The sequence below is a fragment of the Amblyomma americanum genome, chromosome 5 (genome assembly GCF_052857255.1).
Source record: "Amblyomma americanum isolate KBUSLIRL-KWMA chromosome 5, ASM5285725v1, whole genome shotgun sequence".
NCBI classification, from domain to species: Eukaryota; Metazoa; Arthropoda; class Arachnida; order Ixodida; family Ixodidae; genus Amblyomma; species Amblyomma americanum.
This window is the reverse complement of record NC_135501.1, coordinates 4421996-4710353: the sequence shown is the minus strand read 5'-3', so window position 1 is coordinate 4710353 and position 288358 is coordinate 4421996. Positions and strand designations below refer to the sequence as shown.

The following is a 288358-nucleotide window of genomic DNA, read 5'->3' as shown; positions in this document are numbered from 1 at the left end:
AAAAAAGGCTCACCAACGGATGTACGAGGACCTACTACGCTTGCAACAGGTCAGGAGTGGCACGACCAGGTCGAGGCAACAAGACTCGTGCGATGAAAAGTCAGGGAAGCTGCAGGAGCGGCAGGACATGCCTTTCTTTTCTGATCGTTACTAGAGACGAGGGTACTGTCAAGGTATCGTACCAAAGGACGCATTATGGGCATGATGCAGATGTTGAACACCTGAGTATGACTGACCAGGAAAGGGCAAGCATTGCGGATGACCTTTCGAAAGGAGTGCCCATGAGGACAATATTGAAGAAAATAAGGGAATCGGTGACAAGCAAGCTAACTCCTCTGCATTTGACAAATCGCATGGACTTGCACAACATCAAGCGGCAATATAACCTCACAGTTCCTGAAAGATGTCATGATAATGATGCTGTGAGTGTAAGCATATGGGTGCAAAGCATGAGGAACAAGGGGCAACCTGTTGTTCGCTTGTACAAAGAGCAGGAAGTTGTTGACCCAACGAATACCTTTAGTACAAAAGACTTTGCTCTTGCCTTAATGACGGAGCCACAGGAAGAGCTGCTGAAAGTTCTAGGTACAGGAACAGTCTGTGTTGATTCCACACATGGAACAACGGGGTACCAATTTGAACTGGTGACTGTTCTGGTGCTGGATGAATATGGAGCAGGATTGCCTATGGCTTACTTCATCTGCAGCACGATTAATGAGAAAACCCTATCAGCATTCTTTGAATCCCTGAAGTCCTCCACAGGAGCCCTGTCAGCTAGAACTTTCATGACAGATGATGCATCCGAATACTTCAAGGCCTGGTCAACAGTCATGGGCCCACCTCAACATCGACTACTATGCACATGGCATGTGGACAAAAACTGGAAGCGAAGGATTTCTGAGAAGATAAAAGGAAAAGAACTCGCAGTAGATGTTTACCATGCTGTTCGTACACTGCTAGAGTGCCCAAAAAAAGACGAAGTGGCTGAGCTTCTCGAGTCATTTCTTGCCAACAAAGATCCCAGGCTTCAGGAGTTTATTCAGTACTTCAGAGGAAATTATGCTCACCGCCTGGAGATGTGGGCCTACAGTTTTCGAACTGGACTTGGCATCAACACAAACATGTATCTTGAAAGGATGCACAGGACTTTAAAGCATAGTTTCCTGGAAGGTAAGAAGAATCATCGTGTTGACAGGCTCATCACTGCACTGATGGACATGACATACGAGTCTTTGATGAAGAGGGTACAACACATTGTGAAAGCAAAGAGAACGAGCAAGATGAGCCGGATCGAGAAGAACCACAGATCTGCTGTGGCAATTACTACGCCTGCCAAGAGGAATGAAGATGGAACATGGACTGTGCAATCCCAGTCCACAAGAGGCCTCACATACAGGATTTCAAAAGAGAAAGGTAGTGCCTGCTGCCCTCTGAAGTGCAGCGAGTGCATGGTGTGTGTGCATAGCTATTCATGTGATTGTGAGGAGCACCGAATGAGCTTGACGATCTGCAAACACATTCACTGTGTGGTCATCGCTGGCGCACCTGAAGGAAGAGATCAGAAGATCCTGAAAGCTACTGAAGCAGTGTCATCCAATTCAAAGGCAAGCGAGGCTTTCCACATTTTGGAAAGTGTTCAAACAGCAGAAGCCTCTACAAGCATGACAAAATCTGACTTGGTCTTGGCCAAGATGGAATTGCTCAAAGAGTATGTCGCAGAGCAAGAAATTCCTCAAGAAGTGCACAACAAGGCCAGCAAGCTTTTGGACCCTGTACTGAAGATTTATGAAGGCACTAAGAAGCAAGAAATGCCCCACACATCAAGGGAGCCTGCAAACAAGAAAATCGAACACCAAGTCAGGTTTCATTCCACTAAGAAGCAGAGGCTGTCCAGCTCAGGTACAAGTTTTTCAAAGCCAACTGAGCTTCAGAAGGAGAACATAAAAAAGCAAATCCTTAACAGCAATGATGAGGCAACTGTTATAATAACATCTCCAGGACACAACTACATATGAAAGATGAGATCGACTCTATGGCCCTCTCTTCTGGTTTACAACCCGTCTACAAGTTCATCTGTGTACTTATAGACCTCGCCTATGAGGTGTGCAGCTGTCTCGAACCAGATGGATGGTGTGTGCGTTAGAGCGCGAGAGGCACCTCCATACTGGCCATATATGCTGCAGGTAAGTATATTTTCCTTTCAGCAGCAGCTTTGTGGTACCAGTAGGATGGTGTGTGCGTTAGAGCGCGAGAGGCACCTCCATACTGGCCATATATGCTGCAGGTAAGTATATTTTCCTTTCAGCTCAGTGTGTTGCACACTTAAACAACTGAAGCGAAACCTACAGCACAATGGTTTCTCTGCATCTGGCTTAGCCAGACCATTTTTTTCTCTCGGCAGAACCTGACTGCTAGAGAGCGCGTCTCCCAGGTGGCGGATAGGGAGGCTCTTACCAAGCACCTGAAGTGTGCAGCTTGCAAAAGGCACAATAAGTTTGATTAAATGAGGGAACCTTCTGGCATGGTGTGTCTTATAAGTACAGAGTGCTCGGTAAGAGTGGTGCGTGCACCCGCGGACCAACAGGGGTTTCACTGCCTTGACACATTCCCCACCTGTACATGCTTCCTTTTTCCTCAGGTCCATGGCTACACATTGCTGGCAATTCACAAAGTTGCTGTTAGGGTGCAACTTGATGCAGACATTTTCTGAACAACTCTGCTAAGTGGCACATGGTACTATTATGCGCTGTCAAATAAGAGTTCGGTGTGTGCAGAGCTAAAAGCGACGACTGTTCTAATTTGCGCTGTTGTGATTGTCTTTCAGGTGACAAACAACCAAAGAGACGTGAAGACAACATTGATGGCCTTTCATGATTGTACTGAAGATGTCATTAGCATCAGTTATTGAAATACTTGGAAGATCGCAACTTATACTATGCCTTACCTTTCCTTCAGATTCTAGTATATTGCAATCTGCCTGTCATAGCACAGAAATAAACCTATATTTATTTTGTTCCTGCAACTACGTTGTCGTCCAATCTCTTTGCAGGTACATGCATCCAGAGATTTGAATTCATTACCAGCATTGTCTGGCGTGCAGTGCAGAAATAAACAAAGCTGCAACACTTTTTAAAGATGCATTGTCACCACAAGCAATCGTAAATTATTTTTCCAATAAAAACAATCTATACATTGTAGATTGTTTACATATTTTTTTAAGCACCCACATAAATTAAAGTAGATAAACTGAGGTGTGACAACTGAACAGATGTGTGAATTGAGATATGGTTAAGTGAGTGCACAAAATAGACAAAGGGACCACAATAACACTGTTCATAACACTGCTCAAAATGCTATACTGTTGCAGTACTGTAGAATCTGCAGAAAGGGCCACACAGCATTTCACTGAGTTAATAGGTAAGATAGATTAGCCTGAATTCATAGTGACAGTCATTAGAACAGCTGCATGGCAAACTCTTTAAGAATGCATCCAAGTCATCAGAGCCTTTTTTTATTAAATAATTATTGCATTAGCACTGCACAAATATTTACTGTTTACATTACAATAGACTACATTGGTAACAATAGCTTGGATTATCATCTCCTGATATGCGTATACAGTTGAGCTTAAAGTGGTATAGACACAAAATTTTTGCTTACATCTTCTTTGAAATGATGCATCAAACATTAGTATAGACGGGTCGTCACTTGACATTTGCCTACGGCCGCTAAATAATTTTTAACAATGTCACTAATTAGGTTACATTGTTCACGATACAAAATGTGTGATGCATGTTCTAGGTTTGGGCTAGGATTAGTGTAATGTATGCAAGTCATTTTTCATTTACAGGAGCTTATTCTAGATGTTCAATAAAGCCCAGGAAGGTGTTAGCAGAACACACAGTTATTCTTTTGATTCCATGACAGGTATGACTTAAGATGAACACCAAGATATTTATATCTTGTGATAAGCACGCTAATAGCTGTTATCTGGAAACTATCTGGAGGATATTCGGGTACTCTGTGAATGATGAATTCAGCATTAGAGACATTAAGGAGCAAGAGATTGTTTCATCGAGATGTGACTTTTAATATTAGCAGTCCATATGAGCAATCACACTGAGGTAAATCAAAGCATCATCAGTGAATAATCTAGTCATGCAGACAATCTTATATTACGTGTCGATCAACGACTGGTTCCATGTGATGAGTATAGGGTAAACTGTGCTTGATGACCTGCTTCAATTCGAACTTCCTCCCCCATGAAAAGTAATGCTGATATTCATATGCCCATACACACGCCCATGCCAATATTCATATGCCCATACACAGAGTGTTTAGCGTGGGAGAGTTGAGATGCAAATATGCAGCAGTATGCAGGCCTCCATTACATTTCTGCTACAAAACAGCTCGAATGAGTTCTGCACCAATTGCGTGAATTAATTATCAACTCTTGCAGGAGAAAATATACAATTTAGATTTCAACAACATATATCATACAAATGCTCACACTGAATTCGAAAATTTTGCTGAGGCTCTTGAGTCTGCCATATCGAAATGCACATTATGCACTACCCGTAGGTACGAACAATTCTTTGTGCCTGTGGATGAATCAGAACATACTTGAGGCTATACAAGAGAAGGATCAATGGTATCGTAAGTGGAAACGTCAAAAAGAAAACATTTGTTATTCAAACAAGTTCAGATCCTCCTGAAACTATGGAGTGGCATTAATACAGATGAGAAAGAAAGAATACAACTGTATGCTAATACAGAAAGCAGAAGGAAACTCCTGAAAAATGTGGGATGTGGGAAATAGCGTAATCGGTAGACAGTTAAAACAGCGCGTAGTTCCTGAACACATTGATGAAAACACAGTTGATAGGTTTGATAATTCCTTCACAAACATTGGCCCTGAGTTTGTAGCTCATATCCCTAATCTACCATGCTCTGTTAATGACCCTTGTGTTCATGACACCTTCTTACCGCAAGCTGTTGCCGATTGTGACATCACAGCAATCAAGAAAACTCGTTGCAAACACGGCAACCAGACATGACGGGATTACTTTGAGAGCATTAAAGAGAACATCCACCAACTTGCTCCACTCCTATCAATAATAATGGATCATGCAGTTTACGAAGGTATTTATGCAAATATTTTGAGGATCGCTGCAGCTATACCAGTTCACAAACAAGGATAGTAATGATTCAGGCAGTTACCGTCCAATATCGGTTTTGAGTATCATTAACACTGTGTTCGAAAAACTTGTCGGAAAGCAACTAAATGACTACTTGGAGAGAACTAGAATCATATCTCACTGTCAACAAGGCTTCAGAAATAACAGGTCTACATCTACAGCAGTAATGGCATTGTCTCAAGAGTTATGTTCATCTTTGCATAATTATGAAATGTCTGCAGCCTTGTTCCTAGACTTAAAGAAAGCATTTGATACTGTTAATCATAACATTTTAATTCACAAGCTAATGAAATATCTGCAGCCTTGTTCCTAGACTTAAAGAAAGCATTTGATACTGTTAATCATAACATTTTAATTCACAAGCTAGAGCACTATGGTTTTAGGGATTCCACTCTTGATTTCTTTACAAGCTACATTACTAACAGAAAACAATTTTTCCACATAAAACACTTAAAATCATCTCGACAGCCTGTGTGTGCTGGAGTGCCTCCAGGGGTCAGTCTTAGGCCCTGTGCTGTTGAGTGTTGCTTGCTAATACTTTGTTCACTGATCATTTATAACCAAGTTTCATGTTGGCATCTTCTGTTGCTGTAATAACAAATGTGTACATTGGGCCTATACTAGCTTCGGCTATTGACCCAGCAGTTTTTGCAAACGTTTTGTAGTATCTGAAGTTAAAAGAAAGTACATGCTCTGAATTAAGCATCTGTGATCACGACCACTGGTAGAGCCGGATCAAACAAGTGCATTATGTCACAAGTTGAAAGTAGTTACTTCACTTCATGAAAGCTTTGAACTGCCTCAGAGTCCCAAGCGAAAGCAACGTAGTGTCACAAGAGCCTGCGCAGAGGCTCAACAACACCTGCATAGTGAGACCACAATTGGGACCACTTGTTAAAACCACTTGTTTTGAGGTGGCACCACTTGAAAACAAGTGGGGCCATTTGGAATCCCACTTCATATTTGGAATCATTGTCTATAAAGTGGGGACATTTGGAATCCCACTTCATAGACACCTCGAATTGCCATGAACTACTTAAGCGCACACTCCAAGGGAATGTTGAAAATCCGCTGCAGCACGAAGAGGCTCATGACTGAAAAAATGCAGATGCAGGAACCATTGGAAGCAAGCTGTTGTCAATGCACAGTGTTTAGAGTAAATGGTACCACCGGCCCACAAAGCGCAGATTTTGTTTAAAAAATCGGCCGTCTTGTTAGCATCAATGCCGCAGTGTCCAGGTATCCAGTGAAAGCGCATTTCTTTAACATGTAGTGGAATGAAAAATCTTAGAGAATGGCCCAGAAGAGCGTCCTTCGAGCCTTCGAGTGAATCAGGACAGAAAGGCTGTCAGCAAGTATAATGACATCAGTAACGATGCAAGAGACCTTATCTATAGGGCCAACTGAACCCCTAGAAAATGAACAGCGAATATAGGTGTATAATCAGGGGCCCGAAACGAATAACTGCAATGTAGAGCCAATAGCTGCCTATAGGCGACTTCATGCAAACATTTAAAGCGAAAGCCTTTAATGGCTCTCGTTATCCATCCGTCCGCGAAATCTGTCACACTATGACGTCATCAATGGTATAATAATTGATATAACCCATATAGTCTTAGCAATTAAGAAGTAATTGGTGATTAGAAATTGCGCATTAGTTTGTAATTACACATTAATTTGTGAAGTAAATTAATAGCTCAAAACGAAACGTTAAAAATAAAAATAAATAACAATTTTAAAGAAACAAAAATAAAAAGGAAAAATTAACTTATGTGACAATGCAGTTTCAGAAGCTAAAAATTAAAAATAATTAAATAAAAATTAAAAGAAGCAGCCACAGTGGGCGCAGAAAGGCTTTCGCCTCGCGCACTTTACATCGCCAAAGTGACCACTGAATTTAAAAAAAAAGTGCCTCTTCGTACAAGCGATTAATCGCCTTTTCCCGGTTCGCCCTGCACCTTCGAGCAACAATTCCATCCTATGAAGTTGTCCGACGCAACGCCAGAAACGAGCTGATCACGAACAACAGTGTTCACGGAATTGTCGAAGTCGCAGTTCTACGCAGGTTCGCGTAACTGAGCAATGTAAACCTGCAGCTGACAGGCTCGCCAGGATTCTGTAAACATATCTTGAACCGCGGTAGCGTTCCGTCGTGGCTGAGGACAGACGGTTGCAAGTGCTGAGCGCGGTTTGAAACGTATCTTCGCCTTTCGTAACTTCACTTATGGCGAATTCCACTGCTGGATCTGAAGTGAGGCGCTCGAATCGCAAAAGAGCGCCCCAAACCGCCTCGGAGTAGATCCGCCACTGGTCGGCGTATCAACCTTGTGAGCTCCGTTGGAACGGAGTTGCTCCAATCGACCAGCGGAATTCGCGCGGTCGGTCCAGGTCGACCAGTTGAACTCGAATTCGTCGTCGCGGAGCAAGAAAAGCTGCTCCAGCACGACCAGTGGAAATCGCCATTAATTTAGGTCCCTGCTCCTTCATTTTGCGCTCGTGGCAGGAGGCGTTAATTGCGGAACGACGCTGACCTTCGACGCCGCGCGACTGCAAAGGCATGGCTTTGCGCCGGGTTGCAGCAAACTCAGGCCAGACGCCTCCTGAAAGTAGGTAGAAAACAGTGCCTTCCACTGGTTCCATGGTACTGGTGACTGGCCCGGTGTTTCTAGGAATGTACGAGGGGGCGTAAGATCCCGTGCAACTCATAGGTTTACCTCGTCGACACGTTGTTGTATTGTAGATGCAAGATCGAACGACACACCGGAGCGAGCGATGTCATGATGACGCCAAGTTTCCGCCGAACCCCCCCCCCCTCTACTTTTCTTGCGTCACGTATACGTGGTGTCAAAAGACATGCATGTGACTGAAACTCTGAAGAAGCGAAACTGAAAGTAAGACAACCGAAACTGAAAATAAGAGAAGAGAAACTGAAACTGCCGCACAGTTCATTGCCTGATGGACACATGCAGTATCACGTATTATTTAACGTCTTCATAAAACCGCTGTTTGTTCTTCTATAGGATTAGCAGCATTAGTATATGTTTGCTATTAATGACACCCAGGTAATGAACATGATTTACCAACTTAAGTAGTGTTGGTTCTGGTGTAACGCAGGAATAATTTATAGACATACCTTTGTGTATACGCCAGAAATGAAATTGTGATGCAAGCCTTGAAACTGCCTGTGCATTTCTCATAAAAAAAAAGAAAAACATTATCTTGTTTTCAAAGCATGCGTGTCATCTATATCAGATGTGACTAATGTTGAGCTATAACTTTAAATGGCTCATGCTGGCTGCCATCAAAAATCACTTTTTTTTATTCAACAAACCTCATAACTCATTTCTGTCACGAAAGCAACGAAATGCTTCACTTATATCTCATTGCTTTGGTGCAGTCATGGTTCATTATGCAATGTAAAATCTGATTCACGAATATTTTTGTTACTTGTTGCACGATACGTTTGTTCCTGAAATTCAGCACATCCACCAGTATTGCGTTCCCGCGCGGCTTTCTTTTTTTTAACTGAGTACAGGTGAATAGCCACCGGATTCTTGGCTGATCGCCCAGTGTAAGTATGTGCCATCTTTTGATAGGCTAACAACATCAACAAAATTCGTCTTTCACTTCCAATCATGTGTGCTGCGGTATACTTTTTCTTCGACTTTGTATTGATTCCATCCGTAGTAGGCATGGGAGGCATTGGCCACGCTATCAGCTTCCGCAAGTTAGGTTCACGCAGAATTTGTTAGCTCCGCTTCAAGTTGATCTGATCTCCTTGCAACGAGTTGCTGAAGAAAACGGGTGGACGGGGCAGTGCGGGAAGGAGAGTCGTCGAAGGAAGACATTTGTAATGTTTCTTGAATATAGCCAAAGTTTCTGTTACCGTTATTCAGTTTTTGTCCCCCTGTGATTTATCAGCTATTATTCGAACCCCCAAAGTTTAAAGTTCAAAGTAGTAGCATTACTTTTAAATTCAGAAGAAGCTACTAAACATTACAATTGGGATATATTCGCAGGATCTGGCTTGGAGCTATTCTGTTTGTATCCCTGATTATACTCCTATATTCTTCGTAGAGTTTTTGGTTATTTTGGCTCTTCTCTTAATTCCCAGGCATGTAGCTTGAGTTCTCATTCTTGCAGACTGCCTTTCAGTTCTAGTCTCCAAAATTCCGGAAAATCGTTATTGAATTGGTCGCTTAGGTTTTATGTTCCGTGCACAGTGCGTGAGATCCACTTGGTCTGAGTACCTGCCTATTCGGGTGTTTATTTTAACGAGGTGGCTGATTTATTGGCAAGGTCAGCTCTCAGCGCTCCTGTAATCTTTCCTGTCCTTCACCTCATTATGTTGGAAACTTCACGTTTCCAGCGCTTCCAACATATTTCAGCCAGCTTGAGTGATCCGTTGCTCAATACCGTGGATTTTCACCACTTAAATTACCCATGGAATGTCCAGTGGTGTAAATCAAGGCGTTGCGAGGTGTCAGTGACGCTTCTGCGATGCAAAATCCCTCACTTAAATTTATACTTGCGCCGATGCGGGTTCGCTGCGACAAACCTTTGTGTCTCATGTGGGCAAGTTGAAACAATAGGTCATTTTCTCCTCTCTCGCCGGCGGTTCGCAGTTCAAGGAAAGCAGTATTTGGAGGTCCCTCTTTCGAGGTTAGGACTCCCTCTGTCTCTTCCAGTTCTTCTCTCGTTCGGTGCGAGCGCCAAGGAATTCCCGTTAAGCAGTGTTTGTGGCTACCTTCATGATTACATAAGTGCGACTGATCGGTCACCTTGTCAGCTGCATACAAAATTCTGTTGCATGTCTAAAATGCTTGATTCTATTCTCGGTAATTCATATTTCTTAAATTTTATTGAATTTTCCAATTTTTATCCTGATTCAGTCTTCTACGCCGCCGCCTCACGTCTTTTTTTTCCCCCGTGCAAATATTTCATTGGCAATCTCCACTGTACCTTGGCAAATCCCCCCGCGTGGGTATGTGCCATATATATTTACTGACGTGAAGAAGAAGAGTGTGGGCTACAAACACTGTCTGTACTTGTGCTCTTCCTTTTATTTGTTGTCTGTTTGCATTGTAAGGCATTAATAGGTAGAAAGGCATGCACGTAATGGGCATACCCTGTACGCATGAATGCGGAAGATGGTCATGGTTGTCCAAGCATTGCCATCAAAGCAACGGGACCTTCAAGAAACAGCTAGGATATGGTTGTGACCCCTCACATGCAGTGATGCTCACACAATTTGAAAATGTTGCAAGTTACAGCAGTCCCGTGGTTATATTGCTGCAAAACAATTAAGCTAGCCCCTTCATGCGGAAATATTTTTAGAGGCTGCCAAAAAGGAACATGTCAAAAAGTTACACGTCCTGTTTCATTGTGTTTGAAATGAGGCTTAAGATTAAATTAATGTTACAAATACGCGCTGAAGAAATGAAACGATTAAACTCTCATGTGAAGGAAATACAAAAGGGTATATTTACGAAAACTTATTTACAAGCTAAAATAGCATCGCACACACACTCTCACGGGTTCCTTGTCGTCTGTCACTTGACTGAGTCGCCTCCAAGCGCTGCAGGTTACCGCGCACCTGCAGTGCACCGGAAGCGCACACACACACAAACACACACACTCTCACCCGCACACGTGCATGGGTCCACTTGAAAGGAGACGCCGCACGGCTCTCCGGTTCGTACTTCTGGCAGCGGCGGCATTTCCCGCGGCCCTAACGACCACACCAATAAGCTAACGAAGCGGGCGCCCATCGGTCCGTTCGCAGAACGGAGGGTGCCGCCAAGGACGCCCTCCCGCACCGAAAGCACACATGCGGGCACAAAAGAACGCTCGCTGCGCAGAACGACACTCGCAGAGAAACACATGTATATGAGAAATGGCCCCTTCTTACAAATGATGGTGGTAAACGAAATGAACAAGCAACTGCTGTGCAATCCATGCACTGTCATGCAGTACTTACACAATCACAGTCCAGTGACTGCAGAGCGGTCTGCAACCAGTAACTTGCAAAAAAACTATACTATGCAGCGAGCTTGTTTGCACGGTATTTGTTACATTTATCGAACGATCACATGAAATTGGTATGGCTATTTCTACACAGTGCATTTCCTAAAGATTCCTTTCTGCCATACTGTACTTTTTACCCAAAATGCTTCTTACAGAGTCATAAATTGTTACGTACGCGTATAAAGATGTTTGTAGCAGGTGTGTGAGCGTGAACAAAAAAAAAACTTTTTATTTTCCTTAATTCTTCAGTATTCCTGATTATGACGACATATGGGCATTTATAAGTTAGTACAATTTTTTTCACGCATCACAATTAACTGATGCACCGATGTGTTTGGTACACATTCATCTTCAGACATTTCATGTCTGTTTGGTCAAAAAAATGCGAAATAATAGTTGACTGCATTAGTTTTGACTAGCATCACACAGCATGCTCTTGAAATTCCTCTAGCTGTTGTACAGAAGTCTGTAATTGGCTTCATTGCATAGCTTCATACTTGAACCATTTAAACTCTGCAAACTGTTCTTTTTACCGCACATGGCGACATGGCATGCGAAGCCGCGTGGGAACGGGCGAGGAGGATTCGGAGGTACAGCTGCAACTTCGCTGGAATCCAAAGACAGCTAGGCACTTGTCACGATTAATTTCGGAAAGGCGGCTATGCCCCAGTAAAGTTGCGTAAGGTCTTTCCTTGCAGACCTTACTAAGTCCCTTGACTTCGCACCAGAAATGCTCACCGCCCGAGACGGTTACTTGGTTGGATGACCAAAGGCTTCTTGGCACCAAAGGTGCTCCGTCAGAGACGATATTGCGACTTTGCAGAATGCAGGTATTTCAGGGGAGTATAACTTGACTGTATTTACACAAATATTTACATTGCAAGCAGATTGATACACATGAAAGACAAGTTAAAAGTGGCAAAAAGGTTAGAAAGGTTAAACAGCAGAAAAGTGGAACTGGCTACCACTAGGGGAGGCCCCTACTCGGCATAGCCGAAGATGCATCACATCAGACCGTAGCCCAGAACCCTTTTCCATGGCTCCGGGCCCTGGTTTTAAAGACCTAAAGGCCCGGCCCATCCCTTGCATCACCCAATCACAATATACCACATGATTGGTTCATGAGCCGCGTGGCACGCCTTCAAGTTTCAGCAAATTTCCAAATCTGCTCTCAAAAATATATAGCATGAAAAAACATCAAAACTACTATGAGCAATTGAATTCCGAGAATGGACCCTCGGAATCATTGGCCCACCAGGTTTGCATGCCGTGCCCCCTACATCCACAGCATTGCGGGACTCTCTCCCCAGGTAGTACCGAACATTAGAGTAGTGTTATAAAAATGTTATCCAAGTTGCAGTAACGTTACATGTTTCATTGTAATACGTTAAAAATTAACATATAACGTGTGTTATGCAGAAAACTCTATTTTAACGCTCTAAAGAAGCGTTTTAATATAGTCTTCAACAAAAATGTAACATTATTGCAACGTTTCGGTGCTACCTGGGTCCCTCAGGAGAAGGCAAGCAAATACCACCCGGCGTCGTGTCCACATGTGCACTCGGTTAGCTCTCCTCTCGGAAGGAAAGCAAAAACAAGTGCGGTTGGTTTCGTCTTTCTCGGGAGACGAAAGCACCAACGCTTCGCGCGCGCACACGTGCGACTGATTTTCGCTGACGATCGGCCGCTCCCGCTGTATTCAATTAGCTGTGTCGCCAGATCGTCTGTCGCGAGGCGCTTTCGCTGTGCCCGCATGACCGCTTGTCTTGACCTTCCAGGGGAATTGCGCGTTGCTCGCGCGCGGCTTAGCCCGAAGCCGGTAAATCGGCTGGCCACCGCCACATCTGGACCTGGTTTGACTCAAATTGGTCTCAGCCGCGCGCCGCGTCTTGTTCGGTTCGGGCGCGAACAATACGCGAGATTCAAAGCGCTCGGCCGTCTCTGTCTCTATGGGGGGGCACTTGACCCCAAGGGCGCTCCTTTTCAACACCACCCCGCCGTCGCCCGCCTCCGATTGAACAGGCGGGGGTGGTTCAAAGGGGAGCTGCCGCGGAGAGGCCGGGCAGCTCGTCCTAATGACAGCGCAGAACATGCGTCACTGACAGCCCCCTTCCTTTCGCCGTCTTGTCCATCGTGCGTCGCGCCGAGCCCGACAAAGAAAAGGCCGTCACCCCCCCCCCCTTCCCCTTCTGAATCGGGAGGCGGGGGGGCGGAAATTCCGCAAATAGTTTCCCAGAGGCATCCCAGAGATAAACAAAGGCGCACTGGAGCTGGGTATGTGTCATGTTTAACTGCGCAAAGAAACGAAGACAGAGAAGAAGAAGGCACGACACGAGCGCAGACTATCAACCGATTTTTTATTCAAGGAAAAAAGGCCTATATATGCATCTTCATCCCGCGAAAAACATGCTAAAAAACCCGAAAGCGCAAACCCTATCACACACCATCTTGGCACATGTAACGTGATGCCACTGATCACAACCTAAAAGCAATCTCCGCATCGTCAGAGACAAGATACAAAACAAACAGCGAACTCACAGGCACACTCCTGCCAAGCTAGCGCTCCACACCGCCTGCTTGCGCTAAAGAAACTGCGCAAAAAAGGCATCGCCCCATCAATGAGGCCTACAGATGGTGATGCTACACAGTCATCTGATTCCTTCTTGATCTGGTACGCTTCCACCAACTCCCTGCAAACCTGATCCCTGTGTTTAAACAAGACGCTGGTCATGTTCAATCGTGGGAAGCAATCTTTGCACTCTTTGCAGTGCAAGGCGAGATTAGAGGAAGGTGCGCCCTTCAACGACCTGCGATGCTCTGCTAACATCTCGTTAATACATCGACCCGTCTGGCCGATGTACTTCTTCCCACACGAGAGGGGGACTTCGTATACGACTCCAGTCTTACACTCTGTGAGCCTGGTTTTCTGTCTGTGCGCTATCGAGCACTCAGCTCCAGCACGATTGCTCTCAGGCTCGAGCTTCTTTCGCACAGCACTACAAGTCCTTGAAAGCTTATTCCTTGCCATGAAAATCACGTCCGCCCCGTATCTCGCCCCAACTTTTTTGAGCCGGTGTGAAATTCCATTCCCTGAACGTTCAGGACAATCATATCCGAGCGCAACACTTGGCAGCATGTTGTGTCGGGATTTCTACGGCGACATTTGAGCTCACTCAAGCTTTCGGATCCTTTCTTGGTGAACAATTCCGCAAGTGTGGTTAAGTACCTGTCTGGGCTGGATAAGAAAAAGTACTCTACCTTCAGCATCGATGTGGAGGACTTATTTTATTCGCTACCCCATGCTCAGCTCATGCAGAGAGTGAAAGACTGCATTGTAAAAGACAATGACGAGTTGGTGTTCGTGGCGGGGTGCGGGGGTTTCCATAGAAAGTTTCCTGGAGCTGCTATCATTTTACCTAGAGTCAACCGTTGTTGGGCGGGGCGAAAAGGTGTACGTCCAAAAATCGGGTGTGTGCATCGGCTCCCGTGTGGCACCCGTTTTGAGCGATATTTACTTGAGCAGGATGGATCAAGAACTGGCACAAAATCTTGCTGACCTCGCGCTAAAAGTGTTCCGTTACGTCGATGATTTTTTAATCATTCTTAAGTCGAACTCTCCCAGGGCAGTTCCGGACGTCGTCAAAATCTTCAAAGATACAGGTAGTGGCCTGCGATTCACCTTCGAACTACCCAGCTCAGCTACCCTACAGTTTTTAGACCGACCGCAGCGGTGGCCAAGTGGTTGAGCATCCGCCTCGCATGCGGGAGGTGCGGGGTTCGATCCCCAGTGCCGGGGATACAATGGGTACAAGCTTTTCTCTGGTCTGGTGCTCGGCTTATTTAGGGTGAAATGCTTGGGAAATGGGTCTTTGACCCCACCTTGAGAAAAAGAAAATACCTTGAGTCAAGGCGTATTTGGCCATAGATGCCCTTGCGCCATAAAAAAAATTTTATACCTCCGGATCCATTATCTAGAGAGCAGGGTCTGTTGCGAATATCACCATAGGACAAAAAAAAACCTCTCTTGAACGTCAGTTAGGGGCATTCCACACTCGTCAAGGCGGGTATAGCGACTTCATGCTTAAAAGAGCTCTTGGGAAATCCTGTACACACAGAGCGGAGGCTAGCTTCCTGGGGCAGGTAGAGAGGCTGAAAGAAGCCGGGTATCCTGATCTGAGTTGGCTCAGATCTCCGAAAGGATCCTGTTCAAAGGAGGGAGGCCCATGCTAGTAAAAAAGAGGACGGTGGACGTAGACAAGTGGTGTGGGCATTCCATACATCCATTGAATTTCACACCGGCTCAAAAAAATTGGGGCGAGATACGGGGAGGACGTGATTTTCACGGCAATGAATAAGCTTGCAAGGAATGTTATCGGCGGTCGCACGTGCATGACGATGTCCACCGAAGGCATTTCAGGCTGTCGAAGGGACTTGTACGCTGGCTAAGCGAAGAGCGCGGAACATGCGTCACTGACAGCCCCCTTCCTTTCGCCGTCTTGTCCATCGTGCGTCGCGCCGAGCCCGACAAAGAGGAGGCCGTCACCCCCCCCCCCCCACCCACCCTTCCCTCCTGAATGGGGGGGGGGGCGCGGAGATTCCGCAAATAGTTTCCCAGAGGCATCCTGTTTTTTTTTTCATGGGGTCAAGGAAGGTGGCCCAAGCAGTGTGAGGCAACGTTCTCTGTTCATTCTAGAGAAGCAAGCTTACACTGCAAAATTAAACCTTGTCTTTCTCTTCCAAATGCAATTAACTAGGAGTCCTGTCCAAAACCATTTCAGGTTGTTATGTGGGCACCCCCAACCTTTTTTATTTCCGTGTAACTCCAGCACTTCTTCACCTTTGTCATTGTAGCCGCTATTGTTCAAGTACCATGCAACATCTTGTTATTAAAGGACCTTTTTAATTGGAAATGAGAGCATGTGCACAGGGTGGAAAGCGCGTGATCTGCCAGGAAACACTAAAGCGGCCCCGAGAAGGGATCTTTATTAAGGATGCCAGCCATCTTGGGCCTCTCCACTTGGCAACGACGACAAAGCGTGTGCGGTCCCTATGGTTAGGCCCCAGCTGTGGAAGCCATCCTCGGACACGACCATGACCTTCGACATCTGATGTTTTTATTTAAAAACACAGGGACCAAAGTCGTGCTGTATGCAGTGCAATCGCCATGTGGTTCCATAATCATCCATTTAGCCCGGCTCTTTGGACGGATTCAGGAAACGACTGAAAAGAACAAAAGTAACGAGCAAACAAAGGTGCGCTGCATAAAAGTTAGAACGTAAAGAGACGAAGGCACGCTGCGCTAATGCTGTAGCGAGGTCTAACATGTAAAATTTCGCGGCTGGCGTCGATTTCTACAAAGCGCGAGTAGTGCCTACGGAAATAAACAAAGGCGCACTGGAGATGGGTAAGTCTGTATACAAGCACGAGTTTTTGTCTCTACCAGCGATTTACTAGCTCACACCACGCGATTTTGATGTCTGGCGTCGATTTCGACAGAGAGGGAATACGGGCACGAAACGGGACGCTCGCGATCTGCCAGGAAACAATGAGGTGGCCCTAAAAAGGGCCGTTTGCAGGAGCACTTCAACCGCGACCTGCAGCGGCGTGGCGGCGCGGTGAGCAGTAGGCCCAGCAGTGGTCCGTCTTGTGCCCTTTGGCTCCGCACCGACGACACCGGTGCACGACGTACACCTCTCCTGGTCTTGCCCTTGAAGCCGACGCTATCCCTGGTCCGTAGATCTTGACGAGGGCCGCGACGATAATCTTTGACATCTGGTCGATGCCCCGGTCTGCGGCAAACAAGGACAGCATCGGCTCGCCAGAAGCATCCAGGAAACGATGCTGCAAAAAAAGTTACGTTACAAGCGCCGCAATTTGGCGAGTTCTGCACGAGAAAACTTGCGAAAACGTTGTTCAACCCTTACCTCGTGATTGAGAACGTGCACGCCCGACAAGCGCTTCATCGTGGCTGTCAGACGACGGTTCAGATGGCGACGCCGGCGGTCCTCAAACCGCACCTTATGTGGGTCGTCGTAATGGAGTTGCAAAATTTTGAACACCAGCACGACGTGCTCCTGCAGCAGGAAAACGAGGTCCTGGAATGCGCAAGGCATGTAGGTAAGCGGTACAGCACTTCATGAAGCGAAATTTGAGATAAAATGCGTACCTTTATGTCGCTGGCGATTTCTCGCGGGTCAGCGCCTTTTGGGGGTCGTCGCAATGTCGTGGAAGCAAGAACTGTACAGAAATTTCAGCTGGCTGCGCCGACGAGCGCACCACGCAAAAAAAAAAAGCCATACCTGGACAGCTTCCGAAACGCGCGCGCCGCCGCCTACGCTCACGAAGAGAATGCCCGCAGACCACGCACGCCCGGCGGCCGGCCAGCCGGCCCTAGCGATTCCCTAGGCACTCTAGGGACAGGCCGAGAGAGGCGCGGCGAACCCACGTCCGGTTGAGAACGAGGGAGAAGCAGAAAAACGTCACGGAGAAGCGCATCCCATCGACCAATCAGCGTTTCCAGCCCACCTGCACCGAAACGCTTCTGTCAGCGTTTCGGTGCAGGCGGGCTAGAAACGCTGATTGGTCAAACAAAATGTGACGTCACGCCTAAAACGTCACGTGACGTTATGGCCACGTGACTTTTAATGACGTCGTGTCCGGTTGGGAAGAGACATATTTTCCCTAGGTTTTTCTCGGAATTCCCCACGTTTTTGACAGCGCGCGCGGGTTCAAAAAGCGCACCTGATGCGCCGCGCTTTCACACACTGCATGCGCGTTTCTATATTTTTATTATATATGATATCCTTGAACTGCTGGTGTATTATTTTAGTGCGCTCGAACGGCGCGCTTCGTTGTGCATTTATTATAATCGCCACTGCCTGGCGGACCCGATACAGCTTTTGCAGACCTGAGAGGTTAAACACGTACTATCCATGCAAAGCCACGCAAATGCGCCTACAGGTGACCACGCCCGTCTATCAGCGCTCCGTCGAGTGCCTGCATTTACAATCGAGTGCTGTAGGACTATGAACCTGACCTAGAGCATACATATTATAATTTTTCCTTGTATTTTTCATTCTCTACATGCAGGAGGCTACACTCATAGCTTTCGTTAGTGCAGAAATTTCGTACAACCGTGTCAAAATTTGGCGGTCCGGTTTTGTTCTACACGACGTTTTGGAGGAGAAAAGCATTGGGTCTTTGAAGGACGACAGTCTATATAAACTCCTATTCACTGTGTCGTCGTACCTATCGTAATTAATGACGACATATAAAGGCTTTTGATACAACTCTCGTGATTTAAAACAAAACTGTTCGTTTCACTAACCCGCGAAAAAATATTGCGCGCAATCATTCGCCACAGCCCGTTGCTGCGTAATTTTTGTTTTGTGCGGATTTTCTTTTATAATATGACAGCTGCACGCGATAGCTTATATATATAGTTGCGCAGCCGACCACTGCAGGTACCAGTAAACACGTACCCCGTTTAGAATGAATTTAAAAACGCGGTCGGGAGTTGAAATTATTTGTCCGGGACGCTGCGGTCAAAGTTCGCAGTTTTGAAAATTGAAACACGGAAATTTTTGCTCATAGCTAGTCACTCTTGCATAAGTAAATATCTTATTCCTACCCATCATCCCCTTGTCAAAACACATATATTAATGAGAAAAACGACCCATTTGATGCAATTAAGTTCACAGTCCTACATGGTGGGTTCCACAACAAAGAGAGCAACGGGAGTCGTACTTTATTTACAAATTTGTAACAATTCCTCACGGCATTAATGAAAGTCCGGGTTTATTGACCTCCATCGCCCCTTTCAGAGCCAGTGCTGACCTTAGGAGTGCCGGCGCGTCAAACCTCGGTCGTTTGCCGCCAGCGGCATCTTTTTCAAGCTTCGCTGCCCGTCCGCTTACACAAAGCTCATAATTCATCCCCCACCCCTGTCTTCCCAGTTCGACGTACCACCTTGTCGAGCGGGGTGCAATTGAAGAACCAAGAACCCTTGATTAAATGCTCCTGCCATTCACCTTTACCCCCCCACAGGACACTTTCGCGAACTCGTATGTTTTGCCGCCTTTTTTCTTTTTCCTTTGTGTGTGTGTTTCATGCACAGTGCACGTGTGTGTAGTTAAGCTAACTGCGCCGCTGATTCCGCCTTCACTATTCGTACCGAAGACGCTCCTGGAACGTCTCCTGCCCTGTCTGAATTTATTGTTTATTTGTTTGCTCGTTTTGGCCGGCGGCACGGGCAGTACATGCATCTATGATTCTTATCTGCTCCGGGACTCCGCCAAAGTCTGTTATTGTTGCTTTGAGGGCCCGGATGCCCTCCCTCCCCTCGTTATTCCTTTTTTCCCCCGCGGGCTGGCCTCCCGCGCAAGCTCGCTGGGCGGCAGGGGACAAAGCGTTTTTCTTTTTCTCTTTATTTCTTTCTCCTTTTTCTAGTATTTTTCTTTTGTGCCCATCAAGGGTTCTTGGTTCTTCAATTGCACCCCGCTCGGCAAGGTGGTGCGTCGAACTGGCAAGACAGGGGTGGGGGATGAATTCAGAGCTTTGTGTAAGCGGGCAGCGAAGCTTGAAAAAGATGCCGCTGGCGACAAACGACCGAGGTTTGTCGCGCCGGAATTCCTAAGGTCAGCATTGGCTCTGCAAGGGGCGATGGAGGTCAATACACCCGGACTTTCATTAATGCCGTGAGGAATTGTTATTAAATTTGTAAATAAAGTACGACTCGCGTTGCTCGAGATCTCTTTGTTGTGGAACCCACCCTGTAGGACTGTTAACTTAATTGCATCAAATGGGTCGTTTTTCTCATTAATATATGTGTTTTAACAAGGGGAGGTAGGGATAAAATATGCGCGCGGTGGTTAATAAAGCGAATTCGTATAAAGTTAACGGTCTGCCCAATGTACTGCGTACTGCACACACTGCATCCTAGGAGGTATATTACGTTGCAGAAATCCCAATCAGAGTTGTCATTAATTTTCCATTTGAATCCTGAAGCTGTGCTTATTTCACAGCTTGATGTTTGTAATGTGTTTGCAGACCTGGAATCTACTTTTTCCACAAGGTCGACACCCCAAAACCGTCTCTTTATGTGACTGAGTGTATTAGAATGTTTCGAATGTTTTTCGGTCGTCTGTAGACTGCATGAGGGAGAGCAGTGAAAATTTTGGCGAGGCGCTAGCTCGCTTTGTTTGAGAATGTTGAAATGTTTTTTTGAAGATTTTGTTTACGTACGTTAGGCGGCTGGTTACTGGTGAAGGGGTGTACGAGATTTGCCTGATGGTCTGTTTGCTCGCTGTATCGACGTCACTCCAGTATTTGCTCTCGGTTGGGTTTAGATGTCCTTTGAATGGCATCGTCGGCAATGGCGACGGGTATCGCTGCTTAATGAGGACTTCTTGCATGCGTTTGGAATTTTTTACGAAGTCTTCATCTTGGGAACATATTCCTTTAGATCGATGTGCCTGAGAGTATGGGATGCTTGTTTTAGAGTGACGAGGATGGCAGCTTTGGAAGTGTACGTATTGTTGACGGTCCGTCGGTTTACTGGTGGTGAGTGAGCTTTCGTTTACCAAAATCTCAACATCTAGGAAGTTAATTGTGGTGTGGGCGCACGTGTAAGTGAAAGATATGTTGGGGTGGACGAGGTGTGTCAGTCCAAATTAAAAAGATGTCATCCAAGTAGCGTTTGTATAGGATGGGCTTAATGAGACAATCTTTCAAAAATTTACTTATTACTATGCATGAAGATATTGACGTAGGTGTGGGCCATCCTTGTACCCATGGCTGTGCCGTTAATTTGTGAATAGTGTTGATTGATGAATTCGAAGTTGTTATATTCGAGTACGATTTTCGACAGTATTTATAAAACACGTGGAGCAGGGGAGCATCAAATCACTGATCGAAGCGTATGAACGAAACAGAAAGGAGGAATCCCCTGCTGCACGTGCATTAGATATGTTGTTCACAGCAACATCTTGCATGAAGCTGCAGGGAAGAGAAAACTCGATGAGACGTAGCCAGTTGTACTTGAGCCGTCTACATCGAAGGATTCACCACCGATCCTCTCACCAGGTTTCGTGAAGCTTGCGCTTTATCGTGCCGGTTTACCACTGTCCTTCTTGCTAGTGAAGCGATTATTTTTTTAATGTTCTCTTTTTGCCCCATTTGCCATCTGCCATTTTTGATCGTGCCATCTTCTGGGCAAGTACTACGTTTGAGGTTCGAAAAAGATGCATAAGCGATCACGACCTATGCAAACAATAACAAAGACGAAACACGCTACAAGAGCACCACTAGCTGCATATCTGCATATCGCGCGCACACGTGCGACTGATTTTCGCTGACGATCGGCCGCTCCCGCTGTATTCAATTAGCTGTGTCGCCAGATCGTCTGTCGCGAGGCGCTTTCGCTGTGCCCGCATGACCGCTTGTCTTGACCTTCCAGGGGAATTGCGCGTTGCTCGCGCGCGGCTTAGCCCGAAGCCGGTAAACCGGCTGGCCACCGCCACATCTGGACCTGGTTTGACTCAAATTGGTCTCAGCCGCGTCTTGTTCGGTTCGGGCGCGAACAATACGCGAGATTCAAAGCGCTCGGCCGTCTCTGTCTCTATGGGGGGGCACTTGACCCCAAGGGCGCTCCTTTTCAACACCACCCCGCCGTCGCCCGCCTCCGATTGAACAGGCGGGGGGTTCAAAGGGGAGCTGCCGCGGAGAGGCCGGGCAGCTCGTCCTAATGACAGCGCAGAACATGCGTCACTGACAGCCCCCTTCCTTTCGCCGTCTTGTCCATCGTGCGTCGCGCCGAGCCCGACAAAGAAAAAGCCGTCACCCCCCCCCCCCTTCCCCTTCTGAATCGGGGGGCGGGGGGCGGAAATTCCGCAAATAGTTTCCCAGAGGCATCCTTTTTTTTTTCATGGGGTCAAGAGAAGCAAGCTTACACTGCAAAATTAAACCTTGTCTTTCTCTTCCACATGCAATTAACTAGGAGTCCTGTCCAACCATTCCAGCTTGTTATGGGGGCACCCCCAACCATTTTTTATTTCCGTGTAACTCGCAGCCCTTCTTCACCTTGGTCATTGTAGCCGCTATTGTTTCTCAAGTACCATGCAACATCTTGTTATTAGCAGTTGCTAATTCAAGCCTTCTGCAGGGTTTGAAGGACCTTTTTAATTGGAAATGAGAACATGTGCACAGGGTGGAAAGCGCGTGATCTGCCAGGAAACACTAAAGCGGCCCCGAGAAGGGATCTTTATTAAGGATGACAGCCATCTTGGGCCTCTCCACTTGGCAACGACGACACAGCGTGTGCGGTCCCTATGGTTAGGCCCCAGCTGTGGAAGCCATCCTCGGACACGACCATGACCTTCGACATCTGATGTTTTTATTTAAAAACACAGGGACCAAAGTCGTGCTGTATGCAGTGCGATCGCCATGTGGTTCCATAATCATCCACCTAGCCCGGCTCTTTGGACGGATTCAGGAAACGACTGAAAAGAACAAAAGTAACGAGCAAACAAAGGTGCGCTGCATAAAAGTTAGAACGCAAAGAAACGAAGGCGCGCTGCGCTGGGATAATGCTGTAGCGAGGTCTAATATGTAAACTTTCATGGCTGGCGTGGATTTCCACAAAGCGCAAGTAGTCGCTACGGAGACAAACAAAGGCGCACTGGAGCTGGGTATGTATCATGTTTAACTGCGCAAAGAAACGAAGACAGAGAACAAGAAGGCACGACACGAGCGCAGACTATCAACAGATTTTTTCTTCAAGGAAAAAAGGCCTATATATGCATCTTCATCCCGCGAAAAACATGCTAAAAACCCGAAAGCGCAAACCCTATCACACACCACCTTGGCACATGTAACGTCATGCCACTGATCACAACCTGAAAGCAATCTCCGCATCGTCAGAGACAAGATACAAAACAAACATACAGCGAACTCACAGGCACACTCCTGCCAAGCTAGCGCTCCACACCGCCTGCTTGCGCTAAAGAAACTGCGCAAAAAAGGTATCTCCCCATCAATGAGGCCTACAGATGGTGATGCTGATTCCTTGATCTGGTACGCTTCCACCAACTCCCTGCAAACCTGATCCCTGTGTTTAAACAAGACGCTGGTCTTGTTCAATCGTGGGAAGCAATCTTTGCACTCTTTGCAGTGCAGGGCGAGATTAGAGGAAGGTGCGCCCTTCAACGACCTGCGATGTTCTGCTAACATCTCGTTAATACATCGACCCGTCTGGCCGATGTACTTCTTCCCACACGAGAGGGGGACTTCGTATACGACTCCAGTCTTACACTCTGTGAGCCTGGTTTTCTGTCTGTGCGCTATCGAGCACTCAGCTCCAGCACGATTGCTCTCAGGCTCGAGCTTCTTTCGCACAGCACTACAAATCCTTGAAAGCTTATTCTCTGCCATGAAAATCACGTCCGCCCCGTATCTCGCCCCAACTTTTTTGAGCCGGTGTGAAATTACATTCCCTGAACGTTCAGGACAATCATATCCGAGCGCAACACTTGGAAGCATGTTGTGTCGGGATTTCTACAGCGACATTTGAGCTCACTCAAGCTTTCGGATCCTTTCTTGGTGAACAATTCCGCAAGTGTGGTTAAGTACCTGTCTGGGCTGGATAAGAAAAAGTACTCTACCTTCAGCATCGATGTGGAGGACTTATTTTATTCGCTACCCCGTGCTCAGCTCATGCAGAGAGTGAAAGACTGCATTGTAAAAGACAATGACGAGTTGGTGTTCGTGGCGGGGTGCGGGGGTTTCCATAGAAAGTTTCCTGGAGCTGCTATCATTTTACCTAGAGTCAACCGTTGTTGGTCGGGGCGAAAAGGTGTACGTCCAAAAATCGGGTGTGTGCGTCGGCTCCCGTGTGGCACCCGTTTTGAGCGATATTTACTTGAGCAGGACGGATCAAGAACTGGCACAAAATCTTGCTGACCTCGCGCTAAAAGTGTTCCGTTACGTCGATGATTTTTTAATCATTCTTAAGTCGAACTCTCCCAGGGCAGTTCCGGACGTCGTCAAAATCTTCAAAGATACAGGTAGTGGCCTGCGATTCACCTTCGAACTACCCAGCTCAGCTACCCTACAGTTTTTAGACCGACCGCAGCGGTGGCCAAGTGGTTGAGCATCCGCCTCGCATGCGGGAGGTGCGGGGTTCGATCCCCAGTGCCGGGGATACAATGGGTACAAGCTTTTCCCTGGTCTGGTGCTCGGCTTATTTAGGGTGAAATGCTTGGGAAATGGGTCTTTGACCCCACCTTGAGAAAAAGAAAATACCTTGTATCAAGGCGTATTTGGCCATAGATGCCCTTGCGCCATAAAAAAAAGTTTTTATACCTCCGGATCCATTATCTAGAGAGCAGGGTCTGTTGGGAATATCACCATAGGACAAAAAAAAAACCTCTCTTCAACGTCAGTTAGGGGCATTCCACACTCGTCAAGGCGGGTATAGCGACTTCATGCTTAAAAGAGCTCTTGGGAAATCCTGTACACACAGAGCGGAGGCTAGCTTCCTGGGGCAGGTAGAGAGGCTGAAAGAAGCCGGGTATCCTGATCTGAGTTGGCTCAGATCTCCGAAAGGATCCTGTTCAAAGGAGGGAGGCCCATGCTAGTAAAAAAGAGGACGGTGGACGTAGACAAGTGGTGTGGGCATTCCATACATCCATTGAATTTCACACCGGCTCAAAAAAATTGGGGCGAGATACGGGGAGGACGTGATTTTCACGGCAATGAATAAGCTTGCAAGGAATGTTATCGGCGGTCGCACGTGCATGACAATCCTTTCGACATGCGTGACGATGCCCACCGAAGGCATTTCAGGCTGTCGAAGGGACTTGTATGCTGGCTAAGCGAAGAGCGCGGAACATGCGTCACTGACAGCCCCCTTCCTTTCGCCGTCTTGTCCATCGTGCGTCGCGCCGAGCCCGACAAAGAGGAGGCCGTCACCCCCCCCCACCCACCCGTCCCTCCTGAATGGGGGGGGGGGCGGAGATTCCGCAAATAGTTTCCCAGAGGCATCCTGTATTTTTTTTTTCATGGGGTCAAGGAAGGTGGCCCAAGCAGTGTGAGGCAACGTTCTCTGTTCATTCTAGAGAAGCAAGCTTACACTGCAAAATTAAACCTTGTCTTTCTCTTCCAAATGCAATTAACTAGGAGTCCTGTCCAAATCCATTTCAGGTTGTTATGTGGGCACCCCCAACCTTTTTTATTTCCGTGTAACTCCAGCACTTCTTCACCTTTGTCATTGTAGCCGCTATTGTTCAAGTACCATGCAACATCTTGTTATTAAAGGACCTTTTTAATTGGAAATGAGAGCATGTGCACAGGGTGGAAAGCGCGTGATCTGCCAGGAAACACTAAAGCGGCCCCGAGAAGGGATCTTTATTAAGGATGCCAGCCATCTTGGGCCTCTCCACTTGGCAACGACGACAAAGCGTGTGCGGTCCCTATGGTTAGGCCCCAGCTGTGGAAGCCATCCTCGGACACGACCATGACCTTCGACATCTGATGTTTTTATTTAAAAACACAGGGACCAAAGTCGTGCTGTATGCAGTGCAATCGCCATGTGGTTCCATAATCATCCATTTAGCCCGGCTCTTTGGACGGATTCAGGAAACGACTGAAAAGAACAAAAGTAACGAGCAAACAAAGGTGCGCTGCATAAAAGTTAGAACGTAAAGAGACGAAGGCACGCTGCGCTAATGCTGTAGCGAGGTCTAACATGTAAAATTTCGCGGCTGGCGTCGATTTCTACAAAGCGCGAGTAGTGCCTACGGAAATAAACAAAGGCGCACTGGAGATGGGTAAGTCTGTATACAAGCACGAGTTTTTGTCTCTATCAGCGATTTACTAGCTCACACCGCGCGATTTTGATGTCTGGCGTCGATTTCGACAGAGAGGGAATACGGGCACGAAACGGGACGCTCGCGATCTGCCAGGAAACAATGAGGTGGCCCTAAAAAGGGCCGTTTGCAGGAGCACTTCAACCGCGACCTGCAGCGGCGTGGCGGCGCGGTGAGCAGTAGGCCCAGCAGTGGTCCGTCTTGTGCCCTTTGGCTCCGCACCGACGACACCGGTGCACGACGTACACCTCTCCTGGTCTTGTCCTTGAAGCCGACGCTATCCCTGGTCCGTAGATCTTGACGAGGGCCGCGACGATAATCTTTGACATCTGGTCGATGCCCCGGTCTGCGGCAAACAAGGACAGCATCGGCTCGCCAGAAGCATCCAGGAAACGATGCTGCAAAAAAAGTTACGTTACAAGCGCCGCAATTTGGCGAGTTCTGCACGAGAAAACTTGCGAAAACGTTGTTCAACCCTTACCTCGTGATTGAGAACGTGCACGCCAGACAAGCGCTTCATCGTGGCTGTCAGACGGCGGTTCAGATGGCGACGCCGGCGGTCCTCAAACCGCACCTTATGTGGGTCGTCGTAATGGAGTTGCAAAATTTTGAACACCAGCACGACGTGCTCCTGCAGCAGGAAAACGAGGTCCTGGAATGCGCAAGGCATGTAGGTAAGCGGTACAGCACTTCATGAAGCGAAATTTGAGATAAAATGCGTACCTTTATGTCGCTGGCGATTTCTCGCGGGTCAGCGCCTTTTGGGGGTCGTCGCAATGTCGTGGAAGCAAGAACTGTACAGAAATTTCAGCTGGCTGCGCCGACGAGCGCACCACGCAAAAAAAAAAAGCCATACCTGGACAGCTTCCGAAACGCGCGCGCCGCCGCCTACGCTCACGAAGAGAATGCCCGCAGACCACGCACGCCCGGCAGAAGCGTTTCGGTGCAGGTGGGCTGGAAACGCTGATTGGTCGATGGGATGCGCTTCTCCGTGACGTTTTTCTGCTTCTCCCTCGTTTTCAACCGGACGTGGGTTCGCCGCGCCTCTCTCGGCCTGTCCCTAGAGTGCCTAGGGAATCGCTAAGGCCGGCTGGCCGGCCGCCGGGCGTGCGTGGTCTGCGGGCATTCTCTTCGTGAGCGTAGGCGGCGGCGCGCGCGTTTCGGAAGCTGTCCAGGTATGGCTTTTTTTTTTTGCGTGGTGCGCTCGTCGGCGCAGCCAGCTGAAATTTCTGTACAGTTCTTGCTTCCACGACATTGCGACGACCCCCAAAAGGCGCTGACCCGCGAGAAATCGCCAGCGACATAAAGGTACGCATTTTATCTCAAATTTCGCTTCATGAAGTGCTGTACCGCTTACCTACATGCCTTGCGCATTCCAGGACCTCGTTTTCCTGCTGCAGGAGCACGTCGTGCTGGTGTTCAAAATTTTGCAACTCCATTACGACGACCCACATAAGGTGCGGTTTGAGGACCGCCGGCGTCGCCATCTGAACCGCCGTCTGACAGCCACGATGAAGCGCTTGACTGGCGTGCACGTTCTCAATCACGAGGTAAGGGTTGAACAACGTTTTCGCAAGTTTTCTCGTGCAGAACTCGCCAAATTGCGGCGCTTGTAACGTAACTTTTTTTGCAGCATCGTTTTTCGCAAGTTTTCTCGTGCAGAACTCGCCAAATTGCGGCGCTTGTAACGTAACTTTTTTTGCAGCATCGTTTCCTGGATGCTTCTGGCGAGCCGATGCGGTCCTTGTTTGCCGCAGACCGGGGCATCGACCAGATGTCAAAGATTATCGTCGCGGCCCTCGTCAAGATCTACGGACCAGGGATAGCGTCGGCTTCAAGGGCAAGACCAGGAGAGGTGTACGTCGTGCACCGGTGTCGTCGGTGCGGAGCCAAAGGGCACAAGACGGACCACTGCTGGGCCTACTGCTCACCGCGCCGCCACGCCGCTGCAGGTCGCGGCTGAAGTGCTCCTGCAAACGGCCCTTTTTAGGGCCACCTCATTGTTTCCTGGCAGATCGCGAGCGTCCCGTTTCGTGCCCGTATTCCCTCTCTGTCGAAATCGACGCCAGACATCAAAATCGCGCGGTGTGAGCTAGTAAATCGCTGGTAGAGACAAAAACTCGTGCTTGTATACAGACTTACCCAGCTCCAGTGCGCCTTTGTTTGTCTCCGTAGCGACTACTTGCGCTTTGTGGAAATCTACGCCAGCCATGAAAATTTACATATTAGACCTCGCTACAGCATTATCCCAGCGCAGCGCGCCTTGGTTTCTTTGCGTTCTAACTTTTATGCAGCGCACCTTTGTTTGCTCGTTACTTTTGTTCTTTTCAGTCGTTTCCTGAATCCGTCCAAAGAGCCGGGCTAAATGGATGATTATGGAACCACATGGCGATTGCACTGCATACAGCACGACTTTGGTCCCTGTGTTTTTAAATAAAAACATCAGATGTCGAAGGTCATGGTCGTGTCCGAGGATGGCTTCCACAGCTGGGGCCTAACCATAGGGACCGCACACGCTTTGTCGTCGTTGCCAAGTGGAGAGGCCCAAGATGGCTGGCATCCTTAATAAAGATCCCTTCTCGGGGCCGCTTTAGTGTTTCCTGGCAGATCACGCGCTTTCCACCCTGTGCACATGCTCTCATTTCCAATTAAAAAGGTCCTTTAATAACAAGATGTTGCATGGTACTTGAACAATAGCGGCTACAATGACAAAGGTGAAGAAGTGCTGGAGTTACACGGAAATAAAAAAGGTTGGGGGTGCCCACATAACAACCTGAAATGGATTTGGACAGGACTCCTAGTTAATTGCATTTGGAAGAGAAAGACAAGGTTTAATTTTGCAGTGTAAGCTTGCTTCTCTAGAATGAACAGAGAACGTTGCCTCACACTGCTTGGGCCACCTTCCTTGACCCCATGAAAAAAAAAATACAGGATGCCTCTGGGAAACTATTTGCGGAATCTCCGCCCCCCCCCCCCATTCAGGAGGGACGGGTGGGTGGGGGGGGGGGTGACGGCCTCCTCTTTGTCGGGCTCGGCGCGACGCACGATGGACAAGACGGCGAAAGGAAGGGGGCTGTCAGTGACGCATGTTCCGCGCTCTTCGCTTAGCCAGCGTACAAGTCCCTTCGACAGCCTGAAATGCCTTCGGTGGGCATCGTCACGCATGTCGAAAGGATTGTCATGCACGTGCGACCGCCGATAACATTCCTTGCAAGCTTATTCATTGCCGTGAAAATCACGTCCTCCCCGTATCTCGGCCCAATTTTTTTGAGCCGGTGTGAAATTCAATGGATGTATGGAATGCCCACACCACTTGTCTACGTCCACCGTCCTCTTTTTTACTAGCATGGGCCTCCCTCCTTTGAACAGGATCCTTTCGGAGATCTGAGCCAACTCAGATCAGGATACCCGGCTTCTTTCAGCCTCTCTACCTGCCCCAGGAAGCTAGCCTCCGCTCTGTGTGTACAGGATTTCCCAAGAGCTCTTTTAAGCATGAAGTCGCTATACCCGCCTTGACGAGTGTAGAATGCCCCTAACTGACGTTCAAGAGAGGTTTTTTTTTTGTCCTATGGTGATATTCCCAACAGACCCTGCTCTCTAGATAATGGATCCGGAGGTATAAAAACTTTTTTTTATGGCGCAAGGGCATCTATGGCCAAATACGCCTTGACACAAGGTATTTTCTTTTTCTCAAGGTGGGGTCAAAGACCCATTTCCCAAGCATTTCACCCTAAATAAGCCGAGCACCAGACCAGGGAAAAGCTTGTACCCATTGTATCCCCGGCACTGGGGATCGAACCCCGCACCTCCCGCATGCGAGGCGGATGCTCAACCACTTGGCCACCGCTGCGGTCGGTCTAAAAACTGTAGGGTAGCTGAGCTGGGTAGTTCGAAGGTGAATCGCAGGCCACTACCTGTATCTTTGAAGATTTTGACGACGTCCGGAACTGCCCTGGGAGAGTTCGACTTAAGAATGATTAAAAAATCATCGACGTAACGGAACACTTTTAGCGCGAGGTCAGCAAGATTTTGTGCCAGTTCTTGATCCATCCTGCTCAAGTAAATATCGCTCAAAACGGGTGCCACACGGGAGCCGATGCACACACCCGATTTTTGGACGTACACCTTTTCGCCCCGACCAACAACGGTTGACTCTAGGTAAAATGATAGCAGCTCCAGGAAACTTTCTATGGAAACCCCCGCACCCCGCCACGAACACCAACTCGTCATTGTCTTTTACAATGCAGTCTTTCACCCTCTGCATGAGCTGAGCACGGGGTAGCGAATAAAATAAGTCCTCCACATCGATGCTGAAGGTAGAGTACTTTTTCTTATCCAGCCCAGACAGGTACTTAACCACACTTGCGGAATTGTTCACCAAGAAAGGATCCGAAAGCTTGAGTGAGCTCAAATGTCGCTGTAGAAATCCCGACACAACATGCTGCCAAGTGTTGCGCTCGGATATGATTGTCCTGAACGTTCAGGGAATGTAATTTCACACCGGCTCAAAAAAGTTGGGGCGAGATACGGGGCGGACGTGATTTTCATGGCAGAGAATAAGCTTTCAAGGATTTGTAGTGCTGTGCGAAAGAAGCTCGAGCCTGAGAGCAATCGTGCTGGAGCTGAGTGCTCGATAGCGCACAGACAGAAAACCAGGCTCACAGAGTGTAAGACTGGAGTCGTATACGAAGTCCCCCTCTCGTGTGGGAAGAAGTACATCGGCCAGACGGGTCGATGTATTAACGAGATGTTAGCAGAACATCGCAGGTCGTTGAAGGGCGCACCTTCCTCTAATCTCGCCCTGCACTGCAAAGAGTGCAAAGATTGCTTCCCACGATTGAACAAGACCAGCGTCTTGTTTAAACACAGGGATCAGGTTTGCAGGGAGTTGGTGGAAGCGTACCAGATCAAGGAATCAGCATCACCATCTGTAGGCCTCATTGATGGGGAGATACCTTTTTTGCGCAGTTTCTTTAGCGCAAGCAGGCGGTGTGGAGCGCTAGCTTGGCAGGAGTGTGCCTGTGAGTTCGCTGTTTGTTTGTTTTGTATCTTGTCTCTGACGATGCGGAGATTGCTTTCAGGTTGTGATCAGTGGCATCACGTTACATGTGCCAAGATGGTGTGTGATAGGGTTTGCGCTTTCGGGTTTTTAGCATGTTTTTCGCGGGATGAAGATGCATATATAGGCCTTTTTTCCTTGAAGAAAAAATCTGTTGATAGTCTGCGCTCGTGTCGTGCCTTCTTGTTCTCTGTCTTCGTTTCTTTGCGCAGTTAAACATGATACATACCCAGCTCCAGTGCGCCTTTGTTTGTCTCCGTAGCGACTACTTGCGCTTTGTGGAAATCCACGCCAGCCATGAAAATTTACATATTAGACCTCGCTACAGCATTATCCCAGCGCAGCGCGCCTTCGTTTCTTTGCGTTCTAACTTTTATGCAGCGCACCTTTGTTTGCTCGTTACTTTTGTTCTTTTCAGTCGTTTCCTGAATCCGTCCAAAGAGCCGGGCTAGGTGGATGATTATGGAACCACATGGCGATCGCACTGCATACAGCACGACTTTGGTCCCTGTGTTTTTAAATAAAAACATCAGATGTCGAAGGTCATGGTCGTGTCCGAGGATGGCTTCCACAGCTGGGGCCTAACCATAGGGACCGCACACGCTGTGTCGTCGTTGCCAAGTGGAGAGGCCCAAGATGGCTGTCATCCTTAATAAAGATCCCTTCTCGGGGCCGCTTTAGTGTTTCCTGGCAGATCACGCGCTTTCCACCCTGTGCACATGTTCTCATTTCCAATTAAAAAGGTCCTTCAAACCCTGCAGAAGGCTTGAATTAGCAACTGCTAATAACAAGATGTTGCATGGTACTTGAGAAACAATAGCGGCTACAATGACCAAGGTGAAGAAGGGCTGCGAGTTACACGGAAATAAAAAATGGTTGGGGGTGCCCCCATAACAAGCTGGAATGGTTGGACAGGACTCCTAGTTAATTGCATTTGGAAGAGAAAGACAAGGTTTAATTTTGCAGTGTAAGCTTGCTTATCTTGACCCCATGAAAAAAAAAAGGATGCCTCTGGGAAACTATTTGCGGAATTTCCGCCCCCCGCCCCCCGATTCAGAAGGGGAAGGGGGGGGGGGGGTGACGGCCTTTTCTTTGTCGGGCTCGGCGCGACGCACGATGGACAAGACGGCGAAAGGAAGGGGGCTGTCAGTGACGCATGTTCTGCGCTGTCATTAGGACGAGCTGCCCGGCCTCTCCGCGGCAGCTCCCCTTTGAACCCCCCGCCTGTTCAATCGGAGGCGGGCGACGGCGGGGTGGTGTTGAAAAGGAGCGCCCTTGGGGTCAAGTGCCCCCCCCCCCCCCATAGAGACAGAGACGGCCGAGCGCTTTGAATCTCGCGTATTGTTCGCGCCCGAACCGAACAAGACGCGGCTGAGACCAATTTGAGTCAAACCAGGTCCAGATGTGGCGGTGGCCAGCCGGTTTACCGGCTTCGGGCTAAGCCGCGCGCGAGCAACGCGCAATTCCCCTGGAAGGTCAAGACAAGCGGTCATGCGGGCACAGCGAAAGCGCCTCGCGACCGACGATCTGGCGACACAGCTAATTGAATACAGCGGGAGCGGCCGATCGTCAGCGAAAATCAGTCGCACGTGTGCGCGCGATATGCAGATATGCAGCTAGTGGTGCTCTTGTAGCGTGTTTCGTCTTTGTTATTGTTTGCATAGGTCGTGATCGCGTATGCATCTTTTTCGAACCTCAAACGTAGTACTTGCCCAGAAGATGGCACGATCAAAAATGGCAGATGGCAAATGGGGCAAAAAGAGAACATTAAAAAAATAATCGCTTCACTAGCAAGAAGGACAGTGGTAAACCGGCACGATAAAGCGCAAGCTTCACGAAACCTGGTGAGAGGATCGGTGGTGAATCCTTCGATGTAGACGGCTCAAGTACAACTGGCTACGTCTCATCGAGTTTTCTCTTCCCTGCAGCTTCATGCAAGATGTTGCTGTGAACAACATATCTAATGCACGTGCAGCAGGGGATTCCTCCTTTCTGTTTCGTTCATACGCTTCGATCAGTGATTTGATGCTCCCCTGCTCCACGTGTTTTATAAATACTGTCGAAAATCGTACTCGAATATAACAACTTCGAATTCATCAATCAACACTATTCACAAATTAACGGCACAGCCATGGGTACAAGGATGGCCCACACCTACGTCAACATCTTCATGCATAGTAATAAGTAAATTTTTGAAAGATTGTCCCATTAAGCCCACCCTATACAAACGCTACTTGGATGACATCTTTTTAATTTGGACTGACACACCTCGTCCACCCCAACATATCTTTCACTTACACGTGCGCCCACACCACAATTAAATTCCTAGATGTTGAGATTTTGGTAAACGAAAGCTCACTCACCACCAGTACACCGACGGACCGTCAACAATACGTACACTTCCAAAGCTGCCATCCTCGTCACTCTAAAACAAGCATCCCATACTCTCAGGCACATCGATCTAAAGGAATATGTTCCCAAGATGAAGACTTCGTAAAAAATTCCAAACGCATGCAAGAAGTCCTCATTAAGCAGCGATACCCGTCGCCATTGCCGACGATGCCATTCAAAGGACATCTAAACCCAACCGAGAGCAAATACTGGAGTGACGTCGATACAGCGAGCAAACAGACCATCAGGCAAATCTCGTACACCCCTTCACCAGTAACCAGCCGCCTAACGTACGTAAACAAAATCTTCAAAAAAACATTTCAACATTCTCAAACAAAGCGAGCTAGCGCCTCGCCAAAATTTTCACTGCTCTCCCTCATGCAGTCTACAGACGACCGAAAAACATTCGAAACATTCTAATACACTCAGTCACATAAAGAGACGGTTTTGGGGTGTCGACCTTGTGGAAAAAGTAGATTCCAGGTCTGCAAACACATTACAAACATCAAGCTGTGAAATAAGCACAGCTTCAGGATTCAAATGGAAAATTAATGACAACTCTGATTGGGATTTCTGCAACGTAATATACCTCCTAGGATGCAGTGTGTGCAGTACGCAGTACATTGGGCAGACCGTTAACTTTATACGAATTCGCTTTATTAACCACCGCGCGCATATTTTATCCCTACCTCCCCTTGTTAAAACACATATATTAATGAGAAAAACGACCCATTTGATGCAATTAAGTTAACAGTCCTACAGGGTGGGTTCCACAACAAAGAGATCTCGAGCAACGCGAGTCGTACTTTATTTACAAATTTAATAACAATTCCTCACGGCATTAATGAAAGTCCGGGTGTATTGACCTCCATCGCCCCTTGCAGAGCCAATGCTGACCTTAGGAATTCCGGCGCGACAAACCTCGGTCGTTTGTCGCCAGCGGCATCTTTTTCAAGCTTCGCTGCCCGCTTACACAAAGCTCTGAATTCATCCCCCACCCCTGTCTTGCCAGTTCGACGCACCACCTTGCCGAGCGGGGTGCAATTGAAGAACCAAGAACCCTTGATGGGCACAAAAGAAAAATACTAGAAAAAGGAGAAAGAAATAAAGAGAAAAAGAAAAACGCTTTGTCCCCTGCCGCCCAGCGAGCTTGCGCGGGAGGCCAGCCCGCGGGGGAAAAAAGGAATAACGAGGGGAGGGAGGGCATCCGGGCCCTCAAAGCAACAATAACAGACTTTGGCGGAGTCCCGGAGCAGATAAGAATCATAGATGCATGTACTGCCCGTGCCGCCGGCCAAAACGAGCAAACAAATAAACAATAAATTCAGACAGGGCAGGAGACGTTCCAGGAGCGTCTTCGGTACGAATAGTGAAGGCGGAATCAGCGGCGCAGTTAGTTTAACTACACACACGTGCACTGTGCATGAAACACACACACAAAGGAAAAAGAAAAAAGGCGGCAAAACATACGAGTTCGCGAAAGTGTCCTGTGGGGGGGTAAAGGTGAATGGCAGGAGCATTTAATCAAGGGTTCTTGGTTCTTCAATTGCACCCCGCTCGACAAGGTGGTACGTCGAACTGGGAAGACAGGGGTGGGGGATGAATTATGAGCTTTGTGTAAGCGGACGGGCAGCGAAGCTTGAAAAAGATGCCGCTGGCGGCAAACGACCGAGGTTTGACGCGCCGGCACTCCTAAGGTCAGCACTGGCTCTGAAAGGGGCGATGGAGGTCAATAAACCCGGACTTTCATTAATGCCGTGAGGAATTGTTACAAATTTGTAAATAAAGTACGACTCCCGTTGCTCTCTTTGTTGTGGAACCCACCATGTAGGACTGTGAGCTTAATTGCATCAAATGGGTCGTTTTTCTCATTAATATATGTGTTTTGACAAGGGGATGATGGGTAGGAATAAGATATTTACTTATGCAAGAGTGACTAGCTATGAGCAAAAATTTCCGTGTTTCAATTTTCAAAACTGCGAACTTTGACCGCAGCGTCCCGGACAAATAATTCCAACTCCCGACCGCGTTTTTAAATTCATTCTAAACGGGGTGCGTGTTTACTGGTACCTGCAGTGGTCGGCTGCGCAACTATATATATAAGCTATCGCGTGCAGCTGTCATATTATAAAAGAAAATCCGCACAAAACAAAAATTACGCAGCAACGGGCTGTGGCGAATGATTGCGCGCAATATTTTTTCGCGGGTTAGTGAAACGAACAGTTTTGTTTTAAATCACGAGAGTTGTATCAAAAGCCTTTATATGTCGTCATTAATTACGATAGGTACGACGACACAGTGAATAGGAGTTTATATAGACTGTCTTCCTTCAAAGACCCAATGCTTTTCTCCTCCAAAACGTCGTGTAGAACAAAACCGGACCGCCAAATTTTGACACGGTTGTACAAAATTTCTGCACTAACGAAAGCTATGAGTGTAGTCTCCTGCATGTAGAGAATGAAAAATACAAGGAAAAATTATAATATGTATGCTCTAGGTCAGGTTCATAGTCCTACAGCACTCGATTGTAAATGCAGGCACTCGACGGAGCGCTGAAAGACGGGCGTGGTCACCTGTAGGCGCATTTGCGTGGCTTTGCATGGATAGTACGTGTTTAACCTCTCAGGTCTGCAAAAGCTGTATCGGGTCCGCCAGGCAGTGGCGATTATAATAAATGCACAACGAAGCGCGCCGTTCGAGCGCACTAAAATAATACACCAGCAGTTCAAGGATATCATATATAATAAAAATATAGAAACGCGCATGCAGTGTGTGAAAGCGCGGCGCATCAGGTGCGCTTTTTGAACCCGCGCGCGCTGTCAAAAACGTGGGGAATTCCGAGAAAAACCTAGGGAAAATATGTCTCTTCCCAACCGGACACGACGTCATTAAAAGTCACGTGGCCATGACGTCACGTGACGTTTTAGACGTGACGTCACATTTTGTTTGACCAATCAGCGTTTCCAACCCGCCTGCACCGAAACGCTGACAGAAGCGTTTCGGTGCAGGTGGGCTGGAAACGCTGATTGGTCGATGGGATACGCTTCTCCGTGACGTTTTTCTGCTTCTCCCTCGTTCTCAACCGGACGTGGGTTCGCCGCGCCTCTCTCGGCCTGTCCCTAGAGTGCCTAGGGAATCGCTAGGGCCGGCTGGCCGGCCGCCGGGCGTGCGTGGTCTGCGGGCATTCTCTTCGTGAGCGTAGGCGGCGGCGCGCGCGTTTCGGAAGCTGTCCAGGTATGGCTTTTTTTTTTGCGTGGTGCGCTCGTCGGCGCAGCCAGCTGAAATTTCTGTACAGTTCTTGCTTCCACGACATTGCGACGACCTCCAAAAGGCGCTGACCCGCGAGAAATCGCCAGCGACATAAAGGTACGCATTTTATCTCAAATTTCGCTTCATGAAGTGCTGTACCGCTTACCTACATGCCTTGCGCATTCCAGGACCTCGTTTTCCTGCTGCAGGAGCACGTCGTGCTGGTGTTCAAAATTTTGCAACTCCATTACGACGACCCACATAAGGTGCGGTTTGAGGACCGCCGGCGTCGCCATCTGAACCGCCGTCTGACAGCCACGATGAAGCGCTTGTCGGGCGTGCACGTTCTCAATCACGAGGTAAGGGTTGAACAACGTTTTCGCAAGTTTTCTCGTGCAGAACTCGCCAAATTGCGGCGCTTGTAACGTAACTTTTTTTGCAGCATCGTTTCCTGGATGCTTCTGGCGAGCCGATGCTGTCCTTGTTTGCCGCAGACCGGGGCATCGACCAGATGTCAAAGATTATCGTCGCGGCCCTCGTCAAGATCTACGGACCAGGGATAGCGTCGGCTTCAAGGGCAAGACCAGGAGAGGTGTACGTCGTGCACCGGTGTCGTCGGTGCGGAGCCAAAGGGCACAAGACGGACCACTGCTGGGCCTACTGCTCACCGCGCCGCCACGCCGCTGCAGGTCGCGGTTGAAGTGCTCCTGCAAACGGCCCTTTTTAGGGCCACCTCATTGTTTCCTGGCAGATCGCGAGCGTCCCGTTTCGTGCCCGTATTCCCTCTCTGTCGAAATCGACGCCAGACATCAAAATCGCGCGGTGTGAGCTAGTAAATCGCTGATAGAGACAAAAACTCGTGCTTGTATACAGACTTACCCATCTCCAGTGCGCCTTTGTTTATTTCCGTAGGCACTACTCGCGCTTTGTAGAAATCGACGCCAGCCGCGAAATTTTACATGTTAGACCTCGCTACAGCATTAGCGCAGCGTGCCTTCGTCTCTTTACGTTCTAACTTTTATGCAGCGCACCTTTGTTTGCTCGTTACTTTTGTTCTTTTCAGTCGTTTCCTGAATCCGTCCAAAGAGCCGGGCTAAATGGATGATTATGGAACCACATGGCGATTGCACTGCATACAGCACGACTTTGGTCCCTGTGTTTTTAAATAAAAACATCAGATGTCGAAGGTCATGGTCGTGTCCGAGGATGGCTTCCACAGCTGGGGCCTAACCATAGGGACCGCACACGCTTTGTCGTCGTTGCCAAGTGGAGAGGCCCAAGATGGCTGGCATCCTTAATAAAGATCCCTTCTCGGGGCCGCTTTAGTGTTTCCTGGCAGATCACGCGCTTTCCACCCTGTGCACATGCTCTCATTTCCAATTAAAAAGGTCCTTTAATAACAAGATGTTGCATGGTACTTGAACAATAGCGGCTACAATGACAAAGGTGAAGAAGTGCTGGAGTTACTCGGAAATAAAAAAGGTTGGGGGTGCCCACATAACAACCTGAAATGGTTTTGGACAGGACTCCTAGTTAATTGCATTTGGAAGAGAAAGACAAGGTTTAATTTTGCAGTGTAAGCTTGCTTCTCTAGAATGAACAGAGAACGTTGCCTCACACTGCTTGGGCCACCTTCCTTGACCCCATGAAAAAAAAAATACAGGATGCCTCTGGGAAACTATTTGCGGAATCTCCGCCCCCCCCCCCATTCAGGAGGGACGGGTGGGTGGGGGGGGGGTGACGGCCTCCTCTTTGTCGGGCTCGGCGCGACGCACGATGGACAAGACGGCGAAAGGAAGGGGGCTGTCAGTGACGCATGTTCCGCGCTCTTCGCTTAGCCAGCGTACAAGTCCCTTCGACAGCCTGAAATGCCTTCGGTGGGCATCGTCATGCATGTCGAAAGGATTGTCATGCACGTGCGACCGCCGATAACATTCCTTGCAAGCTTATTCATTGCCGTGAAAATCACGTCCTCCCCGTATCTCGCCCCAATTTTTTTGAGCCGGTGTGAAATTCAATGGATGTATGGAATGCCCACACCACTTGTCTACGTCCACCGTCCTCTTTTTTACTAGCATGGGCCTCCCTCCTTTGAACAGGATCCTTTCGGAGATCTGAGCCAACTCAGATCAGGATACCCGGCTTCTTTCAGCCTCTCTACCTGCCCCAGGAAGCTAGCCTCCGCTCTGTGTGTACAGGATTTCCCAAGAGCTCTTTTAAGCATGAAGTCGCTATACCCGCCTTGACGAGTGTGGAATGCCCCTAACTGACGTTCAAGAGAGGTTTTTTTTTTGTCCAATGGTGAAATTCCCAACAGACCCTGCTCTCTAGATAATGGATCCGGAGGTATAAAAACTTTTTTTTATGGCGCAAGGGCATCTATGGCCAAATACGCCTTGACACAAGGTATTTTCTTTTTCTCAAGGTGGGGTCAAAGACCCATTTCCCAAGCATTTCACCCTAAATAAGCCGAGCACCAGACCAGGGAAAAGCTTGTACCCATTGTATCCCCGGCACTGGGGATCGAACCCCGCACCTCCCGCATGCGAGGCGGATGCTCAACCACTTGGCCACCGCTGCTGTCGGTCTAAAAACTGTAGGGTAGCTGAGCTGGGTAGTTCGAAGGTGAATCGCAGGCCACTACCTGTATCTTTGAAGATTTTGACGACGTCCGGAACTGCCCTGGGAGAGTTCGACTTAAGAATGATTAAAAAATCATCGACGTAACGGAACACTTTTAGCACGAGGTCAGCAAGATTTTGTGCCAGTTCTTGATCCATCCTGCTCAAGTAAATATCGCTCAAAACGGGTGCCACACGGGAGCCAATGCACACACCCGATTTTTGGACGTACACCTTTTCGCCCCGACCAACAACGGTTGACTCTAGGTAAAATGATAGCAGCTCCAGGAAACTTTCTATGGAAACCCCCGCACCCCGCCACGAACACCAACTCGTCATTGTCTTTTACAATGCAGTCTTTCACTCTCTGCATGAGCTGAGCACGGGGTAGCGAATAAAATAAGTCCTCCACATCGATGCTGAAGGTAGAGTACTTTTTCTTATCCAGCCCAGACAGGTACTTAACCACACTTGCGGAATTGTTCACCAAGAAAGGATCCGAAAGCTTGAGTGAGCTCAAATGTCGCTGTAGAAATCCCGACACAACATGCTGCCAAGTGTTGCGCTCGGATATGATTGTCCTGAACGTTCAGGGAATGTAATTTCACACCGGCTCAAAAAAGTTGGGGCGAGATACGGGGCGGACGTGATTTTCATGGCAGAGAATAAGCTTTCAAGGATTTGTAGTGCTGTGCGAAAGAAGCTCGAGCCTGAGAGCAATCGTGCTGGAGCTGAGTGCTCGATAGCGCACAGACAGAAAACCAGGCTCACAGAGTGTAAGACTGGAGTCGTATACGAAGTCCCCCTCTCGTGTGGGAAGAAGTACATCGGCCAGACGGGTCGATGTATTAACGAGATGTTAGCAGAACATCGTAGGTCGTTGAAGGGCGCACCTTCCTCTAATCTCGCCCTGCACTGCAAAGAGTGCAAAGATTGCTTCCCACGATTGAACAAGACCAGCGTCTTGTTTAAACACAGGGATCAGGTTTGCAGGGAGTTGGTGGAAGCGTACCAGATCAAGGAATCAGCATCACCATCTGTAGGCCTCATTGATGGGGAGATACCTTTTTTGCGCAGTTTCTTTAGCGCAAGCAGGCGGTGTGGAGCGCTAGCTTGGCAGGAGTGTGCCTGTGAGTTCGCTGTTTGTTTGTTTTGTATCTTGTCTCTGACGATGCGGAGATTGCTTTCAGGTTGTGATCAGTGGCATCACGTTACATGTGCCAAGATGGTGTGTGATAGGGTTTGCGCTTTCGGGTTTTTAGCATGTTTTTCGCGGGATGAAGATGCATATATAGGCCTTTTTTCCTTGAAGAAAAAATCTGTTGATAGTCTGCGCTCGTGTCGTGCCTTCTTGTTCTCTGTCTTCGTTTCTTTGCGCAGTTAAACATGATACATACCCAGCTCCAGTGCGCCTTTGTTTGTCTCCGTAGCGACTACTTGCGCTTTGTGGAAATCCACGCCAGCCATGAAAATTTACATATTAGACCTCGCTACAGCATTATCCCAGCGCAGCGCGCCTTCGTTTCTTTGCGTTCTAACTTTTATGCAGCGCACCTTTGTTTGCTCGTTACTTTTGTTCTTTTCAGTCGTTTCCTGAATCCGTCCAAAGAGCCGGGCTAGGTGGATGATTATGGAACCACATGGCGATCGCACTGCATACAGCACGACTTTGGTCCCTGTGTTTTTAAATAAAAACATCAGATGTCGAAGGTCATGGTCGTGTCCGAGGATGGCTTCCACAGCTGGGGCCTAACCATAGGGACCGCACACGCTGTGTCGTCGTTGCCAAGTGGAGAGGCCCAAGATGGCTGTCATCCTTAATAAAGATCCCTTCTCGGGGCCGCTTTAGTGTTTCCTGGCAGATCACGCGCTTTCCACCCTGTGCACATGTTCTCATTTCCAATTAAAAAGGTCCTTCAAACCCTGCAGAAGGCTTGAATTAGCAACTGCTAATAACAAGATGTTGCATGGTACTTGAGAAACAATAGCGGCTACAATGACCAAGGTGAAGAAGGGCTGCGAGTTACACGGAAATAAAAAATGGTTGGGGGTGCCCCCATAACAAGCTGGAATGGTTGGACAGGACTCCTAGTTAATTGCATTTGGAAGAGAAAGACAAGGTTTAATTTTGCAGTGTAAGCTTGCTTCTCTTGACCCCATGAAAAAAAAGGATGCCTCTGGGAAACTATTTGCGGAATTTCCGCCCCCCGCCCCCCGATTCAGAAGGGGAAGGGGGGGGGGGGGTGACGGCCTTTTCTTTGTCGGGCTCGGCGCGACGCACGATGGACAAGACGGCGAAAGGAAGGGGGCTGTCAGTGACGCATGTTCTGCGCTGTCATTAGGACGAGCTGCCCGGCCTCTCCGCGGCAGCTCCCCTTTGAACCCCCCGCCTGTTCAATCGGAGGCGGGCGACGGCGGGGTGGTGTTGAAAAGGAGCGCCCTTGGGGTCAAGTGCCCCCCACCCCCCCCCCCCATAGAGACAGAGACGGCCGAGCGCTTTGAATCTCGCGTATTGTTCGCGCCCGAACCGAACAAGACGCGGCTGAGACCAATTTGAGTCAAACCAGGTCCAGATGTGGCGGTGGCCAGCCGGTTTACCGGCTTCGGGCTAAGCCGCGCGCGAGCAACGCGCAATTCCCCTGGAAGGTCAAGACAAGCGGTCATGCGGGCACAGCGAAAGCGCCTCGCGACAGACGATCTGGCGACACAGCTAATTGAATACAGCGGGAGCGGCCGATCGTCAGCGAAAATCAGTCGCACGTGTGCGCGCGATATGCAGATATGCAGCTAGTGGTGCTCTTGTAGCGTGTTTCGTCTTTGTTATTGTTTGCATAGGTCGTGATCGCTTATGCATCTTTTTCGAACCTCAAACGTAGTACTTGCCCAGAAGATGGCACGATCAAAATGGCAGATGGCAAATGGGGCAAAAAGAGAACATTAAAAAAATAATCGCTTCACTAGCAAGAAGGACAGTGGTAAACCGGCACGATAAAGCGCAAGCTTCACGAAACCTGGTAAGAGGATCGGTGGTGAATCCTTCGATGTAGACGGCTCAAGTACAACTGGCTACGTCTCATCGAGTTTTCTCTTCCCTGCAGCTTCATGCAAGATGTTGCTGTGAACAACATATCTAATGCACGTGCAGCAGGGGATTCCTCCTTTCTGTTTCGTTCATACGCTTCGATCAGTGATTTGATGCTCCCCTGCTCCACGTGTTTTATAAATACTGTCGAAAATCGTACTCGAATATAACAACTTCGAATTCATCAATCAACACTATTCACAAATTAACGGCACAGCCATGGGTACAAGGATGGCCCACACCTACGTCAACATCTTCATGCATAGTAATAAGTAAATTTTTGAAAGATTGTCCCATTAAGCCCACCCTATACAAACGCTACTTGGATGACATCTTTTTAATTTGGACTGACACACCTCGTCCACCCCAACATATCTTTCACTTACACGTGCGCCCACACCACAATTAACTTCCTAGATGTTGAGATTTTGGTAAACGAAAGCTCACTCACCACCAGTAAACCGACGGACCGTCAACAATACGTACACTTCCAAAGCTGCCATCCTCGTCACTCTAAAACAAGCATCCCATACTCTCAGGCACATCGATCTAAAGGAATATGTTCCCAAGATGAAGACTTCGTAAAAAATTCCAAACGCATGCAAGAAGTCCTCATTAAGCAGCGATACCCGTCGCCATTGCCGACGATGCCATTCAAAGGACATCTAAACCCAACCGAGAGCAAATACTGGAGTGACGTCGATACAGCGAGCAAACAGACCATCAGGCAAATCTCGTACACCCCTTCACCAGTAACCAGCCGCCTAACGTACGTAAACAAAATCTTCAAAAAAACATTTCAACATTCTCAAACAAAGCGAGCTAGCGCCTCGCCAAAATTTTCACTGCTCTCCCTCATGCAGTCTACAGACGACCGAAAAACATTCGAAACATTCTAATACACTCAGTCACATAAAGAGACGGTTTTGGGGTGTCGACCTTGTGGAAAAAGTAGATTCCAGGTCTGCAAACACATTACAAACATCAAGCTGTGAAATAAGCACAGCTTCAGGATTCAAATGGAAAATTAATGACAACTCTGATTGGGATTTCTGCAACGTAATATACCTCCTAGGATGCAGTGTGTGCAGTACGCAGTACATTGGGCAGACCGTTAACTTTATACGAATTCGCTTTATTAACCACCGCGCGCATATTTTATCCCTACCTCCCCTTGTTAAAACACATATATTAATGAGAAAAACGACCCATTTGATGCAATTAAGTTAACAGTCCTACAGGGTGGGTTCCACAACAAAGAGATCTCGAGAAACGCGAGTCGTACTTTATTTACAAATTTAATAACAATTCCTCACGGCATTAATGAAAGTCCGGGTGTATTGACCTCCATCGCCCCTTGCAGAGCCAATGCTGACCTTAGGAATTCCGGCGCGACAAACCTCGGTCGTTTGTCGCCAGCGGCATCTTTTTCAAGCTTCGCTGCCCGCTTACACAAAGCTCTGAATTCATCCCCCACCCCTGTCTTGCCAGTTCGACGCACCACCTTGCCGAGCGGGGTGCAATTGAAGAACCAAGAACCCTTGATGGGCACAAAAGAAAAATACTAGAAAAAGGAGAAAGAAATAAAGAGAAAAAGAAAAACGCTTTGTACCCTTCCGCCCAGCGAGCTTGCGCGGGAGGCCAGCCCGCGGGGGAAAAAAGGAATAACGAGGGGAGGGAGGGCATCCGGGCCCTCAAAGCAACAATAACAGACTTTGGCGGAGTCCCGGAGCAGATAAGAATCATAGATGCATGTACTGCCCGTGCCGCCGGCCAAAACGAGCAAACAAATAAACAATAAATTCAGACAGGGCAGGAGACGTTCCAGGAGCGTCTTCGGTACGAATAGTGAAGGCGGAATCAGCGGCGCAGTTAGCTTAACTACACACACGTGCACTGTGCATGAAACACACACACAAAGGAAAAAGAAAAAAGGCGGCAAAACATACGAGTTCGCGAAAGTGTCCTGTGGGGGGGTAAAGGTGAATGGCAGGAGCATTTAATCAAGGGTTCTTGGTTCTTCAATTGCACCCCGCTCGACAAGGTGGTACGTCGAACTGGGAAGACAGGGGTGGGGGATGAATTATGAGCTTTGTGTAAGCGGACGGGCAGCGAAGCTTGAAAAAGATGCCGCTGGCGGCAAACGACCGAGGTTTGACGCGCCGGCACTCCTAAGGTCAGCACTGGCTCTGAAAGGGGCGATGGAGGTCAATAAACCCGGACTTTCATTAATGCCGTGAGGAATTGTTACAAATTTGTAAATAAAGTACGACTCCCGTTGCTCTCTTTGTTGTGGAACCCACCATGTAGGACTGTGAACTTAATTGCATCAAATGGGTCGTTTTTCTCATTAATATATGTGTTTTGACAAGGGGATGATGGGTAGGAATAAGATATTTACTTATGCAAGAGTGACTAGCTATGAGCAAAAATTTCCGTGTTTCAATTTTCAAAACTGCGAACTTTGACCGCAGCGTCCCGGACAAATAATTCCAACTCCCGACCGCGTTTTTAAATTCATTCTAAACGGGGTACGTGTTTACTGGTACCTGCAGTGGTCGGCTGCGCAACTATATATATAAGCTATCGCGTGCAGCTGTCATATTATAAAAGAAAATCCGCACAAAACAAAAATTACGCAGCAACGGGCTGTGGCGAATGATTGCGCGCAATATTTTTTCGCGGGTTAGTGAAACGAACAGTTTTGTTTTAAATCACGAGAGTTGTATCAAAAGCCTTTATATGTCGTCATTAATTACGATAGGTACGACGACACAGTGAATAGGAGTTTATATAGACTGTCGTCCTTCAAAGACCCAATGCTTTTCTCCTCCAAAACGTCGTGTAGAACAAAACCGGACCGCCAAATTTTGACACGGTTGTACGAAATTTCTGCACTAACGAAAGCTATGAGTGTAGTCTCCTGCATGTAGAGAATGAAAAATACAAGGAAAAATTATAATATGTATGCTCTAGGTCAGGTTCATAGTCCTACAGCACTCGATTGTAAATGCAGGCACTCGACGGAGCGCTGATAGACGGGCGTGGTCACCTGTAGGCGCATTTGCGTGGCTTTGCATGGATAGTACGTGTTTAACCTCTCAGGTCTGCAAAAGCTGTATCGGGTCCGCCAGGCAGTGGCGATTATAATAAATGCACAACGAAGCGCGCCGTTCGAGCGCACTAAAATAATACACCAGCAGTTCAAGGATATCATATATAATAAAAATATAGAAACGTGCATGCAGTGTGTGAAAGCGCGGCGCATCAGGTGCGCTTTTTGAACCCGCGCGCGCTGTCAAAAACGTGGGGAATTCCGAGAAAAACCTAGGGAAAATATGTCTCTTCCCAACCGGACACGACGTCATTAAAAGTCACGTGGCCATGACGTAACGTGACGTTTTAGACGTGACGTCACATTTTGTTTGACCAATCAGCGTTTCCAACCCGCCTGCACCGAAAGAAGCGTTTCGGTGGAGGTGGGCTGGAAACGCTGATTGGTCGATGGGATGCGCTTCTCCGTGACGTTTTTCTGCTTCTCCCTCGTTCTCAACCGGACGTGGGTTCGCCGCGCCTCTCTCGGCCTGTCCCTAGAGTGCCTAGGGAATCGCTAGGGCCGGCTGGCCGGCCGCCGGGCGTGCGTGGTCTGCGGGCATTCTCTTCGTGAGCGTAGGCGGCGGTGCGCGCGTTTCGGAAGCTGTGCAGGTATGGCTTTTTTTTTTGCGTGGTGCGCTCGTCGGCGCAGCCAGCTGAAATTTCTGTACAGTTCTTGCTTCCACGACATTGCGACGACCCCCAAAAGGCGCTGACCCGCGAGAAATCGCCAGCGACATAAAGGTACGCATTTTATCTCAAATTTCGCTTCATGAAGTGCTGTACCGCTTACCTACATGCCTTGCGCATTTCAGGACCTCGTTTTCCTGCTGCAGGAGCACGTCGTGGTGGTGTTCAAAATTTTGCAACTCCATTACGACGACCCACATAAGGTGCGGTTTGAGGACCGCCGGCGTCGCCATCTGAACCGCCGTCTGACAGCCACGATGAAGCGCTTGTCTGGCGTGCACGTTCTCAATCACGAGGTAAGGGTTGAACAACGTTTTCGCAAGTTTTCTCGTGCAGAACTCGCTAAATTGCGGCGCTTGTAACGTAACTTTTTTTGCAGCATCGTTTCCTGGATGCTTCTGGCGAGCCGATGCTGTCCTTGTTTGCCGCAGACCGGGGCATCGACCAGATGTCAAAGATTATCGTCGCGGCCCTCGTCATGATCTACGGACCAGGGATAGCGTCGGCTTCAAGGGCAAGACCAGGAGAGGTGTACGTCGTGCACCGGTGTCGTCGGTGCGGAGCCAAAGGGCACAAGACGGACCACTGCTGGGCCTACTGCTCACCGCGCCGCCACGCCGCTGCAGGTCGCGGTTGAAGTGCTCCTGCAAACGGCCCTTTTTAGGGCCACCTCATTGTTTCCTGGCAGATCGCGAGCGTCCCGTTTCGTGCCCGTATTCCCTCTCTGTCGAAATCGACGCCAGACATCAAAATCGCGCGGTGTGAGCTAGTAAATCTCTGGTAGAGACAAAAACTCGTGCTTGTATACAGACTTACCCATCTCCAGTGCGCCTTTGTTTATTTCCGTAGGCACTACTCGCGCTTTGTAGAAATCGACGCCAGCCGCGAAATTTTGCATGTTAGACCTCGCTACAGCATTAGCGCAGCGTGCCTTCGTCTCTTTACGTTCTAACTTTTATGCACCGCACCTTTGTTTGCTCGTTACTTTTGTTCTTTTCAGTCGTTTCCTGAATCCGTCCAAAGAGCCGGGCTAAATGGATGATTATGGAACCACATGGCGATTGCACTGCATACAGCACGACTTTGGTCCCTGTGTTTTTAAATAAAAACATCAGATGTCGAAGGTCATGGTCGTGTCCGAGGATGGCTTCCACAGCTGGGGCCTAACCATAGGGAGCGCACACGCTTTGTCGTCGTTGCCAAGTGGAGAGGCCCAAGATGGCTGGCATCCTTAATAAAGATCCCTTCTCGGGGCCGCTTTAGTGTTTCCTGGCAGATCACGCGCTTTCCACCCTGTGCACATGCTCTCATTTCCAATTAAAAAAGGTCCTTTAATAACAAGATGTTGCATGGTACTTGAACAATAGCGGCTACAATGACAAAGGTGAAGAAGTGCTGGAGTTACACGGAAATAAAAAAGGTTGGGGGTGCCCACATAACAACCTGAAATGGTTTTGGACAGGACTCCTAGTTAATTGCATTTAACGAGAAAGACAAGGTTTAATTTTGCAGTGTAAGCTTGCTTCTCTAGAATGAACAGAGAACGTTGCCTCGCACTGTTTGGGCCACCTTCCTTGACCCCATGAAAAAAAAAAGGATGCCTCTGGGAAACTATTTGCGGAATTTCCGCCCCCCCCCCCCCCCGCCCCTCGATTCAGAAGGGGAAGGGGGGGGGGGGTGACGGCCTTTTCTTTGTCGGGCTCGGCGCGACGCACGATGGACAAGACGGCGAAAGGAAGGGGGCTGTCAGTGACGCATGTTCCGCGCTCTTCGCTTAGCCAGCGTACAAGTCCCTTCGACAGCCTGAAATGCCTTCGGTGGGCATCGTCACGCATGTCGAAAGGATTGTCATGCACGTGCGACCGCCGATAACATTCCTTGCAAGCTTATTCATTGCCGTGAAAATCGGGCGGTGAGCATTTCTGGTGCGAAGTGAAGGAACTTAGTAAGGTCTGCAAGGAAAGACCTTACGCAACTTTACTGGGGCATAGCCGCCTTTCCGAAATTAACCGTGACAAGTGCCTAGCTGTCTTTGGATTCCAGCGAAGTTGCAGCTGTACCTCCGAATCCTCCTCGCCCGTTCCCACGCGGCTTCGCATGCCATGTCGCCATGTGCGGTAAAAAGAACAGTTTGCAGAGTTTAAATGGTTCAAGTATGAAGCTATGCAATGAAGCCAATTACAGACTTCTATACAACAGCTAGAGGAATTTCAAGAGCATGCTGTGTGATGGTATTCAAAACTAATGCAGTCAACTATTATTTCGTATTTTTTTGACCAAACAGACATGAAATGTCTGAAGATGAATGTGTACCAAACACATCGGTGCATCAGTTAATTGTGATGCGTGAAAAAAATTGTACTAACATATAAATGCCCATATGTCGTCATAATCAGGAATACTGAAGAATTAAGGAAAATAAAAGGTTTTTTTTGTTCAGGCTCACACACCTGCTACAAACATCTATACGCGTACGTAACAATTTATGACTCTGTAAGAAGCATTTTGGGTAAAAAGTACAGTATGTCAGAAAGGAGTCTTTAGGAAATGCACTGTGTAGAAATAGCCATACCAATTTCATGTGATCGTTCGATAAATGTAACAAAGACCGTGCAAACAAGCTCGCTGCATAGTATAGTTTTTTTTGCAAGTTACTGGTTGCAGACCACTCTGCAGTCACTGGACTGTGATTGTGTAAGTACTGCATGACAGTGCATGGATTGCACAGCAGTTGCTTGTTCATTTCGTTTACCACCATCATTTGTAAGAAGGGGCCATTTCTCATATACACGTGTTTCTCTGCGAGTGTCGTTCTGCGCAGCGAGCGTTCTTTTGTGCCCGCATGTGTGCTTTCGGTGCGGGAGTGCGTCCTTGGCGGCACCCTCCGTTCTGCGAACGGACCGATGGGCGCCCGCTTCGTTAGCTTATTGGTGTGGTCGTTAGGGCCGCGGGAAATGCCGCCGCTGCCAGAAGTACAACCGGAGAGCCGTGCGGCGTCTCCTTTCAAGTGGACCCATGCACGTGTGCGCGTGAGAGTGTGTGTGTTTGTGTGTGTGTGCGCTTCCGGTGCACTGCAGGTGCGCGGTAGCCTGCAGCGCTTGGAGGCGACTCAGTCAAGTGACAGACGACAAGGAACCCGTGAGAGTGTGTGTGCGATGCTATTTTAGCTTGTAAATAAGTTTTCGTAAATATACCCTTTTGTATTTCCTTCACATGAGAGTTTAATCGTTTCATTTCTTCAGCGCGTATTTGTAACATTAATTTAATCTTAAGCCTCATTCCAAACACAATGAAACAGGACGTGTAACTTTTTGACATGTTCCTTTTTGGCAGCCTCTAAAAATATTTCCGCATGAATGGGCTAGCTTAATTGTTTTGCAGCAATATAACCACGAGACTGCTGTAACTTGCAACATTTTCAAATTGTGTGAGTATCACAGCATGTGAGGGGTCACAACCATATCCTAGCTGTTTCTTGAAGGTCCCGTTGCTTTGATGGCAATGCTTGGACAACCATGACCATCTTCCGCATTCATGCGTACAGGGTATGCCCATTACGTGCATGCCTTTCTACCTATTAATGCCTTACAATGCAAACAGACAACAAATAAAAGGAAGAGCACAAGTACAGACAGTGTTCGTAGCCCACACTCTTCTTCTTCACGTCAGTAAATATATATGGCACATACCCACGCGGGGGGATTTGCCAAGGTACAGTGGAGATTGCCAATGAAATATTTGCACGGGGGAAAAAAAAGACGTGAGGCGGCGGCGTAGAAGACTGAATCATAATAAAAATTGGAAAATTCAATAAAATTTAAGAAATATGAATTACCGAGAATAGAATCAAGCATTTTAGACATGCAACAGAATTTTGTATGCAGCTAACAAGGTGACCGATCAGTCGCACTTATGCGATCATGAAGGTAGCCACAAACACTGCTTAACGGGAATTCCTTGGCGCTCGCACCGAACGAGAGAAGAACTGGAAGAGATAGAGGGAGGCCTAACCTCGAAAGAGGGACCTCCAAATACTGCTTTCCTTGAACTGCGAATCGCCGGCAAGAGACGAGAAAATGACCTATTGTTTCAACTTGCCCACATGAGACACAAAGGTTTGTCGCAGCGAACCCGCATCGGCGCAAGTATAAATTTAAGTGAGGGATTTTGCATCGCAGAAGCGTCACTGACACCTCGCAACGCCTTGATTTACACCACTGGACATTCCATGGGTAATTTAAGTGGTGAAAATCCACGGTATTGAGCAACGGATCACTCAAGCTGGCTGAAATATGTTGGAACCGCTGGAAACGTGAAGTTTCCAACATAATGAGGTGAAGGACAGGAAAGATTACAGGAGCGCTGAGAGCTGACCTTGCCAATAAATCAGCCACCTCGTTAAAATAAACACCCGAATAAGCAGGTACTCAGACCAAGTGGATCTCACGCACTGTGCACGGAACATAAAACCTAAGCGACCAATTCAATAACGATTTTCCGGAATTTTGGAGACTAGAACTGAAAGGCAGTCTGCAAGAATGAGAACTCAAGCTACATGCCTGGGAATTAAGAGAAGAGCCAAAATAACCAAAAAATCTACGAAGAATATAGGAGTATAATCAGGGATACAAACAGAATAGCTCCAAGCCAGATCCTGCGAATATATCCCAATTGTAATGTTTAGTAGCTTCTTCTGAATTTAAAAGTAATGCTACTACTTTGAACTTTAAACTTTGGGGGTTCGAATAATAGCTGATAAATCACAAGGGGACAAAAACTGAATAACGGTAACAGAAACTTTGGCTATATTCAAGAAACATTACAAATGTCTTCCTTCGACGACTCTTCTTCCCGCACTGCCCCGTCCACCCGTTTTCTTCAGCAACTCGTTGCAAGGAGATCAGATCAACTTGAAGCGGAGCTAACAAATTCTGCGTGAACCTAACTTGCGGAAGCTGATAGCGTGGCCAATGCCTCCCATGCCTACTACGGATGGAATCAATACAAAGTCGAAGAAAAAGTATACCGCAGCACACATGATTGGAAGTGAAAGACGAATTTTGTTGATGTTGTTAGCCTATCAAAAGATGGCACATACCTACACTGGGCGATCAGCCAAGAATCCGGTGGCTATTCACCTGTACTCAGTTAAAAAAAAGAAAGCCGCGCGGGAACGCAATACTGGTGGATGTGCTGAATTTCAGGAACAAACGTATCGTGCAACAAGTAACAAAAATATTCATGAATCAGATTTTACATTGCATAATGAACCATGACTGCACCAAAGCAATGAGATATAAGTGAAGCATTTCGTTGCTTTCGTGACAGAAATGAGTTATGAGGTTTGTTGAATAAAAAAAAGTGATTTTTGATGGCAGCCAGCATGAGCCATTTAAAGTTATAGCTCAACATTAGTCACATCTGATATAGATGACACGCATGCTTTGAAAACAAGATAATGTTTTTCTTTTTTTTTTATGAGAAATGCACAGGCAGTTTCAAGGCTTGCTTCACAATTTCATTTCTGGCGTATACGCAAAGGCATGCCTATAAATTTTTCGTGTGTTACACCAGAACCAACACTACTTAAGTTGGTAAATCATGTTCATTACCTGGGTGTCATTAATAGCAAACATATACTAATGCTGCTAATCCTATAGAAGAACAAACAGCGGTTTTATGAAGACGTTAAATAATACGTGATACTGCATGTGTCCATCAGGCAATGAACTGTGCGGCAGTTTCAGTTTCTCTTCTCTTATTTTCAGTTTCGGTTGTCTTACTTTCAGTTTCGCTTCTTCAGAGTTTCAGTCACATGCATGTCTCTTGACACCACGTATACGTGACGCAAGAAAAGTAGAGGGGGGGGGGGGTTCGGCGGAAACTTGGCGTCATCATGACATCGCTCGCTCCGGTGTGTCGTTCGATCTTGCATCTACAATACAACAACGTGTCGACGAGGTAAACCTATGAGTTGCACGGGATCTTACGCCCCCTCGTACATTCCTAGAAACACCGGGCCAGTCACCAGTACCATGGAACCAGTGGAAGGCACTGTTTTCTACCTACTTTCAGGAGGCGTCTGGCCTGAGTTTGCTGCAACCCGGCGCAAAGCCATGCCTTTGCAGTCGCGCGGCGTCGAAGGTCAGCGTCGTTCCGCAATTAACGCCTCCTGCCACGAGCGCAAAATGAAGGAGCAGGGACCTAAATTAATGGCGATTTCCACTGGTCGTGCTGGAGCAGCTTTTCTTGCTCCGCGACGACGAATTCGAGTTCAACTGGTCGACCTGGACCGACCGCGCGAATTCCGCTGGTCGATTGGAGCAACTCCGTTCCAACGGAGCTCACAAGGTTGATACGCCGACCAGTGGCGGATCTACTCCGAGGCGGTTTGGGGCGCTCTTTTGCGATTCGAGTGCCTAACTTCAGATCCAGCAGTGGAATTCGCCATAAGTGAAGTTACGAAAGGCGAAGATACGTTTCAAACCGCGCTCAGCACTTGCAACCGTCTGTCCTCAGCCACGACGGAACGCTACCGCGGTTCAAGATATGTTTACAGAACCCTGGCGAGCCTGTCAGCTGCAGGTTTACATTGCTCAGTTACGCGAACCTGCGTAGAACTGCGACTTCGACAATTCCGTGAACACTGTTGTTCGTGATCAGCTCGTTTCTGGCGTTGCGTCGGACAACTTCATAGGATGGAATTGTTGCTCGAAGGTGCAGGGCGAACCGGGAAAAGGCGATTAATCGCTTGTACGAAGAGGCACTTTTTTTTAAAATTCAGTGGTCACTTTGGCGATGTAAAGTGCGCGAGGCGAAAGCCTTTCTGCGCCCACTGTGGCTGCTTCTTTTAATTTTTATTTAATTATTTTTAATTTTTCGCTTCTGAAACTGCATTGTCACATAAGTTAATTTTTCCTTTTTATTTTTGTTTCTTTAAAATTGTTATTTATTTTTATTTTTAACGTTTCGTTTTGAGCTATTAATTTACTTCACAAATTAATGTGTAATTACAAACTAATGCGCAATTTCTAATCACCAATTACTTCTTAATTGCTAAGACTATATGGGTTATATCAATTATTATACCATTGATGACGTCATAGTGTGACAGATTTCGCGGACGGATGGATAACGAGAGCCATTAAAGGCTTTCGCTTTAAATGTTTGCATGAAGTCGCCTATAGGCAGCTATTGGCTCTACATTGCAGTTATTCGTTTCGGGCCCCTGATTATACACCTATATTCGCTGTTCATTTTCTAGGGGTTCAGTTGGCCCTATAGATAAGGTCTCTTGCATCGTTACTGATGTCATTATACTTGCTGACAGCCTTTCTGTCCTGATTCACTCGAAGGCTCGAAGGACGCTCTTCTGGGCCATTCTCTAAGATTTTTCATTCCACTACATGTTAAAGAAATGCGCTTTCACTGGATACCTGGACACTGCGGCATTGATGCTAACAAGACGGCCGATTTTTTAAACAAAATCTGCGCTTTGTGGGCCTGTGGTACCATTTACTCTAAACACTGTGCATTGACAACAGCTTGCTTCCAATGGTTCCTGCATCTGCATTTTTTCAGTCATGAGCCTCTTCGTGCTGCAGCGGATTTTCAACATTCCCTTGGAGTGTGCGCTTAAGTAGTTCATGGCAATTCGAGGTGTCTATGAAGTGGGATTCCAAATGTCCCCACTTTATAGACAATGATTCCAAATATGAAGTGGGATTCCAAACGGTCCCACTTGTTTTCAAGTGGTGCCACCTCAAAACAAGTGGTTTTAACAAGTGGTCCCAATTGTGGTCTCACTATGCAGGTGTTGTTGAGCCTCTGCGCAGGCTCTTGTGACACTACGTTGCTTTCGCTTGGGACTCTGAGGCAGTTCAAAGCTTTCATGAAGTGAAGCAACTACTTTCAACTTGTGACGTACTGCACTTGTTTGATCCGGCTCTACCAGTGGTCGTGATCACAGATGCTTAATTCAGAGCATGTACTTTCTTTTAACTTCAGATACTACAAAACGTTTGCAAAAACTGCTGGGTCAATAGCCGAAGCTAGTATAGGCCCAATGCACACATTTGTTATTACAGCAACAGAAGATGCCAACATGAAACTTGGTTATAAATGATCAGTGAACAAAGTATTAGCAAGCAACACTCAACAGCACAGGGCCTAAGACTGACCCCTGGAGGCACTCCAGCACACACAGGCTGTCGAGATGATTTTAAGTGTTTTATGTGGAAAAATTGTTTTCTGTTAGTAATGTAGCTTGTAAAGAAATCAAGAGTGGAATCCCTAAAACCATAGTGCTCTAGCTTGTGAATTAAAATGTTATGATTAACAGTATCAAATGCTTTCTTTAAGTCTAGGAACAAGGCTGCAGATATTTCATTAGCTTGTGAATTAAAATGTTATGATTAACAGTATCAAATGCTTTCTTTAAGTCTAGGAACAAGGCTGCAGACATTTCATAATTATGCAAAGATGAACATAACTCTTGAGACAATGCCATTACTGCTGTAGATGTAGACCTGTTATTTCTGAAGCCTTGTTGACAGTGAGATATGATTCTAGTTCTCTCCAAGTAGTCATTTAGTTGCTTTCCGACAAGTTTTTCGAACACAGTGTTAATGATACTCAAAACCGATATTGGACGGTAACTGCCTGAATCATTACTATCCTTGTTTGTGAACTGGTATAGCTGCAGCGATCCTCAAAATATTTGCATAAATACCTTCGTAAACTGCATGATCCATTATTATTGATAGGAGTGGAGCAAGTTGGTGGATGTTCTCTTTAATGCTCTCAAAGTAATCCCGTCATGTCTGGTTGCCTTGTTTGCAACGAGTTTTCTTGATTGCTGTGATGTCACAATCGGCAACAGCTTGCGGTAAGAAGGTGTCATGAACACAAGGGTCATTAACAGAGCATAGTAGATTAGGGATATGAGCTACAAACTCAGGGCCAATGTTTGTGAAGGAATTATCAAACCTATCAACTGTGTTTTCATCAATGTGTTCAGGAACTACGCGCTGTTTTAACTGTCTACCGATTACGCTATTTCCCACATCCCACATTTTTCAGGAGTTTCCTTCTGCTTTCTGTATTAGCATACAGTTGTATTCTTTCTTTCTCATCTGTATTAATGCCACTCCATAGTTTCTGGAGGATCTGAACTTGTTTGAATAACAAATGTTTTCTTTTTGACGTTTCCACTTACGATACCATTGATCCTTCTCTTGTATAGCCTCAAGTATGTTCTGATTCATCCACAGCCACAAAGAATTGTTCGTACCTACGGGTAGTGCATAATGTGCATTTCGATATGGCAGACTCAAGAGCCTCAGCAAAATTTTCGAATTCAGTGTGAGCATATGTATGATATATGTTGTTGAAATCTAAATTGTATATTTTCTCCTGCAAGAGTTGATAATTAATTCACGCAATTGGTGCAGAACTCATTCGAGCTGTTTTGTAGCAGAAATGTAATGGAGGCCTGCATACTGCTGCATATTTTGTGGGGTTGACATGGGGAGATAAGTACTTTCTCCCCACTCAATCGCGGCTGACAGGGTTCAAAGCCGCCCGGACCCCACCCCGTGATCGCGTACGCTACCGAGCGCTCGCCGACCACGGCGGGCCTTGCTCTGGGGGAACAAAGGAACGACACATTGGCTGACACAAACAGGCATTTATTGCTACAGAAACAATAACGCCAGCTAGCAACAAGGTACGCTAATGAATCAAGGACGTCCGACTCACCAGCAAGGTTCCGAGCGAATGTTCGCCCGCGCTAGGGCAAGGGATATAAACTCCGCAGGCCGGACGGGACGAGTACGGGAGCCTGTCTCCCCGTCGCTTCTTCGCCCCGTCGGCGAAGAGCGGAGACCCGAGCGACGCGTCCGCTTAGGGTCATTATCCCGGCCGAAGAGAGCCCATCTCCCGCGGGCAGGCTTCAGCAGTCTCCCCCGCAGCGACGCTGGCGCCCTCTCTTGCCAGTTAATGTAACTGGCAAGGGAACGCGCTCATCCTCGGGGTACGACTGCTGCTGCACGGTGCCTCGCGGGAAAGCAAACTCAGGGGGCTGCAGGGCAGGTCCCCACATCCCCCCAACCTTAAATAGACCCACGCGCCTGAAAGTACATGCTATGGAGGAGTCTCCTGGTCTTCATGTCTTTGAGGCACGTCTTGCAGCGGAGGTCACGCCGACAGCGTCCACGCAGACTTCCGCGGTATTCCGAAGGCGGCGTGACGGTCTCCGCTGGGATGACTCGTATGGCCCGCGGACTACCGTGTCCGCAGGCCCGCGAATCGAAGGCCGGTGGGAAAACTGCAGGCCAGGATCCTGCAGTAGTCGCCAGGGCAGCAGCAGCCGGAGGTGACTGCTGACTGGTCTCGCCACAGCTGCCCCGGATGGATGCGGCGAACAGGATACAGGCCGCTCCGTCGCAGCAGGTGGCAGCGAGACGATGTGCACCGGTCAGCAAGCCTGGGTGGCTCCACCGGATCTGCAAAATTGTCGAAACGCTCTCGGCGTGCCTTTAACGTAGGTCACGGGAGGGGAAACGGCATCCGCAAGGGCCTCGTGGCACAATGCCTAACTTGCTAGCAAAACGTGTCGGCGGCTGTGCAAACGCAAAGTTCGAGTGAACAAAGCCCTTTCTTGAGTTGAACGAGACTGCTCAGTTCGTGCGAGGTTACAAAAAAAACGGACGGGCAGCAAAGTGCGCCCCCTCTCAACGTCACGGTCCGGTGGTCATGTCTCTTTTAATGTGGTGCAGGCAGCTCCGAAAAGCCTCAGGCCTAACGACCACTCCGACAACGACCGTGAGCACAACAAAGACCCGAAACGGGTTATGTGCGCGCAGCCGCGAGGAGACGTCAGCTTTGTGGGGTGGTCCTACCCCGCTCACTGCACAAAGCAGCTTCTGAGCGGTCGGCGCCCACCGTATCGGACGGTGTCGGAGCGCCCGGTGCCGAGCTGCAATACCAGCGAGCTCGTAGCGGCACCCGTGGCCCCAGGCCACCCGGCTCCCGGAGCCGCGACTCCCAGAGTCGAAAAAGAGATAGTAGAGAAAATATATACAGAAACTCGGACCACCCACGCGGCTTCCGTACTCACTCGCTTCGGGCTCGGCGACTCCGCGGGCGCTAGGCCTCGCGCTCCCTCGATGCGGACCAAGTGATTCTCGCGAAGAAACTCCAGGGAAAAAAAAATGTGCTGAGCATGTCGAAAAGTTCAAACATGCTGCAGCGCAATACACCTCGCACTCAAGAAAGCATGCCGCAGGTCCTAGCGATCAAAATTCACTCTAGGCCTAGCACTTGTCAAGTCCGGACAAAGAGCGTTCCTCGAACCGAACCGACAGTCGTCCAATGTTCCAAGAGCAGGCCCCACGTTGGGCTGCCAGATGTGGGGTTGACATGGGGAGATAAGTACTTTCTCCCCACTCAATCGCGGCTGACACGGTTCAAAGCCGCCCGGACCCCACCCCGTGATCGCGTACGCTACCGAGCGCTCGCCGACCACGGCGGGCCTTGCTCTGGGGGAACAAAGGAACGACACATTGGCTGACACAAACAGGCATTTATTGCTACAGAAACAATAACGCCAGCTAGCAACAAGGTACGCTAATGAATCAAGGACGTCCGACTCACCAGCAAGGTTCCGAGCGAATGTTCGCCCGCGCTAGGGCAAGGGATATAAACTCCGCAGGCCGGACGGGACGAGTACGGGAGCCTGTCTCCCCGTCGCTTCTTCGCCCCGTCGGCGAAGAGCGGAGACCCGAGCGACGCGTCCGCTTAGGGTCATTATCCCGGCCGAAGAGAGCCCATCTCCCGCGGGCAGGCTTCAGCAGTCTCCCCCGCAGCGACGCTGGCGCCCTCTCTTGCCAGTTAATGTAACTGGCAAGGGAACGCGCTCATCCTCGGGGTACGACTGCTGCTGCACGGTGCCTCGCGGGAAAGCAAACTCAGGGGGCTGCAGGGCAGGTCCCCACAATTTGCATCTCAACTCTCCCACGCTAAACACTCTGTGTATGGGCATATGAATATTGGCATGGGCGTGTGTATGGGCATATGAATATCAGCATTACTTTTTATGGGGGAGGAAGTTCGAATTGAAGCACGTCATCAAGCACAGTTTACCCTATACTCATCACATGGAACCAGTCGTTGATCGACACGTAATATAAGATTGTCTGCATGACTAGATTATTCACTGATGATGCTTTGATTTACCTCAGTGTGATTGCTCATATGGACTGCTAATATTAAAGGTCACATCTCGATGAAACAATTTCTTGCTCCTTAATGTCTCTAATGCTGAATTCATCATTCACAGAGTACCCGAATATCCTCCAGATAGTTTCCAGATAACAGCTATTAGCGTGCTTATCACAAGATATAAATATCTTGGTGTTCATCTTAAGTCATACCTGTCATGGAATCAAAAGAATAACTGTGTGTTCTGCTAACACCTTCCTGGGCTTTATTGAACATCTAGAATAAGCTCCTGTAAATGAAAAATGACTTGCATACATTACACTAATCCTAGCCCAAACCTAGAACATGCATCACACATTTTGTATCGTGAACAATGTAACCTAATTAGTGACATTGTTACAAATTATTTAGCGGCCGTAGGCAAATGTCAAGTGATGACCCGTCTATACTAATGTTTGATGCATCATTTCAAAGAAGATGTAAGCAAAAATTTTGTGTCTATACCACTTTAAGCTCAACTGTATACGCATATCAGGAGATGATAATCCAAGCTATTGTTACCAATGTAGTCTATTGTAATGTAAACAGTAAATATTTGTGCAGTGCTAATGCAATAATTATTTAATAAAAAAAGGCTCTGATGACTTGGATGCATTCTTAAAGAGTTTGCCATGCAGCTGTTCTAATGACTGTCACTATGAATGCAGGCTAATCTATCTTACTTATTAACTCAGTGAAATGCTGTGTGGCCCTTTCTGCAGATTCTACAGTACTGCAACAGTATAGCATTTTGAGCAGTGTTATGAACAGTGTTATTGTGGTCCCTTTGTCTATTTTGTGCACTCACTTAACCATATCTCAATTAACACATCTGTTTAGTTGTCACACCTCAGTTTATCTACTTTAATTTATGTGGGTGCTTAAGAAAATATGTAAACAATCTACAATGTATAGATTGTTTTTATTGGAAAAATAATTTACGATTGCTTGTGGTGACAATGCATCTTTAAAAAGTGTTGCAGCTTTGTTTATTTCTGCACTGCACGCCAGACAATGCTGGTAATGAATTCAAATCTCTGGATGCATGTACCTGCAAAGAGATTGGACGACAACGCAGTTGCAGGAACAAAATAAATATAGGTTTATTTCTGTGCTATGACAGGCAGATTGCAATATACTAGAATCTGAAGGAAAGGTAAGGCATAGTATAAGTTGCGATCTTCCAAGTATTTCAATAACTGATGCTAATGACATCTTCAGTACAATCATGAAAGGCCATCAATGTTGTCTTCACGTCTCTTTGGTTGTTTGTCACCTGAAAGACAATCACAACAGCGCAAATTAGAACAGTCGTCGCTTTTAGCTCTGCACACACTGAACTCTTATTTGACAGCGCATAATAGTACCATGTGCCACTTAGCAGAGTTGTTCAGAAAATGTCTGCATCAAGTTGCACCCTAACAGCAACTTTGTGAATTGCCAGCAATGTGTAGCCATGGACCTGAGGAAAAAGGAAGCATGTACAGGTGGGGAATGTGTCAAGGCAGTGAAACCCCTGTTGGTCCGCGGGTGCACGCACCACTCTTACCGAGCACTCTGTACTTATAAGACACACCATGCCAGAAGGTTCCCTCATTTAATCAAACTTATTGTGCCTTTTGCAAGCTGCACACTTCAGGTGCTTGGTAAGAGCCTCCCTATCCGCCACCTGGGAGACGCGCTCTCTAGCAGTCAGGTTCTGCCGAGAGAAAAAAATGGTCTGGCTAAGCCAGATGCAGAGAAACCATTGTGCTGTAGGTTTCGCTTCAGTTGTTTAAGTGTGCAACACACTGAGCTGAAAGGAAAATATACTTACCTGCAGCATATATGGCCAGTATGGAGGTGCCTCTCGCGCTCTAACGCACACACCATCCTACTGGTACCACAAAGCTGCTGCTGAAAGGAAAATATACTTACCTGCAGCATATATGGCCAGTATGGAGGTGCCTCTCGCGCTCTAACGCACACACCATCCATCTGGTTCGAGACAGCTGCACACCTCATAGGTGAGGTATATAAGTACACAGATGAACTTGTAGACGAGTTGTAAACCAGAAGAGAGTGCCATAGAGTCGATCTCATCTTTCATATGTAGTTGTGTCCTGGAGATGTTATTATAACAGTTGCCTCATCATTGCTGTTAAGGATTTGCTTTTTTATGTTCTCCTTCTGAAGCTCAGTTGGCTTTGAAAAACTTGTACCTGAGCTGGACAGCCTCTGCTTCTTAGTGGAATGAAACCTGACTTGGTGTTCGATTTTCTTGTTTGCACGCTCCCTTGATGTGTGGGGCATTTCTTGCTTCTTAGTGCCTTCATAAATCTTCAGTACAGGGTCCAAAAGCTTGCTGGCCTTGTTGTGCACTTCTTGAGGAATTTCTTGCTCTGCGACATACTCTTTGAGCAATTCCATCTTGGCCAAGACCAAGTCAGATTTTGTCATGCTTGTAGAGGCTTCTGCTGTTTGAACACTTTCCAAAATGTGGAAAGCCTCGCTTGCCTTTGAATTGGATGACACTGCTTCAGTAGCTTTCAGGATCTTCTGATCTCTTCCTTCAGGTGCGCCAGCGATGACCACACAGTGAATGTGTTTGCAGATCGTCAAGCTCATTCGGTGCTCCTCACAATCACATGAATAGCTATGCACACACACCATGCACTCGCTGCACTTCAGAGGGCAGCAGGCACTACCTTTCTCTTTTGAAATCCTGTATGTGAGGCCTCTTGTGGACTGGGATTGCACAGTCCATGTTCCATCTTCATTCCTCTTGGCAGGCGTAGTAATTGCCACAGCAGATCTGTGGTTCTTCTCGATCCGGCTCATCTTGCTCGTTCTCTTTGCTTTCACAATGTGTTGTACCCTCTTCATCAAAGACTCGTATGTCATGTCCATCAGTGCAGTGATGAGCCTGTCAACACGATGATTCTTCTTACCTTCCAGGAAACTATGCTTTAAAGTCCTGTGCATCCTTTCAAGATACATGTTTGTGTTGATGCCAAGTCCAGTTCGAAAACTGTAGGCCCACATCTCCAGGCGGTGAGCATAATTTCCTCTGAAGTACTGAATAAACTCCTGAAGCCTGGGATCTTTGTTGGCAAGAAATGACTCGAGAAGCTCAGCCACTTCGTCTTTTTTTGCGCACTCTAGCAGTGTATGAACAGCATGGTAAACATCTACTGCGAGTTCTTTTCCTTTTATCTTCTCAGAAATCCTTCGCTTCCAGTTTTTGTCCACATGCCATGTGCAGAGTAGTCGATGTTGAGGTGGGCCCATGACTGTTGACCAGGCCTTGAAGTATTCGGATGCATCATCTGTCATGAAAGTTCTAGCTGACAGGGCTCCTGTGGAGGACTTCAGGGATTCAAAAAATGCTGATAGGGTTTTCTCATTAATCGTGCTGTAGATGAAGTAAGCCATAGGCAATCCTGCTCCATATTCATCCAGCACCAGAACAGTCACCAGTTCAAATTGGTACCCCGTTGTTCCATGTGTGGAATCAACACAGACTGTTCCTGTACCTAGAACTTTCAGCAGCTCTTCCTGTGGCTCCGTCATTAAGGCAAGAGCAAAGTCTTTTGTACTAAAGGTATTCGTTGGGTCAACAACTGCCTGCTCTTTGTACAAGCGAACAACAGGTTGCCCCTTGTTCCTCATGCTTTGCACCCATATGCTTACACTCACAGCATCATTATCATGACATCTTTCAGGAACTGTGAGGTTATATTGCCGCTTGATGTTGTGCAAGTCCATGCGATTTGTCAAATGCAGAGGAGTTAGCTTGCTTGTCACCGATTCCCTTATTTTCTTCAATATTGTCCTCATGGGCACTCCTTTCGAAAGGTCATCCGCAATGCTTGCCCTTTCCTGGTCAGTCATACTCAGGTGTTCAACATCTGCATCATGCCCATAATGCGTCCTTTGGTACGGCACCTTGACAGTACCCTCGTCTCTAGTAACGATCAGAAAAGAAAGGCATGTCCTGCCGCTCCTGCAGCTTCCCTGACTTTTCATCGCACGAGTCTTGTTGCCTCGACCTGGTCGTGCCACTCCTGACCTGTTGCAAGCGTAGTAGGTCCTCGTACATCCGTTGGTGAGCCTTTTTTCACCTGTGGATATTACGAACTTGCACACCTGGCTCGCTTCCTCCTGTCCTTTCCAATCATGGAACTCTGTAAAATGCATAAAAAATACTTTAGAAAATATTGTGTAGAAAGGTGTTAAAACTGAAGGCACTGTCATTGTCAGTGACGAATGAACAATGCTTGAAAAATATTCGAAAACCATGGAGGATTATGTGCACCATAATTTCATGTATACACTGTACATACCAAAAAGCGGAACTTTGTACCTTGCAGAAAATACAGCATTCAAATGCCCAATTCAACAATATCACGAAGGTTTGCGATACTTGCGCTATATGCTTCTGTTGCCATCACCTGGCTCAATATCTGCACGCGTGTTTGCTATGTGGCCCTAGTTACTATCTCGTAATACCCACTTTAACGCTGAAGCATGCAATTGCGTGGTGGAATCCTGGAATGCGATCCCCTCGTGTTATCGTTATTGTCTTGTGGACGTGTGCGCCCGATGAATAAAGTAATATCAAAGGTATTGAAGCCAATGATATCAGTGCGTTTTTAAGGGAGTATGGTAGGGTAACCCTCCACCAAAAATCAAATTTGGAATTTTGGCACAGAAAAATCGACTAAGTAAAACACGTTGCGGGGCTAGTTGGTTATGCATATTCTTTCGTTAAAATTTAAGCAGCGCTAACTTTTAGGACGAATACACAGAAGACATGACAGGACGGGCGCTGTCATGTCTTCTGTGTATTCGTCCTAAAAGTTAGCGCTGCTTAAATTTTAACGAAAGAAAAATCGACTACACTATGCGGAACAGTCCTGCGGAAGCGCGGCCTCGAGCGCCCGCTCAAAGCGGTTTAAATGAAGGCTACAAGGGTAGACGTGCGGGCTAGTTGGTGCTGCATACTTGTTTTAAACAGCGCAAAAGACACGGACACAGGAGGGACACACAAGACACACACAGCGCGGTTCAGATGTCGCGCCGAAATGTGCCGCGCGCTCTGGCGTGTAAAAGTGGCAAGTAGAGTTCGGAGGCCGGTTTGTTTATCGTTGTTTTTCGCGGTTTTCTTCATTATGGCGTGTTTTTTTTTGCTTGTGTGTGTGTATGTATGGAAAGTAAACGGTGCATACTAAAAGATAATGTATTGTTGGAAATATTTACTTTTATAGCAGATATGCAGCTAGTGGTGCTCTTGTAGCGTGTTTCGTCTTTGTTATTGTTTGCATAGGTCGTGATCGCTTATGCACCTTTTTCGAACCTCAAACGTAGTACTTGCCCAGAAGATGGCACGATCAAAAATGGCAGATGGCAAATGGGGCAAAAAGAGAACATTAAAAAAATAATCGCTTCACTAGCAAGGACAGTGGTAAACCGGCACGATAAAGCGCAAGCTTCACGAAACCTGGTGAGAGGATCGGTGGTGATTCCTTCGATGTAGACGGCTCAAGTACAACTGGCTACGTCTCATCGACTTTTCTCTTCCCTGCAGCTTCATGCAAGATGTTGCTGTGAACAACATATCTAATACACGTGCAGCAGGGGATTCCTCCTTTCTGTTTTGTTCATACGCTTCGATCAGTGATTTGATGCTTCCCTGCTCCACGTGTTTTATAAATACTGTCGAAAATCGTACTCGAATATAACAACTTCGAATTCATCAATCAACACTTTTCACAAATTAACGGCACAGCCATGGGTACAAGGATGGCCCACACCTACGTCAACATCTTCATGCATAGTAATAAGTCTAAATTTTTGAAAGATTGTCCCATTAAGCCCACCCTATACAAACGCTACTTGGATGACATCTTTTTAATTTGGACTGACACACCTCGTCCACCCCAACATATCTTTCACTTACACGTGCGCCCACACCACAATTAACTTCCTAGATGTTGAGATTTTGGTAAACGAAAGCTCACTCACCACCAGTGTATATAGAAAACCGACGGACCATCAACAATACGTACACTTCCAAAGCTGCCATCCTCGTCACTCTAAAACAAGCATCCCATACTCTCAGGCACATCGATCTAAAGGAATATGTTCCCAAGATGAAGACTTCGTAAAAAATTCCAAACGCATGCAAGAAGTCCTCATTAAGCAGCGATACCCGTCGCCATTGCCGACGATGCCATTCAAAGGACATCTAAACCCAACCGAGAGCAAATACTGGAGTGACGTCGATACAGCGAGCAAACAGACCATCAGGCAAATCTCGTACTTCCCTTCACCAGTAACCCAGCCGCCTAACGTACGTAAACAAAATCTTCAAAAAAACATTTCAACATTCTCAAACAATGCGAGCTAGCGCCTCGCCAAAATTTTCACTGCTCTCCCTCATGCAGTCTACAGACGACCGAAAAACATTCGAAACATTCTAATACACTCAGTCACATAAAGAGCCGGTTTTGGGGTGTCGACCTTGTGGAAAAAGTAGATTCCAGGTCTGCAAACACATTACAAACATCAAGCTGTGAAATAAGCACAGCTTCAGGATTCAAATGGAAAATTAATGACAACTCTGATTGGGATTTCTGCAACGTAATATACCTCCTAGGATGCAGTGTGTGCAGTACGCAGTACATTGGGCAGGCCGTTAACTTTATACGAATTCGCTTTAATAACCACCGCGCGCATATTTTATCCCTACCTCCCCTTGTTAAAACACATATATTAATGAGAAAAACGACCCATTTGATGCAATTAAGTTAACAGTCCTACAGGGTGGGTTCCACAACAAAGAGATCTCGAGCAACGCGAGTCGTACTTTATTTACAAACTTAATAACAATTCCTCACGGCATTAATGAAAGTCCGGGTGTATTGACCTCCATCGCCCCTTGCAGAGCCAATGCTGACCTTAGGAATTCCGGCGCGAGAAACCTCGGTCGTTTGTCGCCAGCGGCATCTTTTTCAAACTTCGCTGCCCGCTTACACAAAGCTCTGAATTCATCCCCCACCCCTGTCTTGCCAGTTCGACGCACCACCTTGCCGAGCGGGGTGCAATTGAAGAACCAAGAACCCTTGATGGGCACAAAAGAAAAATACTAGAAAAAGGAGAAAGAAATAAAGAGAAAAAGAAAAACGCTTTGTCCCCTGCCGCCCAGCGAGCTTGCGCGGGAGGCCAGCCCGGGGGAAAAAAGGAATAACGAGGGGAGAGAGGGCATCCGGGCCCTCAAAGCAACAATGACAGACTTTGGCGGAGTCCCGGAGCAGATAAGAATCATAGATGCATGTACTGCCCGTGCCGCCGGCCAAAACGAGCAAACAAATAAAGAATAAATTCAGACAGGGCAGGAGACGTTCCAGGAGCGTACGAATAGTGAAGGCGGAATCAGCGGCGCAGTTAGCTTAACTACACACACGTGCACTGTGCATGAAACACACGCACAAAAAAAAAGAAAAAGGCGGCAAAACATACGAGTTCGCGAAAGTGTCCTGTGGGGGGGTAAAGGTGAATGGCAGGAGCATTTAATCAAGGGTTCTTGGTTCTTCAATTGCACCCCGCTCGACAAGGTGGTACGTCAAACTGGGAAGACAGGGGTGGGGGATGAATTATGAGCTTTGTGTAAGCGGACGGGCAGCGAAGCTTGAAAAAGATGCCGCTGGCGGCAAACGACCGAGGTTTGACGCGCCGGCACTCCTAAGGTCAGCACTGGCTCTGAAAGGGGCGATGGAGGTCAATAAACCCGGACTTTCATTAATGCCGTGAGCAATTGTTACAAATTTGTAAATAAAGTACGACTCCCGTTGCTCTCTTTGTTGTGGAACCCACCCTGTAGGACTGTGAACTTAATTGCATCAAATGGGTCGTTTTTCTCATTAATATATGTGTTCTGACAAAGGGATGATGGGTAGGAATAAGATATTTACTTATGCAAGAGTGACTAGCTATGCGCAAAAATTTCCGTGTTTCAATTTTCAAAACTGCGAACTTTGACCGCAGCGTCCCGGACAAATAATTCAAACTCCCGACCGCGTTTTTAAATTCATTCTAAACGGGGTACGTGTTTGCTGGTACCTGCAGTGGTCGGCTGCGCAACTATATATATAAGCTATCGCGTGCAGCTGTCATATTATAAAAGAAAATCCGCACAAAACAAAAATTACGCAGCAACGGGCTGTGGCGAATGATTGCGCGCAATATTTTTTCGCGGGTTAGTGAAACGAACAGTTTTGTTTTAAATCACGAGAGTTGTATCAAAAGCCTTTATATGTCGTCATTAATTACGATAGGTACGACGACACAGTGAATAGGAGTTTATATAGACTGTCGTCCTTCAAAGACCCAATGCTTTTCTCCTCCAAAACGTCGTGTAGAACAAAACCGGACCGCCAAATTTTGACACGGTTGTACGAAATTTCTGCACTAACGAAAGCTGAGTGTAGTCTCCTGCATGTAGAGAATGTAGAATACAAGGAAAAATTATAATATGTATGCTCTAGGTCAGGTTCATAGTCCTACAGCACTCGATTGTAAATGCAGGCACTCGACGGAGCGCTGATAGACGGGCGTGGTCACCTGTAGGCGCATTTGCGTGGCTTTGTATGGATAGTACGTGTTTAACCTCTCAGGTCTGCAAAAGCTGTATCGGGTCCGCCAGGCAGTGGCGATTATAATAAATGCACAACGAAGCGCGCCGTTCGAGCGCACTAAAATAATACATCAGCAGTTCAAGGATATCATATATAATAAATATATAGAAACGCGCATGCAGTGTGTGAAAGCGCGGCGCATCAGGTGCGCTTTTTGAACCCGCGCGCGCTGTCAAAAACGTGGGGAATTCCGAGAAAAACCTAGGGAAAATATGTCTCTTCCCAACCAAACACGACGTCATTAAAAGTCACGTGGCCATGACGTCACGTGACGTTTTAGGCGTGACGTGACATTTTGTTCGACCAATCAGCGTTTCCAGCCCACCTGCACCGAAACGCTTGTGCATCGAAACGCTGACAGAAGCGTTTCGGTGCAGGTGGGCTGGAAACGCTGATTGGTCGATGGGATGCGCTTCTCCGTGACGTTTTTCTGCTTCTCCCTCGTTCTCAACCGGACGTGGGTTCGCCGCGCCTCTCTCGGCCTGTCCCTAGAGTGCCTAGGGAATCGCTAGGGCCGGCTGGCCGGCCGCCGGGCGTGCGTGGTCTGCGGGCATTCTCTTCGTGAGCGTAGGCGGCGGCGCGCGCGTTTCGGAAGCTGTCCAGGTATGGCTTTTTTTTTTGCGTGGTGCGCTCGTCGGCGCAGCCAGCTGAAATTTCTGTACAGTTCTTGCTTCCACGACATTGCGACGACCCCCAAAAGGCGCTGACCCGCGAGAAATCGCCAGCGACATAAAGGTACGCATTTTATCTCAAATTTCGCTTCATGAAGTGCTGTACCGCTTACCTACATGCCTTGCGCATTCCAGGACCTCGTTTTCCTGCTGCAGGAGCACGTCGTGCTGGTGTTCAAAATTTTGCAACTCCATTACGACGACCCACATAAGGTGCGGTTTGAGGACCGCCGGCGTCGCCATCTGAACCGCCGTCTGACAGCCACGATGAAGCGCTTGTCGGGCGTGCACGTTCTCAATCACGAGGTAAGGGTTGAACAACGTTTTCGCAAGTTTTCTCGTGCAGAACTCGCCAAATTGCGGCGCTTGTAACGTAACTTTTTTTGCAGCATCGTTTCCTGGATGCTTCTGGCGAGCCGATGCTGTCCTTGTTTGCCGCAGACCGGGGCATCGACCAGATGTCAAAGATTATCGTCGCGGCCCTCGTCAAGATCTACGGACCAGGGATAGCGTCGGCTTCAAGGGCAAGACCAGGAGAGGTGTACGTCGTGCACCGGTGTCGTCGGTGCGGAGCCAAAGGGCACAAGACGGACCACTGCTGGGCCTACTGCTCACCGCGCCGCCACGCCGCTGCAGGTCGCGGTTGAAGTGCTCCTGCAAACGGCCCTTTTTAGGGCCACCGCATTGTTTCCTGGCAGATCGCGAGCGTCCCGTTTCGTGCCCGTATTCCCTCTCTGTCGAAATCGACGCCAGACATCAAAATCGCGCGGTGTGAGCTAGTAAATCGCTGATAGAGACAAAAACTCGTGCTTGTATACAGACTTACCCATCTCCAGTGCGCCTTTGTTTATTTCCGTAGGCACTACTCGCGCTTTGTAGAAATCGACGCCAGCCGCGAAATTTTACATGTTAGACCTCGCTACAGCATTAGCGCAGCGTGCCTTCGTCTCTTTACGTTCTAACTTTTATGCAGCGCACCTTTGTTTGCTCGTTACTTTTGTTCTTTTCAGTCGTTTCCTGAATCCGTCCAAAGAGCCGGGCTAAATGGATGATTATGGAACCACATGGCGATTGCACTGCATACAGCACGACTTTGGTCCCTGTGTTTTTAAATAAAAACATCAGATGTCGAAGGTCATGGTCGTGTCCGAGGATGGCTTCCACAGCTGGGGCCTAACCATAGGGACCGCACACGCTTTGTCGTCGTTGCCAAGTGGAGAGGCCCAAGATGGCTGGCATCCTTAATAAAGATCCCTTCTCGGGGCCGCTTTAGTGTTTCCTGGCAGATCACGCGCTTTCCACCCTGTGCACATGCTCTCATTTCCAATTAAAAAGGTCCTTTAATAACAAGATGTTGCATGGTACTTGAACAATAGCGGCTACAATGACAAAGGTGAAGAAGTGCTGGAGTTACACGGAAATAAAAAAGGTTGGGGGTGCCCACATAACAACCTGAAATGGTTTTGGACAGGACTCCTAGTTAATTGCATTTGGAAGAGAAAGACAAGGTTTAATTTTGCAGTGTAAGCTTGCTTCTCTAGAATGAACAGAGAACGTTGCCTCACACTGCTTGGGCCACCTTCCTTGACCCCATGAAAAAAAAAACAGGATGCCTCTGGGAAACTATTTGCGGAATCTCCGCGCCCCCCCCCCCCCCCCCCATTCAGGAGGGAAGGGTGGGTGGGGGGGGGTGACGGCCTCCTCTTTGTCGGGCTCGGCGCGACGCACGATGGACAAGACGGCGAAAGGAAGGGGGCTGTCAGTGACGCATGTTCCGCGCTCTTCGCTTAGCCAGCGTACAAGTCCCTTCGACAGCCTGAAATGCCTTCGGTGGGCATCGTCATGCACGTGCGACCGCCGATAACATTCCTTGCAAGCTTATTCATTGCCGTGAAAATCACGTCCTCCCCGTATCTCGCCCCAATTTTTTTGAGCCGGTGTGAAATTCAATGGATGTATGGAATGCCCACACCACTTGTCTACGTCCACCGTCCTCTTTTTTACTAGCATGGGCCTCCCTCCTTTGAACAGGATCCTTTCGGAGATCTGAGCCAACTCAGATCAGGATACCCGGCTTCTTTCAGCCTCTCTACCTGCCCCAGGAAGCTAGCCTCCGCTCTGTGTGTACAGGATTTCCCAAGAGCTCTTTTAAGCATGAAGTCGCTATACCCGCCTTGACGAATGTGGAATGCCCCTAACTGACGTTCAAGAGAGGTTTTTTTTGTCCTATGGTGATATTCGCAACAGACCCTGCTCTCTAGATAATGGATCCGGAGGTATAAAATTTTTTTTATGGCGCAAGGGCATCTATGGCCAAATACGCCTTGACACAAGGTATTTTCTTTTTCTCAAGGTGGGGTCAAAGACCCATTTCCCAAGCATTTCACCCTAAATAAGCCGAGCACCAGACCAGAGAAAAGCTTGTACCCATTGTATCCCCGGCACTGGGGATCGAACCCCGCACCTCCCGCATGCGAGGCGGATGCTCAACCACTTGGCCACCGCTGCGGTCGGTCTAAAAACTGTAGGGTAGCTGAGCTGGGTAGTTCGAAGGTGAATCGCAGGCCACTACCTGTATCTTTGAAGATTTTGACGACGTCCGGAACTGCCCTGGGAGAGTTCGACTTAAGAATGATTAAAAAATCATCGACGTAACGGAACACTTTTAGCGCGAGGTCAGCAAGATTTTGTGCCAGTTCTTGATCCATCCTGCTCAAGTAAATATCGCTCAAAACGGGTGCCACACGGGAGCCGATGCACACACCCGATTTTTGGACGTACACCTTTTCGCCCCGCCCAACAACGGTTGACTCTAGGTAAAATGATAGCAGCTCCAGAAAACTTTCTATGGAAACCCCCGCACCCCGCCACGAACACCAACTCGTCATTGTCTTTTACAATGCAGTCTTTCACTCTCTGCATGAGCTGAGCATGGGGTAGCGAATAAAATAAGTCCTCCACATCGATGCTGAAGGTAGAGTACTTTTTCTTATCCAGCCCAGACAGGTACTTAACCACACTTGCGGAATTGTTCACCAAGAAAGGATCCGAAAGCTTGAGTGAGCTCAAATGTCGCCGTAGAAATCCCGACACAACATGCTGCCAAGTGTTGCGCTCGGATATGATTGTCCTGAACGTTCAGGGAATGGAATTTCACACCGGCTCAAAAAAGTTGGGGCGAGATACGGGGCGGACGTGATTTTCATGGCAAAGAATAAGCTTTCAAGGACTTGTAGTGCTGTGCGAAAGAAGCTCGAGCCTGAGAGCAATCGTGCTGGAGCTGAGTGCTCGATAGCGCACAGACAGAAAATCAGGCTCACAGAGTGTAAGACTGGAGTCGTATACGAAGTCCCCCTCTCGTGTGGGAAGAAGTACATCGGCCAGACGGGTCGATGTATTAACGAGATGTTAGCAGAGCATCGCAGGTCGTTGAAGGGCGCACCTTCCTCTAATCTCGCCTTGCACTGCAAAGAGTGCAAAGATTGCTTCCCACGATTGAACATGACCAGCGTCTTGTTTAAACACAGGGATCAGGTTTGCAGGGAGTTGGTGGAAGCGTACCAGATCAAGAAGGAATCAGATGACTGTGTAGCATCACCATCTGTAGGCCTCATTGATGGGGCGATGCCTTTTTTGCGCAGTTTCTTTAGCGCAAGCAGGCGGTGTGGAGCGCTAGCTTGGCAGGAGTGTGCCTGTGAGTTCGCTGTTTGTTTTGTATCTTGTCTCTGACGATGCGGAGATTGCTTTTAGGTTGTGATCAGTGGCATCACGTTACATGTGCCAAGATGGTGTGTGATAGGGTTTGCGCTTTCGGGTTTTTTAGCATGTTTTTCGCGGGATGAAGATGCATATATAGGCCTTTTTTCCTTGAATAAAAAATCGGTTGATAGTCTGCGCTCGTGTCGTGCCTTCTTGTTCTCTGTCTTCGTTTCTTTGCGCAGTTAAACATGACACATACCCAGCTCCAGTGCGCCTTTGTTTATCTCTGGGATGCCTCTGGGAATCTTTTTGCGGAATTTCCGCCCCCCCCCGCCCCCCGATTCAGAAGGGGAAGGGGGGGTGACGGCCTTTTCTTTGTCGGGCTCGGCGCGACGCACGATGGACAAGACGGCGAAAGGAAGGGGGCTGTCAGTGACGCATGTTCTGCGCTGTCATTAGGACGAGCTGCCCGGCCTCTCCGCGGCAGCTCCCCTTTGAACCACCCCCCGCCTGTTCAATCGGAGGCGGGCGACGGCGGGGTGGTGTTGAAAAGGAGCGCCCTTGGGGTCAAGTGCCCCCCCATAGAGACAGAGACGGCCGAGCGCTTTGAATCTCGCGTATTGTTCGCGCCCGAACCGAACAAGACGCGGCGCGCGGCTGAGACCAATTTGAGTCAAACCAGGTCCAGATGTGGCGGTGGCCAGCCGATTTACCGGCTTCGGGCTAAGCCGCGCGCGAGCAACGCGCAATTCCCCTGGAAGGTCAAGACAAGCGGTCATGCGGGCACAGCGAAAGCGCCTCGCGACAGACGATCTGGCGACACAGCTAATTGAATACAGCGGGAGCGGCCGATCGTCAGCGAAAATCAGTCGCACGTGTGCGCGCGCGAAGCGTTGGTGCTTTCGTCTCCCGAGAAAGACGAAACCAACCGCACTTGTTTTTGCTTTCCTTCCGAGAGGAGAGCTAACCGAGTGCACATGCGGACACGACGCCGTGTGGTATTTGCTTGCCTTCTCCTGAGGGACCCAGGTAGCACCGAAACGTTGCAATAATGTTACATTTTTGTTGAAGACTATATTAAAACGCTTCTTTAGAGCGTTAAAATAGAGTTTTCTGCATAACACACGTTATATGTTAATTTTTAACGTATTACAATGAAACATGTAACGTTACTGCAACTTGGATAACATTTTTATAACACTATTCTAATGTTCGGTACTACCTGGGGAGAGAGTCCCGCAATGCTGTGGATGTAGGGGGCACGGCATGCAAACCTGGTGGGCCAATGATTCCGAGGGTCCATTCTCGGAATTCAATTGCTCATAGTAGTTTTGATGTTTTTTCATGCTATATATTTTTGAGAGCAGATTTGGAAATTTGCTGAAACTTGAAGGCGTGCCACGCGGCTCATGAACCAATCATGTGGTATATTGTGATTGGGTGATGCAAGGGATGGGCCGGGCCTTTAGGTCTTTAAAACCAGGGCCCGGAGCCATGGAAAAGGGTTCTGGGCTACGGTCTGATGTGATGCATCTTCGGCTATGCCGAGTAGGGGCCTCCCCTAGTGGTAGCCAGTTCCACTTTTCTGCTGTTTAACCTTTCTAACCTTTTTGCCACTTTTAACTTGTCTTTCATGTGTATCAATCTGCTTGCAATGTAAATATTTGTGTAAATACAGTCAAGTTATACTCCCCTGAAATACCTGCATTCTGCAAAGTCGCAATATCGTCTCTGACGGAGCACCTTTGGTGCCAAGAAGCCTTTGGTCATCCAACCAAGTAACCGTCTCGGGCGGTGAGCATTTCTGGTGCGAAGTCAAGGGACTTAGTAAGGTCTGCAAGGAAAGACCTTACGCAACTTTACTGGGGCATAGCCGCCTTTCCGAAATTAATCGTGACAAGTGCCTAGCTGTCTTTGGATTCCAGCGAAGTTGTAGCTGTACCTCCGAATCCTCCTCGCCCGTTCCCACGCGGCTTCGCATGCCATGTCGCCATGTGCGGTAAAAAGAACAGTTTGCAGAGTTTAAATGGTTCAAGTATGAAGCTATGCAATGAAGCCAATTACAGACTTCTGTACAACAGCTAGAGGAATTTCAAGAGCATGCTGTGTGATGCTAGTCAAAACTAATGCAGTCAACTATTATTTCGTATTTTTTTGACCAAACAAACATGAAATGTCTGAAGATGAATGTGTACCAAACACATCGGTGCATCAGTTAATTGTGATGCGTGAAAAAAATTGTACTAACTTATAAATGCCCATATGTCGTCATAATCAGGAATACTGAAGAATTAAGGAAAATAAAAAGTTTTTTTTTGTTCACGCTCACACACCTGCTACAAACATCTTTATACGCGTACGTAACAATTTATGACTCTGTAAGAAGCATTTTGGGTAAAAAGTACAGTATGGCAGAAAGGAATCTTTTGGAAATGCACTGTGTAGAAATAGCCATACCAATTTCATGTGATCGTTCGATAAATGTAACAAATACCGTGCAAACAAGCTCGCTGCATAGTATAGTTTTTTTGCAAGTTACTGGTTGCAGACCGCTCTGCAGTCACTGGACTGTGATTGTGTAAGTACTGCATGACAGTGCATGGATTGCACAGCAGTTGCTTGTTCATTTCGTTTACCACCATCATTTGTAAGAAGGGGCCATTTCTCATATACATGTGTTTCTCTGCGAGTGTCGTTCTGCGCAGCGAGCGTTCTTTTGTGCCCGCATGTGTGCTTTCGGTGCGGGAGGGCGTCCTTGGCGGCACCCTCCGTTCTGCGAACGGACCGATGGGCGCCCGCTTCGTTAGCTTATTGGTGTGGTCGTTAGGGCCGCGGGAAATGCCGCCGCTGCCAGAAGTACGAACCGGAGAGCCGTGCGGCGTCTCCTTTCAAGTGGACCCATGCACGTGTGCGGGTGAGAGTGTGTGTGTGTTTGTGTGTGTGTGCGCTTCCGGTGCACTGCAGGTGCGCGGTAACCTGCAGCGCTTGGAGGCGACTCAGTCAAGTGACAGACGACAAGGAACCCGTGAGAGTGTGTGTGCGATGCTATTTTAGCTTGTAAATAAGTTTTCGTAAATATACCCTTTTGTATTTCCTTCACATGAGAGTTTAATCGTTTCATTTCTTCAGCGCGTATTTGTAACATTAATTTAATCTTAAGCCTCATTTCAAACACAATGAAACAGGACGTGTAACTTTTTGACATGTTCCTTTTTGGCAGCCTCTAAAAATATTTCCGCATGAATGGGCTAGCTTAATTGTTTTGCAGCAATATAACCACGGGACTGCTGTAACTTGCAACATTTTCAAATTGTGTGAGCATCACTGCATGTGAGGGGTCACAACCATATCCTAGCTGTTTCTTGAAGGTCCCGTTGCTTTGATGGCAATGCTTGGACAACCATGACCATCTTCCGCATTCATGCGTACAGGGTATGCCCATTACGTGCATGCCTTTCTACCTATTAATGCCTTACAATGCAAACAGACAACAAATAAAAGGAAGAGCACAAGTACAGACAGTGTTTGTAGCCCACACTCTTCTTCTTCACGTCAGTAAATATATATGGCACATACCCACGCGGGGGGATTTGCCAAGGTACAGTGGAGATTGCCAATGAAATATTTGCACGGGGGAAAAAAAGACGTGAGGCGGCGGCGTAGAAGACTGAATCAGGATAAAAATTGGAAAATTCAATAAAATTTAAGAAATATGAATTACCGAGAATAGAATCAAGCATTTTAGACATGCAACAGAATTTTGTATGCAGCTGACAAGGTGACCGATCAGTCGCACTTATGTAATCATGAAGGTAGCCACAAACACTGCTTAACGGGAATTCCTTGGCGCTCGCACCGAACGAGAGAAGAACTGGAAGAGACAGAGGGAGTCCTAACCTCGAAAGAGGGACCTCCAAATACTGCTTTCCTTGAACTGCGAACCGCCGGCGAGAGAGGAGAAAATGACCTATTGTTTCAACTTGCCCACATGAGACACAAAGGTTTGTCGCAGCGAACCCGCATCGGCGCAAGTATAAATTTAAGTGAGGGATTTTGCATCGCAGAAGCGTCACTGACACCTCGCAACGCCTTGATTTACACCACTGGACATTCCATGGGTAATTTAAGTGGTGAAAATCCACGGTATTGAGCAACGGATCACTCAAGCTGGCTGAAATATGTTGGAACCGCTGGAAACGTGAAGTTTCCAACATAATGAGGTGAAGGACAGGAAAGATTACAGGAGCGCTGAGAGCTGACCTTGCCAATAAATCAGCCACCTCGTTAAAATAAACACCCGAATAGGCAGGTACTCAGACCAAGTGGATCTCACGCACTGTGCACGGAACATAAAACCTAAGCGACCAATTCAATAACGATTTTCCGGAATTTTGGAGACTAGAACTGAAAGGCAGTCTGCAAGAATGAGAACTCAAGCTACATGCCTGGGAATTAAGAGAAGAGCCAAAATAACCAAAAACTCTACGAAGAATATAGGAGTATAATCAGGGATACAAACAGAATAGCTCCAAGCCAGATCCTGCGAATATATCCCAATTGTAATGTTTAGTAGCTTCTTCTGAATTTAAAAGTAATGCTACTACTTTGAACTTTAAACTTTGGGGGTTCGAATAATAGCTGATAAATCACAGGGGGACAAAAACTGAATAACGGTAACAGAAACTTTGGCTATATTCAAGAAACATTACAAATGTCTTCCTTCGACGACTCTTCTTCCCGCACTGCCCCGTCCACCCGTTTTCTTCAGCAACTCGTTGCAAGGAGATCAGATCAACTTGAAGCGGAGCTAACAAATTCTGCGTGAACCTAACTTGCGGAGCCGCTAGGTGGCGCCGCCCTGTTTAGCTGGCTGCCTATCGAGCTCCGCTTTCACCTGCCCCTGGCCTAATCCAGGGCTTCGCCCGCCCCTGGATTTCCTCTCCATCGTTTCCGGAAGGCTTCCGAAGCACGTGGATACCATCGGCATCACGGCCCGCTGCCGGGCTGGCCCTTCAAGCGCCTCCAAAAGTCTGAAGCAGCGCGGCGCCTCGCTAGCCCTAACGCGCCGCGCCTGCACCTCTGCAATGCAGCGTCTGACGAAGCCCCTGCAGCCCAGACCCACTGATGCCGCCACCGCGGGGCCTACTCCAACCGCCCACGCCACCGCGCAAAATCCTGTCGCAACCAACACTGTGAGCGACGCTGGGAGCTCCGGTTCGACGGCCGCGGCGCAGCCGACAGCGTTCGTCGTCGCCGCAGCGTCCACTGCTCGCCAAGTCCACGCTCTAAGAGACGTCAACACCTTTGGGCCCATAGACGCGTCGCAGCCGCCTGCGTTCGTCGACGCCGCCGGTGCCGCCGCGCCTACACCAGCCACATTACCCGCTGACACCAAGACCTGCAGCCCGGCACCAGCGTCGCAGATTGCGCCTCAGGCTGACGATTCGTCGGCAGACATGGACTTCATGGCGTCCCCGGTAGACGACACTCCATCCCTGGAAATCGGCTGGAGCACCATCGGTGCCAGCCGTAAGCCTGCTTCCGCCACCCGACCCCGCTCCGAGCTCATCACTGTTGGCATACAACTCCCTCCTGGTACCCTCAATCCCAAGCTGCCTCTCTACGACGTGCTCGCCGCAGTCACCTCCGCTGCACAACTTTCCTCCAAGACCAGTGCAGACATCACCCTTCAGGCCAAGCCAGCCCAAAGCCTTGTGTTTTTAAAAACTCATTCTCCTCTCACCGCCCACCTCCTACTTTCTATCACGCACCTTCACCTTCACGGTAAGCCTGTCAGCATCAAAACTTATTCCCCCCATCCTCCCATCTCATGCCTCGGCGTCATTCATAACGCCGGTGGCCACTTCACTCCTGATGAGCTCATGCATGACCTAGAATCTTTCAAAACAGATATTCTCGCTGCTCGCATGATGGGATCCACTCAATCAGTGCTCATAACGTTCGCTGGTACCGTCATCCCCCACTTTGTATATTTCAAACGCGTTGCCTTCCGGTGCCGTCCTCATAAACCTAAGCCTCCCACCTGCACCCGTTGTCTCACTCTAGGCCACCGCGCCCACCAATGCCCCCAGCACAGCGTTCCGGCAAAGTGCCGTCGCTGTGCTGCTCCTCTACCCGCTGACCCTTCCGCTCATGTGTGTGCCCAGCCCTGGTGCGTTCATTGCCAGGTGAACACCCACCCCTCCCTCGACCCCACTTGCCCCTTCCTCCTTGCTAAACAACGCGAGTGTGCTAAAGCTGCATACCTCCGACGCCTAGCTTTGCGCCGGGCCACTCAACCCACCACCCCCTCCTCCTCCCCCTCCTCCTCCTCTAATCATGAATATCCATCAGCTCCGATCACGTCACCACCAGGCTCCTTTGCCGCCATAGTTAAAGGATCCTCGGTGCCAGCGTCCCTCTCTTCCACTACAGCACCCTCTCCATCCTTGACTGACGCGAGCCGCTCCTTCGACCTCCGGCTCGCAATGCTGGAACGCCAGCAGCGAGAGCAGCAGCGCATTTCCCACGATCTACAACAGCAGATACATGCCTTGACTCAAACCCTCCAGACAACCACCTCCTCTCTTACCTCCCAGCTTAACAAGCTAAATGAGCACCTTGCCACGTTCCCCACTCCCTCCTCCAGCGCCCAGGTCGCCCCTTTGGCTGACCTTGTCGAAACCACCACACAGGCACATCACACTCGCTTGGTTCAGCTGGAAACTTCGGTTCTCCAGATTCTTACCACCCTCCAAGCACAATCAAAGCAATTGGAATCTTTCACATCTATGCTCCAATCCGTCCATGAGTCACTGCCCCCGGCAAAAAAGAAGGAACGCGTACCATCGCGTTCCTCTCCACTCTCATAATGGCGTTTGGCGAGGACCTCGAAATTGTGCAGTGGAACTGCCGAAATCTTTGCCACAATAAGACCCCCCTCCACCAGTACCTACTCACCCGCCCCTCTCTGCCTCATTTTCTCCTTCTCCAGGAGACCCGGACGGCCCGCAATGTCCCAGGCTACCGCGCCTACCATGCCACTACGGCCACGCCACTTGCGTCTATTTATGTACGCAGTGACGTGCTCGTAGAGCAAATTGACATCCCCTCCACCCTCCTTAAATATTTAGTTTGTGTGGTTTATTACCACCCTTCTTCCCGCATCTCACTCGTCCTTTTGTCTTTTTACAACCCCCCTGTCACTTCCTCTTTATTCTCTGCTCTGGGCAAATTCCTTCACTCTCTTCCTTCTACTTACCATCTCCTCTTTGGTGGTGACTTTAATGCCCCTCACACACTCTGGGGCTACCCACAAACCCTCAAACCCGGCCGCCTCCTGCATTGTCTGGCCCAGGAACGCCACCTCACCCTTCTTAATACTCCTGGCTCTCCTACTCGAGCGGGCATTGCCTCACAACGCCCCACGACACCCGACCTCACTTTCTCTCGGGGTTCACTTTCCTTTCACTGGCAGGTGACAGCCGAAACTCTTCTAAGTGACCACTTTCTCATCCATATCACCACCTCTCTTTCCCACATCCCTCGCTGTCATCCGGTTATTCACACTGACTGGCATGCTTTTCGCACTAATCTCGCTTCCGACTCCTTTCAATCCTACGACGACTGGACGTCGCGCATCTCTGCAGCGCTCACGTCCAGTAGCCGTCGCGTTCGCTCTCGTTACCCAATCCAGGACCCAGATCCATACCTTATCCGTTTATGGCGTCGCCGTAAACGTCTTCAACGCTCCTTTCGCTCCCAACCACACAATGCCCAACTTTCCTCCCGGATCACTGCTCTGCGGGCTGAGATCGTCGCCCACTGCGCCTCCCTCGAGCACTCTCGTTGGAGTGCTCTTTGTGATGGCCTTGATTCTGCATTGCACTCGCGATCCGCATGGTCTCTCTTTAAATCCCTCCTTGGCAATAAGCCTGCCCTTGCTCCCACTCTAGCTAAAGCCCTCACTCAGGGGACTCCCTCCGAAGTTTTTGATCAACTCGCATCTCTCTACATCCCGCCCCCTCTGGCACCCTCCTACCCGGTGTACTCAGGTGGACCTAACCCCGATCTGGACCAATGCTTCACTCTCCGGGAGCTCGAATCTGCTCTGGCTGCTAATTCTACGCGCTCGGCTCCCGGTGAGGATGCCATTACATACACCACACTTCGTAACCTTCCTGACTGCGCCAAAGAATTCCTCCTTGAAATCTACAATGAGGCCTGGGAGAGCGGCTGCTTGCCGAGCTCCTGGACATCCTCCCTTATTTCTATGATTCCAAAGCCGGGCAAACCTCCCTCTCTCTCTAACCTCCGCCCAATCTCCCTGACGTCGTGCGTTGGTAAGACCCTTGAGCGAATGGCTCTGACTCGCCTCTCTGATTATCTTGAGGCACGGGAATTTTTCCCCCATTCTCTCATTGGCTTCCGACGCCGCGTCTGTGCACAGGACATGTTTCTGATTCTCCAGCAAACGTTCCTGTCCCCTACACCCACTCAAATTTACGCACTTGTGACTGTCGATGTTCGCAAGGCCTTTGACGGTGTTTGCCACGATCACATCCTTTCTCAACTCGCCTCTTTGGATTGTGGCTCCCGCATGTACTCCTATATCCGCTCATTCCTCTCTAAACGTGTGGCTCGCTTTCGTGTAGATACCCACTTGTCTAACCCACACCACCCCACCCGTGGCACTTCTCAAGGTGCTGTTCTCTCTCCTACCCTTTTCAATCTCGCTATGGCCCCTCTCGCCTCCCAGCTAGCTGAAATTCCCGACCTGCATCATATATTTTACGCCGATGACATCACTCTCTGGTGTTCATCTGGCTCTCCCGGTCACGTACAGGACACCCTGCAACGTGGCCTAGATCTCATCGACTCCTTTCTCACCACCGCTGGCCTCTCTCCTGCTCCTGAGAAATCCGAGCTTCTCCTTCTCAACCGTTCCTCCTACCAGCGCTCACACAACCACTTCGTCTCTCTCCACCTTTCTGGCTCTCCCATTCCTGTCGTCACACAGTGCAAAGTTCTTGGCTTCCCTTTGCATGCGGCTAAGAATGTGCAAGCCCTCCACCGCGCTGTCACCACCTGCCACTCTGTAACTCACCTCCTGCGGCGCGTGGTCACTCGACGCTCAGGTCTCCACGAGGCTCACGCGTGCCGCGTTGCCCACGCGCTGGCCCTCAACAAAGTCTTGTACTTTGCACCCTACGCTTCCTTCAATCAGACTCAACTTAACACTCTCGAGACTGCCCTTGTGGGCCTCTACAAGGCAGCTCTCAACCTCCCTATCACTACCTCTACCACTAAGCTCTTTGCCACAGGCCTCTTCCATCCTCTTCGTTCTCTTCTCAGTCTCCATCGTGACTTGCAACTTGCCCGGCTTTCCCTTACCCGTCAGGGTCAGTGGTTATTGACTCAAGCGGGTATCTCGCCCATTCCAATCTCCCCGTTTACCTCTCCTATTCCCACCCCTGCTCCCAATCTTCGTATCCTTCCCCTCCCGACCAACATGTCCCCCGTCCTGCACGCCGGACGTCGTCATGCGGCCGCACAGCACCATTCTCCTCTCTTTGATACCCAGGGTGTAGCTTACACGGATGCCTCCTTCGTGGCTCCTCGAGGTTCCTGCGGCTACGCCCTGTACCATCCACACCTCCCTGCTCCTGAAACCCACACCAGCGGGCCGTATCTACACCCTCCAGACGCATTGTCCCTCGAGGTCCTCGCCATTGCGCATGCCCTCCAGTCATTTGCCCTCCTTCCCTCTCTCCAAGAGTACACAGTCTATTCAGACTCACAAGCCGCTATACACCACATACAGAAACGCACCCTGACCCCTTCTCTCCAACAGGAGGTCGAACGAGCGGTCTCCGCACTGCAGCCTTCCATCGTTTTCGTCCGCTGGGTCCCTGGGCATTCAGGGATTGACGGCAATGAGCTGGCTCATCAGCTCGCCCGCGACACACTTTTCCGGGCACCGTTGATCCCCTGGCCCAAGCCCTCGGAGGACGGTGGGAGGCTCACCCTTCGCCGCACCATAAAAGAGGTCTACCTTGAGCTCCGCCTCGACAAACGCCTTTACCCTCCTCCTCATCCATCACTCACGGTGCCGGAGTCTCGCCTTCTTCGGCACATTCAGATGAATGCAGTTATCACCCCGTCCCGCCTCTTCCTCTATCGCTATCGATCGGACCCTTCCTGTCCCAACTGCCCCTGCATCTATGCGGACCTGGCCCATTGCCTCTTCTATTGCCCGGCTGCTCAGCAGTCGGGTTCCTTCCCCCCACCCTTTCTATCCATCACCACCTGGCTCGACTGGCTTGGCGCTGAAGGGGAAGAACAGCGGCTTCTGGTCGCCCAGGCGGTCGACATGCTCGGCCTATAAATTATGGTCGAATAAAAGTCTTTACTACTACTACTACTACTACTACTACTAACTTGCGGAAGCTGATAGCGTGGCCAATGCCTCCAATGCCTACTACGGATGGAATCAATACAAAGTCGAAGAAAAAGTATACCGCAGCACACATGATTGGAAGTGAAAGACGAATTTTGTTGATGTTGTTAGCCTATCAAAAGATGGCACATACCTACACTGGGCGATCAGCCAAGAATCCGGTGGCTATTCACCTGTACTCAGTTAAAAAAAAGAAAGCCGCGCGGGAACGCAATACTGGTGGATGTGCTGAATTTAAGGAACAAACGTATCGTGCAACAAGTAACAAAAATATTCGTGAATCAGATTTTACATTGCATAATGAACCATGACTGCACCAAAGCAATGAGATATAAGTGAAGCATTTCGTTGCTTTCGTGACAGAAATGAGTTATGAGGTTTGTTGAATAAAAAAAAGTGATTTTTGATGGCAGCCAGCATGAGCCATTTAAAGTTATAGCTCAACATTAGTCACATCTGATATAGATGACACGCATGCTTTGAAAACAAGATAATGTTTTTCTTTTTTTTTATGAGAAATGCACAGGCAGTTTCAAGGCTTGCTTCACAATTTCATTTCTGGCGTATACACAAAGGCATGTCTATAAATTATTCGTGCGTTACACCAGAACCAACACTACTTAAGTTGGTAAATCATGTTCATTACCTGGGTGTCATTAATAGCAAACATATACTAATGCTGCTAATCCTATAGAAGAACAAACAGCGGTTTTATGAAGACGTTAAATAATACGTGATACTGCATGTGTCCATCAGGCAATGAACTGTGCGGCAGTTTCAGTTTCTCTTCTCTTATTTTCAGTTTCGGTTGTCTTACTTTCAGTTTCGCTTCTTCAGAGTTTCAGTCACATGCATGTCTCTTGACACCACGTATACGTGACGCAAGAAAAGTAGAGGGGGGTGGGGGTTCGGCGGAAACTTGGCGTCATCATGACATCGCTCGCTCCGGTGTGTCGTTCGATCTTGCATCTACAATACAACAACGTGTCGACGAGGTAAACCTATGAGTTGCACGGGATCTTACGCCCCCTCGTACATTCCTAGAAACACCGGGCCAGTCACCAGTACCATGGAACCAGTGGAAGGCACTGTTTTCTACCTACTTTCAGGAGGCGTCTGGCCTGAGTTTGCTGCAACCCGGCGCAAAGCCATGCCTTTGCAGTCGCGCGGCGTCGAAGGTCAGCGTCGTTCCGCAATTAACGCCTCCTGCCACGAGCGCAAAATGAAGGAGCAGGGACCTAAATTAATGGCGATTTCCACTGATCGTGCTGGAGCAGCTTTTCTTGCTCCGCGACGACGAATTCGAGTTCAACTGGTCGACCTGGACCGACCGCGCGAATTCCGCTGGTCGATTGGAGCAACTCCGTTCCAACGGAGCTCACAAGGTTGATACGCCGACCAGTGGCGGATCTGCTCCGAGGCGGTTTGGGGCGCTCTTTTGCGATTCGAGCGCCTCACTTCAGATCCAGCAGTGGAATTCGCCATAAGTGAAGTTACGAAAGGCGAAGATACGTTTCAAACCGCGCTCAGCACTTGCAACCGTCTGTCCTCAGCCACGACGGAACGCTACCGCGGTTCAAGATATGTTTACAGAACCCTGGCGAGCCTGTCAGCTGCAGGTTTACATTGCTCAGTTACGCGAACCTGCGTAGAACTGCGACTTCGACAATTCCGTGAACACTGTTGTTCGTGATCAGCTCGTTTCTGGCGTTGCGTCGGACAACTTCATAGGATGGAATTGTTGCTCGAAGGTGCAGGGCGAACCGGGAAAAGGCGATTAATCGCTTGTATGAAGAGGCACTTTTTTTTAAAATTCAGTGGTCACTTTGGCGATGTAAAGTGCGCGAGGCGAAAGCCTTTCTGCGCCCACTGTGGCTGCTTCTTTTAATTTTTATTTAATTATTTTTAATTTTTCGCTTCTGAAACTGCATTGTCACATAAGTTAATTTTTCCTTTTTATTTTTGTTTCTTTAAAATTGTTATTTATTTTTATTTTTAACGTTTCGTGTTGAGCTATTAATTTACTTCACAAATTAATGTGTAATTACAAACTAATGCGCAATTTCTAATCACCAATTACTTCTTAATTGCTAAGACTATATGGGTTATATCAATTATTATACCATTGATGACGTCATAGTGTGACAGATTTCGCGGACGGATGGATAACGAGAGCCATTAAAGGCTTTCGCTTTAAATGTTTGCATGAAGTCGCCTATAGGCAGCTATTGGCTCTAGATTGCAGTTATTCGTTTCGGGCCCCTGATTATACACCTATATTCGCTGTTCATTTTCTAGGGGTTCAGTTGGCCCTATAGATAAGGTCTCTTGCATCGTTACTGATGTCATTATACTTGCTGACAGCCTTTCTGTCCTGACTCACTCGAAGGCTCGAAGGACGCTCTTCTGGGCCATTCTCTAAGATTTTTCATTCCACTACATGTTAAAGAAATGCGCTTTCACTGGATACCTGGACACTGCGGCATTGATGCTAACAAGACGGCCGATTTTTTAAACAAAATCTGCGCTTTGTGGGCCGGTGGTACCATTTACTCTAAACACTGTGCATTGACAACAGCTTGCTTCCAATGGTTCCTGCATCTGCATTTTTTCAGTCATGAGCCTCTTCGTGCTGCAGCGGATTTTCAACATTCCCTTGGAGTGTGCGCTTAAGTAGTTCATGGCAATTCGAGGTGTCTATGAAGTGGGATTCCAAATGTCCCCACTTTATAGACAATGATTCCAAATATGAAGTGGGATTCCAAATGGTCCCACTTGTTTTCAAGTGGTGCCACCTCAAAACAAGTGGTTTTAACAAGTGGTCCCAATTGTGGTCTCACTATGCAGGTGTTGTTGAGCCTCTGCGCAGGCTCTTGTGACACTACGTTGCTTTCGCTTGGGACTCTGAGGCAGTTCAAAGCTTTCATGAAGTGAAGTAACTACTTTCAACTTGTGACGTAATGCACTTGTTTGATCCGGCTCTACCAGTGGTCGTGATCACAGATGCTTAATTCAGAGCATGTACTTTCTTTTAACTTCAGATACTACAAAACGTTTGCAAAAACTGCTGGGTCAATAGCCGAAGCTAGTATAGGCCCAATGTACACATTTGTTATTACAGCAACAGAAGATGCCAACATGAAACTTGGTTATAAATGATCAGTGAACAAAGTATTAGCAAGCAACACTCAACAGCACAGGGCCTAAGACTGACCCCTGGAGGCACTCCAGCCCACACAGGCTGTCGAGATGATTTTAAGTGTTTTATGTGGAAAAATTGTTTTCTGTTAGTAATGTAGCTTGTAAAGAAATCAAGAGTGGAATCCCTAAAACCATAGTGCTCTAGCTTGTGAATTAAAATGTTATGATTAACAGTATCAAATGCTTTCTTTAAGTCTAGGAACAAGGCTGCAGATATTTCATTAGCTTGTGAATTAAAATGTTATGGTTAACAGTATCAAATGCTTTCTTTAAGTCTAGGAACAAGGCTGCAGACATTTCATAATTATGCAAAGATGAACATAACTCTTGAGACAATGCCATTACTGCTGTAGATGTAGACCTGTTATTTCTGAAGCCTTGTTGACAGTGAGATATGATTCTAGTTCTCTCCAAGTAGTAATTTAGTTGCTTTCCGACAAGTTTTTCGAACACAGTGTTAATGATACTCAAAACCGAGATTGGACGGTAACTGCCTGAATCATTACTATCCTTGTTTGTGAACTGGTATAGCTGCAGCGATCCTCAAAATATTTGCATAAATACCTTCGTAAACTGCATGATCCATTATTATTGATAGGAGTGGAGCAAGTTGGTGGATGTTCTCTTTAATGCTCTCAAAGTAATCCTGTCATGTCTGGTTGCCTTGTTTGCAACGAGTTTTCTTGATTGCTGTGATGTCACAATCGGCAACAGCTTGCGGTAAGAAGGTGTCATGAACACAAGGGTCATTAACAGAGCATGGTAGATTAGGGATATGAGCTACAAACTCAGGGCCAATGTTTGTGAAGGAATTATCAAACCTATCAACTGTGTTTTCATCAATGTGTTCAGGAACTACGCGCTGTTTTAACTGTCTACCGATTACGCTATTTCCCACATCCCACATTTTTCAGGAGTTTCCTTCTGCTTTCTGTATTAGCATACAGTTGTATTCTTTCTTTCTCATCTGTATTAATGCCACTCCATAGTTTCTGGAGGATCTGAACTTGTTTGAATAACAAATGTTTTTTTTTTGACGTTTCCACTTACGATACCATTGATCCTTCTCTTGTATAGCCTCAAGTATGTTCTGATTCATCCACAGGCACAAAGAATTGTTCGTACCTACGGGTAGTGCATAATGTGCATTTCGATATGGCAGACTCAAGAGCCTCAGCAAAATTTTCGAATTCAGTGTGAGCATTTGTATGATATATGTTGTTGAAATCTAAATTGTATATTTTCTCCTGCAAGAGTTGATAATTAATTCACGCAATTGGTGCAGAACTCATTCGAGCTGTTTTGTAGCAGAAATGTAATGGAGGCCTGCATACTGCTGCATATTTGCATCTCAACTCTCCCACGCTAAACACTCTGTGTATGGGCATATGAATATTGGCATGGGCGTGTGTATGGGCATATGAATATCAGCATTACTTTTCATGGGGGAGGAAGTTCGAATTGAAGCAGGTCATCAAGCACAGTTTACCCTATACTCATCACATGGAACCAGTCGTTGATCGACACGTAATATAAGATTGTCTGCATGACTAGATTATTCACTGATGATGCTTTGATTTACCTCAGTGTGATTGCTCATATGGACTGCTAATATTAAAGGTCACATCTCGATGAAACAATTTCTTGCTCCTTAATGTCTCTAATGCTGAATTCATCATTCACAGAGTACCCGAATATCCTCCAGATAGTTTCCAGATAACAGCTATTAGCGTGCTTATCACAAGATATAAATATCTTGGTGTTCATCTTAAGTCATACCTGTCATGGAATCAAAAGAATAACTGTGTGTTCTGCTAACACCTTCCTGGGCTTTATTGAACATCTAGAATAAGCTCCTGTAAATGAAAAATGACTTGCATACATTACACTAATCCTAGCCCAAACCTAGAACATGCATCACACATTTTGTATCGTGAACAATGTAACCTAATTAGTGACATTGTTACAAATTATTTAGCGGCCGTAGGCAAATGTCAAGTGACGACCCGTCTATACTAATGTTTGATGCATCATTTCAAAGAAGATGTAAGCAAAAATTTTGTGTCTATACCACTTTAAGCTCAACTGTATACGCATATCAGGAGATGATAATCCAAGCTATTGTTACCAATGTAGTCTATTGTAATGTAAACAGTAAATATTTGTGCAGTGCTAATGCAATAATTATTTAATAAAAAAAGGCTCTGATGACTTGGATGCATTCTTAAAGAGTTTGCCATGCAGCTGTTCTAATGACTGTCACTATGAATTCAGGCTAATCTATCTTACCTATTAACTCAGTGAAATGCTGTGTGGCCCTTTCTGCAGATTCTACAGTACTGCAACAGTATAGCATTTTGAGCAGTGTTATGAACAGTGTTATTGTGGTCCCTTTGTCTATTTTGTGCACTCACTTAACCATATCTCAATTCACACATCTGTTCAGTTGTCACACCTCAGTTTATCTACTTTAATTTATGTGGGTGCTTAAAAAAATATGTAAACAATCTACAATGTATAGATTGTTTTTATTGGAAAAATAATTTACGATTGCTTGTGGTGACAATGCATCTTTAAAAAGTGTTGCAGCTTTGTTTATTTCTGCACTGCACGCCAGACAATGCTGGTAATGAATTCAAATCTCTGGATGCATGTACCTGCAAAGAGATTGGACGACAACGTAGTTGCAGGAACAAAATAAATATAGGTTTATTTCTGTGCTATGACAGGCAGATTGCAATATACTAGAATCTGAAGGAAAGGTAAGGCATAGTATAAGTTGCGATCTTCCAAGTATTTCAATAACTGATGCTAATGACATCTTCAGTACAATCATGAAAGGCCATCAATGTTGTCTTCACGTCTCTTTGGTTGTTTGTCACCTGAAAGACAATCACAACAGCGCAAATTAGAACAGTCGTCGCTTTTAGCTCTGCACACACCGAACTCTTATTTGACAGCGCATAATAGTACCATGTGCCACTTAGCAGAGTTGTTCAGAAAATGTCTGCATCAAGTTGCACCCTAACAGCAACTTTGTGAATTGCCAGCAATGTGTAGCCATGGACCTGAGGAAAAAGGAAGCATGTACAGGTGGGGAATGTGTCAAGGCAGTGAAACCCCTGTTGGTCCGCGGGTGCACGCACCACTCTTACCGAGCACTCTGTACTTATAAGACACACCATGCCAGAAGGTTCCCTCATTTAATCAAACTTATTGTGCCTTTTGCAAGCTGCACACTTCAGGTGCTTGGTAAGAGCCTCCCTATCCGCCACCTGGGAGACGCGCTCTCTAGCAGTCAGGTTCTGCCGAGAGAAAAAAATGGTCTGGCTAAGCCAGATGCAGAGAAACCATTGTGCTGTAGGTTTCGCTTCAGTTGTTTAAGTGTGCAACACACTGAGCTGAAAGGAAAATATACTTACCTGCAGCATATATGGCCAGTATGGAGGTGCCTCTCGCGCTCTAACGCACACACCATCCTACTGGTACCACAAAGCTGCTGCTGAAAGGAAAATATACTTACCTGCAGCATATATGGCCAGTATGGAGGTGCCTCTCGCGCTCTAACGCACACACCATCCATCTGGTTCGAGACAGCTGCACACCTCATAGGCGAGGTATATAAGTACACAGATGAACTTGTAGACGAGTTGTAAACCAGAAGAGAGTGCCATAGAGTCGATCTCATCTTTCATATGTAGTTGTGTCCTGGAGATGTTATTATAACAGTTGCCTCATCATTGCTGTTAAGGATTTGCTTTTTTATGTTCTCCTTCTGAAGCTCAGTTGGCTTTGAAAAACTTGTACCTGAGCTGGACAGCCTCTGCTTCTTAGTGGAATGAAACCTGACTTGGTGTTCGATTTTCTTGTTTGCACGCTCCCTTGATGTGTGGGGCATTTCTTGCTTCTTAGTGCCTTCATAAATCTTCAGTACAGGGTCCAAAAGCTTGCTGGCCTTGTTGTGCACTTCTTGAGGAATTTCTTGCTCTGCGACATACTCTTTGAGCAATTCCATCTTGGCCAAGACCAAGTCAGATTTTGTCATGCTTGTAGAGGCTTCTGCTGTTTGAACACTTTCCAAAATGTGGAAAGCCTCGCTTGCCTTTGAATTGGATGACACTGCTTCAGTAGCTTTCAGGATCTTCTGATCTCTTCCTTCAGGTGCGCCAGCGATGACCACACAGTGAATGTGTTTGCAGATCGTCAAGCTCATTCGGTGCTCCTCACAATCACATGAATAGCTATGCACACACACCATGCACTCGCTGCACTTCAGAGGGCAGCAGGCACTACCTTTCTCTTTTGAAATCCTGTATGTGAGGCCTCTTGTGGACTGGGATTGCACAGTCCATGTTCCATCTTCATTCCTCTTGGCAGGCGTAGTAATTGCCACAGCAGATCTGTGGTTCTTCTCGATCCGGCTCATCTTGCTCGTTCTCTTTGCTTTCACAATGTGTTGTACCCTCTTCATCAAAGACTCGTATGTCATGTCCATCAGTGCAGTGATGAGCCTGTCAACACGATGATTCTTCTTACCTTCCAGGAAACTATGCTTTAAAGTCCTGTGCATCCTTTCAAGATACATGTTTGTGTTGATGCCAAGTCCAGTTCGAAAACTGTAGGCCCACATCTCCAGGCGGTGAGCATAATTTCCTCTGAAGTACTGAATAAACTCCTGAAGCCTGGGATCTTTGTTGGCAAGAAATGACTCGAGAAGCTCAGCCACTTCGTCTTTTTTTGGGCACTCTAGCAGTGTACGAACAGCATGGTAAACATCTACTGCGAGCTCTTTTCCTTTTATCTTCTCAGAAATCCTTCGCTTCCAGTTTTTGTCCACATGCCATGTGCATAGTAGTCGATGTTGAGGTGGGCCCATGACTGTTGACCAGGCCTTGAAGTATTCGGATGCATCATCTGTCATGAAAGTTCTAGCTGACAGGGCTCCTGTGGAGGACTTCAGGGATTCAAAAAATGCTGATAGGGTTTTCTCATTAATCGTGCTGTAGATGAAGTAAGCCATAGGCAATCCTGCTCCATATTCATCCAGCACCAGAACAGTCACCAGTTCAAATTGGTACCCCGTTGTTCCATGTGTGGAATCAACACAGACTGTTCCTGTACCTAGAACTTTCAGCAGCTCTTCCTGTGGCTCCGTCATTAAGGCAAGAGCAAAGTCTTTTGTACTAAAGGTATTCGTTGGGTCAACAACTTCCTGCTCTTTGTACAAGCGAACAACAGGTTGCCCCTTGTTCCTCATGCTTTGCACCCATATGCTTACACTCACAGCATCATTATCATGACATCTTTCAGGAACTGTGAGGTTATATTGCCGCTTGATGTTGTGCAAGTCCATGCGATTTGTCAAATGCAGAGGAGTTAGCTTGCTTGTCACCGATTCCCTTATTTTCTTCAATATTGTCCTCATGGGCACTCCTTTCGAAAGGTCATCCGCAATGCTTGCCCTTTCCTGGTCAGTCATACTCAGGTGTTCAACATCTGCATCATGCCCATAATGCGTCCTTTGGTACGATACCTTGACAGTACCCTCGTCTCTAGTAACGATCAGAAAAGAAAGGCATGTCCTGCCGCTCCTGCAGCTTCCCTGACTTTTCATCGCACGAGTCTTGTTGCCTCGACCTGGTCGTGCCACTCCTGACCTGTTGCAAGCGTAGTAGGTCCTCGTACATCCGTTGGTGAGCCTTTTTTCACCTGTGCATATTACGAACTTGCACACCTGGCTCGCTTCCTCCTGTCCTTTCCAATCATGGAACTCTGTAAAATGCATAAAAAATACTTTAGAAAATATTGTGTAGAAAGGTGTTAAAACTGAAGGCACTGTCATTGTCAGTGACGAATGAACAATGCTTGAAAAATATTCGAAAAACATGGAGGATTATGTGCACCATAATTTCATGTATACACTGTACATACCAAAAAGCGGAACTTTGTACCTTGCAGAAAATACAGCATTCAAATGCCCAATTCAACAATATCACGAAGGTTTGCGATACTTGCGCTATATGCTTCTGTTGCCATCACCTTGCTCAATATCTGCACGCGTGTTTGCTATGTGGCCCTAGTTACTATCTCGTAATACCCACTTTAACGCTGAAGCATGCAATTGCGTGGTGGAATCCTGGAATGCGATCCCCTCGTGTTATCGTTATTGTCTTGTGGACGTGTGCGCCCGATGAATAAAGTAATATCAAAGGTATTGAAGGCAATGATATCAGTGCGTTTTTAAGGGAGTATGGTAGGTAACCCTCCACCAAAAATCAAATTTGGAATTTTGGCACAGAAAAATCGACTACACTATGCGGAACAGTCCTGCGGAAGCGCGGCCTCGAGCGCCCGCTCAAAGCGGTTTAAATGAAGGCTACAAGGGTAGACGTGCGGGCTAGTTGGTGCTGCATACTTGTTTTAAACAGCGCAAAAGACACGGACACAGGAGGGACACACAAGACACACACAGCGCGGTTCAGATGTCGCGCCGAAATGTGCCACGCGCCCTGGCGTGTAAAAGTGGCAAGTGGAGTTCGGAGGCCGGTTTGTTTATCGTTGTTTTTCGCGGTTTTCTTCATTATGGCGTGTTTTTTTGCTTGTGTGTGTGTATGTATGGCAAGTAAACGGTGCATACTAAAAGATAATGTATTGTTGGAAATATTTACTTTTATAGCAGATATGCAGCTAGTGGTGCTCTTGTAGCGTGTTTCGTCTTTGTTATTGTTTGCATAGGTCGTGATCGCTTATGCACCTTTTTCGAACCTCAAACGTAGTACTTGCCCAGAAGATGGCACGATCAAAAATGGCAGATGGCAAATGGGGCAAAAAGAGAACATTAAAAAAATAATCGCTTCATTAGCAAGAAGGACAGTGGTAAACCGGCACGATAAAGCGCAAGCTTCACGAAACCTGGTGAGAGGATCGGTGGTGATTCCTTCGATGTAGACGGCTCAAGTACAACTGGCTACGTCTCATCGACTTTTCTCTTCCCTGCAGCTTCATGCAAGATGTTGCTGTGAACAACATATCTAATACACGTGCAGCAGGGGATTCCTCCTTTCTGTTTTGTTCATACGCTTCGATCAGTGATTTGATGCTCCCCTGCTCCACGTGTTTTATAAATACTGTTGAAAATCGTACTCGAATATAACAACTTCGAATTCATCAATCAACACTATTCACAAATTAACGGCACAGCCATGGGTACAAGGATGGCCCACACCTACGTCAACATCTTCATGCATAGTAATAAGTCTAAATTTTTGAAAGATTGTCCCATTAAGCCCACCCTATACAAACGCTACTTGGATGATATCTTTTTAATTTGGACTGACAACCTCGTCCACCCCAACATATCTTTCACTTACACGTGCGCCCACACCACAATTAACTTCCTAGATGTTGAGATTTTGGTAAACGAAAGCTCACTCACCACCAGTGTATATAGAAAACCGACGGACCGTCAACAATACGTACACTTCCAAAGCTGCCATCCTCGTCACTCTAAAACAAGCATCCCATACTCTCAGGCACATCGATCTAAAGGAACATGTTCCCAAGAAGAAGACTTCGTAAAAAATTCCAAACGCATGCAAGAAGTCCTCATTAAGCAGCGATACCCGTCGCCATTGCCGGCGATGCCATTCAAAGGACATCTAAACCCAACCGAGAGCAAATACTGGAGTGACGTCGATACAGCGAGCAAACAGACCATCAGGCAAATCTCGTACTTCCCTTCACCAGTAACCCAGCCGCCTAACGTACGTAAACAAAATCTTCAAAAAAACATTTCAACATTCTCAAACAAAGCGAGCTAGCGCCTCGCCAAAATTTTCACTGCTCTCCCTCATGCAGTCTACAGACGACCGAAAAACATTCGAAACATTCTAATACACTCAGTCACATAAAGAGCCGGTTTTGGGGTGTCGACCTTGTGGAAAAAGTAGATTCCACGTCTGCAAACACATTACAAACATCAAGCTGTGAAATAAGGACAGCTTCAGGATTCAAATGGAAAATTAATGACAACTCTGATTGGGATTTCTGCAACGTAATATACCTCCTAGGATGCAGTGTGTGCAGTACGCAGTACATTGGGCAGGCCGTTAACTTTATACGAGTTCGCTTTAATAACCACCGCGCGCATATTTTATCCCTACCTCCCCTTGTTAAAACACATATATTAATGAGAAAAACGACCCATTTGATGCAATTAAGTTAACAGTCCTACAGGGTGGGTTCCACAACAAAGAGATCTCGAGCAACGCGAGTCGTACTTTATTTACAAATTTAATAACAATTCCTCACGGCATTAATGAAAGTCCGGGTGTATTGACCTCCATCGCCCCTTGCAGAGCCAATGCTGACCTTAGGAATTCCGGCGCGACAAACCTCGGTCGTTTGTCGCCAGCGGCATCTTTTTCAAGCTTCGCTGCCCGCTTACACAAAGCTCTGAATTCATCCCCCACCCCTGTCTTGCCAGTTCGACGCACCACCTTGCCGAGCGGGGTGCAATTGAAGAACCAAGAACCCTTGATGGGCACAAAAGAAAAATACTAGAAAAAGGAGAAAGAAATAAAGAGAAAAAGAAAAACGCTTTGTCCCCTGCCGCCCAGCGAGCTTGCGCGGGAGGCCAGCACGGGGGAGAAAAGGAATAACGAGGGGAGGGAGGGCATCCGGGCCCTCAAAGCAACAATGACAGACTTTGGCGGAGTCCCGGAGCAGATAAGAATCATAGATGCATGTACTGCCCGTGCCGCCGGCCAAAACGAGCAAACAAATAAACAATAAATTCAGACAGGGCAGGAGACGTTCCAGGAGCGTCTTCGGTACGAATAGTGAAGGCGGAATCAGCGGCGCAGTTAGCTTAACTACACACACGTGCACTGTGCATGAAACACACACACAAAAGAAAAAAAAAGGCGGCAAAACATACGAGTTCGCGAAAGTGTCCTGTGGGGGGGTAAAGGTGAACGCCAGGAGCATTTAATCAATGGTTCTTGGTTCTTCAATTGCACCCCGCTCGACAAGGTGGTACGTCGAACTGGGAAGACAGGGGGGGGGATGAATTATGAGCTTTGTGTAAGCGGACGGGCAGCGAAGCTTGAAAAAGATGCCGCTGGCGGCAAACGACCGAGGTTTGACGCGCCGGCACTCCTAAGGTCAGCACTGGCTCTGAAAGGGGCGATGGAGGTCAATAAACCCGGACTTTCATTAATGCCGTGAGGAATTGTTACAAATTTGTAAATAAAGTACGACTCCCGTTGCTCTCTTTGTTGTGGAACCCACCCTGTAGGACTGTGAACTTAATTGCATCAAATGGGTCGTTTTTCTCATTAATATATGTGTTCTGACAAAGGGATGATGGGTAGGAATAAGATATTTACTTATGCAAGAGTGACTAGCTATGCGCAAAAATTTCCGTGTTTCAATTTTCAAAACTGCGAACTTTGACCGCAGCGTCCCGGACAAATAATTCCAACTCCCGACCGCGTTTTTAAATTCATTCTAAACGGGGTACGTGTTTGCTGGTACCTGCAGTGGTCGGCTGCGCAACTATATATATAAGCTATCGCGTGCAGCTGTCATATTATAAAAGAAAATCCGCACAAAACAAAAATTACGCAGCAACGGGCTGTGGCGAATGATTGCGCGCAATATTTTTTCGCGGGTTAGTGAAACGAACAGTTTTGTTTTAAATCACGAGAGTTGTATCAAAAGCCTTTTATGTCGTCATTAATTACGATAGGTACGACGACACAGTGAATAGGAGTTTATATAGACTGTCGTCCTTCAAAGACCCAATGCTTTTCTCCAAAACGTCGTGTAGAACAAAACCGGACCGCCAAATTTTGACAAGGTTGTACGAAATTTCTGCACTAACGAAAGCTATGAGTGTAGTCTCCTGCATGTAGAGAATGTAGAATACAAGGAAAAATTATAATATGTATGCTCTAGGTCAGGTTCATAGTCCTACAGCACTCGATTGTAAATGCAGGCACTCGACGGAGCGCTGATAGACGGGCGTGGTCACCCGTAGGCGCATTTGCGTGGCTTTGCATGGATAGTACGTGTTTAACCTCTCAGGTCTGCAAAAGCTGTATCGGGTCCGCCAGGCAGTGGCGATTATAATAAATGCACAACGAAGCGCGCCGTTCGAGCGCACTAAAATAATACACCAGCAGTTCAAGGATATCATATATAATAAAAATAAAATGCGGGATTTAGCTCGCTGCAAAAAGCTGTAAATTCGCCCGCTGCGCACATATATAGATGCATTCGCACAGACTTGCTAAGAACGTTAAAGCAAAACAAACAAAAAAAAGCCAAAGAGGCAGCGCAGGAAAATTCATGCACGTCGCGTTGCAAACATGTCTCCTTACCTTTGTCGTTCCCAAAGGACAGTTGCAGATTTTCGGCTGGGAATTTGTGCGCCACGTTGTAGTGATGAACCAAATTTTCGAGTGTTGATAGCAGGCTGCTGCACTGGTCGCAGTGGAGAAAGGCTCCTTTCGTCTCCAACTTGTGCACCATCCTCATATGCTGCAGCATGTTTTTCCGCTGAGTGAAGACTTTGTCGCAGACGCCGCAACGTCGATCATGATCACGGTGCTCAGGTTGACGTTCACTCTGGTTTGGAAACACTGACGCCATTCTGGACAGAAACGCGCATGCAGTGTGTGAAAGCGCGGCGCATCAGGTGCGCTTTTTGAACCCGCGCGCGCTGTCAAAAACGTGGGGAATTCCGAGAAAAACCTAGGGAAAATATGTCTCTTCCCAACCAGACACGACGTCATTAAAAGTCACGTGATTATGACGTCACGTGACGTTTTATGCGTGACGTCACATTTTGTTTGACCAATCAGCGTTTCCAGCCCGCCTGCACCGAAACGCTTGTTTCCTGACAGGGACGAGGAACTGGCCGCGAGGGGCGCTGAACGCAGCGTCGACGGTGGCGGTACCTGGCGGGTGCAGCGAAACGCCCTTCTCCCGAAATCATATCTTTCCTGCACCTCATTGTTCAGCTCGCCTGGATCATGCGCATAAGGTACGTCCGATTTTCGCTCGCACACTAAAATATCAGAAGTCACCGCTGGTTTTGTCAATAAATGAATGGAACTCATTGCCACCCAGCATTGTCGGCCATACTGAATTATCTTTTCAAACAGCTTTACTAACATTTCTGAACACGGAAAATGCGTCATAGAGTGCTGAATGATTTACCGTGTCCGTGACTTTTTGGCGGTCCTTTTTTGCTTTGCCATTTCTTGTGCGCTGAACAGCTCCGGAGCCTCTTTTATGAGCCATTGTATTTTTAGTTACTTATTTTGCCCTTATTACTCACTTGTTTGAACGTGTTGAATTTTGTGGTTTCAATATGTTATACTGCACTTAACCAAATGTTACCCAAACTCTGCCCTCTGTATATTTACCATCATTTGTTATGAGTTGATTTGTTATGTTTGCTTTCTTTTCATCATTCCCCCCCACGTAATGCCCTCTTCTGGGTCTTTAGGGTAAATAAATAAATAGTGCAAAAGGTGTAAAAAAAAGCACTGCTGCGCAAGAAGGATATCACTCACCAGATCTTGAGCCTTTTCTCCACTCTCGCAAACTGCTAGAATGTTTGACTTGGATTCAAGGCAACAAAGTGGTTAAACTCTGCAGTACTAACGTTACAGCCGCTGTCCCATGTCTCTCGTGCTGTACCAATATAACACAGGGAAGATCCTTTGGATTTCTGTCAGATTTCACCTGGTGCAGTTGGACATGCAATTTGAGAGCCATTCACACTAGCTGCCTTCAGCCTAGCAAAACGTAGCAGGTCAACTGCAGAGACCATGTGACCCCTCCACAACAAGGGAGTAAAGCATGCCTTCACCCTGCTGTTTGCTATTAGTACATTTATTTACTACATTGTTTCAGAAACTTTATTTGTGAACATCTTCCACGAGTCGCCAGTTTGGCGAGGGCTCGTCGAGCTTGAGCCAGTTGAAGTCGTCCACCTGGTCCCAGTTGTTGACAGCCCGGTCCAGACATGCAGCAGCCCAATGGCGCTCATCACCATCGTACGCAAAGTCATACGGCCCAAAAAGCAGTTCAGTCGAGTCTTCAATGATGGAGCGTGCCTGGATGTGCACCCGGAACTGGCACTGGCGGCTGTCGTGCACCCGTAGCTGCTGGCAGGCAACGTGGAATGTGCAGCCCTCGCAGCTCTCCACAAACACCGCACTGGCCACGGGCCCACACAGGAGCCGGCAGTTGGTCAGCCTCCGAGCAAAGAGGGCCGCTGGACTGCCATGCACGGTCACCTCACAGTCCGTCAGGCTGTCCAGCTCCATGTCCTTGCCCTTGACGTCCGACAGCAGCAGGTTTTCTCCAGACCTGCCCTGGAAGCCCACTGTGGTAGAACTCTTGGTGGCACAATGGCCTTGCGCACACAAGGTTGGCTCAACACTGCACATAAGAGGCCGCATCACCCCTGCTGGGTAAGTCACAGAAGTCTGCTTGCTGACCAATCATTTTTACATCTGGCAACTGGCTGCATCCTCACATGTATGAAGAATGTAGCAGGACCATCTCGTGCTAAATGGACTAAACTGGATGCTAAACAACAGTGGCATGCAAGAGGCTACCCGGCAGAAGCAAACCACCACCTGCACTGTCAAAGACATTAATCCCAAAGGATAATTTTCAAACATTTCGAGTTGCTTGGACCTAGTAATAATGAATAGTGTTTCGGAATAACGAGGAAAACAATCATACAACAGCAAAGACAAGAAATGCGGTCCATCTTTCCTAAAGCGCGACAGGCCTGAAGCTGCTTGCGCACAGTTGGTCACGTGGGGGGCAGCTGCCAAACAGCAGAACTGCAAGTGCTGCTTCAAGTGCTAGTTAACCTTTGAAGAAGCCTGTTAGGCTGGTCAGATGATCGCCACGGTCGATGAAAAACTCTGATGGCACGATGGTTGGTGATCGTACAAGGCAGTTAGCAGTATAAAGTGCACATGTCAAAAACAAAATCGAGGCGGGTCAAAAACAAAACCACGGGGCACGCAAAGCTCATAGACGCGAAGCGCCATAACAAACCGAAACTCTCCCAGCTGCCTGTGGCCCCACCATCGGGTGTCTTTGCTTCCAACATTCAGGTTGTCTTTTGTCTGTCTTCCTTGTGTGATAAAAGTGCACTATTGGTTTCAAAACAAAACTTACTTCAATACTGAACCGCACAACCTTCCTTTGTCAGCCTCACAGATTCGTGGCTTCCACCGAGTAGAAAATTCCTCCAAGGTGGCGTCTCTTGTCCTATGACGGCGATACCTGTATTTTGGTTCTTGCTATTTTCTACCTTACAAGAGCTTTGTTTTCAGTAAGAGCGGCGTTTTTGTGATCAGGAGCTGGTATTCCAACGATACAAGCCAACTTCAATTTCTCCTCAGTGTCCCTTTAATTCAGCCGTGTTCCGATTTTAGTTTTAATAATGATTTGCATTATTAAAACATTAAAACAATACGTTCAAAGTATTCCTTAAAGCTACCAGGAGATTTTAGCTACCCTTCCATTAGTTGAGCATGTAATGGCTGGTGGAAAAGGTGGGTGGAGCATCAGCTCTGAGTACGTCGCCTGCTTTTTAAGTTGCGTTTCCCAGAACTTAGAAGATGAAACATGAGAAAACAGTTCAATGGCAACCATCACGAAAACAATCAGTACGTGGAAGGGAAGGAGCAAGGATGACACAACTAACCTGCGCAAAACCAAACAAAAGCAACCTAGCGAAACACTGACAGAAACACCAATTCTTTCTGGAAAATGGACACACAAGGTGTGCTGACACACTAATCTGGCTCCGATCTCAAGATGGCAACAGCCTCGACTATTTCCCTTTCCGATTGCCCCTTTCTTCTTCCTATGATCTCTGTGCAGTTCAGCTTAGGGTAGCAGTCTTTACAACTGCGACAGTGAACGCACAGGGCAGGACCTCCGGGCCAACTCAAAAAACGTGCATGCTTTTGCAAACGAGTGTTTAAACATCTGCCAGTTTGGCCGATATAAAATCTACCACAGCTGAGCGGAATCTTATAAACCACCCCAGTTGCGCGCGCATGAGACATAATTCTTCGAATGCCTCATGCCGAAAACTACAGGCATTGATGTCTGCTTTCCCACCAAATTGAGTTTTGAAAGCTTGCAGGGCACAGACGTGAGCACGTCAACACCACATCAGCCCGAGATCTTCTTAAGATTGTGCGAAATCTTATGAAGATATGGTAAGACTACATACTTATTTCGGCTAGCTGGCTCATGGGAAAAGGTGCCTTTCTGTGCAGTCTTGCGACGCTTTTTGAGCACGGATTCGGCCACAGATCTTAACAGTGAGCTCTGAACGCCCGGCTTTACAAGTCGCTCAACTTGAAGATGAAAACTGAGCTGCACTTTGTGATGGTATGATTTCAAAAGCACTGACCTAAAATATGAAGATGCCAGGCCCATTTTACTAGCTTTGAATGGGATGAGTCGAAGGGCAGTAAAGCTTTCTTCGATCTCGGCTGAAAAGCCCAGCAAACACGGTCATGTTTGGCTAGCTTTTCTCTTCCAGTATTTGACTGCAATGCCGCACGCGGTCGACAACATTTTTTGCTTCAGCGCCTCCCACTGATACCCACTTAGTTCTTGCCACTACAACGCCTTCTCGAACACTGTAACAGCCTTGAAAAGCTGGAGCTGGTGATACTGATGCCGATATGGATAGTGGGAGCGTGGCAAAGGAAAAATTTGACGATGATGATGACCCGCTTATCCATGGGTGCTATCCGTGGGCGGCACCTGGAAACTCCTGTGCACGCACATTTCGAAGGCTGTTTCCACGTCGGTCATAGAAAGTTTTGACCCTTACACGTATCTTTTCTTTTTTAATATTTCCTTTGGGAGAACAGGGTACGGCCCTTACACACATTTATATGGTAATTACGTTTGACTACACATGAAATGAATGGCTTGACAGGAAGTCACTCAGGCTATTCAGCATCCTGCCAGGTCATGGAGAATTTCAAACTACCCAGAAGTCCTGTTGTCAAAATGTTGGCATGGAGGACCTCCCCTCCCTTGTTCACTCTGTGTAAACCTCCAGGCAATGTCCTTTTCCATATCAAAACCACCAAACAGCGTTGCTTCTTGGATGGTATTCTCAAGGCAAACAGCATGCTTTAATAAACCCACATTGATGAATGTCAAGGAATTCACGGCATTTGAGGACAAAGGTTAATCTCATATTCAGCACACTTTCAAAAGATTCTGCAAGACAGCTGCAAAGAGTTATAGGTCTATTAAAGGACACTGAGGAGAAATTCAAGTTGGCTTGCATCGATAAGATACCAGCTCCTAAACACTCTTACTGGAAACAAAGCTCTTGTAGGTGGAAAAGAGCAAGAACTAAAATACAGGTAGTATCGCCGCCACAGGCCCATCTCGCAAGTACAGGCGTGATGATGAAATAAGAAAAAAAGGTACCACAGATCTCAGATGCTGACAGTGCATAAAGGTTATGTGTTTGACCGATACTCAAGTACATGTTTTGTTTTGAAACCACGAGGGAGATGAAAAAAAGACAACCTGAATGTTGCAAGTCAAACAAAACCTGCAAATGGCGGCGCAAAAGGCGGCCAGTTGAGTTTTGGTATGTTTTGGGGTGCTTCGTGGCTATGCGTTCTGCGTGCTTGTATGGTTTTGTGATGCGCCTCGATTTACAAGGGTGGAGCAGCAGAGGACCTCCAAGTGCCTCTCTAAGTGCTCCTCTGACAAAGCACGCAACTGCTACCAAGAAATAGAGCTGTGTATAGCCAATGTTCAACTTGCCTCCACGTTAGCAAACCCACCACTCGGCGCACTCACATCGTCGACGTACCAAGATGCTGGGCCCTACGAGAACTATTACAGAATTTAAATATGCCCGCACGTACCAGTTGCTACACATCAGTCGTGACAGTGGCTTGGCGACACTGGTGCTAGGACTTTCTTGCCAGACCCGCTGCCTCAGCTCTCAGAGCATCGTATGCTGTGCGGGGTTGAAGTCGCTGAATGTCGGCCGCAGTTCTTTGCGAGAACTTCGTTGTTGGAATTGGGTACGGGATCCATCGTAACTAGGTGCGTGCGAAATTCGAAATTTAGAATATGAATCGAATATATTTCATTCATATTCGAGAATTTCCGAATACTCGCCAGCGATTGTATACTGCGCAGACTTCCATAAATTCGACCTTGGCAAAACCACAATATCTGGGCAAATTAGCCGATAATCGAGTTAAAAATTCTAGGGAAACAATACAGAGGTCCTATTCCCTTCCTTCTCTGTCGTTTATCACGCAGACCGATCGCATTCCGACACTGCTAGGCTTGACCTCGTGAGAATTTCAGCAAATGGGCTTTCCCACATATCACACGTGCTGCGAACAAGATGGCTGACGGCCCGCATCGAACAACCGCAACGTGAAATCGCGTTTTTTAAAAAAATCCTTCTGTAATACCTTACATATTTAATACCTACCTACATCCGAAGAATGCATCCTGTGGCCTTCATAACTCTCCGAGCATGACCTCCGCCATCCTGTTTTGTAAACTACGCTATGCGGGAAAGCCTACTTGCGGAATGTCGCGGGAACCTCCTGAAAGGATGAGTCGAGTTGTCACAATAGGGCAAGCGATCCTGTAAAAATCTCGCCTACTGCATAGTGCATTGTAACTCGCGCACTTCTTTAGTGGGCGTAACGGCAGGCGTGACAACGATCGGAAGGAACCTGTCGCTAGGTCAAAAAAATAGCCTGGCCGCATTCCTGTAGTTTGAGTTTCGCCGCTGCCCCACCGCAACTGAAACTGTCTGCCCGTGCATTCGCCGGTAGTCCCATCCCAGCTCCGCGTGGCGCTCGTCGCAGGTTATTTCCTTTTCCTTTTTGGAAAGAGTCTCGCCGGTCCGACGCCAGTGTGTGTTTCCTGGCCCCTTGCTTGCATTTGTGTTTTCCTCCAGCACACTAAAACGGGCGTCTCGTCATGGCCTTAAAGGTGTTAGCGCGATGAGGCCACCTCATCAGGCCTTACTGCACCTTCGCATTTTCGGCAAGTTGTTTTTTTTTTGGGGCGGGCGGCATGGTTAATTTTATAAACCGAGGCCTTTGGATGAACCGGGCATTTCTTCGGTTCCCTTGAACTCCAAATGAATGAGGTTTTACTAGTCACCATGTTGTTTTTTGTTGCCAGTCTTGTCATTTAATGGATTTTGTTTTGCATGACCTCATTATAGTTTGGATGCTGTCTATTATATTATAGTTTATAGTCTATAGTTATAGTCTATTATATTATAGTTTGTTATGCTGTCTAATCAGGTAGTATACATATCTGTGCATATCATGTTTTTTTATATGGTACAGAGGCAGTCTAGTTTTCATTTTAGTTGCATTTTAGTTGCAACAACATTTGCTTGTTTATCATTTTCTGAAATTTTTTTTGTACTGAACAGATATTCTATATTCAAAGCCATTTTTTCTTTATATTCGTAAACGACTCATATTTGAAAATTTCAATATTTGCACACCCCTAATCGTAACATTGGTCCAAATGTAAACGAAGTGATGACACCTGATAGCAGCATTCAATGCCCGGCCAGTAGTTGTTTTCATTCCAGCTGCTGCTAGGCAGGAGCACAGTGCTCGTTGCCAGCAATCATGGAGTCCTCGTTTTTACTGCTTTACGCCCCTCTTTTCCTATCAGAGAGCCCAGGGTTTGAATCGTAGTGGCGGGAAAAAGTGTTTCAACTTCGAACCAAAATCTCTTAGCAATAAATACACATTTTTCTGCCGGACAAGCGGCAACAAAAATGCGATATTTTACAAAAAAAAATTTGATAGCGTTGTCCTCAGTGTCCCTTTAACTACTAGGGGACGTTGGTGGCTTTACAGGTTTGAGGCATAGTACAGTAACTTGCTTTCATATAGTATTTTTCCTAATACCAATATTTTGTTAAAAAACTTCAGTGCTACTACCACTGGTTCAGGAGAGCAAGCTGCTGGGCTAGTTGGTGATGCATGTTGTGAAGAAGGAAGCGGAAAAAACGGATGAGAAACGGAGTAGGAGACACAAAAACACGTTCATGAGCACTAACTACCAACTGTTTATTCATGCTGTAGTACAGGGGATATATAAGATCACAATATCGAGCATGCGCATAGAGAAGGCACAAAGGCCGCACATCAGTCAAGTGCACAACTTAATCAGGAGTTAGTCACGGGTTGCTACCGTAGCTTCGTTTACGTTTGCACCGGCGTCTTGCCAGCGTTATGATTGATCCCGTTCCTGAGCCCGACAACGAAGTTCTCGCAAAAGCCCCACAGAGCGTGCGATGCTTTTGAGGGAGCACTGTTAGGTTAGGCGCCGGCGGGTCGTTTCCCCCTTCCTCAGTGAGCAGCCGTTGCTAATTAAATATCTTAACCCCAGTGCGCGGAGTCGCGAGGGGCGAGGACAAGGTTGGCGCATCGCGCCCATAGGAGGCTGGCCGAGGCTTTGGGGCCAATGGACTGTGATTCCTTGAACAGCTCTGTTGCACGGTGCAGCAGGCAGCGTCGAGGAGGTTTCTCACGATTGCAAAGGCCAGGTTATTATTTTTTTTTTTTTTGCCACAAAAACAGATGGGTGCTCAAGGGCGCTCGCATTTAAAGTTGGCAGCTTGAAAGTAAAACCGACGCACGACGCTTCAACGGGTTCCGTGCTTTTCTGGAGGTACGGGGTCCACTGGATCGGGCTCTCTCGCCCACTTGCATGTACCTTCAGATGTGTACTGCAAATGGATTAAGTTAGCCGAGAGCTCGAAGATAACAGCTCCGCCCAACTGCCGAAGCTACAGAATGGAGCTGCAAACAAACGAATTGGAGGACAGCGGAGTCACGTACAGTCTCTGCAGGTTCCAAATCTCTTTTTGTTAACTGCCTTGTATCTTGTCTCCCGTCCCTAATAAACGATTTCCATTAAGTAGTTCGAAGTTGACTGGCACAGCCGGGAACGTTTCGCCGGGCGAGCGTACGAAGACACAAGTGCTCTTTATAGTGCTAACTGCCTTGTACGATCACCGACCATCGTGCCATCATAGTTTTTCATCGACCGTGGCGATCATCCGACCAGCCTTAACAGGCTCCTTCAAAGGTTAACTAGCACTTGAAGTGGCACTTGGAGTTCCTCTGTTGTTCTGCGCTTGTAAATTGAGGCGTGTCAAAAACAAAACCACGGGGCATGCAAAGCTCATAGACGCGAAACGCCATAACAAACCGAAACTCTCCTGACTGCCTGTGGTGCCACCAAGCAGTGGTTTTCTTTGCTTCCAACATTCAGGTCGTCCTTTGTCTGTCTTCCTTGTGTGATGAAAGTGCACTATTGGTTTCAAAACAAAACTTACTTCAATATTGAACCGCGCAGCCTCCCTTTGTCAGCCTAAGAGATTCGTGGTGTCTATGGAGTAAGGAAAATTCCTCCAAGGTGGGGTCTCTTGTCCTATGACGTCATCAAGCTTGTACTTGCGAGATTGGCTTGTGGCGGCAATACCTGTATTTTGGTTCATTCTATTTTCTACCTTACAAGAGCTTTGTTTTCAGTAAGAGTGGCATTTTTGTGATCAGGAGCTGGTATTCTAACGATACAAGCCAACTTCAATTTCTCTTCAGTGTCCCTTTAAGCGAACAATGCTAACACCGCGACACGAACACGAGTGATGCAACTAGTCGACCGCAAGCTTTTTTTTGTTGGCTGATGGAAAATCTGTCAACATTTTTTCCCCCACGTAATGAGCTCTCATCCCAAACTGATGTCAACTTTTCTGAAAAAAAGTGGGTTCATTACATGAGTAAATAGGGTAAGCACACCAACCTCTACACAGTTAAACATGGATGTTACAGGCACAAATCTCCATGCAATGAATTCCTCGATGCTATAACAAGGTTTCTCAATTCCCCAATGCAGTCCCCAATGTAACATGTATTTGTGAACTCCATATAGCAAAGGTGTCATGGATGACCTTGGTGTGACAAACTCTTTGTGCAAACTGTTTATTAGCTAGTGCCCCGCTACAGTCGATCCCAGATATATCGAATCCGGATATATCGCATTATTGCCTATACCGAACAGTTGTACAATTCCCTTGGGAATACTATGCAAAAATATTGCAAATTTGTTTGCGTTTATCGAACTTCCGTGTGCCCCATATTTGATATATGGGGCATCCCCGCAAGTGTGCTTCTCCCAATATGCCCCACCCTGGAAGTGGGCTTCTCCCATCGCTGCGCACTCCTGCAAATGGGCTTCTCCTAATGGAGCCACGATCTTCCCGAAATCGCATCTCGAGCGCGGCGCTGGCCTTGGACACTTTCGTGCGGAGCTGCACAAGTAAGAGTCACGTGATGAGACCTTTGTGGGGTGTGAATGGAAATGGGAGGCGCCGTCCCACAAGGTTTTGTCAGTGCTGACGACGACGTGCAAGCTATTGTGGATCGTGCTGATGCAGAGATTGTTGCTGACATCATAGATACCAAGGAAGCGGACCCAAGCAGTGGCGAAGAGACCCAGCCGCCATGCACTGCACTGCAGCTGAACTTGCATCCGCATTCAGCACTATTCGTCACTGTTGTGGCGCAATGGAAGGCACTGAACTTTCTCATTTGGATACCATCAACAAGCCTGAGGACAGCTTAATGAACTTCGTGGTGCAGAAGAGACAAGCTAAGCTCCCGTCTTGCGAAATAAAGTGCGGTGGTCGTGGAGCTGCGCTTTCGTTTTTTGTGGACTTTGGAGGAGCAAATCGATAAGTTCCCACTTGTCACGATCCCAACAGATTGTCCAAATTTTATAGGCGTATTTATACTTTGAATTATCGATATATTGAACTTTTTCATGACCCCCTTAGAGTTTGATATATCTGGGATTGACTGTATTTGTGATTCAGTCAAACGACGCAAACATTTCGCAATGATAAATCAGGAATGGCCCCCAGAGGAATGTCTACGACTGCAGTGAGTGAACACAATTCACTTGTTCACAGTGCATTTGGCAGGCATTTCCAGGTGATGAGGAGCAGTTTACTGATATCTCTCAAGAGAAAAGTATGTACAACAGCTGCATCTTACCGGTACTCACCTACGGGGCAGAAATATGGAGGCTAACGAAAAGGGTTCAACTTGAATTACACAGCGAGCTATAGAAAGGAAAATTATAGCTGTAACGTTAGGAGACAGGAGGAGGGCAGAGTGGATCAGGGAACAAATGCGGGTTAATGGCATCCTACAGAAGAAATGGGCCTGGGCAGGGCGTACAAGTGCAATGCGAGGGCAGGATAACTGATGGTCATTAAGGAGAACGCAATGGATTCCAAGAGAAGGCAAGCATAGCAGGGAGTGCAGAAAGTCAGTTTGGCAGATGAGATTAAGAAGTCCACGGGGATCAGGTGACCGCATCTGGCACAGGGCAAGGGAGTTCAGGGCTGCCACCGCCCATTTCGAGTTGCTAGAAACTCGGTCCACTGCCACTCACCCCCCTGCAGCCTCAGGTGGTTGTGATGCCACTGCCTTTGTGGTTGGGGCCCCCCGTGCTGCCCGGAACACAAAGCGCGGGCGTGGCTGGAGCCGTTCCCGTGCCTCGCACACCTGCGCTCGCAGTTGCACAAACTGCTGCTGGATCCAGCGCAGACTGGCCGAGGGCAGATGCCTGGCCACCTCTGTCATGACTGACTGCAAAACAGACAGGAAAGGGCACCTGGTAAATGTAAATTGTGCACTCTGGGTTTAATGTCCTGAAGCGGTACGTGGTCATGAAGGACACCATAACAGAGGGCTCCAAATTAATTTAGAAACCTGGGGTTCTTTAACATGTGCTGATATTGCACAGCACACAACCCTTTCTCCATTCTGTCTCCATCAAAATGTGGCCGTCGTGGCCAGGACTGAACCCGAGTCCTCTGGCTCCACAGCCACGCGTCATAACTGCAACGGGGCAGAAGTGCGATCAGCACGATTCATAACACAAAAACTGCATCAAGACAGAAAAAGCGCACGCTTTCAGAGAAACATTAGTGGATTTAAAGAAAACAACACTGCCTACTTCCTATCGCTCCCAGCAATGCACATGTGCACCAACAGTCAGGCATGCCACCAAAACCACCCTGACGAACTGATAAATCCCGATTCTTTACCAAGTGAACTCAGGCCAGGCTTACACACTCGTCAGTTTTGGAGACTTTTCTAAGAAATGCGAGTTGAAACTCAGTGAATGCCCTGTGCACCTCCCCTCCTGTGTGTTTTAAATCATGCTGCAGCATTGCAATCACGTACAAAGGTCTGTGCTCTTGCGCAGCATATGTCCATTGTCCTACAGGTAGCTACATTAACAGTAACTATTCATTGTGTAAAAACGGTTTTTACACCGAAGCGTTGCCTTGTGGTAGAGCATCCGCCTCGCATTCGGGAGGTGCTGGGTTCGATCCCCAGTGCTGCCACTCAGCAAATCCAGGAAGGAGTTGAAGGACTCGACTCCTTCCTGGAACTGCTGAGTAAGGTCCACTACCATACAGCATGGTAACAACTATGTTGTACAGAGGCAAGGCACCTGCATAGGATCGAGTGTGCTGTGTAACATGTTTTTGGCCAGGTTTGATTCGTCGCTGTGGAAAGACTTCTTAATCATTTTAAACTTATCATCAACTGACCAGCCAAAGATTTACCCTCTGACAACACCATTAGGTTTCTAGATTTAGAACTCAAGTTTTTAGCTGATGGACATGTTTGCTGGAAGTATGCTCCTCGGTCTAAAAAGGCGCTAGTGCCTTATGCTTCCGCTCGCTCGAAGCTGGTAAAACGTGGCATTGCCAACCTGTGTTTCTGAAATGCACTGAGAAAAAGTTGCCCGCATGCTATGCAGCAGGGTCTTGTCGAGCAGGTGGTCCGACTAGAGGCCTCTGGTTTTCCTTCCTTGTTGCTGTTGGCGGTCGCTGAAACCTTGGGGAAGAAAATAAAGAAGCCTGCTGCCAATATCGAGCACCCAACAGAGAGGGCACGGAACTTTGAGGTGATTCCCTACTACCATGGGATTTCGCATGGGCTGAAAAAAGTTTCCCAAAAATTTGCAGTGAATTTGGTGTTCGACCCCCCGAAAGCTTTCCAGTCTTTGCGTCCACATCTCTGGCTCCAAGCGAGAACCTGCCTGCAAAACAAAGCACCAAACAAAGTTTACGAACTGTGCTGTGGGGGTAGTATATTCTAGCCCTGCTTCTTGTGGAAAAATTTACATGGGGCAGACGGGGCAGTGCTTGAACGAGCGACTCAGGGAACACGGCAGAACGTTGCGTTTTGGTACAGGGAGCAACCTGGCCATACATGTGAAGGAGTGCCAAAACTGCTCAGCTTTGCTTATCAGCACTACCATTATTGGCTGCGGGAAGTCTAGGCACGAGCAAGAATTGTTAGAAGTGTTTCTAATCAAAAAGAATGAACGTGTTTGCATCAGCGACCCGTCTGCTATTCTCACTGACAAACAGTGGCATTTTTTATCTGGTTTGTAATGACGTCCGGACTTTGATGAATTTGGCATGTATGTGCGCCTGCGCAAGTAGTGGTTTTAAATACCTGGTGGAACCAATACTAAATCAGTTGAGAGTCCGGCGACAGTCTGTGTGTGTCGTCTTCTAGTCCTGCGTATTTTTTCGCTGGTTTTTTTCTCTTGAGACAACATACTGCACGGCAGGTGCGTCCACAGATCTGTCACGCATACCTGCTCTGCGCCAACCCAACCCTGTCCTGCTCTTAACTACGTCCTAAAGTAAGCTCAAGAGGCTGTTGTAAAGGGAGTGATAATGGCTGCGTCCCTTTGGATCCTTTTCCCACAGGGCAAATCTGTACTTGGCACCCATCCCGGCCATTTCCGTTTTGGTGACGACCTCACTGGATCTTTTAAAAAATACTCACTTTCCATGCCACAAAACGTATTCGTAGTCGCCACTTGCCTGTTCAGTTCATGCAGATTCACGGACACCTCACTGTCAAGGCAAACGCAACATTGGTACTTAGACATTGCCCAAGACCACTGTCAAGCAAAACCATAATTGTTACTAAGACACCGACCATTGAAAAACGTGTCTAAGCATCTTGGCTGAAGCTAAACAGGCACTCATCGTTTCAGCAGCAAGCGCAAGAGCACACGTGCGTAACATTCATTCGGGATATAGAAGATGCATGATAGGTTACTTTTTCAGAGCATCGAAACTGCGAAAATTGGCTAAAAAGTCGAAAAGAGCCCTGCTCGGCACACCACCACTTCGGTGCGACCAAGGCTGCGCCAGGGACGTGATTGCGAGTGGTCAAGTGCGAGTGAGTGGCTGTGGGCTCGAGTGGTCATCAGAGGTCGTTGTAGAGGCATAAAAAAACTCTGGAATGCGGATGTTCCAAAAATATTTCATAGTAGTAACTTATATCAGGTAGTGAGGAAAGAGCACATCTGTCAAACAAAACCAAGATGGCGGCCATCGGGGACATAGTGGGAAGCTACCGCACAAAGCCCCCCCGCATTTCGCTCAGATATTACCATTTCCGGGCTTGGTACGCAATATATGTATATTTTAATAGTTAGAGGTCAATTTTATCCTTAAAACTTTTGAGGCAGAAACTTTATAGTGTATTGATCTCGAATATGCCTTTTTGCAAACTCAAAATTTTCGCATTTATTTTTATCATTTTAAGACCCGCTTTTTCCCTTAAAGGGACTATGCAATAAATTAATTGAGGTTACGTAACGCAGACGAGAGATAGGCATTCCATTACTCGTCAACTCAGCGCAAGAATTTTTGAGCTAGCATCAATAACAACGAAGATATAGACGATTAAAATTTACGCTCCTCCTCAACTCGTACACGTGGTGTACCAGAAAAAACTAAAGAAAACAGCTCTGGGACTGGGCCCTGCCCATGGATACGTCAGTCGCTGACGTTCGGTTTGTGACTTCCGGTTGTTGCACCCAGCGTCCCAGCAGCAGCAGCGACGGCAGTGTCTCTCCGGTCTCTCTCGCCTTTCTGGATTGTGGCGCACGTCAGATTTCTTTGCTTGTCGTCTGTTGTAGTAGGGTATTTCTAAGGACCCTAGCTGTAGTTTTAAGGGCCTGTTGCACAAGGCCAACAGTAAAGCAGGCGACACATGTGCGAAAACTTGGCCGGTGCACTGCACCGGTCGCCGCTTGCAAACTGCAGCCCCACTGCAAGCATGGACACTCGGAGTGGCAAGCATCGATGCGCCGCTTGACCCAAGCTCAAAGCATACCGGGCTCAAAGCAGTCACCGACCGCGCACCAGAAAAGACATAATAGCCATATTATCAGAAAGACCGCCTGATATCTAATCGAGCAGTGGCAAAGCATGCCTGCCAAAGTAGAAAGCTTTCAGCAACGGTGCTGCCCGCGGTCGCGCCGGCGGACAAATTGCGCTGCTGCCTAGCTGCCCTGGTCGTCAGCTTCTTTCGCATCGAACGCCGCTTCGGAAGTTGCCTGTGCTAATAAAAGGTACACTCTTAATATCACTTTGCTGTCGAAAGCATTATCTCACAATAAACTAAAGATATGGTCAACTTCCGTGACGCCTTCGGCTGCAGAGCTAGCGGACAGCTGCAGGCGTCAGGCGAGCCGGACAGCAAAGGCGGGCCAGCGGCAGCTGCGAGGAGACTCTGGCAAGAAATTTGCTCGTATCATAGTTGTTACTTCTACCAGCAACTCGGTATTGATCAACGATCCTCAAAACCGGTATATTTTCACATTTCTCTATCCCAACGTTTATGATTTACATCAAAAACCATTTGAATTTTTATGACTGCGGCCGACGGAATCCAGGCTGGTTGGCCCGCCAGCTGGCTTGGTCAACTTCACGTTTGCACCAGAAAAGACAAAACAGCCATGCTATCAGAAAGGCTGCCTGCCACATTCAAACAACAATAGCATGCCTGCGCAAGAGCCGAGCTTTCGGCAACGACGTCGACTGCGGGAGCACCGGGCGACGAACTGTGCTGCTTCCCGGCTGCCCTGGCCTAGCTGGTTTCGAATCGATGCCGTAGGTGAGGGCGCTTCGGAACTACCCAGCAACGTAATAAAGAAACTACTCTAGTCACTTAGCCTTTACTGCAAGCCCGTCCCGTAGTAAAATAAAGTTGTGCTTGATTTCCGCGACGCCTCCAGCAGCGGATCTAGCAGACGCCATGAGAGTCGTTCCAAGCAGCAGCAAGCAGCTGTAGGATGAATTTGCTTGTATACCGTAGTTATCACTTAAACCAGCACCTCAGTATTGGCCAACAATCCTCAGAAATGATACATTTTTCACATTCAACTGTCCCAGAGCTTCTTATGAACGTAAATCGAGCTCGTGTTTGTTGAATGTTTTTGCTCGGCAGCCGACCTCGCTAAGACCCAGCCGGCAGACTGGTTTTGTCTCCATCGCCGGTCTCAAACCATGTCACACTGCAAAGACATCTGGTTGTAGGTCACGCTGGTGTCGCAGTCAGCTTGTGCGACAGCTCGGTCTGCCACAGACAAGTTCCGCTGACCGGGTTGGCCGATCTCCAGTGTCTTTGTTGGGTCGGCATCAGCGGCGTTTTGTATGTGCTAGTGTGACAGGCCTTTAGCAGTAATGGACCCGGATAAAGGCATGTTCTTCCTGGGAGGGCGAAAAAGACACTGCGAGTGGCTCCGGAACTCCCGACAGAAAGAGGCGGCAGTGGTACATTTTTAAAGCCATGTGTAACTTGTGCTGTGTATGAGATACCACTATCGTGTGGTGCGTCTTACATTGGGCAAACAGGAAGGTGTATCAATGAGCGTCTGATGGAACACTCGACTTCACTCAATACTGGCACAGGCAGCAACTTGCCCATTCACTGCAAGAAATGCTCTTGCGTGCCAGCCCTGGACAAGACAAAGGTCCTGAAAAGATATCACGAAAAGCGCATACGTGAGATACATGAAGCTTACCCAATTCAAAACCGGGGCGACACGTGTGTCAGCAGTGCATCCATCAACCTGATGTCTAAGGAGACTGCCTATCTAGACAAGTGATTTTATCTCGCTTTTTAAGTTTTTAACTGTTTTACACCAAGTGCTAGCCACGGTCCCGTTTTTTACCTTACCGCATGCCCATCTTCCATCCTTCACCTGCATCTTGTTTGCTTTCTCTCATGTCACCCTTCCCACGGGCATCGTTTCTTGTTAAAACTTTGGAACTTTTATAGCTTTTAAGGTTTTATCGCTTTTATCCGGCCCTTTACACAGCCCCTGACATTGACTCAGCTGACAGCTTGCAGCGAGACTATTTATGTGTGTGCACCTTTCGAATAAACATCAGTTGTACGTCAGCGCCCGTGTCGTACGTTCCTCTCTTCGTCTTGTGTTCACGCTGTTTCCGTTTTCAGCAATGTTATACCAACTAGCCCGCACCCACACCCTTGTGAACTTCAGTGGTACATTGCAACCATATGCGCGAAGGCAATGACCTGGCTCGCACTTGCCCAAGGGGCTGGCGCGGCGGCACGAGCAGACCACTTTCACGGCTACCGGAAGTGTGCCCGTGACGTCGTGGCTGCCGTGGCTCTAGCGAATGACAGCATGTGGTGGCCTGCCAGCGTCACGGAACTAGTGACGTCCATTTTCACGATTTTAGTTCCAAAATCAGTCACTACGAAAACATCAATCGGCCCGCGAATTTTAAGAAACACTGTTTTTAAAAATTGATAATAAATTGCCTGCTCACTTCCGAAGGCTCATACTTAGTGTGGATGCTTGTTATCATTTCTAAGCATTGAAAACATTTACAAGCGACTTTTAATTCATTGCATAGTCCCTTTAAGCTGCATAAGGCAGTCGCAACAAAAAGAAAAAAGGCAGCTGTGCCAAGCTACTTTTTCGCTATGCTTGGAATGCTGGCTTTTGGAATCAGACCAGAATGCGAGCCAATGCACACAGCTCATACGCACTTGTATTCCGGGTTTGTGTATGAGGTTTCCCCTAACCTGTGGAAAGGTATACATCGGTCAGACGGGCCGATGTTTAAATGATTGTTTAAATGACCAGCTTTCGATGAAGTCTAAAACGGGGTCGAAATTTACCCTTGCACATCGGCGCATGCAGCAAGCTGTGCCTGCTTTTGCTGGAAAAAAACAAAAATTTTGAAAAGCAAAGATAATGTCGCACATGAACTTGCCGAGGTGTTTTTCATAAGAAAAGGTGGGTATGACTGTGTCAGTGACCCATCGTTTAACTTGCACGAAAAATAAGGCAGATTTTGTGGATAAATCAGTCAAAACCCTGCACTTGTTCTGTTAATCTTCTCGTTTTTGTCTGTGTGCTAAATGTCTGACCGACTCGCCCAACAACACTCTCTCTTAAGCACCGGAGTTAGATGCGCAGGGTGCCTATAGCACATGCGGGATCCAAAGAAGTTTACTTCTATGAAAAGGGCGACTGTATGTCCATATGTATGAGGCTTGAATCCTTCATAACTCAATTCGCAGAGGCCAGTGACATTTTAGAGTGCAATGGATGTTTAGGATGGGGTCGTGGCCCAGCTGAATCTAGGTCACTTTGTAACATGCAACAACGGTCCAGCTAAGCGTTCGGGCTGTGAACGAGCTTCACACCTCTGGGTCGTCACATTTTTTTCAGCACAGTTCACCATAGTGAGTAAGCATGGCTGCTACATTACCCATGGGGCACCCAAAACAACCACCCCATTTGTTATGCCTGTAGCTTGCTGGGCCATGTCACACGGCTTTGTCAACAACAGGCACAGTTTCCGGGACAACAATGCGCCTCCTTCGCTACCTATTTCATCCGGCTTCTCTGCACGCTCCTTCCATTATTTGACCAGCACATTCCTAGTAAATGTACTTCAAGCAAAAGATGAATCAACAAGCCCAGGGTAACTTGTGGGACTATTACTTAACAAATGACACCCCCTCCTAAGCAGATACAAAAGAAAAAGATTACACTTTCAATGACTTTCTAAAGAGTCTTGGTAAAGAAATAAAAATTAAGAACTTTTCGTGACCAGCTATCCTCACTGTAAAGTTTTCTCTCCTTTCTCGGCGACGCTCCTCCCGAGGGGAATATCGCATGCAAGTGGGACTTCGTCCACGTTCACAATGTGGCTAGCGTCGATTTCATTGCTCACAATTTCTTTCCTTACAAACGCACTGAAGTTCTCTAGTTGTTCTTGAAAGTCATTGGGGAGCTGCTATCACCAACTTATTACGCCACATGAAGCGGAAGCACCATGACGGACCGCCCTTTAATCCAACAGCATTCATCTCTGTTGCAAAGGTCTTCGAGTTATTTGTTAGCGACTCGGAGGAAGAAGGCTTCGATGGTTTTCTCTAAGCGTAGTTAAAAGTAAGTGTGTTGCTCGAGCGAGTGGATAACTGCATCCAGCACCCTTATCTTGTGCGTCCGGCGCTTGTCGTCGGCAGTTCAAATGTGTGCACGCTATTTTCAAAGTACAGTACCAGGATTTTTTCCAGCGCTAGCTACGGTGCATATAAAGAGCGGTTTGCGCAGTTAGGAGTCAGCAACTACCGCGCAGCCTCTGGTATGCCCAGCAGCGAGCACATGCATGGTGACACCAGACCGCGACTTCAGCGTTTGGCCATACAGCGCTGTTGTTACGTCGTGTCGCGGGGTGCACCAGAGCTAATTGCGCGAACTGCTCTATACGCATCGTAGCTAGCGCCGGACAAAATCCTCGTATTGTACTTTGAAAATAGCGTGCACTCATTTGAGCCGACGATGAGTGCCGGATGCACGAGATAAAGCCTGTTTCACATGCAAGCTAACCGCTCGCGAATTCTGCCGCCTCGGCGCATACAGCCTCTCTCAAGCGGCGGAGGAAGCTCCAGCGGCTGGAGTGGTGAGGTTTGGGCAAGTTGGAAATTTTCGCGGTGGCGACGCGGCAGCACCGCACCCCAACCAATGATGGCCCGGCGTTGCCACGTGACCAGTAAAGCCTCGTTTAGCCTCATACAAGAAAGCATGCGCATAGACCAGTGTTTGTGTTTACATGCTGCACGTGTAACCGTGAACATGTCACGTGAGTTGTTTAATGAATTGCTAATTGCTGAGGTTGCAAAGCGGCCACTACTGTGAGATGTGCTTATATATTACGCTTTTTTGTGTTTGCAGGTCACCAAAACCGGGTGCAAGTGCATATCTTTTGCCAGCAATATTGGTTTTCGCAGCGGTAGGAAACACGCAGCGGCGACACATGAAACGAAAGCTCGCAAAACGCTTCGCAGCGCCGCGCCGCTGTTCGTTCCATTCGCCGAATCGCTTGCATGCGAACTGCCCTTAAGGGTATGATGAATGCAGTTTTCCACTCGTGCATTTTATTTATTTATTTAAAATACCTGCAGCGCCCGAAAGCATTATTGCAGGGGATAATACATGTTGTTTGCGAGAGGCCATTGTGTGCAAAGGAAAAAAAAAGATGAGAAAAGAACAGCATGGTGTCACAATTACAAACAAGAAAAAAATTGAAAGGAATGAACGAGCAAATTGAACGAAGGCACCGCGCAAGCAGCTACACATCTGACAACAACGCCCGAAACAATTTTTCACTGTGACATTCAGCAATTTTCTGTGGAAGTTGGTTCCATTTGCTGACAGTGTGTGTAAAAAATGAATAATGAAAGACACTGGTCCCACAATTAAATTCTCTTATTTTGAGTTGGTGATCGCACCTCTTAGGCACAAAATGAGGAGGCAAAAAGTAAGTTTCTCCGTCGACTCTAACTGTTCCGAAATACATCGTGCACAAATTTTTTCTGCGCCTGCTGAACAGTTCCCATTCCAACCCATCCCTAAGTAATGTAATGCTAGACGTGAAGTTATAATTATTGAAGACAAATCGAGCTGCACGATTTTGTATCCTTTACATACTCCACCTTTACATAAAATAGGTATGTATCTAAATAAGCATTTTTGAAAAGCAGTCTAGCTTTTAGATCGTATATCAGCTGCCACAATTTTGGACATGATTTGCGTGATACGGAACGAATTTTCTACCGAGTGAACAGGTGCGTCTTATACACCGGTGCGACTTATGTACGTTTTTTTTTGGATAAACAGCCGTTTGGAGGGGGGTGCGTCTTATACACCGGAAAATATGGTACTCAGTTTCACAGCTCTGCCCGCAGAGGTGTCCCCGGTGGCGGCCGCGCGAACTAGTGGCGCTGCAGTTGAGTCTTGCTCCCTCACTGGCGCTGCCGCCGCTCACTGCCGCGACCACCACTATGCATCGTGTGCTTCTTGGCTTCATTCTTTTTTTTTTTTGTGACATCTGCCATCTCCATGCCTACCTGCTTTTCACAGGGGTGCAGGCTCGTCATTTGCAGGGCCATCAGGGTCGCAATTGCAGGGTCCTCATTTCTTCTGGGCACCGAAAGACCCCGGCGCTGTCCAACACGGACACAAGAAGACACGCAAGACCGGACGGGCGCTGTGTTCGTGTTCCATAGCGTTGTGGTATTCTGTCGACGAAAAACTATGAACCAACTAACCAAAATCCTCATTGAAAAAACCAACTGAGTTTAAAAGATGTGGTTTGCAGAAAAGATTGAAAATTGATTTCTAAATGAAATGTTTGTATCTGAATTTTGATGAAGACCTGCTACCGTTATGTAGTTCAAGCTCGGCTGCTGACCCAAAAGTCACGGGTTCAACTCCGGCCGCATTTCGATGGAGGCGAAATGCTAGAGGCCAGTGTGCTGTGCGATGTCAGTGCCCGTTAAAGAACCCCAGGCGGTCCAAATTATCCTCAGCCCTTCACTACGACGTCCCTCATAGCCTGAGTCATTTTGGGACTTTAAACCCTCATAAACTAAACTAGTCATTGTATAATACATGCCCTATATATTTGCACTTTGCGACGTTTATATTTACCAAAGAGGAAGCAGCGTTGTCATTTGCGTTGCTGTCGATTCTTGTAATTTGCTGTACACGTCAAGTTCTCAAAGTTGGTTGCTGCATCTCACTTAATTTCTCTATATGCCACTACAGTAAACCCTCGTTATAACGAAATCGCATTACTCGAAATATCGCATTATTCGAAATTTCTACCGGCCCGACCCAAACGCATGCATTTTAAGCCGCATTACTCGAAGCGCACGAAGAGCTTGACCCGCTTAGAGCGAAGTGGCGTGGACACCAGCCGAGCTTTTTTTTTGCCGCCAGAGAGGACGTTTTTGTCAAATCGACGAGTTCTGGCGGAACAAAAAAAAAAAAAAACACCGACGCCAGCAGAGGGTAGCGACAGAGGGCTAATGAGAGCCGGAGCGGGCGTCACTTGATTCTGAGCAGATCCACGCCGGCCGAGAGAGAGGCGCTCGCGTGGAGGGTGCGTGCTCGCGAGCATTTTGCATGCGAGAGCCAGCGACTTCCCTTCCTCGTACCCGTCTGATTTCAGTATGGATGGGGGCGCGCGCATCGCGCAACGGGGCGGCAAAAAAAAAAAAAACGCCGCTCGGCTGCTGACCATGCGGGAGTGATAGCGTGTTATTCGGAGTGCTTCGTTAGGCGTGCCTCGCGTGTGCTTTTGTGGCCTGCAGTGACAAATGGCTTCGTCAATCTCCGGGCGAAAGTGTCTGACTTTGGAGCAGAAAGTTTTGCTGATAAAAGAAGCGGAAAAAGGCGGCCGGAAGAAAACTGACATTGCGAAGGAATTCGGCGTACCGCCGTCTACTTTATCAACTGTATTGAAGAACAAGGAAGCTGTGCTGGATGGCTTTGAAAAGAGCTTCTCGGCGAAGAGAAAGCGGAATCGTGATTCTAGATATCCGGAAGTGGAAGGTGCACTTCTAGAGTGGCTGAAGAACGCCAGGAGTGCAAATCTCCCCATACATGGACCTGCTCTTACGGCAAAAGCCGAAGCTCTAGCCCTCCAAATGGGCCATAATGATTTCAAGTGCAGCAATGGCTGGCTTGAACGGTTTAAGAAACGACACGGCGTGACCTCGAAGTCGATCGTCGGCAAAAGCGCAGCCGTGAACCGTGACACCGTAGATGTATGGCGCCAACATCGGCTCCAAGCTCTACTCGAAAAGTATGCAGACAGAGACGTCTACAACCTAGATGAGGCAGCATTTTTCTATAAGATGCTACCGAATCGCACGTTCACTACTTCTGGCGCATCCTCATCTGGCGGAAAACAGAGCAAGGAGCGTGTCACGGTGCTGCTTGGTGCCAATGCAACAGGCAAGGACAAGCTTCCCTTATTGATACTGGGGAAGGCAGAGAAGCCGCGGTGCTTCCGAAATGCAGCAATTCCCAAGGAATGCATCTACAGAAGCAACAAGCGAGCGTGGATGACTGCAGCTATTTTCGAGGACTACGTGCGCCTTATGGATAGACGGTTCCGCGCAAAGAATCGGCAAGTGCTTTTTGTGATTGACAATTGCCCAAGCCACGGGAAGATCGACCTGACGGCAATCACTGTGGAATTTTGCCTGCGAAAACAACCGCGGTACTGCAGCCGATGGATCAGGACCGCAAGGCTCTTTTGCAGCGGATGCTTACGGCATATGACGCGAGCAAGAGGTATAGCATTGATTTGCTTGGTGCGATCCATTTGCTAAACTTTTCTTGGAAGGAACTAGCACCTTCGAAGGTCGCCAAATGCTTTACGCACGCCGGCTTTTCCCGCGCCGTCGTCAGCGGCCCTGACGATGACCAGACTTGCAGCGATCTCTACGAGGCTGCTTATAAAATTGCTGGCCAAGAGGTAGAAGGAGACTTCGAGACATTTGCGTTGGCTGACGCTGCTACTCCCGTGGTTGCCCCAGCGACGGATGCGGATATAATTGACACTGTTCGTGGTCCTGACGAGGACGAAGAGCCGGCGGATGAAGAGCCACGTGAAGTGCCGACTATGGTGCAGACGCGCGAGTGCCTACGCCTCCTGCGAAACAAGGTTGAATGCACGGGCAGCGACCACGGCCTCCTGCAATGCTTGGGAAAATTAGAGCAGGCTTTGCTCGCGTCCGGTATGAACTTGATACAGGCAAAACTCACTGCCTTCTTTCCACCTTATTAAAGTTTTGCTTAGCTGAATACATTGTATTTTGACTTAGTCGCCGTTGCGGCGCAATTAAGGGGAGAAGAGGGTCTTGGAGAAAAAATTTTTAATATTGAACTTAGCAAAATTAAAATTTCAGTCATGTATTTTTGTGTGGTGATTTCAAATATGGTGACCATTTTCGTGCATATTGCGCCGTTTCTTATGAATTCAAGAATTTCGGTAAAATTATTTCGACAACTTTTTGAAAAATTGGCTGCTCAGATTCAAATAAATTTTATGCCAGTGGATTCTATTATTATTAGTGCTTGCAATAAGGATACTTTCATTGTTATAGCCCTTCTGCAATTGAAGTTACAATGCTTTGAAGTCGGTAGCTCCGCAGACAATGACGGGTTGGCGTCGACATGCTCGTTCGCTAGCGTCCACATCTTGCGCTAGGTTGCAGAAATTGCTGCCAAAGTGGCGATTTTATCACCAGCGTGCTTCGCAATTCCTCGTGATCAATGCGCTGGGAAGAAATGTGTCTACTCTGACCCGCTGCTGCCAATCTCGCCCGAGCCCGCGATTTGCTCCGTGTCGAAGGCGGACGCCGAAGCTGGTAAGAAGCGCTTATCACGACCGCCAAATTGCACTCCTGCGCCTCGTTATTCCCTCTTCCGATCCCTGCTTGTGAAGTAAAACCATCCGGCTCTCTGTCATCCGCTGCAGCCGCGATGTGCACCGCGCTTGGAACGAACGCCGCAACGGCTGCCAAGGTCACGTCATCCGCCGGTCCACGCTCAGGCACTCCGCTGCAGCTGGTTTACATCCCTGCCGACGTACTTGTGTCTTCCGCTTGCTTGCTGCGGCCTTTTTTACGTTTTTTCCCAAACTTAGGCGCGCTGCAAACTTCCGATACGATTTCACGCCACGGTGGTCTTTTTCAAAATGGCGTCGCAGGACGTGCGCGGAGCCTAAAAAAAATGACGTCGGCCAATGAGGCGCTTGAATTTCGCCGCGTAGTGTCTAATAGCATTGCAGCTTTTTATATTTTGTTTTCTTTCTTTTTTCGGCGACCAATCGCAGTAGGCCTTTCGTTCTGGCGGGAAAGAAAGCTGAGGCGTCGCTCTTTCAAACGAGACAAAAGTCGCCTCGCTGCGCCGGCTACTTTTGACGCGACACGCGACTCAAAACGGGCATTTTCTAACCGATCTTCGCGAGCTTTCGTGTAAAAATTGCATCTTTGCGTGTCGATTTCTTGTAAACTACGGGGCATTCAGCCATGAAACTTGAGATTATGATGGAAAATGATGACACACACCCAACTATGATTTTCCAAGTCGATTTTTGCGCGATTTTTTGGTCCCAAAGATCCGCGTCCCCCCCTTAAATCTCGACTGTGTTAGCTTTCTCGAGCTTGTTGCCTATATCGAATTATCGCTTATAACGAATTTTTTCGCAGTCCCGCTGACTTCGTTAAAACGAGGGTTTACTGTAGTTTTGTAGACAATACAGCATCTTTGCTCGATTTTCATTGCTGCGTTAATGAATTTTTTCCGTTCATGCAATTAACTCCTCTTAAAGTTATGCCCTTTCAACGCTTTGATATACCTTCAATACCGCATGTTCAACATTGCAGTCTACGGTGCTAGTTTGCGATTAATTTCTCCTGCAAGCGGGGAGAGACAGAGGGCATTTTTCAAGGGCATAGCACAAATGGAACAACAACTTCCTATGATTATGTGCAAAAAATTATTTTTAAAACAGACTCGTGCTTTCCCAGTAATTGCATTTCTTTTGCTGTACATACGTCCCTTCCTGCTGATTTCTCTTCCAGTCAATTCATTGCATAACTCCTCCCACGCGACATTCAGGAAATTCAGCAGTAAAACTTTTTTGCAATGGTATAAGAGGGAATGCCAATGAAGATATACTTTACGCTAGACATCAAAAGGAGGACACTAAGAAAAGCGCTTCTGATTAGACGACGACGGAGGCGGTTTGGTTGTATTCTGTGTTCACTATCCCGTTTCACGCGAGTAACCAGACTTCGGGCACTCAATGAATGACTGCCCATGCTAACCAGTTTTCTGCGTGCAATGCAGGCAATCATGGAACTCATAACATTCCTTTCTAAGGTTAGAGTGCGCCCATGCACTTAACCTTTGCTTGATCTGTTTACATTACAATAAGCTCTATGCACTGGAATATGTGCTACAAAACACAAGCCATTGTGAAAAGCAAGAAACAGTGCTGGTGGGCACGGCGTTGTCACACTTGTCTTACAATATTAGCAAGCTAATTTCGCATCACGCAAACGCGTTCTCCAAGATAATGCGCAGCTTCGAAGCAAAAGTTGCTGTAATGTAATTATTTTGTTGCATGCCATCAATGAATGCAGAGCCGCACTACATCAGCTCCATAAGAGACGCCGAAAAACAACCTCTGGCGTGTCAAACGCGTCTATGTAGCGACGTGTTACTGGTGATCGACCATCTGTGCACATGATGAGCATGGTCACACTGCCAGACATTGCACACGATCATGATGCAAGATGCATCAACAGCTACTAGAGATTTCTAGGATGGCGAATACACGCTTACATGCAGTAAACAAAAGCATTTTGCAGGACATTACGCTTTATGTTACACAATTCCGCATAAGCAAACACAGAGGACAACTCTAGCGATAGTGGCGCCATCTGCTTTGGATAAAGTGAACAATTTCAGCAACAAATTAGTGCTCGTTAGAATTAGGAGCTGCCGAGTCATTCAACAAAATAAAATACAGGCCAAATTTATTGTCTATCCAATTTTTTATATGCAATATAAGACAAAGCGAAAGCCCCATACATAATTTATAGCCATTTCAAATGCCGAAAAACACAGTAACGCGGACGAGTTCACTCCGAAGCGACAGGCTCTGCTTCAGAGCACACCCCATGTTGGTAGTTATCGCCATGGAGTCCCCGAGCAACAGCTATGGAGCGTACGCTATGTAAGTGACGTCACTGTCTGGTTTCTCTGGCACTGCATCCAAACTACTACAACTACTACTGGCGTTTCAACCAATCAGGTGTGGCCGCTGTGGCCGATTATGATTATGTATGATGGAAACTCTGAATATGGACCCCATTCATTTAACACTCTTTTTCAGTCTTTTTTTCACTCTGCCCCATTCAAGCAATTTCCCCCAGTGTCTAAGATGCTAACTACTGTTATGACTGACCTGGTTATTATGCACAACAATGTTGCAAAACTGTTCACGACATTAAAGCTGGTTCTGGTGCCGCGTCTATTTCAACAAAACTGCAATTAACCCAGGTCCATAGTATGTGAGGGTAGCACAAAACGGGACAAAGAAAGACGCACACAACACAGGCGCTAACTTCCGACTTGCAGAAGCCTAGGCGACCAAGACGAACGTGATCCGCGAGGGGAAACAGGCGCATGCGCCCAGAAAAAAATAATGAAGTCAGGTGAACAAGGAACACGGACATGCACGATTCAGCGATTCTTTAAGAAGGCCAGCTCTCTTTAGAATAGAGAGATAGACGGCTTGCTTACACATTTATCTTCCAAGGCAGCGTTACGAGCTGCTTCAATAATCTCACGTGTTAACTGATCCCGGTGTCTGGCAACGATCAAGCACTAGTTCAGAAATGGCACCCTGCGCTACCCTCACATACTGTGGATCACCATCACCGACTCGCCCAAATTTCTACCCTTGTGAATTACATTTCTAGTTCTTCGGGTGTCTTTCTACACGTTTCCCAAGGCCCATGTGCGACCATGTCCCTTATTGCTGCCACTGTGTGCAAACCACATTCTGCTGCCTTTTGCCTCCGTTCCGGGATTCTACCTGACGACGTCAGACTTCTCTTCAATAGTCTCAACTCAACCCCTCCACTGGGCATTCCCGTAGAATATGCAAGATTGTAAAATCTCAATGTCATCGTTATGCACGTCTTCTGAGGGAGCACTTAGCCGTGCAACTCCCACTGGAACCTAACGCCACTAAACGTCAGCTGAGAGTGTATCTGCTTCTGGCGGACCAAACAACTGAAGAACTCTGGCAACTTCAACTCGGGAAACTTCGATCCCTCTGCTCACCTAAGGGGTCGAGAAAATGCAACAGCGAATGCGTCCCCGAAGGAGTCACCCTTCCTGAGGACGTCAACCGGGTGTTGTCCCTTGGACCCAAGTTTGCAACGGAGACTTCCAAGACTCCGCATGAGCTACTTTTCATGGCGCGACATGTATCTCGCCTAGCTGACAAAGAGGACTCTGGCCGGTGCACCTCCGATGGCGTTGACGTCCTATTGTACTGTAAGCCTCGCCCTTCAAAAGTCAATGTTGATGGTGTCGTGTCCTACGTAGCTGAACAGTCGCTTTGCGTCATCCCCTATGACAAAGAGGGCGGTTCTGCTGTCTTTACCCGCAGTGTATTCAATGAAAAAGCCAATCATGCCGTAACAGAAGTGTTTAAATGTGGAAGAAATGTCTCACTTCCCAAACTTAAGGCTCCAGCTAAAAAACTTTGTCTCAAGCGCAATCTCGAAAGCGTAGCCAGTAGCATCGAAAATAGTAAGCGCCTCTTCCTAGAAGTGTTTTTCAGTACGAAAATGCATAAGGCTGGCGTACCCTTAAGGGCAATCATTTCTGAACAGGACACTTGGCAGAAGTCAATCGCTGTGTTTCTAAAAGAAAAACTAAATATGTTGATGATAAATGACCCATTTCAGTATGTAGTTCAGAGGAAGTGTTGAGTGCTGTGAAATCGCTTTCTGACAAGAGCTTTCTCGGTTTCTCAATCGGTGTGAAAGATCTTTATTACTCCTTGCCCCATCTTAACCTGCTTACCATAGTAGAATTTTTTGAGTAGATGAAGCGCACAAAAACACAGCACACTGGAAAGGAAGACGACACGAGACAGGCGCTACTTGCAACTGTTTATTTTAGACAAGAATGGCTTATTTACAGCCAAGAAGAAGGCGTGGAGGAAAAGAGACAAAAACAATAACAAACAACGGGTAAATGACTAGTGCGAGGGGAAGGATACTACAGAGGGGGAAAGAAAAGTGATTCAAATCTTTCTAAATTTATCTAAAAATAAACTTTCATTCTTATGAATGACCAGCGATGGGGTGCTGACACAGGAACTCCCGCTTTCTTTAATCCGGTGGGCTTCTAGCAGTTCACGGGCAGTCTTATCTTTACTCCTACATAATATCCGAGTTTCTTGGAGCTTCGCTTCACAAATTTTTTGCTCTTCTTTGCCGCAGTCCTTGCAGTGATGCGGCAAATGTGATCTGGTGCCGGTTCTTAGCGAGTGTTTATGCTCCGTCAGGCGTTCATTAATACATCGGCCTGTCTGGTCGATGTACACCTTTCCACAAGTCAGCGGGATGCTATAGACTAGCCCCACAGCACATTTCAGAAAAGAGTTTGCATGCTTAGTTGCACATTCTGCTGATTTTGCATTATCATTTCCAATCTGCAATAGAGTGGGAAGAAGTTTTGACATTCAGGTCGAGAGACTTAAGGAAGCAGGCTTCCCTGCCGATGTTCTTGTGGCAGTTTCAGATGCTCTCAGAAAGAAACTGCTAAAAGAAAAACAAGAGCTTCTGTTACGTCGTATCACACCAGGTGACCAAAAGAATAGGAAGTTTGAAGTTATGCCCTATGTACACAGACTCTCCCACAACTTGAAGAGAGTGGCAGCAAAATTTGGGGTTGACGTCGTGTTTTCTACGCCCCTCAAGCTGGCAATGCTATGTGCTTTAGCAGATCAAGAGAGGGAAAGAGAACCAGGTTGTGGCACAAAACATAGAAAACCGTACGTCTCATGCGCAACAGACATTGTTTACGAGTTCCCTCTCCGATGTGGGTCTGTGTACGTTGGGCAGACGGGCAGGTGTCTAAACGTGAGGCTGGGTGAACATGCCTCCTCACTTCGCCAACAAACTGGAGAACACGTACCAGTGCATTGCAAGAAGTGCAATGGTTGTTTTCCCCTGCTTAATAGTAATAAGATTGTAGGGCGTGGTAAAACCCAATTGGCTAGGGAAATCTTGGAAGCCTAGGAAATTTCGAAATGTAGTGAAGGTACGTGCATTAGTACCCTATCTGTGTATCTGATGGAGAAGGAATTGAAGTTTTTAAAACGCATTTGAGTTTTCTTAGCACCTTTTATCATCTATCGCTCTTTCTCTTTTCTCCTTTTTTATCTTTTTCCACACGTTTTAAGATTATCAGTTTGTTTTTACCTTGTTTTATGTTATGCGCATGCGTGTTGTTGCTCTGCGATGGGGTGTGGTTTACTGTCGCATTTCATTCATTTCAGTTGTAAGTGTAGCAATCGTCCTGTCTTCACCCTTCGAAGTCCCGTCCATATGCTACGTTTTCGTTTATAATATGTCCGTGTTCACCTGACTTTCATTATCTTTTCCGGGTGCATGCGCCTGTTTCCCCTCACAGATCACGTTCGTCTTTGTTGCCTAGGTTTCTGCAAGTCGGAAGTTGGCGCCTGTGTTGTGTGGGTCTTTCTTTGTCCCTTGTCCCGTTTTGCGCTACCCTCAGATACTATGGATCACCATTACTGACTCGTGCAAGTTTCTACCCTTGTGAATTAACCCAGACCTTGTTTTCTGCCACTGCACAAAATGGCATTGTGATGTTTTCACGAGCTCCTTTCCACAGGCCATCAATGAATGACACACGCTACCCCAGTGTGTTGTCGAATGCCAATCAGAGTCAAAGTTCCAAGCACTGTTGGCTGATTTGTGACGAGCCTGGATGCTCATTTGCTGTTTCCTGTTTTATAAATAAATAAATGCAGAAAATATTCACACCTGCTTTCACTAAAACGAAGCACCAACTCGCTTCCCTTGAATGGGGGTGCTGCTCTAGGAGAGACAGACAACTATAAAGGACACAAACAGAGCCACTACTGAGTTTTATTCGGACCAAAGATGATATACATAGTGATGAAAAAAACAAGCCGTTCAGTGTAAAGGCCATCCAAAATCAAAGTAATGCTGCCGTCACGACCGAGTGTCTAGATAATGCACCTTCCCACGGCAAATAAAACTGACTGGATCGCTAACACATACTTATGCTTTTTCTTAATTACATACGCCTCGAGCAACTCCACTGTAAAACTCTATGCCGGTATAAAATCTTAGTTTTATCGAAAAGTACCTTCTTGTTGCCACAGCCCCTGCAATGTTTAAGGCCCACTCAAACAACGGATGAAATCAGTTTCGTCCGGGCATGGACACAGCACCAAGTGACCCAACGTCGCTGGCTCTGCCTTGTCCGTGGGTGGCGCAGGCTTTGGAAGCCAAACATGGGCATCACACCTGTGCTACAGTCTGCTGTGCTTTTCGAAGAGCACCTGCCTCCTCACTCTTGGGAAGGAAGTAAGAGGAGGGCAGTGAAAGGGAGAGGCTTACTACAACTGGTTTTCCCGTCCGTCTGCCACGAGCCAGTGACATCGTGATGTAGTGCTCTGTCCACGGTAGAAATTTCATTTATCGTGTGGGTCGGTTTTTAATAACATGGGGAATACTCATCGCAAGGCAGATTCCTAAAATGTTCCTTTGTGATTCACTTGGCAAGCACAGGGGCAAAGGCTAGGCATCTACCTATTATTCACACAAACTGGGCATCTTCAGGAGGGCAGAAAACCCGAAGTCAACCCCATACTGCTATGCAGAGTTCTTCAAATTGTGCGGCTCCTTATGCTGGTAAGGTGTACCTCTTACGCTCCTGGCTTGCAGAGAGGCAGTGACACCACATTCCAGCTTTTTAATCAATTTTTTTCATGCTGCCCAAATCGCAGACCTCAGGTAGCCAGCTGCCTTATCACTTGGATGGAGGATTTTAGTACGGCAGCACCAACACTGGATAGAACAATGCCATTCTCCACTGTTTTTGATCGTCCTGAAGAAAAACTAAGGAGAGCGTTCATGGATCTCGGATGGAAAAACCAACAAGCATGGGCCACTTCAAAGTGCAAGCAAATGACGGTAAACTAAAGGTCGTTACCCCCAACAAAAATCAGGTAGTCGTCTAAAAAGCACAAACAGCAATTTCAGAAAGGTCCTATCTACTGATGACCATATCTACTTTCAACAAAAAAATTTACTCATGACGGGAGCTGCCCGACAGCCTATACAGGCCCCAGACTTTTGAATGCTTCCGTTACCAGGAAACTTTCGCACACAACAGATACATGGACAAGAGTTCCAAAAAGGCTTCCACAGAAATACCACGCTACATAATAAACCTTTGCTTGTCATTATGCTGTGCGATGCATTCCTTTGCACCGGAGGAGCAAGGATGCTTCCATTTTTTCTTCATTGCCCAGATAGCCCTGTCGTCAGCCGGGTTCGTCGATGGACACTCCAAGCATGCTTGCCCAGGTGCTAGCATTTTGGATCCTGTGAAGGTCAACTGATAGGCTTATAATCAACGGGCCACAACCACCATCGTTCAATTCCCTTCCACCCGTGCTAAGCTCATACCAGCTGACCCAGGCAGTGACGCCATCAGAAGCACGTCAGCACAGCTAAATAACCACCAGCGGACTTGGACTTGGTGGCACCGGAAGAGCAAGGATACTCATCGATTTCTTTATTGCCCAGGTTGGTGATAAATACTATCGGAGATGACTCTGTTGCCTTGATGGTGCTACCAAGTCCACAGTTTCTTGTTTCTACATTGATTGATTGCACTGATGTAATTAGACTGCTGCTACTAACATCTGGTGATGTAGAACTGAACCCGGGACCGGGTACTGATTCAGACTCAAGTTCTAATACTGAAATACTGAAAAAAATTATCAAAGAGCAAACAAAAACTAACAAAGTTTTGAAACAATTCACAACAAACCTGAAACAAGTAGAATCAACTGTTCGTAGTATCCAAGAAAGGATCACAGTAATTGAGAAAGAAATGAGTCGATTGAAGCAGTGTGAAGAAAAATTGAATGCGATGCAACCTGTCAGAGTACTAGCAAGCGGATGCTTGAGTTAGTAGCCAAGGTAGACGATTTGGAGAATAGGAGCCGACGCAACAACCTTGTGATGTACGGCGCAAAAGCAGAGCCGGAGGAAGATGCAAAAACACTAGAGGAGAAAGTCAAGATATTTTCAAAGAGGTACTTGGAACTGACCTAGTGCCAATAGAAAGAGTGCACAGAATCAGTTATCACCAGAGTGATAGCTCCCGTCTGATCATGCTGAGACTTTTTGATTTTTAAGAAAAAAAACCAAGATTTTGTCGAATTATTTCAAGCTGAAAGGATCAAATATTTCAACAGCTAAAGACTTTTCAAAAAGGATAAGAGACATCCGTGCAAACCTTTGGCGTTCCACAGCAGATGAAAGAGCAAATGGATTGAAAGCGACTCTTAAGTTTGACAAATTGAAAATGGACAGGAAGTTGTACAGCCAGCCAAATCTTTACCTGACGTGCGCGACGGCTGCGTTTTCCGTGCTCCTGCGCTTTACGACGAAGCAAACTTGCAGAAGGCTCACTATTAAGGACGGGCTTAGTGAGCCTGTGCTTAGATTTCACATTTTTGCAAGTCTGCTCCGTTATAAGCTGCAGTGAAATTCACAACGAAATTGCAGAATGGTGGCAACTCGTCCGAGTACTTCTACTTCTGGCAACTCAAAAGATCAAAGTAAAAAATGACAAGGCGACAAGGAAGTTCTGAGAGTTATATCGATTAATGTGCGCAGTGTGCTGAACAAATCCGGTCTTCTAGAACACATAAAACTATCTCATCTGCCACACATCCTGGTTATTACCGAAACATAGTTGCATGCAGAAGTGCAGGACTCTGAAGTAGTCCCACTACTGTACAAGCTTGTCCGCAAAGATCGAGGTGCAAGAAGCGGAGGAGTAGCAATTGCAGTTAAAAACAACATCACATTCTCCCACATGGATGACATGGGCAAACACATACTGCTCGGAGGTGTGTACCGACCACCGAACGCTCCCGCTTAGTATCTCGAAGTAATGCACGACTATCTGACAGAACATACCAATTCAAGATCAATAATAATCATCACAGGAGATTCAACTTACCTGGAATTAATTGGTCCGAGGTGTCCCATGACAACAATGAAGTGAAAAGTGCTGAAATGCTCTTCAGTGCATTTAGTTTCTAATTAAATCAATTAGTTACCTCTGATATTCGAATTGTCGGAGCATGCTCTTCTCTGCTTGACCTCATGCTTGTTAGCAATTCACTCGAAAACTGTTTGGTAAATATCGATGACGGAATTTCAGATCATAAAATGATAATCCTCTGAAGTCCATTCCGTATTTCACACAGCCCTGTAAAACCATCCGTTACCTTTGTCAGAGATTACAAGTGATTTCTGTTTTAGCTCACCTCGAAGCTTGTTTTCCAGATTTTGAAATATTGAGTGACGTTAGTGCTCTGTAGTCATATCCGTGCATAACACGGGAAATTATTCATCTGAAAAGAAAGATTAAGCGGTGGCACAAGCATCGTCTATCAAGCGACCTTGTACACCTTATCAGTACACTGCATGATAAAATTCGAATTTCTAAAACACGTTTGTTCTCGGAGACGCTGCCGTCCTTTATGAAGCATGACCCACACAAGCTTTGGCGCTAGCTTGCAAGCGAGCAATCCACAGTTTCCCAAATAAAAACTCCGAGCGAAATCATTACTGACCCTGACACCACTGCTACGAATTTGAACTCCTTTTTTCAGTCTGTTTTCTCACGTAAAAGCTTCCGGTGCTTGCTTACAACCATACTCCATCACTCAGCCAATGCCTGAAAATAATCATAAGCCAGGATGGCATTTTGTGCTTACTGCACAAACTAGACACAAAGAAATCTACTGGGCTGGATGATATTTAAAATAGTTTTTCAAGTAGGTATGCATCATGGATTTCAAAATATTTATTTAGAATATTCATATGTCGATGCGAACCCTAACAATCCCAGATGACTGGCGCCGTGCTGAAATAGTTACAATTGATAAGGGTGGTCCCAAAAATGAAATGAATAACTACAGGCTGGTCTCACTAACAAGCTCTAGTTGTAAATTACTAGAATGCATTAGTTACAAAGAGCTAATTAATCATTAGAAATTAATAATCTACTCTAGAGTCGGCAACATGGCTTTCGATATCGCAAATGCCCTGAACAAAAGCAGTCAGATGCTATCTTTTCAGACTTTTCTAAGGCTAATGGTATTGAAAATAACGTAATTTCATGGATTGACTGCTTTTAACTGTAAACAATACGTCAAACTGAAAAATTCCCTATCTGGTAGCTTGGATATTTATTCAGGAGTAACACAGGGTTCAGTGCTTGCACCCTTATTATTCTTAACATGCATCAATAATATCCATTTATGCGTTGAGCATGGGGTACAAATCCAACTCTTCGCGAATGACTGTGTAGTGTAGTTAGAAGATAAGATTAAACTAAATGATTTTTTATTATACATTCAGACTTGATGCATTAATTGGGGAATGAAACTTAATGCCGTCAAAACAAAAAGCGTAGTTTTTACCAACAAAAAAAAAAAGCTGCTAGATTTTTCATACGCTATAAATAATGTCACAGTCGTAAAACCCAATTACATTAAATACCTCTAGGGGTGATTGTTTGAAGCAATCTGAGCTGGGAACAACACTAAGAAACACATGTAAGAAGGGAAAGTTGTATCTCCTCAGAAGAAGATAACGCAATGCTCCGTCCACTGTAAAACTTAATGCATACAAAACACATTATTTGGAGGCTACACCAGAAATATTTAATAGGCAGATTAGAACCTTGCAGTACGCTTTGTATACTCGGAACTATTCCAGGCACTCCAGCATCTCTAACCTACTAAAGAAAGCAGATCTACACAGCCTAGCTCAGCGTAGAGAAGTATCAAGACTGAAGTTCTTGTACCTACTTTATCACGGACACTTCAACGTAAAAAAAGAAACGTACCTTCAGGAACCATTCTACCACTCCTCAAGGACTAACAATACGAAAGCACTTCGTCAACCCATACGCCACATTAATGTTCACAAATATTCCTTGTTCCCTTCAGCTATCCATTACTGGAATAAACTACCATCAACTGTTGTGAACTGCACCACTGTTGAATCTTCCTTAGAACATGTTAATCACCTTGAACAGACATCATTCCCAACGTGATGCTTCTGTAATGATGAAAACGTTATTTTATGTTTACCTGGACATACATTTGTCTCCCTTGTTCAATCCGCCATTGTCATTTTTTCTACCTTGTATCCACTCCTGCATGGGCCCGAGAAGGGCCTGCAGTATTTGTAAATAAATAAATAAAAATCATATTTTCTGACTGGAGTATTGCATAGAACAGGTCTTCAACATTGATGCTCAACACATAGCATCCGCCTGGGTTACTGTCCTGTAAGTGCTGTACAACTGCTCTAAAATTAGGCACCAAAATTGGATCTTCCAAGTTCTAGGTTGAAGAGTTGCTCCTGAAGAAACCCCAAAACAACATACTGCCAAGTTCCCCTTTCCGATATGATGGAACAAAAAGGTAGGTGCGGTTTGTACATTTTTACAGAGAAAGACAGTTGAACCTGCAACCCTGTCACAATTCTGACACTCGTGGCCAGGCTTAGCAGCCTTGCAGTCTTCTAGCAATGCTAAAGCACGGTCTGTAACCCCTCTGCTCTTCACTGAAGCAGAACAGAGTTCTTTTTCAGTGCCGTGCATGGGCATTGTCCACCTATACAGGCCCTGGGATCACCACAAAGGACCTTTCTTCAATAGGCTGTAGAAGATACAAATTAGATGACGCTAAAAAGTCTGCCAGAGGCTTTGGGCTTCCGAAGATGCATGGCCTCCTTTAAAGGGACTATGCAATAAATTAACTGAGATCACGTAAAGCAGACGAGAGATAGGCATTCGATCACTCGTCACCCCAGTGCAAGAATTTTTAAGCTAGCATCAATAATAACGAAGATATAGACGATTAAAAATTACGCTCCTCCTCTCCCCCCTCAACTCGTACTCGCGGGGGCACCAGACAAAAAAAAAAAACAGCTCTGGAACTGGGCCCCACCCATGAACATGTCATCCGCTGATGTTCGGTTTGCAACTTCCGGTTGTCGCGCCCAGCACCCCAGCAGCAGCATCGGCGGCGTGATTGCGGCGTGCGTCGGGTTTCTTTGCTTGTCGTCTGTTGTAGTTAGCAGTAATGGACCTGGACCTCGAGGCATGACTGCTCGCTCTTACGGCCGCAATGGGCATCGAGCCCTATGTGTTCACGCTGTACCGGTTGAACGCCAGCGACGACAGTAGCGACTCAGCGAGCCACTGCGAGTGGCTCCGGAACTCTCGACAGAAGGAGATGGCAGAGGAAAATTGAAACCATATGCGCGAAGGCAATGCCCCAGCTCGCGTTTGCCCGAGACGGTGGCGCGGCGGCACGAGCAGACAATTTTCACGGCTACCGGAAGTGTGCCCGTGACGTCGTGGCTGCCGTGGCTCCAGCGAATGAGAGCGTCTGGTGGCCTGGCGACGTCATGGGTACAGTGACGTCTTTTTTCAAGATTTTAGTTCCAAAATCGGTCACCACGAGCACACCAATTGATCCGCGAATTAAAAAAAAAACGGTTTTTAAAAATTCATAATAAATTGCCTGCTCAGTTCCGAAGACTCATACTTAGTTTGAATGCTTCTTAGCATCATTTCTAAGCATTGAAAACATTTACAAGCGACTTTTTATTCATTGCATAGTTCCTTTAATAATTTTAGCATTGCTAGGAAACAAACTTTAGCTGCCTGGTTAACAGTGTCAAAAATGCACTTTGGAGGTACCAACAAATTCCGATACATTTATTTATTTATTTAACAATACTGTTAACCCTCAAGCGAGGGTCCTTACAGGGAGGGTATGAAATCTTCGTAGAAAATAGGATTATTCACAATCACTAAATAGATCAGCAGAAGACAGTACATTCGTTCAAGCATCAAATAGCACTTTCAAGCAGATGGTCATCCAGAGATCGCTCAAATTCATGCAGATCATTCTGTTCTACAACACTCATTGGCAAGTCATTTTACATTTCAATTACATGGGGGAAGAAGGAATTTCTGAAAGCTTCACTATGGGCGTAGTACGGCTGAATTATCCGACTATGATTTGTTCTAGAACTCCGTTTGCCTGGCGCTTGTATGTATGTTTCCTTTTGAATGTTTACCTGTACTTGGAGCACATGTATCTGTAAATGACGCATTTGCTGATACAATGGTGAGGGTCCAGTCACATTCATGACAGCCACCTGGTTAGAGAAATGGCTCATTTGAACAAAATCCGCAGCAGGAAAAGGGGCCCAGCGGCATCTAAAAGGAGGCTGGATGAACATGGAGGTTCCCTTCACAGGGGTGGCAGCAGGCCCCCATTACATGTCATGAAAGCTCAACTAGGAGGCCGGTGGCAAAGCCTGCTAAACTCAGTTTGACCAGGCAACAAGTAGTGCACCAACGCAGGCATCATCAATGTGCCACTTGATGCGTAGCAGCAAATGCATTGCAGTACAGAAGAACAGAAGTAGGCAACAACCTCAAATCTGCCAGACACTGAAAGCAAGCACGCCACTGAAAACCACCTTTTCCAGATAGGAGACCTGTCACACACCAGAGACACAGGTGAGTGAAGCAGCAGATTTTCCAAGAAATATGCCAACAATCTGGAGAAGAAAACAGCCACGCCCGCACATCGGTGTTGCCAGGGCAGAGCCCACACATCAACAAAATGCTTCCTTTGCCAGCAAGGGACTCACCTGAAGCTCCTGCAGCTTTCCATCGAGCTCTTGGATGGTGCCCTGTTGAGAGCTGAGCAGTTGCTCCAGCTGCTGCTTGGTGCAGTTGAACTCGTCGAGGAGGCTGCGGTGCTGCCCCTCCTCGTCTACAGCAGAGGCCCCCATGTCGCTCAGTCCTCGATGCCCCAGGTTTTCAAGTCGTAGGAGCGCACCGCGTTGTCACCGAACATCGCCCCAACCTTGTAGTATGCTGCATACAATGCCCACGCAGGCTGAGCTAGTGTGCCAACACCGCTGCAATACACTGCTGTCGCCCGAAAGTGAATTTTTTGCATCCACGTAACACGCAGGTTCACTGGGTGCCCATACAATGGGCCTGCTCAATGTGGCTGTACCAGTTCAGTACAGCTGCAAAGAGTGTGCAGTGTCACTTCAGGTAGTTCCAATCGTCTGCAGCCCACATCAATAACCACCAGCAAACGGAAATAATTTTCAACCAGCAATGAATTTTCCGAACACGCAGCATGTTGTTATACAGGTATGACCTCCTCCTTTCAAAAAAGAACTGCCACCATTTCGTTCCTACACTTATTTATTGCTTACAAATCTGTTCTGGACTACTCTATGCTGCTGCCCTGTACCGAACATGCTGGAAACAATATCCACTTGGTCCCCCAAGGGATTAGTTCAAACCACTCTGTCATTGCAGGATGAGGCCTCGTTCTTTGCCACCCACACAGCACGAGGCCAACCCTTTTAGACTTTCTCACTGCCAGAGAGCATCACTCAACGGACCTCTAGCCAATAATCTGAAAACCGTCATGACGAGTTGCTTCATTTTTCAGAAACAAATTTGCCCCATATAGCAAATGCACCTCAATGTTAACCAGCTGCTCAGTCTGATGCTCAAATATAAATGAAACGAAGCAGACTGTTAAGCAGCACACAGCTAGAAAATGAAGTGCTAAAAGGCGCATATGAGAAAATTTGTTCAGCCAGGTTTAGCGCATGAATCGGCAAAAGCTGTGGTAGCTTTGGTTTAGCAACACAGCCCTGCATTCTATCACAGAAGCACCCTCAGGCTTCCTCTGCCCCAGTCAAAGTAGCCACCCTCTTCCCTTGGCAGCCACACATTCCTCAGCTCTCGCCACAACCTCCCAAGCCACCCTCTCTCTCTGCACTCGGCCATCTGGCAACTGAAATGAAGCTAGAGGAATCCAGGATCTCGCTGCAGAACAGATATTCAGCAGTATCCAAGGAGCACCTTAGCATCAAAGGAAAGAACGATAGCTGCCACAACAAAGTGTGCAATAGACAGCAGGATAGCCAGACCAAATACCGGCAAGCTACCCCTGGAGACAAAAGATCTGATTGCCAAATCATGAAAGTCTCTAACCTCACAGACAGAACAGAACTGGCAGAGACATCAAAGTAAATAAGTCTGATGTGACTGGCATAACGAAGTTTAATACGGAGGGAATAGATCATTCTCTACAGCAAAGAGCTAGCCTAATACAGTGAAGATGAAACTAGGCAGAGGCAAAAATGTTGGGTGTTGGGTTTTATGGCACATAGGCAGCTAAGGCCATCATGCGCCAAACTCAAGGTGTAGAATTGGCTTTCTGTAGAATGTTTACGAATATCAAAAAAAAGCCGATGGCGTAGATGACCTAAAAACATTGTGCTGCCTAGTAAAAGAAGAGAAGAAATTTGGGAATCGCTAATGGTAAAAGCCTTAAAGAAGGTCAGGCAGCCTTAGCGGCTATCCTTGGCTAGGCAAGGATCCTGAGGCTCCCAACCAATCAAATAAAAAGCCTGAGCCTACTTCTCAGGAATGAGAAAGTGGCTGAGGTGTATCATGTAATAAAGGGAACCAGTGGTTCAAAAATTAGTTTTTCGAGGACGCCCGCTGCTTTTAAAAAGCTAAAAACGGAGGGTATATTAACAATGGCATTATCAGCTAAGAGCAATGTTGGGTGAAAAGGAATGTATTCATGATAAAATTGAGTGAAGTACTTTTTTCTTAGTTTTTCTAGTTTCACACATGAGAATAAAATGTGGTTAACAGCAAGTTCTTCTCCGCATTCCTCGCAACCAGGTTTATCTTGTTTTGTTAGCAGGAAGTTGTGCGTGAGGTGCGTGTGGCCTATTCGCAGACGGCATAAAACCACTTCTTTAAAACGTTCCTGGTGCACACATGACTTAAATTCACCCAAAACTGGCTTTACAAAGTGCAGTTTATTATTCACTTCGCTGTTCCAACGCGACTGCCATTTTTGTCTTAATTTCTGTTGAACTAATTTCATGCAGTCATTAAAGGGTATATCTACTTTTTTTTATTTCCTTGCCCCGAGCTTGAGCGGCACACAAATCTGCTCTCTCATTTCCTTTTATTCCGACGTGGCTCAGGACCCAGCAGAGTTTAATGTTTTGTCCTCGAGCTGTTGCTGTTACTATCTTGTGTATGATGTCCCCAAGTATGGGAGTGGTTGCGTTTCTAGAGTGGAGGGCTGTAAGTACACTTAAAGAGTCTGTGTAGATAATAGAGTTTTTGAGGTTCTCGTTTAGTATTTTTTTTGTTGCCACACATACTGCGTAACATTCTGCGCTGAAGATGGATGCGCACTGTGGAAGTCGCATTGCTGTCTCCGAATTTCCTCGCACCCCTGCGCTTCCTACGTAAACATTCGTTTTTGAACCGTCAGTGTAAAAGTCCGTAAAACTACTGTATTTTTCTTCGAGTGCAAGGAATTCCTGTACTATATGTTGTTTTGGAGTTTGTTTTTTTTGGAACTGCGTAAGGGTAAAATCACAGATTGCCGGAAAATTGTGCCATGGAGGCAGTGGAGCTCGTCTTCGAGCAATGGCAGGTAATGTGTCCAGTACGCCGAGGTTTTGACACATCTCTTCAAAACGCAGGAGGAGTGGCCTGATAGCTTGTGGTTTGTTGTTAAAAAGTGTTCTTGATGGGCACTTTGTGACTATGGGGTAACATAGGTGTTTGGGAAGCGAACGGATTTTTAAAACGTACGAGCAAGTGAGCATGGTTCTTCGGTCCTCGAGTGACGGTTCGTTGGTTTCTACATAAAGACTGTTAATGGGTGATGTCCTGTAAGCACCAGTGGAGAGACGCAAACCCAAGTTATGCACTGTATCTAGTCGTTTAAGGTATGATGGTCTCGCTGACCCATACACTATACATCCATAATCAAGGGTAGAGCGTACTACAGAGCGGTAAAATTTTAGAAGGCATGTTCTGTCGGCACCCCAATGTTTTCGTGACAGTACTTTGAGTATGTTGAGGGATCGGGAGGCTTTCTTTTTCAGTGCATTTATATGAGGCAGGAAAGTGAGCTTTTTGTCAAAGGTTACGCCTAGGAATTCGTGCTCATTTTTCACCGGTAGCTGTGTTTTGTTCAGGTGTATAAATGGGTCGGCCTGTAAGCCTCGCTTAATAGAGAAAAGAATGGCCATGGTTTTCTGTGTGGAAAACCGGAAATTGTTCTCGTCTGCCCAGGTCATCAGTTTATCCATTGTCAGCTGTATTTGTCTCTCGCATGTTACCAGGTTTGAGGATGTGCAGGCTATTTGCAGATCGTCAACATAGATGGAATACATAATGGCCTTCGGTATTACTTTGGCTATGGAATTTACTTTTATAAAAAACAATGTCGTGCTCAAAATACACCCCTGAGGAACCCCGTTCTCTTGAACGAAGCCCCTGGACAGGGTTGATCCTAGGCGCACTTGAAATGAGCGGTCGGAAAGGAAGTCCTTCAGGCAGTTCAACATCCTGCCACAGATGCCAAGATCTGCTAAGTCACGAAGGATGCCGAACCTCCAGGTGGTGTCGTATGCTTCCTCGAGGTCAAAAAAGACGGCAAGACAGTGCTGTTTGTGTATAAAAGCCTCTCGGACAGTATTTTCCAGGCGAGTTAAGTGGTCTGTTGTTGAGCATGCTTTCTTAAAACCGCACTGATGGATGTCAATAAGTTCAAGAGATTCAAGCAGAAAAGTTAGTCTTTTATTCAGCACACTTTCGAATGATTTGGCAAGGCAGCTGGTAAGGGCTATCGGCCTGTAACTAGTAGGGGATGTTGGTTGTTTTCCAGGTTTCAGGAATGGTACAATAACTGCTTTCTTCCAGGCTTTCGGCAATCTTCCGAGCACCCACACTTGGTTAAAAAACTTCAAGAGCGCCTCCACAGATGGCTGGAAAAGATGTGCTAGCATTTCGTAATGTATATTGTCAGGGCCAGGTGCTGTCTTTTTTCCGGCCGAGAGAACTTCGTTTATTTCTTGGAGTGTTATTAAACCATTGTACGGTTCTTTTGTGCAACCCGTTGTTGGAAGTCTATGTTTCTCCACTGCATGTTTATGCTTTAAAAATGTTTCTGTGTAGTGTGAAGAACTAGAAATGTTTGAGAAATGTTCTCCCAAGATGTTTGCCTGTTCCTCTATACTTGTCTGTGTACCTGGAGCTGTTAAGAAAGGAATTGTGTAAGGAGAAAAGCTTCCGTTAAACTTGTGGACTTGTTCCCACATTTTTTTGGACGTAACTGAACTATTTATGCATGATACGTAGCTTCTCCATGATGTTCTTTCGGCATTTCGGCGGATGTACCGAGCTTTTGCTCTCGTCTTTTTAAAGTTGATGAGGTTCTCCTGGGTTGGGTATCTTCGAAAAACTCCCCAAGCTTTATTTTGCTTCTTTTTTGCTTCCCGGCATTCCTGCGTGTACCATACCTTGTTGTTTTGTCGTACTATTCCTGACGATTGAGGAATAGCTTGGCACGCAGCATCAATAATGCAGCTTGTAAAAATTTCATTCAGTTCGTCAACGTTAAGACTGTTTGAAAATAATTTCTCCAGGCTAGCCTTTTCTCTAAATAGTTGCCAGTCGGATAGGTGTAGTTTCCAACGGCGTGGTTTACTAGGGATGACTGATGGTGGCGATGAAAAGTTAATCACTACCGGAAGATGATCGCTTCCGTACGGGTTATCTAGAACATCGGTAAAAAATCGGTAAAAACAAAAGAAGAGCTAAAAGATAAATCTATGCAACTCATTTTTCCTGAGGCTGGAGAGCAATATGTGGGTTTGCCTGTATTGAGTAGGCAAACATTATTGCACAGAATAAAATCTTCTAATATACGGCCCCTAGTGTCTGTCTGTTCACCCCCCCCCCCCCCCAGAAAGGGGAGTGTGCATTAAAATCCCCAACTACCAGATATGGCTCTGGTAGCTGATTAAAAAGTGATTCTAGGTCATGGAGTGTTACTGTGAGGTGTGGCTGAAGGTATACTGAACATATGGTAATTGTTTTAAAGCTAATGACGGTGACTGCAATGGCTTCATAATTCGTCTGCAGCTGGATTTCACATGTTGCAACACCGCTCTTAACAACGACAGCAACACCTCCAGAGAGCCTATCTGCCTGCTCACGGTCACGGCGAAAGACTTAACTCTTAAAAATATTTTTTTGTAAAGGTCCCAAATTGGTCTCCTGAAGGCACAGTGCTACAGGAGACATAGAGCGTAAGAGATCTGTTGCATCGCTGTAGTTATTTAAAATTCCACGGCAGTTCCAGTGGATAAGGAACGCCATGATTATTTTAAGGAGGCGTGTTTTGAGACCTCAGGTCCCTCCTTGTTGAGGGCCTGTTATCGTGGTTTTTTCTTTTTTCCGGTCAAGAGAGCCCCGTCGCCGTTGCGACCGAGGCGAGCTTTGCCTTGTATCCATCGCCTCCATGGAGGCGCTGGAGTTCCGCGGGGAACCCGCGGGCAGGGGGGTGGTAGACTTCTCCCGAACGGGGGAAGCCTTGCGGGCTGCCGACTTGGAGGACGGCCGGCCCGTTGTTGGGGGTGGCATAGCAGCTCTCGCTGCATCTGCCAGGGGCGCGGATGGCCCTGCCTCAGCCTCACTAGGTGTGAACTGGGCAGGTGCCTGAGACCGGTGTGATGCGCCGCGCCCGCGCACCACATCGGCGAAGTTTGTATGGGGTGTTAAGGAGAAAGTGCCTTGCGACATTGCATAATGCTTTCTTGCCTCTTTAAAAGTGATATTATCTTTTGTCGTTATTGTAATGATTTCCTTTTCTTTTTTCCAGGCAGGACAAGACCTTGAGTAAGCAGCGTGCTCGCCTTCGCAGTTTGCACAGCGTGGCGCGGCGTCGCAGCCGTCTGATTGGTGGTCATTGGAGGCACATTTAGCACAGGTGTTGCGGCCGCGGCAGCTCTGGGAGCCGTGACCGAACTTCTGGCATTTGAAACAGCGTCTAGGGTTGGGGATATAAGGGCGAACGGAGATTTTTGCATAGCCTACCTCGATTGACTCGGGTAGGGTGCATGAGGCAAACGTCAGGACCAGGTGTTTTGTCGGAATCTCTTTGTTGTCTTTGCGGATTGTAATTCTGTGGACGTTGGTAACATTCTGAGGGTTCAGTCCTTCAAGCATCTCTTCCTCTGTTAGGTGCAGGAAATCATTATCTGAGATGACACCACATACTGTGTTCAATGATCTGTGCGGTGTAACAGAGACAGGAATATCGCCAAAAGTTTCAATGTTTGCAAGCTTTGAAATCTGAGTTATGTCGAGCAGTTCGAGGAGGAGGTCACCACTAGCCAACTTTGTGACTTTGCACTGAGGGCCCAGGGACTCTGTAAGAACTGTTGAAACAAGGAACGGGGATATTTGTCTGGCTGGCTTTTCTGTTTCTTTACTGTGGACGATGTGGTACTTCGGAAAAGTTGTCTTCTTTTTGCTGAAAAACTGTGTTGTGACATCAGTACGTCCTCTTTTCAGAGGGCGATCATTATTAAGCAGGGAGGAAGCCATAAAAAATTTTGTTCTTCGGCCTTGGTGCCAGCCACCCACCATGGAGCCCAACTACGGGACAGGACAGGAACTTGAAAACAAGTCCTGCCCACGCCAGCTGTACACCATTGCTATAACCGAATATGACGAAACCCAGGATAGTTCGCCACACAGGGTTAACCCTAGCCGCCAGGAAAAAAGGAAAAACCAAGGAAGGAGGAGGAGACAGGAGAGTTGTAAGAAAGATGATAGGAAAGTAAAAGATGGAGGGGAGGATAAGGAAAAGACGACTGCCGATTTCACCCGGTCGGGTCAGGCCGGAGGTGCCGTCTACAGGAAGCTGGGGCCAAAGTGGTGTGTTGCCTCCGCCGAGGGGCCTTAAGGGTCCAAACGCTCGGCATCGGCTCAACCACCAGGATCCCCTTTTCCCCGGACACGGCGATGCCACGCACGGCGAGGCGCGGGTGCTCGGGTCCGTGGTGATGCACAGTTCACCATCATCCCCTTGCGGGGATTTCCCTGCGGATGCTCGGGAACCCGCGGTGTCGCCACTCACCGTCGCGACGCCTGCAAGCTGCAGGTGCCCCCCTGCGGGGGCAGAGGCAAAAATATATCACATGTATGCGCTTTGAGACAAAGAGGGCAATATCATTAGCAATCTCGATAAGAAAGTTAAAAGTTCTACACAAAGCTATACAGTAGCCAATCTAATCAGGACATTAATGAGAGAGGCAGTATCACACAGCCAGGGACATCCCACTAGTAACGAATGAGGAAGTAAAGATAGCCTTAGGAGCAGTGCACAGAGGAAAGGCAGCTGGTGAGGATCAGGTAACAGCAGATCTGTTGAAGAAAGGAGGGGAGATTGTGCTAGAAAAACTAGCCATCCTGTATACGCAATGCATTATGACCTTGACCGTACCAGAAGCTTGGAAAATGCAAACGTCATCTTAACTGATAAGAAAAGAGACGTCAAGGACATTAAAAATTGAAGACCAATCAGCTCACTGCTCGCTGCCTACAAGGTATTTACTAAGGTAATCGCTAATACAATCAGGACAACCTTATACTTCAATCAACCAAATGATCAGGCAGGCTTTCGTAAAGGCTGATCGACAATAAACCATATTCACATAATCAATCAGGTGATATAGAAATGCGAAGGGTATTCACCGCCAATGCTATTCACTGCCTGCTTCCGAGGCCTGGGTTGGGAACAGTTGGGGGGATAAAAGTTAATGGAGTATACCAAAGTAATCTGCGATTTGCTGCTGACATTGCCTTGCTAAATCATTTAGGAGATGAACTGCAAAGCAAGATCAATGATTTAGACAGGCAGAGCAAAATGGTGGGTCAAAAAATTAACATGCAGAAAACCAAAGTAATGTTCCACAGTCTAGCAAGGAAACAGCAGTTCACAATTTATATGTCAATGACTTGAGCTCTGTCTGCAAACTGTACCATGTTTTTCAATACACTTGTTGCGTAATCGTCGCGGCTAGAGCGATAGCGGCGGCGCGACGATCGCGAGAGCTGGCTATAAGATAAGCCGCGCTGTTCGGCCACCGCGGGATTCCACTACAAGCTGTGATGGAATAAACCATGTTCGGTTTTCCGCCCACCTGGCCTTCGGTTGCTGTCCCCGACAAACACGACATTTGGCGACGAGGATGGGATTCTGACCAGTTCTACAGCAAGCCGACATGGCAACGGATGGTTCGGCAGCGGCGGGAGCAGTGACGCAACTCGTGGGTCGACTGGGACACATCGAGCCCTTCGACGAGTCTACGAGCGACTGGCCGTCGTACGAGGAACGCTTAAAGTCGTTTCTTCTGGTCAACCGTATCCCCGAGGACGACAAGGTACACGCTTTTTTGAGTCTCGTAGGCCCAAAGACATACAGTCTCCTCAAGTCATTGACAGCGCCGGAGTTGCCGTCAGCTAAAAGTTTCGACGTGCTAAAGAAACTTCTAGGCGACCACTTGTCACCGAAGCCGTCGATAATTAGTGAACGCGCGAAATTTCACAGGAGAGCGCAACTCGAGACTGAATCCATTTCGGAATATGTTGCACAGTTGCGGAAATTGGCACAGACATGTGAATTTGAATCCGCACTCGATCAGTCGCTGCGAGACCGTTTTGTTTGCGGTTTGCGCAGAGAAGATATACAGCGAGTGTTATTCACAGAGGATAACAAGCTAGCTTTTCAAAAAGCCATGGAAGGAGCGCTAGCCATGGAAGCAGCGAAAAAGAGCGTAGCAGAAGCGCACGCCTTTGATACGGGCGTTCCGGACGTTCACAAGGTCAGAGCTGTTGGGGAAAGCGATATGAAGCAGCGTAATTGCTATCGCTGCGGGTTGGCGAAGCATGCAAGCCGACTATGTCCGTACATAGCAGCAACCTGTTTCAAATGTGATAAGAAAGGACACATTCAAAGGGTTTGCCAAGCTAACAAGCAGCAAAAGACAAAGGGAGCGCGGCGAAACTCGATGAAGATGTTGGTTCCCGTTCAAGCTTCTGTGAGCATGAAGGAAATTATTTCGCCTGGTCTAGCTCCGATAAAAATTTCTGTGCACGTGGAAGGGCGGCCCTTGATCATGGAGCTCGATACAGGGGCTACTGTGTCCGTCATGTCTTTATATCAGTTTCGGCAAATGTTTCCCTCAATCAAGGTCATGCCAACGACGTTGAAGCTGCGGACGTTCCAGGGAGCCATAGTCCAGCCTGTTGGAGTCGCTCATGTGGCCGTGCATTACGGAGAGCAGAGAGCCCAGCTGCCTCTCTACATCACAAAAGAAAAGGGACTTCCGCTGCTAGGTCGACAATGGTTGCAAGCCATCCGGCTCAATTGGAGCAGTATCTTCAAGCTCAACGCTATTTCCAGGTCAGATGGTTCTGCTTGTTCGAGTCAAACTGCCATACTACGCGCACTTCTAGACAGATACCAGTTTGTTTAATGACGAACTGGGAAAAATTTTAGAAGAAAGAGCAGAGTTGTTGCTAAAAGATGGTAGCGTGCCGAAGTTTCTGAAGGCAAGAAGTGTGCCCTTTGCATTACAACCTGCGGTCGAGGCCGAGCTTAATAAGCTGGAAGGCATGGGAGTCATTTCACCAGTTGCGACGAGCAGCTATGCCACACCGGTTGTACCAGTAGTAAAGAAGGACGGTGGCATAACACTATGCGGTGATTACAAGACCACCCTAAATTTTTGTCTTGAAACTGACCGGTACCCACTGCCGAGAGTCGATGAGTCGTTTGCGGCGCTCGCAGGGGGCCAAGAATTTTCTAAGATTGATCTCAACAGAGCCGATCATCAGGTGGTGGTGTCGGAGTCGTCAAGAGAGTACTTGACACTCAATACCCATAAAGGACTTTTTGCGGTAAACAGACTACCGTTCGGGGTTTCATCGGCACCATCCATTTTCCAAAGAATTATGGACACAATGTTGAAAGACCTGAAAGGCGTCAGCTGCTATTTGGATGACGTTCTCATCACTGGAAGGACGGCAGACGAGCATTTTGCAAATCTGGAAGCTGTCCTAAAGCGGTTGACGGAGCGCGGGGTTCGAGTAAAGAAAGAAAAGTGTTCATTCTTTCAAAAAGAACTGCGCTATCTTGGTCATGTTATCAGCGCAGCAGGTGTCAGCACAACGCCAGAGAAGATAGAAGCCTTGACGAAAGCTCCCGCGCCCACAAGCAAGCAGCAGCTGCAGTCGTTTCTGGGCGTCGTAAATTATTACGGGAAGTTTGTTCCACGATTGTCTACTCTGGCGGCCAGCCCTCTTTACAAACTGCTGCGTCGCGATCATCCATGGCGCTGGGATGCACCGCGCCAAATGGCGTTCGAGGAAGTCAAAAATGCGTTGGCGTCATCCGCGATACTGGCGCATTACGACCCCGATAAGCTTTTGCAAGTGGCTTGCGACGCTTCCCAGTACGGCGTGGGTGCAGTACTTTCTCATGTTGCGGACGATGGAAGCCCTCGCCCGGTCGCTTATGCGTCGCGCACATTAAATGACGCTGAGAAAAAATAGTCAGCTAGAAAAGGAAGCACTTGCCATCATTTTTGCACTCAAAAAGTTTCATTTCTACATCTATGGAAGATGTTTCACATTGATCACGGATCACAAGCCGTTACAAACCATCCTGGGGCATAAGACAGGCATTCCACCGATCGCGGCAGCACGCTTGCAGCGATGGGCCGTCACTTTGTCTGCTTACAACTACTCCCTCGTGTACAAAAAGTCCAGTGACAACGCAGAGGCAGATTTTTTTTCAAGGTTCCCTTTCCAGGGCCAGCAAGAAGGCACGTCCGAAGGCGAGGAATCATTTTATGCATTGCGCCTGGAGTCGATGCCCCTATCCGCCAAAGAGATTGCGCGTGCCACATCACGTGATCCCATGCTTAGTAATGTGCTCCAGTTTACTAGCACAGGTTGGCCATCGTACCTGCGAGATGCAAGTCTAAAGCAATTTTTCGACAGACGTTTGCAGATCAGCGTGTCAAGGGTGCCTCATGTATGGCATGAGGGTTGTTATCCCGTCTACTTTTCTAGAGTCTGTTCTCGACGAACTGCACCAAGGGTCATCCTGGAATCGTGCGGAGCAAGGAATTGGCTCGCAGCTACGTCTGGTGGCCGTCAATTGATGCAGATTTAGAGACAAGAGTACGAAGTTGTCAAGCATGCCAGCAACAACGTAAGGATCCATGTAAGGCACCTCTGCATCCTTGGGCATGGCCGACCGCACCATGGAGGTGAATTCACCTGGACTTCGCGGGGCCTTTTCGAGGAACCACATTTCTAGTGGTAGTAGATGCCCACTCGAAGTGGCCAGAGGTGTTCGTCATGCGCAGCACAACGTCCGAACGTACTGTTGCTTGCTTGCGTGAACTTTTCTGCAGATTCGGATTGCCAGAGACGGTAGTGTCCGACAATGGGCCACAACTGGCGTCCGAAGAGTTCAAGGCATTCATGCGGGACATCGGGGCCAGACATGTCGTGACCGCCCCTTATCACCCAAGCACAAATGGTTTGGCAGAACGTTTTGTGCAAACATTGAAGTCGGCTCTGCGCAAATCACCTCCAGGTGAATCTGTCGAAGTGACACTTCATAAATTTTTGTTGGCATACCGAAATACGCCTCATCCTACGACAGGAGAGGCACCAGCTAACCTCTTGATGGGTAGAAGATTGCGTACTAAGCTGGATGCAATCAAGCCGACGGTGGAAGGGGAGGTGATGCGCAGTCAGTTCACCCAAATGCAACAAAGGAAAAGCAACAGAGACTGTTTTTGCATTAATGACAGTGTTTTAGTTCGAAATTACAGAGGCTCGCCGAAGTGGGTTCGTGGAACTGTCCTCAAGAAAACTGGACCAGTCTCCTACAAAGTCCTGGTGAGCACGCCCCGAGGCAAGTTCATCTGGCGTCGGCACCTCGACCAACTGCTTTGTAACACAAGCCCTAAGGTGACACCAGGGTCATCCGACGTAGACAACGTGGAGGGGTTCCTGCTTTTCCCTCCAAACCAAACAGGTGACCAGCCAGCATCAGAAGAGCTGGTGCCCTTGCAGCCTCCCGAGGTCCCTCCGGCGGCCGCTCCTACATCCGAGACGTCGGCTCTTGGAAGGCGCTACACGCAAAGAAATCGCCGTCCACCTGAGCGATACGAAGCTGGTTTTTAACTATTGTATAATGATACAATTGCACCCTCTAAATAAAAGGGGAGGAGTGTTGTGTAATCGTCGCGGCTAGAGCGATAGCGGCGGCGCGACGATCGCGAGAGCTGGCTATGCTATAAGATAAGCCGCGCTGTTCGGCCACCGCGGGATTCCACTACAAGCTGTGATGGAATAAACCACGTTCGGTTTTCCGCCCACCTGGCCTTCGGTTGCTGTCCCCGACAAACACGACAACGCTGATGATACGCTCTTAGTTGCTAGACATCATGACTATAAGACATTATCTCTTATCCAACAACAGCAAGTTAGTTACGGAATAGTTCAACAATAACTTAATGCTAATAATAAAATGACACAATTAGTATTTTTTCACAACTACTTAAAGGGAATTCCTAATGCATCAATTTGTTTGCACAGACAAAATTGTGCTCATTGCAAATGCCCATCAATCATGCCTGTGTCAACTATCAAATACTAGTGTATTCCAGTGATACTAGTGATTCCAACATGTCTTGGAATACCCATTTGTCATTTGTCTGTTCTCAGCTATGGAAAGTTGCATGTTTGCTACACTCTGTTAAGACCCTTTGCCCTATGTATGCACGCAAGCAAATAGTATTCGCCTTAGCCTACAGTGTGTTATGCTATGGTATTTGCTGCTTTTATTTCTGCTCTGCCTTTTGGCGAAAGGTCAACAGCATACTGATATCTACCCTTAAATCAGTATTATACGGTAGGGCACGAAATGAAGATAGCATTTTTGTACTTTTACATATGCCTGACTTTTCTCATCCTTTTTCTGAAACAGTAGTTTTTAAACACATCTGGACAATGATTTTTGTACACCATATGGTTCCTGCTAAAGATCTGTGAACTTGCAATCGTTTTCTCGTGCCTAGAGTGCGAACCCGTTATGGCGAGCGTCTTCGAAAACATTATGTTCCTTCTGTTCTTAACCGGCTACCCAAAGAAATATTTTCTGCTAATTCCAAAACGATAGTGAAAGTTTGTCTTGTGAAATTATGTTGTTAGTTCTAGTATTCTGTTTTGATGCTGTTTTTTGTTTTCTATCCTTTTGTGTGCATTTTGCGTCCGCTCTTCTTGAATGCATTTTTCTTCTCTCATCCTTTCTTTTTGGCAACTTGTCTGCTCGGTGCATGATTTATATGCTGTCTGCTGCCGGGCACTGCCACTCAAGCCTTCTGAGGTTTTGGCAGGCCCGTATTTGTAGTGGAAAAAGGAAGCATATCATCAGACGGGAATAACTAGGACAATAAGAATGGGGTGGAGGCATATGGCAGGTTCTCAGATTATGAATGGCAGCTTACCAGTATCCCTCAAGAGAAAAGTATACACCTGCTCTATTTTATCAAGTCACCTATAGGGCAAAAATGTGGACGCTAACTTAAACTGAGGACAACATAGTGGTCTATGGAAAGAAAAATGATAGGTGTAGCGTTGACAGGAAGACAGCAGAGTGGGTGAGGAAAGAAACGGGGGTTAATGACATTCTAAGTTCAAATCAGGAGGGAGAAATGGGCTTAGACAGGGCATGTAATGTGAAGGCAAGATAATAGGTGGTCGTTAAAGCATGAGCCACTTTCAAAACTCAATATTTTATTTCATCGAAACACACTTTCATTTCTGAATGAACTGCAACAAAAATTGTTTCTAATTAACACAGTTATAAAGATACAGCCAAATCTCAATTTGGCAAAATAAACTGAACGTGTTACAAGAAAATAATTACAAAACTGTTGCACAATTAGATTTTTCTTCGTCTCTGGGTTCAGAAAATTAAGAATCGTTCCTTGCCATCTGCAGGAGCGCGAAAAAAAATTGAACACCACTTAAGCTCCACCGTTAAGGGTATGATGCAGTAGCATTAATAGGTCCAGTCAGCGATTCCACTTTATCTCATTAGTACCTGATCATGCGCTCTACTAACGTTACCAGATCATATGACACAACAATGTTACGTGGCACAATCATATAGTTTTCTGCATACACTCACCCTTTCCCCCACACACACTTTGCTACTCGCTTTATCACTCATCAAATAATCAGCACCTCTCTAATCGCACACACACTCATTCGCATACAGTCGTAAGCTACCACATCATGTGAAAGGCCAGGCGACATGCATATCTTTAATGCATCCAACACATAACTTTAAAGGACATGCATCTAACTTCAAAGGAGCTGTGAAAGGGTCTCAACAAAGCTGCGATGTGCCTAGGATGCTAAACGACGGCGCTTCACAAATATCCTCCGGCAAGATTATTTAGATACGCTTTGTAGAAGTTTTGTAAGATACTTGCTACCGTATCTCGTCCCGTCCGGCTTCGGAGTATCCCTTGCCGTAGCGTGGGCGAACATTCGCTCGTAACCTTGCTAGTAAGTCGGACGACCTCGATTCATTAGCGTATTTTGTTGCTAGCTGGCGTTATTGTTGCTGTAGCAATAAATGCCTGTTTGTGTCAGCCAGTGTGTCGTTCCTTTAGTCCCTCAGAGCAAGGCCCACCGTGGTCGGCGTGCGCACAATAGCGTACGCGATCACGAGGTGGGGTGTGGCCATTTTGATCCGAGTCAGCCACAGTTAAATGGGGAAAAACGTATTAATATCTGCCTATTAAAACCCCACAAGATATACTTCAGTTTCGAATCTCTCCAGCGCGCCTAATGGGAGAAGCCGGCCCACCGCTGTTCCTGCCATAGGGTTGAGCTATAGGAGCAAGGGTCGTCTGCTAGCACTGTTGTGCTTGCGCAGGGGGTTCCGAGTTTGCATGCAGAATGTTTTGTTTTGCTGCCCTCTTTGATAACTATGCAATATTTTTATTAGGCACAGTTGTTTTATCATGTGGACAAGAGCTTAGGCCAAGTTGGCTTGATTTTTTTTTTGCTAACATTGCATATGTACCGCTTTTGCTGTCACACAGCAAAGACTACGTTCACCACGCTAGCATCTGCGGCAAGTGTGCTTACAAACTTGCGCGCAACAACACGTATTGCGGAATAATTCTGAAAGGCACTTGCTTGCCACGTATCATGTCAGGCCTAGTGCACACACGTCCCAGTGACATTTTTTTTCTTTTTAAGTTTGTTCAGCACCCCAGTTTTCTGGTTTACGTTGCAGCTGACGATGCAACATTCCTCAACGTTCTGCTTCATGATATGCTCATCCCCGTAGAATAGGGCAAGGTACCATCGTCTAAATGCGAAAATTTCTAACGAGGGACCTTACCAGTATGAGGGACAAACGCAATCCCTGGAAATAAGTAACACCACACAAACACTGTAGAGAATATTAAAAGTGTGAGATTACAGTTGAAAGCAAGCAATTAAATTTACTACCAATTTATTATGCCGACCTGTTGAGAGAGTCATACCTTGCTCTTTTTGTTCTCCGGGCAGTGTTTGGCCCAGCCTTACTCTGGGGCAACCTAACACTGCTCTTAGTGCATGACCTTTTTCTATTCTTTTGCCATCTAACTTTAAAAAAAAAAAATGCATGTTACCAAATTAGAATGAACCAATTAGGCTGTAAATTCATCTCAGTGTTGCGGACAGCCGATCTAAAAGTGAGGCTCGCTACTCTTGAAGTTAAACACACTGCAGCCCCTCCTTTCCGGTTCATAGAAAACATACTTCCCTGGGATCAGGCTCCGGTTCTAAAAACGACTTTTAGGTCCTGCCTTGCGAGATCTTCTAATTCAGAGGGAGTCACAGGGAAGCACCATTTTTGTTAACAGTCATGAGATAAGTGTTCTCCACATAATTTTGTGGTTCAACTCTCTTAACCTGACCCAGAGGATACATAAGCTCATCCTCTCCGGCGATTGCAGCTTTTTAAAGGTATCCGACAGATGGATATATGCAGGATTGATTGGAAATAGCACAAGAACGGATTTCTTCTTCAATGCGAATGCATCTTTGTTTAAACGACGCTCCACTGTTGATGATGTTCCTGTGCTTTTAGAATAAGTGATTGCTTGTGATCAGATATATTGCGTGTTTTCTCGAGCAGCCTGCCTGCACAGGAGATGTCCGATTGCCACTTTTGAGCAGCAGAGGGTCAGATAGGGAACCAATGCTGACCATTCTTATCCCCTTAGCTGCTAATGCAACTGTGCATAGAGCAGGTTATCGTACTTATTGAATCTCAGTTCATCGTGGAGGATAAAGCACAACCACACCACTGAAACCTCGCAAGCAGGATAAAAAGAACACCTCCCGACAGGGAGCAGCTGCATATGCACGAGCGGTAGTGGTTAACTGTGCTGTTCCTGACACATTTCAAACTTCTTGATGGATATCAGACCCATGAATGGAATGACTTGTCAAGGAAACAAAAATTTTTTGATGCCGCACCGAGCAATGGCCATAATGGTGCAAGCGTAGGCTACAGCGCCCTACACTCCCTAGGAGCAAGTATATCTAGAAACGTTCCTAGGGACAGCAATCCAAGGGTTCCATTCCCCACTAACCACCCCAATTCACTTGCTTGATATACTTACATGCCGTAATGATGTTCGAGTCATGCTGCATGTTTTAGTCCCTTTCCAATTACTCTGCCACTCCATGTGGGACCTTTTCAATTAATCTAGAGTTTCGCGACAATGCCAGCCACCGCCAACTTGACACTGCATTTTCTGCTGAACGAGAGCGTTAAAGCTCACCCTTTAAAATGTTCATTCGCAAAAATTCGTATAAACATCCATACACCATACATCCATACACAAAAATAGGTGCAGGATCACGCTCCCTGCCCCGGCAGACACAATATACTACAAAACCCCTTTAATTACCCAGATAATTAGCAGAATCCCATTAATTAACTTTTTAATTTTTGGAGCTGAGTGGTTAGCCCCAATTGAGAGTTTGATGCCGTGAACAATACGATGTCATATCCGTTTTTGAAACAAAGAAAACACTCAATTTCTAGAGCCCTGCAGAGCGAAGAAATCCGATGCTTTTTCCCGCAAGCAACCGAAACAGCGCATGAGGAGCACCGGAAATATGGCTTAAGCGAAGCGTCCACTGGTGACGTGTCCCAATGAATGCAGAGCCCAATTCGAAACGAGTGTGTTAACTTTCCTCGCTAGAGAACCTCAGCACTCAACTTAGACTGCGGCCAGCATTATCGACTGCTTCGTTGCTCGGAGTAAGGAAAATTATAGTCATTGTCTGCTACGCGGCCATCGCTTTAACACTGATAAGCACACCTGGCACTCTGCCTGTCTGGTTAACTCTGGAAAGAGTTTTTAATCTTGTCACTAAATTGAGAGGGATAAACGTACTCTTCTCTGACAGAGTGCAGATTGCTGTTTAACGTTAAATACCGTACAATTCCGAGCAAGGCGAGGGCGCTATCCTGGAACGGTGCCGAATTCAAGATGGCGGAGCCATTTTCCCACCAGAAAAAAAAAAGAACGCAGTGCACATGGATTTAAAACGTCCTGCCATTCTTTCCCGCTCGAAAAACTCGAAGAACGCATCGTCCCCGCATTCAACAAACACCGGTGTGCCGTTACTCAACTTTCTTCAATGTTTTGCTTTCCCGTAGTTTCGCAGTAGCAACTTCTCGAAATTCTTGTCCCATTCTTGTATCAGTTTCCGGTCGAACATGGAAGTCTCGAGACATTCGGTGCATGTTCCTTCCATGTTCTTGATGCCATTTTATGACCTCGTTTCTTCGTCACTGTGTACTAATTGCCGACTAAACGCCAAAACAAGTTGCGTTAACACGTTTTGGCGGGCTAGTTGGTTAAGCATCTTGAATAAACAGCGCGAACAAAGACGAGCACAAAAGACAAGAAAGCGAACGACACGGCGCTGACTAACAACTGAGGGTTTATTGCTGATCACACAAGTATAAATACATAGATGTCGGCAATGAGGGAAAGGTTTACAAAGTGCAAAAAGAGCTGTCACTCCTGGGGGTTGATAATCTCTGCTGATTTCTAGCGTGCTTATGTTGCTGTTGTCACATTTATGTTTGGTTTTTGGTTTTTTTGCACTTTGTAAACCTTTCCCTCATTGCCGACATCTATGTATTTATACTTGTGTGATCAGCAATAAACCCTCAGTTGTTAGTCAGCGCCGTGTCGTTCGCTTTCTTGTCTTTTGTGCTCGTCTTTGTTCGCGCTGTTTATTCAAGATGCCAAAACAAGACAAATGGCGCATGACGAATGGGCATGCGAATGGCTTGAAAAGCAGGATTGGATTGGATTGAATTCTTGGACTGGATGGGACAGGCCAGTGTTGCCTGGGCGCGGTGCATGATAAAGGCATGGTTGGGGGGGGGGCACTTTCCCAGAACGGCGCGGAAATGTGAAACTAACAGTGTAGTTACGGGGAGGGACTCTTGCATGGGTGGGGCGCTTGTTCGGAATTTTACAGTAGTGCCCAGGTATTCACATGCATTGTATTATTTCTGTCAAGCGTCTATTTCTTTTATGCGGTATCAGCTTGACTGCTACAATAAATGAGAATAACTTCATAGATGAAAAGATTCTAACTGAAAACATTGCAACTTTAGCACTAAGGTTCTCTGTACCGACTGGCTCAATACGGTTGCTGCGTGCTGGATCAGACACGCCCCGTCTAGTACTAGTAGAAGTGCTAGTACTTAATTGGGAAACCTTGTCTGCAGATGTTTAGCACTTTCTAGTAGTATAACAGGAATGAATGAAATTTGTACCTGTTATGGATTTAGTTGGTTGCAGCCCCACTTGGACACTCCAGGAAAGAACTAGTATATGGGATGAAAAGAAGCCATTTTCACATCACGTGTTCAAAATACTTGCAGTCCATTGCGATGCACAGTAGAATGCAGTCTTTGATAGAGTTCACAGCAGAAATGAACATCTCTCGAGGAATCTTTTCAATTGATATCTTGATACGCTCCTTCTTGTCTTCGAGGTCTGCTGGCTCTGTATTGAAAACTTCCTCCTTAACATATCCTTAGAGGAAGGTATCCAGTGGTGACAAATCGGCCGATCTTGGAGGCCACGCCGTTGTTCCCCCCGCCCAATCCATTGGATGGGAAAGTTGCTCTCCAGGAATTCCACCATGGAACGAAAAAAAAATGCGGCGGGGCTCCGTCATGATAAAATCACCTTTTTTTTCAACCCAGCCAGTGGTAGTTCTGAGACAAATTCAGAGACGGCGTGTTTTAGGACGCAGTTTGTGTACTTTTTCACAGTGAGGTTTCCATCGATTAAGTAAGGGCCGACAATACGCCCGTCACAAATGCCACATAATGCAAAAAAACAGCGCGAACAAACGGGGACTAGACGAAGAATACACAGGAACAAGCGCTGACTCTCAACTAAAGTTTAATCACAGGAAGCACATTTATAAAAGGAAACAGAAAACGAAAAAAACACAAAATCAGAACGCATGTGTTACTATGTGATGTCCAGATATGCAACCTCAGTCACGCAGGAGCAGGGATGGTTGGCTGACACATAATCTTGGTTTCTTTGTCATGTTATACGCCTCGATAATTTCCCTGGTCAACTGGTCGGGGTGTTTGTACAAAATGTCAGTAAAATGCAAGGACGGAAAACATGATTGACACTCTCGGCAATGATCAACTAGATTAGTGGAGCGATTAGATTCTAATGAATTGAGATTAAACTTTAGTTGAGAGTCAGCGCTTGTTCCTGTGTATTCTTCGTCTAGTCCCCGTTTGTTCGCGCTGTTTTTTTGCATTATGTATCACCAACTCGCCCGCTTATCTATCCTGATAAATGCCACACCAAACATTTGCTGACCATCTTATTTGGTGCTTGCACTGGCGTAGGCAATGTGGGTTCTTGTCGCCCATTGTGCAAGTTGACATTGGTGTCCCTGCAAAATTGGGCCTCGTCTGTCTAAAGCCCTTTGTGCAGGAATTCCGGGTCTTCATCACATTTAATTACGCACCAGTTGCAAAAATAGAGCTGTTTCTGAAAGCCATTCGGTGTCAGTTCCTGGTGAAGACACACATGATAGTGGTGGTAGCTGTGTCTTGACAGTGACCTCCAAACTGATGCCGGGCTGGCTCCGTACGCGTTGCTGATTTCCCTGACACTTGCTTCTGGCCTGACAGAAGCGTACGAGAGGACATCAATGTCAAAATCGTCGTCGGTTGCGTTCCCTGGTCTCTTCCTTTTCTGAACCTGAACTAATCCAGTAGACTTTAATCGATTAAACATCGATACAAACGTGGGATGAGTCGACACATGACCAGGATGTTGGGCAGCGTACAGTCTGGATGCCAGCTCCGCATCCATTTGCGCGCTCATACAAGTGATCACAATGTCCACCTTCTCGGCAGTGGAGTATTGGAGTTGCGCTGGCATGGCCAATACCACAATTCACACAATGTGGCGTGACGTTTTAATCCTAAGCGGCACTTCTACATATTCAAGTGATTTGAAACACTGGCACTGCAATAGTCTTGTCGCACGCACACCTCCAAGACAAGCACCTGAAATGCAAACGACTTCGCTCTATTGAGAAACTTAAGCTAACACACGGTAACATAACCAAACCACAAGGACAACTGCCCGATAGCACACAGCCACTGCCGTGCAAGCTCTCCTTGACATGCTGACAAAGCTTTTTTTTTTCGGACGTGGTTCCTGATGCGCAGCGATAATAAGAAAACAGATCAACCTAGTGACTAAATGAATGACGCACAAAAATGAGCCTGTCGGGCAGCCATACCGTAAGTGGCACACATGCACACACAAAAAAACGCCTGAAGATGCACCCATTACGGCTCTAAAAATCGACATTCCCGGAACTGACGATAACTATAATTGGCAAGGAAACAGCGAGGGGACTATAATTGACAAGGGAACAGCAGTTCACAATTGGCAATGAGGTGCTGGAAGTGGTAAAGGTCCTTAAGGGAGGTAGTGACAGCTGATCCGGATCATGACAGGGAAATAACTAGAAGGATAAGAATGGGGTGGGCGCATATGGCAGGTTCTCTCAGATCATGAGTGGCAGTTTACCAATTTCCCGCAAGAGGAAAGTGTACCACAGCTGTATCTTGCCGGTACTCACCTAATGGGCAGAAACGTCGAGGCTAACGAAAAGGTTTAGTTAGTTAGTTATATTGATTTTAATGGCGCAAAAGCAACTTAGGCTATGATGCGCCAAACACACGGTTAGAGCTTTTGTTAAAGGTTACGCTTTTTATATCTAAAGTTTGTGTAAAACATTGGCTTCTCTGAGAAATTTAAAAATGCTAGAAAAATCAACCAGTGCTTGATCTCCTAAAAGTAACATGGGGTGTAGTGGGATGTATTCATTGTACAATGTTGTGAAATATTTTTTCCTCAGTTGTTCCAGTTTTTTGCATACAATTAAAATGTGGTTTACCGTGAGTTCATCGCCACACATTTCGCAGAGAGGTTTGCCTTTTTTTTTCAGTAAGAAGTTGTAAGGTGTGTGTGTCCAATGCGTAGTCGACACAAAATAACTTCTATGAAACGCTCCTGATGTGTACATGATCTCCATTCTCCCAAAACAGGTTTTATAGAATGTAGTTTGTTGTTTGTTTGTTCGTCCCACGCAATCTGCCACTTATTCCTGAGTTTACTGTGCAGTAATTTAGAAACATCCCTCTGTGGTATGTTAACTTGTTTTATATGGCCAATTCTAGCTTGTGCTGCGCAAGCATCTGCTCTCTCATTACCTAAAATTCCAACATGGCTAGGGACCCAGCAGAATATAATGTTATGTTTTTGCTTTGTAATTTTAACTATGTTATGTATGATTTTTCCTATTATGGGTTCAGCAGCGTTTGTAGAATGCAACGCTTTTAGCATACTGAGTGAATCGGTGTAAATGATGATATTTTTTATGTTTTGTTTTACTATTTGTTCTACAGCTACAAAGATGGCATAACACTCCGCAGTAAATACCGATGCATACTGTGGCAATCGTATCATTTTTTCATTTGTTCCTTGAATTACTGCACTTCCGACATGACCTTGTTTTTGAGCCATCAGTGTAAAATTCGGTGTAAGTGTCATATTTTTCTTGTAGTGCAAAGAACTCTTGCAGTATGTGCTCGTGTGGTATTTTCTCTTTGTTTACGTGTGTCAATGTGAAGTCACACACTGAAGGAAGGCTGTACCATGGTGGTAGATATTCATGTCTTTGTGCAATATTAGGTAGGGCGTCCAGCACTGCTAAGTCTTCACATTTATCTTCAAAGCGCATTATTAGTGGCCTGATAAAATGTGGTTTATTATTGAATAATCTCCTAGATGGGCACTTGGTAACAATGGGATAGCAGAGATGTTTAGGGAGAGAACGGGTTTTTAGGATGTACGTGCATGTTAGTGTGACTCTTCTATCCTCTAGTGTGGGCTCATTAGCTTCAACGTAAAGACTCTTTACCGGGGATGTTCTATAAGCTCCAGTTGATAGGTGCAAACCAAGATTATGAACAAGGTCCAGTCGTTTCAAGTAGGATGCTCTTGCCGAACCATATACCACACACCCGTAGTCCAGCTTGGAGCGCACCAAAGAGCGATATATTTGCAATAGGCATGCTCTATCGGACCCCCACCGTTTTCGCGAGAGTACCTTTAATACATTGAGGGCTTGGGATGCTTTCTTTTTCAGGTTGTTAATGTGTGACAGAAATGTAAGTTTCTTGTCAAAAGTGACGCCTAAAAATTTATGTTCCTGTTTGACTGGCAGTGTGGTTTGATTCAAGCACAGATTGGGATCGACCTGTAGGCCTCGTCGTAATGAGAATAAAACAGCTACTGTTTTTTGAGGGGAGAACTTGAATCCATTTTTCTCTGCCCAAGCAGCCAGTTTATTTAGTGTGATTTGTATTTGTCTCTCGCAGGACAGTATGTTGGAAGAAGTGTATGCTATCTGTATGTCATCTACATAAACTGAATACATTACGGACTTAGGTATTACTTTGGCCAAGGAATTCATTTTTACTATAAAGAGTGTCGTACTTAAAATGCATCCCTGGGGTACGCCATTCTCTTGGGCGAATGTCGTTGATAGAGTTGCTCCCAGACGGACTCTGAATGTGCGGTTAGTCAGGAAGTCGTTCAAGCAGTTCAGCATCCTGCCGCGGATCCCTAGATCTGCTAGGTCATGGAGGATGCCGAACTTCCCCGCGGTATCATATGCCTTCTCCATATCGAAGAAGACACCGATACAGTGCTGTTTGTGGATGAACGCCTCTCGGATGGCGTTTTCTAGGCGGACAAGGTGATCAGTGGTCGAGCATGCTTTCTTAAATCCATTCCACATTGATGTAAATCTAAGAGTCGACGAGATTCAAGTGTGAAGGTCAGTCTAATGTTTACTATGCTTTCGAAAGATTTAGCGATGCAGCTGGTGAGGGCTATCGGTCTGTAATTGTTAGGACTTGTTGGTTGTTTTCCGGGTTTCAGAAAAGGTACTATTATTGCTTTCTTCCACTCCTCAGGTATATTTCCAGTTGTCCATATTTTGTTAAAGAATTTCAACAATGCCTGCACGGCAGCCTCAGAGAGATGGGCGAGCATGGCGTAATGCACATTATCTGGGCCTGTTGCTGTCTTTTTACCACAAGATAATGCCCTGATCAATTCCTGGAGTGTGATGGGTTGATTGTAGTCCTCGTGCATACCTGCTGCAAATGGAAGTTTTTGTTTTTCTGCTATTGCTTTGTACTTCTGGAACGTGTTTGTGTAATTGGACGAACTGGAAACTTCAGCAAAATGCTCACCTAGTATGTTGGCCTGTTCTTCTAATGATGTTTGTGTCCCGGGTGTAGTCAACAGAGGAAGTGTGAAAGGGGTATGGTCACTACTGAATCTTCGAACTTTTTCCCACATTTTTTTTGAGGTTATTGAGCTGTTTATAGAGGACATATATTTCTGCCACAAGGATTTCTCGGCATTTCTCCGAACGAATCGCGCTCTGGCCTTGGCCCTCTTAAAGGCAATCAAGTTCTCCACTGTGGGATACCGACGCAGAGAGCCCCAAGCTTTATTTTGTTGTTTTTTTGCCAATGTGCATTCTTGTGTCCACCATACTTTATGTTTTTTGTGTACGAGTCCTGTTGTTTGTGGTATGGCTAGTGTAGCGGCCGATATTATGCATGTAGTAAATTTTCCATTAATTTCGTCTATGCTGAGATCTTCACAAAATTCTTTTTCTAGTGTGGCACTTGCTGTAAAAAGTGACCAGTCGGCGAGGTGAAGTTTCCAGCGCCGTGGTCTTGTGGGGATGACTGCAGTAGACGATGAGAGGCTGATGATAATAGGTAGGTGATCACTTCCCAGGGGGTCATTTAAAACATCCCATTTAAAATCGTTAAAAAGCGATGGTGATGCGAAAGCTAAATCGAGAAAGCTCATTTTTGCCGAGCTTGGGCAACAATAAGTTGCTTTTCCTGTATTTAAAAGACAGATGTTATTTGAGAGGATAAAATCTTCGATTGTTTGCCCCCTAGAGTCGCAGCGCTCGCTTCCCCAAAAAGGGGAGTGAGCGTTAAAATCCCCAACTACCAGATATGGCTCTGGAAGTTCATCTATCAATTCTTCTAGATCATGGACTGTTAGTGTAAAATGTGGAGGAATGTATACGGAACAGATTGTTAGTGTTTTATAGCTGACGATGCTGACTGCAACCGCCTCAAGTTTTGTATTGAGCTTGATTTCTCGAGCAGGGACGCCGCTTTGGACGACAATTGCGACGCCTCCTGAAAGTCGATTTGCCTGCTCGCGATCGCGTCTAAAAGTTTGATAATGTTTCAGGATATGTACATGTTGTGGACCAAGATTGGTCTCCTGAAGACATAAAACTATGGGTAACATTGACCCTAAAATATGTGTTATGTCACTATAATTCCGCATAAGTCCTCTGCAATTCCATTGAATTAAAAAAGCCATGCTTGTGTTTTTGAGTGAAAATAAAAGGAGATTTACTTATGTGGTGGGCCCGTTATGAGGGGCCTGTCTTTTTTCCGCTCAAGAGAGCTGTTCCGCCTCTGTAGTGGAGGCGGAGTGGGTGCTGTATCCATCACCTCAACCGAGGTGCTGGAGAACCGCGGAGGGCCCGCGGTTGTGTTAGTTTCAGGCCTCTCCCGACGGGGGGAGGTCCTGCGGGATGCCGACCCATGGACCGGCGCTCCCTGCTTTGAGGGTGGCAGAGCAGCCTTCGCTGTCCCTGCCCGGGGCGTGGATGGCCCTGCCACTGGCTCTGTGAAAGCAGCCTCAGCAGGTGCCGTAGAGCTGTGTGGTGCTACGCCCCCGCGCACCACATCAGCGAAGTTGGGTTTTACTGTGAAAGAGAATGTGTTCGTAAGCGCAAAACGCCTCCTTGCTTCTCTGAATGAAATGTTTTCTTTTGTCTTTATGGTAATTATTTCCTTTTCTTTTTTCCAGGACGGACATGCCCTGGAGTACGCTGCATGGTCTCCTTCGCAGTTTGCGCAGCGCAGTGCTGCGTCACATTCCTCAGAATGCTGGTCTTTCGAAGCGCATTTCGCGCAGGTTTTGCAGCCGCGGCAACTTTGTGAGCCGTGGCCAAACTTTTGACAGTTGAAACATCGGCGGGGATTGGGTATATAATGTCTGACGTTGACTTTCAAGTATCCAACTTCGATTGTTTCGGGCAAGGTACTAGTATTAAATGTGAGGACCATGTGTTTGGTATCTATTTCTTTGTTATCCCTGCGGATCTTGATTCGGTGAACGTCGATTACATTCTGGTCGGTAAGCCCTTCAAGCATTTCAGCTTCTGTGATATGGATAAAGTCTGATTCCGAGATTACACCTCGGACTGTGTTTAGAGATCGGTGGGGGGTTACTGAGACAGAGATGTCCCCTATAGACGCAATGTTGGAGAGTTTTGAACACTGAATGCTGTCGCGCAGCTCAAGAAGTAAGTCGCCGCTGGACATTTTTGAGACCTTGTAGCCAGGGCCCAAGGTATCGGTTAAGCATTTTGACACAAGGAATGGGGATATTATTCTTGCCTGTATTCCGTCACTTTCACTGTGGATTACGTGGAACTTTGAAAATGTTTGTCTCTTTTTTGAGAAAAAATCAGCTGCTTCGTTCCGCCCTCTTTTTAGAGAGCGATCAGGTTTGGATAAGGGTGGAGCCATGAAAAAATTTAGTTTTTCGGTCATGGTGCCAGCCACCCACCACGGAGTCCAACAAGGGGACGGGACAGGAACTTGAAAGCAAGTCCTGCCCACGCCAGCTGTACACCTTAACTATAACCAAATATGACTCAACTCAGGGTAGTTGGTCACACAAGGTTAACCCTCGCCGCCAGGAAAACAGGAAAAACCAAGAAGTGAGTAGGATATAGGAGAGTTGTGAGACAGAGATAGGAAAGTGAAAGATGGAGAGGAAGATAGGAAAAGGCGACTGCCGATTCCCCCCGGTCGGGTCAGGCCGGAGGTGCCGTCTGCAGGAAGCTGGGGCCAAAGTGATGTGTTGCCTCCGCCAAGGGGCCTTAAGGGTCCAAACGCTCGGCATCGGCTCAACTCAGCTCACCGAGTTCATCCATGATGTTGCGGAAGGTATAGATAGGGGTGTTCAAATAGACGCAGTTTTTCTTGATTTCCGCAAGGCTTTTGACGTGGTTTCGCATTCTCTACTCTTAACAAAGTTATCGTATTCAGGCATACCTTCTAGACTTCTTGGATGGATTCAAGATTATTTGTATGCACGGCGACAACGGGTACTTCGCAGTCTGTTCAGGTTTTATCGGGTGTGCCGCAAGGCTCAGTACTTGGGCCTTTGTTGTTTCTTGTTTTTGTAAATGATTTGCCGAGTGAACTGTGCTCCCGTGTTAGGCTGTACGCTGATGACTGTGTTCTTTACCGTTCTGTCACGTGCGCAAATGATACCATTCTGTTGCAGTCTGACCTTGACAAGGTATGTGCGTGGTGTGACAAATGGAAGATGACTCTCAACACCAGTAAATGTTACCTCATGCAGTTCACAAACAAAAAAAAGAAGATATGGGGCAACTATAATCTAAATCAATCTGTTCTACAGACAAAGGACAGAGTAAAGTATCTCGGTATCACATTTACAGCGAAGTTGGATTGGACCGCACACGTCGACGCGATAACTGCCAGGGCTTCCTGCGTTCTCAACCTTTTTAAAAGAAACTTTAAACATACGACTCCACGCCTAAAAGAAACATTGTACTTTACGAATGTCAGGCCAATTCTCGAATATGGATGCGTATGTTGGGACCCGTTCACAAATATTTTAAAGGACAAGCTAGAACGAGTTCAGAAGCGGGCAGCAAGGTTCGTAACTGGGAATTACAACTTTAAGGTTAGAGGTTCTGAACTTCGGGAAGCTCTTGGTTGGAAGTTATTATCCCACCGAAGAAAAGTTTTTAGAATAAAGTTTTTGTACAACATTTACAATAATAAAACAGGAATTAATAAAAGCCTCTATTTAAGGCAACCTCACTACGTTTCGAGTAGAAGGGACAATACCATGAAAATTAGAGGGTATAACTGCCGGATCAATACATTTAAATATTCATTTTTTCCCAACACAATAAGTGACTGCAATCTGCTGCCTAATGAAGTGTTTGAGAGCGAGAATTTCCAGGCAGCAATTGACCTTGCAATATTCTGATTATGCTGCTGTCAGTGTTGGTTCTGTGTCTCGGGTGCAATCAGAATGCTTTTATCTTTTTGGAAGTTCTTATCATTTTTCTGTAACTTTTATTTCTGTTTTGTTCTCTTGTGCTGTATTGAATTTTACTGTTAATGTACTTACCCCCCCCCCTACAATAATGCCTCTCAAGGCGCTGTAGGTACCTTGAATAAATAAACCACCAGGATCCCCTTTTCCCCGGACACGGCGATGCCACGCACGGCGAGGCGCGGGTGCTCGGGTCCGTGGTGAGGCACAGTTCACCATCATCCCCTTGCGGGGATGTCCCTGCGGATGCTCGGGAACCCGCGGTGTCGCCAATCACCATCGCGACGCCTGCAAGCTGCAGGCGCCCCCCTGCGGGGGCTAACAAAAGGGGTTTAGCTTAAGTTAAGGACAACACAGCGAGCCATGGAAAGGAAAATGATAGGTGCAACGTTAAGAGACCGGAACTGGGCAGAGTGGGCGAGGGAACAAACTCTTGTTAATCACATCCTAGCCGAAATCAAGAGGAAGAAATGGGCTTGGGCAGGGCATATACTGTGAAGGCAAGATCACCGCTGGTGCTTAAAGGGGCTGCGAAACACCGCTTGAACGGATGCCGGTTACGCTTCAGTTGGATTCATGTCACACAGATGCTGACTCAAAAAGAATTACGAGAATCAATGCATAGGAACGGGAGTTATTCAATGAAGAAATTTCAATATACAAGCAAACAAAATGCTGCCCTCAACTCGATTTTCGCACAGCTTCCCATTCCCATTTCACTCTCACAATGACGACACGCAGGGCGACCAATCAAAACAGCCCATCTTAGCACGTGGCGGAAGTTTGCACTCCATGGTTGCCTGTTCTCTGCAACTCGTTCATGCCAAGGCTGGCGGCCCCGTTTGCATGGTTACAGAAACCATGTGAACGCTCAGCTGATCCAGCGATGCTTCACCGTTACGTCGACGGCGCAGAAGGGAAGACTGATCAGCGACGTTCTCTTACTTAGGGATCCGAACTCGAGCGCAAGATACTGCGACGCTGTGACAGCCTGCGCAACATATAAGACACATTTAGCAAAGCGCGTACCGCTACTGCTTATCGCCAACCATCGCTCGTCCCTCCTAGCGCGCTGGTTGGTCACGGCGAGCAAGGACCGCGCGCTGTTGACGGGAACGTGCCGCCACCTGGCGCCGCCGCCCAGTGATCCTCCACAAGCCGACGATGCGCACTGCTTGCTGAATGTGAAACGAATGCATCCTTCCTTGGGAACAAAACGAACGCTTATAGAGTGCAATGGCTCGATCACATCGATTCTGCAAAGCCGCTCTCAGATACATAGAGAGTAGCCATAAGTGTTTGGTGCTAGGTCGTAGGTTGTTTACAGAGAGGCGCATAGTCCTTTGATGCAAAAAGTAGCCAGTGCCTCTGGTGGAGTGTTTTTGTTTTAGTTGATTTACAGTGCTTTTATCTAGGGCAAACAAGCTGGTTTTGTTGACTTAATATAAAATGCAAAACTTGACAAAACATACTTCTAGTTATTAACCCAATTTGCAGTATATTTACTCTTTGTCCAATCATAAAGCTCGCGCTCCGTGATGTCATATCCGCTGCTAAAAACCACCACTGTATGGTGACACCGTCAGCGCCACGAATTCGTTTTTGCGAGCTAATTAAAATATTAACGCAGTATACGCAGAACGACCGATGCTAATAGCATCACTATAACTCATTCTATGCAACCAACAGGTAAAACAATGCACTGAAAATGTGTTTCGGAGCCCCTTTAAGGGTAACGGAGTGGATTCCAAGAGAAGGAAAGCGTAGCAGGGGGCGGCAGAAGGTTAGGTGGGTGGATGAGCTTAAGAAGTTCGCAGGCATAGGGTGGCCGCAGCTGGCAAAGGACAGGGTTAATTGGAGAGACATGGGAGAGGCCTTTGCCCTGCAGTGGGTGTAGTCAGGCTGATGATGATGACGATAATTTTCCTTACTCCAAGCGACGAAGCAGTCGATAACGCCATCCGCAGTCTAAGCTAAGGTTCTCTAGTGAGGAAAGTTAGCACACGCGTTTCAAATTGGGCTCTGCATTCATTAAGACACGTCACCAGAGGACGCTTTGCTTACGCCATACTTCCGGCGCTCCTAGTGCGCTCAGTTTCAGTCGTGTACGGGAAAAAGCGTTCGATTTCTTCGTGCTGCAGGACTCTAGAAATTGAGTTTTTCTTCATTTCAATAACTGATATGACATCGCCTTGTTCACGGCATCAAACTCCCATATGGGACTAACCACCCACCTACAATAATTGAAGTTAATTAGTGAGTTTTTGTTAATTATGTGTATAATTAGAGGGTTTTGTAGCATATTGTGTCTGCCGGGGCAGAGACCCTACACCTATTTTTTTGCTACATTGAACCCAATATATTCAGGAATTTTTGAAAGTGTTCGCTGAAACACCCTTATAGAAGCACAAGAAATAGTTCCGAGCAGACATGTTTTCAACTGACAGGATTTATTCACTGCTGTGCACCACCGTTCACAGCTTGCAATGTCAACTGTGTGATTCGCAACTAAGGCACTGGCGATGTAGGGGCTGCGCATCATCCGCTCAGTGCTCGCGATGTGTGCTGTGGCTCACGAGTGCAGCTCCCGTGTTCGTATCCTACATAGAGTTAAAACATGTGAAATTCTGGCCAATGTACACAATGCACTATGGCCAGATTTATATCAGCTCTGATCATGTCAAGATTCTACTGCATGTCTACTGTTGTTTGTATTTATAACTAGAACGCTGCGGCACAAGGCGTTTGGTTTGTGTGTCATTTCAACACAGGGATGCCAGACATTTTTGAAGCACACTGACCGGACAGGTTACCAACAGAGTATCTGGAAATTTTCCTGTCGGTCTGATCTGACACACAAGCAAAAGCAAGAGTAAGGAGGAGCTGAGTTGCAAGTATGGTGGATTTCCACCCTCCTGGACACTGCTTTGTAGAATTTGTAGTTATTTCGAATCTTGAGTCATTTTACTCGACAGACACGTTTCTGCCATTCCTTCTTAAGTGAGCAATCCTAATTGTATTCCTGTAAAAGGTTTTTGACGCAACAGCATTACAGGCCTCATTGCCCAGAAAATTCAGCGAGCAAAAAATCACAAGCATGACTCTGGCAGGTGGGCCACCCAGGTCATGTGAACTTGTGGCATCATCACAACCTGCCCACCGTGGCAGGTGGCAGTTAAATTATTGACTGCTCGCTGGGGGAGTGCAACCTGGGAGCACCTGCCATCACAGGGCAATGACACATTGCTTAACCACTGCGCCACTGCACCAGGAGGGGTACGAGGAATACCAGGTATTCATGAATGTAAAGCAGAGAATGACCTTCTGCACTGTGTTGGGTTTAGTGGCGCATAAGCATCTAAGGCTATCATGCGCCAAACACAGGTTTAAGAAAGTTGCTTTGTGCAGGATTTTAGATTTCAAAAATGTAAAATAACAGTGGTGTAAAGGGCATAAAGAGTTACTTGAAGTAAAGGTACAGAACAAAAATTTTTTAAATGGCTAATGGTAAAAGCTCTAAAGAAGGTCAGATAACCTCAGCGGATATTCTTGGCTCAGCAAGGATCTCAAGGCTCCTAACCAACGAAACAGACACCTCAGACTCCTTCTAAAGAATGAGAAAGTGGCTCAGGTGTAGACAAGTGAGGCGCCGGGTTAGAACTTAGTTTATCAAGAAAACCAACTTCTCTTAATAAGCTAAAAAGATAAGGCATGTCAACAATGTGTGAAAAGGAATGTGCTCATTATAAAATTGAGTATTTTTTTCTTAATTTTTAGAGCTTTGAGCATGAGAGTAAAATATGATTTGGTGTGAGCTCGTCTCCACATCTTTCACAAACAGGTTCGTCTTGTTTCGTCAATAAGAAGTTATGTGTGAAGTGGTGTGTCCTATGCGGAGACAACATTACTTCTATGAACCGTCCCTGGTGTGTACAGGTCTTCCGTTCTCCCAGGACAGGCTTTACAAAATGCAGCTTATTTCATTGTCCCAAGTTGTCTGCCATTTAGCCTTCATATTACTATGCAGCTTTCTTGATTTCATGACTGCGGGCTTCTGCTGCAAGTAAGTCTGCTCTTTCATTTCCATCTATACCAGCATGGCTGGGCATCTAGCAGAATTTTATGACATGTCCGGGATTATGATTTTTTCTATGTTGCGCATTATGCTTCCTATTAAGGGTTGGATATTGCATTTCTAGAATGTAGTGCTGTGAGCAGACTAAGCAAATCCATGTAGATTATGCTGTTTCAATACTGTCATTTATTATTTTGCTTACAGCTACAGAGACAGCATAACATTCAGCAGAAAAAATGGATGCACAGTTAGGCAGCCTTACCATATTTTGCCAGTTTCCTTGTACAACTGCGCTTCCAACATATTCTGCTGTTTTTGAGCTGTCAGTGTAAAATTCTTTGTAGTTCACATATTTTCCTTGTAGTTCCCGGTATTCCTGCAATATGTGTTCATGTAGTGTTTGTTTTTTTTGAAAGTGTGTTAATGTAAAGTCACATACAGTGGGGAGGCTATACTACGGGGGCAGTGGGTCATGCCATGAGGTGACATCAGGAAGGGTACCTAGTATTTCCAAGTTTTGGCAAATATCCACAAAAAGGAGAAGCAGAGGTCTGATTGATTGGAGTTTATTAAGCAGAGGTCTAATTGATTGGAGTTTATTGTTAAACAGTGCTCTGGAGGTGCACTGTGTAACTATGGGATAACAGAGGTGTTTTGGCAGTGAACGGATTTTCAGGACATATGTGCATGTCAGCACAGTTCTTCTGTATATAAGAGTGGGTTCATTGATTTTGACACAGGGACTGTTTATGGGGGATGTTGTGTATGCGCCACTTGAGAGACTTAAACTAAAGGTATGCACTGGATCCAGTCATTCTACATATGATGGCCTCGCAGACCCATACACAAACCCTCAGCATTTTCATGACAGTCCTGCAGGGATATTCAGGGATTCGGAAGCTTTTTTTTTTACAATGTTTATGCGTGGCAGGAATGAGAGTTTCTTGTCAAATGTGCCCAAAAATTCATGTTCTTGTTTAACTGGAAGTATAATTTCATTTAAGTGCAAGGTGGAATTAATCTGTAAACCTCTTTTAAATGAGAACAGAACAGCAACTGTTTTTTGAAGAAATACACGAGACAAAAATCAAGTGTCATCAAGGAAAGCTATTTCATGGCGTGTCTATTGACTTTGCGATGTAATACCCTTCCTTTAGCTTGCGATTGAGTTAATTATGGTGTGTGTAAAGAACTGTAGTGTTATCAAAAATTGGGGCACATTGCTTGCGTTTTCCTAGCCGGTCACAGTCCCAGCAGTGGTCCGACAGGTTAGAGCTGTCTTAGTTAAAGGAATTCTTATGCTCCATAAGGCGTGTGTTTAAGCAGCTGCAAGTGAGCGCTTGTGTCGTGTTGTCATTTTCTTCTCTTCGTCTTTTTTGCGCTCGTTAACTATGAAGCCATAAATATTATTATCTGTCAACTACGGTGCCACCTGCCCACCATGAAGTCAATGTCACAAGAAATCAGTGTTGTCATGCATTGACAGGTTTGTTTCTCTGCACAGAAAGAGTACAAAGTGTTGGAACCCTTCTATTAGTCGTGACTGCACCGATCTAAAGAGTCATATTAAACGAAATAGGAACGACAAAGTCTCGTCAACAGTAGCCGCTCTTAAAGACCAGTTGGTTACAAAGTTGAAGACTGCACGTAGTAAGTTTCAGGGAGAAGCTCTTAAAGCTTTGTTGCAAGAATCCCACCAGAAATTCTGGCGCTATTTATCAGGCTCCCATTCAGGTGTGAACCAACTCAAAATTAATGGTAGCATGTGTACAAATCTTACAATTGTTAATGAATTCAATAGAAGTTTTCACAAACTATCATAAGGATTATTTTTGCTTCTTTTAAATGTTGAAGTGAAAAATTCATGCGGCTCTGACGGCATACCAAATGCCTTCCTTGAACAATACTCTGAGATTGTGTCTCATTATGTTCTATTTAACGCATCACTCAATCAAAGCTCTTAACTCACAGACTGGCTTGCGGCAAGAATAGTTCCTGTATTTAAAACAGGTAACAGACCAGATGCTTGCAACAACAGACCAATTTACAGTAGAACCCCGCTGTTACGTTCCTCACTGCTGAGTTTTCCCGGCTGCTACGTCGTTTTCGTCCGGTCCCGGCATAGCTCCCATAGGATCCAATGTATTGGGTACCCCGCTGTTACGTTGTAGCTGTGAAAACGTTCCCGCATGATACGTCGCAACCTGGCACCCCGAACCCGGCCGGGCAACGCGCCAACCGCCATTTTGACAAGTCTTGGCCAGGCTTGGCTACGGAATTGGCTACAAGACTATGGCCTCCGAGATCACCCCCTTGCACGCGCGTGGGTAATCTCGGAGGCCATAAAAAGCCGCACGCGAGTTGGAGAGATTGCCACTAGATGGCCACTGCCTCGTCAGCCGAAGCGAGTAAAACCCGCGGGCCCACAGCAATCCAGTCTTTCTTGTTTGTGCGGTTCAACCCATCCGAGTCGTCCATGTCCTTCCGTCAACAGCTATGCTGCCTACGCCTCGTCAGGCCTCACTAATCCAGTCTTCCTTGTTTGTGCGGTTCAACCCATCCGAGTCGTCCGTGTCCTCCCGTCAACACCTACACTGTCTACGCCTCGTCGGGCCTCGCTAACACCGCGAGCGATTTGTCGTCCTTTGATGGCGTCGCGCCAGCGCAAGGCGCTTTCCCTCGAGGAAAAGCTGGATGTTCTCAACGCAGTCGGCAGGCAGCCAGCGTGGAAAAGAGTCGACATCGCCAAGGATCTTGGTCTGCCACCCTCGACGCTTAACAGCATCGTCTCGAAGCGTGCCGAGATACAAGGGAATGCCGCTTCAGCGTGGACTGCAGTGAGCGCGTCAACTGCACAGCACTGCTTCGCGCGGTGTGGCTTTCGCATGGACGGCGGAGAGAAAATTGCCACGGAAGCTGAAGAGACGGAAGCAGCCGCTCATGATCAAGAGCTGAGTGAAGCTTTGAATGCGCTGGGTGCCATGGGAGTCACGTATGAGGACTACGTCGCCGTGGATGCTGCTGTCGTGACGTCCGAGTGTCAGAGTATTGCCGAGATCGTTGCAGACTCAGTCGCGAGTGAAGCCTCAGACTGTGATGACGACGAGGAGCACGAGCCACATGATTCCGAGGAGTTGGCGGACCCGAGCTTTGGAGAAGCCGTCGCGGCTCTGGACCTCCTCCGCAGGTACGTCGCACCTCAAAGCGACGCTGAGAGCAATGCGGCTTTCCAGGCCATCGAGAAACGCGTGGTGTTTTCCAGAGAGCGGAAAAAATGGCAATCGACCATTCTCGATTTTTTTAAGACCTAAGCTCACTTGATGTCGAAATAAATTCTCAAGGCAAAGCTGCACTGTTTTCATTAATTTTCGGACCTTTCCTCACTGTTGCGTTTTCCCGGCTGTTACGTTTTTTTTTTCGCGATCCGGTGAAAAACGTATGAACGGGGTTCCACTGTATCTAACAAACATGTACTGTAGATTGCTTGAACACGTACCAGCTCACTATATATCTCAGCAGCTCTAATCAAAAAGTTTTTTGTTGAGTATCAGCAGGGTTTCCAGAACACTGTCTCAACAATTACGCAATTATTATCAGTTGTACACGATTTTGCTTCAGCTCTTGACAATCGTGAACAAATAGATGGCATTTTTTTAGCTTTATCAAAAGCTTTTGATCATGTGCAAGTTTACTCATTGACAAGTTAAGGAATGCTGGGCTTCCTGAAAAACTGGTCCTGTGGTTGCGGGCCTATCTAAAAAATCACACACAGAGCTTGTAGGATGCACAGGTGTCAGGTCTGCCGATCTGCCGGTCGTGTCAAGGGTACAGTAAAAGCTCGTTAATGCGAACTTCACGGAACCGGGAAAAGTGTTTGAATTACCCGATGTTCGAATTACCGAATGGCCTCGAAAAAACTGACAAGAACCATTTGCATTACGGTATATGTGCCGTATTTACTCGCGTAACAAACAAATGGGCATAATGAACCCACCCACCCCCGATTTTTGCCTAAGAATTTGAAAGAAAAAAAAAGCGTCAGTCGTTAACGCTTCCCTCCATTTCACACCGTCATGGTCCACAATGCATTTCTTGGCAGTGAGCCAAGATGCTACGCAGCGATAACATCACGGTGTATTTACCTTTTGACATTAGTTCTAGCAAGGGGGAGAAGTGAACTCTCACAGAGTGCCAGCGCTTGTGTGGTTGTGCAAGCCTCGTTTTCAGTACATTCACCTGAAGGGCGAACTTTGAGCGACGCGGATTTTGAGCAGCAAGGCGGAAAACGGGCGGCTGCTGCCAGACCGCTGCCACCAGGATTTAGAAACGGCGCGATTCCATATGCTTAGTAAAATGCTGAAAAGAACAGCTCTGCATTTACACTTAACACTTTCCTGCCCGCGCCTATTCCCATCGGCAGCCCGCTATCGATGGTTTCAAATTCGTAATTTCCCGCTTTGGAAGCGTTCTTGGACAGCTAGCGCCATCCAGTGGGTAAAAGAAGAACCTTTCGTTCAGTTTTGCTTTGCATTTTGTTTGTTCCGTCACGCGACTATTTTTAAAGCTCCTTCGGAGTCACGTGACTGGCGCTCGTTGTTTACATCATGGCGGCGACGCCGCGCGCCGCAGCTGCACGGAAACTGCGCGTTTCCACAGAAAGTGATACATCTGAGAGCTCGTTTTTGCCACGGGAACAGCAGCAGTGATGACTAAGAAGGCGACTTTGGTTCATAAGACTTTAGCACGGACAGTGAAATTCCGTCAAACCGACCCGGAACGTCAACAGCCATGCCTGATAAGTTCCGCTTTTGCTGCACGCTGGTCGGAAGAGATCAGGTTGTTTTGAAGGTCACAACTTTTATCTGCAGGGTGCCGCCGTCTTTCGGGCGGGATTGCTCTTCGCCGGCAGCGCAGAGAGTCGTTTTCGGCTAGAAGACAGCCAGGCGTCGACCTCGACGTTGCGCGCCGGAGTGCTGCACGGCACTTCTTCAGAGCCGTCGATTTCTTCCTCCTTTTTTCCACCACAAAATCATCAGTGAGATATGCAGGAACACGAACAAGTATGCGTGGATGCATATCTTGAAGAAATCGTCCTACAGCGAAAAAGATGGATCTTGGCGAGAGGTCACTCCAGAAGAGATGACAAACCTCAAGTGCTGCAGCACAAGCCCCAAAAATGGAAAAATACCGAAACTGCAAATTGTGCTATAAAGAAATAAAGGTTGAACAAAAGAAAAAATGGAAAAATACCGAAACTGCAAATTGTGCTATAAAGAAATAAAGGTTGAACAAAAGAAAAATGTTCTTTGCGAGACGTGTGGAAAACCTCTCTTTCACGGCAACGAGGAACTGTTTCGCGCGGTGGTACGATAGTCAGTAGGCTACTGTGTCCTTGCCTACCTCAGCGAATACTGTACATGGAAAGCTGAAATTTGCTGCAGTGTTGCATCAGTCCCTGTTGTAAATGACTTATATCCTGAAATTTTTTTGTTTTATTTGTGTGAAGAAACTGATTTTTTTGTGCGTTTTCTCTTTGTGAATGCAAATTTTTTCATAATAATCTTTTTTTCGATCACGTTCTTAATAAGCCGGCTGATTGAAACTTATACCATTGCGAAGAGAATTTCCTCCTCTACAATTTGATACTATGCACTTCTGTATCAAGCAAGTTTTGTTAAATAGAAAAATATATTAAGGACACCACCCAAACAGCACCACTTTTCCCACGGGCAGGAAAGTGTTCAGCTATTATTTATTAAATGACGACAAAGAGGACGAATTATTCTTTGTGACACCTTTCTGAACCAAAATAGTTAACCTGTTTGAACATCTCGCGTTCCCTGCTGTCAACTGACGCATAGAGACTAAGCCTAGCATCTTAGAAAATCCAGAACATTCTGAAAATCTGGCGAGTTTCATCGCTAAAATTTTGTGCTGCGGGCATCTTCAGACAAAGCCAGAGCTTCGTGCGAGTTTTGCTTGCCGCGAACATGAGGCACAGTGTAGCGGCAACGACGAGTTCGTGGTGAAGCGAGAGGCCGCTTCGGCAGGCGCAGCCATGTTGTAGAAGCGGGCGGAAGTCAGACGCGGTCATGCCCTGATTGGTCCGCGCTGAAAGCCCATGTTGGCCGCTTCCGGCTAGCGGCTGACCGCCCGGCAATGCTAAGAGCCGGCGTCATGGTCGCGTGCTTCCATTGGCGACTGAAGGGTGGAAGGATGGATGACACTCACAAAGAAAAAAAAATAAGTTTTTCACACGTGTGGGTTTCTCAGTGGGCACAGGCCTCTAACCACCACAGGCTCGGGCTTCGCGCGAGCCAAGGGCTCTGATCAGCCGTCACCACACGCACCCTGGGGCACCGCTGCGGCACTCAACCTCTGCAGAGAGGAGAGCAACTCGCCGCAAAGACACAAGCCTCCAAGTTCACAAAGGAGACGTTTATTCATGCCGTCCTCCGGTGGTACACAGACTCAACAGTCACCCCGTCCCGGGGCGCGTGAAGAGCGAGGCTCCGCTGCGCGCTCGGAGCGACAAGAGCAATGCGCACCGCTAGCACCCCGCTGCAGGAATTTGTTCCCACGGCAGTGCTGTGATCTCTCTCGTGTCAGCCGTTGCACCGCTTGCGAGAAAGAGTGGGCAGTCAACACAAGGTGCGCCTGTCGGAGGTCGCTGGACCCCACTGGACAGGCTCGAGCCGCTCTGGGTCGAGGACCCATGCATGCGAGCTCAAGTATGCACTGGTCCGAACGGCAAAGGTCGGCCCGGACGAACAGTAGCGTACGCACCTTACGCTGCCTCGGGGGAGTCTCTCTCTAGGCTCCGCTCAAACGGTTGCGCGGCGCGCGGCCGCCCAAACGGGTCCTGCATTCCCGCCAAAAGGCACCAATGGCAAAGGCCCTTGGGAAGCCGGAGCGGAGCTGTGGCCGAATGACAGTGATTAGTCACCCAACCGCCTCTCCGCTGCATGAGGCAGGAGAAAGGGAAAGAGGAGAACAACGCAAGATGCCGGCAATAGCCGCACGCAAAGGCAACGGCGGGAAGCCCAGATTCCCACATCCTCCTCTCCTTAAATGCCCTCCTACCCACCGGTGAAAGCACGCAGTAATATATAAAAATGAATCCACTTTAAAAAATAATGCTAGCTACACTTCAGTTCCAGCCATAAACTCAAAAAAGAGACACAAACAAGAAAAGGAAAGGAAACACGTGAATACACTTCAAGCAAACAAAACTAACCACATGCAGATTATATAATCTGTACACAAGGTGATGTGTATACAACTGTACAACTTTTTGACAGATGGTGGCAGCTTCAAAGTTCGGTGGCGCGGCCCATTGGGCCTGTCGCTGACTCACCGCTCGTAGACTTCAACTTGAACCGGTAGGAAGGACCGACGACCGACGGTGATCTTTCCTACGATGACGACGACTGGGCCATGGCAGAGTGCGAACTGAGTGCAGTCAGACACAACGTCAGGTTCGGGGACAAGATAGCCAGTGCACCCCTTTCACGACAGCTGAAACAGGCGCGGGCATTCCGCGGCGTCTTGAGGTGTAAACGTGGCAAAAGCGAAGGGTCCTTCTCGTCCCTACACTCACGCAGAAGCACACGTCGATCGGCAACAACCCCTTGCTCGCATCGCTAAAAACGTGGTTCCACTTCAGGACAAGATCACCCGCCTGAAAAATCAGGCTGCGGTGCTTGCAGTCATACTGAGCCTTCTGTTGGGCTCAAGCTGCCGCCAAACTCTGCCTTGCTCTGTTGAGAGCCCGACCAAGCCGGTCCCAAAGCATCAACGCATAAGCAGAGCAGTCTGCCTGCGTCTGCTCACCCCCGAGCTGACTCTGCACGACGTTGGACATCGAATTCGCCAGCTCCCTCCCGAAATTGAGGAAGTGCGGGAGAGAAACCAGTTCAGCGATTCTCAGCTGTTCGAATAACAAACACAAACTCCCTCAAATGGTCTGCCCAGTCCTTTTGACACTCGGCAAAGACCGCCAGCATTGGCTTGACCGTTCGGTTGATTCGCTCGGTCAAATTGGACTGGGGATGGTAGGGTGAAGTGGTGTAGTGCTCGATTCTGAGGGAACAGCTTGTGCTACCAAACACCCGAGCGGTGAAAGAGAACGCATTGTCCGTGATCAGTCTTTCCGGAAAGCCGAACCGACAGAACACTTCCCGCAGTTTATCCAGTACCGCTCGTCCTGACACTTTCCAAAGCGGGTACAACTCGACCCATTTGGAAAAATGGTTAACGACTACCATCAGTTAAATGAACCAATGCTTGCTCCTCTGGAAAGGCCCCATCAAATCGCAGGTGTCCATTTGCCGCACAATTGACGCACACTGCAACTGGTTTCATCATTCCGGGTGGCTTGCCACCCCGTGACTACACCGCTTGACAGACATGGCAGGAACGGCAATAGCGGAAAATGTCGCGCTTCATGCCGGACCATGTCACCGATTGAACTCAGTTTTGCAAAAACTTTGGAGCCACTCAGGTGACCGGCCAGTGGTTCATCATGAGAGAATCGCAACAGTGCGCCTCTCAGACTTTTGGGGATGACCACCTTGAACGGGCCAGTGAACTAATTAGCGGTGGCTATGTACTTCAGCACGAGCCCGTCATGGCCCAGCAAATATGAATCACCGGGGCTCGCCGCGACACACACTGGCTTTTGCGCCCCTGCGCCCGCTACAATACCAGTACAGTTGAATCCCGGCACAACGAATGCCGCTTCAACGAAATTTTCGCTACATTTTTCATTCCCCGCGAAATCCCCATAGGAGTTAATGTATTAAAATTCCCTCGAAAACTTTGTGAGCACGCATTCGCTTCTACGAATTTTTCGCGAGCCTTCACCAGTCAGTGAGCCGCCTTTCTTCAAAAGTTGGGTGCTGTACGAGATTATTCCCTGCTAAAGCAGTGACTTGGAGCAGCTAAATAATGCACGGAATGTATGTTTATTACATTTTCATGTATTGTTTATTAAAAAATTTGGTTGGGAGTCGTTTATTCGTCATAGGGAAGCAGCGAGGGGACTTGGCGCCGTGCAAAGGCCGCTGGCTATACGAGTGCCAAAGACGAATCCAAATCCAGTCGCCACCTCCCCTCCCAGCCTTCTCTGCAGCCCTTGCCGCCATTTTCTCATGTGTCGGTGTGTGTTGGCCGTCGATCTCTCACTGCAGTCTGATCTCGTCGATTGCCTCTGCCATGTCGCCACCAAAGAAGAAGCGGAAGTTTAATTCGCTAAAAGAAAAGGATAGAATTATTGCCGAAGCGGAATGCGGGAAGAAGAAGGCAGTTATTGCCGCAGATTGTGGCATCGCGCAGAGTTCGCTATCGATGATTTTGAAGAATAAGGACAGCACTAGGAAGGCACTTTCATGGGGCACTTCAGCGCTGCACAAGAAAGTGACACAACCAACGTATGAAGAGCTCGACAAGGCTGTGTATGTTTGGTTCATCGATACGCGAGCAACAAACATGCCCCTGAGCGGTAAAATTGTACAGCAGAAGGCCCTAAATTATGCTTGTTTGCTAGGGCTAAACGACTTTAGGGCAAGCATAGGATGGTTGAATCGCTTTAAAGAAAGGCATAACATCGTCTGCAAGGTTTTGTGCGGTGAATCGGCATCTGTGGACGTTGACGACGCATCAGCATGGGCGGCGGACATAACTGACATAATGAGCAGTTACGCTCCGTCTGGTATTTATAGCGCAGACTAGACGGGCCTCTTCTATGAGATGCTGCCAGCGAAGACGCCTGATTTCAAAGGGTAGTGTTGCCACGGAAGCAAAAATAGCAAGAAACGAGTGACTGTGCTGCTGTGCACAAATGTGGATGGGTCTGACAAACGACCCCTGTTAGTTATTGGCAAAAGTGCAAAACCGCGCTGCTTCAAGGGGAACAGGAGCCTACCTGTCAAGTGTACGTGGCAAACAGCCGGTCGTGGATGACCCGTGCCATTTTTGCTGACTGGGTGGTGGCACTTGACCGCGACATGAGCAGACAAAATCGAAAGGTTTGTTTGCTCTTGGCCAATTGTTCAGCGCACCGCATTGACGACGTCAAGCTGTCAAGTGTGGAGCTGAAGTTCTTCCCGCCGAACTGTGCCTCAGTCATTCAACCCCTGGACCAAGGCATCATCCGGAGCATGAAGTCTTCCTACCGGGAGAGGTTGATCCAGCGGCTTCTCCTGAACACCGACACTGGTAGGGAGACGAAAGTCGATCTTTTGATGGCTTTAGAAATGATGGCTGCGGCATGGAGAGCAACACGGTGCAGCGTGATCCGCAACTGCTTCAAGCACGCCGGGTTTGTCGACAGCAAGGCGACCAGCACGACTGCAGCCGCGGAAAGTGTACCATCGTCATCGACTCCGGGGAAACGTTACTTAGAAATCGCTCCAGGAAGCTGGAAACGTCCCTGCTGACATAGCGCTGGACGATTTCCTCGACGCTGATGCAGACGTGATTGTCCACGAGGAACGAAGCGATGAAGACATCATCAAAAGTGCTCGCGAGCCGGAAGAGCCGTCCGATCATGAAGACGACTCCGCTCAAGATTTACCTGCCCCGGTAGCTTCATCGCAGGTACTGGATGCCTTCGACGTTATTAGAAAATTCCTTAGCACACACGGTGACAACGTGACGCCGCTGCTGGCAGTGAAACGCAAGCAGGCTAAGCTCACAGATTTCTGGCAATGAAACTATGTTTTGCTGGAGTTATTGCTTTGCATTTTTGGTTAATTTCTCGACAGTGAAATTTCGCGACAACGAAATTTTTGTCGCGCGTCCCGTTGATTTCGTTGTAGCGGGATTCAACTGTAGCGTCACGGGTCTCCGTCTCCCTGACACCTTTGCTTATCTCGCGACAAAAGGAGTCATTATGCTGGGCTTTCAGCAGCCCTTTCCAGCTGAAAACGACTCCAGTCATCCCAGAGGGGAGCCTGGTCTCGTCCCCACTCAGGTTTGCAGCCATAATTTCTGCTCGCGTCGGTGCCTCCAAGGTGCTGACGAGGAGCTTTGCCTCTCACCCGTTTTGCGAAGCGCTGCTTGCCTGGTTAGCAGAATGGGTTGGCCCGTTCGCGGGCTCCCCCTCCTTGCCGCCCGGCGGCTCGTCCGCTGCTTCGCCCCCTCCACTTGCCGGCATCAAAGCGTTGCTGGCGAGTGGGGCATGGGATAGCACATCACAGTTACCACGTTCGTACTCTCCTTTTGATACTGCACCGAAAAGTTGTAATGCTCTATCAGGAGAACCCAGCGCGCCAGCCGACCCGCAGGCTCGCGGAGCTGCATCAGTCAAATGAGCGCACTGTGGTCTGTCTGCACCACAAATTGCGTTCCGCCAAGGTAGACGTCGAATTTCTGCAGTGCAAACACGATGGCGAGGCACTCCTTCTCGGTCACGGAATAATTCCTCTCCGAGGGCAGCAAGGAGCGGCTGGCAAAGGCCAGCAGTTGCAGCAAGCCATCGAAATCCTGTAGAACTGCTCCTAAACCCAGATCGCTCGCGTCAGTCTGGACAATGAACTGTCTGGTCAGGTCAGGTAACCTGAGCTGTGCTCTCTCGGCAATGGCACTGGACAGGAGGCGAAAGAATCGCTCTTGCTCGGGTCCCCATCACCACGCGGTAGTCTTTCCCAGGGAGCTGACACGTAGCTGCTGAGTGCCCCGTTGGGTGTGGCAGACATGGTGCGCAAGCATGATCATAAAGGCGACCTGCTTGGCTAATGTGCCATCAAAGGCGTAAATGCCAGTGACTTAGCACGTTGGGTGCCAGTTGTGGGTTTCTCAGTGGGCACAGGCCACTAACCACCTTAGGACTTGGTTGTAGGCCAGTTGATAGAACATCGTAAGGAGCAAAACCGCAAAACAGGATGGGACTGAGGCAGGCGGGACTGGTTCAGTTGTCAGTAAGTCTCCTCGATTTGGCTGCACTTTCTGCACTAGTTCACCAAAGTGCCATGTCAGTGCAGTGCCAGTTCTTGCGGCGCGAGTGTAGCCTGACACTAGTGCTGTCGGTGCAGCGGCCAAATCGTGAGCAAAAGTGCAGAAACTTTTGTCTGCTGTGGCCATGTGTTAATGTTCATCGCATGTTTTCACATATGCACGAGATTGTGCTAGCTGAATTGAACGTTGTGTATTTGCTCGAAGTGACACATCTCGTGGAGTGGCTATGAAATTTGTTAATTAAAAAAAATGGTGAATTTTACACCGTTCTTTCCGTTGCGTCGTGCAAAGTGGCGCAGGCTGGTCGACCGTCACCGATTCAACGGTACGTACTTCAGAGAGGCAACAATTAATTCGAGAGGTTATTTAGACTACAGCTCGAGACGATCTTTGACAAAAATAGGCGCGATTCAGGCTGCTTCCGTTCTATCGAAAAGTGACTGCAGTTGTCCGCCAAGAGTTGCCCGATCTACATTTGAACTCAATCGCGTTCACTTTCGGCGGACAGTTACGGCGACGTTACTGTCAGAGGCTAACTGGCAGGCGAAGGTGTGGGCTGACGGCGACCTCAAGCCCAGTCGCTGCCGTAAGCAGAGGTACTGATGTCGCATCGAGTCAGAAACGTTGCAATCGCCCACGTATTATAAAACATCTCACAATCTTCCGCTTAGGGAAGCGCTCCATCGTGTTGCGTCTATAATAATAATTGCACACAAAAGAGAAATGGTGTGAGCAACGTGCGAGGCTGGACAGAAAGATGCGAACCCATACGCAGTACGTACTTACGTATGTACATGCGCCATGCCAGCCAGTTGCTTACGCGCGTACGCAGACACGTGCACATGCGCGCGCATACACACGCGTACGCACACTGTCATTTAAGCTGTTTGGTGAGGGCCCGGCGCAGATGCCGCGTCTTTCACGGGTACGCGGCCGTCTCAACCATGGCCAAGACACAGGCCTCAAGTTCACGAAGGAGACGTTTATTCACGCCGTCCTCCAGCGGTACAAAGATTCAACAGTCACCCCGTCCCGGAGCGCGCTCGGAGCAAGGCTCCACTGCACGCTCGGAGCGACAAGAGCAATGCGCGCCACTAGCACCCCGCCGCAGGAGATTGTCCCCGTGGCAGTGTTGTGATCTCTCTCATGTCGGCCGTTAAACCGTTTGCGAGAGAGGGTAGGCAGTCAAAGCAAGGTGCGCCTGTCGGAGGTCGCTGGACCCTTGAACAGGCTCGAGCCGCTGCGGGTCGAGGACCTGTGCTGGCGAGCTCGAGTATGCACTGGTCCGAATGGCAAAGGCCAGCCCGGAAGAACAGTAACGTACACACATTACGCTGTCTCGAAAGAGTCTCTCCCTGGGCTCCACTTGAACGGTCGCGCGGCCGCCCCAGCGGGTCCCAAATTCCCACCAAAAGGCACCAATGGCAAAGGGCTTTTGGAAGCCAGAGCGTAGCTGCGGCCGAATGAAAGTGATAAGTCACCCAACCGCCTCTCCGTCGCCTGAAAGGGAAAGAGGAAAACCACGCGGGATGCCGGCAACAGCCGTGCAAAGGCAACGGCAGGAAGCCCGGATTCCCACACACGTAATTTGTAGCGCCCGTCCAAAGTCATAGCCTTTCATGGGCATTGGCTGGGACCGCGTCGACAGTACTGATCCGTATTTCCGAATTAACAGGGCTCGAATTAACGAGTATATGCGAGTTTCGGAGGCTGCGTGGAAATGAGGGTAGGCAGCCGCGGCCACCAACCCCTACCCTCCGGCGCCGCCGGCCGCTGCGCCGATGGCAGCGCCATTTAGGCTTTACCCGCTCTTCCACGGTTTTATCTGGTTCCATCTTCTGTCCCCGTTTAGGACATGCGCAGCCTCTAACTATGCGGAGGTGCTTTTTTTGTTTTGGCCACAAGCCACCCAGATGCGGCGGGCGCGTAGTTCAAATTATCTATAGCGGAACCAACTCGCTTTCAAATTAATGGGCCTTTTTATACACAGATCTTTAAGGAGCTTGACAGGACCAAGTAGCGCAGTTCGAATTATCCGAAAATTCGAATCATCGGGTTCGAATTAACGAGCTTTCACTGTACTACAAGGTTCCGTACTTGGTCCTTTGTAATTTTTAATTTACACAAATGATATTGCTACTAACGTCAATGACTCTGTTCCTGTGAAACTGTTCACTGATGATTGTGTGATGTATATTGTTAAAGGTTCCAGTTGTTAAACATTATTGAAAAATAGCCTCTGTAAACCCATGGGCTGGTCAAACGAAACTGCATGCAAATTAATTTTGACAAAACAAGTTCAATGACAATTTCAATGATAATAACCAACAAGAAAAGGCCGCTATCTCATGCGTATTACGTTGCTGATAAACGTATTCAGTTAGTCACGTCTCTCAAATATCTAGGACTAGCTATTCCAAGCAATTTAAACTGAGATGAACATTTGAAGAACATCTGCACAACGGCATTTAACGAACTGTGCTTTCTGCGCCGGAAATGAGAAAAGTCACCGTTAGGTGTTAAATTGCAGGCATACCTCACTGTAGTCGCCCAGTCCTTGAGTATGCTTCCAGTGTGTGGGACCCACACTATGTTAAAGATATTCGACAAGTGAAACTAATTCAGCTACTTGCTGGCAGATTTATTGTATCAGACTGCCGATCCTCGTCCGTCTGTTACCAATATGCTGCAGCGACTGAATCTAGAGCCCCTTTGTGTACGTGGACAGAATGCGAGACTAAAATTGCATCATTTTGTCTATCGTAAAACAAGTGGCTCTTGCACAACACAGGTCATCTAGAATTAACCTCCCGAATGTTATTCACCCATACTTTGCGAGGACTTAGCAGTTCCAGAAACCCTTCTTTTCGCTCACAACTGAAGGCTCTGCCAGCGTTGGTCATTGACTGTACTGATGCTAATGCTTTTGTGCACTCATTGTCAGCACACTTGTTGTAATCTTCTCCTGCTTAGGCAGCAGTGCTGCCCGCAGTATTTGAAAATAAATAAATAAATAAATCAGACAGGTCACTAATTTGGCAATTGTATCAACTGATGTTTGCTACAAAGACCTTAAGGGCAATGAACTGGATTCAAGAGACAAGCGTAAGAGGGTGTAGTAGAAAGGGATAAGATCAAGAAGTTTGCCGGGACAGGGAGGCCACAGCTGGCGCAAAAAAATATGGGAGAGGCCTTTGTCCTGCAGTGGGCGTAGTCGGGCTGATGAAAACTGAATCAAATTAAATTTCATTAATTAAGCTACACTGATTTCACTAATTAAGGTATGATGGCCGACGCTGTAGAGCCCATAGTAGAATGCAGCACAATATGGCTAAACCAAAGCTACAACAGCTTTTGCTTTAAAACAACGAAACATGATGTTTAACACGTGTAGCTGTGCCCACAGTGTGTCTTACCTTCCAGGCCTGGCTTGAAATTCTGGTACATCCAGTATCGGTACTCTGAAAAGCAGGATTGGGCAAACTGGTGACAGTGGGTACACAGCACTAATTACCAATTAACAATGAGTTTATGGGACTCATGCTGCCCCACTTGCTTCAAGCACCTCCCAACAGATACCATAAATTTTGCGTGCTAAATATGTGCCATTCAGTGTTTTCCACTTTCCCTAACAGGCCCTTTTGGTGTTGTGTGTGTTTTTACAAGCGGCTGTCAAAGGCCATATTGATGGAAAAAATAAAATTTGAAAAACTGTTGAGCCTTTTCCATCAGTCCACAGCCTCAAGAAATTATCACTTCTATTGCAGGTTTTTTTTATACGTCGATAAGACATATGGACCATTGGTACGGGACCTATACAGAGCCATTGGTATAAATGTGCACCCCTTTGTTCTATAAAGCCAGTGGTCGAAATCATTCAATTTCTAAAGAGTGCAATTTTACCATTTGTATGCATGAGAGAACAGCTTGCGCCTTATAAAGGATTACAGAAGCAATGAACACATGCCAACCACACTGGTTTGCTGTCTAAATGGGTTAGGATGCATTTGCAGAGCTGTTTTTGGTTTCAAATATGAAATTTTCAAATATTAATTGAACATGAAGAAAAACTCAGGAATGCATAATTACATTAAAGGTGCTTTGAAAAGGGCTCTAATGAAGTTGTAGTATACATGGGATGTTAAAGGATGCCACTTCACAGATATCCTCCCCCAAGAATCTTTTTAATGCTCTTTGTAGAAGTTGAGATACCTGCAGGCGAAAAAAAATGAATGTGGATTAGCTGAGCTAATCCAGGAAAGCAAAAGCTGTCAGCGTTCATTGGCATTGACAACATTCAGACCCAGATGATTTTTAGGAAAGGAAGGGCGCATAACTGGCTCAGTAAGGCATGTTGCTGGGCAAGTTGGTTAAGCATCTTTGAAACTTGGAAAGAATCCACCTTGGCGCAAGTAAAACCACACACACAAAGGAAAGACAAGGAGACACGGTTGTCTCGTTGTGTTTCCTTTGTGTGTGTGGTTTTACGTGCGCCAAGGTGGATTCTTTCCAAGTTTCAAAGATAACTGGCTCCCTGGGTCAGTGAACACCTCAATCGCCCTTCCAGGTACCTGGAAGTAGCGAGAGAGATGTGCGCTACATGCAATAGCACTGACAACATTGTGGCAGACGGGCTGTGCAGCAATAGGCGAGGCAGAAGTGATCAACCTCTTGCAATCAGCCATTAACAGCCACCTACCAGGGTGGCAGGGTGGGAGCACTGCCTATCTAGTGCCCAACCAACCCAATCAAAGCAGGTCTTTGCAGTTGGACACCAACCTCATGTACAAGTAAGCGAGATTGAGGTGTCCACTGACCCAGGGAACCAGTTATGCACCTTTCCTTTAGTGAAAATGAATGGCCTCTACAAGGTTGTCACACCAATGAACCCAATGCTCACTTGTTTTGTTTGGTTTTTGAGGAAAGAAAATGGGGCAGTAACTGTCTCACATATCTCCATGGACACTGGAACCGGGCTGTAAGGGAAGGGATAAATGAGAGAGGGAAACAAGAAAGCAAGGAAGAGGAAATTGAAAATTGCATTTTGAGGAAAGGCAGGGTGCAGCACCCTGCAACTAGTGGCTAGCCTAGTGTAGCTTTCGCTACAATTTGAGTTTCAGCATCTTCGTGCCTTTCTCTCTCCTCTCATCACTTGTTGCAAGGTCCATGGGGCCCCACCCCTGGGGGCGGAGCTTCCTGATCTGGCGGAGTTGCATGGCTTACTGGCTGCAGCCAAAGTAGCTGCCTGACGTCTGATAGAACATATTAAACGGCGCGAAAAAGACGATGTCGTCCCTGGTAATAAATCTTTAGTTGAAAGTCAGTGCTCATGCTGTTGTGCTTGTTCCGTCTATCTTTTTCGCATGCAGAGCTGTAAGTATACTGAGGGAGTCTGTGTAATACTGTTTCTGAGCTTCTCGTTCACTATTTTTCTTATTGCTACACACATAGCGTAACATTCGGCTGTGAAGATAGATGCACACTGTGGAAGTCTTATTCTTCCCTTTTCATTCTCTCGTACTACTGCGCTTCTAACGTAAGCATCCGTTTTTGAACCATCAGTATAAAAGCCAGTGAAACCATTGTATTTTTCCTTAAGTGCAAGAAATTCTTGTACTATATGTTGCTGTGGGGTCCGTTTTTTTTTTTTACAAAACTGTGCAAGAGCGAAATCACATATTGTAGGAAAAATGTACCACGGAGGCAGTGCATGTCGTCCCCGAGCAATGCCAGGTAATGTATCTAGTACGCCGAGGTTTTGGTACTTCTCTTCAAAACACAAGAGGACTGGCCTAATATCTAGCGGTTTGTTGTTAAACAGAATTCTGAATGGGCACTTTGTGACTATGGGGTAGCATAGGTGTTTGGGCAGTGAACGGATTTTTAATACGTATGAGCATGTGAGCATGGTTCTTCTGTTTGTGACGGTTGTTCGGTTTCTACATAAAGGCTGTTTATGGGCGACGTCCTGTAAGCAGCAGTGGAAAGACGCAAACCTAAATTATGCATGGGATCCAGTCATTCAAGATATGATGGTCTTGCTGACCCATACACTATAGGCCCATAATCCAAGGTGGAGCGTACTACAGTGCAGTAAATTTGCATAAGACATGTCCTGCCTGCTCCCCAATGTTTTTGTGACAGTACTTTGAGTATGTTAAAGGATCGGGAGGCTTTCTTTTTCAGTGCATTTATAGGAGGCAGGAAAGTGAGTGTTTTGTCCAAGGTTATTCCTAAAAACTTGCGCTCATTTTTTACAGGTAGCTGTGTTTTGTTCAAGAGTATGAATGGGTCAGCCTCTAGACCTCATTTGAGCGAGAAACGAATAGCCAGAGTTTTCTGTGTGGAAAACTGGAAACCGTTCCCATCTGCCCATGTCAACTGTATTTGTCTCTTGCATGCTACTAGGCTTGACGAGGTGCAGGCTATTTGAAGATCGTCAACATACACTGAATAGATAACGGACTTCGGGATTACTTTGGCTATAGAATTCATTTTTATAACGAAGAGCGTTTTGTCTAAAATACACTCCTCAGGTACCCGATTTTCTTGAACGAAGTTTCTCGAGAGGGCTGAGCCTAGGCGTACGTGAAAAGAATGGTTGGACAGGAAATTATTTAAGTAGTTTACCATCCAGCCACGGATGCCAAGCTCTGCTCGGTCGCGAAGAATCCAGAACCTCTAGGTTGTGTCGTACGCCTTCTTGAGGTCAAAGATGGCAAGACAGTGCTGTTTGTGTATAAAAGCTTCTCGGACAGTATTTTCGAGGCGAACTAAATGGTCTGTTGTTGAGCATCCCATTTTTATAACCGTGTTGATGGATATCAAGAAGTTCACGGGATTCAAGGACAAACGTTAGACTCATATTCATGACACTTTCAAATGATTTGGCGAGACAGCTTGTAAGGACTATTGGCCTATAGTTATAGCTGCTAGGGGAAGTTGGTAGTTTTCGAGGTTTCAGGAAAGGCACTATCACTGCTGTTTTCCACGCCTTAGGCATTTTTCCTTCTATGAATATTTTGTTTAAAAAATTCAAGAGTACCTATATGGCAGGCTGAGAAAGATGGGCAAGCATTTCATAGTGTATCTGATCGGGTCCTGAAGCATTTTTTTTCCCGGCAGACAGTACACTGTTTATTTCTTGGAGAGTAATTAAATTGTTGTATTGTTCCTTTCCACTTCCACTTATTGGAAGTTTGTGAACGGCGAGAAGTTACCGTTTAATTTTCAAACCTGCTGCCACATTTTTTAGGTGTCATTTGACTGTTTATAGATGAAACATAACTCTGGCACGATGCTCTCTAGGCACTGCAAGGAACGTACCAAGCTTTAGCTCTTGCCTTTTTAAAATTTACGAGATTCTCATGTGTCGGACACCTGCGAAAGTAACCCCAAGCTCTATTTTGTTCTTTTTTTGCTTCCTTGCAGTCTTTTGTCCACCACATTTTGTGGTTTTGTGGCACCACTCCAGAAGGCCGAGGAATAATTAACTGTGCGGAAGTTATGATACAATTCGTAAACTTTTCTTTTATCTGATAGATGCCCAGATTTTCTAAAACTATATTTCCTAAAGTGGCTCTAGCTCTAAATGTTCCTAGTCTGCTAAATGCAGCCTCCAGCATCGCATTGCGGTTTTGTTGGAATTATTTCTGGTGGAGACATTAGTGATTAGTATAGGGAGGTGATCGCTGTCATATGGGTTGTCAATAAAATCCCATTTAAAATCGTTAAAAACAGAAGGTGAATTAGACAAATCTAAACAGGTCATTTTCCCCGAGGTAGAGGAGCAGTATGTGGCCTTTTCCATATTTAAAAGACATACATTATTTGTGAGGATAAAATCGGATTATCTGGCCCCTAGAGTCACAGCACTCGCTTCCCAAAAAGGGGAGTGAGTGTTAGAATTCTCAACTACTAGATATGGCTCTGGAAGTTCATCTGCCCGTTCTTGTAGATCATGGACTGTTAATGTAAAATGTGGAGGAATGTATACGGAACAGATTGTTAGTGTTTTATAGCTGACAATGCCGACTGCAACCGCCTCAAGTTTTGCTTTGAGTTTTGATTTCTCAAGCAGGGACACCGCTTTGAACGACAATCGCAATGCCTCCTGAGAGTCTATTTGCCTGCTCGCATCTGAAAGTTTTATAATGTTTCAGGATATTCGTATGCTGTGGACCTAGATTGGTTTCCTGAAGACATAAGGCTACCGGCAACATTCTGTTATGTCACTGTTATATCTGTTAAGTCAGTGTAATTCAACACTCCTCTACAGTTCCACTGTACTAAAAGACCTGCGGGGTGCCGATCCACGGACCGGCGCTCCCTGCTTTGGCAATGGCAGGGCAGCTTTCACTGTCCCTGCCTGGGGCGTGGATGGCTCTGGCATAGGCTCGGTGGAAGTGGCCTCGGCAGGTGGCGATGTGCTGTGCGGTGCTACGCCCCTGCGCACCACCTCTGCGAAGTTTGGTTCTGCTGTGAAGGAGAATGTGTTTGCAAGTGCAAAGCGCATTCTCGCTTCTTTAAATGAAATGTTTTCTTTGGTCTTTATGGTGATTATCTCCTTTCTTCCAGGATGGACACACCCTGGAGTATGCAGCATGGTCTCCTTCACAGTTTGCGCAGCGCGGGGCTGCATCACATTCATCAGAATGGTGATCCTTCGAAGCACATTTTGCGCAAGTCTTGCAATTGTGGCAACTCTGTGAGCCGTGGCCAAACCTTTGACAACTGAAACATCTGCGAGTTGGGTATGTATGGTCTTACATTGTTTCAAATATCCAACGTCGATTGTGACGGGCAATGTGCTGCTGTTGAACGTGACGAAGTGTTTTGTGTCTATTTCCTTATTGTCCTTCCGGACCTTGATTCAGTGGACATCTATTACGTCTTGGTCGCTGAGCCCTTCTAGCATTTCTTTTTCGGTGATGTGTACAAACAAAATAAATTTCAGATATTACGCCTCAGACAGTGTTCAGTGATCGATGGGAAGACACGGAGACTGGGATATCCCCTATGAACGCTAGGTTTGAGAGCTTAGAGTGTTGGATGTTGTCGCGCAGTTAGAGCAATAAATCGCCGCTGGCTACAGCCGATGCCCAAGGTTTCTGTCAAGCACATCGATACAAGGAAGGGGGACAGTATTCTTGCCTGCTTATCTTCTACTTCACTGTGGATCACATGATACTTGGGGAAAGTTGCTTTTCTTTTTTGAAAAGTTTTCTGCCTTGTTCCACCCTCTTTTTAGAGAGCGATCAGGTTTGGAAAAGGGGCGAGCCATTAAAAATTATGTTTTTCTGCCATGGTGCCAGCCACCCACCACAGAGTCCAACTAGGGGACGGGACAGGAGCTTGCAAGCAAGTCCTGCCCACGCCAGCTGTACACTCCAACTATAACCAAATATGACGCAACTCAGGGTGGTTGGCCACACAAGGTTTAACCCTCGCCGCCAGGAAAAAGGAAAAACCAAGAAGTGAGTAGGAGATAGGAGAGTTGTGAGAAAGAGATAGGAAAGTGAAAGACACAGGGGAGGATAGGAAAAGGCAACTTCTGATTCCTCAGGCCGGAGGTGCCGTCTACAGGAACCTGGGGCCTCCGCCGAGGGGCCTTAAAGGTCCAAACGCTCGGCATTGACTCAACCACCAGGATCCCCTTTTCCCCGGACACGCGATGCCACGCACGGCTAAGCGCGAGTGCTCGGGTCTGTGGTGACACAATGCTCACCATTATCCCCCTGTGGGGATGTCCCTGCGGATGCTCAGGAACCTGTGGTGTCGCAACTCACCAACATCTGCATAAAGCAGATGCCCCTGCGGGGCCCACAGAGAGATGAGCCAGGAAGATTTACACACAGTGCTTGTATGCTGCCAGTCCGGCAGTTCGGCTGTGGCCCGTCAATCGGTGTTTGCTGGCCTGGCACAGTCAGGTGGCAAAAAAGACACATTGTGGCCCATTGCACACGAGAAAAGGCCTGCCAGGAGGCATGTCGGAGAAGGGTTTGAAATGAGATTTGTGCATAAGGTAGATGTTAAGATATGTGAAGTACTCTGGTGATAGAATGTATATGCAGCACGACGAAGGACACTGGCAAGGCTGATACAATGAGAAGCAGGGTTGAGTAGCCAGACTGCGCAACAGTACTCAAACATGGGAAGCACAAGGGCAGTGTAAAAGCCCCAGAATGCACTGGGAGGCATGTCTGCATTTATGGCGGCTGACGAAGCCCAGCATGCGCCTGGATTTGGCAAGTGTGCGGAGTACGAAGGGGCTGGCTTCCAAGGGTCAACATTGGCGGTGCAGGGTTGAGAAGGTCATTGTGGAAGAATGTTTATGGGCAGCTGGTGTTGCTGTGCCTTGTTGAGGTCGATTTAAAGAGTCAGCTAAGGTGCGAGAAGGCTGCAGCAACAAAATGTCAGCATAAAGAACAGGGAGACATTTCCGATTCTCAGTGACACTGTCCAAGATTGAGAAGAGCCAAGAACCATGCCTTGGGGTACACCGGACAGAACGGCGCAAGACGGGGAAGTGGCTCCTCGGAATACAACATGCTGAATTCTGCCACGACAAATGAATCCAGCCATGAGAAAAGAGTTCTGGAGGGCCCTCTGGCCGTAGCCCAAGGTGAGCGGGGAGGTGATCAAAGACAGGAGAAAACCCAACTGAACAAGCTCGCAAGGATTCTGGTTGTCAAGGTGAGCACTGAATGTATGGACCAGCAACCCAAGAGCAGTTTCGCAGCTGCGCTGCTGGCGAAATCCATGCTGGGCGGTGGACAGAAGGCTTCCAGGTGGCTACAAATTTTGGTGTTCAGGATCCTCTCAAAGATGTGGCACATGATAGACATAGACGCAACTGAGCAGAAAGAGGACAAGAGGTCAGGACGAGCTCCATGTCCTTTGTGGACCAGTGTGATACGAGCTGCAATCAAAGCACAAGGAACCACTGACGAGTTCATAATGTGCTGTAACATTTATAGGTGCCACATAAGAGGCTGAAGGAGCAGGGAATGAATGCCATCAGGGCCAGATTTCTGAAATGGTCGGATGTGGGAGCACGCTTCCATGACACCGTCGGTAGTTATGGCGAGAGAGGACAGAGTAGGCATTGTAATTGGGAAGGGCTCTGCAGGAAACGATGGTATATCAGGCCCAAATATGGGATGGTCGGTCCAAATAGAAGAAAAATGGCTATTGAATGCTCCAGAGATGTGTCCAGGAAAGCAACCTGTCTCACCATAATCCATAACAGCGCGACAGGCGGGACAGAGAAGACAGGACACAACACAGCGCTCTGTGTTGTGTCCTCTCTTGTCTGCTCTTGTCTGTCCCGTCTGTCGCGCTGTTATGGATTATCGTGAGCACCAACTCACCCAACAAATGGTACTGTCTCACCAACAATGTGAAACGAGGGGCACCGAGATTGCTTCCACTGAGAGTTGACGTAGGCCCAGAAAAGCTTGGGTCCCTGTGCTTCCCGAGCAGCAATGCCTTCCACACACCTTGAATTCATTTCCCTTTGGCAGCAAAGAGGTCAGTCGGCAATTGAGTTCCTTGGGCACGCCCAAACAGCTGTTCTTCCTGCTTGCATAAAACTACAATGTTTCCCGCAACCCAAGGGGAGTGGTGTCTGCGTCGAGCTCTCCAAGACAGTAGAGATGGTACAGTGTGAGAAGCGAGTAGCAACAAAGTGTACATGTCGTACATGCCATCAATGTCTGGTTCGGAAAGCACAATGTCCCAAGGAATGAGTAACGCGAGTTGTTCCATGGGTTCAGTGCCAGGTCTAAGGCCCGGGAGCCATGGACAGGTATGAACAGCAATGTGTCTAGCTGGATCGCCCGATGGTCAGAGCAAGCCAGACCGCTGACAACATTGCATCCGCAGACAAAGGCAGGGTTGGTCGACATAGGAGGGATCACCACTGCGTGGGTTCCGATGTGGTGTCATTGCAATTGATGGACGCTGCAAACGCAGAGAGGTGTGGCATTTGATCGTGGAACGCAGCAGACTCGGCCATTGGGCGGGAGACACAGGCGCTGACTGGAAGAAACTTGGATTAAAAGCGCTTCAAGGTGATCCACCTCGAAGGCTGTGAAATCCATGGCAAGATAGCATACGACGCACAGCAACCAAAATTCCACCTCCTTGGGAAGATGAGCGGTCCTTTCGGAAGACTCCATATAGATTCAATGTTATATATAGATGCTAATACAGTGAGTGCTCGCAATTTAATGCTTGCACTATGTACCTTACAATTGTAGATAGTTGCAAAAAATTTAGTAATTATATAAACGCGTGAAAGCAAACCGCTATCATACAGTGGCCTTCACTGTCCCCGCTAATGAACATGACACCAATAGAATTGAGTTAAGATACAGTTGCATAATCGGTTCCCACAATGTGCCGACTCTTCTGTGGAGCAAACCCAATGATTGCTTCGTCAACAGCAGTGACTAAATCATAGTTCATGATCCACGGCGCCGAAACGAACGATGGCTCCCTAGAAACGAGCACAGGGAGTGGTTTTCGTCGTATCCATGCCAGTCTCGCTGCACTCTTTGCAATTTCGAAGGTCATGAGGACAAAACGAAACACCACTGCAGTTGTTGTAGCGCCAGCATCACTAATACCCGCCACACGGCGAGTTTCAATGGCCGAGTCGAGGGTCTTCAAAATTCTCAACAGGCATCTAACTCGAAGGAGTTGTGTCACTGCTACATGGCAAATCTCAATGGCCATTGAAATGGTTCTCGTGTCTAATGCCAAGCTTGTGTGGCGCCACAATCGCTACTTTAGATTTTGCAAAAATAACAAAAATATTTGATAAATGTATACTATATGCTGAAATACACGCATACGCACACATGTTGTTTAAAACCCTTTTAATTGCACGCACGCGATGGACAGATGCAGACACTGCTGTAGCCACTCTAATACAAGACGAGCCAAAACCAAGCCAGTCCAACTGCGTCGGAGCGCTGCTTCGTCAGGCTTAAGACCTGGGAAACCGCCATGATATCTGAAAAACAAGAGCTATTTTTTTCTTGAAACTTTATGCGAGGGTAAGAATGGGCAAATCGAAGGCGAATACAACAGCTTAGAACACTATATTGCTTTGAGAGATTAGCGACGAAGCTGTTATCGCTGCGAAGCAGGCGGGCAGGGCGCCGCCATGTTGTCAACGCTAAGAACACAAAGACCGCAATGCAAAATTAATGCGCTTAATGCGCTTAAATGTAGTCTGATACAATTTTAAAATTATTGTACAGACTGCTTGCATTAAAGTCTAGGCGAATAATGCTTGTTCATGCTTTTGTACCGTGAATGTGTCGTGTACGAAAGTGCGCTTGGCGCCGCTCGAAGCAACGCTAGCAACCTTGGGCAGCGCTCGAAGGCCCTCGAAATCTCGATGGAGTTCCGTGCTGCTCCGTTGACTTGATAGACTATTGACTCGATGGCCATTGAAACTGCCCTTGTAGCAGCGCTCGATCGCCTTTGAGCCGATAGGGTATCGGTTCGAAGGCCTTTGAAATGCCCGTGTGGCAGGGCTATAACACATGAAGAAACACCACGCCAAAGTGTCTGCGACCAGCGCAGCAAAGCAGGCGACAGCGGCCGAGATAACGCAACTGACAGAGTTCCAGAAACAGGCAAAGTATGCGCGACGGACCCGCCGCGGTGGCTCTGTGGTTAGGGCACCCGGCTACTGAGCTGGAGTACCAGGGTTCGAGGCCAACCGCGGCGGCTGCGTTTCGATGGAGGCGAAACGCAATGGTGCCCGTGTGCTGTACAATGTCAGTGCACATCAAAGATCCCCAGGTGGTAGAAATTATTCCCGAGCCCTCCACTACGGCACCTGTTTCTTCCTTTCTTCTCTAACTCCCTCCTTTACGCCTTCCCTTACAGCGCAGTTCAGGTGTCCACCTAGATGCGAGACAGATACTCTGCCATTTCTTTTCCCCAACAACCAATTTATGCGCAATGGTTGTGTTGCAACAGCCACGCCCGTAGGAATTACAAAGGGGATAGAGAGATCTTTCCTCCTTTCAGAACCTTCTTGTGGTTAGATTTTGTTCTTCACTGCAGACGCTAGCGCCAATTCCTCCTTCAGTAATGTTCATAGCGGTACGTGGACCAGTTATGAGTTCAGCGGAGGTTTCTTGAATTAGCCGGGACGGAAGTTGTTCGCGCTTTCCTCCTCCTGGAAGCATTTTACTGTGTGCGTTTATTTGCACAACAGTCTGTATATCAACCAAAAAAAGACATTCTTCAGTAGAAAGCAAACACTAAAACTGCATTTACTATAAACAGAAGAAAGAAGTCCGCTGAATTTTTTTGAAGAAGTAAAAACCGTAGTAAAGTCCAACAAAGCTGTCCCAGGCATGGCCAGAGCAGCAGTTGACTGAATTTAGAGTTGTAGCACACCTGAAACTTGGCACCAATGCGGAAAATCATGAAAATGAATTTTTATGGTGCAAGAGCATCTGTGGCTAAAGAGCGCCATAGAACAAGGTTGTTTGTTCCACTCAAGGTGGGGTCAAGACACATTTCCCAAGAATTTCACCCTAAAGAAGCCGAGCACCAAGCAGGGGAAGATTGAACCCATTGTATCACCGGTGGGTACCCGGCAGCACTGGGTGATCGAACCCCGCACCTCCCGCATGCAAGGCGGATGCGCAGAAGACTAGGCCATCGCTGCGGTACCAATGTGGAAAAAAAAAAATGGCTGGTGGTTTAGCATTCCAGGATTGCTAAGCACGTTTTTTGCATGTGGACACTGCCACCACGTACAGTCGCCCACAAATGACGGCACGCATGGCCTGTACTGCCGTCAGCGCCACGAAGTAATAGTCATCGGTGCGAGATAATGCTCTCAGTATGTTTACAGTGGCTGACAATAGCTGGTGCGCAACTCGCTTTGACTGCATTTTCACCTATGCCTCATCACCACATGAACAACACGCTCATCATGGGCGCGTTCATGCGCTTTTTGCTCGCTGCTGCGGGCTCCACGGTCTTGGAAGCGCTCTCTGCAGTTTTCTTGCCGCGGAAACCAGAAATTGAGTGCTAAGCTGCCGCGGTTCGCGCCCCATGAGTTAGGCCCAAATGCTGCCGACATAAAATGTTTTCTGCTCTGTGGTGCACTTCTAAGTGAAGTCCTTATATGAGGAAACTTCGCGCAATAGTAAAAATGGGATATCTTATGCACAAAACATTTATTATGCTTCAGAACTGACTCGAATCTATCTTTCATTTTAGGAAATAGTTTTGTTAGCATCGCTTTTTTGAGCCTCTCTCTGTGAATAATTCCAGAACATTGTACGAACGTGTATTGTGCGGAGATGCCTCATTTCCCCTGAAAGCCAATGTCGAATTTCTGACAACTTGTAGTTTTCTTACGAAAACACGCCCACCTTGCCTGCCCTTCTTGCAGTATAAAAATGCAGTCAATGTAGTCTATTCTGTGCTTTTGACTTCCAGAGAAGACTGGTGAAAACTAAACACTTAACCACGCGGTGAAAACCAAACTCACACAATGCAAACATTGCATAGGAAAGTTTAGAAACTTATTTATGCGAAAACGCGCAAACTAGAGGTTCCTTAGAGTAACAATCAACACCAAGGGAAGGAAAGCATGGCAAATGGCTAACAAAAAACCACAGAGTCAGGTGGTGTGATGAGATCAGGAAGTCGGTGGGGATAAGTTTGACCACAGCTGGAACAGCCCAGCGTTAATTGGCGCAGTGCTTTGGGAGATTACTTTGTCCTGCAGAGAACGTAGCAAGGCTTATGATGACGAAAGAAATGCACTTTCGAAAAATGCAGAATTTCCCAGATCTTTATATAAGAAAAGGAACATATAGTTATAAAATAGGTGATAATCAGAAAATTTACTGTTATTTTCGCTAGTCTGCTGTTATGATAGTATTGTTTTAATGAATGCTATCATGTTGTGGTGACGGCAGGATGACAGACAAGAAGACAACAGAAGGCTTCAAAAAAACATTTTATTAGGCTGACTAGGAGAAGACGATGAAGACAAAATTGGGCTGTCGCTGTACCGATTGGCTACTTCTGTGCTTTTATGTGCTGTGTTTACCTTTCCGGCCATAGTGTCATCTCTTCACGCTGCCTGGAGATCCCAAGAACGCCGCAAGGTCTCGGGACGGACCCTCCGACACTTCCTTCACGATGCCGACGTTCGTGCCGTGAATGCGTCTGCCGTTTCGCCTACTCTTCATCCTCAAGGATGTCTCCTCAGCACTTCAGCTCTTCCTGCACCCGGTATTTCATCGCTGCTCAAGTCACCGCCTTCACTTGCAGGGGACGAACCATCGATATCCATACCGCCTTGAATGTTCCTGTGCCTACCCCTACACCCCTCCTGTCCTCTCCTGTTCGAACTGTTTCTGATGACAGTATTGAACCGGCTGCGAAAAAGGTAAAGGCCACTCCAACCTACCTTACCCTTTCAAAGACGACACCATCAAACTATCCACTACCGACACTTGATCGCTCCTTCCGAGAGCACATTAAGCCTACCGCGCAATACGACATAACGTCAGTTCCTTCAAGATCGGTGCAGCAGCTCATTGACCGTGCACTGAGCATCTCAGGGTACCGCGGCTTTATTTACCACCGTCCCTCCAATTCTGTCACCGTTCAAGTAACGTCACTTGCCGATGCTGAAAAGATCTGTGGCATTGACAAATTATATATCAGCGAGTCACAGTATATACCTGTGCAGGCCTATCTAGCATCAGGACCCGGCTTGCAGAGATATGTCATTTATGACCTCGAACCTAATGCGCCTCCGAAAGAAGTGATGACGGATCTCTACTCTGACACCCACTCAGTGCTTAATGCCCGTCGACTAGGAAACCGGGGCACATTTCTTCAACTGATTGCGGGGCCGTTAGAACTTCCTACCCGATTCTTCTACAATGAACGCATAGTTCACCCGAAGCCTTTCCGTCCTGCACCAGTCTACTGCTATCGGCGCCTGCGACAAGGTCACATCAAAAAGTGGTGCCCTACATCCCAAGACACTCTGCCCAAACCACCAGCAGACGGTCTTCCCTCATTCAGGTGCCCATTCTGTAAGACAAATGACCACGACATCACTCATTCTAAATGCCCTCGGAAGAAACGTCTTCCACTAGCTGCGCCTACTCAGGCTGGAGTCAAGATCTCCAACCGTTTTGCTGCTCTGTTGACAGACGAGTCAAGATCTCCAACCGTTTTGCTGCTCTGTTGACAGACACAGATGAGGCAGATACTTTAAAACTGCCAGCATCTTTGCCTACACCTTCCGGTATCCGCCCTTCCTATGCCTCTGTTGTAAAGACAGGTTCCCATACCCAGCAGAAAAAAGAAGATGAATTTCCTCCAATAACCTCCTCTATGCCCGATGAGATCTCTGCCATCGATGACGCGATCGCCAACGTTCGCCAACAACTTGATCAGCTCTGCCGACGTCGCTCTCTCTTACTACAACGTCCGCACATACCGCCAGTTCAGCCTGTTTGCCAAGTGCCTCCTTTGTCCAATGTACACAGTCGTTCAGACTCAAAATATGACCAATCAGAGCAATCTGTAACAACATCTTCAATGTCATCCTGCATTATCCTATTGCAGCAACTCCCTCAGATGATTGCATCTGTTTTGCAAGCGAATGGCTACTAACGCTACTTCCCATGTCGTGCAATGGAACTGTCGGGGTCTTACTAATAAGCTCCCTGAATTGAAGCTGCGCATTCAAGAAGGCAAACTCTCTGCTTGGGCTTTCCTTCTCTAGGAGCATAATGCCATCCTTCCTCTCTCTGGTTATTGTGCATATCACAATCCATCAATACCCGACCGCCGTAGTGGTCTTGCTCCTGGTAAAGCAGCTATATATGTTCACTGTTCAACACCACATTCTCCCGTCGACCTGTCTCGTTGGTGCAATACCCGACAAGAAGTAATTGCCATTCTCACTAAGCCGCAACGTACTCCAGTACTATTGGCTTCTTTTTACGGCCGACCCCAATCCTCTACACTCAACCTTGGATGGCTTACACATCTGCACACCTCTTACCCAGGTGTACCCATACTAGTTGGAAGAGATTTTAATGGGCCACATACAGCCAGGGGTTACACCCATAACTCTAAACGTGGAGATCAGATTTACGACACGTTTTTTGAGCAGTCGTTTAAACTTCTGAACAACACCTCTAATTATACCCGCCCGCGTGCTCCTCCACCAACTCCGGACCTTACATGGTGGCTGGGTCCCGGCAATCCTCACTGGTCTTGTGACGCAGACACCTGGGGCAGTGATCACTCCGCATCCTAATTGACTTTGCTTCAAGTACATTGCGTAAAATTCGCCGGAAGGTCCATGTAACTTCTTGGGACAGTCTTCGCACGGATTTATTTATTTATTTATTTATTTATTAGTACCTCACAGGCCCCGAAGAGCATTGGGTGAGGGGGGCAAATACAGATGTACATACAGATGGAAAAAAAAAAAAAACATAATATCGGTGCAAGAACGCGGTACAAGTCAAATACAAGAAAGGAACACGAAATTTATACAAAACCGAGTTAAAATAACATCAGACACGAAACAACGTTAAGAACAAATGAAACTGTTGTACATTTCGAACATCACTATGGCAATAAATGTATACATAGATGTTTTTTAAACTCACCAGGATCAATGAAAGAGATTATGTTGTCAGGAAGATCATTCCAGAGTTTTATTGCTCTAGGTAATGCAGAGGAATTAAACGACAGGGTCTTCCCATATATCCGGTTGAAGCTGAGTTGATTGTGTAAGCGTTGTGAAGAGCGGAAAGGTGATGCCAGAGGTAACAACGAAGGACGGGTGTGAACATATTTATGGAATAAACACAGAAGTGAAATGGAGCGACGAATTTCAAGTATCTGTATGTCATTAAGGTATTTAAGCTGGGATACACTTGCGAGGGGACTATAATTGCTAAAAATGTACCGGGCAGCTCTGCTTTGAATGGACTCGAGCATATCTATGAGATATTTTTGATGGGGAGACCATATAGGTGAGATAAATTCCAGCTGTGGGCGAACAAATGTAAAATATGCAAGTTTTCGAACGGAGCTAGGTGAGTTTCGAAGGTTCCGGCGTATGAAACCTTATGTCCTCGACGCTTTGTTGCAGACTGCAGAAATATGAGAAGACCATGAAAGATTTGGTGTGAACTGAATTCCAAGGTATTTGTACGACGTAACCCTTGATAGAGAGGTATTATTTATAGAGTATATGAAGTTAGAAACAACATGCTTGCGGCTAAAAGTCATTGATTTACATTTATTAGGGTTAAGAATCATTTGCCAGTTTTGACACCAATCAACAATAGTGTCAAGGTCATTTTGAAGGGTCAGGTGGTCAGTCTCAGAAGCGATCTTACGGTAAACAACACAGTCGTCTGCAAAAAGGCGTAAACGGGATGAAATGTTAGTGGGAAGGTCGTTAATGTAGATTAGAAAAAGTAAGGGTCCAAGTACGCTTCCCTGTGGTACGCCTGAGGTTACGTCACATAGGGATGAGGAAGAGCCGTTGACAACTGTGAATTGCTGACGTAATGAGAGAAAGTTTCGAAGCCAAGATAATGTGAGGGAATCAAGGGAAAGGGTAGATAATTTTGTAAAAAGCCGGCCATGTGCAACTCGGTCAAATGCTTTTGAGAAATCTAAAAAAATGCAATCTGTTTGCTGGTTATCATCCATGTTGAAATGCAGGTCAGTAGTAAATTCAAATATCTGGGTATCACATGAGTAGCCTTTCCTAAAACCATGCTGATTTGAAAAGAAGAAGTCATTTCGTTCCAGATGGTTGTAAATGTGAGAAGCGATAATATGCTCAAGTAATTTACAGCATATGCATGTTAACGAAATAGGCCGATAGTTATCAGGAGAGTTTTTGTTACCCGTTTTGAAGACAGGGATGACTTTGGCTTTTTTCCAGTCAGTGGGCAGTTCTCCGGAGGATAATGATTGCTGAAATATATGACACAAAATCTGGCTGGAAATTGAAATGGTGTTTTTAAGTATCTTCGAGTTAATGTTGTCCACTCCGGCAGATGATGATAAGTTTAGATTTTTAATTAATGATGCGATACCCTCAGCACTAATGGTGATGGGCTCCATGAATGGGTAGTCAGACTCGAGAACAATTGGCATACTGGAATAATCTTCCTTAGTAAACACTGATGCAAAAAATCTGTTGAACGCGGTTGGACATTCAGTGTCAGCTAGCGGCAAGTCATCAGTATTGTGTAGTTGTATGAGGTCATGTTTACTTTCGGGAGATATAGTCTGCCAAAACTTCTTAGGATTAGTCTGCAAAAGTGACGGCAGATCATGAGTGAAGTATTTGTTTTTGGCAGCGGTAACAGCAGAACAGTACGCTTTCAAACACAGTTTATATCTTTCCAACGAGGTTGAAGAAGGAGCAGATCTAGCTTTTCTGTATAGGCGCTTCTTTTTATTCCGTAATCGACGGAGGGTCTTGTTGAACCATGGATTTTTTATGTCATTAGCTATTGTAATCAGAGGAACATGTTTCTCTATCAGTGCAGATAGTTTGTGTTTGAAGAGAAACCAGTTTTCTTCGGTAGATCGTTCGTTCCTTAGCGGGAAAAACACCTCATTGAAAAATGAGGCAAGTTCCGTGTTAATTTCATCATATCGTGCTTTACTATAATCTCTAATTTTTTTAGTTGTAATACCTGCAAACAAGCTCGGAACTAGAATATCAAACTGCAACATCTTATGATCGCTAAATCCGTCAAGATACATAACCGGCCCTATGGTATCGGGAGCAGTGGATAGAGCTAAATCAAGAATGTTAGAACCACGCGTATTCTGGCTAATCACTTGAAATAAATTGAAATCTAGTGTTAGGTTGATGAATTCTGTTGCAGCATGACTAGTTGAAGACAAAGAAGGCCAATCTATTTCAGGAAAATTAAAATCACCCAACAAGTAGATGTTGCTAGGTGAACTGTGTTCGACAGCGGCAGCAGTGCTAGACCGAAGATCATGAATGAAAGAAGTCGTACAATCGGGCGGACGGTAACACACTCCAAAAAGTAAATTCGAAGATATAGTTTTGCAGGCAGCCCAAACTATTTCGAGGTCTGAGTTAGAATTGATAGCAGTGGATGGTAACGTTTTTTTAATACCAAGAAGCACCCCACCCCCTCTTTTATCTGCACGGTCATGTCTGTAGATATTGTAAGCATGGGTGTCTGGAAAGATTTCATTGTCTTTGATACCGGCGTGCAACCAAGTTTCAGTTAAAGCAACTATATCAGATTCACTGTCTTGCAGAAAAGAGCAGAGATGATCACGTTTAGGCATCAAGCTTCGGATATTAGAAAATGAAAGGGACAGCGTCGGAGCCTGGGGGCATGACGTGGACTGAGGACAATCACGCAATCTAGGTGCATTGCCTAGCTATGGTGATACTAATATGACCGAATCAGTGGCTCGGTCATACGCATATGTTTGTTTGTCCATTCTAAGTTTATCAAATGCCAGTTTATAAGACTTGGATTGTGACTTTGCAAATTTGGTCAACTTGCTTCTAGCCTCACGAGTTGTAGCGGAAAAATCCTCACGGATTGCAAAACTGGAGTCCTTCAATTTGTGGCCATTTGAAAGGATGTTCTGCTTGTCTTTAAAGAAGGTCATCTTCGCAATGATTGGTCTGTGCCTATCAGTTTTGAATTTGCCTAACCTATGAACCCTTTCAAACTGTGAAGCAGTCATAGATAAATCTAGGTGCTCTGAACAAAATGCAATGACTTTCCCTTCAGAATCTGCCCAGCTTTCGTCTTCCACATCGTCGATGCCAAAGAAAAGCAAGTTATTTCGGCGCAATCTATTTTCAGCATCATCACACCTTGAGTAAATACTAGAAAGCTGGGAAGAAATGGCTTGTATGGCATTGTCAGTTACAAGAGAATCAGGCCTATCAAGTGAGGTTGCCGTTGCCTCGAGGGCTGCCACTCTCAACGTCAGCTGCTTGACTTCTTTATCGGTAGCATCCTGCCTTTCTTTAACACCTTTGATTTCATTAAGTATTACAGCTTGGCCAGCTTCAATTCTTTGGACAGTCAGCAAGAGGGCTTCCAATGTTTCTCTTTCAGTTGCATTCATAGGCCCAGGATTGCTTTCGATGTCACCCGACAGTGAGAGCAGCATACCATAAAAAAATAGGTAAAGGCGAGAAGGCAAAGACAATACACGCTTCAGTACATCAATACACTCTCCAGGGCACGACACCGTAAATAGACAGTAATCACTGCTCTTCACACAGGCAGCGCCTTCCAAATAACTAACCTGCAAAATCCGCAGCGGTAAGATTTCCATGGCGTTCACGGTGCCGTGCCCGAGGTGGGTGTTTCCGGGCTTGCTCTTATATGCGTCATCGATGTCGGAGATAGTAGCTGAAGATCCATGTTGCCAGATGAAAAATCGGTCGCCAACTACGTATGGCCAAAAAGCAGGCGAAAGCGAAGGTCGCTCAGCGGCAGCGGATGGCGATGAAGCAGCGGGATCCGGGAAACAGCAGGAACCACATAGGAACGCGGCCTGCAAAATCCGCAGCGGTAAGATTTCCATGGCGTTCACGGTGCCGTGCCCGAGGTGGGTGTTTCCGGGCTTGCTCTTATATGCGTCGTCGATGTCGGAGATAGTAGCTGAAGATCCATGTTGCCAGATGAAAAATCGGTCGCCAACTACGTATGGCCAAAAAGCAAGCGAGAGCGAAGGTCGCTCAGCGGCAGCGGATGGCGATGAAGCAGCGGGATTCGGGAAACAGCAGGAACCACATAGGAACGCGGCCTGCAAAATCCGCAGCGGTAAGATTTCCATGGCGTTCACGGTGCCGTGCCCGAGGTGGGTGTTTCCGGGCTTGCTCTTATATGCGTCGTCGATGTCAGAGATAGTAGCTGAAGATCCATGTTGCCAGATGAAAAATCGGTCGCCAACTACGTATGGCCAAAAAGCAGGCGAGAGCGAAGGTCGCTCAGCGGCAGCGGATGGCGATGAAGCAGCGGGATCCGGGAAACAGCAGGAACCACATAGGAACGCGGCCTGCAAAATCCGCAGCGGTAAGATTTCCATGGTGTTCACGGTGCCGTGCCTCGCCTCAATAACTCCTGCCTCAGCACTTTCTACATTTATGCTTGTCTTAACTCAGAACACAGTTTCTTCCACTGTCAACGAAGACCAACCAAATCCTGATTTTCACCTCCTTAATCTCTGGGCAAGATGCAAACAGCTGGGCGTGTACATCACTCAGCATCCTTCAGACCAGAATGCACGAACGGAACTTCATAGAGTCACCGCTAAAGCCTGTCGGTATTCTAAACGCCTTCTGCACAAGCGCTGGACAGAGTGGTGTTCTAAACTCAGTACTCCTGTCGGCAATCGCCACTTGTGGCGTGTATTTCATTCCATAGAAGGCAAGCCATCCGTCAAAGACTATGCCGAGAGTATTCGTCTTGCCCTTCGTCTTTCTCCAGATGAATTTGCTTCGCAAGCTGCCCTTCAGTTTTTTCCGAATTATGACTGTTCACCTGCACCTGTTCCGGTCAGTTACAAACATGAGCCAGAGGATAAGATAACATGCCCGTTCACTATGGCTGAGCTTATAGCTGCAATTGAAGACATCCGCCCTAACACTGCACCTGGTCATGACGGTGTACCTTATGCCCTATTCCGGAATCTGGACGGTGAAGCATTGACTTCACTTCTCAGAATTTTTAACGAAATCTGGACATCCAGTGAGATGCCACCAGATTGGAAACATTCAGTGGTAGTTCCAATACCAAAGCCTGGAAAATCACCCACAACTCTTGGGGCCCTACGACCGATTTCTCTTACCCCAACTATTTGCAAGTTGTATGAAAAACTGCTTGCCACTCGACTCTCCTAGTGGCTCGACCATCATCAGAAATATTCGTCTTCCCAAATTGGTTTCCGACCAGGATACGGAGCTGAAGATGGTCTTGACCACTTTGCCAACGACGTGATACGTCGTTCACCTTACAGCCGTCTCGTTCGCACAGTCCTGGCAACAGATACCACGAAGGCCTACAACATTCTTCACGAAGCCATTCTCAACACTATGTCATCTGCACGTGTCTGTGCACTTGTCACGTCCTTTGTCCCCTGCACTGCTGAAAAAACTGTCATCACTTGGCATGCCCTTGCAGATACGTCGAGCAATTCATGCTTTTCTCTCACAAAGGATTTGCTATCCGTGTTAATGGTAAACCTACAGGCCACTTCATTTCTAATCGCGGAGTACCACAGGGCTCAGTTTTAGCCCCAGTTCTATTTAACATCACATTCATTCCTCTGATACACAGTCTTTCCACCCTTCCTAATGTTCAAGTTCTGGCATATGCAGACGATATCACTCTCTGGTCCACAAATCGCTCAGCTCAGGTGCAGCAAGACGCTCTGCAAAATGCCCTCAATCTTCTACACAACTTTCTTGCCAGCACTGGCCTCTCCCTCAACCTCTCCAAATTCTGTTATGTTCATGTGGGCAATAAAGCTGGCCACCGTATTTTCAAAGCCACTCCGTTCGTGCTCACTATTGACAACGCACCTCTTCCTGAAGTGGAACATACCAATGTATTGGGCCTGCATGTTCATTCTTCAGGCAAAGGCACGGCTTGGTTATCAGCTATGCGCAAGAGTGCTATAGACACACTTGGCCTCATCCGCAAAATAGCCAATCGCTCTGGAGGTGCCCGCTCCGATACAGCTCGTCAACTTGTTCGTGCTGTCTTTCAACCTCGGCTCTTATACCAGGCTCAGTTTCACCAACTTACGAAACGACAGTGGTCTACACTCGAAGAACTCAACCACGAAGCCATGTGAGTCATTACTGGCCTACCCCGAGCAACTCCTATTTGCCTGCTGCAGGAGTATGCTCAGCTCAACACACTGGAAGATTTAATTACCCAGCGACAAACCAACAGAGCACGGAAAGTTTCTCTTCGTCCAATGTTCGAGCCTCAACCACCTCCATGGGACTACTGCCACATTACATCAAACAAGCCAGCTTGTCATAAGAAGTCGGAGTTCTCCTCTCCGCCATTACCATCAACTTTTTCTACCCAACACGATGACTGCATCCTTTACACAGATGTCGCCATAACCTCAACGGGGGGATCAACTGCTTTTATAAGCCCGACACACCCTCAACTCTACAGCCGCCAGACCTACTGTACTGAAAATTCATCACCTCTTCCCTTGGAGCTCCAAGCGATTTTAAATGCCATGGCAGCTTTACCTGACGACCCTCCTTATAACCAGGTACATCTATTCACTCATTCCCAAGAAGCTCTCAAGCACCTAGAGAAAGTGCGTGGTACCCTTCGGGTTTCCGAGGACATACATGCTGCTTGCAAATCTTACCCGGTCCTTATACTCATACACTGGCTTCAAGCACGCACTGATGTCGACAGCATCGTATCTAACATGTCATCTCGTTTAGCGGACGTACCGCAAACACCTCCTGCCTCTTTGCCACCAGATCCACTTCTGACACATTTAACATCTTCAGCCTCCCTCAGGCAGCGTACACGTGCTCTTATTCCCCCGTGTATCCACCCCCTTCCTCCCAACCTATAATGGGTGGAGGAGGTCTCTCTGAGGCGGCTGCGTGTAGGAGTGGCCGTTACGCCTGCAGTTCGCCACCAGTGGCAAAGTGAGAAGATTTCTGTGCCAGAAAAATGCCCTCACTGCGACACACCCGCTTCTGACACCACTGTTCACCACCTATTGTGGACTTGCCCAGGAACTTCGCTGGTGCGCGCTCGCGTTCTGCAAGAGGCAGGCCAGTCCTCAAACAATGACTCCGATTTCAACTTGTGGATAACGAAAAACATTTATGCCCAAGGATTATGTGACTTTTTACACCTTACTGGACTCCATGCCTTTTTGTAACCTATTAACGTATTAACGTTCATTAATGGCATCACCTTTTATGCCGTGCGGCACATTTAGCGTCCTAAATAAATAATAATATTAGGCTGACTTGCATCCACAAATAACTGAACTCAGTGGCGGCAATAGCAACAAGCGTGCTCAACAATCGTCGAAGAACAAACCTGCCGCTCTTGGCCACCTTCCATTTAAAGATGGCAGAGAATCTTCTAAGATAATTTGCCAAAAACAACTAGAACACTCTGGAAATGTGCGAAGCAGTTGCGCATGGCTGCACCTGTTCGAGGTATGTCTGGTTGGTGCTCCGCTGATGAATTTTGATTGAGGCGAAATGTCAGAGGCCCGTGTACAATGCGATGTTAGCACCCGTTAAGGAAGCCCAGCTGGTTGGAATTATCCGGAGCTCTCCATTATGGTGCCCCTCATATCTAGAGTTGCTTTGGGACATTAAACCCTGTAAATTAACCCAAATCTTGCCACGCCATGCGTCACAGGTAAAGAGATGCAGCCGCGTGCCGGTGGCTTAGAGCATCAACAAACAAATAAACAAAAAAGTTTCGCAGCAATTCTAACTGAAATGGCCGTATTTCTCGACGCAACGAGAATTACTCATAGCTGTGCGCTTATCTTCATCATTTAAAGATACAACACAAGATGACTCTAAAATGTTGAGTTCACAAGCACGCACCCTCTCTCTCAAAGAGGGCTTCTCAGCACGGGAGGAAAAAGGGTAGGAACTTTTGTCACCTGCTAAGTGAAAAACAAAACGAAATAAGAAAGCAACAAGCACTTCATAAAATTCCATCTAGAAATGGGTGGTCCCACCACGAGCACTCTTCACAGCCTCCATGCGCTCCAGCAGTGATTCATAAAGCACGTCCCCCAGCTCTGTGTCCACCTGCAGAAGCTGCCACTCCTCTTGATTGGCAACCCAGAGCTGGAGGAGCTGGAGCTGGAGGCCTTGCTTTTATCATGCCCCAAACATTTTTAAAGGCATTGCTTTCCAGGAAGGCTTGCGCCCCTCGAGCCGTATGTATTGCAGCGCAACCATGTTAAAACCAGAAGAAGCATTCTGGAAACAGCCCATCCAACACATTTGGCATCAAAACATTCTCCAGGATCTCGATGTAGGCATCCCTGCCATCCTACCTTAAATCCTATGGATGGGTTCCAAGCCCTGGCAGCTCACGGCACCCCAGACGTACACTGCTGTGCGCCCGCTCGAGCGCATGTCAAAGATATACTGTTCCTCCTAACTGAAAAAAAAGAAAGTGCCCATCTTTTTGCACTCAGCTGGTATAAAAGGACGCATCAAAAGTATACCGGTAGTTTTCAGGACGCCAAACTCTCTGGCATTGTTCCAATCATGTGCAAAATGTTCATTCACTGAACACTGAAGCCCCAGTCTTCTGGCGTCCAGTCTTTGTGAGCCTCTGCGAACTCGAGTCACTGGCGGCAATGGGGCGGGTCAAGTCGCAGCTTCCTCACGGCTGCCCGGCTTTGGTTTCATGGAGCCTTCAGCATATGGTTTCTTCACTGACATATAGGCCAAGCTCATCGTGGATTTCTCGCGCCGTGAGAAATGGATCATCAACTGAAGCCGCGACAATCAGATCTTCTTCGGGTGTTCTTGTGCGCTCCAGAGCTGCATGCGGAGAGTCTTCCAATCTTCCTTCATCCCTAAATGCCTGAACAATGCGGTTGACAGTAGAAATGGGCCGCCCCATTTTCGCGGCCGTTTCATTTTGGCTCATCGCCTGAGCTATATGCACTATGGCAGCACGCTCGCCTGTGGGCACTCTTCGAGGCATTTTCAGAAAATGATCCCGAAATGCATCGTTTCACACTACTTTAGGTCAGGCATCATCCGTTATCGTTTTTATTGGCTGTCACCCAGCCTATAGCAGTATTATCACTCACACTATCATGCTGGTTCTTTTTGTTAGTTGTTTGAAAGAGCGCAAAAGATCTCGTGCTTTATCATCTCTTCATGCCCCCTCACCGTCAGTGTCAGGTTGTTTGATGTAATATGCCCCGGGTCTTGACCCTTGCTTTCTCCCACAACGAATTACCTATATACGCATTGCTGCATGATTTCAGCTCTTGTTGAACCCTGTGCAGCCCAGATCAATCAAGACCTCTTTACTATGACGCCACTAACAGCCTGTGTCACTATGGGACTTTACAGCCCATATAGCATTCATATGGATCCATGCGTAAATGATATAGCATGCACGTGAGGCGTTTTCTAAACATGACCTAAAGATAGCCCATGAACGATGGTGCGGCAGCAGTAAAAACCTAAACACAATACTCCAAAGTGCAATAGCCGCTAGTATAGGGCGGCCGGCTACATGGGAATATATCCCTCGACCCTTTTCTCTATTACGACACCGCATGTACTGTACTTATTTGAAATTACTTGCACCCAAATGTTTTCATGCTCCGGAAACCTTTGCCACGCCCCATCAGATATCTCCAGAGCGGAACAAAAGAAGCAGGACACCGAGACAAACTGTTTGGCAAAAGTAAACCGACGCGCAGTGCGAGGAAATGAAGAATGTGACAAAATTTCATGCGGCACATTTATTTCCCGTCAAACCTAGCTGGCTGCACTTGCCAGTTTTTGCCCTGCTGTTTGTTTTTGACGCCCTTGATACGACAGAATACTTGGAAGCGCATCGCACTTCTGCAAACTAGCAGGGGGCGCGCAATTTTTGGTTCCCGCAACAAGAAAACTGCAAGGAAAGTTCCGGGGGCCGCATGGGCAAGCAGAAAGCGCGGTGATCAAGCACAGGCGAAATAGCAGTCCAAGCGAGCTGCGCACCGGCTATCGTCACCTCGCACCGATGCGTCTGTGGGCGGCTGTAAGTACTTACCTCAAAGCAACGCGTCCCCTGAGGGAGCTAGTTATACGCCTTTCACGTCCACGTGCGTAATTTGCAGGGTGCTTTCTCACTAAAAGAGGAAGCGAACAACTTGGAAACCCAACTAGGACCGGCAGATGCAGGTGGTTTAAACGTACGTACCTTGAGAGCGATTGAGGCGTCGATAGTAGTAGTAGCAGGCGCCGGCAGCGGCCAGCTCTACGACCGCTACGGCGACCAGTGATGCCTCAAGCAGCGTCCGGCGAGCCCGGCTTTTTCGGAGCATCTGACTGCGAAGAAAACAATGCCTAAGATAGCGCTTTAAGTGAGCCTGAAAACACGCAGTCCAACTACCGACAAGGCATGGGACACAATCGCCCTACACGCCCGTCACATGGAAGGTCGGAAGCCTACTGCTGCGATTCCAAGTAGTGTGAAACCGTCCGACCGAGGCTGCCTACGCACAGACTATCCAGACCAGCGTCTCCTCAGCCTAATTGGATCAGAGCATGCACAGACCAAGCCAAACGTAATCACTTACAACGCTGGTTATGCAGTAGTATTATTACGTTGCCCTTGTTCCTGCTTCGGAAAGGATAAACGTGGTGGCGCGTTTCCAAGGCCCGAAGCTGCAGCAGCGAAGTTCCGGCTACGTCACTAAACACAAAAACACAAGCAAAACAAAACGATTACGCCGCTTACGTTAGCGCATACCACTTTTTGCACAAACTGAAATGCATTGTTAATAAAATGGTCAGCTGCATTCCAACAACCATAGAGGAAGGAAAATAATAACAATCCGCCGCCTACATAGATGGATGGATGGATACGGCTGAACCCTTTAAATTGAGTGGTGGCTTAAGCCACATCGCCATGACGTGAAATTTTACTCTTGTCTTGATTTCAAACACCAATCAGATAACCTTCGCTTGGTTACTTCTACCCGCTTAAAATCAACTTTCCCTTCACTGTCATTAAACCCCAATGCCTTGGATAAATCAGCCCCGCTCCTTTCCAGTGTAGGCTGAGCCCTTTACAGAAAAGCATCAAGCGTTCAGCCGTTTCCTTCTCCTCTCCGCACGCAACGCACAACGTGTCTATCTTGTGGTACCTGACTCTATATGTCTTCGCAAAGCTCCCGTCCTGGCCTCAAACAACAAAGAGCTTCCCCTACAATTATCATAGATATTTCCTTTGGCAATTTCCTGCTTAAAGGTCCTGTATGTTCCCAGTGCCGATTTCGTCAGAATCCCTGCCTTCCACAGAGCTCTCTCTGTTTCTTTAACCATTTTCTTAACCGATAATTGCTGATTTGCCCCCTACTGCTGTCCAGATATTTGCTTGTCAATTTTCTAGTTCGCTTTCTCCATTTTGTGTCAACATTCCTTATATACAGGTATCTGAAAACTTTGCTAGCCCACTGCAGCTTTCCCCCATGAATTAAAAGACTAGCGCATATAACAAAGACAAAGAAGTAGACAGGACGAGCGCTCCTCAAATGCAATCTTACTGCATGCTAGCTTCTCTGCTCTCGAACGACGCCCATTCCATATCACCCTGTACCCCCTGATTTGGTGTATGTATTCCCAGCAAACAACGTACCTCCCCATGTGCGCCCAGAAAGTATATGGATTGTCCCAGTCCCAGTACAACATATATCGAGCATTTCCAGGCCGTAGTGGCAGGACACAGTAACACAAGCATAAGGGCAGTGCGCCCACTAATGGTCTAGAAACGTTTTTTCGAGGGTGTTAAACAGAAACAAAAACAAAGTATAGCATTTTGGTCCCAGAAAGGCAACTGGGGAGAACGTTTTTGGGACCAACAAAAAATACAGATTGACTCTTCGCTCCTTTTCTCTCTCCCTCGCGCCAAAAGCTGCGGGGAGAAAAGGTTTTGCTCTTCCACTCGCCGTTTTGAGAGACCAAACAGTTTCGTTCGAATAACAGCCGAAGGAAGCGCAGTTAACCCCGCATCTCTCTCGTGGGCCGTCGGCTCTATGCTGCAGGCAGGCAGGCGACGGCGGTCTGCCTATTCATCGCGCCGCTGGAAGCGGCGGTCACCAACGTGCCCGTCTTCAATAGTGTTTCCAACTTCAGCACGGTGCGGCGGTCCCTGCAGGCATCTCCAGCTGCCAGCAGTCCTCGTTACGCCGCTGTCTAGCAGAGGCGCAGTAATGGCCTCCCGTCGCTAACCCGGCTTCCTCGCTGGACGGAAGGCATTTTGCGCACACGTATTCGCGCAGCCCATAGCCACTCGCGCGCAAGCCCCAGCGCGCGGCAGCACTTGCTCTCATCACTGGGCTGTCGTGAACTTCGTAGCCACGAATTCACGGCAGCTTTCCCGCGGACCGCGGCGTGCCCACATAATTCCTTTTGGAACTGATGCAGCGACGACGCATCGCAAGTCGTTCGCGCAGCTTCACGGCTCGACTCCACGACGGCGCTCTTCCAGGCGTCGTTCGCGGCAGCGGATTTCAAGGCAATGGGCGATTCCTAACATGCACTCTGCATTCCTCAGCGCCTCCGACGACTGCGGCGTGTGTTGGTGGCAGCGTGGCCGTCCACTGCGGTCACAGGCGGGAGAGATCTGCGGAGGCCCATCATGTGCAGTCTTACTACGAGTGCCCACGGATTAATCTGCTCTACCTACATTGCCGTCCTGTCGCAGCGGTATGGACCTCCTTCACAATAAAACTTAAAAGGAGGACGCCGACCAAAAGTAAAAAACAACAAAATGACGTTTCGGCTCCCGTACGGGAGCCTTGTTCACAATGAGAAGGATTAGAAAGTGCATCAGGATTAAATACGTTTGAAAAGAGGGCGCAGGGAGCGTGCGTATACAGGAGTTAGATTTCCAGTGTTGCGATTGAGGGTGCGATTAGTCGTTTGAATGAATAATGATTCGAAGTGAAGGCGACGGTACAGATTCTTTCCAGTTGCCAGCACGTGTGCCCCACTCCAGTCAATATCGTGGCCAGTTGATACGGAGTGTTCGGCGATAGCATTAGAGTTCACTTTTTTGTTTTTAACATCATTACAATGTTCTTTTAGGCGTCTATTAAAATCACCAGTCTCGCCGATGTAGACGCTGTCACAATCAGAGCAGGGGACGCTGTAAACAACGCCAGGGTACTTTTCTTGGGGGAGAACGTCTTTGACGTTAACCAGCGCATGCCGAAGTTTCCTTGCGGGGACATGGGCAACGTGAACTTGGAATGTGCGCAGAATACGCGCCAAGGCTTCGCTTATTCCAGGTGTGTATAGGGACTGATGCTTGGGCGAGTTGGTATGCCATGTTCAAGAAGAACAGCGCGAAAAGACAAGGACCACAGGATGATACACAAAGACAAGCGCTGACTTTCAACTCAAAGTCAGCGCTTGTCTTTGTGTATCATCCTGTGGTCCTTGTGTATAGGGAACAGCGGCACGTTTCAGAGGGGACAACACTGGAGTTTCACGTGTCGGGCAAGATAACTGCTTTTCAGCGGATGCCACAAAAGCAGCTGGGTACTTGTTTCGCGCGAGTTCTTGCCGTACAGTACCAAAGTCGACTGCCCGATCTCCAGGAAAACTGCATATGCGTTCAGCGCGTTCAACGGGCAGTCGACTTTGGTACTGTACGGCAAGAACTCGCGCGAAACGAGTACCCAGCTGCTTTTGTGGCATCCGCTGAAAAGCAGTTATCTTGCGCGCCGCCGACACGTGAAACTCCAGTGTTGTCCCCTCTGAAACGTGCCGCTGTTCCCTACACACCTGGAATAAGCGAAGCCTTGGCGCGTATTCTGCGCACATTCCAAGTTCACGTTGCCCATGTCTCCACAAGGAAACTTCGGCATGCGCTGGTTAACGTCAAAGACGTTCTCCCCAAAGAAAAGTACCCTGGCGTTGTTTACAGCGTCCCCTGCTCTGATTGTGACAGCGTCTACATCGGCGAGACTGGTGATTTTAATAGACGCCTAAAAGAACATTGTAATGACGTTAAAAACACAAAAGTGAACTCTAATGCTATCGCCGAACACTCCGTATCAACTGGCCACGATATTGACTGGGGTAGGGCACACGTGCTGGCAACTGAAAAGAATCTGTACCGTCGCCTTCACCTCGAATCATTATTCATTCAAACGACTAATCGCACCCTCAATCGCAACACTGGAAATCTAACTCCTGTATACGCACGCTCCCTGCGCCCTCTTTTCAAACGTATTTAATCCTGATGCACTTTCTAATCCTTCTCATTGTGAACAAGGCTCCCGTACGGGAGCCGAAACGTCATTTTGTTGTTTTTTGTTTTTTACTTTTGGTCGGCGTCCTCCTTTTAAGTTTTATTATGATCGTCCCCGAACAGACGAGTTTTCGTCCAACTCTCGACTTCACCTCCTTCACCCCGCGACGTCACGAAGATACGGTGGCGCTGATGTTAGCAGCGACTTTCGCATGGTAGGCAAAACAGGTTCCGCTTGCCCGTGCCGACCGCAGCTGCCGCAGCTACCGGCTGCTTCAAGCCTGTGCATTGCAGAAGCAGCATGTATTGACCAGCTGCGTCACTGCTGGATCCGCGTAGTAGCATAAAAAATATTAAATTAGCCTCGATAGGTTTCTCGCGCATAAATGCAGCATTCGGAAACTGGCAAACAGGCATTGGGCCACGGTAGTAAAGCACGAAGTCTGGGAGTCGATAGGCACTGCCACTCAATGCACTTAATAGCATGCAAGTTACTGCGTTAATTCACCTGAACTTCAGGATAGTAGGCTGATAATTGCTCAAGGAAAAAGAACACATATGCAGCTGCACACGTACTTATCACCTTGAGCCCACATTTGAGCATCACATTTGAGCAAAGCACGTGGTACATAATTTATCGAAGGAGGATAGACCGGTTACAGCAATAGCTTCACTTGAGCAAGGAGAGTGGGAAAGGGCAGAGAAGAAGGTTCCTAGTGGCACATCAACAGGACCAGATGGTATCCCGATTATGTTGATAAAGAAGTTAGGACCAAAATCCAAGCAAACATTAATACAGGTAGTGAACAAAATGATAGTGGATGAGAAAGTTCCCGATGAATGGCGATTAAGTAGAATGAACATGATATATAAGGGAAAGGGGGACAAAGCAGACGTAACTATCGCCCCATAACAGTGACATCTGTGGTTTACAGGGTGGTGATGCAAATTATAAAGGATAGACTGCAGGCTTGGGTGGAGAACGAGGGGGTGTTAGGGGAACTACAGAATGGGTTCCGGAAACAAAGGAGGTTGGAGGACAATCTATTTTCATTGACACAGTGTATAGAAATTGCGGAAAAGGAACATAGGCCCTTATTGCTAGCATTTCTGGATATTAGGGGAGCCTATGACAACGTTACTCAGGAGCATTTGTGGGACATATTGGGCACATTGGATGTGGAAAATGGAGTAATTAATCTTTTAAAAGATATATATAGAGGTAACAGAGTGCTCATAAAATGGGAAAAAAATGTATCAGTGCCTGTAGAGATACAGCGGGGGCTTAGACAAGGATGTCCTCTGTCCCCTTTGTTGTTCATGTTGTACCTGCAAGGTTTGGAGGCCAAGCTAGAGGGGAGCGGACTAGGTTTCAACCTATCTTTTTTCAAGCAAGGGGAATTGATTAAACAGACATTACCGGGACTAATATATGCGGACGATATAGTGATAATGGCTGACAACAAGGAAGACCTGCAGAAGTTGTTAGACATATGCAGTACAGAGGGAGATAGATTAGGCTTCAAGTATAGTAAGGAAAAATCTGCAGTCATGACATTTAATGAAGAGGGCGGCGAGCATAGAATACAGGAGTTCGTGCTAAAAGTAGTGAATGAGTACAAGTATCTTGGGGTGTGGATAAATAACAGTGTTGAGTATCTGACAGAGCATGAAAAATATGTAATGAATAAAGCTAGTAGGAATGCAGCTGTCATGAAAAATAGGGCACTGTGGAATTACAATAGGTATGAGGTGGTAAGAGGGATCTGGAAAGGGGTGATGGTCCCTAGCCTGACCTTCGGGAATGTGGTCCTGTGTATGAGGCCAGATGTTCAAGCAAGGCTGGAAATTAGGCAACGGGGAGTAGGGAGGTTAGCTTTGGGAGCACATGGCAATACACCAAATCAGGGGGTACAGGGTGATATGGGATGGGCGACTTTCGAGAGCAGAGAGGCTAGCAGTAAGATAGCATTTGAGGAACGATTGAGAAGGATGGAGGAAAAGCAGTAGGCTAGGAAAGTTTTCAGATACCTGTATATAAAGAATGTTGACACGAAATGGAGAAAGCGAACTAGAAAATTGACAAGCAAATATCTGGACAGCAGTAAGGGGGCAAATCAGCAATTATCGGTTAAGAAAAAGGTTAAAGGAACAGAGAGAGCTTTGTGGAAAACAGGGATGCTGACGAAATCGGCACTAGAAACATACCGGACCTTTAAACAGGAAATTGTCAAAGAAAATATCTATGATAATTGTAGGGGAAGTTCTTTGTTGTTTGAGGCCAGGACTGGAGTTTTGCGGACTAAGACGTATAGAGTCAGGTACCAGGAGATAGACACTTTGTGCATTGCGTGCGGAGAGGAGGAGGAAACGGCTGAACACTTGATACTTTTCTGTAAAGGGCTTCACCCTACAGTGGAAGGCAGCGGGGCTGACTTACCCAAGGCATTGGGGTTTAGGGATAGTGAAGGGAAAGTGGATTTTAAGAGGTTAGAAGTAACCAAGCGAAGGTTATCTGATTAGTGGCTAAAAGCAAGACAGGAGTAAAATTTCACAAGACATGGCTAGGTGGCTTGAGCCACCGCCCGATGTAAAGGGTTCAGCCGTATCCATCCATCCATCCATCCATCCTCGGCGGGGCCTCTTTGGTGCAATTTTTTTTTCTCTCGGCAGAACTGGCGCGTGAGTCAAAGAAAACACGTGCTATCGTGATTTTGTTCGCGCATCGTGTCGTGTTTTCATCGAAAATGGACAAGGCAACATTTAACGAGGCCCTGATAATGGAAGTGGAGAGGCGTCGCGTCCTGTGGGACGTGCGCGACCGCGACTATAAAAACAATATGAAGCGTGACCAGGCTTGGCGAGCTATAGCAGTTGCCCTCAGCGTAGACGGTATGTACCAAATCTGTGCACACGTGATGTTGTTGCCCTGCTTGTTCTATGTACATTCATTCGCCCGCCGCGACAAGCGTGTGAACTTGGCATGTTTACCTCCCCCCCCTCCCCCCCCCCCTCCCGTTTTCGTACTTATCTCGCTGGAAGAGAGCGTTTTTGTTTGCGAGAAAAAGTTTGATCATTGCAAGCTGCGTTGTTTCTTGACATCTGATTGGCATGAATATGCCTGTAAGTAAATACTAGCAGTAGGAAGCTAGCGTGGACTGATGCAGGCTTCTCGAGTTTGTTTTTTCTTTTCTGCAGAAAATAAATTTACGCAGCACATTTCATTAGTTGCATCACCTTCTTGCGAGCGCATATGTGCAATTGCTCACACTAACACTTTGTTACTGCTTTACAGTGACACAAGTAATGAAACGTTGGAAATCTTTGCGGGATACTTTTATGAAAAAACGCAAAGTAACTGCAATAAAAAGTGGCGCCGGCGCGGACAGCGTCGTCAATGTGCGGTGGCCCCATTTTAATCAGCTGCTGTTTCTGCTTGATGCACTGGAATATACTGAGTGAGTATTTCTTTCGAATCAAGCACATTACTCGAAGTCGTTTTTACACAAATGTTGAAATATAGTGTGCTTTTGCAATGTGTATTATCCATGTAGGACGAGCGGGAACCTCATAGATAAAGACCTTGTCTTGTTCGAAGAAACGAACACAGAGTGCCTCCAGACTGGAGGACCTATTATCAATGAAGCTGAAGCCACTTTGGATGCTTCCGACTTCACCACCGCTACACAGGATGATGGAACTGGATTTTCCAGCCCCATATCAAGGCCATCACCAGCCAGCAGCTCATCATCTGGTCCACAAAAAAGGAAGAGGGGCCATGATAAGGCTTTTGAGAAAGAGATAGGGATCCTAGGAGAATTGGCCTCCAAATGAGCCGACGCATCGGAACTGTTCGGGCTGTTTATTGGGGACAAACACAGACGATGCCCACAGCGTCTGCGAGGACAGTTCGAGATGGAACTTCTCCAAGTTGCAGCTCGTTATGTGGACAACGAATAAAGCTGTCAGTGAAGAACGGGGAGTTGTCGGTGTATTTTGGAAAACGAATTTCGACAAACAGTGAAAAAAGAAAATAGTTAAACATTTATTACAATGCAATTTTTCTTCTGAAGCACATCTTTTTCCAGAAAAATAGTTCCACAATATTGAGGCACTATTCTTGCACTTCTTCACAATTGGGTTCATCAATTTCTAGTAATTTCCACTGCCAGGGCACTTTTCCTTCATTCGCAAAGAACGCTGCACACTGCTTGCGTACCTTCAATGCCGAGTGAGCACACTTCCGTGCATGCGTTGGCTGCAGGCCAAATGTTGCTGAATCTGTGTCAGTTGTTGCTCTCCACGCACCGTCAATCATATTGCCATATACATCTTCATGGTCGGCAAATCCAACGGGGCTATATGAAGAGCGTCCATTGGACTCCATGCACAAAAAATTGTGCAACACGCACGCTGCCTTCACAGCGTTTGGCATTTTCAGGACTCAGGTTGATGGGGCCACGAAAGATTCTGAACCGTGCCCGCAGAATGCCAAAGGCATTCTCTACACATCTCCTGCAAAAATAAAAAAAAGGAAAATGCATTCACAGCAAGGCGATTGGTACAAACGACAAAATCTGGTTTTTATATGGAAATAAATTTTAGCTGTGCTAAGTAAATAGATTTAAAGTTGCACAGCAGGGAAAAAAACAAGCTCAGAATTAGAGTATCAGTTTGTGGCAGCAATAAGAAATGAGGAAACAGTGTCTTTAACCGTCTATTAGAAACAATGAAAAATAACAGGTATTTCGTTGTACCGAGTTGGTTAGGGGTATAGTATAATGTTGAAACCACAACTTTTTTCTGTCTCAGCTTTTGCAGTAATACTTACCTTTTCAAGCTACCGCATAGGTATTCGGTGTTCTCATACTGAACAAAAGAGGAAAGGTGGGGGAACAACGCACAAAAAGAGAGCAGACAACATGAACATTCCATCTGTGTGACCTATTCTCCTGTAGAAGTTTTTTGCCCACTGCTCCCCTCTTATTTAGTGCGGATGAATCCACAACTAGCCCATTTATCTAATTTACCAAAGTTTTCATTTTGTTACACTCATACCATGGAACTTGCTTTGCATGAGAGCATAATTACGGTGTCAAAATAAACACTAGATGAAAATGATGTACTTTTCCTTTCAAGAGGATATGTAAAAATACACACCGTGCACGACTCAGACGGTAATTGAATATTCGCTCAGCTGGGTCTTCCCTAGATCCAGGGAATGGTCTCATAAAGTCTTCTCGCAGCTGAAAAGCCTCATCCCCTATAAAGGCAAACGGAAGTGTTTTGTTGGAGCCAGGCAGCTGTGAATGTGAAGGCAGCTGCAGCAGGCCAGCATGCAGCTTTCGGCCAATTGGAGAGCGTTTGAAGACGCCTCCATCACTTATGCGGCCAGGAGCCCCAACGTCGACGAGACGAAACAGATATCCACTGTCTACTACAGCCATAAGGACGATTGAAAATGTGCCCTGTAACAAATAAGCACAAAAAGGCACTTTTGAGCGATAGACATGGCCACAAGAAAAAGCAAAAAAGAAATTGGGTAGGAAGCAGCATTGAAACACAGAAAATTCAAAGGCCTAAAAACAGTTTATGTTCAAGTAAGTGAATCTGTCAATGTTTGAGTGCGTGCAATCATGCACCTATATGTACAAGGTTCAACACCCCGATTTTTGCATCTAAATCAAAACATTCAAATATTCATTACTTATGTGTCATTTACCTTATAATTGTAGTATAGGCTGCCAGAGTTTGCTGGTGCCACAATCTGAACATGCTTGCCATCCACAGATCCGAGGCAGTTCGGGAACTGCCACCTCTTCCAGAAGCCATCAGCAATGCTCCGCCACATTTGATCATTTGGAGGCTGCAAGGGTACAAGCCACAGAAGTGATGCCAATTACATGAAATAGTTAAAACACAGTTTTGACAAAAGTTGTGCCTTAGAGAAAAGCCACCAGAGGATTTAAGTAAGTCTAGATAACATCACAGAATCTTAGAAAAATAGCCTGGGTCTAACAAGAGGTGGACTGTTAATGCACAACATCATGTATTCATTCTAAATGACGTACCTTCATATACTGAGGAGCGAGATCATCCCACAGCACTTGGAGAGTCAAGTGGATCGCTTCTCGTGCAGTCTCCAGCCCGACACGGAAGCCCTTGGCGATGTCAACAATGGCATTACCTGAACATAGATACCTGACGTATGCCAAGCATTGTAGAAAGTATAAACAAACGTCCATTCTCCCACAGGTGTCTTTTCAGACCAACAATGAGACCCAGAACCATGCAGCACATGCTTTATAGGTTGTTTAATCATTATTTATAATACATTCCTTAAGCCGTGCTTTTAATCAAGTTCAGTATCTGCAGGACGGCGTTATTTAATTTTAAAATACAGAATACCATGAATCGATGTCACACCAATGTGCTGCGCATATCCGAGTTATATCTGCATATTACATCTGCACTTGGCTGGTCAACTTCCCTATGAGAAATGTGTTGGTGCCAAATAATCAAGCACAAATACAAAGTGAACACTACAGTGGGCCATACATTGATTCATGCCACAAGTTACCTTAATGTCATTGCCAGGCGCTCGCCAGATGAGATGGGCTCCTGAACGACGTGCATCTTTGTGAGCCTCTCCCGCACACGGCCATGAATTAGGTCAAAGAGTTCTGGGGTCATTCGATAATATTTGAAGAATAGCTCTGGATCCTGTTCCCTCATGACCTTGAACTGCATATAACAAAAACACATTAGCTTCGCGGCTTCATTTCTCATCGGTAATGCTGACAAAACAATTTGAAATAATATTACCAGTGTATGGTACTCGCTCTCTTGCTTTCTTCTCAACCATGCAGGCCGCACCCAAATAGACCTCCTGACCCGCATTTGTTCTTGCTTCAGAATCAGCATCCCTCTTAACAGTAGCAATCGCCTCTTCTGCTCTGTAGTAAGCGCCCGACACTCCATTTTCTATGTCGAGTTGTAAACAAGCAGCGGCCTCTTGGCATGCAGAAAGTACATAGTCGCAGTTTCGCACACACACTTCCTGCTTGAAATTAAGCTTGATAAATATACTTCGGAAAAAAAATGTCGTTGTGTAATTACACTAAGATTATTTCTATTGCAGTGTTGTGTAAGTTTAAGGGCATATTACATATGCGGTAGCAGGGACAATTTATCTGGTTGGGAGTTACGTTGTCTGGCAACCCGGAAAACGCGCCGCGAAGGCGCCGCTCCCCTTTTTTCGTGCGGGTGCTCGCGCGTTGACGGCAACGCGGGCGTCCACCGCGCGTCGCGTTTTTCGCTCGCGGAAAACGCGCCATGCGGTTCCGCCTTTAGAATAGCGTACCTTAAGTGTGCTAAACGCCATATGCTTTTTCATTGCATCATGCATGTGTCATGTTTCATGAGTTCCCGGGTTCGAACCCGACCGAGGCGGCTCGAACCCGACCGAGTGCACGTTAAAGATCCCCAGGTGGTCGAAATTATTCCGGAGCCCTCCACTACGGGTACCTCTCTCTTCCTTTCTTCTTTCACTCCCTCGTTTATCCCTTCCCTTACGGTGCGGTTCAGGTGTCCGCCGATATACGAGACAGATACTGCGCCATTTCCTCCCCCCCCCCAAAAAAAACGAATTATGTTTCATGAGGTAGTACATGATCGCGAAGCTTGTTTGGAAAGAAGCAGCCGCAGCCGTGCTACTAACAGACACGTGGCAAGATTGAGAGGGGACGCGGCAATGAGAAGTGTTTTCGTTATTCATGCATGCGATATGTAACTAAACTTGGTGCAAATATGAAATTCCTACGCTAGTTTCAGTAGTTCCTTTTATTTATAGCTATACCTGGTGCAGTTCTGGGTAATTATAATTAACACCGTCGTCATGTCCCCCAAGGTCTCAAATAAATGAGTAGATAGTGCGCAGTTTTTTATGCCAGCATGTACATAAAGCCCTGTTCTGTACGATGACGCGATTAGTTCTTTTTCTATATGATCAGTACTCATGCATGCATAGTTACATGAAAACGTTTCTTACAAGAAATAACTAACACACAGTACTGCACGTGTAGGGGAAAAAATCGAGAGATTTATTACGTTCCTCAACGTCTCAGGAATAGTTTGCGACAAATGGAATCATTTGATTTTCATGCGAATTACGAAGGTGAGTGATCCAGTCGCAGAAAATGTGAGAGGTCACAAAACGAACCTTAAAGTTTATTCCCTCGTTTATTGCATCTTCGCTTTCGCTTTGGTCAAAGAAATGCGGCACTGAAATCAAAGAAATTACCTCACAATTTTTGATGACCACACTTCTAAAAAGCGTAATTTATAAATTTGTACTTAATATTTTGCTATAATTTTTCGTCACGAAACTAGACTTCAGGGCTAGGAAAGAAAATAATTCTAGAAATCAAAAATTTTCATCAAATCGACCAGCTTAAAAGAGGACAAGTCGGCCTGGCTGGTGCGTGGTCATGCGGCTAAAAACAGCGCTAAGCGAGACAGGAGACCAGGAACACGACGCTGTTAGGGTGCCTAACGCTGTCCCCACTTTTCGCACAGCGCGACACGTACGTATGTCAGCAGACGATGAGCGCATGTCTGCTCCGACGAAACGACGCCAGCACTTCCCCTCACTATTGTCCCGAAGTAAAATCATTCCGGCTAGTGCAGAGTGTCAAAACTTGTTTTATTCAATGCCTAGCGCATAAATAAACGGCAGGAACGCTTTCTACATGTTTACTACTAACCATATATACAATACAGTGGAAAACTATTTCTCTTTATAGGCCGCACGTGGCCAACGCGAGCTCGTGTACTTCAACAAATTACTAAGTTGGAAGCATCGACCATTGCTATGATTCGCAGAAACTGGAAACGCGCCTACAAGCCTTGAAAACCCGCGCTCAGCACCTATCCGCGACGCCACTCCCCGACCTTTTGCCTACCACGAGCTCGCTAGCGACTGCAGCGCTATCTCGTTTGTTTACAAACATGCGGGAGGTCCATAGTTTGTGCTGTGTTCGCGTCGCTGACTCCCATCCCGCCCCCACCGGATAACTTGTGTTCTGATCATCTTGATCTCGCCTCCCACGCCCTCCAAGCAGTCTTCTCTCCACTCTTAGTCACAAGAAAATAAAACGGGGATGTAACGCGTATGTTTGAGCGTTCGCTGTGCCGTGAGAAGGCGCAGGACAGAAGGCTGCGTTGAAATCATATATATATTGCCACAGTGTTAGCCATTTTCTGGCGCCGCCATGCGGTGGGTTGTTGTTGTTGTTAGCCTATCAAAAGATGGCACATACCCACACTGGGGGATCGGCCAAGAATCGGGTGGCTATTCACCTGAACGCAGTTTACAAAAAGGAAAAGCACGTGGGAGCGCAACACCGGATAATTTTTCGTCATGGGGCAGCACCCACTGGTCTTCTTTGTCTTCCCCGGCTCCTGCGTTCGTTCGCTGAGTGTGTCTGCCTGGCTAGTCCTGGTGTGCCCAACGCGAGCGCTCTCACGCTTTTTGAGCGACACGGACCTTGTCTCGCGTTTGTGATGTCAGAAAGTGTGCCTTGTTTTTGTTTTTTTTAAGTAGTTTTTCATCTGCCTCCTCCCATCATCATCGTCCCCCATCGTGACCTTCTTTTATCTCCTTTTCCCGTCCCCAGAGCAGAGTAGCAGGCCAGATATTTATTTTTCAGGCCAACCTCTCTGCCTTTCTTATCAATAAACCCTCTCTCTCTCTCTTTCTGCCTTTTCGGCCGGCTTTCGGTGACATTTTGGTGGAGGTGGCAGCGGGTAATTTCCCAATGCACGAAGAGCTCCCGGGAGCCTCCGACGATGCCCAGCTACACCCCGTGGACACGACACCTGTCCACAAGGCAAGTCGCCGCTTGCGAGGCTTAAATCCTGAGTTCCGACCCCTGACGGCACGACCCCGCGTAATGACGTCCACTGCGGCAAGTCAGACCACCCAGAATGCCGTCAGTTCCCCACCGCTGCTTCTTCATGCGCCTCGCACACCCACGTCGTTTCATGGCGACAAGTTCGAAGACGTGGAAGACTGGTTGGCCAGCTACGACCGAGTCGCTGCGTTTAACTTGTGGGACGAGGACCGCAAGCTACGCAATGACTATTTTGCCCTGGAAGACTCCGCTAAGACGTGGTTTGAAAAACACGAGTCCGCTATCCCCACCTGGTGAGACTTCCGGCGACAGTTGCTCGACACCTTCGGCAGCAACGAACGGAAGGAGCGAGCTGAAGTTGCCCTGCAGTCCCGAACGCAGCGGCCAAATGAGAGCATCGCCATGTTCGTAGAAGACATGACGCGGCTCTTCAACCGCGCAGATCCTACCATGTCTGAAACGAAGAAGGCGCGCCATATTATGCGAGGAGAGAGCAGCTTTTCGTAGGACTTGCGCGCGACCCTCGTAGCATAGTGGTTGACTTTGCTCGGAAGGCGACGAGCATGGAGCGCGCCTTGCAGCAGAGGTTCGCGCATTACGGCCGTCCGGCGAATATAACTGCTATGGACGCCAACATGCCGCTGCTTGGAACCGGGAGTGAGGCCCTTCGTGAGCTTGTCAGGAGCATTGTGCGCGAGGAGTTACAGAAGCTTCGCCCTGTCGAGCGACACCTGGGTGTCGGAGCCATTTCGGATGTCATTGGCGACGAAGTCCGTCGAGCGGTGCAGCCAATGACCTGTCCCCAACCGCTGCCAGTGCCGTATGTCATGACGTACAGTGAAGCGTTTGCGCAGCTCTGCTCCAGCACCACCGGCGTTTTACTGCGCTGCTCCTTCTGCACCGCATCAACGCTTCTCGACTTCGCCTGCTCTCTCCGACGCACGACCACCCCTCAGCAAAGCACACGCGTGGCGCACATCGAACAACTGGCCCCTGTGCTCCCACTGCGGTGAAGTCGGCCACATATTGCGCCACTGCCCGTATCGTCGGATGAACCTGCGAGGGTTTTCACCAGACGCACCCCGGCCACGCTATGGTGAACGACCCCATGACATCGAGCAGTACCTGTCGGCCAGCGTCCCCCTGCGCCTTCAACACAGCGCCCGTCCAGGTCGCCGTCGTCCCGTCGGTTCTCTTCCCCAGGTCGCCAGCCGTCCATGCGGCAGTCCCGTAGTCCACGCCGGGAAAACTGAGGACGGCGGCCTCTGGGGGTAGGGCCGCCATTGCTCCGCAATTCGAACAAGATCCTCCGCTCGCCGACTTGACCCTTCAACCCGATCTTCCACCTGCTCCGACCGCCTTCCGACGCCGAGAACAGCCCCTGCTCGACGCCCCATTTCTACGAACACCTTGACCCTCCACTCCGGAACCTTCCACTGCTCGCGTTCCAGAAAATGAGGTTGTTTCAGCCGAAATACCGGTCCTCGCTGACAACCACCATGTGACTGCCCTCGTCGATTCCGGCGCAGATTTCTCAGTTATGAGTCGTGGTCTTGCTACCCTCTTGCGAAAAGTGCTGACACCCTGGCACGGAACACAAATTCAGACCGCTGGCGGTCACGTGGTGATGCCGCTCGGCGTCTGCACCACTAGGATTGAGATTCGCGGTATCATCTTCACTGGTTGCTTCGCTGTGCTGGCTGAGTGCTCCAAGGACCTGATCCTCGGTCTCGATTTTCTTCGCGAAAATGGGGCTGTCATCGACCTCCGCGAACTCATGGTGACATTCTCCGCCCCATGCACCGTAGCCGACGACAGTGCGCCAGGAAGACCCGTTTTTCGCGTGTCCAACGACCACGTCACTCTACCACCGCGTGCCAACTTATTTGTTAAGGTGGACTGCGACAACCCCCACGCGTCCAACGGCATCGCAGAAGCAAACTTGTCTTTACTGCTGAGCCAGCAAGTCTGCATCGCACGGGGTGTCATTGCCTTGTAGAACCAGCAAACTGAGCTTCTGGTTACGAACTTTAGCGCCGAATACCTCCATTTGGCAAAAAATATAGCCATCGCCTATTTCGATGAAATTAGCGAGCCCGCCACCCACTGCGCGTTGTCAACGTCCAGGAACAACCCTCCAGGAGGACCTAGTCGAACAGTTAAGGCTGACGGGAACGCTGCTTTGAACACTGATCAGCATCGCCGCTTGCAAACCATCCTTGACTCATTTCATGACTGCTTTGAGACCACCTCTAAGGTCAGTGTCACAAAGTTCATGCCTGCCCTGTCCAGCTTTGACCTTTGTTGCCCAGAAACATGTCGCGGAGCGGCGTCGACGACTTTTTCCCCCTCCCCCGCGGGGGAACGGCATTCTCACCATAGCGCTGGAGGGGTCACTCAAAACTACTCCCCCCCCCCCCCCCCTCCTAGCATTGTTGCCATACAGGTGGCAAGCGCTTGCATGTGTTCGGAACAGCAGAACCGGATTGAATGCCCCGGCACTGTTCGCGGCCCCCAATGACTCCTCGTGGGATTAAGGCATGGTGCCGAATTCTTTCGACATTCCTTCATGTGTTCTTTTTGGGAGCTGCATTCTTCTGTGCGTGGCTCCTGAAGAGTCTTTTTTTTCCTGTTTTTTTTTTTCATTCTTTGCCATGCGAAGGGGGCGACGGGTACGCCACGCGTTGGCAGTTGGTCTGGAGATTTCGGTGCGTGCGGTCGTGAGTGAGGTCAGTCAGGGAAGTGGTCGGCAAGGAGCCTAGGCGGAGATCTGACGCGTAGAGCGCGGCGACGGTGGTCCCGAAGACGCGAGGCCCAAGTTCGCCCGTATCCGCAAGCCCCCATCAGCCCCGTGACGAGCAACCGCAGCCCGACGCTCCCTGCGACCGGACCTTGCCACTCCGCAGCTAATACCCCTGTCACACGGGCATTTCGAGGGCCCTTGAACCGATCGTCTATCGACTCAAAGGCGATCGAGCGCTGCCACACGGGCAGTTTCAATGGCGATCGAGTCAATAGCCTATCGAGTCAACGGAGTAGCGCAGAACTCCATCGAGATTTCGAGGGCCTTCGAGCGCTGCCCAAGGTTGCTAGCGTTGCTCCGAGCGGCGCCAAGCGCACTTTCGTACACGACAAATTCACGGTGCAAAAACATGAACAAACATTATTCGCATAAAATTTAATGTAGGCAGCCTGTAAAATTATTTTAAAATTATATTAGACTGGTTTTAAGTGCATTAAACGCATTAATTTTGCGTTGCTTGCGTACTTAACGTTGACAACATGGCGGCACCCTGCCCGCCCGCTTCACAGCTTCGTCGCTAATCCCTCAAAGCAATATCGTGTTCTAAGCTGTTGTATTCGCCTTCAATTTGCCCATTCTTACTCTCGCATAAAGTTTCAAGAGAAAAATAGCTCTTGTTTTTCAGATATCATGGCGATTTCCCCGGTATTAAGCTTGACTACATGCACTGTAGCTTGACTACAGTGCTCTAGAATATGGGTAGTGGGTTCAGGGAGCGGCCAGCGGTGAGGCGACTTGTGTCGACGATACCAGATGGCGCCACCAGAGCATGGGCTGTATGAAATGCGGCGCGCCGCGCCGTGGATGCGCGCTGTGCATAGAATCGTCGGAGAAATAAGCAAGGCTCTGTCTTTTAAAACAGGTCCTACAAATAGGTGAAGCTGTACACAGATATTGTCGGCGAACCAAGAAAATTAGATGTAGTAGTAGCCAACAGCCGATAGCGCGGTGGTGCGGACGAGCGGCCCCGTTAATGCTTCGCAACGCTGATCGTGCTCTTTTGCAGGTACGGCTCCCATATTTCAACGTTAGGGCATACTAGTATTATCGCCGCCCATAGGAAAGGCTGAGTACAGGGAGAGGAGCAATCATTCTATCGATCATCGGGGTTATCCAGCGGCCAACTCGAAGCTGTCGGCAAACGTGGCCGAGTGTACTCCAGCTTGAGCCATCGGAAGTGTTTTAGTAGAGGGGCGGGGGAACAAGAAATTGGAATAAAAAAAAAACGCTTCACTTAGAGATCGTTGTGTGTACAGCGTACTATATGTGAATGCGATAATTTTAAGTGTGGTATGCATGCCTCTGTTTTGTAAAAAAGGAAAGGAACGCCGACCAAAGGTTGTTGTTAAAAAAGACGTTCTGGCTTCCCTATGGAAGCCTTGATAACTCTGATCAAGGCTTCCGTAGGGAAGCCGAAACGTATTTTTTTCTAACAACCTTTGGTCGGCGTTCCTTTCCTTTTTACATGAATCTTCTACCTGACCGGACGAGTTTTCGTCGAACTTTAGATTTCATGCCCCTGTTTTAATTGTTGTTTTGATGCATGCATTTTTTTCATCAAAACGAAGGGTCAATTGCCGACGATGTATAAACGCTGATGAATGCAAGACAAGATAAAATAACTTTTATAAAACAAAGCACTCCTTTATTGGAGCGCTCCAACTATGCACAGTGTGAGACATATTCTTGAATTTCTCAAAGGAATGCCGTGTTTTCTTGTTTGCACAGTAGGTTTAGCCGCGCGACTATGAGCACTTGCCCATCTTAGCATGAAGCTTCTTTTTCCTGCGAGCTTCTCGCGACTCATTGATTGATTTAAGATAAAAATGCAGCCTTGTCAAAACATAAAACTTGAGAATGCTGACTGTGAGCGCTTCTGAGTGCTGGCTGCACCCTACACCACATGAAATCTGAGATTTTCCCAGCACCATAACATCTACTATGCTGTTACTGCGCAGCTTTTCCTGACTAAAAAAAGTTGTGAAAAGGTTTTCCAGCCTTCTCACCATCAAAAAAAAAGCACACGAGACGGGTAGAGCAACCCTCCTTTGTCACAAATTGCAGTAAACTCACTGTCCTGGCTTTCCTCATTTGGCGCCTGTAGAAGCAAGTTTTTGCATCCGACACAGTCATTGCGTGAAATGAACTTGCGCGCTACATAACCTGCCATGTAGTGTATTAGCCGGTCATCGCTGTTTTCAATAACATAACCGCTGTGATCTGGAGATATTTGGCGTAGTTTGCCTTCAGCCAATGAGAGATTGCCCGACTCTATGAGTTTGTCAATGTCTTCCTCTGCAGTGTTGGCATTATATGCGTCCAGCAAGGAACTAAGTGGCTCATTGCTGTCGGCGTTGCCTGATCTCACTACTCTCGCTAGATTGTAAAACGAAAGACAGTTCACTACAATCAAAAATTGGGTTGGTGTAGGGTGATCGTTAGATCCACAGGACTGCCTAACTATACCGAAAAAGTTCTCCAATGGATCCTGACTCAAGCGCGATGTCATTAAATACTTAAAGCCCTGTGTACTCAGGAAGTCCAATAGCTCGATGGTGGCAGTAAGTGTGACCTTAAAGCCAACTGCTGTTGACAAACTTATGAATCCTGCACCATTTGCATGCGTTTCCCAGCGTGATAACAGCTGCAGGAAGTCCTTGATTTGCTGTGCACTATGAGAGCCTGGACGCAATGCTTGCGCTGTAAACCGAGACGTCATGATCCTTATGAGACTGCTGAGAGTTCTGAAAAAATGAAAAGCGAACTTTAGTGCAGACATAGGACACCACATGGTACAATAACCAAATTACGTTGCTGTCGAAACGATACCTTAAATAAGCATAGGAGCAAGAACGCAGTTATGCGGAAAAGTGAGAAATGAACATTGAGGTTAACTTGTCCGGCAATCATGAACAAATGCTATTGCTGTCAGTGCTATAATGTCACGTGGTGGTGACAATGCCGCAGGCAACAAATGAACTGGCAGGTAGGTGTAGCACTCGTATGAACTCTTTTATGGGGGCTGACTCGCGCCCGCAAATCTACTCGGCGTTGGCGATAGCCACAAACGTACTCGCTGGTCATCGAACAGAGAATACCCATTTACCCGTCGAACAGAGAATACATATATAAATGATCCGCGCGCTACAATCACACTGATAAGGCCACATGCCGATGGCAGCTAAAAAACAGCTTTGAATGGTTCGCGATAATATCTTAGTGCCCTTCAATCCAATTACGAATAGGTAGTGATGTTTTTGAAAAAGCGCTTGCTTACCTGAAGAATGATATTGTTGCATCAATGTTGCCCCAAGACGATTCTAACTTCTCCTTGTAGAAGTGTAGGCGATTGATAACACGATTTCCAAATAGCTGGAATGCAAGTGTCACCCTCATCTTTTCAAACCCATTAGGTTCCAAGTGTGCAGATGTCAAGCCAGGCATTGCCTTTAGAGTGAGCTGGCTCGAGTCGAGCTTGAAGGCCTGTTTTACAGGCTGGATGGAAACCTGGAACAGTTAACATACCACATGTTGAGCTGTCAAAAAATGCAGTAGCTAGAACGCAGCTTTCATAAGACTTGCTAGGACAACTGCTATTATACAAGGATGGGCACTTACCATACCAGTTGGAGTGTTCAGAGGACCTTTGAGTAGAGAGTTCCTCAGGCATTTTAGGAGATGCAGAAAATCCGATAGGAAAAACAGCTGTCGAGAAGGGTCCACAGGGTGTTCTCGGCTGCACGTAATATTTCCATTTTTTACGCCAATTCCCAATAGGTTCCACATACGACGATTCCATGACGCACCATCACATGTAATGAAATCAACCAGAAGTCCACTGGCCTCGGCGACAATTGTGGCTTCTATTAGAATTTTTGCCAGCATTTCAGCCTTGACATTGCCACTAGTAGCAAAAGTGCCAATAACTTGCGACCATCGTCTAGTAAAGGGCACAAACAATACGACCATCCCATGGTCAGATGGAACATTCTGTCCGTCAGTTATAAACGGGCCCAAGTCAACGAATCCTTCAATACCACCAGATGATGTCACATTTAGGTGTTCAGACAATTTGATTTCATCAGCCAAAAGGCCGCCACGAAGTTTGAAGCTATCCATGCGTCGAATTTTTTTCTTCAGTTGGCAAAGTACTCTGTGGCTGAACCCAAAAGTGGTTTTGTAAGCCCGTAAATAGCGCTTTAGTGTACTCTTGCTTGGCAGGCAAATAATGTTGTGATTTCGGAGATGTTCATACAACTTGGCACTTTTCATCTTCATCAATATGCATTCTAGAATCCAAGCTTTACTGTACACATTTCCCTTGCTGCTTTTTTTTTTTCGCTGCCGAGAAACATTGTCTCACGCATTCTTGCTGTTTAGGATCCAGGGCTGAGATCTCTGCCTCGATCACTTCCATAGGCTTAGAAGCATTTTTCTCTTGCATCTTGCAGAGCTCATCTTTCAGGTCACTCATTCGTGATGATAGCCTCCGGTTCTTTTGTCGCACTGAACGCAGCTTCTGCGTTGTACTTTGCAGTCTTTCCAATTGACCGCTTTACCCTTGAACACCGCGTCAGTAAGGCCTTTCTGAGGTAGCGGCAGGATACGCATGCCTGTCCTGCGAAGTAGAACAAAACAGAGGAAAAATAATTGACCACAACGTCGGCTCTAATCGTACATGCATTACATTGTGAAGTTCGAAGCAAAATTGAAATAATTAATTTGAAAGAAATCTGCACACCTTCAGATGGCTCCTTTCCGGCGCATCGTTTACTGAAGTATGTGCCGTCGTGTAGGGTCAATTGCGCTTGAAGTCCTTTGATAAGGCTGTTTTTCGGCATGCTGCTAACGGAGAGTGCTCCTTTACATAGGCGGTATAGGTCGACACTTCGAAGCAGTCTGTTTCCTTCCTCACCGCTGGCAATGCGCCCCGTTTCTACTAAGTGGCCGCAAAGGAGCGCACTATATGCGGCGCCGGGCCCATCATCGCGTGAAAGCATCACCACCCTCTCTGACTCCACGCATTGATTTTCGCCCATTCTTAGCTTGCAGTACACAGTACCACTGTAATCAGGTATGCCATGGCAGCTCCAGTATTCTGAAGGAACATCCAGCTTAGAAAAATCGTCCGGCACCGATGCTTCGTCAACTTCACAAGGGTCTTGGTCGTTCGCCAACACGCTACTCTCAGTGTCAACGCCCGGATACCTCGATTCCTTGTTAACGTCGGAAGTATTACTTTGTGGTCTTTTCGCTTCATTAGAATATGTACTTGTGCTTTTCCTCTTTCTAGGTGGTCTCTGTAGCGGTGTTTTCTTTGACAGATAGCTCGGCGCGTTCGGCAGCAAAGTTGGCACCGCATCGGGTAAAAGTTCCGGCTTTCCACGCGGGATGCGGACTTCTTTGATGTGTCAATGATGTGTATAAAGTCCCTCACAATGCATGATGGCTCGAAATGTAGCTCACACACACAGCAGGTTTCGTCCAAAACCTTATCTTTTCGATGAAGGTTGCTTTCCCACTGCTTCCGTCGGTTCTCATCCTTTGGCACAGCGAAGAGCGACGGCTGATCACCTTTCGTCCACTGGTATCCCGTTTTGAACCCGGGAGCAAAACAATGCCGTTGACGCCGACGATTCGGCATGACCGTAGTCTTAACGCCGCGAACTCACAAAGAGGAAAAATGCACCGCACAAAAAGCAACAAACAGCTGCAGGCAGCTTGGCGGGACTGCTAGCCGCGCGCGCGGGCGCGCTGAGCCTACAGGATGGATGGATGGATACGGCTGAACCCTTTACATCGGGCGGTGGCTCAAGCCACCTAGCCATGTCTTGTGAAATTTTACTCCTGTCTTGCTTTTAGCCACCAATCAGATAACCTTCGCTTGGTTACTTCTAACCTCTTAAAATCCACTTTCCCTTCACTATCCCTAAACCCCAATGCCTTGGGTAAGTCGGCCCCGCTGCCTTCCACTGTAGGGTGCAGCCCTTTACAGAAAAGTATCAAGTGTTCAGCCGTTTCCTCCTCCTCTCCGCACGCAATGCACAAAGTGTCTATCTCCTGGTACCTGACTCTATACGTCTTAGTCCGCAAAACTCCAGTCCTGGCCTCAAACAACAAAGAACTTCCCCTACAATTATCATAGATATTTTCTTTGACAATTTCCTGTTTAAAGGTCCGGTATGTTTCTAGTGCCGATTTCGTCAGCATCCCTGTTTTCCACAAAGCTCTCTCTGTTTCTTTAACCTTTTTCTTAACCGATAATTGCTGATTTGCCCCCTTACTGCTGTCCAGATATTTGCTTGTCAATTTTCTAGTTCGCTTTCTCCATTTCGTGTCAACATTCTTTATATACAGGTATCTGAAAACTTTCCTAGCCCACCGCTTTTCCTCCATCCTTCTCAATCGTTCCTCAAATGCTATCTTACTGCTAGCCTCTCTGCTCTCGAAAGACGCCCATCCCATATCACCCTGTACCCCCTGATTTGGTGTATTGCCATGTGCTCCCAAAGCTAACCTCCCTACTCCCCGTTGCCTAATTTCCAGCCTTGCTTGAACATCTGGCCTCATACACAGGACCGCATTCCCGAAGGTCAGGCTAGGGACCATCACCCCTTTCCAGATCCCTCTTACCACCTCATACCTATTGTAATTCCACAGTGCCCTATTTTTCATGACAGCTGCATTCCTACTAGCTTTATTCATTACATATTTTGCATGCTCTGTCAGATACTCAACACTGTTATTTATCCACACCCCAAGATACTTGTACTCATTCACTACTTTTAGCACGAACTCCTGTATTCTATGCTCGCCGCCCTCTTCATTAAATGTCATGACTGCAGATTTTTCCTTACTATACTTGAAGCCTAATCTATCTCCCTCTGTACTGCATATGTCTAACAACTTCTGCAGGTCTTCCTTGTTGTCAGCCATTATCACTATATCGTCCGCATATATTAGTCCCGGTAATGTCTGTTTAATCAATTCCCCTTGCTTGAAAAAAGATAGGTTGAAACCTAGTCCGCTCCCCTCTAGCTTGGCCTCCAAACCTTGCAGGTACAACATGAACAACAAAGGGGACAGAGGACATCCTTGTCTAAGCCCCCGCTGTATCTCTACAGGCACTGATACATTTTTTCCCATTTTATGAGCACTCTGTTACCTCTATATATATCTTTTAAAAGATTAATTACTCCATTTTCCACATCCAATGTGCCCAATATGTCCCACAAATGCTCCTGAGTAACGTTGTCATAGGCTCCCCTAATATCCAGAAATGCTAGCAATAAGGGCCTATGTTCCTTTTCCGCAATTTCTATACACTGTGTCAATGAAAATAGATTGTCCTCCAACCTCCTTTGTTTCCGGAACCCATTCTGTAGTTCCCCTAACACCCCCTCGTTCTCCACCCAAGCCTGCAGTCTATCCTTTATAATTTGCATCACCACCCTGTAAACCACAGATGTCACTGTTATGGGGCGATAGTTACTTACGTCTGCTTTGTCCCCCTTTCCCTTATATATCATGTTCATTCTACTTAATCGCCATTCATCGGGAACTTTCTCATCCACTATCATTTTGTTCACTACCTGTATTAATGTTTGCTTGGATTTTGGTCCTAACTTCTTTATCAACATAATCGGGATACCATCTGGTCCTGTTGATGTGCCACTAGGAACCTTCTTCTCTGCCCTTTCCCACTCTCCTTGCTCAAGTGAAGCTATTGCTGTAACCGGTCTATCCTCCTTCGATAAATTATGTACCACGTGCTTTGCTGAAAATTTTTCCGTCATCCTTGTTCCTATGTGTTTTATTGCTTCATCCCCTTCTAGTCGAATACCCTCATCTGTAACAATAAACCTTTGTTCTAGCCTAGTTTTATTACTCATTGCATTTAGATGTTTCCAGAATTTTTGGGCTGCTTTTCTATCCTTTTTATTTACTTTTGACATCCATTGGGCACCCTTTCTCCTAATTTTCTCATTAATCAAATAGGATGCGTCTCTTCTACACTTTATGAGGGTATCCCATTTTCTGTCTACTTCAGGTTTTGGTTCCCCCCTCTTCTTGGAATATCTGTGTTCCCTGGATGCTTCCTTGCGCTTTTCTATTGCCCTCTTGACCTCCTCATCCCACCAACTCTTGGGTTTGCATCTTTTCCCTTTTAGCTTTACTCGCACCTTAGCTAGCTCTAGCTCCAGTAATCGAGTTAATTTGGTATAAGTCCATTCTGTTTCACTATCCTCAAAAATTACTTTCTCGATTTGTTTGGCTGCTACTTCCAATTGCTTTTCTGAGTAAAAATTTCCCCCTGATTGTTTATCTTGATTCAGTCCTACATTGCTTTTTCTTCTGAAGCTCAACTTGATACGCTTGTGGTCACTACCTAGACTTCTGGAACCATCTTCATCTATGCTCATTACCCCTAATCTGTTATACATCCTCTGTGACATTAGTGCATAATCTATCGTCGAGTGCAGACCCACCGCCTCCCATGTTATGAGCCCTTCACACTTCTCGGTGCTGTTGCATACAACTAAATCATGCCTATCACACATGTCCTGCAGCATGCTTCCTGTCGAATCCGTGTACCCATCCAGGTCTTCTATGTGTGCATTCATGTCGCCTAATATAATTATCTCGCCCTGTCCTCCTAGCTCATCAATGTCGCTTGCAATACATTCTAACATTTTCCTGTTTTCCTCTTTGGCATTAACCCCTGTCCACAGGTATACAAAGCCAAGGAGTGTTTGCTTGCCTGCCACTGTTCCTTTTAGCCATAAATGTTCCCTGCATCCCAGTCTAACCCTTTGAAAATTCATACTTTTATGAATGAATGCCCCAATTCCACCTCCCTTTCTGCTGCCCTCTGTTCTATTGCAATATTCTCATGCGTAGTCTGGGTTACAGGGTGGTTGCTCCATGTCTCTAAGATGTGTTTCCGCTAAACCATATACCATTAATTCCTCCTGTCTTAACTGTTCTTCTATTTCCTCCCATTTCAGTCTATTCCTGCCACCTTGCATGTTAATGAAACCTATATCTGAATTAACTTGGCCCTGGCGCTTGCGTCTCTTTCTTCCCCTATGGTTCCATTGTCCGTTTGATCTTAATTCTTCCTTCTCTACACTGGTTCCTTCAAAGCTCTGGGTCCCCCCAAAAAAGTTGTTGCCTGGCGACCTATCCTACTACCCACCTTCTTGCCAGTGGCACCAACGTAGTGGATGCCATCCTGTGCAAAAGGGTGGGGCCTAACCTCGCACACTTCCCTGTTGACCTCCATCACCTCGTATCTTAGTCGTCGACTCAATAGCCTAATTACCCGATTAGTCTCCACGACCCTCCTTTCCGTTTCGCGAGCCTGCCTCTGGACCTCTGGGATTGTGCATATGGTCACATGCACACTCTCAGAGGCCTCTCTAAGCCTACGCATCCCCACCTCCAACTGCGTCTCAAGATTCTGGCTCCTCCCCTGGAGTACATCATTGAGACCAGCATGGATGACCACAAGGTGTTCGCCATCCATGCTGCCCACCACCACCTCCCGGGCTCTGGCCATTGCATCCACCATGCACTTTCCCGACTGAGCCTCCACCTGCACCCGCCTGTCTGCCTTCACTGCCGTCAGAACGCCTCCCTCAACCCTCGCTACATTCGAGTCCCCGACCACCAGAACTCTCCTGCGCCCGAAACGTTCGCTTCCTAATTCCATCTGTTGGCCTCCGGATCGCTCTAGCTGACTCTCCTGCCGCTGTACGCTATTGTCGCGAGTTTCCATGCCCGCTTTAACCTTTTTCATTTCGTTCTCATTTTTCTCACTCAATGCTCGCTGCACTACAGCACTGTACGATCGACGAGCCTCGTCCCCCACCTGAACCTTCTCCGAACTGGGGTGCCCAGCCGGCCGCGACCTGAGCGCTTCAACCTGTTTTTCTAGCTGGGTCCGCTTTTCCCGCTCTTCTTTAATCTCGCCCACCATTCGCTTCAACAGGGCGGCATTATTCTCCTCCTTTTTAATCAAATCGGCTACCTGAGCTTCCAGCTTAATCCGTGCCTCTCGTTCAACCTGCCGGTCCGCATTAAGTGCATTAAACCCAGCTTCCCAGTCCCCTTTTAACGCATGAACGGCTTCCCCAAACCGCTTGCACATATTACACACGAAGCTAGCCTCATCCGCCTCGGCTAAGCTCCCGAACCCTGTCTCATCTAAGTAACACCAACGGTCGCACTCCTGGCACTGTACTAACTCCCCGTCCTTGTCCTCCTTAACTTTCCTAGCTTGCCGACCCATCGTCCGGCCGACTACGCCTTGTGAAAGCCCGCCAAAATTCCTATGCGTAAAAACCCGCCAAGAATATTACACAAAACTTCGGCACTACGCAACGTAAAAGCCCGCCAAAATTCCTAGAGAAGAAACCTTCGGCACTAGTCAACGTAAGAGCCCGCTAAAACTCCTGCACAAAAACCTTCGGCACTGCGCAACGTAAAAGCCCGCCAAAATTACTACACAAAAAACCTTCGGCACTACACAACGTAAAAGCCCACCAAAATTCCTACACAAAAACCTTCGGCACTACGCAACGTAAACGCCCGCCAAAAATCCTACACCAAAAACTTTAAGCAATACGCAAGGTAAAAGCCTTCCAAAATTTCTACGCAAAAACCTTCGGTACACACACTTCCGCTAGCCTTTCTACCCTTAACTCGGTTTAAAACTACTGCCCGAAAGCATGTACAAGCGCAAACACCAAAAGGCACTTAGCTTCAGACGTAGTCGCTGGAGCTCCGAAAAAAAGCCGAAAAAACAGCCCACGCTACAACAGCGCCACCGCTTACATCCGGGACCTGTCGACACTCGCCGCCTCACCGCATCGCATGGAGCGCGCCGGCTCCTGAACCCACTACCCAATACTCTAGACGTCTAACAAGACGTCTAGTGTGACGTCTAGGAAGCAGTCTACATGTCCGTGTATTGGAACTTGTCTACTACTCACGCCGCCTCGCGGCATAATAATGTAACTAAAGCTTATGAACAGTTGTACTACTATTTTTCACAAAGTGAGCAATAACGATAATTAAAAACGTGTTTTCAACAAGTTTACACATTTCTTCTGCAATGACATTGCGCGTAAACCGGAATGGTGGATGTGCCTATCGGTCAGTCTACTTGTAGCAGACGGGGCCGCTCTCCGAAGACGACGCTAAAGAGATATACGATTATTCTTTTATTATTGATGCTCAACTGTACATGCTCCTCGAACGTGCTCGTTCAGACGGTCCTGTAAACATAAGAAAGAATACGAAAGACTGTAATCAATATGCGCGAAATGCGATACGGCTAATATACACTGCAACAGGAAAACACATACGTGACATTAAACCTGCTGTCTGCCCTACGTGGCACTCGGAGACAGCGAGAGACCTAAATACAGCAGCGATCTTTAATCCTGCAAAGGCTAAAATCAATTCGCAACATGCCGGTGTATTTGTTCTGAGAGTGTAGAGATAAAAAAATGCACGCGAAAGAGTTGATGCAACTAATACAGCAACAGAAGAACACATTTGTTAACCGTCACGCCAGCCGTCTTAACGCCCGTCGAGGAAACCAACGACAGCGACGAGTATTCTCTAAAATCAAGGTGCTAATTAAGATCCGGCATCGTCAGATGCCGGATCACGTAAACAGACCTACAGCGTCCGCTGCTGTAGCAAAGCTCTCAACTGCACGATTTTCTCCTGCGTGATTCACTTCTAGGAATCGCACGTCCACGAAGATTAATTAGCCACTAGTTTGCGTACCAAATAACATAATAGAATGACTCACATTTTTCCTTTCCTATACTCCGTGTACAGTCCGACGCCCGCAAGAGCACGACTCGCTCATCCGCGTACATCAGCTCCGCCATCTTTAGACAGCAAGTTAGCCTGCATCGATGTGGACTTCGGCGAAGCAGTCTTATGAGACTGCTTCGCCGAGAAATGGAACGCGTCCCAAGATGGCGGCTGTCTGGCTAGACGTCTGAGTAGCCGTCTACTTGGGAGTATTGGAACGCAGCCATACCCACTACCCATATTCTAGAGCACTGTAGCAGAGGTTAGTCGCGTCCGCTGCTACACGGCAAATCTCAATGGCCATTGAAATGGTTCTCGTGTCTTACGCCACAGATGTGTGGCGCCACAATCGCTACTTTGGATTTTGCAAAAATAACAAAAATATTTAAAATAAATGTATACTAAATGCTGAAATACAGGCATACGCGAAAGTCGTTAAAAACCCTTTTAATTGCACGTACGCGACGTACATATGCACACACTGCTGTAGCCACTCTAATACAAGACGAGCCAAAACCAAGCCAGTCTAACTGCGTCGGAGCGCTGCTTCGTCAAGCTACAGCACTGTACCTCTGCGGAATACACTAGGTACACCAGCCCTTTAGTGTCCCTAGCGCGTTGAGCCTGGCGTTTTTAGCTGCTCAACTTATTGAACCTAGAGCTTGACAGTCCCTAGGCCACATTTGCGTTATTTCAGTTTAGCAATGGCTATGCGGGGCGTACTTGGCGTACTTGTCGGCGACAGCCAACTCAAGCGATTGTGCAGAAGTCGCCTACGTTTATGCCCATCGGTTGAGACCTGTACGTTTAGCTTCGGGGGCTACGACGCTGTGCACCTCGCAAGCGCTGTGCGGCGCCTTAATCTCAAGCCCGCAGATTTTGTTATCCTTTACGTAGGAGGGAATGACCTTGCGAGGCCTAATGCCAGTCCGCAAGCGATATGCGTTAACGTCAAGGTAGTACGTAATTGCTGAGAACTTCCAATTGCTGTCGATTTCAGTGCGGAATTCTCATACATCTTTTCGTATCACAGGCCCTTGTCCTGCTTCTGCTGCGCGACGTGGCACCTGTCGTGCTTGTGGCAAAGGTGTTGCCGCGGTGTTTTGCCTCGACGGACGCCGAGGCAAGTCGTCGCTTGCTTAACCGCAATTTGACGGCTGCGCTGAAGCGGATGCCGTGTGTGGGCATCTTGAACCCAGACGTGAGTACCGATTCATGCTTCTCTTAACCGTGTGCGAGGCAAGTGCAGTCAGCAAGCCTGGCGGTCGCTGGAGCGGTTTGCCGAGGAACCGTAAAAGTGAAATATTGGCTCAGCTGTTCTATAACTGGTACAGTGCAGTCGACAGGACGCACAGCGTGCCAGTGCGCCTTCGGTCTAGCACCAGCATAATATTGACAACCGAGTACAGGTTCTAAACTTTCACTTTCTTTGTGGTACACGGTGGCGTTGTAGCGCTTTAAATAGGTGTACTGACGACTGTAAGTACAAGATGCGACAAATATAGTGGTGCCTTGCAACAATATTTGTGCGTGGGGAAACAAACAGTCGTGTAGAAAAAGTTAACTCCTGCATGTGGCCGTGAATTTGCGAACTGTTTTGATAGTGAAGGCGAGCGGACAGTGACACAGTCCCCTTGCTATTCTCAGAGCCTGAACTTTCCTGCGTCAATCGACCTTTGTTTTTTCAGAGAGCGTCCGCGAATTGAGGTGTGTACCCACAGATACTGCAATGCAGCTATCCTTCCAAGTCCAATTTCCAGGTGGCTGGCATACTCTTGAAAGCATTCTAATTATTGCTTGCTGCACTGGAGGGGTTGCAGTATACCAGACACACTTGCCAAACTCTTGAGCAGTAATTGCATGAACTAATGTTCTTTGGTCCCCGCAGGGGGGCGCCTGCAGCTTGCAGGCGTCGCGACGGTGAGTGGCGACACCGCGGGTTCCCGAGCATCCGCAGGGACATCCCCGCAAGGGGATGATGGTGAACTGTGCATCACCACGGACCCGAGCACCCGCGCCTCGCCGTGCGTGGCATCGCCGTGTCCGGGGAAAAGGGGATCCTGGTGGTTGAGCCGATGCCGAGTGTTTGGACCCTTAAGGCCCCTCGGCGGAGGCAACACACCACTTTGGCCCCAGCTTCCTGTAGACGGCACCTCCGGCCTGACCCGACCGGGGGAAATCGGCAGTCGTCTTTTCCTTATCCTCCCCTCCATCTTTTAGTTTCCTATCATCTTTCTTACAACTCTCCTGTCTCCTCCTCCTTTCTTGGTTTTTTCCTTTTTCCTGGCGGCTAGGGTTTACCCTGTGTGGCGAACTATCCTGGGTTTCGTCATATTCGGTTATAGCAATGGTGTACAGCTGGCGTGGGCAGGACTTGTTTTCAAGTTCCTGTCCCGTCCCCTAGTTGGGCTCCATGGTGGGCGGCTGGCACCAAGGCCGAAGAACAAAATTTTTTATGGCTTCCTCCCTGCTTAATAATGATCGCCCTCTGAAAAGAGGACGGACCGATGTCACAACACAGTTTTTCAGCAAAAAGAAGACAACTTTTCCGAAGTACCACATCGTCCACAGTAAAGAAACAGAAAAGCCAGCCAGACAAATATCCCCGTTCCTTGTTTCAAGAGTTCTTACAGAATCCCTGGGCCCTCATTACAAAGTCACAAAGTTGGCTTGTGGTGACCTCCTCCTCGAACTGCTCGACATAACTCAGATTTCAAAGCTTGCAAACATTGAAACTTTTGGCGATATTCCTGTCTCTGTTACACCGCACAGATCATTGAACACAGTACGTGGTGTCATCTCAGATAATGATTTCCTGCACCTAACAGAGGAAGAGATGCTTGAAGGACTGAACCCTCAGAATGTTACCAACGTCCACAGAATTACAATCCGCAAAGACAACAAAGAGATTCCGACAAAACACCTGGTCCTGACGTTTGCCTCATGCACCCTACCCGAGTCAATCGAGGTAGGCTATGCAAAAATCTCCGTTCGCCCTTATATCCCCAACCCTAGACGCTGTTTCAAATGCCAGAAGTTCGGTCACGGCTCCCAGAGCTGCCGCGGCCGCAACACCTGTGCTAAATGTGCCTCCAATGACCACCAATCAGACGGCTGCGACGCCGCGCCACGCTGTGCAAACTGCGAAGGCGAGCACGCTGCTTACTCAAGGTCTTGTCCTGCCTGGAAAAAAGAAAAGGAAATCATTACAATAAAGACAAAAGATAATATCACTTTTAAAGAGGCAAGAAAGCGTTATGCAATGTCGCAAGGCACTTTCTCCTTAACACCCCACACAAACTTCGCCGATGTGGTGCGCGGGCGCGGCGCATCACACCGGTCTCAGGCACCTGCCCAGTTCACACCTAGTGAGGCTGAGGCAGGGCCATCCGCGCCCCTGGCAGATGCAGCGAGAGCTGCTATGCCACCCCCAACAACGGGCCGGCCGTCCTCCAAGTCGGCAGCCCGCAAGGCTTCCCCCGTTCGGGAGAAGTCTACCACCCCCCTGCCCGCGGGTTCCCCGCGGAACTCCAGCGCCTCCATGGAGGCGATGGATACAAGTCAAAGCTCGCCTCGGTCGCAACGGCGACGGGGCTCTCTTGACCGGAAAAAAGAAAAAACCACGATAACAGGCCCTCAACAAGGAGGGACCTGAGGTCTCAAAACACTCCTCCTTAAAATAATCATGGCGTTCCTTATCCACTGGAACTGCCGTGGAATTTTAAATAACTACAGCGATGCAACAGATCTCCTACGCTCTATGTCTCCTGTAGCACTGTGCCTTCAGGAGACCAATTTGGGACCTTTACAAAAAAATATTTTTAAGAATTATAAAGTCTTTCGCCGTGACCGTGAGCAGGCAGATAGGCTCTCTGGAGGTGTTGCTGTCGTTGTTAAGAGCGGTGTTGCAACACGTGAAATCCAGCTGCAGACGAATTATGAAGCCATTGCAGTCACCGTCATTAGCTTTAAAACAATTACCATATGTTCAGTATACCTTCAGCCACACCTCACAGTAACACTTCATGACCTAGAATCACTTTTTAATCAGCTACCAGAGCCATATCTGGTAGTTGGGGATTTTAATGCACACTCCCCTTTCTGGGGGAGTGAACAGACAGACACTAGGGGCCGTATATTAGAAGATTCTATTCTGTGCAATAATGTTTGCCTACTCAATACAGGCAAACCCACATATTGCTCTCCAGCCTCAGGAAAAATGAGTTGCATAGATTTATCTTTTAGCTCTTCTTCCGTTTTTACCGATTTTAAGTGGGATGTTCTCGATAACCCGTACGGAAGCGATCATCTTCCGGTAGTGATTAACTTTTCATCGCCACCATCAGTCATCCCTAGTAAACCACGTCTTTGGAAACTACACCCAGCCGACTGGCAACTATTTAGAGAAAAGGCTAGCCTGGAGAAATTATTTTCAAACAGTTTTAACGTTGACGAACTGAATGAAATTTTTACAAGCTGCATTGTTGATGCTGCGTGCCAAGCTATTCCGCAATCGTCAGGAATAGTACGACAAAACAACAAGGTATGGTACACGCAGGAATGCCGGGAAGCAAAAAAGAAGCAAAATAAAGCTTTGGGAGTTTTTCGAAGATACCCAACTCAAGATAACCTCATCAACTTTAAAAAGACGAGAACAAAAGCTCGGTACATCCGCCGAAATGCCGAAAGAACATCATGGAGAAGCTACGTATCATGCATAAATAGTTCAGTTACGTCCAAAAAAATGTGGGAACAAGTCCACAAGTTTAACAGAAGCTTTTCTCCTTACACAATTCCTTTCTTAACAGCTCCAGGTACACAGACAAATATAGAGGAACAGGCAAACATCTTGGGAGAACATTTCTCAAACATTTCTAGTTCTTCACACTACACAGAAACATTTTTAAAGCATAAACATGCAGTGGAGAAACAAAGACTTCCAACAACGGGCTACACAAAAGAACCGTACAATGGTTTATTAACACTCCAAGAAATAAACGAAGTTCTCTCGGCCGGAAAAAAGACAGCACCTGGCCCTGACAATATACATTACGAAATGCTAGCACATCTTTCCCAGCCATCTGTGGAGGCGCTCTTGAAGTTTTTTAACCAAGTGTGGGTGCTCGGAAGATTGCCGAAAGCCTGGAAGAAAGCAGTTATTGTACCATTCCTGAAATCTGGAAAACAACCAACATCCCCTACTAGTTACAGAGCGATAGCCCTTACCAGCTGCCTTGCCAAATCATTCGAAAGTGTGCTGAATAAAAGACTAACTTTTCTGATTGAATCTCTTGAGCTTATTGACATCCATCAGTGCGGTTTTAAGAAAGCATGCTCAACAACAGACCACTTAACTCGCCTGGAAAATACTGTCCGAGAGGCTTTTATACACAAACAGCACTGTCTTGCCGTCTTTTTTGACCTCGAGAAAGCATACGACACCACCTGGAGGTTCGGCATCCTTCGTGACTTAGCAGATCTTGGCATCCGTGGCAGGATGAACTGCCTGAAGGACTTCCTTTCCGACCGCTCATTTCAAGTGCGCCTAGGATCAACCCTGTCCAGGGGCTTCGTTCAAGAGAACAGGGTTCCTCAGGGGTGTATTTTGAGCACGACATTGTTTGTTATTAAAGTAAATTCTATAGCCAAAGTAATACCGAAGGCCATTATGTATTCCGTCTATGTTGACGATCTGCAAATAGCCTGCACATCCTCAAACCTGGTAACATGCGAGAGACAGATACAGCTGACAATGGATAAACTGGTGACCTGGGCAGACGAGAACGGTTTCCGGTTTTCCACACAGAAAACCGTGGCCATTCTTTTCTCTATTAAGCGAGGCTTACAGGCTGACCCATTTATACACCTGAACAAAACACAGCTACCGGTGAAAAATGAGCACAAATTCCTAGGCGTAACCTTTGACAAAAAGCTCACATTCCTGCCTCATATAAATGCACTGAAAAAGAAAGCCTCCCGATCCCTCAACATACTCAAAGTGCTGTCACGAAAACATTGGGGTGCCGACAGGACATGCCTTCTAAAAATTTACCGCTCTGTAGTACGCTCTACCCTTGATTATGGATGTATAGTGTATGGGTCAGCGAGACCATCATACCTTAAACGACTAGATACAGTGCATAACTTGGGTTTGCGTCTCTCCACTGGTGCTTACAGGACATCACCCATTAACAGTCTTTATGTAGAAACCAACGAACCGTCACTCGAGGACCGAAGAACCATGCTCACGTGCTCGTACGTTTTAAAAATCCGTTCGCTTCCCAAACACCTATGTTACCCCATAGTCACAAAGTGCCCATCAAGAACACTTTTTAACAACAAACCACAAGCTATCAGGCCACTCCTCCTGCGTTTTGAAGAGATGTGTCAAAACCTCGGAGTACTGGACACATTACCTGCCATTGCTCGAAGACGAGCTCCACTGCCTCCATGGCACAATTTTCCGGCAATCTGTGATTTTACCCTTACGCAGTTCCAAAAAAAAAAACAAACTCCAAAACAACATATAGTACAGGAATTCCTTGCACTCGAAGAAAAATACAGTAGTTTTATGGACTTTTACACTGACGGTTCAAAAACGAATGTTTACGTAGGAAGCGCAGTGGTGCGAGGAAATTCGGAGACAGCAATGCGACTTCCACAGTGCGCATCCATCTTCAGCGCAGAATGTTACGCAGTATGTGTGGCAACAAAAAAAATATTAAATGAGAACCTCAAAAACACTATTATTTACACAGACTCTTTAAGTGTACTTACAGCCCTCCACTCTAGAAACGCAACCACTCCCATACTTGGGGACATCATACACAACATTGTAACAGCAACAGCTCGAGGACAAAACATTAAACTCTGCTGGGTCCCGAGCCACGTCGGAATAAAAGAAAATGAGAGAGCAGATTTGTGTGCCGCTCAAGCTCGGGGCAAGGAAATAAAAAAAGTAGATATAACCTTTAATGACTGCATGAAATTAGTTCAACAGAAATTAAGACAAAAATGGCAGTCGCGTTGGAACAGCGAAGTGAATAATAAACTGCACTTTGTAAAACCAGTTTTGGGTGAATTTAAGTCATGTGTGCACCAGGAATTTTTTAAAGAAGTGGTTTTATGCCGTCTGCGAATAGGCCACACGCACCTCACGCACAACTTCCTGCTAACAAAACAAGATAAACCTGGTTGCGAGGAATGCGGAGAACTTACTGTTAACCACATTCTATTCTCATGTGTGAAACTAGAAAAACTAAGAAAAAAGTACTTCACTCAATTTTATCATGAATACATTCCTTTTCACCCAACATTGCTCTTAGCTGATAATGCCATTGTTAACATACCCTCCGTTTTTAGCTTTTTAAAAGCAGCGGGCGTCCTCGAAAAACTGTAATTTTTGCACCACTGCTTCCCTTTATTACATGATACACCTCAGCCACTTTCTCATTCCTGAGAAGTAGGCTGAGGCTTTTTATTTGATTGGTTGGGAGCCTCAGGATCCTTGCCTAGCCAAGGATAGCCGCTAAGGCTGCCTGACCTTCTTTAAGGCTTTTACCATTAGCGATTTCCAAATTTCTTCTCTTCTTTTACTAGGCAGCACAATGTTTTTAGGTCATCTACGCCATCGGCATTTTTTGATATTCGTAAACATTCTACAGAAAGCCAATTCTACACCTTGAGTTTGGCGCATGATGGCCTTAGCTGCCTATGTGCCATAAAACCCAACACACAACACAACAATAATGTTCTTTGGTGATGTGCCCCGCGACACAATCGCCTGTCACTCGTCACCTTGTTCATTCGCCTCACGGCATTGAAGAAGTGTAATTATACTAACTCCCCGTTTTTAAGACTCAGCAGCATGAAGTATGACTACAGTACTAATGAAAAATCTTCTAGTAATATATTGTATTTCTAAGGGATGCTGTGAGTGTTGCAAAAATTTGGCAAGAAGTGAGTTTAGTCTCCCACAACCATAATAGTTAATAATAAATAGCCTAAATGACCTTCCTGGCTCTATTATGCCCACGAAGTTTTCGTTTAACTATTTCACCGAGCTATAGCTCAGATGAAGCGAGCATTGGCAGCTTCTTCGCTGAAACCATGCTAAAGAAAACTTCCTTCGCAAATGCTGCTGTGATTGGCTAGTCTTGTGAGCTGATTTCGGGCGGGCGCCACTTTCATGTCACTTTTCATACAGCATAAATCATGCCTACTAAAGCCTCAAATGGCATGAGTGGCAGTGTCTGGCAGATAGTGAGCAATGGTAAAGCAAAGGAAAATAAAGACTTAATGAATTTGGAAAAAAAAAGTCAGCAACACAGAGAGACAAATATTGACACAACTGTTATGCCATCAAGAGGGATGACAGTAATTTGAAATTAAGACAATGACATCAGATGAAATAAAGGGCAGGAAGCAATGCAGAGACAGACTGCAAAATTTTTTTCAGGGTCTATTTCCCCGCAGGGGGGCGCCTGCAGCTTGCAGGCGTCGCGACGGTGAGTGGCGACACCGCGGGTTCCCGAGCATCCGCAGGGACATCCCCGCAAGGGGATGATGGTGAACCGTGCATCACCACGGACCCGAGCACCCGCGCCTAGCCGTGCGTGGCATTGCCGTGTCTGGGGAAAAGGGGATCCTGGTGGTCGAGCCGATGCCGAGCGTTTGGACCCTTAAGGCCCCTCGGCGGAGGCAACACACCACTTTGGCCCCAGCTTCCTGTAGACGGCACCTCCGGCCTGACCCGACCGGGGGAAATCGGCAGTCGTCTTTTCCTTATCCTCCCCTCCATCTTTTACTTTCCTATCATCTTTCTTACAACTCTCCTGTCTCCTCCTCCTTCCTTTGTTTTTTCCTTTTTCCTGGCGGCTAGGGTTAACCCTGTGTGGCGAACTATCCTGGGTTTCGTCATATTCGGTTATAGCAATGGTGTACAGCTGGCGTGGGCAGGACTTGTTTTCAAGTTCCTGTCCCGTCCCCTAGTTGGGCTCCATGGTGGGCGGCTGGCACCAAGGCCGAAGAACAAAATTTTTTATGGCTTCCTCCCTGCTTAATAATGATCGCCCTCTGAAAAGAGGACGGACCGATGTCACAACACAGTTTTTCAGCAAAAAGAAGACAACTTTTCCGAAGTACCACATCGTCCACAGTAAAAAAACAGAAAAGCCAGCCAGACAAATATCCCCGTTCCTTGTTTCAAGAGTTCTTACAGAATCCCTGGGCCCTCAGTACAAAGTCACAAAGTTGGCTTGTGGTGACCTCCTCCTCGAACTGCTCGACATAACTCAGATTTCAAAGCTTGCAAACATTGAAACTTTTGGCGATATTCCTGTCTCTGTTACACCGCACAGATCGTTGAACACAGTACGTGGTGTCATCTCAGATAATGATTTCCTGCACCTAACAGAGGAAGAGATGCTTGAAGGACTGAACCCTCAGAATGTTACCAACGTCCACAGAATTACAATCCGCAAAGACAACAAAGAGATTCCGACAAAACACCTGGTCCTGACGTTTGCCTCATGCACCCTACCCGAGTCAATCGAGGTAGGCTATGCAAAAATCTCCGTTCGCCCTTATATCCCCAACCCTAGACGCTGTTTCAAATGCCAGAAGTTCGGTCACGGCTCCCAGAGCTGCCGCGGCCGCAACACCTGTGCTAAATGTGCCTCCAATGACCACCAATCAGACGGCTGCGACGCCGCGCCACGCTGTGCAAACTGCGAAGGCGAGCACGCTGCTTACTCAAGGTCTTGTCCTGCCTGGAAAAAAGAAAAGGAAATCATTACAATAAGGACAAAAGATAATATCACTTTTAAAGAGGCAAGAAAGCGTTATGCAATGTCGCAAGGCACTTTCTTCTTAACACCCCACAGAAACTTCGCCGATGTGGTGCGCGGGCGCGGCGCATCACACCGGTCTCAGGCACCTGCCCAGTTCACACCTAGTGAGGCTGAGGCAGGGCCATCCGCGCCCCTGGCAGATGCAGCGAGAGCTGCTATGCCACCCCCAACAACGGGCCGGCCGTCCTCCAAGTCGGCAGCCCGCAAGGCTTCCCCCGTTCGGGAGAAGTCTACCACCCCCCTGCCCGCGGGTTCCCCGCGGAACTCCAGCGCCTCCATGGAGGCGATGGATACAAGTCAAAGCTCGCCTCGGTCGCAACGGCGACGGGGCTCTCTTGACCGGAAAAAAGAAAAAACCACGATAACAGGCCCTCAACAAGGAGGGACCTGAGGTCTCAAAACACTCCTCCTTAAAATAATCATGGCGTTCCTTATCCACTGGAACTGCCGTGGAATTTTAAATAACTACAGCGATGCAACAGATCTCCTACGCTCTATGTCTCCTGTAGCACTGTGCCTTCAGGAGACCAATTTGGGACCTTTACAAAAAAATATTTTTAAGAATTATAAAGTCTTTCGCCGTGACCGTGAGCAGGCAGATAGGCTCTCTGGAGGTGTTGCTGTCGTTGTTAAGAGCGGTGTTGCAACACGTGAAATCCAGCTGCAGACGAATTATGAAGCCATTTGCAGTCACCGTCATTAGCCTTAAAACAATTACCATATGTTCAGTATACCTTCAGCCACACCTCACAGTAACACTTCATGACCTAGAATCACTTTTTAATCAGCTACCAGAGCCATATCTGGTAGTTGGGGATTTTAATGCACACTCCCCTTTCTGGGGGAGTGAACAGACAGACACTAGGGGCCGTATATTAGAAGATTTTATTCTGTGCAATAATGTTTTCCTACTCAATACAGGCAAACCCACATATTGCTCTCCAGCCTCAGGAAAAATGAGTTGCATAGATTTATCTTTTAGCTCTTCTTCCGTTTTTACCGATTTTAAGTGGGATGTTCTCGATAACCCGTACGGAAGCGATCATCTTCCGGTAGTGATTAACTTTTCATCGCCACCATCAGTCATCCCTAGTAAACCACGCCGTTGGAAACTACACCTAGCCGACTGGCAACTATTTAGAGAAAAGGCTAGACTGGAGAAATTATTTACAAACAGTCTTAACGTTGACGAACTGAATGAAATTTTTACAAGCTGCATTATTGATGCTGCGTGCCAAGCTATTCCGCAATCGTCAGGAATAGTACGACAAAACAACAAGGTATGGTACACGCAGGAATGCCGGGAAGCAAAAAAGAAGCAAAATAAAGCTTGGGGAGTTTTTCGAAGATACCCAACTCAAGATAACCTCATCAACTTTAAAAAGACGAGAGCAAAAGCTCGGTACATCCGCCGAAATGCCGAAAGAACATCATGGAGAAGCTACGTATCATGCATAAATAGTTCAGTTACGTCCAAAAAAATGTGGGAACAAGTCCACAAGTTTAACAGAAGCTTTTCTCCTTACACAATTCCTTTCTTAACAGCTCCAGGTACACAGACAAATATAGAGGAACAGGCAAACATCTTGGGAGAACATTTCTCAAACATTTCTAGTTCTTCACACTACACAGAAACATTTTTAAAGCATAAACATGCAGTGGAGAAACATAGACTTCCAACAACGGGCTACACAAAAGAACCATACAATGGTTTATTAACACTCCAAGAAATAAACGAAGTTCTCTCGGCCGGAAAAAAGACAGCACCTGGCCCTGACAATATACATTACGAAATGCTAGCACATCTTTCCCAGCCATCTGTGGAGGCGCTCTTGAAGTTTTTTAACCAAGTGTGGGTGCTCGGAAGATTGCCGAAAGCCTGGAAGAAAGCAGTTATTGTACCATTCCTGAAATCTGGAAAACAACCAACATCCCCTACTAGTTACAGACCGATAGCCCTTACCAGCTGCCTTGCCAAATCATTCGAAAGTGTGCTGAATAAAAGACTAACTTTTCTGATTGAATCTCTTGAGCTTATTGACATCCATCAGTGCGGTTTTAAGAAAGCATGCTCAACAACAGACCACTTAACTCGCCTGGAAAATACTGTCCGAGAGGCTTTTATACACAGACAGCACTGTCTTGCCGTCTTTTTTGACCTCGAGAAAGCATACGACACCACCTGGAGGTTCGGCATCCTTCGTGACTTAGCAGATCTTGGCATCCGTGGCAGGATGTTGAACTGCCTGAAGGACTTCCTTTCCGACCGCTCATTTCAAGTGCGCCTAGGATCAACCGTGTCCAGGGGCTTCGTTCAAGAGAACGGGGTTCCTCAGGGGTGTATTTTGAGCACGACATTGTTTGTTATTAAAGTAAATTCCATAGCCAAAGTAATACCGAAGGCCATTATGTATTCCGTCTATGTTGACGATCGGCAAATAGCCTGCACATCCTCAAACCTGGTAATATGCGAGAGACAAATACAGCTGACAATGGATAAACTGGTGACCTGGGCAGACGAGAACGGTTTCCGGTTTTCCACACAGAAAACCGTGGCCATTTTTTTCTCTATTAAGCGAGGCTTACAGGCTGACCCATTTATACACCTGAACAAAACACAGCTACCGGTGAAAAATGAGCACAAATTCCTAGGCGTAACCTTTGACAAAAAGCTCACTTTCCTGCCTCATATAAATGCACTGAAAAAGAAAGCCTCCCGATCCCTCAACATACTCAAAGTACTGTCACGAAAACATTGGGGTGCCGACAGGACATGCCTTCTAAAAATTTACCGCTCTGTAGTACGCTCTACCCTTGATTATGGATGTATAGTGTATGGGTCAGCGAGACCATCATACCTTAAACGACTAGATACAGTGCATAACTTGGGTTTGCGTCTCTCCACTGGTGCTTACAGGACATCACCCATTAACAGTCTTTATGTAGAAACCAACGAACCGTCACTCGAGGACCGAAGAACCATGTTCACGTGCTCGTACGTTTTAAAAATCCGTTCGCTTCCCAAACACCTATGTTACCCCATAGTCACAAAGTGCCCATCAAGAACACTTTTTAACAACAAACCACAAGCTATCAGGCCACTCCTCCTGCGTTTTGAAGAGATGTGTCAAAACCTCGGAGTACTGGACACATTACCTGTTATTGCTCGAAGACGAGCTCCACTGCCTCCATGGCACAATTTTCCGGCAATCTGTGATTTTACCCTTACGCAGTTCCAAAAAAAAAAAACAAACTCCAAAACAACATATAGTACAGGAATTCCTTGCACTCGAAGAAAAATACAGTAGTTTTACGGACTTTTACACTGACGGTTCAAAAACGAATGTTTACGTAGGAAGCGCAGTGGTGCGAGGAAATTCGGAGACAGCAATGCGACTTCCACAGTGCGCATCCATCTTCAGCGCAGAATGTTACGCAGTATGTGTGGCAACAAAAAAAATATTAAATGAGAACCTCAAAAACACTATTATTTACACAGACTCTTTAAGTGTACTTACAGCCCTGCACTCTAGAAACGCAACCACTCCCATACTTGGGGACATCATACACAACATTGTAACAGCAACAGCTCGAGGACAAAACATTAAACTCTGCTGGGTCCCGAGCCACGTCGGAATAAAAGGAAATGAGAGAGCAGATTTGTGTGCCGCTCAAGCTCGGGGCAAGGAAATAAAAAAAGTAGATATACCCTTTAATGACTGCATGAAATTAGTTCAACAGAAATTAAGACAAAAATGGCAGTCGCGTTGGAACAGCGAAGTGAATAATAAACTGCACTTTGTAAAACCAGTTTTGGGTGAATTTAAGTCATGTGTGCACCAGGAACGTTTTAAAGAAGTGGTTTTATGCCGTCTGCGAATAGGCCACACGCACCTCACGCACAACTTCCTGCTAACAAAACAAGATAAACCTGGTTGCGAGGAATGCGGAGAAGAACTTACTGTTAACCACATTCTATTCTCATGTGTGAAACTAGAAAAACTAAGAAAAAAGTACTTCACTCAATTTTATCATGAATACATTCCTTTTCACCCAACATTGCTCTTAGCTGATAATGCCATTGTTAACATACCCTCCGTTTTTAGCTTTTTAAAAGCAGCGGGCGTCCTCGAAAAACTGTAACTTTTGAACCACTGGTTCCCTTTATTACATGATACACCTCAGCCACTTTCTCAGTCCTGAGAAGTAGGCTGAGGCTTTTTATTTGATTGGTTGGGAGCCTCAGGATCCTTGCCTAGCCAAGGATAGCCGCTAAGGCTGCCTGACCTTCTTTAAGGCTTTTACCATTAGCGATTTCCAAATTTCTTCTCTTCTTTTACTAGGCAGCACAATGTTTTTAGGTCATCTACGCCATCGGCATTTTTTGATATTCGTAAACATTCTACAGAAAGCCAATTCTACACCTTGAGTTTGGCGCATGATGGCCTCAGCTGCCTATGTGCCATAAAACCCAACACACAACAATTTTCAGGGTCTATTTAGTATTTATGCGAAATACACTAGGTGAAAAACTATTGAATGAGGCAGGTACATAGTATTGACCTGTGCGCTTTCCATACCGGGTTGAGGAGCAAGTAACATGCCGCTGTTTGTAATGTACTGCACACACTCCAGTGTTTGGTCAGCTACCTTGGCCACCTTTTGGCAGCTCACAGATTTCAGCTAAGTATCATAGCATGGCAAAACGCAAGCTGTTGTGTGTCTGGTGTGTCCCGATCCAAAGCTAATTTCAGAATAATAATAATAGTAATTGGTTTTTGGGGAAAGGAAATGGCGCAGTATCTGTCTCATATATCAGAGCACACCTTAACCGCCCAGCGCTGTAAGGGAAGGGATAAAGGAGGGAGTGAAAGAGGAAAGGAAGAAAGAGGTGCCGTAGTGGAGGGCTCTGGAATAATTTCGACCACCCGGGGATCTTTAACCACTGACATCGCACAGCACACTCGCGCCTTAGCGTTTTGCCTCCATAAAAACGCAGCCGCCGCGGTCGGGTTCGAACCCAGAAACTCCAGATCAGTAGCCGAGCGCCCTAACCCCTGAGCCACCGCGGCAGGTGGCTCAGAAACAAAATTTCAGAAAAATAACGCTTTGCGTGTGTGTTGGCCACGGTTTTGTAAGTTCTAACATCAGCGCACACTTGCAAGAAATGCGACGTCTTTTTTTTAAGGAGAAATACCATGATCAAAAGAATGAACAGAAGTGAGTGAGTGACCTTCTAGACCACCAAAATCATACCTGTCATTCACACCAAGAACAAAGTCTGTGGCACTGAATGTGACAACTCGTGCAAACAGAGGAGAAAAGACATCCAAACACCATGGTGTGTGCTGCTGGGAAATTATGCACGTTGTTAATGAAAGCAGCAAAGAGCGAGTTACAAAATATGCGGGGTTGCATGTGCTAGTGACATAGTTTTTTTCCCTTTGCAAAGTCAAGGTGGCAATCACTGGTGCACTGGCAGACAGAGCAGACTGATCATGATGAGAGTGAATGTTTATGGTGCAAGGGCATCTGCGGCCAAAGAGCACCATGGCACAAGGTATTTTCGTTTGCTCAATGTGGAGTCCAAGACCCATTTCCCAAGCATTTCACCATGAATAAGCTGAGCACCAAGCAGGGGAAAGCTTGTACCCATTGTATCACCTGTGGGTACCCGGCAACACTGGGGATCGAACCCCGTTCCTCCCGCATGCGAGGTGGATGTTCAGCCACTAGGCCGCCGCTTTGGTCCAGAACAGACTGTAGCTTGGACCAAAGGAAACAAAAATCTCTTAAGCAAGCAGCAAAGTGACATTCCAACCGCATTGCTTATCAATTTGAAATTGGTTGCCTATACACTATTTACAGTGCCATGTCATGGAGGCTGCCATCTTTGATAACGTGGTCACGCTGCCATTGCATGCCTCCCGACCGCTGAGCTCCTGCCTCGTCCCAACGGCTGCTGCTTCTGGGGGTTTGGCTCAGATAGCCAGTGTTTCGGCTGATAGTTGTAAAGGAGTGGGAAGGTGACACGAGCATAAGGCTAAAGGTTCAAAGAACATTTTAAAACCACAATTTGATCACTTCAGGCGTGAAAACGTGATTGGGCTGCATGTCGTGGAGATACACTCAGCTCTCAGCCTCTTCGAACCGACGAAGGCATCGCTTGAATGCTACACTGTTCAACACCGCAAGCTAGCAGGTCACTGCTCTTATGTTTTGAAGAGATATGCAAAAATCTCGGCATATTAGACTCTCTACCCGGCATTGCTCAAAGACGAGACGCACTTCCTGCATGGTACAATTTGCCAGCAATCTGTGATTTCATGCAAACTTCTGTAAGAAGCACACTCTACAACAGATTATAGAAGAATTTCTTGTACTCAAAGGAAAATACAGTGGTTCACGGACTTTTATATGGATGGCTGGAAAACTTGTTTATGTTGGAAGCTCAGTGGTGAAAGTGTACCGAGTGTACTTTCGGCTCTTTAATTTGAAAATGTTATCTCTCCGCTTCTTAGCGACATCATACACAACATAAAATAGCCACAGCTCAAGGCAGGGAAATGCTCGTGGCAGGGAAATAAAAATGCACATATCCCCTTTAATGAAAATTGAAGCAAATAACAGACTTCACTTTGCTATGCCAGTTTTAGATGAATGGAAGTCTTGCACCTGCCTGAAAGGTCTTGAGGAAGTGGCTCTCTGCCGTCATTCGTACAGGACATGCACATCTCACACATAACTTCCTACTGCCAAGCGAAGAGAAACCTGTTTGCAGAAAATGCGGAGATGAGCTTACAGCAAACCACATTTTATTTTCATGCACAAAACTTTAATGACTGGGAAAAAATATTGTACCCCATTTTATAAAGAACACATTCCTTTTCCTCCAGCCGTGATTTTAGGTGCAGATACACTGGTCGATATGCCAGATGTTTTTAGCTTTTTAAGGGAAGCAAACATGCTTCATAAACTCTAAATGTTGGCCCTATGCTTCGCTACATACACTGAAACTTCAGCCACTTTCGCAGTCCTGAGAAGATGGCGGAGGCCTTTATCTGAGTTGCGGGAACCTCCAGAGCCTTGCCCACGTTGTGGAGGTTACCCGATGTTTTCTGATTTAAAAGCCGGGTCCTGCCTTAAGGTCCCTTATTGCGTAGAAGGTGCGGTGCGTTGTAAACCTTTCTTTTGCAGCAAGTAGTGTGTTAGACAGGCTGGGTGGCGTCATAATGAGACTCGCGTGGCATGCTAGCAGGATAAAAACTGGCCATGTAGGACTTGAATTAAAAGACTAGCGCATATAACAGAGACACAGACAAAGAAGTAGACAGGACGAGCGCTAAACATCAACTGAGTTGTTTACTGAACATAAAGGAACATATAAGCAATTCGGTGGTGCATGCGCACACTGGGTTAACAATACATAGACAATCTAATCAAGGTGTGGCAAACTGTTCTTTAGGTACATTTTTTCTTTTTTGGTCAAGGTAAGTGAACTAGTGCTTACACAGTTATCACCTTCTCTGTCAATGTGATAGGCCTCACAAATCTCGCGACCTAACTTTGTGCCTCCCCTACCAAGCACACACGTGGCACCAAACGCCAACGAAGAAAGGAAACCGGTCTGCACCACAAAACACGTATGCAAGTTTGTGCCTTGCACTACTGGCATCGTATACCGCATACCCCTCTCCTGCGGTAGATGCTACGTGGGGCAGTCTGGACGGTGCCTGAACGAGCGGCTACGAGAGCACAGCACGCTGGTAGATTCATTGGCGGGGGGCGGTCATTTGGCCAATCATTGTAAGCGGTGCGGGTGCGTGCCGGCGTTTGGTGCCACGTGTGTGCTTGGTAGGGGAGGCACAAAGTTAGGTCGCGAGATTTGTGAGGCCTATCACATTGACAGAGAAGGTGATAACTGTGTAAGCACTAGTTCACTTACCTTGACCAAAAAAGAAAAAATGTACCTAAAGAACAGTTTGCCACACCTTGATTAGATTGTCTATGTATTGTTAACCCAGTGTGCGCATGCACCACCGAATTGCTTATATGTTCCTTTATGTTCAGTAAACAACTCAGTTGATGTTTAGCGCTCGTCCTGTCTACTTCTTTGTCTGTGTCTCTGTTATATGCGCTAGTCTTTTAATTCATGATGAAACACCAACTAGCCCAGCTTTCCGCCTTGATTGCATGTAGGACTTGGTTGCGCATTGTAGCTCCAGTGGGTTCTTGCCTTGGCTCAGACTCATTCTCAAAAACATAAGTAGGAAACTATAGAAGCTGAGAAGACTGCAGTAGGAGGCGATAAAGGTATCAATATATGTCAGTGTCTTGGCAGAAAACACTCCTAGCGCAGGGGGACATCCGGATCTGTTCTTATCCTTGTGTGTGTGCCTGGTTACCTGCCATAGATTAATTACGGCATTGTAATTTGGCTGACATTGAGCACTGCATTTGTGTGGATGCATTTTTTCTGCCTTCTTTATGCATTGTTTACAGGAAAGCTGTGCCAGAAAGCCGAAATACTTATTGTAGCTCTATGCTGTTAGGACGTCATGCTTGCTCAAGCTGCCTTATTTATCAACGTATCTCATTTTGTTTTCAGCATCGCTTCCTGGATGCAATGAAGGCACCCAAGAGGCACCTTTTCGCTGCTGATGGCTATCACCTGTCAGCTGGCGAAGGTATCGAGGAGCTGGCGGAGGCCTTCGTCAGGGGCCTCGCAAAATTCTATGGAGCGGGCATCCTGGCACCGTTCTCAGATGCACCTGCCAGGTATATCATCCACCAGTGCCATCAGTGCGGATCCAAGGGCCACCAGCATGTGGACTGCTTTGAGTACTGCAGGCCATAGGACCTGCACTACAGCCTGCAGTACTTACAGCAATGGGCAGTGCAGGGATTGCAAGGTTTTGATGAGTAACTTGGTGGCAGTGAGACCTGTTCCTGATGTGTTTCTGAGCTGCATCTGCTCTGTGGAGTCTGCAGCATCAAGTGGGTGCTCACTGACATTAGCCAGCACCGAGGCATTTTTCCATTTTGACTTCATTTAATTTGCCATTGGTGTGGCTTAAATTAATTGAAAGCTTTCCTCGTTGGCGTCACTTATATCCAATGTGTACCTTCGTGACAAACCCCTCGTGGCAAGCATTATTCACATCCATTAAACTGTTGGCCTACTTCATTATGCTAGGCATTGGTGAGCCAGAACTATATGAAAGGAAAAAAATAGTTGGTTATGATATGAAGAATCTGTGAAACCTCTAAGCTGTGTCCCTGTGAATGACAAACTGGCTTTTAAATGTGTAGTGCGGCCACATCTTTATCTAAAATAGCAGTGCCTCACAACCGTGTAATGCTGTGTGTTGGCACAAGGTGAATCTTTTCATGCAGCCATAGCATGCGCAGAACTTTGCAATACGCTTTCACAAATGTCGTTGCCACTATACCAGGTTCCGTATGTATTACAAATGCTTTTTAACACAATGTCCAATGGTTTGGTTTGCTGTGGGTTTGTCCCAAAGCGACTAAGGCTATGAGTGCTGCCGTCGTGAAGGTCTCCGGAAATTTCTGCCGCCTGGGCTTCATTAACGTGCACTGACATCGCACAGCACACGAACCTCTAGAATTTTGCCTCCATCGAAATTCGACCGTTGCGACCGGGCTCGAACCCACGCCTTTCGAGTCGGCAGTCGAGCAACATAACTGCTAGGCAACCGCAGCGGACTACAGTGTGCAATGGTAGGAAAAGTTCATTTAGTAAAAAAATTGGCGCCAGATACGTGGATTCCTATGGCTGGTTCAAAGAGGGTTCAAAGCCATTGCTATATTAAATCCATCATTTCATCATAAATCGTTTCGTTCTAACAAGGCTTGACTGCATTTTTTGCTATCTGAAGGATGAAGCAGACATCCAGTTCCTCTCCAGTGGTTGAATGAGTGTCCGGACGAATTTTTGGATGCAGTGACGCTGTGACTCAGCTTCATTGCTTTGCCTGCCCCCTGTGTGACTGGAGCACTTGTGCTTTCGCTCTTCTGCATCTTCTGATGTGATTGTAGGGGATGTGCTTCCACAAGCATGAACCACACACCATGCTAGTTAGTGGGGAAAAGGCCCAAAGCTTTATTGCACATGGCATATGTAGCCGAGAAAGCAGTGAGGCCACCTAGTGCAACACACACTACATCCCCCCTTGTTTAAGAAAGGAACAAAAATGCGCTCTATGCTCAGCACTACACAAACACAAGTTCAGTCTTATAGGTCTCCAAATCAGTTGTCCAAATCTTGACACTCAAAAGGGTGAACTTGAAGGTTGTGACAGGGGTGAAGCCATGAAGTTGGGCAAAGAACTACCTGCGTCCCTGCTGTATTAGTCTCACTCCTTGATGGCTTCCTCTCGGGTTCATTCCAGTAACACGTTTGGCAGGACCCTCGGACATTGGGACATTGAACAGTGGGATGAGGAATAACCTGTAGCATTGAAGAACGTTATTCAGGTCCTCCACTACATACAGCTGGGGGATGTTGAACTGGTCCCAGAACCATCGCAGGGTTATGTGCCATGCACCCGAACTTGCCCACTCGTCTGAAGTGGGCACTGTACCTGAGGTGAATTCCTTTTCCTATTAGCTTGATCGCTCAGATTAAAAGACTTAGACAAGGGCCAGCCTGGTTCAAGCTGCTTGATGTTTTAGGAACTCTGGTGTGCGTCTGCCTATGAGAAGTTGTGCTGTGCTTAGTTCACTGATGCCAGGAATTTTCTGGTAGACAAGCAGTGCGAGGAAAACATTGTCCGCGTTGTGCACCAGGTCCTTGACGGTCCACGCCATCCTGTCCACCTCAGCTTTTGACTGTGGGAATCTGGCTGCTGGTGATATGCCTAAAGCCTTAAAGGATGTGCAAAGGTAAAGACGACGTCGGATGAGGATTATGGACCCAGCAGCGACGGAAAGCCTGGAAAGGTGTCGGGAACTGCAGTCACTTATGCACCTTGGTCCACTTTAAATTTGGGAGGAAGTCTGTTGACCTTCATGCGCACAAACTTCGTGTCAAGTCTTTTCCGCCTTGGTGGGACAGACATTGCGTGCAAGTGTCTTGGAGATAAGCGTTGCTTGGCGAGACGGACAGGTTTGCAGAGACGCCCTCATAAGGTCCTTTCTTTTTGCAAAACCTACGTATAGCATTGTGCACAGGGCAGAAGGCATGCACATGAGTTTCGGGTCCACAAAAGTTGCAAAGCTTCTATGTTTTTGACGTGTCTCTGTTGAAATGGATTTGTAATGCACGTGCCTGCGTGCACAGTCAGAGACCCATCTTGTGCCCTTTCCTTTCTTTCCTTCTGTGCGTCCTTGTGCAAGCAAGCATGCAAAAATGCTTTGTCAAGAGTCAGATCTGGCATGCGACACAGCTGTTCTGAAAGCTTGGCGTCGAGCAGGCCAACAACAAAGCCGTCAATTTCCAGCCTGTCCTCGACAGTTAAAGACCCAAAGTTACAGCTTCTTTACCATCGAACGCAGGGCAAAGTAGAATGCGTCTATGCTCTCGGATCGTTGCCGTATGTGCTTATGAAAGCGAAAACTTCTGTAATAGGCTGTGAAGTGTTGCTTGACTTGTGTGTACTCACACATTCCACCTCTGAAACGCGTGCTCTGTACTTGGCATGTGAAGTGTAATTGGAACTTGCATGTCAGTAAAGTGACCAAAATGACCGTGCAAAAGGCCCAAAATTTCTTTCCTGCACGTGAGTGGGACAACAACACAGGCTGCGTAGAGTAGCAGATCGTCATCTACTGTGAGCTGTTGACGACGCTCGTAGAAGGATCTCACTTCAAGGGTAAATCTCGTCGAGAAGGCCTTTCTTTTGTGCAGAGTTCTCGGAGATACAAGCACACACAATCTGATTTTTGGGATTCCTTCAGCCACTCAAGGCAGTGCTGCTTGACGGGAAGGGTTGTCCTCACCTTCCTTGCGACGTCGCTGACGAAGGTTAGTCTTTGATGGCGGGCTTGCCAGGCCAGGGAGTGTGGACATCTTGCAGGCATTGCAATTAATCAGGTGTGGCCGCTGCGGCAGAATATGATGCTTTTTATTGGGACACAAACTCTGAATACAGACCCTGGTATTCTGTCTATGCAAGCCACCTTCGATTTGTCCTCAATGTCACTTTAAGAATTAGTAAACTGAATGTATAGAATGACCTATTAAAAAGGCTTGTTTTTGTGTGATCGCATGCACTACAGCTAATAAAAATAACTAATCTGTCATAACATCAGGCGTTCCTCAACGGCCTGTATTAGAACCTCTCTTCATAATCTATATTATCATCGTGATGTCATAACATCATCTATTAGTATGTCAGAATCATTGGCAAACAGCCTGAGACCTGTGCACCCCATCCGATACTATTTTTCTTAAGTGTGACATTAATAACATTTCTGCTTGGTGCAACACTTGGCTTATGAAGCTTATTGTATTCATATGTAAAGCACTTCGTGACATGAATGCCTCACGAAGCTAATATACATTTATCGTTTTTAAAGGGCTCTACAAGAGTGCTCTCAATAAAGGTGCAGTATGCCTTGGATGTTAAAGGTCGACACAACGAATATCCTGCAGTAAAGGTTTCGAAGTCCATGCTCCACTGCATGGGGCTGCACGCAAGAACAGTTCTTGCATTGACATTGCAAACTGAAGTAGGCTTTATGGCCACATCAGTTGTCGAGAAGGCATTCACCGACCACTTCGTACATCCACTCAAGCTATATGAATCTGCCTGTTTCCACCGCCGGATGGAGCAGCTGGGCGAGACCGTTTTTTTTTCTTTTTGCAGTGCTGTCCGTACAGTGGTTAAGCACTAAGAGTACGCACCATCTGCTACTGAAGATAGGCTTGTTCCGAGATTGCTTCATCATCGGTTTGCTTGACTACAATCTTTCAGACCAGCTCTGTTGGAGCCCGATGTTGTGCGAGGCATTTGTACAGGGCACTGCTCTGTCCCATTATTTTTTAAACTGGCTTAGTGTGTGATTTGAGAGGGAAAACACGGAGGTCGTTTTTAATTGCAGATACCTGTAGAGCTACACAGCCTACATCCTCTTTAGAGGCCAGTCTTGCAAGTACAAGTGTCATGACGAAATAAGCAAAAAGGAGTCGCGAATCACTGAGGCTGACAACCATGCGTGAAGGTTACGTTTTTGATAAATATCGAAGTGTATAAGTTTTGTTCTGAAACCGATAATGCACCTTTATCATGTGGGGAAGATGGTGAAAAAGACATCCTGAATGTTGTAAGCCAAAGAAAGCCTGTAATTGGTTGCACAACAGGTGGCCAGCTGAGTTTCGGTACATTTTGAGGTGCCTCGCGGCTGTGCGCTTTGTGTGCCCACGTGGTTTCGTTTCACATTCCTCAGTTTACAAGGGTGGGCCAGCAGCGGACCTCCAACTGCCTCTCTAAGTGCTCCTTGGACGAAGTTCATGCACCATCAGGCACCTGCGACAAGGAAAACAGCTGTGGCTAGCTGATGTTGCAAACACCTCGATGTTTGCAAACACACCGCTCAGCACGTCTGCTTCGTCACCGTACCGAGACGCTGGATTGCATAACCAGCCCTACGAAGACCATTATAGCATGTGCCAGTTTTTACACATATGTCATGGTAGTCGTGGCTACCGACTCCTCTGCTTGGAAAGCTCGGGAAGCCACTGCTAAGCCACTTGGGATGGGACTGCCCATTCGAGGACTCCCACCGTTTTGTTGCTATTTAATGTTTTTTTGAAGGCCACGTAGATTTCTCTTGTGGACACTTATCACATAGACTTTAGGGCGTACCATGCAACTCTGCCTTTCGACTGTACGGCTCCAACGGACGCAACGTCTCACTCTGGTAGCCATTGTTTTACTAGGGCATAGCATGCAGAAAAAGTGTCCCCAAAAGGAACGAACTGCAGTACTGCCTTCCTTGCTTGTGTAAAAAAAAAATGGGTGTGTTAAGATGTTACATGACTTGTGTAAGCTTAGTAAAACCTGAACAGTTCGACGTCCTTTAAAAAAGTTTTTAGCAGTAAACTGAAATGTATGCCTGGTGCTACTAATGTGAAATGGTTTAGAACTTGTGTGTATAGAAATGAGACCCGTACTTGGTATGAATTGTCAACCTCGTATTGCTTTTCTGTCATATATGTGCACATTTTTGTTATGATTTCTGCTCCCAGTCACGTTGTGTGATGTGCCGAAATTGACAGGAGCAGTACTTCTGTTTTCGCTTCTTTTCAAAGGGTGCAAGATGTTGGAGGTGTTACACAAATAAATCAAGCAAATGTTCTGGGCCTTTGTCAGCATAGTCAAACTTTAAATGGCTTTACATGCTTTGAAATAGTTATACTTGGAGGTAAACCGGAATGTGTGCCTTGTGAGGACAGTGTGTGAATTTTAGCACTTGTATTGTATTGTATTCCATTGTATTTATGGAAGTGAAATTTCTTGCGGCATGAATTGCCGACTTTGTTGGTGCCCCCTTCATGAAGATGCTCGTTTTTGTACTATGGTTTATGTTTGCAGTCACTTTGTTTTATGACAAGAGTTAAAAATTCAATAATTTGAGTTTTTTCTATTCGGCTAGATTTTTTTCGGAATGAATTGCTAATTCACTGTACCTCCTCATAATTTTCTCCATCTCCTGAAAGGAAAAAGGGTGGTGCAATGTGCGATTGTAGTTTTGCAATGTACTGTGAATTTGATGTATTTATCATATTATACGAGGTGTCTGGTTCGAATGCCTAGATCTGTGGGGTGACTATGACGAACTGAGATCATGATAAGGAGTATGGTTACGGTGGCAAATACAGGCGTGAAGCAACAGAGGTTACCGCTTCATTGGTTTGGTTAAGTAATGAGGGATGGAGGGTACATTGGAAACAGGGTGTCGAATATGAACAATAAAAAAAAACGATAAGTATGGGTATGACCACGGTGTAAGAATATATTTAGGTGTTGACACTGGCCGCCCGCCGCGGCGGAGAGCGCGCAGAGATTGTGCTTCGCTTTCGGTGCGGCAAGGGGCGTGCCCAGAGCCGTATATTCCCTTCTCCGGCGTGCCCTGCTTTAGGTGCCCTTTTAGGCTGCGTTGGTCGATGTTTTGGGCTGAGAGAGTGCATCACAAGCTGTGAACACCACGATCTCAGCTTCCATCGTGGACGAGCAAATTTTGCTAGAACTAGCTTTTTGTGTCGCGGTTTGGCACAAGCCGGATTGACAGTTGTGGAAACGCACGTGGTGGCGCGGGCCGACGCCAGTAGTGAATGAGTACAAGTATCTTGGGGTGTGGATAAATAACAGTGTTGAGTATCTGACAGAGCATGAAAAATATGTAATGAATAAAGCTAGTAGGAATGCAGCTGTCATGAAAAATAGGGCACTGTGGAATTACAATAGGTATGAGGTGGTAAGAGGGATCTGGAAAGGGGTGATGGTCCCTAGCCTGACCTTCGGGAATGCGGTCCTGTGTATGAGGCCAGATGTTCAAGCAAGGCTGGAAATTAGGCAACGGGGAGTAGGGAGGTTAGCTTTGGGAGCACATGGCAATACACCAAATCAGGGGGTACAGGGGGATATGGGATGGGCGTCTTTCGAGAGCAGAGAGGCTAGCAGTAAGATAGCATATGAGGAACGATTGAGAAGGATGGAGGAAAAGCGGTGGGCTAGGAAAGTTTTCAGATACCTGTATATAAACAATGTTGACACGAAATGGAGAAAGCGAACTAGAAAATTGACAAGCAAATATCTAGACAGCAGTAAGGGGGCAAATCAGCATTTATCGGTTAAGAAAAAGGTTAAAGGAACAGAGAGCGTTGTGGAAAACAGGGATGCTGACGAAATCGGCACTGGAAACATACCGGACCTTTAAACAGGAAATTGTCAAAGAAAATATCTATGATAATTGTAGGGGAAGTTCTTTGCTGTTTGAGGCCAGGACTGGAGTTTTGCGGACTAAGACGTATAGAGTCAGGTACCAGGAGATAGACACTTTGTGCATTGCGTGCGGAGAGGAGGAGGAAACGGATGAACACTTGATACTTTTCTGTAAAGGGCTTCACCCTACAGTGGAAGGCAGCGGGGCTGACTTACCCAAGGCATTGGGGTTTAGGGATAGTGAGGGGAAAGTGGATTTTAAGAGGTTAGAAGTAACCAAGCGAAGGTTATCTGATTGGTGGCTAAAAGCAAGACAGGAGTAAAATTTCACAAGACATGGCTAGGTGGCTTGAGCCACCGCCCGATGTAAAGGGTTCAGCCGTATCCATCCATCCATCCATCGACGGTCGTCGCGGCCTATGTGCATTGTGTCTGTGATCTGTTGTTTGTTGCTGTGACACACCTGTCAACTTCAGCCGGGTCCAGAAGTCTGCTAGACGCAATTATGGGTAAGAAGTGCTTCGTACCCAACTGCAGTTTGGGCTACCGGAGTTGTCCGGATCAAGTTTCACTTTTTAAAGCTCCGTCGGAGCCTGCTCGCTTAGAACTTTGGCGCCGGGCAATTCCCAGAGCAGATAGGATATTGCAACCGAGCGACCACGTCTGCGCGAAGCACTTTCCCGAGCATATGATATCAAAATCGTACTATGCCGAGTTCAATGGCAAGGTACTTTTAAATGTACCGAAGAAGATCCCGGTGCTGTCGGCGAATGCTGTGCCCAGTATTTTTCCCGGGTGTCCGAAATATCTGACAAAACCGACAAGGTCAAGAAAGCCTCCTAGAAAACGACAGTCTACGGCCACGTGTGGCGATCAGTCAAGCAAGCGGCCCGCTCCCGCCGCTGTCGCACTGCCCGTTGGGACGGTCTGTGAAAAACAAAAAGGCACCGATCCATCATCGAGCCCTCAGAAGAAACTGCAGACATGTGAGTGGAGTGATTAAGGAACGTGCCCTTCTCCCACCATGGAACTTGTAGGCACCTCCTCAAGTGCCACCTCCGTCTTCCTTGGCGTTCATGACGTTAAGGTTTGTTCTCTTCTGCACTGCTCCGGGTACTTAATATTCTAGGTGCTTAGTGTTCCCTGTACATAACTTTCTGCTAACCGTATCCGTCCTCCCGGCATGCCATAGATACCTATAGGTGCCCCTGGATAACGAGATACAGTTGCTTGCAATACAGGTTAATAGTAACTGCCCAGCCCAGGACATTAAATAATTTAGCTGTTGTTAACATACAGCATGATTAAGCCCTTAGCTTTTGAAGCAGTCCGCGAAACTTTTGCCTGTAGCTTTTTGGGTTTGGCTGCTTTTGATAGTAGCATATGTTTTATAACAATACCTTAAATCCATTTCCACTGATATAATTTCTCTCATTTTTCGTCAGGACAACCGCACGAGTCCACATCAGGGTGGTCCAGATGGATTGTGTCACGTCCAGACTGAAGCACCATTGGCAGCATGTAGCAGCCTCGGATTAGTCGAGGAAAGTCACGCGGGAGTGTCTGTCAGCGGCCAAGATGAAAAGGAACCGCTCACATTTTCATGTCTCTCGAGTTATGTATCCAGCATTCAACTTCCAGGAACCTCGTGGGCAACACAAGTTGTTGATAGCTTTGGTGTGGAGGCTGTAGTCTTCACGGAAGTGGCTTTGGCGAAGAAACGCGACCAGGCACCTTTCCTGAGGAAGTCATTAGATGCTACAGTTTCATCCAGCGGAATGCTGTCACTGCGTGCCTTCATTTATGGTCACCCTATAACTGTCAACGCCATAAGCGGCGATGTTGTTCCATGCGGCCTAAGCGACTTGGAGAGTGTGATTCACAAGTTTCACAACCTGCACGTATGCGCTGGTGGCCCCGGTGGCGAGATGTACCACAACATCCAACCCGAGCGTGCATATATCGACGCATGTGGCGTGTGGCGGCACAGAAACTGCATGTTATTTTCTGAACAAGCAAGTTGCGACCGTTGCGAAAGATTGAAAGACACACTCCGGATACATTACTCCCCTATGAAGAAGAGAGGAGAAATGAAGCACATTCGTCTTTTAAGCAGCCCTTCCAAAAAAGCCCGCATTGACCTTTTGCGGGAGGCAAGAATTTCCTGCTACAGGTCCAAAGTGCGACTTCTAAAAGGAAAAAAAAAAGCTTGAGGCGGAACTGAGCAAATGCAAAGCCAAGCTTAAACAATTAAGTGATGAAACACTTGACCGCATTTCTCGTGATGCGAACCTTACTGATGGTGTCTTCGACTGGTCGCTTTAGATCGCTCTAGAGCGCTCTGAGAGGCGGCCGCACATTCGGCTGGTCGAAACCGGGCGCTCTGACTACATTCGGCTGGTTGTTTCTGAGCGCTCGCCTCCAGCTCAGAGCGCTCTGACGCGCTCCGAGAAAAAAGTCGGAGCGGCTCCGAGATGTGTTCACGTGACAGAGCCACTTCCGCTACGTCGCGGAAGCGGTGCGAGTTAACCGCGGCGTTCCCTACTCGTAGGCAGAAGCAAGTGTCGGCTTTTGGTGTAGTCACGCATTTGTAGCGTCCTTGCTGAGTTGTGTTTTGCGTGGGCCGCGCTGTGTGAAACAAAAAAAATGTCCAAGAGGCGCCGGTTAACTACGCTTGGAATGCCGTCTGTGTTGCTGTCACATCTAGCACATAACAACAGCGATTCCAGCAGCAGCTCAGACGAGGACGACAGTGCTGTCTACAAGGCGATGTTTAAAGAAATCTTCAGCGTGCCACTGTGTGTGCCGAAGGTTGCTGACTATGTCTGCACAGTGGTGAAACACTACTCCGGAGAAGAGGTGTTTATGCGCGAGTATGGTCCGATGAGTAATGATGTTTTACAGTTCCGCAGGAATTTCCGCCTGAGACGCCAGGCATGCTATGACCTCATTGCGATGTTCGAGGAATCTGAATGTTTCCCGTCGAATAGACACCACGGCGGTTCTCCGGCAAAGACGCCAGAGGAACACATTCTTTCCTTTGTCTGGTGAGCTTCATTTTAAGCACCAAGAAAATGAGAAACGTTTGGTGGGGATGCGAATACTGCGCGTGATAGATGAAAAATTTTTCTGAGCTGTGTGACTGTTTGTGGATGCAAAACAAGATATGCAATCTCACTAATGTTCTCATGTCGTACTCACGTTTGCTATAGTTTCTTCCAGTTGAATATGTGCTTAATTATAGTATAACAATAATAGAGTTTATTTCCATCAAAGAGGTGGTTGCTGAGTAAAAACTGCCCGAAGGAACGGCAGCTTGACTTGAGCTCAAAGCTCCCTCAGCATGTTTCCACTTCTTTTTTTTTTCTTTCTACAGCACGCGTTCTAAGATTGAGCCTTGGTTACTTCTATAAAATTATTGTATTGTATGCACTTGAAAAGAGTGCTGAGGAAAAAGAAATCGATGATACCTCTTATTAGATCCCAGCATGTTTTTATTTGGCACACAAGGACATGCTATGAACAAATTTTTAAAGACAATAAATGTAGCAAGGCTTGCTCAGAATAGCTCTACTAAATTATCATGAATTCTATTCATCATGTAACTGCAAGAGTGTTTGATAGTGACTGCTGGTTTGGTAAATTATAATTACTGTATTTATTTAACAGGTATGCTGCCAACAAGGCATCGATGCGAGAGTGTTCTGTCCTGTTCAACATGGCAGAGTCAACCCAGCTAGTGGTCATAAATAGGGTCCTGGATTTTCTGTGCCACATCGCTTCGAATGTGATTCACTTTTCATCAGATAAGGACAGGTTGGCTGAAGATTTCCGGAAAGTGAGTGTTTAAATCCCTCTTAGCCTACTGTTAAACTTTGAATAACTGATTTCACCAATGCCATGTTCATGATCCTTGGGCTTAATGCAGTGTAAACAATGCATATGTTTAAATGTTGAAGCATTTCATGCATTAAATTTTCTAGCTTTTGACTTAAGCATGCTGAAGAATGCTCCTTTCTTACATGTAAAACTGAGGCAAATAGAAAATGCTCAGAAGCAAAAACTAGTTACCGGTTGGTTTTGCCTAAGCTTGCACACTGCTGTCATGTAACTAAATTCCCCCATTTGCCACAGAGTTATACCACCATGCTTGAGCAGTTTCATTGACCAACCACGGTGAAGGTCCTGGCTTTCCCATTGTAACTGTTGCTGTCTCGTCTTTTCCAGCTTGCAGGCTTTCCAAATGTCATTGGATGTATTGATGGGACCTACATACCAATACGGTGCCCTAGCAACAAGATCAGGTCTACTTACATAAATAGACATGATCAGGTGTCAATAACTATGCAAGGAATATGCGATGCAAGAGGAAAATTCATGGATGTGTTTACCGGGCCACCAAGCAAAGTGCATGATGCACGAGTGTTGAGGCTGTCTCCGGTGCACGAAGACTTGCCTACACTGTGCGAAGTCAACAAATTCCACATTTTAGGTGATGCCGCTTATCCCATTAGAGAGCACTTGTTGACGCCATTCAAGCACTACGGGCCGATGACAGCAGCCAAAACTAATTACAACCAGTGCCATGCAACTACAAGGGTGATCATTGAAAATGCTTTTGGAATGCTGAAGCAAAGGTTTCGGCAGCTTCGCTACGTTGAGTTTACAACTGTAGACAAAATAACAAAGTTCGTCGTAGCATGCTGTGTGCTCCATAACATATGCTTGGATGGAGGTGACTTTGACGTCAATGATTTGCTGACAGATGATGAGAGAAAAGAAAGAAGAATTGATGCTGCCCTTCACAACAGGCTCAGCCTAGCAGAGGTAAGGGCAAGTCGACAGCCTGTGTCCGAAAGCGAAGGCGCTCTTCGCCGATTGGGCGAATTGAAGAGAAATTCCTTGGCCGAGAACCTATAAGCTGCATTCACAGAGATCAAGTTTTTGTTGTAGAAACATTTATTGCACATCAAATGTTTTTCTTCTTGTCAAGTTTGCTTCATCATGAACTCACGACGCATGCAACCTGTACATATTATTGTATAAATAGTTTTTGTATATACTAACTCTTCTCCTTATCCTCTCTTCCTGTCCCCTCACCTCTTTCATTTAATTTCTCCATTCGGCCTGCTATCCTTTACTTCTGCTGCCCCAGCTCGGGTGCTTCAGTATTGATGGCAGATGCCGGGGCTAGCGAAAATCTTTTCCTTCCTTTTTGTTATTTTAATAAACCATTTACTACTACTACTTGTCAAATCGTTTTACAAATGACATGCTTCGATTGTATGAAAAATGAGATCAGAGCAGACATTTATTGCATGCTAGAAAAAGTGTGTAAATAAATTAGAATCAGTTTTGACGGGAGATGTACCTCCCGTCAAAAGTATTCGGCCCAAGGGGGTTTGCTTGTGAGGCATCCTGTATGCATCCTCAGTGACCATAACCTCTCAAAAAAAGGTATGGCTTCATGTCCTCAGTCCTCCCAAGCTTTGGACTGCTAGATAATAATAATAATAATAATAGAGATTTATTCATCACAACGATGAAAAGGGCCGAGGAAAAAAGCCAGCAAGGCTTGACGAGCCCTCGGCCCCTACATATACAAAGGCATCAGCGGAACAAAGAATACATATTGTGCAACAGTATCACAATAACAAAATTAGTACTACAAACTTTTGATGCAAACACTGAATAAAAAGGAAAAATGAAAAGATTATAAAAGCAGACTAATTTTTGAAACACAGGAAATGTTTACAAAGGTCACGGATCGGCGAACTAATTATGTCAATATTTTTATGATGTAACGTGTTTAGGTGTTTAGGCAACTGGAAGGCAATCATTTGTAATCCGTAGTTTGTTCTTGGAGTTTTAGTCTGCCACGGGGAGTGTTGTCTAGTGTTATACAGCTTCTCGCTCGGCGTTAGGGAGGCCAGTCTCCTCAAATAATGCGCTAGGGATCCCAACTGAATAGCTTAAAAGCAAACCCCTTGGGGTATATTCTTTTGACAGGGGCTGTACACCTCAAACTAAGTTCTGGATGCTACTCCTTTTCTGCTAGAGTTTTCAAAAGTGCCATATGCTCGGAATGAGCTTTTAGCAGCTCCTGATGCCTTTGCTCCTTCCTTTGTTCTCTATCTTCCTTTTTTTTCTCTTTCTCCCTGTGCAGTTTGTTCATTTCGTCAAAGAACAACTGCAGGTGTTGCATTCTAGAGTTGCTTGGGCGCAACCTCCGGTCGGCTCTTTTTTTCTTGGGCTCTTCGTCCTGCGAATCTGTACCGGCTTCAAATGAACAGTCTCCCCCTGATGATATCAAAGACAGGGTATCACCACTGAACTCCGAGTTTTCCTGGACGTCTGCGCTGGTTGATGGTCGAGGACTTGCTTTACAAGTCGACGCTTTCTTATACCTCACGGTGTCCACACCGCGCAAGACTTCCGGCTCCAAGCTGTCATCTATAGCCTTTATGGCATCAAACTCTTGCTCATATTCCACGCGGCAGCGGGAATTTCCTGATGTATTATTGTGCTTCTCTTCGTTCCTCTTCCGCTTTGACACTGTCTTGAAGCGTGTTTCGCACTGCACAGCAGTGCGATGAATGCCGAGAATGCCGAACATATCGCAGGCAATTTGCTCGAACATAGCTCGCTTGCTGCGAAATTTCTTGAGTGGGCCCACGTCTCTGGCATAGCGTGCATAGTAGTCCAGAAGCAGCTTTGTTTGGCGTTCATCCCATGAAGCTGCGTTTGAAAAGAAATAGGTGAAACAAGCTTCTCTAGGCATTTTTGAATTCAGTCTCACAATTAAGTTTGAGTGTTGTTTATTTGGTTTAAATATACATTATACCTGGAAATTTATCTTTATTAAGACCTTTTTTATGTATGTTGTTTAACTCTAGGTGAAACTTTCAAGCATGACCAAACAGATATATATTATTGCATACATGCTCTCTACATTCATTTTTTTTTCAGGCATATTCACCACACCAGGTAAAATGAAGGCATCCTCTTTGTGGGTACATAAAAATAAGCATGCAGCTTCACCATTAAAGCATAACAGTGGCAGAAAGACGAATTGATTTGATGCATGCAGGGTAGCTAACTCAGGTTTGCCAACTGCATCTGAATTGCTATGGTATTAACATGCATTCAGGAAAGTTAGTATCTGAACTAACCAATTGACACCGCAGTTTCGTTCGGCTTCTTTGAAGAGTCCATAACTTCAGGCATTGTATGGTCTTCCTCCTCTGCATAGAGAAAACATCAAAATAAAAAAAAATGACTGGCAGTTTAGCATTGTCAAGCCCAAAATATTGCGCGAAAGCACGTTAATTTCTTTAGGCACACTGACACAGATAGCCAGTTATACGGCCTTCCTTTCCTCAAAATGAAAGGGGTCTAAACTTTGCGCTGTTTTTGAGAAAAAGAAAGGCGCATAACTGCCTCAGTTTTGCAGGTAGACGTCACCGTTTACTCGCAGAACGATTCAGGTGTCCGCCAACCCAGTTACGCTTTTTACTCAGAGGCTTCACGCAGACACACACTGCTGAAACCCCGGGGAGTGTGCTGTGTAGCGACACGCGAGGTAAGTGCAGGATGCTAGACATGCAGTTGACACGGGTGTTATGAACACGGACTTCATACGTTGATTACGCATTTCTGCTGGCCACGTGAAGAAAATTATCTGCCGCGCCAGTAGTGTTATTAATGAAGGCTTATTCCAACGGCCGACCAAAGACCATTATTCATTCCCGGGCAGACAGATTGCACTGAAGTTTGTCTGAAGATGGTAAGGCTAGGAATAGACGTGCACAAGCGTCCTCCGTGAGCTGCTACAAAATGTGCAGTGCGTACGCACGGAGCACGAGGGAAGGAAAAAACGCAAAGTTGGAAACAGTCACACCATAGCAAAAGTTATTGTCCATTTTTTTTTACACTAGAAATCGCACGCCAACGCGCACGATATTAGGAAAGAACCACAATGCTGCTTTCGGCGTCGTACGTCGCTAGAAACTTCCACAGCCCTCAAAACAACGCCGCTGCGAAAAGGCGCGGAAGCGCGTTGTTCGTCCGGAAGAGAAATAAGGCCCGACTTACCGTCGATCATTGTAGTCAACACGACTTCGGCTGGTGAAGTATATCCAGAATGGTCCCATGGGGCGCTCATTTTTTGCCGGAGACTGACAGCCGAAGTAGCGACAGGTACACGTGAAGCAGAAGCGGCGACTGCGACGCAGACTGAGTGCGACCACGTGCGGCTACTGTTGAGTGTTGACACCAGCGGTGCCGCGGCGGGGTTCCGGAAGTGACGGCCCCCTTCTGCCTCCTGCGCTTCCGCTCTAAGAATTCGCAGACCATTCGGCTTGACCAGTCTCGCTATGCGCTCGGAGCGAGAGCGGCTCCCACTCTGCCAGATCCAAACCGGATCGCGGGAGCGACCAGTCGAAGACACCATGAGGCACAGCAGCTTGTGTTAAAGGAATGTGTGGCTGCTGGCAAGACTGGTTCTAAGAAGGGACGACGGTACTCGGACAGCTGGATCCTGCTTTGCTTGCTCCTTCATATCAGGTCACCAGCAGCCTACAGGTTCCTGATGGAAAACGAAGTGCTCGCATTGCCGTCAGTCCGAACAATACGCCGGTATGTCTCTATGGTGGGATTTAAGTCGGGATTTGACAGCAAGTTCTTTTCTGCTCTGAAAAGGAAAATAGAAAAAATGGACGACTTCAAGCGACATGGGATTATCATGTTCGATGAAATGCAGGTTAGAAAAAGTAAACGTGTCAATTCTCGCACGATGACATATGTAGGGCTGGCAACAGACGCTGGAAACGCTGATGAGCTCGCTGATCACGCCCTCGTTTTCATGTTCTGTCCTTTTGGCGATAGCTACGCTCAACCTATAGGGGTGTTCGCAGCAAAAAATGCAACCAAAGGCTCCATTCTCGCTCAGTTGCTTCTCCAAGCTATTGTGATGCTCGAAGAAGCCGGTGCAAAGATTCATGGGTTTGTCTGTGATGGCGCGTCAACAAACAGGAGCATGTGGAACATTCTAGGCGTTAATGGAAGCCTCAAGGAGAGCTGCAACTCGTTCACGCACCCAGTTGACCCTGAAAGAAAAGTTTTTGCGTTTTCTGACACTCCACACTTGTTTAAGTGTGTGAGAAATAGACTTAAGCAGCAGCGATACTTGAAAAACGAAGGACAGTGGATCAAGTGGGAGCACTATGCTGAAGTCTACAAGGAAGACGTTGCCAACGCGGGGGGCCTAAAAGTCTGCCCGAAAATAACGCACTCTCACATATACCCGAGTAACTGTGAGAAGATGCGTGTGAAGTTAGCCACCCAAGTCTTTAGCCGCTCCATGGCGGCGGGTATTCAGTTTTATCGGGAACAAGGTATCCGCAAACTCATAGGCAGCGAGAAAACTCAAGAATTCACGTTGTTTTTAAACAATTTGTTTGATGCACTGAACAGGCGATTTCCAGCAGAAGGGATCACAAGGAACAGCCGAGACCTCGCAATTCTCAAGCATGGAATTGACTGGCTGGACAGCTGGGAAAGAGAACTGGAAAGTGGCAACATTATAAAAGACATGTTCTTGACAAAGAGCACTTGCGAGGGACTTCGAGTCACATTGAAGTCCACTTTGGATCTTTGTGAGGTGCTGCTTGATTGCCTCAACTTCAAATATGTCCTAACCAACAAAATGAACCAAGATCCTATCGAGCGGTTCTTTGGCAAAATACGGTTGGCAGGAAGCCAGAATGATCACCCTTCGATGCCCACCTTTATGCAGCTTTACCAGACGCTGTCGATCTACAGTATCCTTAAACCTCCGAAGTATGGCAATTGCAAAGTCGTCGAGGGTGAGGAACCATTGCTGGATGCGTCATATTTCAGGGCCCTCATTAGAACAGACGACAAAGTGGCATCATGCCCTGGATTAATCAATCAAATTAAAGAAAAGCTAGACGATCTAGTTTCAGTAGAAGACTGGGATTGTGAAGATATCGTTCGGAAACACAAATCAGACGGAGGGCAAATTACAGACTGCATACTTTATTATGTCACCGGTTTTTTGTGCAGAAAGATGCGAAGAGTTACCAGCTGCGCTGCTTGCTTGTCAGCCTTCAGCGTAAAAAATAATTCTTTTGCTGAAGCAGCTCTAACAAATGTGAAGACCAGAGGGGGTCTTACCCACCCTAACGTCAACATATTTGACCTTCTAAAGCATACGGAGCGGTTTTTTATTGACTATGCAGACTGCCACACGGTGTACTGGGACACCATAGACGCAGTGATAGATACATACACGATGACATTCCCATATGCTGATCACAAGGAAGAATTACTCGCACAGCTCCTCCACTATTACGTCAGCATGCGTATGAGGCAGCATTGTAAGCACACCAATGCAGTCATGACAAAGCAGTGTCAAGAAAAAAAGAAACAGGCCAAGCTGTGCTCATCCTAGATGATAGAGGATGATTCGCTCAGTGTATCGTCCAAATAAACGAATGCAGTGATCATCACAATTGCAGTCACGGTCTTGGCTCTTGATTACACGAAAGTAGCCCAGTAGGTTGTGATTCACTGTGTTTCGTGCGTTACCTAGTGACTACAGGAAATCACATCTCTCAGAGAGGCTACTTGTAGTAATAAATTTGTTTGTTCAACAGAATGGCTATTCAGGCCGCTTTTGAGCAAAAAAAAAAGCAAATTGTGCTGTAAATGTCCCGAAGGGGCATATGGGCATTAATAGATGCCGCAATGGAGGGCTCCAAACTTAGACCACATGGGATTCTTCACATCACACAGCACACGGGCACCTTTTGCGTTGTTTCGCGGCCACCGCAGCCGGTATTACACCTACGTTCTCGGGCCTAGTGCTAGAGACAACCACTCAGCATCGTCGGTGCCGACCTGAGGGATAAGATTGGCAGAAACAACGCCAGTGGCATTTCCAGTAACTATTTGCGTTTCGCGTACCTAATTGTGGACTGCACTTGCTATTAAAAAGCCGCAAATGCACACTTGGATTTTTGTTTTGGTCCCGGCGTTCGCGTGTATAGCGGCAGTGGCGTTCTGCAATGCAGCACAAGAGCGCGGGTTCTATTCGTGGCTGCGGAGTAAGTATTTCTGATGCAGGCGAAATGCGGAAACGTCCTTGAGGTTTCTGTGCAAATTAAAGAACTCCAGGTGGCCGAAGTTAACCATGTTCTCAACACGGCGGTCATCTCGCAGCATTGGCGCAATACACTGCTCAAGCAATGTTTGAATGTACGCGTAGGCTCTTCAGGCCAAATGTGGGCGCGTTGAGTCCGACCTTTTATATTTAAGAGGCAGTGTAGTTAACTATGCTCACAGCAGTCGTGCGGATGAACGAAAAAAAAAATTTGCTATGAACGCATTTCGATAACGAGCTCGGAAGCAGCACAGGGCTGCGTCCTCGCTGCTGTTACGCCCATTCATGCAGTCTCAGCAAGAAAAACACGAAGTAGCCCAAAATTATTTGGTGTCGACAGCAGTTTCAATCCTTCGTTGTCTTGCCGCACTTCACAAAGCACGCGTACACGCAGCGGCACCGAAAGATCCCGTGGCATCTGCATTACGGCTGCCGAAGCTCGGCGACTAGGGGCCCCGGGTGCGTAGCGCCATCTGTCAGCGTTCGAGAGAAGCGCAGGGAGCGGCGAACAAGTTCTGGTCGCGCCGCCGAGCGCAGTGTCAACACCTAAATGTATTCTTACACCGTGGGTATGACCAAACATATATAGATAGCTGGTGGAAGTAGACCTTTTGGAGAGGTAGTCAGTGGATGCTTTTGAGGACAGACTAGTACGAACTGCACCTCAACCATGAGATTTTAGCTGCTAGCCTGCCATGGGGTCTCGGCTATTCCTTTTAGCTCCTTGAAGCCAGTATTGCACAACGTTTACTGCCTTGTAGAGTGTGTGTGTGCCTGTGTGTCTGTCTTTGTCTTACCCTAAAAGGGTGAGGTGTGCATGCAGCCCTTCGAAAGTATGCATGGCTGCAAACTAAACCTATCTCATGCATTTTCTTCAAACATGTTGTGTAATCCGATTTGTGCTGTTTGTTTCGTCTGGCATTACACAGTTACATCTAATAAAGTAAGTGGCATTGTGAAGGCTACGTCTCTTCCCTCCTTGTCTGCCACGTCGCGTTCATCGCGTTTTACGCAGCGACCTTGCGTGTCACGCAGGAACCAGCATTGGTTTTCTGGAAAGCTGTACGAACGGCACCATGCGTTTGCTACATAAATCAATGTGCTTTTCTTGGCAGTCGTTTTACCCAAATGACGTGGAGGTCACAGGGCGAAAGTACTTGCAGAATTCGAGGTGCGCAAAAGAAGCTGTTTATTTAGACATGCAAAATTGTCTTGCGACTGCCATGTGATCGCACGGGAAGATGTTTCATTATTTCTCCGTCTCCCCGCAAGTATCACTCATTCAAAGGCAACGGTAGTAACCAGCGTATTGTATCGGAGAAATGCAAAAAAAACCTTGCAGTGGGCCTGAAGTTGTGTTGCTAAAAGGTCGTTTTTGCATTACTTTAAAGAAAAAATGCACTATCTCGTTGCAAAGTTACATCCATCGAGGGCCAAGACTAGCCACAAGCCTAGCACAAATCCGGTAAACGAATATCAACATGGCGGAGTAATAGCGGCGCGGAGTTGATAAAACTCCTCTGGTTAACAGCAGAAGCTATCGTGAACTTGTTGAGTATTGAGCGAGAGTGGCTACTGTTACCCAGCTGGTGATTCAGAATTGCAGCGCCGAGAGGATCGAATGCGAGAGACCGTGATGGCAGCTGTGGTAGCGTGAGTGCTGCAGAGCGGAAGAAATCTTTCTTTGGTTGCTTACTAGGGTTTAAGCGTGCGTTCGGCCGGAAATGTTATACGAACTTGAATTTCTTACGTGTTATCATTCACTTTAACATTCGGCGCGAACACTAGTGCGGCCATAAAAAAAAATACGAAACACGTCATAACACGGCCTAGCTGGCGCGAGTGCTGAAAGCAGACTCTGCGGAACGCACGAGAAAAGTAACATGTCGAAGTGTGCTCTATATTTTGGTCGCACCTGTACAGCTTTTTAACCGAGAGAACCATTTTACAATGCGTGTTTAGGGTGGAAAGTAATCTGGTCCGACATCTATCAAATGCTCAACTTATTCATTCTCTCCATAATAAATTGCAGCAAACAAGGAGACACCTTTGTCGTTCTTGACATCCGTCTTCCGTAGGGGTGTTTTCGCTTTGCATGCACAAATGGAGTATAATTTTGGCTTATGTTTTTTGCGTCTTTTGCCGCCCGTCTTGCCCAGAGTTGCATGGAAAAATTTCCAATATTGCACTGCTGTTGTCACTGTCGTGTGCTACTTGCAAGAAAGCATGTCTCTTGCAGTATGGGGCTCGGGATGGATCCCAGAAGAACCTAGACGAGTCTTGAAGATGAAGAGTGTACGTTGAGCAAACTGTTTTCGTAGGATGCCACGGTTTGTAGCCACGTACACAGCACTACGATAGATCATGTCTATACTATCAACCAGCTGATAGAGAAGTACTCTGAGAATAACCCCTTTATATAGCAGTCAAAATGTCAGTAGTCACAGAGACATTGTGGAACTAAGGTGCACAAGACGCATATGCGAAAATACTGCAAGATATTTACAGCAGCTGCACAACGAATTAGGCCTCCATAGAGAAAGCAATAAAAGGTCAATAAAGAGCGATGGTATACAATGAGACAGTCTCTCCATTGCTATCCATTTGCATGCAAGAATTGTTGCGAGACCTGAAATGGGAACAGTTAGAGAAAAGTAATAATGGACAATACTTTAGTAATCTGCGATTTGCTGATGACGTTGCCTTGCTAGGCCATTAATTGTCTGAATTGCTAAGCATCATCAATGTTGCAGGTAGACAAAGCAAAACATTGGGTCTAAAAATTAATATTGCCAGGTGGCGTTCGTGGCGCTCGGAAAGAAGACGACGCTCGTGGTGCTCTCGTTTTGAAAAGACGTTGAAGTTCGCCGTCTCGCCAACCGAAGGACGTGCTGCCGAGCCCTGCCTTCTAACAGGTCCTCTCTTGTCACCAACACCGTGACAAATCTGATCATTATACCCCGCACCTCCACCAGATTTGTCACGGTGTTGGTGACAAGAGAGGACCTGTTAGAAGGCAGGGCTCGGCAGCACGTCCTTCGGTTGGCGAGACGGCGAACTTCAACGTCTTTTCAAAACGAGAGCACCACGAGCGTCGTCTTCTTTCCGAGCGCCACGAACGCCACCTGGCATTAATGCCAGGTGGCGTTCGTGGCGCTCGGAAAGAAGACGACGCTCGTGGTGCTCTCGTTTTGAAAAGACGTTGAAGTTCGCCGTCTCGCCAACCGAAGGACGTGCTGCCGAGCCCTGCCTTCTAACAGGTCCTCTCTTGTCACCAACACCGTGACAATATGCTGATAACTCAACCAATGTTCAAGTGTTCAACAGGAAACAGCAGTTTACATTTTGCAGCGAGGTGCTGGAAGTGTTAGGGGGGAAATGTCTACTGACAGGTAACGAGCACGTTGTGCAAGCATGGATGTAATATTCAGTGTAGAAAAAACTCTGGTTCTTTAAATTTAAGTGAGACTCGAACTTCTGCCAAGTTTTGTTATGCCAGGCTTTCTGCAAGTTTCAAGTTTGGTACAGCAGTAAAGCACAAAAATTTGTATTGTTGAAACTGGTCGAATTTGTATTCATTTTATTAACTTCCCAATACTTGTGCCAACTGGCATCCCTTCATGACAGAAAAATAATTTCAGCTCTGAAAGCCAAGTTGCCCCGCACCCCTTTAAAAGGTGCAGTTATGGTTAATTACAAGACAATGGAGATAAATTTGTGATGCATTCCAGGTCTTCCCTTCACTCAAGGGATATGAGGCTGGACCCTGTCCTCTGGATGCTTTCCTGTACGTACAAAAAAATCCATCTCATTTAAAAGAGACAGGATTGCAAACGAACAAAATCTCCCACTTTACGGTGCACTGGCCGCCTTTAGTGTATCTGTACATTTACAGTACTTTACTTATTTACTCTCAATTCCTGAAGTGCTTGGCGAGGGCGTCTCAGCCAGGAAGGAACAGAGAAAAACGCAACGTCTGATTTGGTCTCGAGATGTTTCCCGTGCAACAGTGGAAGCACCTGCTCCTGTTCATGCCTGTGGAGTGCATCTGTAAATACACAGCTATTGTATCATTGCTCTTTCCTGCAAGCAATATTCTAAAGGAGGTAATTCGATTAAATTATATTAATAGCATTGTGCTTGCCAATTTGCTTGAGGGTAGTATATTGAAGAGTGGCCAGGTTTGCATGACTTCCAAAAGAAACTCTAACCTCCATGGCGGTTACAAGGGATAAGAACTTAGCCTCTGGCCACCTTGGGGAAAAAAACTTATATCTTGATGTACATAGATGGGGCTCTTTCAAATTGGTGAATTGGTCCTCACAGGTGTGCTATAGAACAGTGCATCTGCAAATGCCCAAACATTCTACAATGGCTGTTTTCAACGAGCAAGTTTATAAAGAAGACAACTGGATGAAATGCTATTCAAGCATTCTACTCGGGAATCGGACACCATACCTCACACCATACTCTGGGACTGCACTGCCCGTTATCCAAATTTTGAATCAATGGGCCTTTTGGTCTAGAAAGCACAGGGACACTGCACAGTACGGGCCTTGAAGTATGCAATCCTTGTAGAACTGGAAGTAAAAAAATCCCGAGGGGCACTTTGCTGACCAGAAGTGCGGTGAGGCAAAACCCTTTAGCATGGTGTTGCTGCTTGTGTCACTGATGTGTGCTTAAGAGGCTAAGTACACAACTGTTTGTGAATCTTAAATGCTGGAGACACTGGAGGGCATTTGGGAGGCATTCGTCTGATTCCACGCCTTTCCGCAAGCACTCTCCAGCGTCCTGGACAAGTAGAATTGCATATGCATTGGCAGGAAGTAGCGTAATCGTTAGCACGCTCGGCTGCGGAATGGAAGGATAGTGGTTCGGATCCCACCGTGCACAAAAATTTTTTTCTTATAGAGGTGCTGATTGTAACGGACGCCGGACATATCCATGGCTGCGAGTATGAGCCATTAAAGGCTTTCGCCTTAAAATTCAGGCTATAGAGACAGTGCCAAGCAGCCAATTAGGCAAGCAAAACAAAGTTCAAGGCGCAACACTGGAGGGCATTTGGGAGGCATTCGTCTGATTCCACGCCTTTCCGCAAGCACTCTCCAGCGTCCTGGACAAGTAGAATTGCATATGCATTGGCAGGAAGTAGCGTAATCGTTAGCACGCTCGGCTGCGGAATGGAAGGATAGTGGTTCGGATCCCACCGTGCACAAAAAGTTTTTTCTTATAGAGGTGCTGATTGTAACGGACGCCGGACATATCCATGGCTGCGAGTATGAGCCATTAAAGGCTTTCGCCTTAAAATTCAGGCTATAGAGACAGTGCCAAGCAGCCAATTAGGCAAGCAAAACAAAGTTCAAGGCGCACTGTTGTGTAATTCGTCAAATCCTCTGCTTCTACCAATCAAACTGGACTCCAATTCAAGCACTCTCGGTAGTGACTCATCCTTGCCTTCAACTAAACACGTATAGGCGTCACAAAAGTGCACAGCAAACCTTCCACTTGCAAGGCAGAATGAAGGCATTTGTGAATATGCTGACCTGTGTTCCTACCATGCATATGTGCTCTCGCAGCTCAGCAGAAATGCGAAGCACCTTGCCAAACCAGGCCGGAAGGGGGTGGAGTTTGACGCGTTGTGAATGGGACACAGCCACAAATTCAGGTAAAAACAACACATATATTTTTATGAAGACACACACGCAGGCAAATAAAAAACCATACTACATTAATCAAAGACTGCCATGCGATAGATACTGTAAACACATGTATATAGTGCTTTCTATCGTCCGTAATTGTAATCACTTGTATGTGTGTAGTCTGCATATGTACAAGTGATTACAATTACGGATGACAGCGAGCACTATATACATTTACAGTCTGCCGCTGAACTAGATGCAAATTGAACACATACACTAGTGGTTAGGATTAAGGATGTCAGATAATAATTAGAATGAACCGAAACGTTCGCACTGAATACGAATTTAAAAACACACATACAATGATCGCGGCGCAGCGGCAGTCCATGCACACAACACAGCGGTTCTCAAAGGCAGTGGCCCTTTCGGAACAGAAAACAAGTCGTCAAGGGAGATGTGGTGTCTTCACCATCTTAATAGTCCCAGGAGTGCTTGGCAGTGGCACACTTTCACACAACTTTGCCACTCCTTGGCCTTCCTCTTGCAGTGGAGTGCAGGTGAATATGGTTGGTGGTCGTGGTTGCGGTGAATCTTGCCAGCTAAAAAAGTTGACTCTTGTGGACGCTCTCTTTTGCCCCAGTCACCTCACCCGGAAACCTCACGCACTTTCACACACCACTCTGCCAATGCTTCTTTCTGCTGCAGCGGTGTGAAGGTCACTTTGGTTGGCGGCCGTGGTTGGTTGACTCTCTTCCCTCAAGCATTGTAATATGCTGGCGCATCATCTGACATGAAGAGCTCAGTGAAAAGTGCCTCACCAAGTCTGTCTTTGATTGCCTGAAAGAAAGCAACCATAGTTTCCTCCGTAGTACTTTTTGAGAGCAGGTAGGCACATGGAATCCCTGACCCTGAAACAAAAATACAAATGCACATATTTAATGAAGACATATACACTGAGCAAACTTGATTTGCTAACCCTTTAGCTGAAGTTCAAGATGTAGGGCAGCCATCAGAACATGGGCTAGAAGTGATCGCTCAAGGCTCAAAGTGCTTAAGGCCCACCTACCCCAGCACCTGCTTGACTTCATATGTGACATATTTTAACTGCTCTGATGTTACTAACTATAACCTACCTTGTCCTTTAAAAGCAGTGCAGTACAGTTGTATGAGTTATGGCTGCCATACGTTTCAAAAGTCTAGCAACCTAATGCAAGCTATGAGAAATCAAAATCTGAGAACACAGGCATACAGCACGATATACTAAAGGCAACCACCATATAACTGTTAAGTACACCAGAAATCCTTGCATCAACTACAGGTACTATTGCACTGAATGCATAGTGCTTGAAAAAAAATTCCGTTACACACTGACGTGCGGGCAAAATTTCTCTTAATCTATAGGTAGTGGATATGACACTTGGATATGCCGCTGGAAATGCTCATCTTTAAATAATGGTGTTTTGCTGAAAAGCATGTCCAGCCCTGCCGTGATGGTTCAGTACTTAGGGCACTGGGCAAGGCTGACTCGATGCCAGCCATAGTGGCCACATTTTAGTAGACGTGAAAGGCAAGATACCATGACAGCAGAAATTATTAGTATTCCACTGTGTCGTTCCTCTTTGCTAGAGTTGCCTTGGAACAATAAGCCCCACATAAAAAAAGGGGGGCGCTTCACGTCTACCTTTAAAGGGTCCCCGACAGTGTTTAACAAGGTGGCTATGAAATGCGTGCAATTATGTAGAGGATATACCACCTGGGTGTGCATGGTACACTCAAGTCCTCAAAAAGAAGCTGACTGTTTACAACACATCATTAAAAATCCCAGCTTTTGCACAGCACGGCAGTCAGGGAACGCTGTCACTAGTTCACCAGAGCCGCAGCGAAGAAGGCGAGGTGCTTGCCTGGCCCTGGCAGAATGCATTGTGTGCCCTTCCCACTCTCGTTTGCTTTCTAACCGCAGTGGGGCAGCAGGCGGCAAAGAGAAAAATTAAAGAATGATTTACCAATGCGAAATCAAATGAAGAGCATTAGCTAAGTTGCTTTCACATAAGCTTTCGACAAATTTCGATACCAATGTGTACACCAAGCAACGATGATTCGTTTGGTGCCGCTCGCATCCCTCTGCAACCACTGGTTCACCCACCACGGCCCTATAAAGGCTGCCTCCATTACGGTTTTGAAGACCAAAGGTTATGGGTACGAATCCCCCACACACACCGGGTCTAAACTGAGACTAACAACTTTGTGTGCCGAATCATGCCATTCTGTTTACCACACTCCGAATCCTCTGTGCCAAACAGGCGGGCCACGATTTTTCACCAATGGTGATCCCAAGTGGCACCAGTTTTGGCGCCCGCTCAGACAGTACACATATAGCAGAACGCCAGTATAGGATGTAATCCAGCCGCTGTGCCGGCTCAGCAACTGCACGCGCGCGCGGTCACGTAGTGGGGTGTCACATTTTGCTGAATTGAGGTGTTACAGCTATGATCACGCGATTTAGCCCCGCATCTTGAAATCTGAGAGCAGACACGAAACAAGCAATTGGAAGTAGTAAGAGCTAACACTCTTAAAAAAAATAACCAAGTGTGCAGAGTTACCTGGTAATGAATGCTTTTTGGGTGGAGTGCAGCACATGTCTATAATGTGATTATTTCTTAACTTCACTCTGCGTGTGATTTGAGAGGGAAAACGCAGAGGTCATATTTAATTGCAGATATCTGTAGAGCTACAGAGCCTAGATGAAAAATTTTCACGGAAGGATGATACGTTATTCAGTATACATCATTACCATCACCTATTTTTACCCCCTTTCAGTTACCGTTTAAGGGTATGATGCAACAGCATTAATGGCCACTGTCTGCACCTCACCTTGCGAAACCTTGTTCGCATACACGCATTTTGCTACTAATTTAATCACTAATCTCTTAATTTGTGCCTCTAGTATCTCACACACACTCGTAGTAAACACTTGTAACCTACCACATCATATGAAAAACCGCTCGAACAGATATAATAATAATAATAATAATAATAATTGATTTTTGGGGAAAGGAAATGGCGCACTATCTGTCTCGTATATCCTTGGACATCTGAAACGCATCCGTAAGGGAAGGGATAAATGAGAGAGTGAAAGAAGAAAGGAAGAAAGAGGTGCTGCAGTGGAGATCTCCGGAATAATTTCGACCACCTGGGGATCTTTAACGTGCACAGACATCACACAGCACATGGGCGCCTTAGAGTTTTCCCTACATGAAAACGCAGCCGCCACAGTCGGGTTCGAACCCGGGAACTCCGGATCAGGAGTTGAGCGCCCTAACCACAGAGCCACCGTGGCGGGTACCAAACAGATATGAAACCCCGTTTTTCACCAGGGATGCCTCCACCTGAGACTCTGCTTGCACATTGATAACTTGTGGCGTAGCGAGCATTGTGATCTTTTACTGCTTTCAAGCTACACCCCCTCCGAGGACTTGGAGCTACCCGAGGACTTGGACAAGCCACGCTCGTAGCAGGCCGACAGCCATTTATGCTTCATGACTATACTCTGTTTCATATATCAAGTGCAACGCAATCAAAGCTAGCGCTCTTGTTTGCGCTGCCTACACCCACGACCAAATAGTAGTAGACACTATAACATAGGAAATGCTTTGCCTGCAGGCTTACTACATCCAAGAAGAGCTTCAAATGGGTCTAGTTGGTTTGTAATCTTAGACATTGCTATTGCGCTACTCATGGTTTACACAAACAAGAACGACACATACAGACAGGGCGCAAACTATCAACTGATTTTATTGCGTTAGAAATTCGTTTTATATGAAATGTTAAGATGAGAAAAGAAGGGACACAAAAACAGGTAGCTTCATGGAGATGAGTTGTCTAATCTTCTGCTGACAGGCATGTGTGGAGGATGCAGTGTTTTCACTTCCTTAAAAAGTTAATCTCTCGCTTCGTCAGGGCTACCGAAGGGTCGCTTACGCAAGTGCCTTCCTTCTCAGACGTCATGAAAAATGCTTCATAAAGCTCCCTTTGCATTTTATCTTGAGATCGCAGGATGACAGCGGTGCTATCAAGCAATGGCTTACAGTTTTTGCACTTGGAGCAATGCGCCGCCAGATTACCCGATGCCCTGTCTGTATGTGTCGTTCTTGTTTATGTAAACCATGAGTAGCGCAATAACAATATCGAAGATTACTACATCCCACATTCGTCATGAACCCAATTAAATGCACTCTTACTGCTGACGACACACTGTCACTTTCTCATGCCTTAGACCACTCGGTCACAGAACAAGTGCGGAGTAACACACCTCCCTTTATTTTTACGCATGGACTACTTCTGTACCTTTCACAACGTTGCACCTGATGTATGAAACGGAACATAAATCCACCTCGTCGTATGCTTTGTGGCACTCCTTTCTGTGTCCGATTTGCACCTAGTACAGCTTGTCGAACACAAATTTATTTTCAGGCGACATACGGTTCAGCCAAAGACCGTTTTGGCTGAACTTTCAAAAGGCAAAAAGATGTCCCAGAAACTTAACAAGAACCTAGGTGTTGGGGTCCCGCACAATGCAGGACTGCTGGAATTCAAGCCGCACATAACCTACGTACAAAAAGGGTTCTGGTGCAATGTTTAACATTGTGTTCAGCTGGCTTGAAATTTTTCTTAACAAAGAACAATTCACATCCTGCCTTGAGATCATGGTGCAAGAACTATTTAGATCTTGATACCACAGCCAAAAGCGCGACCAGAGCTTGTTTGCCAATCATGTATTTTAGTGCAGAATAACTGTGCCACAAGAAGCAGGCCCATCAAGCCACAGTGGCCATCACCACTCGGTGCAACAGCGTGTACATATGTGTGCAGCATGGACATCAGTCAGTACCTTGTCATTTTTCTTTACTTTGTGTTCTACTTGCTGGGACTACATGAATGGGCAGGAAAACAGCAAGAAGTGTTCTCGTATTTCGGTGCTTGCCGTTGAAATGCATCTATTGCAAATTTTTTGTTTTATCCTCATATGGCAGTTAAGAACATGATTAACTATGCTGCCAAAAAAAATTTTGGCAGCATAGTGTAGTGGTGCAGCGGATAAGCAGTTCACCACTGTCCTGCAATGGCAGCTGCTCCCAGCTGCAGGTCTTAAATGACCCAGGCCTCTTCTCAAATACCAATCGTTCATTTAGCTGCCACCTGCCAAGGTGGGCAGTTTGCATTGGGCAGGCAGGCTTTGAGGATGCCACAAAGTCACGTGACATATAGACGGGCCACTTGCCTCCTAGCTTGCTCCCGGGGGACTACTTTCCAGTCATACTCGTGATTTTTCGCTTACAATGCCAACAACACCGACACTGCACTTTCTTGGCAATGGGACCTTCAACGCTACCACATTAAAAAGACGCACACACTTAAGACAGTTAGTGAACAGCGTGATGTAATCAGATGCCATGCAGCCGGCAATTGTACATCTGCATGGCTCTATATAGCCACCACCAAAACACTGCTGCACCCCTTGTGACCTGCACGCTAACCTCTTGAAGACAGACGCCGCCGTACCACAGCCCATGCTCAGCGCCATTATAAGGGCATGATGCGATAGCTAGTGGGTTAACGCCCATATATGCAGAATTAGTCTACTTTCCTGGGAGTCCTCATGTCGCAGCTAGCACAGTAGTACAGCAGTTAAGTGGTGCCCTAGTGCCCTGGGATAGCAGGTGCTGCCAAAGGAAGAATTTGTGCAATCCAAGTAGCGCTTCACAAGCCACTACCATGGGATGGCAGATACTGCCACCGGTGGAATTTGTGCGATACAGGTGTTGTAGGTAGTAGTGTAGCCACTGCATAGGGCTAGAGCGAGAATGCGCCTGGCTGCGCGATCACGTGATGCACGCTATGCGAGCCGCGCGAGCTCGTTCTGAGCAATGTTTGCCTGCCCGGGAAATAAACCGGTCGCTGGTCCGGCTTTCCTCAACTCAACAGCCGGTTGTCCCTCTCGAGCAACCTCCCGCAGCCAATCATTAATCTAACGGCTACATGCCAGGTTGCATGAGTTCTCCATCTTTTATGGTTACCATTGAACTTTAACACACACACGTTTTCGCTCCATAGAGCAAGCAAGGCTCCTGCCTCAAAATAAGTTTCGTATTTGTATTAGTAACCTGCACATACAATATACATATCATGCAGAAAGTAGCCATACTCCTTTATTAAGAGTACAGAGTGAGCACTGATGGCTTTTCAGTGGACAATACGTTTTCGTCAGCTGTTCACAAAAAGAAAAGACCATCATTTCGCCAGTTGCGGGAAATATTTCCTAGCAAGAGGAACATATGCGCAAGCTTGTAGCTCCATTGTGTCCGAGTTCTCACCCTCGAAAATAACGCATGTTTGCCAAAGCGGAAAGAAGAGGTGCACTGTTGCTCCAAGTTGTGCATTAAAAATTACAGAGGAGAGAGCAATACACAGCAGATAAGCACAAGCATTGAGGTGCATAATGTTTCCCCTTCATTTGCATTTGTCAGCCTATTTTTTTTCTAATACACCCTGCACTTCTGCTGCTGTTCTGGTGGCAGACTCAATGGTTGTGCATGCGAACAGCGTCGTTTGAATAAAGCAGGAAGTCCTGCATTTGTTGTGCTTGTTCCTTACTTTACCCAGCGATATAATTTGCAATGCACTGGTATGTACGGACGTGGGCCGACTTGTCAAGAACGCTACGCTGCGGGAGGAAAGGTGAAGCTTCAAATCTGCTATGTTGGTGACTCGACCGTCATACCTCTGTCGTTTATGTAGGTACGTGGAAGCGATTTATTAATCTGTTGCTGTGAAACCACTGCCTGCTTTAAAATTTCGCTCCCTTTTCCTCCGCAGAACATTACGCGAGCGCTCTAACGCAAGCCTACGCGCGTTTGTACAAAAGCTCATTTCTTTCGTGCATGCAGTAAACGCTACGCGAGCGCTCTAACGCAAGCCTACTCGCGTTTGTACACAAGCTCACACTTTTTTCGTGCATGCACAGACACAAAAAAATGGCGCCAAGAACACATGCATCTTCCTCACCTGAATAGGAAGAGAACTGATGCGTACTGAGCCTCGACACGAAGCCGTGATTCTGCTCGTGGTGCTGCAACAATTGGCCACGGCGGGCAAACACATTAGTACACTGATCACAACTGTAGGAGGCTTTCGCACTACCACTAAGAGAGCTTGCAGCTTCGGGATGCTGCTTTCGCACATGCCTCCTTCGAGATTGCTCCAAAACAAAGCTTGGCACACAGGACACTGATACTTATCTCGTACAGGTGACTCTGCGGGTGGTGCGCATGGTCCCTCCATTCCTAGAAGGGCACCTCGGCGACAGACACAAACAGAATTCACACTGGCAAACAAAGAACGCGCAACGGAGCCAAGGACAAACTCTCAATAGTAGAACAGTGCGCGCCCAGCGCAACACAGAATATGGCAACGGCCAAAAAGAAAGCTCAACGGAGCTGCGGCTGGACAATGCAGTAATAAAACAGTGCAATTACTGCAAAGTATACAGCAATTAGCGCAACAGCAAGATCGCAGACCGAGGGATCAGCGACGACGCTTGCACGATGCAACGGGGGACAAATCTGCGGAACAAAGGAGTCACGTGATCATGTATAATACAAAAACAAAATTCAAATCCCATAAAAACAAAAATATAAAAGTTTCTGTAAAATTTATAAGCATTGTTTTCAAATATGATACTAAAAATTATTTCAGCTGGACAAACAACACAAATAAATTTAGCCAGGGGAAGGGAATTACTCCTAGGGACGGGGAAATTAAGGGCGGAGTCAGACCTAGGGAGGACTGGGACGGGTTGAACCACACAAACAAAAAAGAAGACTTTGCCGCCGCGCATAGAGCTACTACTACCAACAGCGGCTTATCCGCGGCATATTTGTGTTCACCACAGCACTTCCCCCCCCCCCCCCCCCCCCTAGTGAGAACACGAACGGAACCAACACGAGAAAATACTCGTGCGATTAGAGGTTGAGGCGACTTGGCGCATTTAGACGTCTGCCACTGCGCGTGTGGTAGGTGCGAGTATCAGGCGTGGATGCATTTTCCTCCCTGGTGGAAACCGCTGCCCTGGGACGAGGCACTCTTGTATGGGTTCCAGGCGACGGGATGGAGGTGGGTGTCATGGACTGCGTTTCCATGTACGCAGGTTTAAGTCTGTCCAACGAGACAACTTCCCGCCGCCCCCGCATTTCGATAGTGAACGTCTTCCGCCCACGGCGGAGAACCTTGAATGGCCCATCGTACGGTGCTTGTAGTGGTCGTCGTACAGCGTCGTTCCGCAGAAAGACGTGACTACATGACTCAAGCTCGTTGCTCACATGTGTCCTCCTATCTGCGGGCTGTCGCGGAGGTGTAGCTCGGAGCTTGTTCATGATGTCGCGAAGGCGAGATGCGTAGTCGCTGGCGGAAATGCGAGCTCGCTGTTGGTCAGATGCAAAGAAATCACCAGGCAGACGTAGCGTCGTGCCGTAGACAAGTTCCGCAGCGCTGCAGCCGATATCTGCCTTGCACGCTGTGCGTATGCCCAAGAGCACGATAGGCAGTGCTTCCACCCAAGAGTCGTGTTCACTTGCCATGAGTGCTGCTTTCAGCTGCCGGTGAAATCTCTCGACCATTCCATTGCTCATCGGGTGGTAGGCCGTAGTCCTGATGCGCGAGGCGCCGATGAGTTTCGTCAGGCTGGCGAACAACGCAGACTCAAACTGGCTTCCTTTGTCCGTTGTAATGGAGGAAGGCGCACCAAAACGACATAGCCAGTGGTTGACAAAAGCGCGAGCAACAGTTTCGGCTGTAATGTCGGGAATCGGGATAGCTTCTGCCCACCGCGTGAAACGGTCGACCAAAGTGAGCAAGTACATTTGGCCCTGACAAGGTGTCAATGGTCCAACTATGTCCATATGGATGTGGTCGAATCGAGCATCTGGTCCTGGGAAAGTCTCCAACGGTGTCACCGTGTGTCGCTGAACCTTGGACCGTTGACACGCAAGACACTCGCGAGTCCACTGTCGGGAATTGCGGTTGATGCCAGGCCATACGAAACGCGCCGTGAGCAGCTTCTGGGTCGCCCGGATTCCTGGATGTGAAAGCTCGTGTAACGAAGCGTATACCTCACGACGGAGGCAAGCAGGCACGTATGGTCGAGGACTACTTGTAGATGTATCGCAACAAATGTCTCCTGCTCCGGGCAAAGGAAACCACTGTAGGATGAGTGACGTCGATGTTTCCTGCAAACGGCGCAGTTCGTCATCGTCGCGTTGAGCTGCCGCCACTTTTGCGCGGTCTATTCCCGTGTGAGTGAGGGCATTTACTGGGCTGCGCGACAGAGCATCGGCGACAGCGTTGTCTACTCCCTTTATGTGGCGAATGTCCGTGGTGAATTCCGATATGTAGGACATCTGCCGCAGCTCGCGGGCTGTGTGCGTGCCGCCATCAGATTTGAGGGAGCGTAAGGCGTAGGTGAGAGGCTTGTGATCAGTCATTATAGAGAATTCCGTCCCTTCTAAGTAATGACGAAAGTGTTGGATTGCTGCGCAGACGGCCAACAGCTCGCGTTCGAAAGTGCTGTAACGCTGCTCGGTGGGTGTCAATTTCCGAGAAAAGAAAGCGATCGGTTGCCATACTCCTTTGTTAAGTTGTTGAAGGACAGCCCCCACAGCTGCGTCCGAGGCGTCGACCGTGAGGCAC

At 47.0% G+C, this 288358-nt stretch overlaps 7 protein-coding genes and 3 long non-coding RNA genes across 15 annotated transcripts in view; 4 read left to right on the top strand and 6 right to left on the bottom strand.

Annotated features, from left to right (window-relative positions):
* The window catches only part of LOC144132247 (uncharacterized), an 8007-nt gene extending 4985 nt beyond the window's left edge, over positions 1-3022 (top strand). Inside the window, exons 2-3 of one of the 2 annotated variants that reach the window (XR_013314734.1) lie at positions 1-2733; positions 2825-3022. The exon at positions 1-2733 is cut by the window's left edge and continues 66 nt beyond it. Coding sequence is in view for 1 of the 2 variants with exons in the window: in XM_077664503.1 (XP_077520629.1) it covers positions 1-2015 (2015 nt within the window). In the remaining variant the exon portion in view is untranslated. The other variant, XM_077664503.1, reaches the window with a different exon arrangement.
* A 22370-nt stretch (positions 3023-25392) lies between these two features.
* On the bottom strand, positions 25393-26813 carry LOC144133306 (uncharacterized). The gene is made up of 3 exons (XM_077666298.1): positions 26571-26813; positions 26312-26487; positions 25393-25396 (listed from the first exon to the last, which is right to left on the bottom strand). Exons 1-3 carry the CDS (start codon positions 26757-26759, stop codon positions 25393-25395), a joined length of 369 nt encoding a protein of 122 aa, XP_077522424.1. The 5' UTR covers positions 26760-26813.
* A 10068-nt stretch (positions 26814-36881) lies between these two features.
* Positions 36882-37905, top strand: LOC144134564 (uncharacterized). The gene is made up of 2 exons (XM_077667462.1): positions 36882-37147; positions 37231-37905. Exons 1-2 carry the CDS (start codon positions 36959-36961, stop codon positions 37486-37488), a joined length of 447 nt encoding a protein of 148 aa, XP_077523588.1. The 5' UTR covers positions 36882-36958; the 3' UTR covers positions 37489-37905.
* Positions 37906-46465: 8560 nt separating this feature from the next.
* On the top strand, positions 46466-47566 carry LOC144134563 (uncharacterized). The gene is made up of 2 exons (XR_013315149.1): positions 46466-46570; positions 46654-47566. It is a non-coding gene; the product is annotated as an uncharacterized LOC144134563 (long non-coding RNA).
* A 12047-nt stretch (positions 47567-59613) lies between these two features.
* On the bottom strand, positions 59614-61697 carry LOC144132246 (uncharacterized). Its single transcript, XR_013314733.1, has 2 exons — positions 59903-61697; positions 59614-59811 (listed from the first exon to the last, which is right to left on the bottom strand). It is a non-coding gene; the product is annotated as an uncharacterized LOC144132246 (long non-coding RNA).
* Positions 61698-67603: 5906 nt separating this feature from the next.
* LOC144134561 (uncharacterized) lies at positions 67604-68950 on the top strand. The gene is made up of 2 exons (XM_077667461.1): positions 67604-68190; positions 68274-68950. Exons 1-2 carry the CDS (start codon positions 68002-68004, stop codon positions 68529-68531), a joined length of 447 nt encoding a protein of 148 aa, XP_077523587.1. The 5' UTR covers positions 67604-68001; the 3' UTR covers positions 68532-68950.
* An 18977-nt stretch (positions 68951-87927) lies between these two features.
* LOC144134560 (uncharacterized) lies at positions 87928-88835 on the bottom strand. Its single transcript, XR_013315148.1, has 2 exons — positions 88217-88835; positions 87928-88125 (listed from the first exon to the last, which is right to left on the bottom strand). It is a non-coding gene; the product is annotated as an uncharacterized LOC144134560 (long non-coding RNA).
* Positions 88836-90040: 1205 nt separating this feature from the next.
* On the bottom strand, positions 90041-95832 carry LOC144133694 (uncharacterized). Its single transcript, XM_077666841.1, has 3 exons — positions 95629-95832; positions 90181-91015; positions 90041-90134 (listed from the first exon to the last, which is right to left on the bottom strand). The coding sequence occupies exons 1-3, from the start codon at positions 95795-95797 to the stop codon at positions 90041-90043; spliced, it is 1098 nt and encodes a 365-aa protein (XP_077522967.1). The 5' UTR covers positions 95798-95832.
* A 1297-nt stretch (positions 95833-97129) lies between these two features.
* Tbcc (Tubulin-binding cofactor C) lies at positions 97130-207545 on the bottom strand. 5 transcript variants are annotated; one of them, XM_077664500.1, is made up of 5 exons: positions 134167-134306; positions 129744-129830; positions 129534-129685; positions 106802-106998; positions 97130-97702 (listed from the first exon to the last, which is right to left on the bottom strand). In XM_077664500.1, exons 3-5 carry the CDS (start codon positions 129579-129581, stop codon positions 97177-97179), a joined length of 771 nt encoding a protein of 256 aa, XP_077520626.1. In that variant the 5' UTR covers positions 129582-129685; positions 129744-129830; positions 134167-134306; the 3' UTR covers positions 97130-97176. The 5 variants fall into 5 exon arrangements, with proteins under 5 accessions (XP_077520626.1, XP_077520623.1, XP_077520625.1 ...); XM_077664497.1 differs by lacking the exons at positions 129534-129685; positions 129744-129830 and adding an exon at positions 207418-207545 and having other exon boundaries at positions 134167-134395; XM_077664499.1 differs by lacking the exons at positions 129534-129685; positions 129744-129830 and adding an exon at positions 181804-181854 and having other exon boundaries at positions 134167-134395.
* A 59674-nt stretch (positions 207546-267219) lies between these two features.
* On the bottom strand, positions 267220-270264 carry LOC144132244 (uncharacterized). The gene is made up of 3 exons (XM_077664496.1): positions 269888-270264; positions 268966-269037; positions 267220-268531 (listed from the first exon to the last, which is right to left on the bottom strand). Exons 1-3 carry the CDS (start codon positions 270243-270245, stop codon positions 267834-267836), a joined length of 1128 nt encoding a protein of 375 aa, XP_077520622.1. The 5' UTR covers positions 270246-270264; the 3' UTR covers positions 267220-267833.
* Positions 270265-288358: the final 18094 nt, after the last annotated feature.

Excerpts from the sequence above, each read along its gene's own strand:
- LOC144133306 (XM_077666298.1), bottom strand. The coding sequence starts at position 26,759 with ATGCCTTGCGCATTCCAGGACCTCGTTTTCCTGCTGCAGGAGCACGTC. Across the intron at positions 26,488-26,570 it reads TGCACGTTCTCAATCACGAG|CATCGTTTCCTGGATGCTTC; the intron begins GTAAGGGTTGAA and ends CTTTTTTTGCAG.
- LOC144134564 (XM_077667462.1), top strand. The coding sequence starts at position 36,959 with ATGCCTTGCGCATTCCAGGACCTCGTTTTCCTGCTGCAGGAGCACGTC. Across the intron at positions 37,148-37,230 it reads TGCACGTTCTCAATCACGAG|CATCGTTTCCTGGATGCTTC; the intron begins GTAAGGGTTGAA and ends CTTTTTTTGCAG.
- LOC144134561 (XM_077667461.1), top strand. The coding sequence starts at position 68,002 with ATGCCTTGCGCATTCCAGGACCTCGTTTTCCTGCTGCAGGAGCACGTC. Across the intron at positions 68,191-68,273 it reads TGCACGTTCTCAATCACGAG|CATCGTTTCCTGGATGCTTC; the intron begins GTAAGGGTTGAA and ends CTTTTTTTGCAG.
- LOC144133694 (XM_077666841.1), bottom strand. The coding sequence starts at position 95,797 with ATGCTGCAGCATATGAGGATGGTGCACAAGTTGGAGACGAAAGGAGCC. Across the intron at positions 91,016-95,628 it reads GTCCTTTGGGAACGACAAAG|AGTTCCATGATTGGAAAGGA; the intron begins GTAAGGAGACAT and ends TGCATTTTACAG. Across the intron at positions 90,135-90,180 it reads AAGTCCTCCACAGGAGCCCT|GCCTGGTCAACAGTCATGGG; the intron begins GTCAGCTAGAAC and ends GAATACTTCAAG.
- Tbcc (XM_077664497.1), bottom strand. The coding sequence starts at position 134,310 with ATGGGGGCCTCTGCTGTAGACGAGGAGGGGCAGCACCGCAGCCTCCTC. Across the intron at positions 106,999-134,166 it reads GAAAGCTGCAGGAGCTTCAG|TCAGTCATGACAGAGGTGGC; the intron begins GTGAGTCCCTTG and ends TCTGTTTTGCAG. Across the intron at positions 97,703-106,801 it reads CCACCTGAGGCTGCAGGGGG|TGTTGAGCCAACCTTGTGTG; the intron begins GTGAGTGGCAGT and ends TCTTATGTGCAG.
- LOC144132244 (XM_077664496.1), bottom strand. The coding sequence starts at position 270,245 with ATGGTGTCTTCGACTGGTCGCTCCCGCGATCCGGTTTGGATCTGGCAG. Across the intron at positions 269,038-269,887 it reads GTTGACTACAATGATCGACG|AGGAGGAAGACCATACAATG; the intron begins GTAAGTCGGGCC and ends TTCTCTATGCAG. Across the intron at positions 268,532-268,965 it reads CGAAACTGCGGTGTCAATTG|CTTCATGGGATGAACGCCAA; the intron begins GTTAGTTCAGAT and ends TTTCAAACGCAG.